Here is a 288,358-nt window from a genome sequence, read left to right on the forward strand (position 1 = left end):
AAGAACATCCTGCCTTGTCCAACAAGAGCCCGGTTGCAGCCAAGTCCACCCAAAAAGGCCAGAGCAGTGGTCAGTTACCATCCCGGACACCAGTTCAGTGGTCCTCCGAACACAGTGCTGTTGTGTCCCACCTTGTGGACATGCTGATCAAACCCCCCATCTTGGCCTACCCCGACTTCGATTTGCCATTCATCCTACACACTGATGCATCCAATGAAGGGTTGGGGGCAGTGCTCTACCAGGAACAGAACAGCAAACTCCGAGTTATTGCTTATGGGTCCAGGTCACTCACGCCTGCTGAAAAGAATTACCACCTCCATTCCAGTAAGCTTGAGTTTCTCGCTCTGAAGTGGGCCATATGCAATAAATTCCGTGATTATCTGTATTACGCAACAACATTCACTGTATATACAGATAACAATCCCCTCACCTACGTCCTGAGCACGGCCAAGCTGAACGCTGTTGGACATCGCTGGGTTGGTGAATTAGCCAACTTCCACTTCAACATCAAGTACAGGCCAGGCAAGGTGAATGTGGATGCAGATACCCTGTCCAGGTTTCCAGTGAAACTCCAAGACATCCTGAAGGAGTACACCGAGACAATGCCACCTGAGATTGTATCTGCCATCTGGCAGGGGAATAAAGCTCAGAGAGATGAGGATGTGTCCTGGGCTGCCGCCCTTCAGATCTCCGCCTTTGATGACGACTCTCCCCCGATGAGTGCGCCCATGTTCACCCCAGAAGACATCAGAGCCACCCAGAAAGGAGATGAGCCCATTTCCGAGGTGAATCGGTTGAAAGGGAGCGGATGGAATCCGAGAGACAAAGACTGGAGTCCAATACAACCAGGAACACGACAACTTATACATGAGTGGAACAGGCTCAAACTGGATAATGGTATTCTGTACAGGCATGCAGGACAAAATCAACAACTGATTCTCCCCAAAGCACTCAAGTCAACCGTGCTCAAACACCTGCACAATGACATGGGACACGTTGACGCTGATAAAGTCACCCACCTCGCAAGGCAACGGTTCTACTGGCCTTTTATGCAGCGCGACATCAAAGACTATGTCATCCGCCAATGCCCATGCATCAAACAAAAACGACCTGCTGTCCATGAGAAAGCACCAATGGGCTCAATCACAACTAGCGCACCTTTTGAACTGCTCTCTATTGATTACCTTCACCTTGATCCCAGTAAAGGAGGCTACGAGTACATCCTTGTGGTAGTAGATCACTTCACCTGTTTTGCTCAGGCCTACGCAACTCGAAACAAGTCTGGCAAAACAGCGGCCTAAAAAGATCTTCTACGACTTCATTCCACGCTTCAGGCACCCTCAAAAGCTCCACCATGACCAGGGTCGGGAATTCGAGAACACCCTGTTCCAGAGACTTCAGCAGCTGGCAGGAATATCTCACTCCCGAACAACTCCTTACCATCCGCAGGGGAATCCTGTTGAAGCCTGAACAGGACACTCCTCCAGATGCTCAGAACACTCCATGAGGAAAAGAAGGCAGAGTGTAAAGACCATCCCCCCAGCATAGTACATGCCTACAACTGCACGAAGCATGAGTCTACAGGCTACTCACCATTCTTCCTCCTCTTTGGAAGACATTCACAGCTGCCCATTGACCTTATATTCAATCTCGACCCAGATCGACTGGTACCGACACGGCAGGAGTATGCACAGACCTGGGCTTCCCGGATGCAGGATGCATACCGGATTGCCTCTGAGAACAGCAAGAAGTCTTCTGAGAAAGGGAAAAGGCACTACGACCGAGGTGCCAGAGGAGCCTTGCTGCAACCAGGTGATCGTGTGCTTGTCAAGAACCTGTCGGAGAGAGGTGGCCCAGGCAAACTTTGATCTTACTGGGAACAGAAGATCCACCGTGTCATAGAGGGGCTGGGAGATGGACCTGTATATCGAATCCAAGCTGAAACAGGAGACTAGACTCTCCGGGTGCTCCACCGCAACCTCCACTGACCTTGTCAGTGACTTGCCAGTCAACCATGAGGAACGTGACACTGGTGTGCAGCGAAAGTCCCAAGGACAGAGACGTCATATGCCAACCAGAGAAGCAACTAAGTCTGATGTCGGCACCTCAGATGATGAGGGGGAGTGCCCCTACAGCCTTAGACCCTTGCCTGTGTATGAGAGGAGGGCTGTCAGATACCACCCACATCAACCCGAGCTACACAGTGAGCTAAGGGCTGGGGCTCCCGAATATCAAGTGTTGAGCCGTGCACCTGAGTCTGAGAATGTATGGCAGCCAGGACCATCTGACCCTTTGGTGACAGCAGAGCCAATGCCGGTACCAAGAGGGGTAGATCCGTCCCCTGCTGTGGAAGGACCGGATCAACACAGGGATGATGCTATGGAGAGTGAAAGCCCTCAGGATCCTGAGATAGATGCTGTGCCTGTTCCTCAGCCAGTAAGAGAGGTAGATCAGCAACTGCGGAGGTCCACTCGACCAGTCAAATACAGAAACATCTTCATGTATGACCAGCCAGGAGAACCTTCCTACCAGCCCTGGAGAATGGGAACTAATGCCATGTACTGTACCCCCTCTTCCATGCTGGCCTACCCAGTGTTTCATGAGAGATGCTACTATTCTCCTTCTGCTGTATGGACATACAGTAGAATTGACATGGACCAGGACATGAAAGACATTGATATCGGCATACAATCTTACCTTCATACTACTTATCTGTGATTGACATACTGCAGGCTTACTTCCTGTTCAGACTAATGGCTCCTGAAGACCATACTTACCTGAGGTCCTGACCGATAGTTTGAGAGTACCACTGTAGCCAGTAGTTCATTTTAGTACTGGATGTCGGGAGACATCTCTCTAAAGTAGGGGAGAGTGTAATGGGTAGAGAAAATGACCACATATATTAGTTTAATTAAAAGTTTTGTTACTTTAAAAAGCCGTTACACTGTTTCAGTTGGGTTGCCGTGGAGACGGTAGCTCAAGCACTCAGAAATAAACATCCAGCGCTTGAGAAAGACATAATTTTTGTATCTCCACTTCTTTCCAACCCACAGGGTATTTTTTAAACCTTTCCAATCTCTGTCAAAAGTTATCGAAAGAGTATATAACCAGTACGGTTGTTTAGGTGATGTATGTTGTCATGTTCCGTGTAGAAAGGTTATTATGCTGTGTTTATACTGTATGTATTGGCTTGCCGCTTTAGCTGGCGAGCTAGTTGAACTGTCACCGTTAGTGAAGGTTCCGTTCTCTCGTCTTTTTGTACTGACTGTAAACAGTAGTGTCAAGTGAACATCAGTATGTTTAAAGTGTATGGTGTAATGTCTACATATTTGAATGTGCTAAAGCAATTGTTTCAAGATATAATATAATAGTGTCATTTGTTGATGTATATTTGATATATTATAACGTTATAGTAAGACTGGTATCTATTTCACAATATGGTATTAATGGGTTTTGTATTTTATCTGATATACCAATGCTTTACATATTGATTTGTTGTATTATTGTATTCAGTATAGTTAGACCATCTATATTATATGGTCTATGACTATGTTGATGTATATTTGATGTATTATACAGTAAGACTGGTATCTATTTCACAATATGTGTCCTTTCCCCTTGCCCTTATAGGGACCACAATGGAAATAAGTCTTTGGGCTTTATTGTGTCATCCCTGACTATTTATGTATTTTAATATATGACAAAGAGTACTGTTTTCATATTTTTATATTTAAGTGGTCAAATAAAATCAATCAATCAATCAATCAATCAATATGTTATTAATGGGTTTTGTATTTTATCTGATATATACCAATGCTTTTCATATTGGTTTGTTTGTTGTATTCAGTATTATAGACCATTTCTATATTATATGGTCCACGTAATGGCTGAAGTTACGGTTTATGATCTCATAGTATTATTGAGATATTTGATCCAAAAGAGAGAAGAAATAAACATCCAGTGCTTGAGAAAGACATAATTTTTGTATCTCCCCTTCTTTCCAACCCACAGCGCTATCCAGCCTGTGGTTTTGTACCTGCCCAGATTCCCCTAGGTCTGAGGCCGGTAACACTATTCACCAACTAAACATATCCTATTCAATGCGTTCACAGTATCTTTCACGGGCATCATTTGTAGTTGCCTATGCACAAACTGTGTGCTCAAGCATAGCTTTTTCTCGGAGTTCACTGTGTGCTTTCTACCATGCACAAAAAAATGTCACTGAACTTTTGCTGTGCAATTGTAACAATGAGCACTCAAACACACCAAACCAAAAATTACTAAAAACACCAACAATTACTAAAAACACAAACAAAAACTGATTTTGCACAGGCATTTTGCACTAGTCTATCTATAAATTACAGAAACGTCTGTCTGTCTCTCTCTCTCTGTGTGTGTGTGTGTGTGTGTGTGTGTGTGTGTGTGTGTGTGTGTGTGTGTGTGTGTGTGTGTGTGTGTGTGTGTGTGTGTGTGTGTCATTCGCATATCTCTCGAACCGTTAGTCCGATGGATTTCAAACTCGACAGGTGTCTTGCTACGGGCACGAGTAAGTGCAGTGCCAAGTTTGACGTTGTTTGGATGAGAAATGCAAAAGATATTGTTAAATATATCATTTTTAGAAGGTTGTGGTTTAAAAAGAAACATTCTGACATAAACACTCTGTCAGCTACACTGTTTACTTCTGAATATTATAGTTTGGTTCCAAATCGTGATACATTTCTGTTTCAAACTTGCACATAGCATCTTTAGGTTATAATAACATAAAAAATTCAAATCCAGATTTTGATTTTCAAAGTTTTATTATAAAAACTGATTATTTTTTCCCAAAAATGCAATAAATTCATTACACTTTTTTTTTTCAAAATGCAAATAATCCATTGAATCAATATAAAAGTTATTTTTTATCATATTGAAACTGTTGAAATCAGCCGTCGCTAAGAAATATCTCCTGAACTTTTTTGACGGCGATCAGCTCACAAAAACTGATTTTGCACGGGCACTTTGCACTGCTCCCTGAATCGTCGCGTTTATTCATTTGTGGATGTTAACTGAATCTATAAGTCAGCTATGCTGTTTAATTCTGAATATTATATTTAATAGCATAGGCTATTAAAAAAAAAAGTCACTGAACTTTTGCTGTGCAATTGTAACAATGAGCACTCAAACACACCAAACCAACAATTACTAAAAACACACACAAAAACTGATTTTGCACGGGCAAAACACTGTCCAAGTGACTACAGTGGCTCAATCTTAAGTTTATAAAGCGACGAGAATACTTTTTGTGTGCAAAAACCCCCCAAAATAACGACTTTATTCCACTACTATTCATTTCCTTCTCTCTGGGCCTCGAGTTTTTTCATTTAGTGTAACTGCGCAGCGCATCTGTGTTGTACATCACACGTAGGCTCACTATTGGCCAACGCTGTTCATGTGTGTGAAGCGTGTGATGTGCAACACAGACACGCTGCGCTGTTACACTATGTGAAAAAACTCGAGGCCCAGAAAGAAGGAAATGAATAGTGGAATAAAGTCGTGGACTGGAGGAGGAACCGTGTAGCCTGCTCCCTCAATCGTGTAGTTCAATTTTCCACATTTATTGTATGTCATTATGTCAGTATCAGTATTTGCTTTCTACCATGCACAAATAAAAATGTCACTGATGTTAACTCAACCCTTTCAGCTTCTGTTATCTATCTATAAATTACAGGAATGTCTGTCTGTGTGTGTGTGTGTGTGTGTGTGTGTGTGTGTATGTGTGTGTGTGTGTGTCTGTTATTCGCATATCTCTCGAACCGTTAGTCCAATGGATTTCAAACTTGACAGGTGTCTCACTACGGTCATGAGTAAGTGCAGTGCCAAGTTTGACATTGTTTGGATGAGAAATGCTAAAGATGTATCGGTCAAAGAAGCCCCAAGAAGGTTGTGGTTTAAAAATAAACATTCTGACATAAACACTCTGTCAGCTACACTGTTAACTTCTGAATATTATATTTTATTTTTAGCTTTTGAGACGGGTGGCTAATATATATATATAATTTATAAAAACATATAATAAAAATATATTTTATTTTATAGCTTATTTTATTCACAGCCATCATCACCTAGCCTGCTCCCTGAATTCAATGCGTTCACAGTCTCTTTCACGGGCACCAAACCAACAATTACTAAAAACACACACAAAAACTGATTTTGCACGGGCATTTTGCACTAGTCTATCTATAAATTACGGGAACGTCTGTGTGTGTGTGTGTGTCATTCGCATATCTCTCAAACCGTTAGTCCGATGGATTTCAATCTTGACAGGTGTCTTGCTACGGGCACGAGTAATTGCAGTGCCAAGTTTGGCGTTGTTTGGATTAGAAATGCAAAAGATATTGTTAAATATATCGGTAAAAGGCACACATTGGCTTTTGCCGCTCTAGCCGCTGGACACTCCCCCTCTCACACTGACACTGAGTGAGCACAGCACAGCACAGCACAGCACAGCGCAAGACCAGAGACAGAGAGGGTCGAAGAAAGCAGCAGAGCTTAAGTAGCGTTTTCTCGGAGTTCACTGTGTAGCCTGTTCCCTTAATCGTCACGCTTATTCATTTGTGGATGTTAACTGAATCTGTAAGTCAGCTACACTGTTTATTTCTGAATATTATATTTTATTCTGGTGTTCTTTACGTTATCGCTACTGTGTAATAGTAGCCTATGCTATTCACCAACTAAACATATCCTATTCAATGTGTTCACAGTCTCTTTCACGGGCATCATTTGTAGTGGCATATTCACAAACTGTTTGCTCAAGCGTAGCGTTTTCTCAAAGTTTACTGTGTAACCTGCTCCCTCAATCGTGTAGTTAAATTTTCCATATTTGTATGTCATTATGACAGTATCAGTATTTGCTTTCTACCATGCACAAATAAAAATGTCACTAAACTTTTGCTGTGTAATTGTAACAATGAGCAATCAAACACACCGAACCAACAATTACTAAAAACACACACAAAAACTGATTTTGCACGGGCACTTTGCTCTAGCTATATAAATTAATTGATTAATATTATTGGAAAGAGATATGTGTCTTGAAGAAAACCCATTTCTTTGACTCAAATTTAAAGAATTAGTTCACTTCAGACTTAAAATTTCCTGATAATTTAATGCCCCACACGTCATCCAGGATCTTTCATGTCTTTCTTTCTTCAGTCGAAAAGAAATTAAGGTTTTTGAGGGAAACATTCCAGGATTTTTCTTCATATAGTGGACTTCAGTGGGGTACAACGGTTTGAAGGGCCAAATTTCACTTTCAATGCACCTTCAAAAAGGGCTCTACATGATCCCAGCCGAGGAATAAGGGTCTTATCTAGAGAAACAATCTGTCATTTTCTAAAAAATAAAATAGAAATATATATACTTTTTAACTTCTTTAACCTTTTTCAACGTGATTACGTAATGCGTGGCACATTGCAGAGCTAGTACAAGATGAGCATTTGTGATTAAAAAGTTTTTTTTCGGTTTTTTTTTAAACGACTGATCGTTTCGCCAGATTAGACCCTTATTCCTCGGCTGGGACCGTGTAGAGCCCTTTGAAGCTGCATCGAAACTGCAATTTGGCCCTTCAAACCGTTGTACCCCATTGAAGTCCACTATATGTCCTGGAATGTTTTCCTCCAAAACCTTGATTTCTTTTTGACTGAAGAACGACAATGAGACATGAACATCTTGGATGACATGAGGGTGAGTAAATTATCAGGAAATTTTAATTCTGAAGTTAAATAATCCTTTAACAAATGTTGGTTTAAAACGAAGGTTTGAGTTTTTAGAATTTTTAGGTTTGCGTATGATACATAACTGTAAAATGGAGTAACGAACATGTAAAAATGTATTGTTCTTCTCCTGTTCCTTTGTACAGTTTACTTCCAACCACTTCCCTCTAACGTTAGTCTAAACAATTCTGTCTTCTGCCTTCACAAGATTCCAAGGTGGAAACACTTTAGCATCAGTTCTCACCAACAGTGTCTGGAAGACCCCAAACCTCTTCACTATCATCCTGGTCCTCCTTTCTCTTTCTACCTGAATAAATTGTGTTCCTATCAAACAGAGGAACTTTTCAGGTTAAAATCTTCACATTAAAATTGATAATTGCCAATTCGTATTCTGAGCAGAAGCAGCATCATCATACCGAGTGGTCTCATTGAGCTGCTGTGATGCAGAGTCTGCAGCATCTTCTCCACTCAGCAGACAGTCGTCTTCATCCGCCACGCGCTTCCTCCGCGAGTCATAGAGAGCCAGAGACAACTGAACCTGAGCACAAACACTCACAATCAACACATGCGCCGAGAGCTTCCTCAGCACATTAGGCCACAAGAAGTCTTCAATCCTGAAGATGATCCGCAATGTTACAAAGAAAGCATCAACAATAAGTAAAACACATATTTGTCGTTTAGATAATGAACACGAGTTAATAGTTATTATTAACGTACCTGGGCGTCAAACATTTGCCTGTACACTTTACCACTGGGTAACACACGCGTGTCTGCCATTGTAGCGACAAAATAATTGGCTTATTTCTTATTTCAAAACAAACTATATCGAAACCATCAGGACAGTTCGTTTATTATAAGTGTTTCCAAAATAAAAAAAAAGTCTGTATTATGCAAATGCCATCTACGACTGTCTGAATTCTTGGTCTTGGAAGTGTTCAATCAGGCTGTGTGAAAGCGTTTCATCGTTGCTATGGCAGTCACGCACACACGCAGCGGCAGGTGACGCATGCGGAGTAAACAGTCCAACCAGAAGTGGTGTGTGCGAGGTCTGTCCAACAAATTCCCTTTCAAAAGAAGTGTTTACCCGTTCAATTTTCGTACAGTAATTAGCCGTTGATAACAAAACAAAGTTTGAAATACATAACAATCATTCTACCTAGCCACTGAATTGTTTTATTTTTCAAATGTCTTTCACAAAGACAGTTCATGAAAATAATAAGAATATCACACATGCATATAGATTCATAGTACAGTGCATGCCCATAAATAGGGGTAATAATGAGACTGGGGTTAATAATGCTTTTTAGTTCAGTAAATATTTTTCAGGGTAAGTTTATTTATCAAAAAGTTTCAAGTGTCAGTTTCTGCACATACCAAGTCTTGGCTACAATTCAACCATTTCAACTGTTATTGCTCAAGAAAAAATAAATATATAAAAATATATTATATTATATTTTGTTAATAGACAACAGAAAGATTGTACTGCGGCAGATCAGACTCATAAATCATAACAACAGACTGGACACACTTGGACTGTAAAAACTATGATATTGATATGATATTAATCAGGTTTTATGAGTCATTGGAGGCAGAACAATGTTGTATTGTGATTAAATTGTATTTTAATATGCTTTCAAAGAAGGCCACAATTCTTCATCTTGTCCAAAGCTGTTTGTCACATCCCATCTGTATCACTCCCGGTGGTGTTGTCCAGGATGGACGGCACATTCTCTTTGTCTGTGATTTTTCTGGTTCTTAAAGCACGTTTCCTGTACAAGACCACATTAGTATTGATTAAGAACAAATTACTCAGTTTAATAAGATCTGAAACACAGTAATTACTTCTCTCAGTAGCTCTGCTTTAAAGGTAGGGTAGGCAATTTGTAAAAAAAATTTTTTTTTAACATGTATCGTCTGTGGAAGTCTCAGGACCAAAAAATGTTCGTCCAGTCATTGCATTCATTCCGAATTTAAGAGGTCTGTAAGTTGTTTACGTTCATTATTATTGTAATGTTATGTGCTTTGAGACATGAGGTAATTTTAACGCTTTGCAGACTCTGCTCTGGCTGTGTGCGTTCATGTGTTTTAGAGGAGGCGTGGCTTTGAAGAGATGGTGGGATCTCATACTTTCAAAGCTAGCTTGCTATTGCTAGCCTCTCCGAAATTGCCAACCCTACCTTTAATGGTTAAATTAAATGGTTAAATTGTGGCTATGAAAGAATAAAAAAACAAACCTCCTGTAATGGAAGTTGCATTTTCCTTTAATTCTGCAGTTACCTGAGGCGTCCTCTTCAGAGAACATCCTCTCGGAAAACAGACACGACTGCAAGAAAGAAAAATGCAATTAAAAAAAATAAAGCCACTTTCATTGTATGCATAAACATTCACAACAAAGACAACCTACATTGTACTCGCCAGATGTTTGGCTTTGTGATTCTTCACTCATATCTGTGTGAGAAAAAAGGAACAATGCTTAACAAATGAGAACAATCTATTTTAGAGCATGAGATCTGATCTGAAAATGAGAGAATGTTACCCTTTTCACCCCTTTCTCTGGCCTCCTCTTCACTAGTTTGACTTTTCAGCTGTGGATAAAAAGTAAACAACCCTGTTGATGTTGACTAATATAATATATTCTTTATAACTGCAGTGAATTCTGAAGGGTTTTTGCATTTAAATCAGTTTCATTTAATTACCTCAAATGAACTGAGCAAAGAGCTTTCTTCTGAGTTCTGAGGAATAAAACAAATCATAATCAGCTTACTATTCACTATAAACTGTAACCCAGTGGTCATACATTTTGTAACAATGTGCTCACATCAAAGTAACAAAAAAGAAACTAATGTATGTTTCATCTGTTCCATTCATACATGCATAACGGTTTTCAAGCATACATACCGCTTGAATTGGGTTTTTCTGTTTGCGAAGTTTTGCTTGAAGAGCAAGAACATCTCCTTGAGTTCGAAACAACTGGACTTGAAGTTCATCATAACGTTCTCCCATCTCCCGGATCTGTTTGCGGTACTGGTCCTTGTCTTGGAGATTTTTTGAGTTCTCCAAATGGTACTCCTCTCTTGTACAAATAGCCTGTCAAATGGGCAGTGCCATACAATTGTAGCAGTTAATGAAATGCATAGAACAGATACATTTAATACAATTGAATACCATAGAGAATGGCCTTCATATAAACTAAAATGACCAAAAAATCTTATTTTACAACACAGAAATAAGCTATTTTCTGTGTATGTGTGAGACTTTCAAATCATTAGCCGCAATAGGTAAATAACTAGAACAATAACAAAGTGCAGAAGACGGTGAAACTATATTTGCTCTACTAACCAGTGTAAAATACTGTTATAATTCCAACAATACATTAAAATAAGTTTGTTTTCGTTAAAAATAAGGTGGATAGAACATTGTAGTGAACAGCAGGCAAACAGGATGGCAACACCTTTCCACATATTTGTGGAAAAGTTTCTGTTCAGTGTGATTGAGTTTCAGTGGATAATGAAAACTGAGACTCTATGTGTTCAGCACTTGGCCTAGGTTCATCTGGAATTGCTAGATTGGAAAGGTGACGATTTGCAAATCCTCAGGAGACAAAAAAGCTGTTGTAGTAAATTGTTGTGGTTGTTGCTAAAAGAAACTCTCAAACTCTTGTTGCGTTTTGTTGGAAAATACTGTGAATCTCTAAAAAGAGAAGCAAGAAAGTTCTGCAAGAAGGGAATTTCGGGGAGTTTGGAATCAGAAACAGAAACAACGACCAAGCTTCAGGGATCCTCCATCTGCATGTACCAGATAGTCTGAAACTTCCCATCAGCATCCGCAGCACTTCAAGTTTAAGGCTGTTTAAACAGAATCCAACAAGAATCCTTTCTGCCCACTTTCTGGGTGGCCCAGCACAACCATTGGAAGACATCGCTGTCACCGGACTCATCATAACGTAAATATCACTTTACCCAACCTCTTTCCAGACATTACTAAGGAGTATATGATTCTGTAATTTGCATTAGATTTTGTATAGCTGATGCCAGTAATAATCAATCAGTTTATTTGTTGAAGTCAGAATAAGGTTCTTCTTATCTTTCCATAAGATATGTGTAACTGCCATATAGTAACACTCAACACAAGCATCTGGATTTAGCAATCTTATGTACTTTATTTCCTTTTCCATTAATTTTAGCAGTGGTTAGTTACTCTCGTCTATCTTTTTGTTAATAATATTCCTTTTATTACACTTCCTTGTCTTCCTTGTGTTGATATTAATTAACACAAACACAATATTAATTTGCTGCCACATGTAACACAATCTATATTCCGGTGCAGATTGTGGGAAACAGCTAAATTAGTGTTGCTAGTGTAGGCCAGACAGTACAACACGATCTTGATATGCTCTGTCATGCAAAGATAAAGTTTGATTATACCTTGTCTCTTTCTTTGATCACCTCTTCCAGCTGCTTCAGAATGTCTTCCATTCGATCACGATACATTTTGGAGTCCTTTCTTAGCATTGTGCACTTCAGTTCCAACTCATCCTTCTCTTCTCGATACTTAAATTTAAAAGGAAAAACAAAAAAGTATTGTTATAATATGAAAAGCATAATAAAAATCAAAGCAGAATTCACTTCTGTCCAGTTTGCACGTAAACAAAGGTTACCTTATCACGCAACTCTTCTGCGTCATGTAGATCTCTCCTGAGACTGTAGAGATCATTCACCAGCTCCTGGTAGTGTGCCTGACTTTGTTGCTTTAAATCCTCAAATGTCTGTGAATCAAGCTTTTCATGCTCCAGAGTTTTGACCTGTGTGAATGAATTGTGTGTGGTAGTCATCTTTAATCATATCTTGATTAGTGTAGTCTGATAAGTGAGGCTGAGTTACCTTGGAAGCACTTTCAAGCTCTTGTACACGAGCTGTAAGAAGATCATTTTCTCTCTGCAGCTGCCAGATCATCTCTGGACTCGGCCTCTGCTCCATGGCATTTTTCAAAGTTACTGTCTTTTTCCGTTGGATCTTTGAGTTACTTTCTGCATTCATTAGGCTGTGTTTCAATTTCTCAATCTTATAGAAAGGACCAAAAGGGGGGTGGGGGGGGGGTTACATTACAGTTACAACCATAAATACAAAACAAGTGCATTACATTTCTTATGTCTATCAACACATTTTGTATTGAACTATGACCCGGACATGTTCCTGTTTTCTGAATCCTGATGGAATGACTGATCTCACCTCGAGTTGGAGGTCTCTGTTAGACATGAGCGCGCAGTTCTTCTCCTCGCTCAGTCGGGTCAGATCGTGCATCAGTCGGTAGTTCTCGTCTCTCAGTGTACGCGCTTCCTCGCATATGCGCTCACGCTCCTCTCGGATGCGCTGCACACGGTCCTGCTGTTTGTGAAGCTCGCTGTCCCGCAGCTGCAGCTGGCGGATGGTGTCCAGCTGCTCCGCCGCCTGCGCAGACGCTTCGAGTCGCGCCCTCCGTTCATCCTGTGCGAGCTTCTGTAGGCGAGACACCTCGCTCATGAGGAACTGAGTGAGGCCACATTCGCCCGCAGTGTCTGGGTGGACAGAGATAGTTTTATAAAGCAGAAGTTTTTATACAGGCCCATGACAATATAATCAAGGGGTCTAGCATCGCTCCTGGACACTCAGGATAAAAAGCTAGTATTTTCTCAAATTTCATTTAGAATACTAACATTACTGCATTTTATAAAACAGTTAGTGTCGGTAGGCTACTCAAATTTGATTGACCGAGCGATGCTCCAACAGCATGGGGACGTTTTACTGTGTATCATCTGCATCTGTGTATTTTCCAGACAGACTGTCAGCATTCGAGGTGGGGAATTTTCTGTGACTATTTCTGCAGTTTACATCGGAACACCAGTAGGTGGCGACAAGTGACTGTTTTGTGAGTCATTGAATCAATCATACAATGGATTTATTCAAAACAGTGATTCATTCAGGCATGAAGTCACTCACTGACTGCGTCTAAAATTACATGCAGTACTTTCTGAGGTACTTCTTTTAAATGAGTTACTTCTTAACTGGTTAAAAGTATGTTCTATATAGCATGAAAGTGTGTGGAATTAATGTAACTGATTTTTGATTTGATTTGATTTATTTTATTATGACCGCCGCTAGCGTAGGGATATAGGGATTGTCAAATATAGGGATACAATATAGGGATTGTCAAAGTTTTTTTTTTTTTTTTTTTCGTCACCTTACTGAATTTTTCGTCAACGATACCAGGGACACCGAAGCACCGGGGAACATGAAATTTGGTGGGCTTGTAGCCCCACTAGACTTCTAAGGAAAAATTTCGTTTGGTCCCCGGGGGCCACTCCCCCCCCCGCGCTGGGCCCCCCCAAACCCAAAAAAATGCAGTTTTTCCTAAATAACTACCTGAACAGTGGCACCGAGGATGAAGAAATTTTTATGGTATGTTGGTCTACTAGACTTTTACGGAAAAATTTCGTTTGGTCCCCAGGGGCCACTACTCCCCCCCCCCCCCCCGCGCTGGGGCCCCCGTAAATTTTTCGTCAACAATACCAGGGACACCGAAGCACCGGGGAACATGAAATTTGGTGGGCATGTAGCCCCACTAGACTTCTAAGGAAAAATTTTGTTTGGTCCCCGGGGGCCACTCCCCCCCCCGCGCTGGGCCCCCCCAAACCCCAAAAAATGCAGTTTTTCCTAAATAACTACCTGAACCGTGGCACCGAGGATGAAGAAATTTTTATGGTATGTTGGTCTACTAGACTTTTACGGAAAAATTTTGTTTGGTCCCCGGGGGCCACTTCCCCCCCTGCGCTGGGGCCCCCGTAAATTTTTCGTCAACGATACCAGGGACACCGAAACACCGGGGAACGTGAAATTTGGTGGGCATGTAGCCTCACTAGACTTCTACGGAAAAATTTCGTTTGGTCCCCGGGGGCCACTCCCCCCCCCGCGCTGGGCCCCCCCCAAACCCAAAAAAATGCAGTTTTTCCTAAATAACTACCTGAACCGTGGCACCGAGAATGAAGACATTTTTATGGTATGTTGCTCTTAAGGGCCCACATCAACCTAGCCCATAATCACTCATTTGTGATTTGCGCCCCTCCCATAAAAAATGAAAATGCAATATTATTCTGCTTTAATCGCCCCTATCTTCAGTGGAGATGTTCAGAACTGCACCATATTTCATGTGTATGATTAACTTGACATCCTCTGGGGGTATCCTCTGCTAAGTTTCGTAGAATTTCATCCATGGGGGGGTATAAAATAAATTCATTTATGTGCACATTTAGTGACTGTACACTCATCGGCCTGTAGATGGTGCTGTTGAGCGAAGGGTTGCTGGTTTAGGATGATACTGTCACACACACACATGCAGAAACACAAACAAACGCAAGCATGCACACACACTGACATCCACACGCACAGACACACACCCATACACACACATACAAATCCACATGCACAGACACACACACACAAACACACACGCGCACACATGTACACACACATACATACACGCACAGACACACACACACGCACAGACACACACACACACACACACACACACACACACACACACACACACACACAGACACACACAAACACACACACACACACACACACACACACACACACACACACACACACACACACACAGACAGACATGCACATACTACTACTTTTTTTAGGTATATACATAAACACGCAATACAGCCAAATTACTCCACGTCATTTATTTTTGTGGAAAGCCAGTGCAGGCCTGAGCGGCGGTTAGGGCTGGGCGATATGGAGCAAAAAATATATCTCGATATATTTTGCTATATCTCGATATACGATATATATCTCGATATCTTTACAGGAAAAATAACCCCCCAAAAACTACTGCAAAAACAAATATGCCAAATACCACAGTCTTTTTTTATTGACGTGCAAATAGGTAGGCAGTTCATGTAGGAACAAAGTGCTTCTGCGACATTAAAAAAAAAAAAAAAATCCCTGTATACAAAAATAATAATTTAACTGTAAAATAAAGGAAGAAATAATACATATTGCACTATTTTTAATAAACCTGTATAGAAATATCTAAATTACTAATTTTGGCAAATAAATAAAAAAAAATGCCATATATCCCCCCAAAACTGCACAACTGTAGAGTAAAACATTAATAAAAAAAAGTGATAAAAATGCATCTAAAAATTGACATGATTGTTACAAAATCACACTGTCTGGGGCCTCTGGGGAACTCAGAACAACTGCTAGCATAAAGTTTAAGGTAAAAATAACTGCCATTAAATTACAGTATCTTACTACTATGCAATTAGATAAAATGTTCATTCATTACATCGCTTTACCTCTGTCTTTATCCACCTTTATCCTTTTCTCTTCTTTTTGACACTGTATATAGCAGAATAGGTAACTTAGGCTAATGCTAATAATGTGTCCTGTAAATTCGGCCATCCGTCACAATCAGGAAACTTTCACCGTGTCTAGACCTGGCGCGAGCTGCCAGGCCCGTTTCTACAGGGGAGCATGTTAAGTGTGAGTGTGTTAAGCGCCCTCAAACAAAAGCAATGCGGCGAGAGGCGACGCTACACAAAAAATTACCAACAACAACTGATCGCGCGCGCGCTGTTTCTGACGCACTTCAAGCACTCGCTGGGCGGGGAAAGATTGATGTGCCTGACCGGACTCGGGGGACTTGGTTGAATGAGACAACACGCGAGGGGAGGGGGAACAAAAGCAAGGAGGCGGAGGATTGCGGGGGCGAGCGCGAGCACAGCACAGAAGGCAAACAAGCAAATTGGCGAAATCAGAATTAAATATAAACAATATATCGATATATACGATATGTCAAAATCCATATCGAGTTTAAAAAATATCTCGATATATCGTAAATATCGAGATATCGCCCACCCCTAGCGGCGGTCATATTTTGTACCGCGATGCGGTACATCTAGTTTTCACAACAAAAGCATAAAAGACAGTGTTATACATTTCACAAAAAAATGTGATGGACAATTGCCGAAAAACCCTCAAGGGGCTTAATTAGTGGCAATCTCCATAGAAACAATTATATTAAAAAAAAAAAAAAAAAAAAAACATTTTATAAAACAATTTAAAATTGGATTTAGAGCACAAACCCATATGGAAAATTCAAACAACTTAGTAGCAACAATTTTACTCTCTGTTTAAACTGTTCTTTAGAAACCTCAATAAGTGATGTGGGAAGACTGTTCCATACCTTTGACCCTCTGTATAATATACTAAACTGTGTTTGAGTCGTACGAGAGTAGGGAGGCCTAATAAGACAACTACTACGAGTTGGATACTGGTGAAATTCATTATTAAAAATAAAAATATTACAAAAGTGCTGGGGAAATAACTTTTTTATAGAGCTATAAACGAATAAAGCAATTTGAAGTTGATTCACTTGGTAAACACTAAGAATACTTGCCTGAGCAAACAGTGATTGAGAGGAGTGTCTACGATTTACACAATATATTATTCTTAAAGCTCGCTTCTGAAGTCGAAAACAGATTCCAGTTTAGTTGGGTGGGTACTAGCCTATAAGCAACATTACAGTAATTGATATATGGATACAACATTGAGTAATACAACATAACTGCAACTTTTTTGTTAATCAAGTGCCGGATTTTTCCTAATATACCGACCACTTTGGCTATTTTTGTACTTATGGCACTAATATGAGGTTTCCAGGATAAAGAGTCATCTAGTATAACGCCGAGGAAACGAGCAGATCTAACATTGTTAATGAAGATATTATCAATTTGAATTTTCATTGAAGATTTAAATGTGTCAGACTTAATACCGAACAATATATAACTTGTTTTTTTTTATGTTGAGTGACAATTTGTTGGACTTGAACCAAGTAGATAACTTGTCAAGTTCTTCATTAACTACTTTTATTAAAGTTTCAGGGTTTTTATGGGAGTAAAATACACTTGTATCGTCTGCAAATAATTTTTTTTTAAGGTCGTTAACATATAATAAAAATAACAAGGGACCCAAGATGGAACTCTGGTAAGCCGCACTGAAGGGGAAGGGAAGGGGATAATTAATCCGGGCATACTTCAGTGGTCACGTTGTTACTGTCATGTGACCTACACTACCATTTACAACTCCTCTCCTATGGCCTCAGGGGTTAGTAAAGTGTCCAAAATTAACAAATAAAATTCCATATGGTTTATATATCCTGCCCTCTTTAAGGACCCCTTGGAGTACCTTCAGAGAAAAAGCCTGCCAATATTTAAGGCTATTCTCCTTTGGTCTATGATGATAAAAGTTATCAGAGCAATTATCCTTTTGCATATTTTTTTTTTTTTACATGACATAATACATTTAAAAAAGTGTATGCTAAATGAATAAATAAAAAATGTACAACTCACCAATTAGTACGGAGAAGACCCTAGCAGGCTCTTTGCCAGTGATTTTGCGGTACACATCTGGGTAGTCCAGCTCCAAACTCTCTAAAAATGCCTCATATCCTTTGACGCCAGTTCTTTGTAATATGTCCAGCAGCACCCCTACAAGTGAATAAAAATACTCATTCCTGAAGTCTATATAAATATCTACCTGGGGTGTTAAGATAAGAATATATGCTTAGAAAATAAGATTGAAAGCTTTGAATTTCACAGTATATATCCCTTTTAACAACATTTTGTAGCATATTTAATGTCTGAAATCCTAACAGTTAAACTTTAGGTGTCTGAAACCTCTTACCAACTTTTCGGCGTCTTATAACCAGACTGGGGTCATTGTAGATCTGTTCCTCGTCCTCGCTGCTCAGCACCTTACACTGTCTCAGATAAGGTGTTATCCTTGAGGGCTCAATGGTCTTGATGAGAAGCATTCTGTAGTCTTCCAGCCGTGCCCAGCACTCATCGTCATCTTCCACCTCCAAAACTCCTGCGCCATCAGACATGACTGACACTAGCTCTCTGTTGGCTTGACAAGAGTTGTTTGATGGCAAGCTTCAAAGTCAAATGCACATCACACATTTGGCTGGTGTGTAAACTCAAAAAGGAAATGAAGTTCAGTGAGCACTTTGGTGGCAGCAGTTCCCTTTTTCCTGTTGTCAGTGCAGTCTTTCTATTTCCCTCTATTTCACAATAAATCTCCGGTGTTGCAATATATTGTACGACGGAGCCCCTAAAGGGACATGGTGAAAACATTTGCAAGGACGCAAAAGTATTTTGCCAGATATCGTTCCTGTCCCTTTAGGGGCTCTGTACTATGGTGGCATTTGGTTGCAGAATGAGTACAGTATGCAAAGTTTTTTGACATTTTCTAAAGAAGTTACAGTCCTTGAATAATTTATTCAGTGTGTGTCTATGATCTTAATTTGGCAGTTGTTTTGAGGTTTATCAGGCTACTGATATGTCAGGAGTTTATCTCATGTGAGTGTCCATGAACGAATACATATTTTTAAAAACTATCATTCTTTTGGTAGGTTTGAAAAACCCCAACTTTTTTTTTATGAGAATGCACCTTAAAGGGGTCATGAACTGAACTTTTTATTTTATTTTATAAAATTTCCTGAGGTGCACTTATAATGGTAGGATGATTTTTACAGCAAAAATGGTCATAATTTAGAAATAAAAGGCCATATTCTTCCCTGATTTTAGACTCTGATTTGAACGCTCTGTTGGAAGGGGCGTGTCTGCTGTGAGACTTGAATGTAAACGGTCACTGCTATGATTGGCTAACATTTTTGCATATGAAATAAGTATTACATGTGGAACTCTATTGAAATTTTTCTGAAGAGTTCTGAAACTTACAGGATGTTTTTATAGTGCAATGACCTCTTTCATGTCAAAAGATCAAGGAAAATTTGATTTCTCAATTCATGACCTCTTAAAAAACCCTAGAAATGCCATACTTTTATCAAGTGGTTTTGAACATACCAAAACATTTATTATAATATTATTAATTTACGATTTGCAAAACTGTCATACTTTTTGATTCTATACGTTGTACATTATGATCACATAATATAAAAAAAGCATACAAATTATAAATGCTTATAATACAAAAACATAAATGACAAGACATTTCACAATTCTACATAATTTATTCAAGAAACAATAACAGCAACAAAACAAAAGTATAAAATAATTTAAGAATAATTTAACAACAGGTCAGTGCAAATTCAGTGTCTTTTTTTCCCAAGAAAATTGCCAAGACACAAACAAAACATGTGGATGGAGTAAAATAAATCAGTGCTAAGAACACATAATATCTAACCGGTCCCTTAAACTGATAAAAAGTCAGATTCAACAGAATCTGAAGCTATTAGCACTAGTGCACAATTGCATGGTATGGAAATTGAACAACTGATGCAATGTGAACAACTATGTAATTTGACCTCCTTTGTCTTTATGTAATGATTCCTGAGAACTGTTTTGCTGATGCTTCGTTTTCATTCATGTTAAGCTCAATCTTCTGAAAGAGAAAAATACATTAGCACGAAAACTAAAAATAACACAAACAAAGGTTGCTTCAATGTTAAGCACAACTTACTGCAGCTGGTGGGTGAACTCTTTTTTCCCTCTGTTGTAAATGCAAGACCTCATCATCATCATCATCATCTTCATCATCATCATCAGCAGCAGCAGCATTGTTATCTGTGGATGACTGACATTTCTCATTCTCAGATGGGTTTATGGTGGCCAGAAGAGCTGGTAAGGTAAAGCACGACAAGAAACGAGCCTTGAAAAGCAGGTACGCTGGATTTGAGGCAAACCTTTCGGCAATCATTTTGCGGATGGCAGCTACTTGAGCTTCTTCTCCTATGTCATTTTGATACTCAGCTGGAAGGCTTTTCACTGCAGTTGTAAGCAGAGATTGTTTAGCTTTGAGCAAAGAAGTCAGTGTTTTGATGCTGGCGGCAGACGGTGGAAGGTAAGGCAAAGACATCTCTAGATGAGGTATCGGAATTCCACCTTTTCCATTTATCCAGTCATCTACTTCAGATGACTGCTCAGGAAATATCAAGTGAGGATCGAAGCTCACACCATCAGAGGGAGGATCAGGAATAGAGATTAATTGATTATTTGATGTTGTGATTTGAGGTACTACTGATGGAGCTGCAACACGAGGTGAAGGAGATGCAACATGAGGTGACGGAGCTACAGCATGAAGTGATGGAGCGATAACCTGAGGTGATGGAGCTACAATACGAAGTGATGGAGCTACAACATGAGGTGACGGAGCTACAAAATGAAATGATGGAGCTACAAACTGAGGTGATGGAGCAACAACATTAAATGATGGAGCTGCAATCTGAGGTGATGGAGCAACAACATTAAATGATGGAGCTACAATCTGAGGGACAGGAGCCAAACGTTGTAAAGGTCTTCTAGAAGCACAAAGGGGTCTCAATCTTGTGGCGGGCAAACTTTTCTGTTGGATGACAGTTGGCAGCTGACTAGTTCTCACAGGAAAGCAGCCATTTTCAGAAACACCACAAGGCTTTGCCACTTCATTTGTTGGTCCACCAGCTAAAGCTGGCACAGTCAAGGGAACCGGAAGAATGCTGAAAGCAGCATGAGATGCACTGGGACCTGTTGATGGAGATGACTGACATTGCCTTACAATGGTTTCATCAGAGGAGGAGTCTGATGAGTTCTTTGTAGATTCAACATGAGAACCTCTCTGGTCAACTTTGGTAGGTGCTTGGGATAACATACTTTGGTTCAATACTAAACTAGAAGTAGTTGAAGGAGGCATCTGGATGCATGAATTATTACCTCTGGGGCTAATGTTCATAGAGGAGGAAGTCTTTTGGGTGAAGCTGGTGGCATTCGAGACCGAAGAACTTATAAGGCCAGGATTGACAGAGGAAGAAGCAACAACGAGGGCAGATGATGGTGGGTATAAATTGGTTAAGGTGAATGGACAAGTACTGTTATTTAGCAGGGAATTGTTTGGCACATTCAGCATCTGGTTGCTTGGGATATTGGCAGAAAGTGGACCAGTTACTTGTACCAAACCGGTGGGGGAAAGAATCCAGTTTACTGGCTGTGCCTGCAATGTAATGGTCGGTAAAGCAACGTTTTTGCTCTTTTTTTGTTTCTGTGACTCTTTTTTTGTACTTTTAACTTTAGCTTCTTTCATTAGGGTTTGGACCTTCTCAGTAGGTTTGCGGGTGCGTTTCATAGATTGGACGCTGTTTGAGTCCTCTACACTTGGTGATTTGGACGTTGAGGTTGTGATGGGTTGCACTGGCGGTGTCTGTTGTAGTAGCGCTAGAGGAATTGGTGATATAGCTTGCGGTGGTGACTGTGGTAGTAATGATATTTTCTGTCCTTTAAGCATTGAAGGTTGCACTGCCTCCTGCATGTTTGGCTGTGTAATGACAAGATTGTTGGGATGAATCAAAGCAGGGGGCATCATCTGCCTGTCTGGCAACTGGGGAGGGTCAAGATGATGAACTGGCTGCAGGGGAGGTGAATGTTGAGGAGGTTCTGCAGGTTTCTTGTGTTCAGCTTTCTGGTTTGCTTCCTGAAGCATCATTGCCACTGTTTTAGGAGGATCTATATAACCATAGAAACGACAGATTAACATTATGCATGTTTTGACAGAAATAACTGGAGCTCTTTGAATGTTGTAGTTTTGCTATTTTATTTCAATACTTTAAAATGGATAAATATAAAACTTAGATACCTGTTCTCGGCTTACATACAGCAATAGGCTTCTGGAAAAACTGACACAAGAGAGAACAATTGACAAGAACACTAATCTTTGAGATATTAACTTCTTTTAAAAAATACTGCATATTTTTAAGCATATCAGAAACAAAGCAGGGCTGCCCCTAACTAGAAAATTCTTAGTCGAAGGCAACCCTACAACAAAGTATGACAACTACGCTAATAAACGCAAGATGCTGGATTGATAAATAAATACCTTAATGCCTTTCTTTTGCTCAATTTCAATGACATTTCTGCAACCCATGACATCTATGTGAAAAGCCTGTTTTCAGACATAACACAAAACCATGTAAAACCCTGTAATCTTCGTTTCTTTTATTTCATCATAAATGTTGACAAAGATGCTAGGCTTACTTTGATGTAAAATAAAAGCACTGATGTCTTTTGGAGAGGGATGTCGGCTGCTTTTATTCCAACAATATCACCTGTAAAGTGGTTATTGACTGAATGAATAACTGACAACAAAAACATATGCATTGAACTATTCGCTCATAACTAGGCCCACATGGAATCTGAAGACTAGAATACTACTAACTAAATGCACTGAATTGAAATGGTTCTCATTTTAGTTCCATGATGAGATATCTTGGTAGAAGCATAAAAAAAGGGGGCAAAACTTAAACATCACTTTAGCTATTGGTATCATTATCCAGAAATCTGCCTGACAAGTCGTTTCAGAAGAAGTGCAAGTTTGATCAAGAAATACAAATTAAGTTTTTTGTGCAAACTCCATGCAGGCCTGCTTATAACTAAACCACATATTTTCAGGTGTTTTGTCAAAAGTGAAACAAGGGTCTGTACCTTCGCAAAATGTATTGTCTTTCACTGGTGGAGGCAGGATCACATTACCAATCCATGGGGTAATAGCTTTCAGGAGGTCATTTTTAAGGCTGAACATGTCCTGAACCAGCCTTCTTTTCCTTTTATTTCCTGGACATCCCTGGACTTTCTTTTTATTTCCTGGACTCTAAAAAGTTGATAATCAACAAAGTATATACTTATTTTTTAAAGTAAATATATTTTCCAAATGTAACTTTAAATAATATTATTCAGATTTAAGACTGTTAAGGCGGCATATTGTCTTTCCAATATCATACTTATTTTTTTAAGGCTACCATTGCTTTTGGCAAGTGGCAACCATTTTCTATTATATTAGTTTAAACAAATATTAATAATATAATGGCCTTATGGTATTTACTACAAATGTAACATCTAGCATCATCTCTGTTAACCACATGTCTTTATTACCAATGCTCCCTTCCACTGAATGAAGTCTCTAATATCAATCCCTGCCACCTTGATCATGGCCTTCTCATCGTCCGTCTGCATGCATGAAAAGAAATTCATTTTACAAAGAAGAACTGCAGAGCATATAAATCTACATTGATCTGCAAAGAAAAGAGAATGAAGAAAGCAAACATCTTACCTGGCTCTGCAGAACAGGAGGATTCATACCCACATAAGTTCTTTCCATGTTTCCAAAACGGTTCAGGATGGTGTTGCGCATCAAAATGGGTCTGACTTTCGGACACTTGCTCTCCTTTGATCGAATGCGGCCTAACCCAGATTCTTTAGTGGATTCCTGTAGTTCCTCCTCATTGGAGGGAAGACGGACCCACGCTGTCCTGAGAGTTCTTTGAGGAATAAGAAGTGTGTTCGTAGGTATCCATTTCTTCATATCTGGCTGTACATAGTCCTTTTTTGGTATTTCCACATCTTCGACTAAGGGAAGATCTTGATCACCATCATCATCATCATCATCACTGTCCATATACTTAAGCGGTTTTTCATCCTCAGAGCTGGAATAGATCTCCGTTTTAATTTTTCTTCCCAACACTTTTTGTCTTTTTGCTGTTTGTTGTCCTGTTGTTTGCTTCATTTCTCTTTTTATGCCTTTATTTTGACTCTAAACAAAGAAATAACAACAATGTGTTTGAATATTCATGATATTTATTCTTGTTGAATGCTGCAAGACATACTGAAGAATGAACTTACAGTTTTTGTCATTAATTTCCACTTGTTCAGGCACTGGCAGTCAACCCGGTTTGGGATCTCTGAGGCAATCTTACTCCACTTGCCTGGAAAATTCAATTGATAAAGACAATTTAGAGTCTTTAGGATACAGTAAGCAATACAAGTGGTTAGAGCTCTTTTGAAGGCTGACACAGTCTCTAGATTGAAAATGACTATTGTCATTGTGAGGTTGTCTACCAGTGTCAAAGCTGCAATGTTCACTCTAAACATGGAGCAATTAGCAGTGAGGTCAAAGCTTGAGTTCAAAAGTAAAAGTCAAATAAAATCTGTTGGTTTAAAAGTTCTCTTTGCACTAGTCATTTCAAAATGTTGAACACATATTTACACACTTTTGTTAGATTTGCTCCATATTCATATAGTTAAAAACAAAAAATGATTTAAATTAGTCATGATGAGTCATCTTGAACTGGCTTTGATGTAATGGTCATTCGTTATTTACATACAGTACTGATAAAAAGATTATGTTTTTTAAAAAGAAATCTCTTGTGCTCACCAAGGCTGCATTTATTTGATCAAAATACAGTAAAACAGTAATATTATGCAATATTAGAACAATTTAAAATAATTTTTTTTCTGGTTTCATATATTTTAAAATGTATTTTTTTCTTGTGATGACAGCTGAATTTTCAGCATCATTATTTCAGTCGTCAGTGTCACATGATCCTTCAGAAATCATTCTAATATGCATATTTAGTGCTCAAGTTAATATATTTGTAAATGTATTTTTTTTAACAAGGTCTGTTTATTTAAGATTTTGTAATATACAAGGAAAGAAAACTAGCCTGGGAAAACCCAGACAAACTTTCGGCAAATTTAGATTTGCTCTGCAAGTAGTCTGGCAAAGAGCCCATTCAAGCTGATTTCTAATCCGCCCAAATCGAGGCACCAATCAGAAACGTTAAAGCGGGCTTTACACGATGACGATCGCTCTGATTGGTTTTAGGTCTATCCAATTGCGCCCAGAGGCATTTGAGCGACGTCCATTGGTGAAGCGCACCATCTTTTAAATGCATTATTATATTCAAATTGCAAACACATGAGGATAGTCTCCATGAAAGACCACTGACAGATGAACGTGCTACTACATTTCTCTCCGAAACGGTAGGAAATTAAATTAGATTTAATAGAGGATTTTAACTGTGACAAGATGATTGACAGGGCAGTTTACGTGACAGGATGCACGCGACAGATCCGTCCGATAAAGATGACGAAGTAGTATGTCCCAAAGCCTGCCTACTTTTTTGCTACACATTCAAAAGTAAATACCTTTTCTTCACAAAAAGAGTACATACGCAGCATATGGCTTTACACGATGACGATCGCTCTGATTGGTTTTAGGTCTATCCAATTGCGCCCAGAGGCATTTGAGCGACGTCCGTTGGTGACGCCCCTTTGGAAATGAGTAATTAATGAAGCTTTGCCTGACCATAACTCAGTTGCTACTGAGAATGGTCTGGTTTTAACCAGGCTAAAAGATAACACAAAAACCAACACAATACAGAATATCCAGTCAAAACCCCAACACAAACCATCCCTCTACCCATTAGACATGAAGTATCAATTACATTGTAAAAAAACATTAACATTCTTTTATCATCCTAACACATATTTTGGGACTGTATTCCCAGCTTTTTTTCATTAATTTTTTTTAATTTTTCAACAAATGACAAGAAAGGTTGCCAGATTGCATAACATCTCTGGGGAGACCCTTTGAAGAGAGTATCTTCTTTTTTTCTAGTTTTAGATATTGCATGATCTCCTCAATCCAATGAAAAGTGGGGGGAATAGGGTCTTTCTATTTAAACAATATTAATCTTCTGGCAAGTAGTGTGCAAAAGGCAAACATTTGACAATTATAACTATGTAGGCGCATGTTATGTGCTGTACCACCGAATATAGCAATAAAAAGAGATGGGGTCTATTGGTAATACTATTATTTCTGAAAATGCATTAAAAATCGATTTCCAAAAGTTATACAAACTTGGGCGTGTCCAGAACATATGTAAAAGGCTCGCAGGAGCCTTATTTGTAAATGTATTTAAAAAACAAAATTGTATTGACCCAAAACTTTTGAACGGTAGTGTATATCAAATATGACAAAAAAGATTTAAGAGGGAAATCACTTACCAACACCATATTTCTCCACCTTCTGTTTTAGTAGTTCCACCTCCTCTTTGCTCCAAGGCCCCTTTTTCACATTCTCCTGAAGACAATCTAAATACCTAAGTGAGAAAAATATTCACATTTACATATCAAGTACCAGTTGGCCTAAACATCTTTTATACCATACCATGTATTGCTATCATTTAGTGCACGAGTCAATCCAGCAAGTTCGATTTAGGAGTTGAGATGATTTCAGGGACGTTATTTTGAAACATTAGTTGCAGAGCATAAATTTACTTTTTTTCTGAAATGTGTCATACCTGTCACGACAAGCACCGTCGGTCCTGCCTGGCACTTCCATTCTGATTTTTCCCCATTCTCTAGTGCCATACTTTGCGACAGCATTCCGCAACAACTGATGTGAGAGAAGTCAGTCAAATTAGTGAACGTGTGATTTTAGCAGGTTAAGGAACAGCAAAAAGACATGCATGTGTGACTGCAACAGATATTAAAACTGAAACATTGTGTCTTCAGTGATACAAAAGCCTGTTATTAAACAGAGTTCCCACACATTTTCCATTTCAAAATTCCATACATTTTTCAGACCATTATATTTAACATAAATGGTTCATAGAGCATTATTTGTAGCATTATATACAGTCATCTATAAATATTTTTAATTTTCTTTTTTTCATTGGGTTTCTCAAAGTGGTAAACTGTGCTAAGTTCCTAAAACACTTAATAACCTCTGTTCTTTACCTCTGACACATCAGTTTGACACTGTAAATGTGGTTTGATGTTGCACGATCGCCTAGCAGCAAAGTAAAACTTATTTCGATAATCGTTTGATCCTTTATCTGTTGCTGGTTTGGGTGAGTTTCCAATATTCTGGAAACTCAGTTTTCTTTTTTTTTTTATAGTTATCTAGACCTGCAAATTACTCAAATCAATTTCCATACTTTTCAAACTACGTAAGAATCCTGATTTAATGAGAAAATTAAATGATGTTCCATACCTGGTCCTCCTCTTTGGACCAGGGACCTTTCTTTAAAGAGGGATCCAGAACAGATGACCATCGATATGCCAGCTGTGATCCATCACGTCCCACCATGAAATATGACACTATGGAGATAATAAATATTTCAAATATATGGCTCCTATGATACATGTTTTCAAAATACAACTAAAGTAAACCAGTAATCAGTTAAACCGGTCATAAAGAACACATTTTTGCATTTTAAACAAATTGTAAAATAAACTATTTTAAAAAAAAGTGCAGGTGGATTTAAGAACACATCATGTGTGAATAAGTTCCTCATAGTCCCCTTATTGGTTTTCTTCTATTCATAGAAAAATTACATCTACATTAAATATCACCTATTCTGACTCATCTAATCTGATATCAGAGTCAGAATGATCTCCTTTAGGAACAAATACACCACATCCAGTACAAGAACTCAAGAAGACCCAACTGTCTTACTCTGTATGTAAGGGATAAAGTTGCCGATTCTCATTTTTTCAACAAGTTCTTTGAGGATCTGGTCTTCTTCCGGTGTCCACTCTTTCCTTCTGAAGGTCTTCGAAATGTAGCGCTGGTGAGTCTGGAAGCACATGAAGGCCGTTCTGTTGGTCTGGAAGGGAAATAACAAGAAATATATCAAAGACATTAAAATGAATGGTGGGTTGCATTGTTAAACATGTTAAAAATTAAAAACCATAATACACACCATATTAACTCAAGCAGCTATTTTGAAAGTGAATGAATGTCTCTATTCTTACCCCAAGAGCCTCTGCGATTTTGTCCCAATGGCAGCAATTGAATTCTTCTACAATTCCTTTCAGTTTATCGATCTCATCCTGTTTCCACACCGACTTGTTAATGGAGGGGTGCAAAAAGTTCTGCCAGAACCTTTTCAAATCGTCAGCCTGTCTCAAACCTTCAAACTACCACACAGAAACAAGTCCTTTCATGCTTTTAAAATGGGAAATGTATGTTAGAAGATAGTACAAGATGTATGTGGCTGCATGTCAATAAAACAACTACATAACTTACGTCAATATTTGATATTTTCTCCCAGTCATGATCGTCATATTGTTCACCCACCAGCTGATCATCTTTCAGGGTGCTAAAGTGATATTGAGTTTGATTACACATTTTATTGCACAATAAGTACACTAACATTCAAAAGTTTGAAGTCTGTAAGGTTATTTTATTGTTTTTAAAAATGTATTCATGTAATGGTAAAGCTGAATTTTCAGCAGTCTTCAGTGTCACATGGTCCTTCAGAAATCATTCTAATATGATGATTTGCTGCACAAGAAAAAAACTCTTCTTACAATTAACGTTAAAAACAGTTGAGCTGCTTACTATTTTTGTGGAAACCATTATGATACTTTTTTTCAGGATTCTTTGATGAATAGGAAGAAAAGAACAGCATTCATTTGAAATGCTTTGTAACAGTATAAACATATATTTTATATATATATGTCTCAAACATTATATATATATATATATATATATATATATATATATATATTTTTTTTTTTTTTTTTTTACTCTCTGAGACAAGGTGCTTAAAATGTCTTTACCTTATTTTTGCAATTTCTTGCTCAATTAATTCAATTTGCTTTTTCAACTCCTCTTTTGCCTCATCGTCAACTCTAGACATCTTGGCACTCAAATACTCCATCCTATGAAAACACAGACGATTACAAGCTCTCAAAATGCAATAAAAAAATATATACAGCGAGGCCAACAATAACCAGATATTTAGGTTTGCTTTTCCTTTTTCTGGAACTCACTTGGATAGTTTGGGTTGTAGCATCCTTTTCATAATGTCTGTGGCGACTGCGTTAGACAGCAAAGTCTTCTGCCAACCCTCCCCTGAAAGACATTACCACGTGTTTTATTTTTAAATATAAAAAAAATCTTCAAGTAACAAGAAGCAAGCACAATGTCTTAAAACATACATCTTCTTATTTTCAGCTCATCAATCGGTCTGGTACCGTGACTCAGCCTTTCTTTAGTTTCTGGATTTGATGGAGGGCCCTGGAGGCAAATAAAAAGAATAAATAACTTCCGGCAAAAAAAGTCAATAACGATACTGAAATGCATGATTTCACAGGCACCAGAAAAATACATATTTCCAGTATTACTTTCATCACATACCAGACCGGTGAGTTTGTCTTTAAAGTAAGGCTTCATGAAGTATCCAAGAAAGAGTTTCTGAGAGGGAAGTCCTTGTGCGGAGGAGCTAGATGTGCTTGGGCCAGAGAGCTGAGCCTCAATCTCTTTCTGTGGAGATACAGTCAGCTTTAAATGAGTGATAGTGTAATTTAACTAACGCAATTGAGTAGCATGAAAACACAGTTTCAATCTGTAACAGCCCAGATGTTTGTTGTTCACCTGTTGCTGTTGATTCTCTTTGAGGAGCTGCTCCAGCTCAGATAGTTTCTCTTTCAGCACCTCCTGATAGACAAAATTCATTTGCAGGCAAGTCTCCACATTTTGCGGGAGATCCAAATGATCATCATCCTCTTCATCACTCTAATGAACGTAAAACAATTGTATAAGCATTTTTTTTTTTAAATTTAAAATGTACATAAATAAATAAATAGCAGCAAAAGCATGTATGAAGGAAGCAAAGCGGTAACTCACAGAATCAGTTCCATGTTCACTGTCTGTTTCACCAAAAAAATAAAAAATAAAGGTTGATTAGAAGCAGACCCTATGATGAAATACTACTGACCTATCAGATTACGCGTCAAATATTTAAAAGCAACCCACTAATTTCAGCAAAAGTGCCCATGGAGAATGTGAAGGCTAATTTGTTTTAAGCTGATGAAAATCACTGTATATTTAGAATAATATTATATTTACCCTGCAATACGTTAGCCAGTGCTGGATTAGCACCAAGTGTATTTTCCAACTCCTCGATCTCCCTCTGAATCCGCTGCCTCTCTGTCTCCAAGTCATCATGCTTCAAGAGGGAGTTACAAGCAAATAATATTTTTTATTAAAAAATTACATTTCATTTCTATAGTGTGTTGTATTAACCAGACGTCTTTCTAGATTCTTACCAATCCTTCAATCACAGGCCCACTGTCATCAGATTCATCATCTGTCATGGAAACATAATATGACATTAACACAGAACACAAGTCAAAAACACAGCCCCCAACTTTTTGATTATGATTTTTTATTTTCAATCAATAAACAACACATATCATACAGAAAGAGCATTCGGATGAGAATATCCTATTGACTGTAGAATATTCAAAGAAGCTCTTTAAGTGCAGAGGCTATATTCATCCAGGTGTTTACAGTGGTTGTCTTTGCCTTATTGATCTTTGCAGTTGTACACTCAAGGCAAACTATGTAATGAAACGAGACTATCCAAAATTGCTTCAAGTTTGTATCTGGGGTTATCCACTGCTGTAAAATAGCTTTTTTTGCAGCTGTGAACCCTGCCATCAACACTTTTTTGTCACGTAAAGTAAATTGGTACTTTGAATCATCATTCAATAATAGTAAACAGAGGTCCAAATCCAAATGTAGACATGTAAGATCATGTAACATAACAAATCACATACTTCCAGAATAGTTGAATCATTAGTTGAATCCCAAAACATATGTAGAAATGTACCAGTGGCGTCAGCGTTACAGAAACTGCAGTATGGATTGGGTATAAGTTTCATGCGGTATCGCTTGTAAGGTGTATAGTAGACACGATGGATAGTCTTAAAATGAATAAGTACATGACTAAGGTTTTTAGAAGTAAGGCCAATGTTTGACCACACAGTTTCCCAGTCTGGGTGGAATCCTAACCAAGAAAGTTCCAAATCCCACATTGATAGTGTCTTTAAAGGCTTATGAACACTACAGAGTAAAGAATTATAGATTACTGTGGATCTTTGACAGGATCAATCCAGCTAAACATTGGGTGGTCAGTCAAAACAGCCCCCAACTTTTTGACAACTTAATTCCCATGACCCATGAAATCAATATATGATTGTACATATTTCCAAGATAGGTCTTTTCTCAAGTCCCTGTAAGATGCTTATCTACTAACTAGACAGCATTTGGGGGCGTCATGGTTGTGTTAATGGGATGTGATGTCCAAAAACAGTGTTTAAGAGACAGTGACTCACCACTGTTGCTGTCAGATGACAGTAGGTCTATGATGCTGCTGTCTGCACCTAGAGAACTCTCAAGAGCCAAAATCTCCCTCTGGATTTTTTCCCTCTTCGCAAGCAAGTCATCCGATGCCATTTTAGACAAGATGAAACCTGAAAACCCAACTTTTTTAGATTACTGGACATAGCACTGCACAATTTTCGCCGTGTGGACATGCACTTACATTAGCTTTCTTTTAATGCATAAGTCTGCTTCAGTATTGCAGCTCTTCTATGACACAAGTACAATAATAAGTCCTACTGGATCCTGTAGCATCACTGCTCGCGTTTCTGAATGTCTCACTCAAATCTAACTGTACAGCCGCATTTTTACAAAGAGTGCACTTGGGGGTCTTTGAACTAGATTTACAATTATTACTACATAGAAGTCATTGATTTTAATGACTGACTTCAAATATCACCTTAATTTATATAAACTTATTCAAACTGTTAAGAATGAGTCTCCCCTGATAAAACTATTATTCGTGCATAGAACGTCATGCGTATAAAAACACGAAGCGCGCGGTAATTGTGCGTCATCTTCACTGACACTTCATAATAAAAGTCCAGCCTTCATCGACCCTTCACCATCGGGAAAAAATGGATTTTATTTTGTTGTGTTAATTACAACGTAAATTAATGCACATTAAATTAACACAAATATTGTATGTTCAAAATTCAGTGGTGGACAAAATTATTAGAACGGTACATTTTTATTTTTATTTTAAAATAAGTCACTTCTGCTCACCAAGGCTTCATTTATTTGATCCAAAGTGAAATATTTTTACAATTTAAAATAACTGTTTTCTATTTTAATATATTTTAAAATGTAATTTATTCCTGTGATCAAAGCTGAATTTTCAGCATCATTACTTCTTCAGTGTCACATGATCCTGATTTGATGCTCAAGAAAAATGTATTATTATTATCAATGTTGAAAACAGTTGTGTACAATTTCTTTTCAGGATTATTTGATGAATAGAAAGTTCAAAAGAACAGCATTTATCTGCAACATAATAAATGTCTATACTGTCATACAAGGATTAATTTCTTTCCAAAAAAAAAAAAAAAGGATCTGAAGGATCCTTTCTGAGGAAAAAGAATTTCTGAAGGATCATGTGACACTGAAGAAGTAATGATGCTGAAAATTCAGCTACAATTTTCATAGATTTAAAATGTATTCAAATAGAAAACATTTATTGTAAATTGTAAAAATATTTCACAATATTACTGTTTTTGCTGTATTTTGGATCAAATAAGCCTTGGTGAGCAGAAGAGACACCTTTTAAAACATTAAAAAAATCTTACCGTTCTAATAATTTTGGCAACCACTGTATATCAAATTGAATATAATAAAATGGTTTTATGATTTAGCATCTATTAAATGCAATTTCAGGACACTAAGTGTTGAATTCTAAAAGAACAATAGGGCCATATGATTAAAAACTTCTTTATTAAGTCAATAAAGAACATTATGAATATAAGGCACTTCATCCAATGCTGATTAGTAAAGTGTTGTTTAAATAAACAATTAACTAAAATGCTGTAATTTAAAACAGCAGAACTATAAAAATGTGTTAATTTATATATATATATATATATCAATATACAATCATGAAATACAAAAAATCTTGTAAATATCATGTAATAGAAATTTAAGAAAGGACTTATTTGACAAAAGTGCAAAAGGTTTTGAAAATAAACTACAACAACATAGAGCTTTGATTTTGGTGAGAGAATCCAAGGCACTGTTTGGTGCACTTAAGTATCTTTATGCTTAAACTCCTGCTAGAGCTTAATTTTGGGATTATTTGGCCTAGCACACCTCACTTTGCCATTCCATAAAACCTAAACAGATGTTAATGAAGTTGATGAATAAAATAATAAACAATGGAGTACCACAGTTGGGTCTATAGTGCACAGAACGTAATGTTTTGGATGTGAGAGGGAAACACTTAATCATGAATCTCGGTGATCTTGTCAATGGAGGTCAATAACTGGGATACAAAATAGAGCGTCTCTCTTCCTGTCAGCAACTGCCTGTAAACATACACAACACTTTCAGTGCAATGATTTGATTCATTTACATTTCTGACCATTATTAAAAGAGAATAACTCAAAGGTAATTGTCATTGTTAACCATACTTGATAGAAGTCTCTGCATCTTGAGCTGCTTTGTTAAGGTACTCAGAGGCTACTTGTGCATTGTGTCTCATTGTGGTTAAGGCTGTAGTTTCTCCATTTCTAAGCCTTTCATTTTCACTTTTATATCCTTCAAGCTGGCCCTGAGAAGAAAACGATAAAATAATCATAATGAAGGAGTTTTAATCTGAACAAAAAAGCATTTTGATCAAAAATTCACACAAAGTTCACAAACATATTATTTAGTAGTATATATAAATGCATTACAGTATATAGTGGTACATACACATATAAATGCACCATTATAATGTACATAGTGTGCTTTTTCAGTGTGCTTGTGCATATGGAAAGAAGTCAAACCTGGAGTTGTTGTAGATCTTGTTTCAATTTTGAAATACTATTTTCAGCCTTGACTGCCCGCTTCTGTATTGGATAAAACAGAATTTTAATTTCTTGAGAGCAGTAAAGATAAAACATCTTCATCTTATTTTTTAAACCTTACTAAAAAAAAATCTGTCATATGAATGACAATGCTTTATACCGTCATTAACTGAAGGTTTTGTTCTACTGACTGCACCATCGTCTCCAAAGCCTTAGCCTCTCTCTCCTCCTGTAACTTCTTGTTGTGCAACTCATCTGTGAGTTGTTCGATCCTATTACAAATTGGAAAGTTTAACCATAAGAAATAATCTACAGAACTATAGAAGCAACCATTGATCTTTAATAACACAGCAGCAATACTGACACACTTCAGTCCATTAATTACCTCAGAATCATTGTAAGTAATTTGCATAAATACATTACATTCTGTGTAAAGAGCCTTACCTTCTGGAGTCAGTTTCTGATCTTCTAAGGAGTTCTTTGATTTGTTTTCGGAGTAGAGAATTTTCTTCTCTGAGCTAAAACACATTAAAGTTAACATTAAAATGGAGAATGGAATAACGACATCTCTTTTCTTCTCTGATGATAAGTTTACTGGTGTGAGGGCGGGACAACCTGTCACTCACATGAAATCGACCAATAGCAAACCACAACGATCCAATCAATTCCAGATGGACAAACTCAACAGCTTTTCTTGTTCGAGAAGCCGTTTCATTCAAATATACATCACAATAAGGAAGAAAAGACTATCACTACTTCAGTTTCATGTCGACTTGAGAAACATTTATTTTGAAAAGAAACACTAATTATAATATAACAAACATTCAGCTCATGTGTGTGCAGCTCATGTACACAACATACCCGTTGAGCATTCTTTGTGCCAATTTTAGCACTGTTCCTCTTAGAATGGAAAGAAACATCAATCGCTGAAGTCTCTTCATCCCCCTCATAGCTTCCTGTGCTTCTTCTTCCTGAGTGGTTCTTTGGCAGGAAGTCAGATTGACCCAGCTCCCATTCGGTCTCATTCGCTTCCCTCTCATCACTGCACAGAGACGATTGCTCAGAGTAAGCGCTGTGGTCTGAAGTCCCACATAGCTGGAAGTCATGAGAACCTTCAAGTGCTGATGGGTGGCAGCTTTCAATCCATGTCTCCTCATGTTCGCTTTCAGAAGGCTGAGAGAGCACAGAGGGGTCTGTGAAGAAAGGCCCCTCGGTAGCAAAATCTATGGAGGTGTTATAGTCCTGCTCGACGTGGCATACACCATCATATACCTTTGGGAAATCAATCACACCACAAGACTACTCAAGTAAAATGGTGATTAGAGGTATGTATTGACATAATGGCCATTTTTAAACATGCTTATGATAGATTGTCTCTGCATCTTGAGTTGTTACTTGAAGTTACCTGAACACCTAATACACATTCATATACATCTAAAAATCTAAAAACTATCCAAGGTGACAATGCCTTTGTAATCTTCTTCCTCACCTCAGTGTCTTCTGAAGTACATGGCTGCTGGTTCTTATTTCTGATAAACTCTTTGAAAGAAAATGGATTCAGGTCGTGATGCTTTGGCTCATCTGAAAGTAAATTCGTCCATGTGCACAAAAGACATTAAAAATAAAGATTTCAAGAATACTCTGCAACCTATTCAAGACAGAGAACTTGTGCTGCATTATTATCATGTTGGTTTGTAGAAAGAGCAAAAGACAGGCAGGTTGACACGTACCATCTTCAATGATGAGCTTTTTCGTCTTGTGTTTGGACATGTTAACTTACAAATCAACTTGACCAGAGACGTAAACTATCCTGCAGACTGTAACGTTAACTGCTAAATAACTGAGCTCAACATTACAAGAGAAGAACTACTGAATCAAGTAAAGGGTATTCAAAGTAAACGGTTCCGTGTAATTATTGTCAATGTCGATTATTCTGTTATAAACCTTAATTCGTTACTGTATTTTAGAAATGGCAATACTAATCTACAGGAGTTCTCACGGGTCTGCTTCTGTCCGACAGTGAGCGGTTTTTCTAAAGGGAACATGTACAACATCGCCACCTATTGACGTGGAAGACACGAGCATTGGGTTGGAAAAGGGTTCATGTTTGGTTTTGAGAAATGCTGACTCGTGCTGCATATTATTTTTTATATTAAATATTAAACACAATAAAAAACTAATACTAACATCTTAATACCCTAATTGTCAACACATGTACTTGTACTGTAATTGTACAATGTAACAAGAATTGACAAGATTTTGCAAACATAAGTTTGGCCAACAACAATACACATGCATTTTCTTGTAGTTTCTTTTTCATGATACTTATTATTCTAGCTGAATTAATATCGCTTTACTTCTTATGCTAATTTTATTCACCTTTAATGTGTAAGTATTTACAAGATCAGTTATTAAACATTACCGCATTTCGGTCAAGTTTGTTGTGTAGTATGTAATTAAGTAATTTAGTTGTAGTACTGTGCGAGACGAGTACTGCAATAAACACGTTGTAGAGAGGTAGATTAGAGAGAGTTTTAGGTAGGTAGACATCTGGAAGCAGTTTGGCCCCAGTTACCGTGAAAGTACAGCCCATTCTTTCAATGCAGCGCTGCTACAGTGTTGTTGAAAGTATTTTATCTTTATTTTTATTGGTTTTAAAGAATTACATCAAGGGCTGCAATACCCTGTTTAAAAAAAAAAAAGAAAGGCTGTTTTGAAGGTCTGGCAGTCTACAGCGTCTGCATGTATTCGCACTTCTTCCACCAATCACATTCAACAGCCTCACTCACGCATGCGCACTGCCGCACCGTACCGATTGCTGTCGCTCTCGCGCATCGCAGGTGTCAACGGAGCGTTGAGCAAGCGTCTTTGCTGCAGCTGCGAGAGTGAGGATCCCTATCTGCCCCATCGGAAAATATTAGTCCTCCTAAGAGGGCGGCAGTACAGATCGGACGGTATGAAAATGTTCGAATGAGACCGTGAGCTCGTGTCTGTTGCCAGGGCAGATTTAAGCGTGGAACAGAGCGGCTTTCCGGACTGAAGACAGCGGGCTCGCGGAGCGTCTTCAGCGGGGAAAGCTGCAGTCCTGCTGCCGCCGCTGCTGCTGCTACAATGTTCGTGCAGGAGGAGAAGATCTTTGCAGGCAAAGTCCTGAAGGTCCACGTCTGTACTATGGAGGGCACCGAGTGGCTGGAGGAAGTCACGGAAGACACCACCATAGAGAAACTAAAGGAGAAATGCTTGAAACATGTAGGTCTGCCATCGGTTAGCTGGCACTGTTAGCCAACCCGGACAGGACAGGCCCGCTAGATTTTCAGAGTCATTGCCAAGTATTTTTAGTAACTTGCAGACGAGTCGACGGTGCTATTTATAATTTAGCAAGCTGGCCTGTCACCTCCGTCTCTGTGGCTGGACTGTAACTACAACTGTCATTCTGGTTGACTAACAGTGTACAGCTGACTTCGACTTGTTGACAACCTCTTTTTGTTCACAGTATATCTGTCAAGTACTGTAGTGTACACACTTCTGTGCAGATGAATGTACCTTTACACATTTTCATGTGTTCTATGAGGATTTGATCTTTAAACTTTATGGTTTGAAGGTTGTGGGTGCGTTTTTGTAAGCACTTTAGAAGGTGGCATCACCACACAGACTCACTGTACTGTTAGTCAAGCCTGGTATAATGTGTAGTTTGTGCTGAAAAGTACCACGGTGTTACCCTGTGCAGAATGGCATAATACCAAGTTTTATGGACATAAGTTACATACGTCATGCTATTACCAGAGTGTTCTTTGAAGTACTTTGGAGTATCATGTAAAAAGCAGGATATATTAATTATTCAGTACCAAGGTGTATATTATCAGTGTACGTTGGTAACAATTGACATTAACTGTACCATGGTAGCACAGTACTGGACCGCCCTGTAAGAGTGGTGGTGTGGATTTGACAAAGGGGGGCAGGCTCACCTGTAAATATGTGCTCCACAAGGCTGCATTTATTTGATCCAGTAATATTGTGAAATATTATTACAATTTAAAATAACAATAATAAATAATTATTAGTCACACGACTAATTAGTCATTAGTGTCACACGATCCTTCAGAAATCTTTCTAATATTCTGATTTGCTGTTCAAGAAACATTTCTTATTGTCTTCAATGTTAAAAACAGTTGTGCTGCTCAATGTTATTGTGGAAACGGTGATTTCTTTCAGGATTGTTTGATGAATAGAAAGTTTAAAAGAACATTTATTCATCATAACATCATAAATGTTATGCCTTTACTGCCACTTTTGATCAATTTAATGCATCCTTGCTGAGTAAAAGTATTAATTTCTTTTAAAAAGTTTTCCTGACCCCAAACTGAATGGTGGCGTATATATTATTTTGTTAGGATTAAACCGAAATAAACGTCCTTTAAACTAATTTGTCTTTCTCCTACAGTATGTCCACGGAAGTCTAGAGGATCCTAAAACTCTTACACATCACAAACTCATTCATGCTGCCACTGAGAGAATTCTCACAGAGTCCAAAACAGTTGCTGAGGAAAATCTTAAAGATAAAGGTAATGAACAATTCTGGTGCATCTAGAACGGTGATTCTCAGCCTTTTTGACTTCAAGCCCCTCATAGTCCACAACAATATTCAAAGTGTAAGGACTTTTAAAAGTATGATTTAGGTAAATGTATTCCTTACAAAAAGCCTGTAGAATTTGATTAGGTTTTACATGACTTTTCCAGGTCTAGAAAACACACATTTAAAATGAGACTACCTCATATATCCACGTTTTTCAAGACAATGGGAATTAAAATAAGAATCGATTTAGATTTTAGATTATTTTTAAATCATTTTAATACCATCTTAGAGAACACTGGCTGAGAACCACTGATCTAGAGTAGGTATAACGTGGTGTTTTGTTCTTTGTATTTAAAATTCGCTAACACTTTATTTTAAGGTGGCGTAGTTACACGTTACTAGATGTACTTACTATAGTAATAATAGTAAATTATGCGTAGTTACAACAACTAACCCGAAACCTAACCGTCATTCTATAGTAAGGATATGTATACATTAATACCCAGTACTTTTTTGAGTAAGTACAATGTAACTGTCACCTCAAAACAAAGTGTAACCTAAAATTCTGAGAGACCCAAACCCTTATTTTTTTATTGTTTGTCTTCTAGATTGCTTATTATTGATCAAGAAAAGACCTCCACTGGCTCCACCAAAAATGGCTGACATATCTTCTGAAGAGAAGGTATCTGGTGACCGTTTTCCTTTTTAAGTGAACTATTCTTAATGCATCCCATTCTTTTACACTTCTAAGATTTATGATTGCAAAATTAACCAGTTTTTGTGCTTGTTGACAGAAAAAGCAAGAGAACAAAGCGCCAGATAAGGAAGCCATCCTCAAAGCCACAGCAAACCTGTCCACTCGTAACACTGACCGTACAGTAACTCAGCACAACATCAGAGATGTGGGTACTTGTAGTCTGTTCGTTTTGACTTTTTTTGCATTGCACTGCTTATGTTTATAATATATTGTTTTAAATGCTTTTTTCCCCTTGTCAGTTTCAGACAGAGCTGAGGAAGATTCTGGTCTCGCTTATTGAGGTGGCTCAGAAGCTGCTGGCAATGAATCCAGATGCTGTTGAGCTCTTCAAAAAGGCCAATGGTAAGCTATGGATGTATTTATGGATAGATACCTGAATGGATTAAACCAATAAATCTGTTTTCTTAGCTTTTCATGCCATTAACATGCTTTTCAGACATCTACCATTGTAATATTATCGCTGTGTCTGAAAATGTCTATCTCCATGCTATTTAGTAGGTGAAAAACAGTTTGTGAGCTGAGTAGTATGTCCAAATTCATAGTATTCTTAAAACAGTTGGCGAAAGCACCCGGATGACCTACTACTTACGAAAAGATTCTGAAGTACACATTCGATGAACACTTTACTATCCCATAAGGCCACGGGAGAGGATTTTGAATGCAACTGGTGCTGTAGGTCACATGACAATGACAACATGGCAGATGTAATACATTTGAATTTCATTCATACTATATGGAACATACTTTTTTAACGGCCTTGAAGTAAGTTTCAAACCAACTGTAGTACCTACCTACTGTACAGTATGTGATTTCGGACGCAGCATATATTTTTGGACATTCCATATCATGGAATTATTTGAAGTACTATAGAGTGACATTGCTGTACCATATATATTTATATATATATTTGCATGGAGTTGTTGTTAATCTAATTGTTTTTATAATTATTTTATTAATCATTTCATTACCACGGAGGCCACTGTGCAGTGTGCAGGAGTAAATTATGATGGTGAGTGAATATTCTTCCTATCTTCCCTCTCTGGCAGCTATGCTGGATGAGGACGATGAGGACCGTGTGGATGAAACGGCCCTGCAGCAGCTGACTGAGATGGGTTTCCCTGAGAGCCGTGCTGTGAAGGCTCTGCGCTTAAATCAGTGAGTGCTCTCAGCTTTCAAAAGTTTGGGGTTGTGTTTTGTAAAGAAGTCTCTTATGCTCACCAAGGCAGCTTTTATTTGATCAAAAATACAGTTAAGCAGTAATATTGTGTGATTTTTGCTGAGTTCACGCCATGTCGTAATTACCGTATTCTCGTGCTGACAAGATGTTACGTAATATTCGGAGTTGTGAATTATGCGTTTCTATGGCACCACCATCAACGCCTAAATTAATCTGCAGTGGTCAGGTGGTACAGCGGTCAGGTGGTACAAGTAGGAGCACTCCAAAAACTATCTTACAAGCTGTAATTACGAGCTCTACGAGGATACGAAAACTTTTTACAAGTTGAAATCTCGTAATTATGGTATTTAAGACATGGTGTGAATGCACCAATTAGAGTTGTCAAAAAGTACCAGATTCGTTACCAAGTCGGTACTGAAATTATAAGATTGTGACGCTTTGAGCGCTGTTGAGCAGAATCATAAACACCTCTGATTGGCCATTGTGTTTACGCATTCATCGATATGTCTGTGATTGGCTACAATGATCAACGCACGGGAGCATTTGAGAGCACACGAACATGTTTTAAAAAACGGGAACGTGAGTGTTTGAAAGCACAAGCAGCCGTCTATCAGTGGACCGGTCCACTTTGTTGTCACTTTTGAACTTCGTAATGTGAATAAATGCTGAATAAAAGTATTAATTTCTTTTCTGAAACACTACTAACTGCAATCTTTTTAACTGTAGTGTAAATAATTCATGGATAAATATGCATAGCATATCTACCTGGCAGGATACAGTCACATTGGCCAAAAATTACTTAGTGCCCCACTGCCCCATTAAGTGTCATTTAAATTGTTATATGAACACGTGATAAAATGTTTAAACATGATGTTTTGAGTTTGGTGCTGAACAACGTCATCAATGTGTCCCAGCTCTCAGTGGATTAAATCAGAGTTACTTATAACTTATCCCTCTTTCTGCAGCATGTCTGTGACCCAGGCTATGGAGTGGCTGATTGAGCATGTAGATGACCCCACGGTTGACACGCCTCTGCCGGGACAGGACACGCCAGGGGCAGCAGCCGCTGCAGCCCCAGCCCCCGTCCCAGCACCAGCACCGGCCCCTGGTCTTTCCGCTACAGTTTTAGGAGCCCGTGCCCGTCTTTCATCCCAGGCCAGCATAGAGGAGGCCAAACAGGACGAACTGACAGAGATCTTTAAAAGGATCAGAAGGAAAAGAGAGTTCAGGCCTGACTCAAGGGTGAGTGTCACGTGGGTGTCATGAGAAAAAGGAGAAGAATAGTTCCTTTTTTAAACCCAACATTACAAGTTTCCTGATGCACTGACATACTATGTTATCAGCCACTTCAGAATTTAAATGTCTGATTCAGGATCTTTGTAAAGCCTGCAGTAATTCACATACAATAGCTGCTCTTGTGTTGCTGTGGTATAGTGCATTGTCTCGTCTGTGTGTTTGTGAGCAGGCGGTGATTGCGCTGATGGAGATGGGATTCGATGAGAAGGAGGTGGTTGACGCCCTCCGTGTCAATAATAATCAACAGGATGCAGCTGTATGTAAACATTCAGAGGATCATATAAAATCATGTATATTGTGTTATCTCACCAGCCAATTGAGATACTATCTTCTAACTTAAGATACTAATTAAGATGTAACTTTTTTTCAATGTAAAACCTCTATTCCCACACAGTGTGAATGGCTGCTAGGTGACAGAAAGCCCACCCCTGAGGATCTGGACAAGGGCATTGATACCAACAGTCCACTGTTTCAGGCCATTCTGGAGAACCCCGTCGTACAGCTTGGTCTCACAAATCCCAAGACTCTTCTAGGTGACGTCTCTCCTTCTATACTAAGGATGTGCCTGAAGCCGCATACCGTGTTCGGAAAGGAAATTACGCATTCTACTGAGCCCCTAAAGGGACATGGTGATGGGAAAAAAAATATCTCGCAATTATATAGTTGGGTAATTATATTGTAATTAATTTGTGGGCATCAGGGAGCTCGTTCGCTTTTTTCTTTCACTTTCGAATTCGTGATGACCCCACATTTTACAAGATAAGATATTTGTCAATGACGCTCAGGATCTGTTGCACACCATATCCCGCGACATTATCCTGTCAGTCATCTCTCATTACTATCTTCACGTGATAAGTGAATTTATGATGTGTTGTAATGAAACCCACTAACGCAGCAAGCCTAACCATGTCCTTTTAGAGGCTCCGTAGAATGTGTTGTTTATTTTCTGTGCCTTTATGAATTTGGATTTAGGCTTCGGGCACATCCCTACTCTATACTCAAATCCTCTTCTTCTTTTGAACTGTTTTGGTTGCAATTTATTTTGATGTTCGCTTTAGACATTCTGTTGACTACAAGTAACATTGCATCTACATGTCAAACGAACTCTCATTTAGAATATTAGTTGAGCATTTGTAGATTGTTAAGTGTAGGGTTAATAGATTAAGGGGTTAGGGTTAGTAGAATAGGTTGACATAGTTGCTTATATTTAGTAGAATGTCAAAATAAATCATCTAAGTGAAGAGTTAGCAGATATTAAGCAGACAGTCTACTTATACTGTAATGAGTTAGATGATAAATAGGTGCAACCTTACTTATAGTCAACATAATGTCTTAAGATGACCATAAAAATAAAGTGTTACTGATGTTTAATTTATAAAGGTTTGCCTCAACATGTCAATTCAATGAAGAGTGTCTGTTAACAGTTTTATAGTCAAACCACAGATGTTGTCGATTTATTATTTTACCCCTTCAAATTAATTTTCTTCTAGTTTCTGTTGTGTTTTATCAAAAATAGATGTTTCTGGTTGATCAAAACATGTAATTTCAAGGTTTCCAGTCTTTATTTGGCTCCATCTATTTAGCCAGTTACTGTATGACATCCAGTTTTCCAGTTTCTCCATCTGAAAGGTAACCCCAGACCGTGGTGCTGCCACCACCACCATGCTTGATGGCAAGATGACGTTATCTGGGTGTTGGGCTCTGTGTGGTTTGTGGTAAACACAGCGCTTTGCTTTTGAGCCAGAGTGCTCAAGTTTTACTTCATTAGACCACAGCAGTTACTTCCAAAGCCTTTCAGCTTTTGTCACATGGCTTTCACAATCTCCAAAATTATGTTGAAGTTGCTCAGAAGTGGCTTCCTTTCTAGCCACGCTCAAAAAGAGGACTTAATCTTTGAAATGCTGAAAACATGGCTGATGTCTGGACAAAATGTCCAATTTAAGGCAAAAGCTCTGCAAGTGACCTCTTGGTCCCTTCTCTTTCAGTTCTGTCTGGCTGCTCCATTTACTAAGCTGCCTTGAAGATAATGTATACTATAATATTTCTATAAAGACACACTAGATAAGTGTACAGTACATTCTCTTACAGTATAACCTCACACCAGCACCCCAAGAATTTATTTACTTTTAACATGTTGTCTTCATTAATAAGACATTTTTTTCTTTTGCATTGCCTATTACTATATTATAATTTGTTCAGTTATTCATACAACCTCTGATGCACTGATTGCGAACTAAAATAACATGCACACATACAGTATAGTGCACTAAACAGTATCTGCTTGTTTTTGTACACTATAAAGCAGTTTCATGTGTTATGAAAGTACAGCAAAAAGGTGCCTGTTTGGACTTCAGCTGTGCCAGGATGCATTTCTGTGTGGAGTTTGCAGTTTCTCCCCATGTTATAAGTGGGTTTCCTCCATGTGCTCCAGTTTCCCCCACAATCCAAAGATATGCAGGGTATAGGACATTGCCTATTGCCTCTTGCGGTTATATATATATATATATATTATTATTATTATTTTTTTCATTTGTTAAAATATTTAAAGCTACACTGTATAACTTTTGGCTCTCATAGCGTTTAAAAAACAAAAATAATTTGTTGTTGCTGTTTTTACAACCAGTGGTTTCCCAGAGGTTTGCCATTTTACATGATCCATGGTCAATATTTCTCCCTCCCTCAACAATTTATTTATAGCTTCATGCTACTCTCACACCATGGCTGCGTTTAAGTCCAATTTTGTAAGCCCTTCCCTTGCTAACTTCCCTTCCTCTTGTTCACTTAGATGTACGTGTTTGCTTAAGTTGCACGAGCGCCCACTACTGCCGGAACACAATGTGTTTAAATGGAACGCCCTAAGCCTTTGATCGCTTGTGGGTAAATCACAATTGTGGTCCATGGATCTGCCTGAAATGTGCATATTAAGTAGACTCGCTCCCTCTGTCAAAACCGAGGGCTCGAGGGTCTGTCCAAATAAACTTCAAATAAAGTTAGATGCACTTCAAAATGGTGGCTGGGATACAATATATGTGTGTGTACTGTGTATAATTATTTTGTATATATAAATACACATATACTGTATGCATGTATACAGTATATTTAAAAAAAGTGTTATTTATATACAGTATAAAATGTTTATACATGAATTATGTATAAATATGTATGCAGTATATACAGTGGGGAGAACAAGTATTTTATACACTGCCGATTTTGCAGGTTTTCCCACTTACAAAGCGTGTAGAAGTCTGTCATTTTTATCATAGGTACTCTTCAACTGTGAGTGACGGAATCTAAAACAAAAATCCAGAAAATCACATTGTATGATTTTTAAGTAATTAATTTGCATTTTATTGCATGACATAAGTATTTGATACATCAGAAAAGCAAAACTTAATATTTGGTACAGAAACCTTTGTTTGCAATTACAGACATCATACGTTTCCTGTAGTTCTTGACCAGGTTTGCACACACTGCAGCAGGGATTTTGGCCCACTCCTCCAGACAGACCCTCTCCAGATCCTTCAGGTTTCAGGACTGTCGCTGGGCAATACGGACTTTCAGCTCCCTCCAAAGTTTTTCTATTGGGTTCCGGTCTGGAGACTGGCTAGGCCACTCCAGGAACTTGAGATGCTTCTTATGGAGCCACTCCTTAGTTGCCCTGGCTGTGTGTTTCGGGTCATTGTTATGCTGGAAGACCCAGCCACGACCCATCTTCAATGCTCTTACTGAGGGAAGGAGGTTGTTGGACAACATCCATGGCCCCATCCATCCTCCCCTCAATACGGTGCAGTCGTCCTGTCCCCTTTGCAGAAAAGCATCCCCAAAGAATGATGTTTCCACCTCCATGCTTCACGGTTTGTGATCTTGGGGTTGTACTCATCCTTCTTCTTCCTCCAAACATGGCGAGTGGAGTTTAGATCAAGAAGCTCTATTTTTGTCTCATCAGACCACATGACCTTCTCCCATTCCTCCTCTGGATCATCCAGATGGTCATTGGCAAACTTCAGATGGGCCTGGACATGCGCTGGCTTGAGCAGGGGGACCTTGCGTGCGCTGCAGGATTTTAATCCATGACGGTGTAGTGTGTTACTAATAGTTTTCTTTGAGACTGTCCCAGCTCTCTTCAGGTCATTGACCAGGTCCTGCCGTGTAGTTCTGGGCTGATCCCTCACCTTCCTCATGATCATTGATGCCCCACGAGGTGAGATCTTGCATGGTGCCCCAAACCGAGGGAGATTGACCGTCATCTTGAACCTCTTCCATTTTCTAATAATTGCACCAGTTGTTGCCTTCTCACCAAGCTGCTTGCCTATTGTCCTGTAGCCCATCCCAGCCTTGTGCAGGTCTACAATTTTATCCCTGATGTCCTTACACATGTGCTCTCTGGTCTTGGCCATTGTGGAGAGGTTGGAGTCTGTTTGATTTAGTGTGTGGACAGGTGTCTTTTATACAGGTAACGAGTTCAAACAGGTGCAGTTAATACAGGTAATGAGTGGAGAACAGGAGGGCTTCTTAAAGAAAAACTAACAGGTCTGTGAGAGACGGAATTCTTACTGGTTGGTAGGGGATCAAATACTTATGTCATGCAATAAAATGCAAATTAATTATTTAAAAATCAGGTTTTTAGATTGTTTAGATTGTTTCTGGATTTTTAGATTCCGTCACTCACAGTTGAAGAGTACCTATGATAAAAATGACAGACTTCTACATGCTTTGTAAGTAGGAAAACCTGCAAAATCGGCAGTGTATCAAATACTTGTTCTCCCCACTGTACATGCAAATATTTCTTAAATATATACATACAAAATAATTATACAGTACACACACATATTTTATGTAAACACAAACTTTTATTTTGGATGCGATTAATCATTGCCCAGCACTATATGCATATAATTTCCCGCTGACCGCTTTAAAATATATATTATTATTGTAGGTTTTTCAAAGCCTATCTGGATAAAGACACAAACTCTCTCATTTATAGCATTTTGTTATTTTGTGTTAAATGTAGTGTAGCAAAACAAGCTACTGTATTTAGTGCACCTTTAAACTGTATTTTCAGTTGTTGGTTGGATGTGACTGAGGCATGTTTTTCTTGGCTTTGCAGCGTTTGAGGACATGCTGGAGAACCCGTTGAACAGCACGCAGTGGATGAACGACCCTGAGACAGGTCCCGTCATGCTCCAGATCTCCAGAATCTTCCAGACACTCAACCGCACGTAAAGCACACCACATCTCTGGAGCAGCCGTAACCACAGAATACGGGAAAAGGTCAAACATTTATAAGAGAAGAGAGTGTGTGTGTGTGTGTGTGTGTGTGTGTGTGTGTGTGTGTGTGTGTGTGTGTGTGTGTGTGTGTGTGTGTGTGTGTGCGTGTGTGTGTATGTGGCATAACTGTTGTTTTAAGTAAAGTCACAGAAGATGAATGTAAAAACACAATGATGACATTTCACACCGTTATACAGAGGAAAATATCTATTTATAACTCCACAAAACACTTGTAAAAAAACAATATAAACAGTAACTTAATGATAAATTGCTAACTTCATTATTTCGTTTTTTATGTTTTAATAATATTTGTTTTAATTATATTAAGCACATGCTTTATTTTATATAATTTCTTCATAGAATTGTACAATTGGACACAAAAAAGAAAAAACATCTCCAGAAACACTTATGTATGTTTCTTGTGCTCAAATATCAAATTGCAACAAAATTATTTGACACTTCACATGGTACATTTGTCATAACTGAATGTTACTACAGGGAGATAAACGATGCATATTCAGTTATTTTTATCATCGTTTTAAAAACGAAACACTTTATGTATTAGATTATTAGTTCCTTCCAAAACATAAACTGAACGTATGTTGGAAGGGAAAGCAAGCACCAGCAGTTTAAAGGCATTCAAGCTTTGTGGTTTCTTTAACACTACAGATGTTTCTGTGATGTTGTGGATGTTACGCAATAGCAATTTGCAGTCCCTTACTGACATAGATATTGAAATCTAACCTGATCCCTTTGTTCCTCTTATCTCTTTCATTCTTCTGATCTATAAACCAACTATTCAGCTGGAATCTGTCCAAACGGATACGAGTCAGTTCTGATTCTGTCGGTTTAGAACAAAGACGGTATACATGAGTAGTGGATCTTTAAATTCGTTTGCTCTCAGTAGCTCCTGCATCAGGGGTTTTCACGTTGAAGTATTACAGTACCGTTTTATCCAATGTCATCATGATCAAGCTGCCGCCTCTGATCTCTCTCACATCTCACATCCCTGCACACGTTTAATGTCAATGGAGGCTGGACTATTTTAGTTTGTACTAACTAAAATAAAATGACTTTTTATTTTATGAATTGGTTCTACAACAATGCATCAGTTTCTACAGTATGTGTAAGTCGGTTGTGTTTAATGACGGTTGTAGTATGAATCATGTGCTTAGTGTGATCGCAGTTCTCTTATGTCACACTTTTTACAGTGCACTTACTAGTTTTTGCACAGGAAATTCAGACTGAATTCACAACATTCTGATGTACTCTTTTATTTTGAAATTCCCTGTCTAAGGTGAAATTCAGGCATTATTTTCAGGCACAAGTTTTCAGTCAGAATCAAGATAAAAAATGTTATTTAAATGGTTCTGTTATGCATTTTTTTTTCCTAACATTTTGATTTGTATCAGATAAATATATTACACAAATGTGGTCATACCAAACACCAATTTTATATTCATAGATAATTGTGTGAATTAGAGGATGGAATATGCTTTTTTTTTCTTTTTGGTGAAGCGTGGAGTGTTTTCATTCAATATTTGAATCGTGTTGGTGTGAAGTGTGTGCTCAGGGGTTTCTTAGCCATACCGGGCAAATATCTGCTATAGTAATGCCTACTTTATCAATACAAATAACAGTAGCTTAGTGATTGCATTATCAGAGAACTCTATGAATATATCTGAAAACTTACTCTTTAAATGAAAACTTGCTATCCTTGTGTGATTTATTTATTTTGAGGCCAAATATAGTCAATCATGAAACCATCCCTAGAGAGATTACTGTATGTCAATACCATTTTAGAGAACCTCACCTATTAAAATGGTACACTATGTTCACTTCACTGTCTGAGTGGCTTCTAATGTACTTACAGATTATGTTTAACACATTCAGCATTTGAAATCAGACTGTCTCCATTGTTTTTTGGTATTAAGAGAAGTAGCTTATATATTGTTTTGGATGACTGGAGAGTAAATGCTTCTATGCAATTCAATTTCTTTTTTGTTGCCTCAACAGAAAAACAACAGGTTTCAGTATCATGATGCATTTGTAATATATGAGTATTTGATGTGCACTTTCATATCATATCTTTTTTTAAATTTGAATCAAATGTTGGTTTCATCATGGGTAAGCTCTGTAAAGTAGAAAGTTATATATGATTTCAGTATTTTAAAATGTTTGATGGTCATTCATTTACTATTTAGAAATGCTTATACTGTGTGGTTGAACAGTGTAATTTTGGAAACTGAATTGTCATGTTCTTAATGTCAACAGCTTAAAGGAATAGTTCACTTAAAAAAAATGAAAATTCTATCATAATTTACTTTGAGTTGTTTCAAACCTGTATGAATTTATTTCTTCTGCTGAACACAAAATAAGATATTTTGAAGAATGTCGGTAACCAAACAGTTCGTGGACCCCATTGACTTCCATAGTATTTTATTTCCTACTATGGAAGTCAATGGTGTCCATCATCTCTGGTTACGACATTCTTCAAAATATCTTATTTTGTGTTCAGCAGAAGAAAGAAATTCATACAGGTTTGAAACAACTCAAGGGTGAGTAAATTATGACAGAATTTTCATTTTCAAGTTATTCCTTTAAAAAAGTGTCAGATTTTTTTTCTCCCTCATTTAAAAAAAAGGTTATCCGGTTACAGAGGTTATGATGAAATGTCTTGAAGATCTGGTGCTCTTGTGTTACCATTTTACTTTTGTGTCCTTGCTCCGTGTACAATTTCACATAGAGCCCCCACTGTCGGTGAGCTGAAATGTAACTTTTCTCAATCCAATTGTTGAAAAGTCTTTCATGACAAATAATAAAAAAAGTTTTGAAATTCCTGCTTTTTCCTAATTATTTATATTATTATCCTCTGCATGTTGCAGTAAATTCAACATAGTACAGAAGTCTGAAAACAGCCTAACGTCTTTCTTTGCATGCACCAAAGCCTAATATCTTTCACTTCCCCCATATATAGTCCCACATCTACAGGAACCTGTTTCACTCAGTTAGGCTTAATGATACTACTTTCAGTGCGATTTTAGTATTACTTATGTTTTTTATATTTTGAATTATAGGCAATTTTCATTTTAATTGTAAATATCAGCAATTTTGTTATGTGCTTTTTTCATATTTATATTTTTTATAAGTTTCAACTAATATTTCTATACTTTTATTTCAGCTTTATTTCAAGTACAGAAAATGAAAACAAAAAAAAATTTTAATAGTTTTAGTTAAAAAAATGCTGGTGAGATAAACCTTTTAGCAGATGCATGATGGGTACAGACAAACAGTGAAATGTCACTTAGGGCAGATGTTTTTTTTTTTTTTTTTTTTTTTACTGGGGTCCGGAGACCCAGGGGGAGGTCACAAGGGATTGGTAGAGCCTAGGGGATACATGGAAAAGTTTAGAGATAAAGAGGTGCAACAATTTTTTTTAAATAAATATATAAAATAAAAAACAAGATTAAATAAAACTTTTTTTAGATCGTTAATATTTATAATATCTTAATATGTTCCTATAGTCATTTATCAGAGTAGAGCTGGTCGAAAACATAGTTTAGCCTACATTTTGCGATGATATAAAAACAAACAAATGTATGTCGTTCCAAACAAAGAAGATATTTTGAAGAATGTCGGTAAACAGACAGTTGGTGGTCCAAAATACTATGGAAGTCAATGGCTACCAAAATATCTTCTTCGTAGTTCAGCAGAAGAAAGAAACTCATACCAGTTTGGAACAACATAAGGGTAAATGAATGATGACAGAATTTTTATTTTTGGGTGAACTATCCCTTTAAATCAGTATTATGTTCATTTGTGATTACAAACCGTGTACTGCGCATACCTAACGCCGCTTCCCCGCTGCACTACAACAGCGACTGCGCATATGTAGCGCATCTTTCACCCTCTGCAGTACATCAGTAAGTTCGCGTGCGCGAGAATGGGTACGTCAGTCGCGCGCCAACATGATCAGCTGTACTAGTCTCTTCTCAGGAGACTATTTTTAATCATCAGAGTTTGGGCCTGTATTCAAACAACAAAGTAAGTCTTGCAAGCCATGTGTTAATTATCAGACAATGCTGTAAAATGCATACAAGTGTCAAACGTGTGCTTGCATCCAAATCCTCGAAAAAGTCCAGCACTCAGACAACTATCAGCAGATTCTTCACAAGTGCAAGCGATAAACCAATTGATCAACCCGAGATTAACTGCCATGACCGACGCCATGAGGGCAGAGGAAAGGTAAGAGCTTTATTCAGAACAGACAGCTTGTTTACTTTGTAAATAATCTGCACTCCAACCATACTATAGAGCCATATCAACAATATGCATCACATGCACGAAGCTTTTGCTGTTTCAAAGCAGCACGGACTCAAATGTAAACCTGTTCTGATTTAGAAGAGGTTATGTGATGGAGGAATGTCCTCAGAGAAACGACCCAAACTCTCTCGCAATGTGGAGGAGGAGAAAGATGAAGAGTGCAAGCTGACCCCCAGCACCTGTAAGGACATTATGCACCATGCATGGCATTCTTTTCATTATGTTTATTGGAGTTTTTTGTTGTTGACAGCTGATTAGTTTAACTGCATTGCACATTTTCCTTTTGTGCAGCTTGTTTATGATGATCTCATGAGATGTAAAAATGTGTTTTCTGGCATTTACACTAAACAGGGCTCAACAACAATGTTTTTTGTGCTTCAGATTTGAAATGGACTTTTTCACCGACCCACCATTATTTTCATATAGTTTTTGTTTTTTGATAATTTTTATATGTCAGAAAGGCTCATGTTCTTTACACACACACACACACACACACACACACACACACACACACACACACACACACACACACACACACACACACACACACACACACATTCTTGTACATCTATCTTTATGAGGACATTCACTGACACAATGCAATCTCTAGCCGCTTACCCTAACCTTACCCATCACAACTAAGTGCCTAACCCGACCCCTGACCCTAAACCGACCCTTAACCTAATTATAACCTTATCCCTAAAACCAAGTCTTGACCCTCAAACAGGCCTTTAAAGGCTCTCAGAAACTGAGGACCGGCCAACATGTCCTCACTTTATTCTCACTGTCCACACTCCAGTGGTCTAAAACTCAAACTGGTCCTCACAAAGATAGTTGTACAAGTACACACACACACACACACACACACACACACACACACACACACACACACACACACACACACACGAAAAAAAAAAAAAAGTTGAATTATTAAAGTTGTAACGTAACTCAATAAAAGCTATGCTTTTTAAACACCTTTAAAACAACAATGTTCAAAACATTCGAAAAGGAAATCTGTTTCGGTTTGTATAGTATAGAAAACAAGTACAATACATGATCAGCATAAGATGTACTTAGACTGCTTGTTTACGCTGATCTCATAACATGTAAACATGTATTTTCTGGCATTCACACTAAGCAGAGCTCATCAATAAGTTACTTTTTACTGACCTGCCTTTAAAAAATAAAAAAAAATTTATGGTTTTTCTATATATTTTTATTTTTGTAGCAATGTTTATGTCATAAAGGTTCATGGTAGTTCATTCAAGGTTCATTACAGTTGTAACGTAACTCAATAAAAGCTATGAAATATAAAAAACCTGTTCTAATTTAGAAGAGGTTATGTGATGGATGAATGTCCTAAACTTGATAGTGTTTATATATGCAGGTAAATATACAGTACTGTGCAAAAGTCTTAGGTATGTTAGTATTTTCACCAGACATTTTATAAGCCAGTTATTTATATTTATTGCTGTAATGTGTCAGTTGGAAATATAATTTCCAAACTTTCCTTTTTCCATTAATTGTCTCTTATGTGCAATAGATAAGATGGCATCTCCCAGAGCCAGTGTCAGCCATGCCACCCTGACAAGGCTTAAAGATTTCAGCTGCCCAGGGAATTCAGAGATCCGAGTGTCCGATCAGGATATAAAGATGGAGGTGGAGCCTTCAAACTCTGGAAAAGATGAGAGATCTGCCATGCAGCAAGACAAAACTATCATGAAAAACAGCTCATCTGAGTTGGTGGAAGAAGAGCCTACTAAGATTAAACAGGTTTGATTTTATAAGCAATACTTGTATGTTTCAGAGTTGCCCATTGAAAGAGGGTCCTGTCTTAACTTCTTGAATTGCAGATTACATATTTATCAACTACTTGTTTTGTCTAGAAATGAAAATGCAAATGCTCAAGTAATCACATTGTCAGAGTAATGAACTGAAGACACAAATGCTTGCCATTCAAACTTGTTTTTCCTCTTTCTGTTTCCAGGAGCTTTCCTTTAGTCAGTTTTCTAAGAATACTGCGATCAGGAAAAGTTCAGAAGAGCCTAGTGTTCCCAACAGGAGAACCAAGAGCATATACACTCCTCTAGAAGAACAGTACATCGAGATCAAGAAGCAACATGTGGACACAGTGCTTTGTGTTGAGTGTGGCTATAAGTACAGGTTCTTTGGTGAGGATGCAGAGGTAAGAACTAGAGCAGCCCATCACAATTATCAGACATTGGGTAATGCATTACGCTATTAAAGGGTATATATATATATGTATATATGTATATATATTAGTGGTGGGCCGTTATCGGCGTTAACGCGAGACTCTTATCGCGCGATAAAAAAAATATCGCCGTTAATCTATTCCCCAATTTGGGTTGGGAGATGGCTCTATACTACAATCTATGATGACGCAATCTACCCGCGGCCGCGAGGTAAACCCGGCCAGAGAATGTCTAATAAGGGACCCGGCTGCAACGCATATTCGTCGTCATCTTAAGTAAACATGGCTGAAAGTGAAAGCTGAAACATCCATTATTTGGACTTGGTTCGGATTTAAGCCGTCCGACAAACAGCAGCAAACTATCCGAGTGTCTGGGGTAACGGTTCGGTAAGTTAACACACGACTAATCCGTTCTACCACCTCAAATTCATCGTATTCAATTCGTATTATTCTCATTCCAATAGGCCTATATCTTAGTGGTGTAACGTTAACACATAATCTCTGTCTACACCCGATTTTAAGAATCGTTGTTGTGTTTCTTTTTAACTGAAAAGACATCAGTTAGACAATATATAACTTTAAATTTGGGGTTTCATAAGCTCAAAGCTATAATAAACATTAGACCTACTTAAGATCTCTGCAGCTAGTGTACTTAAATTTTATTTATCTGCAAAATTATGTTGTATACTTACAGTTTTGCACAATATATGTTATCAAAACTAAATATACCCTTAAAAAAAATACATTTAGCAGTTGTTTAGCAGGGTCTGTGTAACCTGTTCTGAAATGGTTTTATTATAATATACTGTATATCGTTATCGCAAGAGGCTGCAATGTATATCACAATATAGATTTTAGGCCATATCGCCCATCCCTAATTGATAGCCTATAGTAGTTGATAATAACATAGGCCTATGTTGCCTACGGACGGTAACAGTACAGTAGTAAACTTTTACAGTCTATGAGTAGAACAGCTTTCTCAAGCAGTTTGTGATGCATTTTGGAAACAGGAGATGAGCCCCTGGTCTAATGCGCCACCTGGCTTGAGAAACCCGTTCTTTTATAGTCATTATTTGGGTAGCACACATATTCTGAATGCCTTCGGCAGAATTCAAATGAGCCATTTTAATCTAGATTAATTTCAAAATTAATCTAGATTAAAAAAATTAATCTATGCCCACCTCTAATATATATGTATGAATGTATGTAATGTAATGTAATGTATGTATCCCTCCATTGAAAGGGAATTCCACCAACATATTTCAAGCTACAAAAAGTTCATTAAGAGATTATAAAAGCAATATATATTTAAATTGTGCGGTTTAATTAAAATCTTCTGAAGAGACACAATTGCTTTATATGATAAACCGATTTATACCATGGTCTTATACCACTGTCCGACGCGCAGCGGAAGCCGAAGTCGAAGTCCATTAATACCTGACAATGGACACCTCGAAGGGCATTAACCCGCTTATACCATGGTCTGACCATGGTCAGGCGTAACCAGGGAAACCAAGTTATTGTTTGTAAAAACTTAAGATTTTGATTGTAAAACTAATTAAAATGTAAACTAATGTTTTAAAAATGTGTTATTTGACAAGTGACCATGGTATAAGCGGGTTAATGCCCTTCGAGGTGTCCATTGTCAGGTATTAATGGACTTCGACTTCGGCTTCCGCTGCGCGTCGGACAGTTCACGCCTCGCCGTCGTCCATTAATACCTGACAATGGACACCTCGTCTGGCATTAACCCTTACTTAATTAACGCATATACATATAGAGCTCATTAAATATGATAAACAGAAGTTCAAACGTGTTTGCTTAATTGCAGAATTGTTAGTTTTGGGTGAACTATCTCTTTAATGGAATGGCATTGACCTGTTGTCATTAATAATGTTCGACATAAAATAATTATGGTGTGCAAAATAACCTTTTTTAAGAAACTAGATTTGTTTTGTTCCCCTACCACATTTTTTTATAGATCGCTGCAAAGGAACTCAATATCACTTGTCATCTGGACCATAACTTCATGACGGCCAGCATCCCCACTCATCGCTTGTTTGTGCATGTTCGCCGACTGGTCTCTCAGGGCTACAAGGTCACTGGTGTTCTCTTAATTATAATATGCTGCAAATTTGACATGTAGAAATAAGTATATCTATCAACATCCCATTTTATTTGTGTTAGAGTGTTTTCATGCCTCATTTCTTAGGTAGGTGTAGTGAAGCAGACGGAAACTTCAGCCATCAAAGCCTCCAGCACCAACAAGAGTTCTCTCTTCACACGGCAACTTCATGCACTTTACACCAAATCCACACTTGTGGGAGAAGGTATTGTTTCTACACTTACTCAGTAGCTTCATAATTGCCTTTCACTCCTGTTTTAAGATTAATTTCAATATCTTGAAATCAAAAATCTTACCTGCAGTTTGATGTGTGTCAGACACTACTGTTTAAAAGTTGGGGGTTGGAAAGATTTGTTAATATTTTTGAAAGTAGTCTCTGGTGCGCACTCAGATTGCATTTATTTGATCAAAAATACAGGAAAAACAGTAATGTTTATAACTTATAACTATATTTTAAAAAGTAATTTATTCCTGTAAAAGTCTTCAGTGTCACTTGAGCAGTGTTGCCAGATTGGGTTGACGATTTCCAGCCCAAAAGCTCTCCAAAAACCCACCCAAAACATTCAGTGCTAAACAGGGGTGCAAACAGCGCGCTTTTCGGCGCCTCATGCTTTTTTCACGTCAGTTTGGGTGACTTGTGTGAATCGTGCAGATCCGAAGAGGTTTTTTTTAAGAAGGGGGGGGGGGGGGTCTGATTATAATTTAACCAACAGTAATTCTGGATTGCATCCACCAACAAGTAAATAGGAAATAAGCTAATCAGAACACTGCGCGCCAAACCAGCAGTATGTGCGCAAGCGTGAACCACTAGTGTTTCTGTCTCACTCTGGATCTGCCACTGCATCACATTTCTCTCTGCGTGGCGTGGAGTGTCCGTTTTTATGTCGGCTCTTATGTTAACTGGTTAGAGCTTGTGTTAGAGCACAATGCCTGCGTGACACACACACTTCTCGAGCCGCGCCGAAACCGCGTGCTAGAAATAGAACCGCAACCGACGCCTATTTTTCACGCGACACGCAAGAGTGTTAGAAGTTTTCAGACAAAATAGAAGGCGCAAATACATATTAATAAATTACATTTTGATGCTTGAAAGTCTCTCGGTTTTGACAAATGCATATATAATTGTAATTTAAAAAATAGGCCTAATTATCGATTTTCAAATATTGCCCCTGTCAATAGGCCTACAGAACGAAATATTCTGTAGCCTATTTTGCCGTCAATACTGCCGAGTCTGACGTTGTCTTTGCTGAATCAGGCTATATATATTATGTTTAACATCCAAATGTAGATGGTCTGTCGGCGCACAGAGCCACGCAGTCGCAGACAGCACGTGAAGTTCGCAAACACCGAATTCCCTTTTCTTTCTTATCTATTTGTGTTTGAACAGACATGTGCACGAAAAAATAAGCCAGTGTCCATCTCAACGAGTTTCCCCGTAAACGCAGTCAAAATAAAACGGACGCGTGTCATTACCGGTGTCGTGCCGAATTTCTACCCCCGCCAAATTATTACCCCCCTAGTATTGGTAGGTTTAGATTAGTTGTGGGGGAGGGGTTAGGATTAGGGGTGGGGTTAGGATTAGGCAATCAGATACTGACTTCAACGAGGGGGGTAATAATTTGGCAGGGAGTCGAAATTCGGCACAACACCTGTCTTAGATACGTGCATTCGTCTTAAAGGGACAGCACCCAATATACCTGCAGCTGTTTGTGTCACCAAAGTTAATCAAAGTTTAGTCAAAAGATAAACTGAACTGTATTAATACTTAATACAGTTAATTTATCTGAAAAACATAAAGCACTGCTTTATTTCTCGTGTTTTTGTGTTTTATTGTATTTATATTTGTATTTTGTTTATTAGTTTCTATGCAGATGCACTAGGCCTACCCTACACAATTACCCCAATCATCCTAGAATTATTAATTCTTTACAAAAAGAGCTATTCAAATCATCAGGTGAAATTGTTTTCAGGAAGTAGCAGTAAAGCAAGAAGAAGTTCAAGATAGTTTTTCTAAATTTCATTTGACTCTATGTGCCTATAGGGGTGGGTTGGGGATGGTGGCAATGTAGTATCTGGATATTTGCCGCGGGACGAGGGCTTCGATTACCTCTCTCTTTTTTGACCATACATGTGTTTGCACCCCTGGCTAAAAGAATGTGAGAGAATACTATTGGCATGACAACCAATGTTTATAAATATGTTATATATGTTAATATATGTTTATACCTCCTTAAAACTAAATAACGATGACAAAATAAAATGATAAAAATGTATTAATTTTCCTGCCTGGAGAATAATACAAGAGGAAAACAGATCAAAACATGGCAAATACACAGTAAAACAATATAAGCAAATATGACAAAAAAATTTGTTTGTTTTTTGTTGTTGTTTTGTCAAGAAATTAACAGACTTCAACCCTCGGAAACACACATAAGTTGACAGTGACACGCTCATCTCACACACTCATGAACACACTATAACAGCCAAAATTGTGTCATTCGTGTTCAAAACATGAACAATAATAATAATGTGCTTACCTTTGTGCTGCGCTTTAACTTCAAACAGAACTATAGTACGTCTTGAAGTACACATTGTAGAACAGAATGCTGAAATCTTCACAGTCAAAACTGGTTAATCATTGATTCAAACCTCTTTCAGCAGCTGTAGATTGCAGTCTGGATGGTTTAAAAGTTGAAGATGTCCTGATCAGGCCAAATCATTCATGAATCATCATGTCTGCCTGCTATCGCTCTTGATTGGCTAAAAGTCTGTGCTCATCTGCGACATCAACACCAACACCATCCGACTCTGCCGTGGCCGTGTGTGTTTAGTAATGTCATGATGCCTGATCAGATGGAGTACATACACACTTGAGTTTAAGCCTATACAATTTAAATGTTTAAAAACCTCCAAACTGATCACAAACCAACCCAAATGTTTTCACCCATCCAAACCAATTTTGACCCTTGCAATCAAAATTCTAAACCACCCAATCTGGCAACACTACACATAATCCTTCAGAAATGTTTCTAATATGCTGATTTGGTGCGCAAGAGACATTTCTTATTGTTATCAGTATTGAAAACAGTTTTGCTGCTTAATAATTTTGTGGAAACGATTATTTGTAACCTACAAAACCTACAAAACCCAAAATGAATGAATTAATTGCCTTGTTCTCAGATGTGAATCCTCTGCTGAAGCTTGGAGACTTGGAGCAGGCTGAAGATGTGGTGCAGGACAGTGGCAACAACTATCTAATGTGTGTGAGCGAGAGTTTTGATAAACAGAGCAAGGAGCTGACCGTAGGGATGGTGGTAAGAAATCATTGTGGTAATTGGTAGTGTTGGGTGAGCTTTAAGGCTGTGACACACCAAGCCGTCATCAAAGAACTAGCGGCGACAAAAGCCGTCTGTGTTGTCCCCTCCTGTCGGCTGAATATGGGACAAAAAGCTGCGCTTGAACACAACAGCTGACTGCCAACTAGCATGTGCGTTCTGCGTCTGCATGTAAGGAAATAGCTGTCTACATCAGCAGGTATCAATAATCTGTATTCGCCATTCAAAAGGGGAAACCAAAACTAGGACTGCAGATATATAAACCGTAAACAAAGAAGTGCTTGCTTACCATTTTAAATATTCATTCATGCCGATCACTTTCTTCATTCCAGGCGCCTCATGTTGTTATGAACATATTTGCCTATTCTGTCTGTGCCATCTTGACTTCTTTGCTCGCTTTCATCACTTTCTCTTTTATTCTCGTGCACTGATTCGTTCTCTAAACTGAACAGCCAATCAGAGCGCTCTCTCTCACCGACTTCCCCGATGCTTTCAACATGCTGAATCAGGGAACTGCCACGTCACACTCACGACAGCCTGACGTTGGCTGACGGCTGACCGGCGGCTTGGTGTGTCTGGCCCTTAGTTGGAATACAACTGAGAGTTTCAGTTGGTTAATAAGACAAACCCATATATTCATAACTTTTAATACTCACTACAACAACCCTGTCTTTCCTTTTGAGTTCAGGTGGTCCAGCCGAGCATCGGGGATGTGATGGTGGACTGTTTTAAAGATAACATGGCCCATTCAGAGCTGGAGTCCAGGGTACTTAAAATACAACCTGTAGAGATCCTGGTGCCTTCAGACCTATCAGAGACGACTGAGAGGTTATTACGCAACATTGCTCTGTCCAGGTACATGTTTATGTTGGGTAGGCATAGTTTGTTTATCTTATTGTGATTGAATATGTTTGTGTGATGCTGCATTGTAGATGATTTCATAAAGGGGCTGCAACAACAAATTATATAATCATAAATGAAAATAATTGATAACCGTCTTTATTATTGATTAGTTGTGCACAGAAATTCTCCTTCAGTCACATTATTGATTGGATAAGAGTGGATAATCCTAGCTACGCAAAAAATTACAGTGCTTTATATTAAACACTTCAAACAACGCAGCATGCCCTGTCAGGTGCTCTTGTAATATTTATTTCTTACCAATTAAGAACCCCCCAAAAAATTATTTTTTCCCTTTAATGCCTTTCAGCTTTAAAGCAACTGATTAGCTGTTGTTGTTGTTGTTGTTGTTGTTTTTTTTGATGTAAGGTTTATGTTTTTAATTTTTGTTGCACATAACAAAAAAAGGATGCACGGCATAGCATAGCCTACATTGATACAATCACTATATTTGTTGTCAGTGTGCCTTCAGTTAGCACATTGTTTGGAGAAAAACACTGGAATAGTCAATTAATCAATTAATTGATGAAATAGTCGACAGATTAATTGATTACCATAGTAATTGAAGCAGCCCTATTTATTATGCATCCTTAATTTGTGGACCCGATAGAAAATACTAGCCATGTAATTAATGCAGTTATTTGCAATTTTATTGTGTGATTTTGTTATTTGTTCTTTAGTTTTTTTTTTTTTTAAATATGATTTAAAAAAAAAAAAAAGATTTTCTTAAATATTCTATTGGTGAGTAAGTGAAAGCTGTATTCCAAATTATATATTGTGGGCCTGTCCAAATACCCACACTTGCATTCTTGACCACCTGAGAGCTTGTGCAAGTGACTGCAAGTGCTGTGACAGTGGTAATTTTTTCAAACTAACTTATCTGACTTGAGGGATCTAAGGTCAAGTCACTTGAGGACTTTAACCAACCCATGGAAATGGCATGGTGTCCTGTCCCGTCCAAGAAAACACTATCACTGCCTTACTTACCACTTCCAAAGTATATGCTAGAATCTGTAGCGCTTCCCTTTCCTTAGTTGCGCAGTATCAAAGACACCACTCCAAGTTGCTCTTTGAAGAAATGAGGGTTTATTTACAGCCAGGATGGCCATTTGTATGTAATACTCCCTACGTTCTCATTGGTTATACTCATATCATCCTGTTAGTTGATTGCCCAGTGTAATCACTATTTTCTAAATCACTGGATTTGTTAGATATTATTTAATGTTATTTTTACTCTCCTGCAAGGCTTGCTATTTATGAGAAGAGAAGTTCCATGACCTTCACAGGGAACAGGACATTTCAATGTAACTGATTGCACAAGCATTTTTATTTTTTGTCAAAAAATTTAAACTGAGTAAAATGTAGAAGATAATCATATTGCATCACAGTGTTCAATACTGTCCCATCAGGTCTGTGAAATGCTAAAGCTCAGTGCTCTGAATGCACAAAATCTACTCTGTCTCTAAAATCGCTTCCGAGCAGTATTTAGGTTAAGCGTATCCCACTATTATTCATCGTGTTCAGGAGAAAGAAATGTTAAGAAAAACTTTCCAGTGTAACTTAAATTAATTGTATATTACCTATATTTTGGTAGTAGAACTACAGGTGTGTTTTGTAAAACTATTGAAACTGCTTTTTGTCTCTTAATTAGAAGCATCACAATGACTAAATTATATATTGTGTTACACAGGGACTACTAAACAGACATTTAGAAGTTTATTTTAAAGTGCAAATAAAGCTTGGTAAAAACTATTACACCACTATGTTGCAAGTGTGTCCCATTAGGTAATCAAAAGGACTTCACTTGAACACCTAGGCCAAATACAGGACGTGATTGAAAGTAGAAAGTTCTCAAGTGCAAAGATGCAAATGTTGGTATTGGAACAGGCCTTTTGATTGCCTAAAGAACTTGCTCCGTTCTTGAAATCAAGATTCCACCTTTCATCGGACAACAAAAATTATATTTTAAGATCACTTTAATTATGCAACCTCATAAACCTCCTCACATGACAGAAACATAATTGCAGTCTCTTTTTATGCTTTCAAATAGTTTTCAATTCTAATGTTTTGAATTGTGAATTGTACAATATAAAATTGCTGCTTAGTGACTAGCAAATGTTCAGTCACCACTAGATGTCAGTAAATGACTATCACCTCTTAACTGACTTTTGAGGGTGGGAACATTTAAAGATGTGAAAATACGTATTTTGGTCATTTTCAAACTCATGATGTCCACCTGAGCAGCACAGCTCAATGTATCAGAGCATGTGTGCTAACTGCTAAGCCACAACAATTCATCATCCATCTTCCTATATATTCCTATGTACACATAGTTAAATAGACATATACACTGACTGCAAATGATGTGTATTCTTATCCTACCAAAGTGCACTTTTTTTGCTCCTAAATTATTAGTGCCACATTAGGATACCTCAAACTGAGAAGAATTCCATGGGGGTGTGCTGCAAGTCTTGCAGTATTTCCGTCTTAGTTTAGCTTGAACTTCCTTTAAGGACCCAGCCTGACTTTGTTGGCTCTTTCAATGCCTGTGGCCATGTAGACAAGGTTGCTTAACATGGCAAAGTAGAATGGATGGTATTCATTATGGCTGAACTGGTGCTGGTGCTTCATCACTTAGTTGAAGTGCCTGTGTTAAAGTGTTGTACACAGCTATTTACTGATACAGGATCATGTTTTTGTGGTTTTGCAGTGAAAGAAATGCTTGAGAATAACCCAGGGGGAATATCTATTTGTCATGATATAGTATCTAGATTGAATTCATAATTTTATTAAAACCCTTATGCGTTTTACATGCAGGTGTAAAGAATCCTGCAAAGAAAATCGCCCCAAACCTCAGTAGAACTAATCTGTGTGTGTCCATCTAAGACTGTTAAACAGCTTTTCCACTGGCTAACCTTTTTCCTTTAGTAAGTCTAGGAGCACCACAAAATAATGTGTTACTCTGTTGTCCTTTGATTTCCCAACCGACTGAAGTGAAATTTGGCTTGTTTTGAAGACAAATCTGCATCTTAGCACATAACAGCACACCTGCAAAGCAGTCACAAACACTTTGGCTGTCATAATTGGCACAGCTTTAGACTGATGAACATCTGTTGATGATTGTTTCTTCAGACAGATCTTAATCCACTCTTTAATGTTTTTACATTGAAGGGTGAAGGATAAGTTGGCTGAAAGCAGCAATAATACTTACAAACCCAAGAGAACCACACTGGATACATACTACCTGCATGAAAAATGCTACAGTACCTCGTTTATTTATCCTTGAGTTTTTTCTTGCCTGTAATCATAGGCAACATTTCTTTGACAAATCAGGGTGATCTCACATTGGTGATCAGGCCATCCAAAGTTCCTCCAGAACACATCTGAGATCACAGCTAGTGTTCACTTCTGGCCTGGGCCACCCAACTTTACAGCAGCATCAGTTGCATGGTGATGTTCTGTTAATTCTTCTTTTGTAATGCCCAGGAAGCGTGATCCACCAAGACCAGGAGGATGTGACCTCATTTCCCCTGGTAGTCACCTAGATCCATACTTTGAGCTCAAAACGGTGTCTCTTTGAGTGCTCTTTGACAACTGTCAAGGAAATTAGCATGTATGGACCTTAATAAAATAATTAATAAATTAAAAAGGAAGTTATACATGTATGGTATTACACTGTACCCACATTGGACCAGCGGTTTGGCAAATGGATGGATGGATGATTCAGCTGCGAGCGCCATCTTCTAATCCGACGCAGGAATTCATTCGGCACGGCCCTCACAGTGCATTAAGGGTATTCTCTAGCCGTTGAGTGTAGATCCGTTGTACACTCGTTATTGTGGTGCATTATGGGGTTGAATGCTTGCACTCGACAATGTCCACTATGGTTTTGCACACCACTGCAAATGGACGTCCCTTCAAATAGTGCCCTATTTAAGGGTACAGGGGGTGATTTCAGAAAACAGTCAAGGTGTTCAGGATTACTTAGTGATGAATTACAGGCAAGTGCATTGAAGCAGGGCTGGAACTGAAATATACAGAAGAGTAGCCCTCCAGGAGCAAGATTGGACACCCCGTTCTAAAGAAAGTCTGTTAAAACGGTGAGATCAACTTCCTTTAGTTAGCACATGCCCACTTGCTCTCTTTTGTTGCACTGTGTCAAGCAGTATCTTGAATCAAGATTGGTCTTTCTTCAGGAAAAGAAACCCTGGCCATATCAAGATACCTTTTTCTGAGGTCAGCTGCTGTGATCATGAGCACCCTGCAGAGCCAGTGCTGTGCAATCCTCAAACTGAAAGACTACACATTCATACTATAAAGAACATCTCAAAGTTCTTTTCTCATCAAATGTAGTACCTACTCATCAGGCAGTATGAGATTTCAGGCTGTTGGTCATAACTCATCCTGGGATGTTATTTTTCCTATTCTGGTTCGTTCCTCGGAAAAGAGGTTCTCCAGATAACTATTGGTATCAATTGGAGAGAATGACTCCCCAACACCAAGATCCTTGAACATGCTAACACTGTTAAGATTGAAGAAACTCTGGGAATGCGCCAGCTGCAATGGGTCCTCAAATTTCTCCATCAGAGCTCCTGGCAGAAGAAAGTGGCTGAAGGAACAAAGGACCACCTCAAACGAATCTTAAAAGCATGTGATATTACACCAGGGGACATTGGGAAATTGGCTGGCATCTAGCGCTACATCTACAAATGTTGTTGAACAATTAGAAATTCGGTGTGTCTAGACAGCTCTGCACTCACATGTCCTAACTGTAGAAAGACATGTGGGTCATGAATTGGGTTCCACGACAATCTTCAGTGGTATTGCTGACAACAGTAGCCTCAAGTCCAAAGGAACCACATTTCTGGAAGTGATGAGATCTTTGGTAAGAATGAACAGTCATGATTGAATGAGCGAGCAAGCTGTTTTGTAAGTGCTGGCTTGCATTCTGTACTCTCTGGGAGTCCCGACTGGTGGTCATGGATCCTCACATGGCCAAGTCTAGTCATTTCCTCATTTCCTAAGCAAAAGAGAAATGGCCGACGCGAGAGAGTGCTTAGTCGGCGACTCGGCGGGCAACACCTCTTGTTTTGTCTGTTAAACAAGACCGATGTTGTCGATTTATTTTGACTCGCTATGACTGATCACTGTTTCCAAGGGCAACACTTAAAGGTACTAGATGGAAGGTATTAGATTAAATTAGTGATGGGCACATACTCCAGGCAGGAGTGATGCCACCACAACAGGACTTATATCTGTGAATTTTACTGCTGTGCTTACTCAATCTATATCTTTCTCTATGTGCACTGACCATTCATTCACTCTCTTGCTTCTCACTTGTTTTTTTCTGTCTTTCTGAATTGCAGTAATTCATGTCCTTCTGCATTCTCCTATCCCAGCTTAATATGCAGAAATATGTATAAGACATTTGTACTTCACACACTGTGACTTTGTGATTGTTTGAGCATCCTGACCAACCCAGCACAGCAACACCAATGCAATGAATTTGGTGGTGGAACTGTTTGCTCGACTGATGGCAGACAGGGAAACCTGTTTGATAAAGTCATTGTTTTTGCCGTTCTGTTTGGTGTACTAGCGCAGAAATTACGCACCTAACCTTCAGTTCTTGTCCTAGCTGAATCAACTCTCCCTTTCCTGTTTATGTGTTCCAGTCATGCTCTCTCTGTCCTTTTGTCTTGTCTCCAGCTGTTTCTCGTTGCCTCATTTTACCTCTTTGTGTTTTATAACAAGACATATCTGCCCTCATGGTTCCTTGCTGTCTTTCTCCGCCATCACCCTGTCATTGTTTTTCCATTAACATAACCTCTGATATTGTTAATAGAAAACCAGGATAAAAGGATGCATGAAGCTGAAATATATATCAAAGTGTTGATAGGTTAAATCCTCTGACCTATGGACCTGAACAACTGTCAAATCACTGCGTAGGCATTTACGTCTGCATACAAGCTTTAAAGGGCACTCTTGTTAGGCAGCTTAAACTCGAGACTTGTTAAAATGGAGTGTGTGTGTGTGTGTGTGTGTGAACTGCAGGTTTGCATAAGTGCTGTCGGTGAACCCCAATTCAATCAAGCAATGCTTAATGTTTGTTTTTATATATTTTTATGCAAGTAAATAAGTATGGACATAAATGCCACTATGTAAATTGTCTCTGAATTACTGGTTATGAAGAGAACGGCAAGATAAATTAAAGGCCAATTTATCTTCAAGATTGTTAAAATCACTTCTTCCTTCACATTTGTTCAGTTTCCATTGTCCCACTCCATTCTTCTTGCTTTGAATATCGTACAGACAAATGTCTGGGTTCCTCTGCTAACCATGTGCTGTGCGCTTCAGTTCTCAGGGGTGTGATTGTATGGGAGGGCACATAGCAACTGTTGCCGAGTGGTTGCTGTGCTGTAGTTTAATAAGACCCTCAGGAGAATTGCAGGTGGTGTGTTGTAGGTGCCACTGCCATCAATTCATCCCAGTGCGTACTAGTTACTTGAAATGGATTCTGAATAATCCTTTCTGCCTTATGGATCAAACAACTTCAATTTCTTCATACACAAACACAATCATGCTTCTTCACTTGAAGATTTTCAATCATTTACCACTTGAAATAACTTGGAAAATGTCCTCATGTTATCATTACTTGGCTTTGATAGCCTAAGAGGGAAATGAAGTTGCTCCAGTGAGGGTCAGAACTGGTCCTTAAAGTAGTTAGATTTCAGGTTGAATACAAGTTATGTTCCATTGAAAGCGTATGTTGGTTAGCTGTCGGTTACCACAAAAAATTATTTTGCCCTGTTCCTCAGCAAACAAATTTCACAATAGTCTACAAGCAGTAGGAGAATGTGGGGCAAAAATAAACATAGAAATACACACTGTAAAGTAAGTACAGCCAACATACTTTTATGCAAATACTATGATGCAAAAGTTATAATCCAATCTTTCATGACCATGTAAATTTTGTAATCCTCTTAACTTTTCCATAATATCCACACAAGGATGAATGTGACATTTACCTTGAAGAATTTTTTAATGGTGGAATATCTACGTGGAATATCTGTACTGAACATGGACGAATTAATTTATCACCACAGGATTAATTCAAATAAACTAATGAAGGCAACTTGTGATCAAAGTGACCTAAGCAATTAGTAGCATAAAGCATATGTAAAAACGATATCTAAATTAAAATAAAATCTTGTTGTTCAGAAAAGGAAAAAAAAATCTGTGGATCAGTTATGAGTCAGCTACCCATGATATTTAGGCATGAAAGAATCATTTTATGTTCTGTTTATAGAAATGTTACCTCATATCCATGTTCATGTAATCATATATATATATATATATATATATATATATATATATATATATATATTTTTCACATCTCTCTCTGGTTGTTTTGCCCTCAAAGATGTTTCTTTGCGACTTTCTCTTGTGAATGTATTTGCATAGTTAGGTTTGTGGAAGCAGGCACCCATGGGCAAAATACTGTTTTATTTGAATTATTACTATTTGTTTTGTACTATAAGTCGATTACACTGTTGGGGAAGATAAAGCTGGCTGCACGCTCGCATAGGCCACATATGTTCATTGGTTACCCTAGCAACAGCACAGAGATACAAAGAAAACCTGCGTCCTTGAGAGCTATGTGGTGTTGAATGGTGGGGAAGCAAAAGTGAATGGACTGTTGGTGAAGCGTGTGTGTGTACGACAGACTAATATGCACCTTGTATCCACTGAGAGAATCCACTGGTATTGAAGGCTTCAGGATGTGACAAAAGCAGAATTCATTGCTTCAATTAATGATTTCTCACATTCTCGAGCTCACATTTCACCCTAAAATCAAGGGAAAAAATTAAATAGCCTTTTTTAGAACCAGCATAGTTTATATATACTTTATTTATTTATTTATTTATTCATTTTCTTTGTGCACTGTGACGTCAGTTTTGTGACAGTCAAGCATCCCCCTAAATTCTCATGACTATATTTTGATCAAATAAATGCAACCTTGTTGAGCATAAGAGACATTAAAAAATCTTCTAAAAACATTACAATTTCTTTCAAAACCATTAAAAAAAAATCCTACAGATCAAACTTTTGAAGTGTACATTGTTTTTGTTTAAATAGCCATACATTTAAGGTAGGGCGATAAATAATTACATGATAAATAAATGCTTAAATTAAAAAATATATAATAATAATAATATGAGAATTTTGTTGGAAATTAGCTTAACCACCAAATTAATTTTGTCATGCAATTTTTTTTTTAAAGGTTATCAATAGAAGATATTTTGAAAAATGTTGGACATTTTTTTTTCTACTATGGAAGTCAATGACCACCGTCAACTGTCTGGTTACCAACATTCTACAAAATATCTTTTTTTTTGTTTAACAGAAGAAAGAAACTCACACAGATTTGGGCAACTTGAAGTTGAGTAAATGATGACCGAATTTTCATTTTTGGGTGAACTATCCCTTTACGGGCAAGTTCTCATTTTCACAACTTCTTTTTTGCCTCAGAAGTGTAATATGGTACACAAAATATGCAGGAACTCCCTTGAGTTTCCTTTTGTCATATTGCACATCCAGAAGTTTTTCCTGGTGTGATTTTCCTGTTGTCTCATGTAAACCTCCTGTTTGTCTCCTCTCTCAGTGTCCAAGCAGATGACCGAATTCGCATAGAGAAACGAGAAAGTGCCATGTTTGAATACCCAACAGCAATGAGAATTATCAAAGACTTCTACAGAGACGCCCCTCATCCAACTGTGGAAAACCAAGAAAAGGGTAAATTACTTAATCTTTGTCTCCTGTTTGTCTTTTAATGTCTGACCTCCAGTCATGATGAAGCATCGGCTGGTCTTTCAGATAGAGACGTCTGCCCAAACTAATGTTAGGTCTGTGTGTTTAATTGAAAAATCATTCCCTGTAGGCAGAAGGGAGGCAGATCAATGTCTGCTGTCCTTTAGACTGGACGTGTGCATGACAAGCGGTGGTGGCTTTTCCTGTCAAGACTGGGACTAAATCACCTCTTTGTCTTGTTCAGGATCCATTAATGGCTTAGAACAGACTCCCTCACCATTGTTGAACTTTTCTCTGATGTTCCGATGCCTTGCTTTCTATCTCAAATGCTATGTAAAAGCAACAAGTCAGAATCTTTAAAATGAAAACAAAGTAACAATCTAGTCTTTTTTACGGAATTCTTGGCAAAAATCAACAAACTGAACACATGAACACAAAGTTAGTTCTAAAGGGGGAAATACTGTGTAGATGATTTTAATTAATTACAAGTTTTTTAGTCATACACCCAAAGCATTGAATTAGTGTTATTTTTTATTTCTATTAATCATTCACTTTAAGATTGATTCAAGTAGTTTAAATTCACATTTGATTTATTTTTAATTTCTGTGTTTACTTCACTTGAACAACTGTTGGATACCTTAAAATAAACTCAAGCATTGTATACTTGATATCTATTTCTGCTGTGTCTTTATTTGTTCTTTTCTGCTTCTGTTTTTATTTAATTAATGACTGTCTACTTGAATAATGACTTGAGAAATACTTCAAACTTTGAAATACTTTATTATAATTTTAGTTTGTCAGTATTTTTATTTTTTTTATATTTAAGTGATTTCAGGATCAAATTACATTTTGTTATGTGTATTTATAAAGAATTATATATTTTCATGATTTATCAACTACTCACATATTGGAATTGTGATCAATTTAATGCATCCTTTAATCCATAAATGTATTAATTTAACTTTTTAATGCTACAGGAACCTGAACTGACTCAGACTCACTCTGTCCAATTGCACATTTATTCTAAAAGCTCAACGTATAGTGGTTGTACTGTGAAACTATCAATCAGTTCAATTGAGTATTGCAGTGAATGTCTACATTCTTTTTTTCTTTGTAAATAGGTTCCTACACCCTCTGTATGGGTCTGGAGAGCCCGATTATCTGCTGTCTTGGTCCTGTGATCCAGTATCTGGCTGAGTTTAAGCTAGACAAGATTTTACTCTGTTCCAGGTAAAGTACCGTACAAGATTTAAAGGTATCATTTATCCAAAAGTGAAAATTATATCATTTATCACCTTCATGTCGTTCCAAACCTGTATGACTTACTTTGTTTTGTGGAACGGAAAAAGATTAAGATATTTAGCACAACGTTCTGGCTGCTTTTCTCCATACAATGAAAGTAAATGAGGCTGCTGAGCTCCAAAAAGGACAAAAAATGTCATAAAAGTGGTTCATGTAAATTCATCTATGGCATGTCAAGGTCATTCAAGCCGGATTTAAAAAACAGACAAACATGAGAATGAGTACATTTGATGACAGATGAGAATGAGTACATTTGATGACAAATTTCCTTGTTGTGTGATTTATCCCTTTAAATATTTTTTTCTGTTTTCCCCTTTGATTTCTGTTTTAACAGTGCTTAGTAATAATGAATTTTTGGATTATAATATAGCAAACTCAATGGAGTGTTAACTATATGTGTTCACTGTTTATTGCCTAAATGAGTTAGAGTGTCTGCTACACCTACATTTTCCTCTCTCATTGGCTTTTGCTTCAAACACATTGAAGAATCCAGTGGTATAGCATGAACCTATTAGGAGACTTTCTTATTTTCCCTTCTCACCTAAAGTAGACACATCTCACATCTACTTCCATCAGGCGCATAAGTAATAACAAGGGTGTTCGTTTATCCAAGTATAGTGTAGCAGCGGGAAACAGAGCCGAATCTGAATCACAATGCTTGCAGATTGTCACCCCTGATGTGTGAATGTTCAGTATTGTCCTGTAATTACAGACTGATTACGCACGTTCTTTAAAGGAAAATAAGAGGCCTTGACCTCACATACTTTTTGAAAGAGCCTTAATTAACATGCATCATTAGCTGAAATAGGGCCTTGGTGCCTAATAGTTTGTCATGACTGTGTATTGTTGCTAGTCTGACTTGTTTTACTATACATTTTTTTAGAATATGTAAAAATATGTAAAGATGTAATTATGAAGCAGTAGCTGCTCTTGTGGAAAACACGTTTTGGTTGTGTTTGCAGCTCATTCAAGCGGCTGTCGAGTGATGCTGAGCATATGCTGCTCAGTGCTGCTACCATGAAGAACCTGGAGATCCTGTGCAACCAGGTCAGTCAAACGGAGGAAAACATGGATGATGGAATATTATACACAAACAGTCGTACTGTTTACATCTGGTATTAACATTAGTCTTGGGTGATCCGATCACTTGTGCTCAGCCATGAAAGAGACGCAACAATTTACACAATGCGTTTTAAATGATTCCACAGACCACCTGTGATTGGTTTTTGTTTTGGTCTAATTTTTTGACTGCATACATCAGTGTCACTAGCTATGTTTCCATCCAGAGTTGCATTTTGAACTTGTGCGGAAGATTTAAATATCGCATTTAACATTTGCGAATAAAGCCCATGATGTGTTGAAGAGAACAAAATAGTCACTTCCTGGGAAAATTGGAAATCGCAAGATATCTGTAATTAAAATGGAAGTTGCTGCAGTCGGGAAGCCATTGTGGCTCTTTTGTCCTCCATCATAAATGACTTCTCAGAGATACTGGTGTTTAGGAATGCAACTGTGCGCGACTCTTCTGGGAGGGAATTAAACCAAATCATCCTGACAGGCTCAGGCATTTCAGAACAACCAAACCAACATTCGAGATGCTGTGCGACGCGATTGGTCCGCTGGTTAGCCCAGTAATCCAATCACATGCTCTCTGGCAAGTCTCAGGAGTTTTTTGTTGCGCATCGATTGATTTATTAGGGTAAATGTATTTCCATCATAGTTTATGCACATGTTTTTATCCACCTCAATTGAACACTAACGTTTAATTTATGCACATTTTTAGAATTTATGCGCATATTGCCGTTTTCATACAGCGTTTTTTTTTTGTTTTTTTTATGCAATAGATTAAAATGCGCATAAAAATAGGTGGATGGAAACATACCTACTGATGTCAGTTGCACCAAAAATGTTATGTGAAGTCTTGTGTATGTACAGCGGAGCCGACACTAAAAATAAAAACAAATTTTAAAACATTAAGGCAGAAAATGAGTTAGAAATATTTGAAATTCCACATTTTAGATGACCAAGTAAATTTGTGATCATATGAGTCTTTGTACATATGGTCAGATGAAGCTCAAGATGCTTTTTGGATCATCTCAAATCATGCTGAAGAACATAATGATTAGGTTTTACACACACTTGTGGAGTTTGAGTGCAGCTTGATTGCTGTTGTTATTAAAGCAAATGAGAGACAAACACAATTTTTAAATTGAAATGTGTATTTTTCATTTAACCTTTTCACTTAAATTATATTAGGCTGATCATTAATTAGTAATAAATTAAATTACAAGCATGTTTTGCTAGTGGTCTCATATTAAAAAGTCTTTGAACTAAATTTGAAATATTAAATGTGAAGACTTGCTGGAATTTCATAATCAATTTTTCAGTTTCACAGTAGATCTAGCTAAATGATTGCAGCTGTAAAAAAAAAAAATGAAGATAATCTGACTCCGTTTTGGTGAAGATCAGACAAAATGTGTATGAGGATTATTACTGAAATTACATCAGTTTTGTAGTAGTATACAGTACACCTCTTTTGCTTACATTGAAACATGCCATCCATTACAGTGAACACATTTAAATAAAATCCTGTGTAAGAAATGTAACTTCACATTATGCTATTATGAAATGATTTAATATCACCTTTCAACTTAAAAGCGGTCTTTTTATGAAGTTTTATGATGTAAATATAATGGCATACTAGTTTAAATTATGCCATTTTTCTCTGCCTTGTGTTGCTTGGAAAATAACGTGGGCGTTTGTGTCTTGATAACCGAGTGATTTATCCATTATCAAGGATGTTGGTTTGGATTTAATGATGACTTTTTCATTGCTGTCAGACCACAGGTTCAGTAAAAGGCAGTTTGCTGTGGGTTCTGGATCACACTCAGACTCCATTTGGGAAGAGACTGTTAAGAAAGTGGGTGAGCCAGCCGCTGAAATCTGTGATGTGAGTCATTATTTCATTTTATTATCATGCGATCACTGTGATTTGACTGCTAGTATGTAACATGGCCATTGTTTGCAGTGCTAAATAGATGTGGCATGCCCAGATATTCCCGACACCACTACAGATTTATACTGAACTCCAAACTCTGAGCCTAGGTTAATCCAAGTCCTAGAATATTTTGTAAATGGAGGAACTTTGCACCCCTCTTCTCAGCCACTGCATGGTAGGATTACAATTTCGCTCTGGTTCGGATTATGGAAAAACACTATTGTATGTAAAAAGGGATAACCTGCCATAAAATGCAAGTTTTTAATCTGAGAGTTTATTCTTTTTGGTTATTACTCAGATTTAAATGTTTGTTTTATTTCTCCAGAAATAGATTGGCATGGCTTTGTCAATCTGATGCCAACTTTATACGTTGTGGGGGGTTGCTTGGATCTGTGTGTGTGATGTAATGCATGCTTGCAAAATCCGATTATGTTTGTGGATAATAAATATATTTGATTCCATATAACAATAATTTAATCTTAAATCCACATGTTTTCCTGCCAAACCTCTTAACAGACATGTTGGAACATGTTAACGTTTTTGAATTGAGACTCAGAATATCATGCCACTGAATCGGGCAATGCATTTAGATCATGTGTGTTTCCTGACATACAGGGAATGAACTTAAAGCCTCACAAATTTGATCTAGAACTGTTTTTTTTTTAAGAAATGGATAGTTTTATTTAACAAGGGTCCATTAATTTGATCAAATGTGACAGTAAAGACATTATAAAAAATAATGTTTTTTCACATAAATGCTGTTCTTTTCACCCAATATTTTTCCATAAAAATATTAAGCAGCACAGTTGTTTTTTACATTGATAATAAGTAGGGATTCACAATATATCGGCCACCATATCGGTATCGGCTGATATATGTAAAAAAAATTATGTTATTGTTATCGGCCCGATAAGAAAATTTGGCTGATATATTAAAGCCGATAAATAAGGGATTATTTACTTTAGCTGAGACACTTCAGATGCGCACTGATTTCCATGATGATTTTGAATTGAAATATGATTGGAATCACTTCAAAAAGGAAAATAAAGTTAAGTGCAACATGTGCAGCGCAAGTCTGTCATATAGGCTACATAAAATTATAATGTGAACATTATAATTGTGTGCTCAGAACATGGCTTTAATGGTGAGACTTTTGTTTTTGTAATCAGGCTTTCAAAAATTATAGAAAATTGTGGATTTAGATTTATTGGCCAATATATCGGCTTTCAAATATAAAAAAAATATAGGTTATCTGTATCGGTTATCTGATATAGGTTATCTGACATAATAATAATAATAATATAATAATGTTTTTTTCTCGAGCAGCAAATCAGCATGTTAGAATGATTTCTGAATGATCATGTGACACGATGTTACAGTTTTTATTGTATGTTTGATCAAATGAATGCAGCCTTAGTGAGCATTTAAAACATTTAAAAAAATCTTACAGACCCCAAACTTTTGAACAGTAGTGTACATAATTAAAGCCACTTCTCAAAGGATACAGCAAAATATCAGTTAAGAATTATATTTTCTTACAGTACTAACTGATAATAAAATAAAAATAAATAATATATGGAAAAAGAAAGTAACTTTGTTCTGCAACAGGAAACGCTTTTTGAGATCCCTTATGTGTGTTGTGATACAAGCCTTATGTAGTTCCAGTGATTTTTATGGTTTGTGTACATGGCATCTGTTGACTAATTCCTACAATCCCTACTTTGGCTGCTTCTGTTTATTTATTCTCTCTCTCTCTCTCTCTCTCTCTCTCTCTCTCTCTCTCTCTCTCTCTCTCTCTCTCTCTCTCTCTCTCTCTCTCTCTCTCTCTCTCTCTCTCTCTCTCTGTCTCTCTCTCTGTCTCTGTCTCTGTCTCTCTGTCTCTGTCTCTCTCTCTCTCTGTCTCTCTCTCTCTCTCTCTCTCTCTCTCTGTCTCTCTCTCTCTCTCTCTCTCTCTCTCTCTCTCTCTCTCTCTCTCTCTCTCTCAGTGATATCCAGACTCGCCAGGAGGCTGTGGCAGAAATATTGTGTTCTGAATCCAGCGTGCTTCCCTCTCTTCAGTCTTTGCTAACTCGTCTACCTGACCTCGAGAGAGGACTTTGCAGTATCTACCACAAGAAAGTAGTCTTTTGCACCTAATCAATCTGTTTGAATCATTTCTTTTTCACAGGTACACCAGGAACCCCCTTTTCATTTGCAATTCAAAAGTAGTTTGAATTAGCAGGAACAGTGGCCACGGTCGCGCAAAAAGTGTCATGTTCTGTCTAACAATGAAAACCAAGCTGATAGAGAGTTCTATATTTCCCTTGCTTTTTTTTTTTCAAACATCATTCCATGTGTTTCTGGAATCAAGCAGGAGGTTGCAGGGATGGTGCTTAATGACTTGTTTCTGTTGAATGGCTCTATTAGCATAATGACAAGAGTGAGTAGGAATGGGAATGATTATTGTTTTGTAGCATGTGTGGAGAGACAGAATGTCCTCAATAACCCTGCCTCACCTGCCTCTATCTACCGTCTCATTTTTATGAACACACATTCATCAAAAACAAAATGAAAAATTTATGAAAGAAGGTGTCTAGTGTTAAAGGTGGTATCAGCGATTTCAGGCCCAAACATAAATGATCACATTCATCTAATATTTCGCTAGCTGCACGCCCCATAAGCATGCTGTCAAAAAACCGCGTCTCTCTAGGTACAGTAGCCTAGGCTCTGAGATCTGCACACAAAAACAGCTGTTTTCAGTCTGTTTGGCCAAACAATCAAAACCCAAACAAAAAGTGTTCCAACCAATCATCGACAGGGGCGGGTGTTGTGAGGTTTTGCGCTCGTGCACAGCTGCCTATGACGGCTGCATGCGAAAACCTCACAACACCCGCCCCTGTCGGTGATTGGTTGGAACACTTTTTGTTTGGGTTTTGATTGTTTGGCCAAACAGACTGAAAACAGCTGTTTTTGTGTGCAGATCTCAGAGCCTAGGCTACATAGAGAAACGCGTTTTTTTGACAGCATGCTTATGGGGCGTGCAGCTAGCGAAATATTAGATGAATGTGATCATTTATGTTTGGGCCTGAAATCGCTGATACCACCTTTAAAGGTCTAAATGTAGTTTTGGACTAAATCTTTATTGTTTTGAAGCCCCCAAAAATGCATCCATCCATCATTAAAAAATAATCCATAGGGCTCCAGGGGGTTAATGAAAAGCCTTTTAAAGCAAAACCTTTTTTTAGCTATAATAACTAGCTTTCGGCAGACGGCCATACTCAGATGATTTCGATATAATAGAAAAGTAGCTTGAGTTTGGTGCACAGCCCTATTTGTTTGAACTGTGAGAGGCGTCAAAGCTTACAATACTCCTACATCCTACATCGCATCAGGGGTTACTCTTATGACGCAGTATCTGTACGGTCATCTGCTGGGAGCTAGTTATTATAGCTGATAAAGTTTTACATATGGATTTCTTTTCTTACACAAACGCTTCGCTTCGGAAAGCCTTTATTAACCTCCTGGAGACGTATGGATTACTTTCATGATGGATGAGTGCATTTTTTGGGCTTCAAAATCTCTATTATTTTTTTATATATCTCTGATTGTGTTCATCGGAAAGAAGATAGTCATATACACCTAGGAGTAAACAATGTGATAATTAAAAATGTTGGGTGAACTATCCCTTTAATATTGAACCTGAAAAAAAAAAAACAGTATTTCTCTGTATTTATGCATTGTTGTAGTTTCATATTGTTTTTATGCATCCTATTTACCAGTGATTGACTGTCAAAGTAGCGCTTCTGTCATACGGTCAGAGAGTTTTTGCATAGATCTACGGGGAACTTTCACAGTTTTTTAATGAGCGCAGAGAGTGGCTATGCTTTGCCTTATTATAGTGTATAATGTTTTGTAGGAATGACTAACGTGGAGCCTTTGGGAAATGTACTTTATGTTTATAAACATACACAAGATCAAGCAAAGATTTAATTGGCTCCTTGGTGCTTACTATCATCAAAATATGGAAATTACAGATTGCATGCACATGAGCCATTGCATTTGACATATAATGATTAATGATGCCCTGTAGTAAATTATGACTAAGCATTATTATTTCTTCTGGTAATCAATAGGTGTTGTTTTTTTTGGTTCATTATTAATGAAGTGAAGCACAATGAAGGGAACTTTATTATTCATTATTATCATTATTCATTATTCACTGTTTTTGAAGAGTTCATATCTTGAAAAATGACTATATAATTTAAAGTGATAATAAGTCAAATAAGCTTTGTAACTTTCAGATTAACTTGTAACTTTTCAGCCCAAACACACCATTCATTGAAACTAATCTGCAAAAATGACTCTTTCTGTACTTCCACAACTTTGAATGCATTTAAACACGTGCGCATAACCATGTTTGCAATAAATTTTCTAAACCTGTCACAGTCTTTTAAAGACTTTGCAAAGAGGCTTTTAATTGATCCTGAAGAAAAATAGCATATACAATTCTGATATGATCCCTTAATGAGAAGTAGAATGTGTATTTCAATATGTTTTAAAGACCCAACATGCATGTTTTCCTGTGTTTTGACATTTCTGTGTCTTGTCAGTGCTCTACTCAGGAATTTTACCTCATCAGCAGCACTCTCTCTCGTCTGAGCACTGAACTTCAAGCCCTAATGCCCGCCATCCAATCGCAGCTCAGCTCTGCCCTTCTAAAGCACCTCCTACTGGACACACCTCAGCTTCTAAGCCCCGCCCACAACTTCTTGAAAGTCCTGGATGAGAAAGCCGCAAAGTGCGTTAAAGAATATTCACCTTAACCTGTGTATTTTTCCATATCCAAATACTGTACATGCAATACATAAAGCAAGGTATTTGATGAAAAAATGCTTTTATTCTGTATGTAGTTTTTCTGATTCGTTATCTCTGAAATGTATCCTTTTAGGATGGGTAATAAGACAGAAATGTTTGTGGATCTGACCGAATTCCCAGTGATCCAGAAAAGAAAAGAGGAGATCCAGAGTGTCCTATCAGACATAATGGAGCACCGGCGAGAGGTTCGGCTGGTGTTAAAAAGCCCATCTTTGGATTACACAACAGTGTCTGGCCAGCAGGTAATATCGTCAAGCATCCCCTTAACACCTGTCTTTTAAATGAGTTTCAAGAACTGAGCACCCAAAGCTATTTTAACGCCTAATTGTACATTCCACAAATGTTCTACTCTTTATTTTGCATTAGCATTGCACAAATTTGTCATGCTTAGCTGGTAACCCTGTTACTGAAGTTATTTTTGAGAAAAACATTTTTTGGTACCACAGCATCTAAACCCAGAGAAATAGGTCAGTTTAGGCAAAATGTTGAAATTCGACTGTTACCTTGTTACTACCTTTTATTGTTTTCGAATATTGTATGTGATGCATTATCAGTTGTCTACAATTATACTCTACATTATTCAACCTTGCAAAAAGCTATTTTACTCCTTTTATTCTACTGTAGATATAATGTTGAAAACGTCCTTACTAGAAGATGACAACCACAAGGACAGTATTTGAAGTGTTTCTAGTTTGTATGCAGCTCCACATGCGTTTCTCCATCTGCTCACTGTTGCCATTCCCTCATGAATACACAACAGTTTTTCCACCTCAGAGTACAGACCCCGGCCATACCACTTTCTCCCACCGTCTATGGCCGAGTCTAGCATCGCTATGCTTTTGACTATCAGCATAAAATCTGGTCCACTTGGCATCTTATTTTGGCCTAGAACCACAAGAGACTGTATGACTGACGCAGGCGACCAACCATTTCATTTTATGTGCCATGTAGGGGCGGATTTGGGAGTTGATGCCATAATAATGGACTGGTGTGCGAAAAAGCTCACTAGAATAACAGCAGTGTTGTATAGCCAGCTAGTCAGATTAGAGCAGAATCTTGCTGGATTTGTTTTTTATGCAATATGCATCAGATGATCAGTGAACAGAACATTGATTTGACTACAGCCACCACTAAGACAAACAAATGAGACGATAAGAACATGAGACTTTAATGATATAGTCTACTCAAAAATGGAAATTTTGTGGTTATTTACTCACGTTCATGTTGTTCCAAACTTGTATGATTTTCTCTATTCTTGCTGGACACAAAAGAAGATATTTTGAAGAATGTTGGTAACAGGTTTGCTTACCATTGACTTCAATAGTATGGACAAAAAACAAACAAGACAATCTGAGTCTGAGACATTTCTCATAATATCTTCTTTGATGTTCCACAGGAGAAGTCTTACAGAATTGGAATGTGAGTAAATTATGATGATTTTCGTTATTGGAAATTGTCCTTTTGATTTTTAAGAGAATAGCACCTTATTTGGGGTGAAAATTATTATTTTTTTGTAATGTAAATGTTACTCTGTAATGTATGGAAGCTTGTTCTCTTACGAGAGTTCTCTCGTACTGCGTTCGTAGAACGCTGCGGGAAAAGTCTCTTTTCACGAAATACTGAAGCAAAATTATCCTTAATTTTCATATTTGTAAAACGCATTGCAGCAGTGCACAGCCATGGCGAGACGGCTCGCTCACTCATTGGCTGTTCTGCGGCAACTGCATGAGCCTATCGAGCGAGGGCTGATGCAATATCAGACCAATGAGAGCGCTTCGCGCGCTCCTCGTCACATCCCGCCGAAACGGGTGTGGCCATCCCCTATAAAAGGAGCTCGAGTAGGCTGATTCAACTGATTTTCATCTCTTCAGCGAAGCTCACGCATCGCTGGATCACGGAGAAGCAAGCGTCGTCGAGGCAAGCTTTTCAGCGGGACGAGCCCTTGAAGCCGCTGGCCTTCGCCGCCTCTACTGCCGTACCTGCTGCGCTTTCCGGCGCTTCATATCCTTTACCTGCTCTGTTCTGTGTGTGTGTGTGCAGTGTTCCCCGAACACTCACCCCTAAAAGAGCCGCGTCTTTATCAAGATGCCATCCTGTGGCTCGTGCCGAGCCCCGCTCACCGAGGGAGACCGCCACGTTATTTGCGTCTCCTGCCTGGGCGAAGATCACGCAGCGCTCGCGCTCGCTGACGGCGGCTGCCCTCACTGCGAGCTTTTGCCGATGGTGACTCTGCGGACTCGCCTGGCACATTTCTCCGAGCCTGCGCCCCCCGCCGCGGTGCCGCGCCGCTCGCAGCGGGCCCCGGAACCCACCTCTTCCCGACAAAGCTCGCCGGCTCGCCCGCCAGCTTCGCCGGCTTCCCCCGGAGCACTTCCCGATGCTCAGCGCCCGCAGTCTGCCGCCGCTTCATCTGAGGAAGTTGTTTCTGAAGCCGAGTCGGTCGATAAGGATTCCTGCTCTCTGCTAGCTTCAGGCAGTGAGGACTGGGCGAGCTCTGCGGATCTCACGCCTCCTGCCCGAAAGCCGTCGGCTAGAGCTAGCATCGAGAGGGAGCTCATGCGAGTACTCGCGTTGGCCGCGGCGAGCCTCGGCCTCGAGTGGTCTGCACCGGAACTCCCCTCGCGCACCCGGCTTGATGGTAGCTTCCTCCCTGGTGAGCGTTCTTCTCCTGTGTCTAAGCCCGCTCCGTTTCTTCCTGAGCTTCATGAAGAAGTGGCGAAGGCCTGGAACGCTCCCTTTTCTGCACGAACACGTTCGTCTGTATCCCCAGCATTTTCCTCCCTGGATAATGCTCAGGATCGAGGCTACCTCACTCTGCCGCCGGTGGAACAGGCGATAGCAGCCCACCTTTGCCCGCCCTCTGCTGGACGGCGGACTAAGCCAGTGCTGCCGTCGAAAGCCTGCCGCATGACGTCGTCGCTGCTCGCGCGGATCTTCTCCGCCGCTGGGCAGGCGGCATCGGCCCTGCACACCATGGCCACGCTTCAGGTGTTCCAAGGCGATCTCCTCCGCAAACTGGACGAGATAGGACCTGAAGCTATCTGCATCACGGACCTGAGAAGCGCGTCGGATCTTTCCCTCCGCGCTACCAAGGCTGCAGCACAAGCCATGGGACGCTGTATGGCTTCCGCTACCGTAGCCGAGAGGCATTTGTGGCTGACGCTCACGGAGATGGCTGATGCAGAGCGCAACGCGTTCCTCGACGCCCCGCTATCCTCCGCTGGCCTCTTTGGATCTTCTCTCTCCGAGTTCGTGGAGAGATTTTCCGAAGCCCAGAAAGCGTCACAGGCATTCAAGCACTTCCTGCCGAAGCGCTCCAGTTCCGCAGCGGGCCGTGAGAAACAGGCCCCTCGGAGCTCACAGCCTCAGCCTCCGGCCGCCCCCTCTCAGCGACAGCAGCGCAGCTCACGCCCTCGCTCTCGCTCTACCAGCCGCCGCCCCACTCACCGCGGGCCGCGACCAAGGGTTGTGTTGAAGCCGGAAGCCCCAAAGAAGTCCTAGCACGCCTAGGAAAGCGCAGGTGTGTAAGCCCCGTTGCGACCGGGCCCTCACCAAAGCGCACCGCTGTCTCAGTCCCAGGAATTGCGACTGCTTCAGCGTTCTCAGCAGAGCACAAGCCCGCACAGCTGCCCGCTTGCCTGCACACAAAAGCCGTTTTTACGGCTACCCAGATAAATCCCGAAAAGAGTGTATTTTCTGGTGTCCCGGCCAAGGCCGATGGTGCTATAAATGTAGTGTTGATGCCCACTTCCCTGTGCCCATCCCTACACACAAGCACAGCCCTGCACACAGGGCCCGTACTCATAAGATCGACGCAGTTCGATCGCGCCACAAACATAGTCAAAGTGCCCACTTCCCAGTGCCCACAAACGCTATGTCTGGCAAGCCACAGGCTCCCTGTAAAAACGGGACCTGTGAGCACCCGCTCTGTTCAAGCAGACAGCGCGGCCAAAGCAGTAAACGTGCCCGGTCCCCGCCCACGTTCACTTGTAGGCTGCATGAGTCCCATGAGACCTTCTCAGACCTCCCTCGTTCAGATAAACACTGTAGCGGGGTCGAGGATGAGCGTGTTGCCCGCTGTATTATGCGCGCTCCCCGCCTCAAATGTCACAGGCGTAACGCCTATGCTAACGCGCCCCGAAGCGCCGCCGTCGCACAGCGAACAGAGCGCGCTTCGCATCCAACCCCTAGCCGGCCATGCAGACGCATGGGCCGCGCTTCCAGGGGTTTCGGACTGGGTGCTAGACATTATAAAGAGAGGCTTCTCGCTACAGTTTTGTCGGCGCCCTCCACGCTTCACAGCGCGCGTCGAAACTACGGTGAATTCAGAAGTAGCACACCTGCTTCGCGCCGAAATATCAAAACTGTTGAGCAAAGGGGCGATACAACATGTATCCCAAGCTCAAAGCGAAGGGGGGCTATACAGCAGATACTTCCTAGTCCCCAAAAAGGACGGTGGTATCAGACCCATACTAGATCTAAGACGACTAAACAGAGCTTTAGTGAAACGCAGTTTCAAAATGCTCACAACCAGCAAAATCCTCGCGCACATTCGCCGAGAAGACTGGTTTATGTCGATAGATCTAAAGGACGCGTATTTCCAAATACAGATAGCGTCACGCCACAGGCAATTCTTGAGATTCGCCTTCGAGGGTCGGGCATACCAGTATACAGTCCTGCCATTCGGCTTGTCCCTGGCACCCCGTACATTTACGAAGTGCATGGACGCAGCGCTCGCCCCCCTCAGACTCAGGGGCATGCGAGTGCTGAACTATTTGGACGACTGGCTGATCATAGCTCAATCACGATCTCAGCTCGTGGAGCACAGAACCATGTTACTCGATCACCTCGAGAATCTTGGTATCACGATCAATTGGACGAAGAGCTCCTTGAACCCCAGCCAAACTATTTCGTTTCTGGGCATCGTTCTGGACTCTCGTTCTATGACGGCGCGGCTGTCGCAACAGCGCGCGCTGCGCATACAGCACGCAGCGAGGTCCTTCCGCTGCGGTGCGATTATCCCGCTCAAACGTTTTCAGAGGATGCTGGGCCTCATGGCCTCAGCATCATCAGTTCTCCAGCTGGGCCTGCTTCGCATGCGCCCTCTGCAGTTCTGGTTGAAAGCGCGAGTGCCACGCGGAGCGTGGGCACTCAGCCGATTGCGCCTCAAAGTCGATCAAGACTGCGCAGCAGCCCTGAGACCATGGGCGGCGGGCGATTGGTACCGTTCAGGTGTAAGCCTGGGGACTTCCTCGAGAGTGAAAGTGGTGTCTACGGACGCATCCACCTCGGGATGGGGAGCGCTGCTCGAGGGCAGGCCGTTCTTTGGCCTCTGGTCAGAACGAGAAAAGCTCCATCATATCAACTGCCTGGAAATGCTAGCAGTTCACAACGCGCTGACGCGCTTTTGTCCCCACATCAAGGACCAACACGTCGTAGTCCGCTCGGACAACACGGCCGTGGTGTCCTACATAAATCGCCAAGGCGGCCTCGGTTCCAGTTCCCTTTACAGGCTGGCCGAGCGCCTCCTAATATGGGCTCAGCGCAACCTGAGCTCGCTGAGAGCGGTGCATGTGCCCGGGACACTCAACCTGGGTCCAGACAGGCTGTCCAGGAACAATGTTCCCACGGGCGAATGGTCTCTACACCCACAAACAGTCCGGCTGTTGTGGCAGAGATTCGGCAGAGCGGAGGTGGACCTATTCGCGTCCCCAGAAAACGCTCATTGCCCCGTGTTCTTTTCAAAGAACGACAGCGCGCTGTCCCACAAGTGGCCGCACTGCCCGCTATACGCGTTTCCCCCAGTCTCCCTCCTACCTCAGGTGCTGGAGCGAGTCAGGGAAGTGAAATGCCCAGTACTGCTTATAGCACCGTTCTGGGACAACCAAGCCTGGTTTCCAGTCCTGATGCAGTTAGCAGACTCCGCTCCATGGCCAGTGCCATTGAGGAGAGATCTCCTCTCGCAGGCCAGGGGCTCGATTTGGCACCCACACCCAGAGCTGTGGTCCCTTCATGCGTGGACGTTCAACGGTTACCCGTTAGCCTCACGGATGGAGTGCTGAACACCATCACTCAGGCTAGAGCGCCTTCCACCAGGCGGCTTTATGCCTCGAAGTGGTCGGTTTTCTCCAGCTGGTGTACAGCTCGGGGCCTGTCACCCCTCGATTGTGAGGTGACGGAGGTTCTCTCCTTCCTACAAGAGCTGTTGGATAAGGGCAGATCCCCTTCCACGCTCAAAGTCTATGTGGCGGCTATCGCAGCGTGCTCGACAGCAACGCCAGGCCAGTCACTGGGTAGGAACGATTTAGTCATCCGCTTCCTCAGGGGAGCTAGGAGGCTGAATCCCCCCAGACCTCCCTCAGTCCCGGTGTGGGACCTTTCTACGGTCTTGGCAGCCATGAAAGGCCCCCCCTTTGAGCCTATCCAATCTGTTAGCCTCAAACATCTGTCTTTCAAAACGGTGTTTTTGATGGCCCTCGCTTCGGTGAAGCGCATAGGCGATCTGCACGCGCTCTCTGTGAGTCCAACGTGCTTGGAGTTTGGGCCCAATGACTCCAAAGTCATACTCAAACCTAAGCACGGCTACGTGCCGAAATCCCTCAACACTCCGTTTAGGGCTCAGGTTATTTCCCTGTCTGCCCTGCCGGGGTCAAACGAGGAAGGGGACTCGAGCTGTCTTTGCCCCGTTAGGGCGTTAAGAGCTTATGTGTCCCGCTCCGCTGCCTTCAGACAGACGGAGCAGCTCTTTGTCTCGTTCAGTGGACGTTCCAAGGGAACGGCTGTTTCGAAACAGAGCCTGTCCAGATGGGTGGTTGACGCCATAACAATGGCTTATACTACCAAGGGCCTTCAGTGCCCGTTGGGCATTAGAGCGCATTCCACGAGAGGCGTTGCCTCATCGTGGGCCTGGTCTAGCGGGATTTCCTTACAGGAAATATGTACGGCGGCGGGCTGGGCCTCGCCGTCTACATTCATAAGGTTCTACAACCTAGAAGTTCCCGCCTTGCAGGCCAGGTTGTTTTCGGTTTAGCCGTATCAGCTGTCTACCACGACACTGATTTCGCAGGCGCACAACGCCACCGAATACTTCACCGCACTTGCAAGCCAAGTGTTTTCGGCGTATTCGAGTCAGCTGTCTAAACACGGCACTGATATCGCAGACGCACAGCGCCGCCGAAGTTCTCTGGGCAGAATTGTGTAAGACCCATGTTTTCCCACATTAGCCAGGCTCCCTCCTGCCTATGTGATGTTATATCGCGTCTAGAACGCACCTATTTGGGCGAAAGTGTGTAAGTCCCACATTTCCCACATTAGCCAGGCTCTCCCTGCCTATGTGACGTTGTATCGCGCTTAAGGGCGCATCCATTGGGCGAAATTACGTAAGACCCACATCTCCCACATCAGCCAGGTTTTTCCCCTGCCTATGTGGCGCTGTTTCGCGCCTAAGGGCGCATATATCTGGGCAAAAATTTGCGTAAGACCCACATTTCCCACATTAGCCAGGCCTCCCCCTGCCTATGTGATGTTATATCGCGTCTTAGGACGCAGCTATCTGAGGGTGGTTGTCCCCCCCCCCCCCTCCAGACTCTCCGAAGTCTACCGGGTGATTATGCACTGTATACCTGGACTAGCTTCCAGTGGTCGGTGTTTTCTCATCCCAGCACGCACGGCGTCTTACAAGTGGTTCCCGCAGCGTTCTACGAACGCAGTACGAGAGAACTCTCGTAAGAGAACGTACTCGGTTACTAACGTAACCTCGGTTCTCTCTAGAAGAGGGAACGAGTACTGCGTTCCCTGCCGTGCGCGCGGTTCGCTCTGGTTCGCTTCGGCGATGAAAACCAGTTGAATCAGCCTACTCGAGCTCCTTTTATAGGGGATGGCCACACCCGTTTCGGCGGGATGTGACGAGGAGCGCGCGAAGCGCTCTCATTGGTCTGATATTGCATCAGCCCTCGCTCGATAGGCTCATGCAGTTGCCGCAGAACAGCCAATGAGTGAGCGAGCCGTCTCGCCATGGCTGTGCACTGCTGCAATGCGTTTTACAAATATGAAAATTAAGGATAATTTTGCTTCAGTATTTCGTGAAAAGAGACTTTTCCCGCAGCGTTCTACGAACGCAGTACTCGTTCCCTCTTCTAGAGAGAACCGAGGTTACGTTAGTAACCGAGTACGTTTCCGCCACAAAATGAAATATTTTAAAAGATAATTGCGAGTTTACATCTCGCAATTCTGACTTTATTTCTCAGAATTGCGTGAAATAGTCGCAATTGCATGTTATAAAGTCAGAATTGCGAGATATAAAGTCAGAATTGCGTGAAATAAAGTCGCAACTGCGTGTTATAAAGTCAGAATTGCGAGATATAAAGTCAGAATTGCGTGAAATAAAGTCGCAATTGCCTGTTATGAAGTCAGAATTGCGAGATATAAAGTCAGAATTGCGTGAAATAAAGTCGCAATTGCGTGTTATAAAGTCAGAATTCTGACTTTTTTTTCTCGCAATTGCAACTTTATATCACGCAATTCTGACTTTATAACACATAATTGCGAGTTTATATCTCGCAATTCTGAGATATAAAATCCAATTCTAAGGAAAAAAAGACCGACTTTTTTTTTTTTTTTTTTAACCTCAGAATAGTTTATATCTCACAATTCTGACTTTATAACACGCAATTGCGACTTTATATCATGCAATTATGATTTTATATCTCGCAATTGCGACTTTATTTCTCAGAATTGCTACTTTATATCTCACAATTCTGACTTCATATCTCGCAATTCTGAGAAAAGTCTCAATTCTGACTTGAAATATCGCAATTGTGAGAAAAAAAGTCAGAATTGTGAGATAAAAAGTCGCAATTATTATTATTTATTTATTATTCAGTGGCGGAAACAAGCTTCCATAGTAATGTGATAAAAACAGTGTCTGTTGCACAAAACATTTTTAAGTGAAATTGTGAGCTTAATATTTTTTTTTTACATACTTTCCGGGCTTTACTTCAGTGAAGACCTCATACTCAGTATTAATCAAACAAAGGTTTTCAGACAGTCTATAATAATTTGACAATGATTTGTCTCTTTTTCTTACGCAGTTTCTCATTGAAGTAAAGAACAGTATGTCATCCATAGTCCCATCAGACTGGGTCAAAATCAATAGGTAGGCACCATTGTTGAGAAATTTGATCACTTTGTCTCTGAAAATCCATCATCTTACCCACATACTTCATTTTAAGAGAGCTTCTACCAAGTGTCCCCTCCCATATGATTTATATTTCAAAGTAGCAGTTTCCAGTTATTTCAGCTGTACAAAAACAGTCTGAAAACTGCTTGATATTGCAAAATGGTATTTGTTATATATTAATTTATTATCAGAATTGTAAACACACTGGCTTGTAGGTCATGTAGTTTTACTATTTAATGCACTCTGTTACACTTGTAGTTGTTTATCTAATAGTGGCTAATGAATTGGAAGTCTTGCACATTTATAGGGAATAGCTTACTTTTGCATTAAACAGTCGGTTGGAAACAAACCAGTTTTAGCATTTAAACATGTGCTTTTTATCCACAGCACTAAGGTTGTTGGCCGCTATCACACTCCATTCATTGTGGAGAAACATCGCTGCCTGCAGCAACTACGTGAGCAGCTGGTTATTGACTGCAGTCACGAGTGGATCAGTTTCCTTCAGTACGTAACTTGTGAAATGACAAAAATCCTTTTTATAGCAGCCCTGTTGATTGGCTGAGATGGTTCCAGCGTTTTGTTTCAGATCAGAAAGCTGCAGGAGTAATTTAATCATGTAAAATGTGTTTTGTCTTCTTTCACTTTCTGACCCAACAGTGCTCGCTCTCTCTTTCTCAATAGCCTTCTCTCTTTTTTTTTTTGCCATCTAGGCTATTTGGGGACCATTACTACATCCTGAGGAAAGCAGTGTGTCACCTAGCAACCATGGACTGCCTCTTCTCATTGGCCCAGGTTGCTAAAGAAAATAATTACTGCAGGTGTGGTAATGAAGTTGGCTTTTTATTCCCGTATTCTCTGCTGACTTCCTGTCATCTCTCATTTCAAACCTAATCACCCAAGCACGTATATTCCCTCATACATTGCCCATGTCGCCGAATTTAATAAGCTTTGTTTCCAAGTCTTCTATTCTTTTTGAACATTCAAAAGTCAGATACGTGTAGTTCTGGGAGTGATTGTGGGGACTTTCCCAGATTTTTAATCTTTTTTTTGGCACACCATATAGTGCAATAAAATCAATAATTTCCGAGGATCTACAAAGAAGCTCTATTTCTTTTTTGTGTTTCGTGAGATGCGCATAAAGCATCTTACATAAGCTTTCATAGATGAACGAGAGTAAGGGGACCCAGGAGCCCCCACATCTCCGTCTCTCCCTGGCCCGAATTGAGTCCAACAGTGGGATGAATCCCACCCCCATGCAGTATAGAGCCCACTCCATATCCCTCTGACAGTCTGTGTGGGGGAGTGGATTTGACTTTGAAAGCAGAGGTTTCCGCCAACTACTCCCCCTCTGCTCCTTACCGCCTCCCCCTCCCGCCTGTTCTGCAGAGCACCAGAGCTTATCCTCTCCCTCTGGACTTTTCAAAAGTGTGTTGAGCTGATACCATAAATTCCAACTCTTATATGTAAGGTGACCTGCCAAAACGGTGTGCGCAAAACTTTATGTTGGCGATTATTTTTTTTTTGTCAGCTTATCTAAGTGTAAGTACTGGGATTTTTTTTTGTGTTTAATGCATCTTTTTTTGCATGTCCTGAACATAGGCCTGAGGTTCTTGAAGATAAAAGTCAGATTTTGATTAAGGCTGGCAAGCATCCGGTCATCACCTCGCTGATGGGAGATCAGGATCAATACGTCCCCAATGACGCTCATTTAGAGGTGAAAACATCCATTGCATTTTTTTTATCATTTAAACTCTTTTAATCATTAATAACACTAATAAAGGCCCGTTCACACCAAGAACGATAAAGATATAGTTCTAAAAATCTTTCTTTCTGAATAGCAAAGTTCACTCCACAGCTGTAACGATAACGGCACAGAAAAATTATATTGTTGGAATCACTTTCAGAGCTATTTTTTTCCTGCTGATGGACGATAAAAACATTGACAGCCAATCAGAATCCTTCCAACTTTAAAGAGCTCGAGCTTTTAGAGCAGTAGACCATAAAACTGCAGTGCGCGCTTTGAATAAACAGAACGATATCGTCCGCTGGTGTGGACGCTAATATAGTTCTCGTTATAATTATTTTTTATAGTTAGTTATCGTTCTTGGTGTGAACGGGCCTTAAATCTCAAAATAAATATCAGCTTTTCATACTGTACAATATGATGTTGTGGTGATTAAATTCACTTGTATTCATTTAAAATTACTTGTTATTCACTGGTACATCTTTCTGTCCAGTAAGTTGTTAACAGCTGATCTCGAGAACGTCAGTCTGGTTTATTCACATTGGTTTCGTGAACTGGATAAACTGATTTATTGAAACAGCCCAACTTAAAATAATAATTTACTCTTTAATTGTTTCATGCCACTAGTGGTGCGGAGAATGCATGCTTCACCTTAGATCCACATTCATGAGCTATATTACTATCTTCTTCCACATTCTCATTAACTACTCCTTTTCATATAATGCCTTTGGGGGCCTTTAGATCTTAGAGATTTTATAAAAGCTTGATTATCATCCTGGCTTTTAATTCCGACTTTAAAATAAAGGTGAGGGAAATCTGTGTTCAAGCCAAAGGTCTGTGTGGTTGTCTTTCACTGCAGGGTAATCATTTTTATCTCACCTGTAAGAATCCAATTGAACCAGCAGCCAAACCTTTTGTATCAGCCACCCACTCTGCCATGCCAATTAGCATATGTTTTTAATACCTTGGTCACTTCTTGCTCTCTCTCTCTCTCTCTCTCTCTCTCTCTCTCTCTCTCTCTCTCTCTCTCTCTCTCTCTCTCTCTCTCTCTCTCTCTCTCTCTCTCTCTCTCTCTCTCTCTCTCTCTCTCTCTCTCTCTCTCTCTCTCTCTCTCTCTCTCTCCACCCACCTAATCATTGGGCTTCCATTCAAAGTGTGAGTCAGGCTTTAATAATGAAGCCGTCTGACTGGGATACCGTACTTTTCTTCACATTACTTGTCATATGTCCATTCACTCAAGACATTTTTCTTAAAACCCTTCAACAGACATTAATTGTCTCTCAAAATTTGGGCACTTATAAAAATGTAATTGAAAACTATAACCAAGTGGCATCTGCAAACAAATTATGTTAGAGCTATGACTTTTAACCAACTGATGTCAAGGTGATTTTTAGTGTATATGTGATGTCAGTTCCTCTTTAGTTTTACACAGGTGTCCTAGCAAAGTAACCACATGTATAGTTGTAGTTCATCACATTAACTATAGTTATGCCTATTTATTTTTGTATGTTTGTAGTATACACTACCATTCAAAAGTTTGAGGTCGGTAAGATTTTTAAAATGTTAGATGTTTTTGAAATGCTCACCAAGGCTGCATTTATTTGATAAAAAAAGGTGAAAACCGCAATATTGTGAAATATTATCATTTTCATTAACATATATATTTTTTAAATGTAATATTAATTACATTTTATTCCTGTCACAGGAATGTCACAGTGTCACATGATCCCTCAGAAATCTTTCTAAAGTGCTGATTTAGTGCTCAAGTAACAGTTTTTCGTATATATTATATTACATTATATATTTAGCTTGGTTTTGTTTCGTAGTTCCAGACAGGTCTTGACCGCATTACAGTTCTATGTCACTTCGCCAAATGATTTCAGTTATTTCAAAGGTCCTTACAGCCAACAACAGCAAAAGAACAACAACACTGACCAAGCAAATAAATATAGTAAACAATAGGATAAAAACGCCAAATTATTTCTGTGTTTCTTGCCACAAAAAAAAAAAAAAAACATTATGTACGGACTAGGGCTGCACAATTTATCGCAATTTCCATGTAATTGCACTTAAACCAATTTGGCTTATTGCGATTTTGAAATCGCAAATGCTGCTATTATTATTTTTTATGCGCAGCTTGTCATTGATGTACGGCTCTGTAAACGCTGCTCCATCTGAAAGCATTGTGAGTTTGAGTCACTTATAATGTGCATTTGAAAAAGCGACATGCGTCAAACATCTTTCCCAACATGAGAAGCATTTATGAGCCTCTTGTCCAACACAAGACACACTCACACAGAAACGTGTTGTCCGCGCTGCTCTGACAGTTTTATCTGTTAAATAGTTTAACAACTTGGAAAGCTACACGACATTTCTCACAAGTGATGTAATAGCGGCTCTGTTCTTGGAGCAGATAAACTTACAGTTTTGCTATTAAACGCTGCTGCCGAACACTGTTGAGAGACACAGATTCAGGGAATTCATACACGATGGATATCTCTCTCTCTCTCTCTCTCCATCCATCCATCCATCCATCCATCCATCCATCCATCCATCCATCCATCCATCCATCCATCCATCCATCCATCCATCCATCCATCCATCCATCCATCCATCCATCCATCCATCCATCCATCCATCCATCCATCCATCCATCCATCCATCCATCCATCCATCCATCCATCCATCCATCCATCCATCCATCCATCCATCCATCCATCCATCCATCCGTTTTGAGGTGTGGTAACCGTAGTATAAGTGGAATAATTGACGTGAATTCAACGGCCCGAAGTCAATTATTCCTTATATTGTATTATATTATATCATTATTACTTTGTAAACCATAAAAACATTTTTTTTCAGTATTCTTTGATGAATATAAACTTCAAAAGAGCACCATTTATATGAAATAGGAATCTTTTACAACATTATAAATGCCTTTACTGTCACTTTTGATCAATTTAATCCATTCCTGCTGAATAAAGTATTAAATTATTTTTAAAAAATCATATACTGACCCCAAACTTTTGAACCGTAGTGCATCTATTCTCTTGTCTCTGACCTTTTTTATATTCCATTATAAATAGATTTTTGCTGGTCGTACGGTTTCATAATGGGCTTTGTCTTCTCGGTGTTTTCACTCCAAATGATTGAGATGACCTTTGTGCTCCATCCCTCTAAAGCTCTGACACTCAAGCAATCAGCCACATATCAGTCACTTCCTTGAGAATCTTTAATGTAATCTTGCACAAATATTCATCTGATTACTGTTGCTGTCTTCAGGGGGATGGGAAGCGAGTCATGATCATCACTGGGCCCAACATGGGTGGCAAGAGCTCCTACATCCGACAGGTTGCCCTGGTGACCATCATGGCACAGCTGGGATCTTTTGTTCCTGCCAGAGAGGCGTCAGTGGGCATTGTAGACGGCATATATGTCAGGTAACTTCCACCTTTCAAACACCACCTTCTTCTCTGTGGCCTGTCAACAATTGAGAAGAGATTATTGTAGATGTGACAGACCTTACATGGAGTATAATGCATATCATTTCCTCTGGTTGTCACAAAATGCATCTGAGAGCTTTTAATGGCATTCTATCTTCTTATGAAAAGAAATGTCCAGATCTTTTATTCTCTATCATCTTTATTGCAGTTTTTTCCACTTTCTTTCCCAAAGAACAAAGATACTTTCATAGGAGATTTATGAAATCTCCCCCATCTGCCACAATAGGGTATTAACTGAGAAATGTAGATGGGTCTTTTTCCAAAAGAACAGGGTCACATCCATCTGCTTAAACCTATGGAAAAATCAGCTCTCACTGAGATATTGTTTCTTTTGTTTTCTGGCCATTAGAGAGGAAGTAATGTATGACGGTATGAAGCTGAACTTTAGTGACCATGACAACACCTCAGAGGCTGAGCAGACTTTGGAGTTTGTGCTTGAATGGTCCAGAATTGAGCGGGGTGAAACCATGCCCGCTAGTCTTTTCACAAAACCCCGGCAACCGCAGATTACAGAGGCAGGAGTCAAAACCTATTCAGACTTTATGCCACATCTGCTAGATTTTTGAGGAGCGGAGTTATACTGGATTTTCAAATCCAGAATAAAAAACCTCTGCTTTTGAGGCAACAAAAATGAGAATGAATGCATTTGTTTTTTAAACTCCGATACAGTGTTGCTGTGCAATAGATTGAATGTATGTAAAAAGAGACGTATCCCAATTCAGTATGCAAATGGACACAGGAAAGAAGACCAATTTGCGTTGCAAATTTTACAATGTCATAATTGTTGATTTGTTTTTTAATGCCAGAACAATGCTAACAATGCAAATCAACTTTTTAAAATAAATATGCAGTATATAATAATTAAATTAAACTGATATTAAATTACAGTTTATAAAAATGACAAGATTAATTGGTAAAACTAATGTGTTCTTGATGTATCATATTTCATTTCTAAATATATATAATATAAAATAAAATATATATATATATATATATATATATATATATATATATATATATATATATATATATATATATATATATATATATATATATATATATATTGTAAAGGCTAATTTTAAGTTTAGTCAACATTCCCATTATTATTATTATTATTATTTATTTATACATTTTGTTTTGCTTAAATCTTCAGAGTCATTTAGTAGAACAATTTCTCTTTTGTGTGAGAAAAAAAAACAAAATGTTAACAAATATTTTATATCAATACCAAGTGAACTTAATTTTTTCAGTTACATGATGCTTATTTACTTAAAGCTGCAGTCTGTAGTTTTTCCTCTTTGTCGCCATCTCTGTTCAAAATCTGCAATATCAATTATTGGCGGAATTATCAACTTTGCACGGCACAGCGCGGATTAATCCAATGTTTTGAGGAGAATGTGTGGTTGTCAGTCACATAGACATAATAAATAACAGTCGCCGCGCCGGTGTGGATACTGTCAGTCGGAATCACAGATTCTATTTTTTGGAAGTATGACCAACATAAGAAATTTCACCGGAAAATGTCATCTAAACAAGTAAGTAACATCCACTTTTGTTCTGACCAACTAAGGGGAAAAAAGCATTGCAGTAAATCGCGCTGATTCAATCTAACGATCGCTTATATCACGTCAAACCGTGCAAATTATACTTTGTTCTCAAATTGTTAAAGGGATACTTCAGGATTTAGCATTAAGCTTTGTATTAGTAGAAAATCTGTAGTATTTTCGAATTACCATGCTTTCCACCCTCATATCCCCCTGAGACAAGAGATTTATGTATTTTTTGTCTGGAAAAAATCCTCCGATGACGCAAAAATCGTCATTTTGCGTCATCGGAGGATTTTCTGGCCAGAGGCTAAAGACTACAGCCAGTAGATGGCGTTGTTCCGCATGTTTTCAGCCCGCCCATAGAGGGTGGGATCTCACTCACAGAATGTACACAGTATCAGCCGTCTTTCTTTGGAAGCTAAGCTAGCAGGCTCTTGTTCTGTGGAGAAAGCTGAATAGTAGGAGAAAGCTGAGTAAGTAGGGATTACCATCTTCCTTTTCCCGGCGGGCGAGATCGTTCAAAATGTCCGGGATTCAGCTTTTGCTTTCTGCGGTCGCCATTCATTGTTTACATGCACACCTTTTGCTACAATCTAACTGAATTCATTCCGATTGGTGAATCTGAATGTAGTGTTTACATGAACGCTAAACAAGTGATCGGTTGATGTGCGTTTTAACATTGCTAAGAAAATTCCCGCTCCTCCGTGAGAGATGCGAGACCCGGCTCGTCTCAGTAATGAAGCCACCGGCCTCGCGCCGTTCTCCCGCGTCCGTCAGCCTCGTCCTGCTCGCCACAGTAAACATGATGAATGAATGGCGACTGTAGAACGCAAAAGCCGAATCCCGGACATTTTTTGGGCGATCTGTAAATCCCTGGCAAACTCATCACGTAGACTAGCTAGCCTTGTTGTTGTTTTCAACTGTACACTCTTACCGGTAGGCGTGGCCTCCTAAGGCAGCGAAGCAAGTGCATTCTGGGAGTTGTTGTCTTTCATCCACATAAGCCAAAAATACATTTTCTGGCTTTTCTCAGTCTAGAAAGCTCCAAATTAAAAAATTTCTTCACATTTCTTCTACTTAAATGACCTATTTTAAATACACATTCATCTTCCCAGAGGTGAAGTAACCCTTTAATGTTAACAACATTAGCATTGCGTGACTACATTTAATGCCCTTCCGATATTTATCCTTGTTTTCGCATGGGCCCGGTTGCAGTTTCTTTTTTTCTGTAGCCACTCCGAAGTCCGAACGAAGTCTTATGCATTTTACAACGGGTGAATCTCCAGTTGTCACTGGTGATTGTTGTTTGAACCTTTCTGGATCCGCCATCAAATTGATAAGTTTAATTATATCAAGTGCTGCGAGAAAAGGCTATAAATCTCCATCTCCAACATCCTCACACGCAACATAGCCTACTAGCCGAGACTCCTTCTTTATGTGTACAGATGTGACGTAATGACGCAATGACATGCTCAAATTTCCCACGGAAATCCACCAGTACCGCTGGAATTAAAAACATTATTACAAGCTTACCATTTTGAATCGAGCTAAGGCAAGCACAAGCAGATAGTTTTGAACACTGGCTGGTTATGTACTTGCTCAAGAATTTATTTTGGATCATTTTTAACCCAAAAAAGTTACGGAATGCAGCTTTAATTTTAAGGCAACGGGTTTCCTCACTTTTTTAATTTAAGCCAACTGATCACTTTGGATATTTCTTATGAGTGTCAGTGCAATCTGCTGTTGCCGTTAATGTGTTCTGAGAACATAAAAAGTGGCCTGCCTGTTTCATTTGGTCCTTTTAAGGTTCACTGTCACATAAATTTATTCTACGGGGTTTTACCTCCCTCATAAATTCAAATGAAATATCTAGATTCTTGTCAAGTATGTTAACTAAACATGTCTTGCTTTTATTTCTTAGTAACCTCAGTGAACTTCCAGCCCTTCTTTACTTGTTTTGTCTTTCATTTTGATGTGATTTATTAACATTGTTTACTGTTGTAGGGGTTGGTTGATTTCTGCTGACTGTGCTAGTCATTAGACTACCAACATCAACAACATCCACAGCGGTTCACTAATTAGACTCAGATGTGACTTGTGCCGCCTTTCTCCCTTTTTGCCGGGCAAGTGCCTGAGATCTATCACAGATTTTAGCCTTTTTCACGTAAGGCCAATAATGATGTAGAATTAATTCATTTATTGAGTATTTTGAAAAGCTCTTATCAGCCAGCAGTGTATGTTGATGTATATAATAAACATTGACTGAGTTAATTAGTTCTGCAATGAAAATAGTTTTGCTGTACACCTAAAGTTATTTAAGCATTGCTGTGAGACTGTTCAGCAGGAAGGGGATGTGATGTAGAGTGTTTTTTGACACGGTCTTGTCAGTCCAAGTCATACCGCTAACAGTGAAGTACTGCCTCGTTAATTATCCCAGTCCTGGCGCTGTTCACGTCAGAAGATAATTGCCTTCGCTCCCCAGAGTTGTGTTGGTTTGTTCCAATTAACAGGTCAAAAATCAGGTTCAAACAGCGCCCAATTAAGTCTGAAAGGTTCAGTGGCCTATACTGCACTCTGGTGAAGCGGAAACATTGAGTGGTTATTGCATTTGCGTAATGGGACTGTAGAATGTTGGAGAAGAGTTTACATCCTCAGTGCTGTCAAAGTTTCACAAAAGCCCTTGCAGCTGCTTTGACTGGATTTTGGCTTTTCATTTTCAAGATTTATGACGCACTCTAAAACTATTGTTGGGTAGTTGACATGAAATCCCTTTGGAAAATACACGTCATGTGATGTGACATGGCACTCCATTTAAAACAGCTTTACGTGCCATTTTTCAATTCTTTTGAAAATTAAATACACTGAAGAGACTATAAAATATGTTGTTTTTTAAATATTCCATAAAGTTTTAATTTGTCACCCTGCAAAGTAATTTAAAATTTATAAGTGAAGGCAAAAATGTTTTTTAAAATGGTGAACAACTTGAAATGGTGAATAGTTTCAGGATATAAGAGATGAAAGTTTTAACCTAAAATATTTGTTGATTTAAAAAATGCATGCATATCAACACAAGAAAGAAGATCCATCACAATTCAATTCCAATGTTAAAATGTCGTCATTGTAGGTAGATTTTTAATGGCGAACAATCGAAGTGCAAGTCAGTTGTACATTTACTAACTTTAAGTAGATTATTTATGATAAAAACTAAGGTAGGGTATGTAACTTTTGGCGCTCTAGCTGTTAAAAAACAAAACTGCATGCATTTGAAGAACATTGTTTTGGTTGTGCTTCGGCTCTGCGTGACTGCGGATGAATATGGATCGCTGCAAATGTCATCTGAGCATGTAAGTGCAATGTTGTATGCTATTGTTTTGACTAATTGAAAACACTGATATTTTTCAATTAATGACGTTACAAAGGTTATTACGTCAAATGTTGTTTTTTAAATATTTTTTTATAAATGATATTCTAGCCAAAGAGAGACATTTACTACTAGGCCGAAGAGATATATAGTTTAGATGGGAAGGATATCAAGCTGACTAGCTGAAGATGTTACTGTAGCTATATTATAATTCATAGACATGTTAATTTATTTTTTAAACCGATTGATTCCATGGAGGTTTGAGATTTAGATGCTCCATGTCAACTCTTCTTGCTCGTTGTGACATCTAACCTATGCCTCTCCCACACCATACACACGTCAAAGTAGCCAGAGCAACTTTTCTCTATATTACAGATAATGACTATTTACAGACATGCAGGCGAATGACGCATGTAAGCAATTTCCCGCAAAAACCACCCCAACAGGTCTAAAATATAAATGCTTATAAGGCTTACCATATCAGGGTAAGACACATTTTGGAAGAAGGATTGATGATATATTGACTCATTATTTACATTTTGTTAATTTTGAAAAGAAAAAAAAGTTACGTAGTGTACATTTAAATAATTATAAACTATAATAAATCTTTATAAAAATACTCATTTGCTTTACTTATATTTACTTGCTGAGTTAAATTTTTAAATGAAAGATTTTTTATTTAAATATAAATATTTAAAGCTACACTGTGTAATTTAAGTTGATTCTTAGCAAAAAAACACTTTGTTCTTTCAAAATGATATGTGCTCATTAATGTGTAATTACTTCTACCAACTAATCAAGTATTCTCGTAAGCGTAGAATCTGCCACTTAGAATACATACGAGCGAGTCGCTCGAATGGCGGCAGCCATGTTGCGCCTCCATCTTGAAAATACATTAGCCAAAGAGGGACGTACCTGGAAATTCAAGCTTCGCCTTTCGTGTTTTTACACTCAGTGGCACTGTGACGAATGCAAGGGGGAGATTACTCGCGACTGCCGGCAGATTTGAATTAATACGGCCACCGTAGGAGTTAAAACGCCCTCGAATGGGAGGGGCTAGAAAGTAATATTCAGTTGGTAGTCATAAACAATTTCACCGCTAGATGGGAGAAAATCCTACACAGTGTAGCTTTAAATATCTAACCAACAATGATGACATTACTGTAAAATTTGCAGTGGTTTTTTTTTTTTTATGATTTAAAGTTAAATGTTTAAGGTTAAAGTTGTCAATTATTGTCTCCCAATTATTATTTATCCATTGATAGATTTTTTTTGCAATCATTAAAGCATTGTGTGTCAACTATTCAGGCGTAGAAGCAGAACATCGTCATATTTGTAATAATACACCCATGATGACGGATGATATTTGCAAAAGTCTACATAGTCCTGAGCGCCTGTGCGAGCGAGTCCTTGATAGGACAGTCTTTTTTTTTCCCCACTGATGGAACACTTTTATTAAGAGGCACTTAGGGTTTGGAAGCTCCTCTTTTTTTTGGTTGCGATGGAAACTGAAAATTAAGTGCAATGCAAAAATATAAAGTAAAAATGAAGCCTTAAATGAAACCTTTTAAAGGTAAATCTTTTGTAATAAAGAAAAAAGTTATCTAAAACATCTAAATCTTTTTTGAGTTTCGTAGTGCTGTTTTCAAAACATGAAAATGAAATACATGTAGTCAAAATGTTTGGATGTTAAAATACAAGAAATAGAATGAAAGCGGCATTTCATTGCTGTGGCTCACAGCAAAGCAGACTACAGATACCATCTGTGTTCTCTCTCAATCGTAGCCAAGAGCTGCACGATTTGTCCAGCTAAAAAAAAAAAGTAGGATGAAGCCCCCATCAGGATAATGGGAAGGATTTTCAGATTAGCTGTTATCAAAGGACAATTCTGCGATCTGGCGATCTATGTACATTTACCTATAATGGCCGGCACATTAATTGATTCATATTTTGTGTAATGTTGTTGCATTGATCTGAATTTGTGAGTCTTTGTACTAGGATAGTTTCCTCTATCGACAATTGTCATAGATATTGCCGATGTCAAGATGATAATTGACATTAATGTATTCAATTATTATTATTTTTGTTGCTGTTATTATCAGGCTAGTATTATTATCAAATTAAATATTAGGAACTACAATTAATTTGCCTTCCCTAATTTCATTACGACATCACACATGCGACACCGACACACGGATTGAGGACTCCTCAATGAAAATGTTTTTAAAACAAACTACAAAACTACATCCCATATCAAAATTGAATTGCAAGGTGATCTGTTCGCAAATTGTCAAGAGTGCTTGTTAAAAATGAGACTCATCGTTCTTCGTTGAGCCAAGGCGAAAACGGAATTTTGTTCGTAAGCATTTTTGTTTTGTTTCCATAGCAGGATAACAAAATATTTTAATGACACTAATAACACTACAATTACAAATTAATATTAATACTACTAATATTATTATTAAAATTATATATGCCTAATAACAGCGTTTAGGTCCGAACAGTGCACAATAATCAGTCATCAATGAAAATCAAAAGCAGCTTCAAACCAAAACTTGATTGTATTGTATGTCTTTATTGTCCACCAAGGTGGAAAATTGTCTTGGCTCACCAGCACATAAAATAACTATACAGGCAGTGGTAAGAAAAACAAGAACAAAAACAAAACAACTCTTAAACACATATTTATTCGCTAGAGGGATTCTATAGCGCCTACCTGATTTCAAGGGCTCACATTGAACAAGAAATATTAATTATTGTCAATACAAATTAGATTTTTTCACTATCATTAATGTATGGTCCATAAGAGAAATATTAAGCCAATAAATAGAGAGAGTTGGTATACCATTATCAGCATTGAGGTAGAATTAATTCTCAGTCAAAGACTATAGATATAGAAAGATGGTTCACTCCTATTACTGATGAATGGGAGAAACTGCAACACGCAATATGGCAGAGTAAGTCCCGCCTTCAAAGTAAAAGAGCCAATCGCTGATTGCTAAAGTCATTGCATCACTGCAGCTGCTGTTAGAAGCTCTGGATCCCATTGAAACCTGAGACTCGCGCTTAGGACTGTTCATGCACATTGGCTGGTTTAGCCTGAAAAATAAGGTTTTATTTAATGCTATTTGAGTATAAGAAACAACGTTTATGAGACAGTTTATGTCATATTTTGTTGCTGATTTTAAATGTTATTTAACTGTGATTTCGGCAAGCAGTTTTTGAGATTTCAGGATTCTTCCATTGAAATAGATACGATTTGGTCTTGGATGCCCTGAAATAGCTGGTGTTGCAAATATGGCTGCCGAGTGAACAGACTTTCCTTGACTTTGGCGCTGTGCAGCGTCAGATGCCAAAAGCTCAGTCAGTTTTTGCTTTCATTTTCAGGGAATAATTAACACTGGTTTGAGACTCCTTCACCAGCATAACTCTTGTGCAACGTTGGCAAATTGCATGTGTGATATCCTTTCACCTTTTGAGTGAAATATTTATATGCGACGTAAAATTTTCACTAACTCCATCTTTGCTCGCAAAATGATAGTAATAGATTATTTCCTTCCATAATAAAAAAGTAAATAATTAAATGAGTAAATCTAGACAAGTAAATTAATGATCAAATAAGTACCCCCAAACCCTGATATGACTATTGAACATATTGCTCAACACTACATTGCACTGTGCTTTCCTTCTAACCATCGAACTTATGATATAATGAGCCACTGCATTTGCCTAAAACACGTGATCTTCGTGTGGCGGCTCATATTTGGTTGTCGAGTTCATTGAAAAATGAAAACGCCACAAAAATCCACTTTACGGGTCACTTTTTCTTCTGTTACGTAACGGTGGCGATAATGAGTGCATGACGATAGAGAATCAAACAAAGTCTTTATTATAGATGTTATAGATAAACGGAGATAAAACAACCACTAAACACATATGAGATCGGGCCAAGAACTGGAAAACGCAGGGAGTATAAATATCCAGAACAAACAAAGGAGCTAAAGAGTAAATTAAATAATTAACAACAGTTGAACAGAATCAAACAGGCACTGACATGGAAATTAGGACAACTTAGAATGACAGAACCAAACACAATAAATAGAGAACATAATCCTGACACCAACCAGTGATTTATGTTGTACTCAAACACTGGTAGTCATTACTTTCCCAGGCATTGCAAGAGTAAGATTTAAGAGTATTTGTAGGTCCTTTTCATAATCATCTGTCTTTCATTAGTGGATATGAATTGGTCTTATCATCCCTAATGCTGACTCTGGCCTCTGTAAGCTTCCATTTATGAGCGTGCATACCGCGCGCCTACATTTGAAATAACAAACTTGCGCGCGCAAAAGACGCGATATGTGAACAGGCCCTAATGTGACTTAAACGCTGAGGAACAAAGAACCACCATTACAACACCGCAGTTTCAAAAGCTATTTGTAACTTACAAGTAGCTTTTAGTGTAAAATTATTTAAAATTGTGACAATCCTAATAGTTTAGTCAGAGAAAAAGGGATAGTTCAGCCAAATTTGAAAATACTATATCATTTACTCACCCTTAAGTTCCAAACCTTTATGACTTCATTTTCTTCTGTGTACTTCAAAAGGTTTTTTTTTTTATATAATAAAAGTGAATAAGACAAATATTGTCAAAAAGAAATCATGTTGTTGTTTTTTTTTCATACAATTTGCATTTTGGCCTACTTGTCACACAAAGCTATTGTATAGCTTCAGACAATTTGGAATATAGTACATGAGTCATTTGGATCAATTTAATGATACTTTTATGGTTCTTTTTATGTCCTTTTTGAAGCTTGAAAGCTCCAGTCCCATCCACTAACAATTGTATGGAAAAGAGTGACTGGCACATTGTTCCTTTTACTAATTTTTTTCCTTCATGTTCCACAAGAAGAAAGTAAGCCATACAGGGTTGGGTTGAAATGAGGGTGAGTAAATTATGGCAAAGTAAGCTAATGCTTGTTCACAGACTAATTTAAGTTTCGCTCTACTGGTTTTGGTTCTGACAGAATGGGAGCATCTGACAACATCTCAAGGGGCAGGAGCACCTTTATGGAGGAGCTTGTGGAAGCATCAGATATTTTGGCTCGTGCCACGTCCCGCTCCCTGGTCATCCTGGATGAACTGGGTCGAGGCACCAGCACTCATGACGGCATCGCTATCGCCTATGCTACCCTAGAGTCCTTCATCAGAGATGTAAGTGAGACTGAAAGACTTGAAACCCTTGCTTGGCAAATATACCTAAAGAAAGGCTGTGGTTGTGACATGCTTTCATGCCAGATTATAACAGGCCATGTAGTAACACAGTTCATCCAGAATGACTTGTAGTATAATTTTGGAGGGAGATGCACCATGCTGCAGCCTGTGGTTATGTGCTTTGCTTACAGGCTAAATAGAGGACTGGGATTTCAGTAATTCTACAGTTCTCAGGTCACTTCTACTTTGGATTGAGCCCACCTCCCAAATCCTTAAACCTAATGCTGCATGGCAAACCATTAATCTGCCAACATTTGGCCATTTTGAGAATATGAGCATCAGTGTTGTCTCGGACATGGCCATCTGCAGATTTTAGAACTGAATCAAGGCAATGTATAATTTATATATGTATGTTTATTCATTTTTATATGTTTTAGCTAAATATTGTGTAATATGTTTACTTAAATTGAGCAATTTGTGTAATCTTGTTTACTATCACTAAATTAGCCAAATTTAAATCATAAAAAAAACTATAAATAGAATATATATAATTAAATGTGTAGAAATATCGGTTACACTTTATTTAAAGGTGTCATTGTTACAGTGTAATTATATATTTAAGTACTGAGTAATATTAAGCAACTACATGTACTTACTATAGGGTTAGGGTAGGATTTGGTTGAGGGTTAGTTTCATGTAATTATGCATAATTTACTGTTATTACTATGGTAAGTACATGTTACATATATAACAAGGACACTGTAAAATAAAGTGTTACCGAAATATCTTAAAAATATTTCATATAAAATGGTCTTTATATAAAATACGTTAGTCGATGATAAGATGCTTAGTCAACTAAATTTTAATTGGTTGGTTGGTCGCAGAAAAAATATCTGCACAGGAAGTGACGAAGTCATACACTCTGTGACTGATAGGTTGTTAACATAGCTAGTCCATGCGTAATTATGCCGGGCAGGAAATCCAAACGTTCGCCTATCATTCATTGACCTAAAACATTGAAACGTGAGTAGTAGCCTAACGTTAGCCACTTTACATGGCTGCTCGCTCTAATGTTAACGTTAACCTATTAGGTGCATATCCAACAGGGGTGTAACAGTAGGCCTACACACAAGTCGTGGTTTGGTACATACCTCGGTTTTGGGGTCACGGGTCGATATGAGTTTGGTACAACAGGAAAAAAGCAACAAATCCCCAATGCTAGGTTTCTTTTCATTTATTCTGAACAGACAGTAGTGCAAATTACAGTTTGTTCCACCTAGCAGCTTTTAGCCCCCCCTGAGGTAGTTGTACTTTGTACGTTTTTTTGATTGATCACTAAAACTGACATTTAAAGGTGCTGTATGTAACATTTTCACTCTACTAAAGCATACAAATGCCATATGTTTGCAGATATTTAGGAAACATGCCGAGTTCACATACTCGTTTCTCTGAAAAACACTTCTACAGCCAGTTATTTTACTTTAAAATGTGCGTTCCGTGTTGGAATGTCTGTTTCGTTTTGGTCTGTGATCTCGCCCACTGTCAGTTCACCCAATAGTATTTCAACACCCCGGGATGCCAGTTGGCAGGAAACACAGGGTATTGCAGTCATTGAAGCCAGCAAACAAACTGGGTCAGAGATTGCAGATTCTACTCAACCTAAAAAGCCTCGGTATCCATCTAAAAATCTCTATGAACGAGAGCATATTAAAACCCAGACAAATCAACCCATCAACTTACGGGGCAAGTCTTCTCGGCTTTCATTGTCAATGGCGCTCGTTCCTGTTGCATGTCCTCAAACTGGCAACCTGCATGAGCGTCATTCTTATTGACTGCACCTTCAACAAAAAGAGACAGGGTTCTGTCATTTCATTTTATTATACATACAGTGAAGATCATCAGAGTACATATGCACAACATTTTTAAAATGAAAATGAAGAGAGTCAGGGTTGTTTTATATTTTGTTTTGTTATAAATATAAATATGCTGTGAAGATAGTGAATTTACGCATTGCCCTAACCACATTTGTGTGGCTATTAATATGTTTAAGATTTTTTTAAATGACACTGAAATGAGGCAGGGTGGCATATACAAATATACGTACAGATAACCGGAGTAGCCAAGGTGAGGTGAGTGACGTTATCAAGGACGCTGCTGTACCATTTGCAGAATTACCGAACTTGCGTCCTCCCAAGTCGAACTTGGCATACTTGGTATTGAGAAACACCCTTGTTTTGGGTAGGTCATTGGTGCATAGATTGTCTTTTCTTCTTCTGCTCTTTTTCCTGTTGTGACTGTTAGTAAATAGCATTGCATTAGCCATGTGCGCCCCCTTCTGGATTGGAGTGTGGATCGCCTTTGACTGACTGTATTCATCATCTGACTCTATGCACCGAACTGTGACATCCATACTGTGATGGTTCGGGACATCACATGTACCATTACACCCCTAATATCCAAGTCTTCATTCAGAGGGTGGAAGCTAAATCAGTACCACACTTACTGCATTACATGCATTTCTTCTATAGGTGAATCCACTATACTGCAAAGATAATGAGTCAGCATTGTCAACTTTCTTGAAGCTGACACAGACTCAGAAAACAATCCTTTTTTTAATAAATGATTTAAATATTTCCTTGCTGTTTTCACCTTATAATCATTACTTTTGCCAGTGTGCTGTGGCAAGCTTAATTTATATTTTAAAGGCTCGTTTAAATTTTTTATGCAGAACAATGTTACAGTATAATATTATTTTTTAGACCTAAAACACCCCTGAAGCCCCCCAGTAAATAATTTAAGTAATAAAAATAAATAATATATTTAAATGTGTGACTAGTTGACTACTAATGGTATGACTAGTTGACTACTAATGGCTTAAATGAACAAATACCAATGGTCTAGGAAAATCTTTAGTCGTGGGCAGCCCTAAAGATGGCCCTTGATGTTGGTTTTGGTCAATAAAGTTGCTTTGAAATGGAAGTAGCAAATAACAGATTATCGGAAATCAAAAGTAGAGTGGAGACTTGGTTCTATCTGTATAGGTTGTTAATTGCAATTTGAGATGCGGGTGTTGTGCTCAAAAATGTATGCAAGCTTACAGTCGATTGTGGAGGCGTTGGATTTAATTGGAGTAAATGATTGGAGAAGTCTGGCATTCGTCACTAAAGAGAAATCTGTCGTTTTCACTGGAAGGATAAATGGATTAATCGTTCTCAATGAGGTATATTAAATGCAATTTCAAAATAGATTGGGTGAAAGTATTGACTACTGATATATCTGCTAATATACATTTATTTTCTTTAAATGCATCTGAATTTATTTATTAATAATTTCAGAAAAAATTGTTACTTTTATGTGTTGAAAGTCAGCTTTGAAAAAGTATAAAAAAGGCTAAACACTCTCTATGGATCATATTTTTGTCTTCATTTGCTGATTTCTCTTCTCACTCAAAACCGGTCCTTAAATACATAGTCGTGACTTTTGAGAGGATACATTAAATGAAAGGTTTTCAGTTCTTTGACCACGTGACCATGTTAGACTTTGTGTTAAAATGACGTTCTGTGGGGACAGCTGTGTTTACCATCAGCAGTACATTTACTCTGCGAAAAGAAAAACACGCAAGTCTTCGACTGGAATCAAGAGACAAAATGATGCCTTAGTTGAAAGTGTGAACTTCATTAAAGCATTCACAGTTTTAATAACAGTTCTCTGGCATCTGGCAGCATTTGAAAGTATGACGTGCAATATGTCATAGTAGGTGCAATTCTGGCAGAAATTAAAAATGTTTTTCTTCCTACTGCTACAAGGTCAAAAATTCTCTGTTACTGGGTAGCGCCTTAATGGTTTATACTCCAAAGCAAAGCATCAAGGGTGATATGTTTGACTCAAGGGAGCCTAATACTCCCCAGACACATAGAAAAAATATCTTATACCAGTCCATCCATTGGGACACAGTACATCTAGAGTCTCCCTGTTTATCCCCCGTGAGACATTTTTTTTTTTCGACATTTAAAAACGTTCTCCTAAAGTTAACCATTGGTAGGTTGATTTTCCCGAGTGATTTCTCAGATGTTCTGTGGTGGTTTCAAAACATTCTGTTTGTTTGACCTTCCCAACCAGTCCGATACAGCAACATTGATTCAACCAGTAAGTTTGGGGAAAAGTGTGAGGAAACGTACAAATATGTTAACTTACTGTTTATACAGTTTTGTCTTTTTTTACAGCATCCTCCACAGGTATAAATTTATCAACAAATGATTCTCAATATAAGCCACTTCACACCAATGTGAACACCAACTATTGCTGCCAAGTTAAATGAGATGGATGCTAGTGAAATTGGCAATCATATCCTGTGTGTGGCAAATTAAAAGTGCTAATTAGTTTCTTGTTGGCTGTAGTTACTCATATTGAAGGTAAGCGTCACTTTTGATGCTGTGCTGGTGTTTGGGCTGTCAGAGGGTGGGCTCCACTGGGTATTGCATAATATTGTGTGTCTCTATGGCATTGGCTAAGGTGCAAGATCTATCACTCTTTCTTTTTCTATTTTGCTCTCTTTCTCCCACCACAGTTCTCTTGTACTGATACTGCCTCAGGCTGGAGTTATTTATTTATTGGCACATGGATGGGCTTGTTTGCCACAACTCCACTGTGATACAGAATAGCCAAGGCATTGTTGCTTTTGTCTTCTTTTCAGATCTGTTTCACATCATTCTCCCTCTCTTCCATTCTTTTCCTCTTTCTCACTCACTATGAAATTTATTTTTGGGTACTTGTCCTGTCCTTTTGGGTACTATTAGTCCGCAATTACACTGCAAGTCTTGATGCCCAATTCCGATTTGTTGACTATATCAGATTTTATTGCCGACCAGCTAACATCTTCTTTTAAAAGTGACCCATATCTGATATCTGCATTTACACTGTACACTTGGCGAAACAACCCAAGGTAGACACACTGACCCGGAAAAGCTTAGACCGAAAAGGAAGTAAAAATGGCGCGATTTGCAATGATACATTTATTCATTTATTACATTTATTAATGATACATTTATTTCCACATATGAATGATGCCTGAAACCGATCTGAGAATGTGCTTTTTTTCCTGCTTTACATGTTCATGGGTCATATCCAATCTGTTCAACATGGGAGGGAAAAATTGGAATTGTCACTTGAACCATGCAATGTAAAATGTGGCTGTAGTCTGACAATCATCAGCCATTATAGGGGATGTGGCTACAGGGATATAGAATATTTATGCATTCAATTGAGCATTCAATTCAATAATAAATGTAGCTGAATTTCAACAGTTAACTTAAATTAAGTAAATTTTGCCATGTCTGCACTTATTTACCCTATAATGCTTCTACTGTATCATATTTGATACTCAAATTTCTAAGGCCTCTAAATTATCAGCATGATCAAAATGTTGCTGAAAAACCTGTTGTAGACAATCTGCTATACCTTCTGTCATCTGATTGATAATTCCTTTCTTTTTTTTTGCAAATAAAAGGCCTTTTTGTATAATTGTACAGATGTCCACCCTCAGGTTGTTGTGCATGTCTTTTTGCTGTGAAATTGTTAGAAATATTTATAAATCAAATTTAAGAATTTTATATTGTTAGTATATATATATATATATATATTATTCTTTTTTTTTTTTTAAATGCATCTTAGCTAAATAAAAGTATTAATTTCTTAAAAATCTTACTAATCCCAAACCACTCATATACAGTATGGTTGCTGTACAGTGACTTTTCTAAGTCAGTGGTTCCCAGCCTTTTCCAACTCATGGCCCACACAACCAAAAACGTAAGTTTCCGTGGCCCACTGCAAGAATTTTAACAGACCTGACTATTTGTGTCGCATTGGTTAATGAGGACTTAGAAACAGAGATTGTTAACACAGTCTTTATTGAATAAACTAGCAATGAATAGAAAATGCAGATAATGGGTTTCCAAGCTCAGGCCCAGTTCCAGAATCAAATCAGGTGCTCTAGCCTTAATGCACATAAATCAGACTTTGCAAAAACTTTCCACTGCAGTGGTCACTAAGTCAATCATTGCAATTTCGAGAGTAAATTCTGCATGTGCAACTTGTTTGTGGCCGTTAATCAATGAAGCCGTCCACACTTTGTTTGTTAAAATGAGAGGATTCGTGAGCTTGCAAAGCTCAGCACTTAAAGGGATACTTCACCTCTGGGAAGATGAATGTGTATTTAAAATAGGTCATTTAAGTAGAAGAAATGTGAAGAAATTTTTTAATTTGGAGCTTTCTAGACTGAGAAAACCCAGAAAATGTATTTTTGGCTTATGTGGATGAAAGACAACAACTCCCAGAATGCACTTGCTTTGCTGCCTTAGGAGGCCACGCCTACCGGTAAGGGAGTGCAGTTGAAAACAAACAACAAGGCTAGCCTACGTGATGAGTTTGCCAGGGATTTAGAGATCGCCCAAAATGTCCGGGATTTGGCTTTTGCGTTCTACAGTCGCCATTCATTCATCATGTTTACTGTGGCGAGCAGGACGAGGCTGACGGACGCGGGAGAACGGCACGAGGCCGGTGGCGTCATTACTGAGACGAGCCGGGTCTCGCATCTCTCACGGAGGAGCGGGAATTTTCTTAGCATTGGTAAAACGCACATCAACCGATCACTTGTTTAGCGTTCATGTAAACACTACATTCAGATTCACCAATCGGAATGAATTCAGTTAGATTGAAACAAAAGGTGTGCATGTAAACAATGAATGGCGACCCGCAGAACGCAAAAGCTGAATCCCGTACATTTTGAACGATCTCGCCCGCCGGAAAAAGGAGGATGGTAACCCCTACTTACTCAGCTTTCTCCTACTATTCAGCTTTCTCCACAGAACAAGAGCCTGCTAGCTTAGCTTCCAAAGAAAGACGGCTGAAACTATGTACATTCTGTGAGTGAGATCCAACCCTCTATGGGCGGGCTGAACACATGCGGAACAACGCCATCTACTGGCTGTAGTCTTTAGCCTCTGGCCAGAAAATCCTCAGATGACGCAAAATGACGATTTTTGCATCATCGGAGGATTTTTTCCAGACACAAAATACATAAATATCTTGTCTCAGGGGGATATGAGGGTGGAAAGCATGGTAATTCGAAAATACTACAGGTTTTCTACTAATACAAAGCTTAATGCTAAATCCTGAAGTATCCCTTTAAAGGGGGGGTACAATGGTGTTTCATGTATTCAGAGTTGTTTACAGTGTTAAAGAGATGGATTCTCATGCTTAACATGGCCAAAGTTTTTTAAAAATATTTTGGACGAATAACGGAGAATTTCTGTGCCGAAAATCTTACTTCCGGGTTGGTACAAGTTTCGGCTGTTTTTTTTTTGACCGTGGATCTAATGACGTAGACCAGAGTGGAACTCCTTATATGAGCATTTCTCCCGGAAAAGCGCGACCGCGCTTCAACAGGAAATCATCGGCAGGGCTGCATAGTGTCTCCAAAGTGTTTTTGGTGAGGGAAAGCTTACCAAAGAACCCAGCGTTAGGAACAGTGGATGCAGAAACGAGTTGTGTAGACTGTTTGTTCCCTGCATTTCGACGATGAATGTTTTATAAACAAAGCCCAGATCGACGGATTCTCTCTGTGGCTCTGGCTTCGCCCACACGGCCCGCCTCCAGATGCTCGTTTTTTTCCGGAAAGACTCGGTACAGCCTATTTTCTCTTATAAATATAATAAAACTAAAAGACTTTTTGGAGATATGAAGGATGCAATACTACTCTATAGGTACTCAAGATTAACAGGAGATTGAGTGAAAATGAGCATTTCACCCCCCCCTTTAATAAAAACTCCAGCATTTTGAGCGTTGAGTGGATTCTGACTAACTTAAACTCCTCTGATTGGCCATTGCATTCAAGAAATCAACAGATATGTCTGTGATTGGCTACATTGCTCAACACTGCAAAAGCATGTTGTACACAGAAGCATTTTACACTCTCCAGAGCGCAAAAACAAATACGCAATGGAGCGTTTGCCAAATCGGTTCGCCAATATCCTATTATTACAGCTTCAACTGAGGGAGCTCTTGCTTTCATTTGAGTGTGCTTGGCACCCTCTGCACCCCTATGGAACCGGGCCTGACCGCACCTCAAGAGACTCTGGCACATAATTAGACAATTACACCTTAAAAACTAAAATCTTTGTGACTCACCTAATGCAAAGGTTGGTGTTGTTTAGCATTTACTAAGCACTGTATGTCGGACTGAAGAGAAGAAAGTTGCAAACGGACATCAGGCTTGATGTGAAGCTTATTCTGGTCAAATAATGTGTAATTACAATTATTTTTATTTATAGCAAATTAATAGCAATTCTGAACACCTTAGTAATTACATGCCAACACCCTAGCAAGGTGGTGGTGACTAAAGCGCAGGCACCACTCACAGTTTCTTCAGAAAATGTCAAATTCCAGTCTTATTTTGTACACTAGAATCCACTTAGAATATCATGAGCATTATACGCTCAGTCAGACTCGCGCTGCACAGCTGTAGTTGTGACACTGCGCACTCACAGAGGTTCAAAAATACAACGCTTCAGTATTTGCTCAAGCGTGTGCTTCATATTGAAATTCCTCCCTTCACACTAGAATAGCTTTTTGTCCATGCCCGTTTGCCTTTATAGTGCATGTATGTGTCCTGGCAGCATCTCGCAGAGAGTGTCTGCACATCGCCATGGCAACAAGGCTCACTCGTTCACCTGCGCTGTATTTAAGAATGTAAATACGTTTGTTGTGTAACACCCTTGAATGATGCATTGTGAGCAGCCTTGACGCAGAACTTTCTTCTGTGAGCAATGGGTAGTAGAGCAGCATTGGTTGCCATAGCGAAGAGGCAGTTAGAGGCACATGTTAGAGGCAGGCAGTCACTCCTCAATATTTAGAGAGAGCATTTCTAAGTTGAGATAACTGAAGAAGTGAGAAGGTGTGCTTAAGATCCTGTAATTTTGTTATTCAAACTTGGGAAACCTTGTCCTCTAGTTGTGCAATAACCTGACCTTTAAGAACTCTCCTTTCACTCAGTGGCTGCTAGTTTTTCATTGGTCTTGTCAAAACCAGATTATACTGAACTCTCGCTTGATCAGGGTTTTTGCCCTTGGTATTTCAGTTTGAAATCTTGTTTCACATAACTATATCATGCACTTGACTAGGAACCTAATATGCAACTTTTTCACAACGTTTTTACCAGAGGCTAGCGTATTTTTCCAATTGTTTTTTTTTCCACGTTTTAAAGAATGTTCAATTTTGGGTAAAACGCAGAACTTTATTTATTATGTCGACTCCTTTGCTGTGTCTGAAATTGCTGACTCGTGTGTCAGAGAGCTGGAGCTGTCGCAGAAACAATATCAGTCACATAGTTTTATCCTACTTGTAGCTTACTTTACAATAAAATAACAGCCAATTACATTGTAATTTTATACATACTTCCATGCCAACTTTGTGGTTTCCATGATATCCTAATTTGTGTTCATCATTAAACAAATATTTAAAAACAAAACTGCCAACAGGAATAAGTGTACATTATATGCATTTAGACTAGATATTATATTTAGTATCTTGAACTCTCCTGTTAAAGCAGCTTTTTTGCGCTATTCAGAGTGTAATAAATATTCTTATTGCCGGCCCTGTTTTGACTTTAAGTAAATGGAGCAAATGTCAATTGCGAGAGTCAATTCCATCGACTACTACAGTGGAAATTAGCTCATTTGCATTTAAAGATACATGTATGAATACGGTGTGTTTTGCTTCCACTCAAAAAGGGGCATTTTGGGCATGGGATAGGAAATGATCTGTGGAGTATTTTGAGCTGAAACAGACACATCTTGTAAAAAGGGGCATAATAGGTCCCATTTAAACATCAAATGTGTTTGGTATCACAGTGCGCTTTCATAGACAGATAAATTACTTGATTGAAAACTTAGTCGAATTAATGATTTACAATCTGTACATTACGATATGAGTGGCTGGCTTAACTACATTTCCAGGAGTAAGGGGGTACAAGTCTTTATCAACCTGCCAGAAGACAATGTCATGTTTAAAAGTTCCCAGACAGAAAAACAAGTAACTGAATTTACCAAAGTTTACAAGGTTCATGGTATTGAATCTAGGTACTCAACACATTGTTTAAAATATTTAAATTAACATTCAAAAGTTTTGGGTCAGTATGCACCCGAAATAAATTACTACTTTTATTCATCAAGGATGCATCAAATTGATCAAAAGTGAGAGTAAAGGCATTTATAATGTTACAAAAGATTTCGATTCCAAATAAAAGCTGTTTCTTTTGAACTGTCTTATCATCAAAGAATCCTGAAAAAAATTTGTTTCCTCAAAAAATATTAAGCAGCACAACTGTTTTCAACACTGATAATAAGAAATGTTTCTTGAGCACCATTAATAATAATTGAACTGTGTGACTGCACTATTTATTGTAATTGTAATGTAAATATAAATTTAAACTAAAGGCCTTTTCACACCGAACATGTATATTTGGCACAAACAAGAATTTGAGTAGAAGCAATGCACTCCTATTCACCTACAGTATCACTAGGTTGAGCATTCGTCATATAACAGAAACACTTTTTTATCCTTCAAGTAAAAAATTGTTTTCTTTGTCCGGTGTTTAAAAACTTGCTGACTAATAAGATACACTGTAAGCTTCAGTAATGTTCTCATCATATGTATTTACAAGTAATGTTGGTTGTATTTGATAAGGATGGTAAAGTTAGCAGATTTGCCTTGAAATTCTCTAACACCTCCATCAGTAAAAGTGAAGACGGCCTGTAATAAATGTGAACTTCTTGCGAGGATTGCATCACAGAAAAAAAACAAGACATAAATCTTATTTATGGCATATACAGTGCAGAAGCAGCATTTTCTTTGATTGTGCCACATTTTTACGTCCTTCACGCCAACCCATGTGTAATCTTCTGACCTGCCAAACTAAGACTTCTGTCAGCAAAACTGAATGATAATGCCAAGAGCAGCCTCATGTCTCTTGTTCTGCTTCAGCGCCCTGTCTGCGTATCCTCTGTGTGTCTCATATTCACACTCTAACTCAATACCTCACATGAGCCTGCTAAAAAAACACATCAATAAATGGAGGAATGAACACGTCCCCCCCCTCTGGAATGAGATGTGCGCATTGGTGTGAGGTGGTAACGCTATGCAGATAATGGGCTGCTGATAATGTTCGTAAGTGGCGAGTGAGGGGGTGGTTGCTGTTTGCGTGGTTTGTGCGTCTGGCTCAAGGATGTCTCGCTCTTTCACACAGGCAGGATGCTGAGTAACCAAATCTATATTGTTATTCCTAATGGATTGTCTTTAGTTGTTCGTAGAAATTGTCCTTTCTGACTAGCTTTCAAGCTAAAATCACCAAACTTCGCACAGTCAGTGTTCTTATTTTTTTACTCACCTACAAGTCATCCTAGTTGTGTATGACATTCTTCTTTCAGATGAATACAATCGGAGATATATATAAAAAAATGTTCTGGCTCTTCCAAGCTTTATAATGGCAGTGAATGGCTGTTTCTGTTTTGAAGTCCATAAAAATGTATCCATCCATCATAAAAGTGCTCCACACTGCTCTGGGGGGTTAATAAAGGCCTTCTGAAGTGAAGCGATGCGTTAGTGTAAGAAAAATGTCCATTTTTATGATGGATAGATGCATTTTTATGGACTTCAAAACAGAAACGGCCATTCACTGCCATTATAAAGCTTGGAAGAGCCAGGACATTTTTTTAATATAACTCTGATTGTATTTGTCTGAAAGAAGGATGTCATGTACACCTAGGATGACTTAAGGGTGAGTAAATCATTGGCTAATTTAAATTTTTGGGTGAACTATCCCTTTAACTTCAATCTATCTGCCATCCATCTGACAGACCACCTTAGCAACTGCTTAGTAGATTTTAAACTTTCAGGTAAGAATTCATCAAGTCGACATTATAGTTTATCTGACAAACTTTCCTTTTCTAGTTACTTTTGCAATTCTGTTTGGTGACACTAGCGGTGCAGAATTGACGGCTTTATCTTTATATTATGTTCAGATGTGTGGAGTTAGATTCTTTTTCTTCTCTGTGTTTCTGCAGGTGAAGTGTCTGACGTTGTTTGTGACCCACTATCCTCCGTTATGTGAGCTGGAGCACTTGTACCCGCAGCATGTGGGGAATTACCACATGGCTTTCCTGCTCAATGAGCCAGAGAGCACTTCTGATGGTGTGTATGCATATATCTGCCAACTTGCATTACATAAGCTTATGTAATATTTACACTTCTGTTCAAAAGTTTGGGGTTGTTAAGACCATTTTTAAGAAGATTAATTTTTTCCTTCAAAGTCTCTTAATAAATATTGTGAAATATTACAATTTAAAACAACAGTTGTCTAATTTAATATATTTTAAGAATTAATTTGTTCCTGTAATAATTATTTTTCCTGTGATTGGCTGCAAAGCTGAATTTTCAGCAGTCATTACTCAGTTTCACATGATCCTTCATTCTAATATGCTGATTTTCTGCTCAAGAGCTACTTCTTTGATGTATAGAAAGCATTTATGTGAAATATTTTGTTAGTTTACATTGTAAAAGTCATCACAGTCACTTTTGATCACTTTTTGATGATATCCAATTAATATTCATGTATGGCTTAAAAGGGTGTTTTAATCTGGCAAAGTATAGTTGTAACCAAACAGCAATTGCAGCTAATTATGCTCAAAATGCAGTAAAAGTCTATTTAAAATTAAACTATGCATAAGGCAAATAAACAGGACCCTTCCAAAAGGAAACTAAGAGCATCGATTAGGACTTAAAGTCCCCCGGTGGATCACCAAAATTACGTATTTAAAAGCTTTTTCCTTGAAAACCAATTTCTTCATGCCTTAAAATAGCTTGAATGTAACTCTACACCCTTGCCTCATTTAGTATATGTGGTTCTATGAATATGCAAATTAGCCCCGCCTCCACTCACTCACACCAGCTCAGAGATCCACTCATTGACGTTCACACGTTGTCCTGATTGGTTACAAGGTAGTTTGTGACATCAGAAACACCAGCAATTTCAAACCAAGTTTTTGAGACTGTCTTTGGTTCACTGCAATTTTAAAGAGAAAATACTCAGCAATGGTGTTGACCTATGAATTTGCACATGGTTTATCACATATACATATAAACAACACTAAAAACTTGATTTTCATCACAGGGGGGTCTTTAAGAATTCTGCTAATATATGAAAAGGGGCAAAACTAATCACAAATCACTAATGTCACAAGATTATGTAGTAGTATAATAACAACAGCCATGGTAAATACATGTTTGAGAATGAAGCCCTTGTTCAGGTAGTGGTCAAATAATTCTTTTTTTGTTGTTCCAGGACCCATAATATTGTAGTTATAGGATTGTTCCCCTGCTTGTACTTTTATATTTTGGCATCTGCATCCTTGATATAACTTGATGTATGGCTGTTCTGTGCAATCCATCAGTATTACGGATCTTGCCTTTCTTGATAATGAGCCAAGCACGTTTATTAACTTCATCTTGATATGATCTGAGAAAGCCATTAGTGTCTGGTTCGGGAAGTTGATTTCATCAGTGCACACTAAGCAGTATTAGAGAGTGAGGAGTGCATTGTCTTGGAATATGCTGGTTTTGATAGCCTCTGAACCAGTTCCTCTGCTATTGTATGTCAGCTAAGTCATCCAGGATTTCATGGATCACTTACTCATTTGTGTTACCTTTGCATTGACCTTATGTTGCTTGAGTGATCAAGGAGTGCAGCACACTTTCTTAGACCTTCTGTTAGTCAATCCACCTATTGTCTGTTTGATCTGTCTGCAGGAATAGTTCTATCCAATACATGGTGATTATGATGATGATGATGATTAATATAATATAATACTGAACTCTTTACCAATACCAAATCATTTTCTGTGTTTCTCATGTGCTTCATGATTTTCTGTAAAGCCTTACATTTAACTTGAAGAATAAGAAAGGTCACTTTTTCACATTTGAATGCTAAATTTAATCATCTCTGCTCCATGCCTCGCTTTTAATTTATTTACAGTTTTTGACGGGTTTCTGTCCATGTTATCTACTGACATGGCAGAGCAGAGCCTGATTTAAAGTAAATGCCTTAAAGGGATAGTTCACCCATAATTTTCCATCATCATTAACTTATTCCAAACCCTTAATACTTTGGTTAATCTTTTAAACACATATTAAGATATGAAACATGAGAGGTTTCTGTATCATGTAGCATAATTTGTGCTGACTTCAGGTAGTGACTGGTCAACAGATCATGTTTGCTTGTATGTCGTGTTGAGCAGATGGGATTGTGAAAAACGAGATAAAGTTTTTGATAATGATTCAAATAAGGAATAATGATGAGCACCTTAAAACATGTTGACCAACCAGGGTCAAGCATTCTGGTGTTCTGAGGTATAAATTAAAGACCCCCTGTGGTGAAAATCAAGCTTTTAATGTTGTTTATATGTCTATGTGGTGTTTTTTTAAGACAAACCATGTGCAAATTCATCAGTCAAAACCATTGCTGAGTATTTTCTCCTTAAAAACTGCAGTGAACCAAAGACAGTCTCAAAAACGTGGTCCGAAATCACCATTGTTCTCTACATCACAAATATGTTGTAACCAATCACATCAACGTGCAGGCGAGCTTTAGCATATCATTAACTATGACCGCTCTGAAGCAGGTGGGAGTCTCATGAGAAGCCAGATTATCCCATTATATTTGTCTGTTAATATGAAAAATCTGGTACATTTAGCAATATAGCGACTGAATTATGTATTAGAGGTGTAACGGTACACAAACATGATGGTTCGTTACGAATATCGGTATTGAAGTCACAGTTCAGTACAGCAGTGGGGAGTAAACTAAACACAAAATTTCATTTTTTTTTTTATTAAACCGTGGTTTATTGAACAAATGGTGTCTCTCACTTTAAATAAATTCAGTAATCATTATCATTTTCTTAAGGATAAAATAATCTATCTCCGCTAATGCTGTAAACTATATATCGGGAGCCCTTTCTTGCACATTACTATAATGTTAAAGGCTACAATTAACAACAGAGCCCAAACTATTAAATTCACTTGCTATTTATTTTTAGATACAATAATCAACACTCAAACAAAAAATAATAATGTAAATTGCACATTAGGCAGGTTTTGCATTAACTTTTCCAATTCATTTTTGAAATATAGTAATTTACACAGTTACTGTCATAACTTGTTTTCATGACCGTGAGTACCGTTACACCCCTAGTATGTACATCATGTATATTACAATGTTATGATGAACTATATGCCTTTCTCCACTGACGTTTCTAAGGATACTGATTGTTAGAAGGCAGTTGTCTGAGATGGCGAATGGGTCTGAATCCGAAATTGCCCCCTAAACCCTCATTCACTATTCCCTACGTTAGTCCACTAATACTGTTCACTTGAAGGAGTGAATGAAAAGGAGTGAGCAAATTCAAATTGCTCTTCCTCCATGAAGACATTTTTTTTTCACTGGAAAAAAACTTTTAAATATGTCATTTTGGTGATCAAAGACAAGTTTTAAAAGATAAAATTATTGACAACAGGGGAACTTTACACTTTTCCAGGAAAGAAAATTCTGGAGCATTAAGCCCTTGTAACTGTTACCAGAGCCAGGTAGTGGTTACTTAACAACTGGCTTGTGTGTATGACGGTAATCCTATTGCATAAGTAGTCTTTCCTCTTCTATTTCTCATTGTACTGTGCTGTGTAGTTTCACATCCAGCATATTGCAATTCATCTTCAAATCCTATCCAGATTCAGAGTTCAGAGTTCAGATTTAGATCATCTGAACTCAGCTTGGTTCACTTATTCATGGTTCTTTCCTCCTCCTTCCTTCAAATTCTTCAGGCTTTCTCTTTTTTTTTTTCTTGCACTTAATAATCTGTGCAATACTTCAAAGGTGATTGAGTTTGTGACAGACTTGCTGAGAAATATTGGGAGAAATGCTTAATAATATTTGCAAACCATATTCACAAATAAGGTTAATAAAAAATCTGCGGTTTCTGTCTAAGCACTGAAGAAAAAGTTATCAGGCAAAACTCACTTTCTGCCCTTGTTCTTTGAAATACCTTTTCTCAGACAAAATCTATTTTCTCATTTATGCCATCATGTAGGTTTTACACTTTTTGCCAAAGGTCATGTAATCATATACTTTATACTGTATTTGATCAGTTAATAAATTTTTTTGTGTACTCCACTAAAGTATTACAGGGTGAGGGTGAGTAAATGATGACAGAATGTTTCATTTTTAAGTGAACCATTCCTTTAAGCATCATTAATGAGGATTATAATGGATCTTGTTTCACAACTAATTTTTTCAAAACTTTGATCTTTCCCAGTGTATCCTCTGATAATTTCTCTGATATTACACTGAGTGCTTCCGAAGTGTTTAATAATTCTGTTGCTCTCATTTCCAGAGGAGGAGATGCACCCAGAGTTCATCACATTTCTCTATCAGCTGATTGAAGGCGCAGCCGCCAGGAGCTACGGGCTAAATGTAGCACGTCTGGCTGAAATCCCAGAGTCCATCCTCAGGACCGCTGCATTCAAGTCCAAAGAGTTGGAGGCTCTCGTGAACAGCCGGAGGTACGTGGGCTGATTGGTTACACAATGGAAAAAGAACACTGTAGTAGATTTGGATTGTGGAGGAGCTTCCTTTAGAACAAATATTTAGACTATTCAGGGAGAGAACTGATCTGAAAATCTGAAGAGGTTACAAAGTGTTATAAGGATTAAGTTTCAATCTGCAAAAGTAGTAGACACGTATTCATATGATGCATTTGATCATAGAAATGGAAGTCAGTATTAAAAAGTACATGCCCTGTTATTAAAGTCAGCTGCTTTGCATAGATTTTCACATACCAGTAAACCAGTTTATCCAGTTGCATGTATTTTCTATTAACACTTGAAATAAATTTAATGGATTAATGTCTCCCTTTGATTTATAATGGTAATATTTAAAATCCGTTATCTATAATGCATTTAAATTTAAACAGAAATGTCTTGATTGATTTGGCTACATTATTAAAAATATTTCCTGAAGTATTGACTCAGTGAAGATGCTGTTTATACCTTTTTGTAATGGTGTGATGTAACATGATATTATGCCCTTCTCTTTTTACAAACATAGGAATATGGTGAGACTGTTATCTGATGCCTGGAGTATCAACAACAAGGAAACATTGCTGAATTGGAAAAAGTGCAGTCCCTAATATTAGCATGATAGGTTTTTCCCATAGGATAATGGTTGCAAAAAACAAACACTGAATATCATGTATTTAAAAACACCATGTATTTCATCACCGGTTTTACCTTAAAACAGTAGATCTTACAACTTCAAACATGTTGTCTTTATATAGACACTCATATCCAGGTGCTTTGACCAGAAGATTTCTCAATATATTTGTGACCGAATGAAAAAGAAAAAAGACACATATTTCTAAGATTGTTAGTGTAATGTGGTATTTACATTGATTAAACTGGACATCAAATTGTGGAAATTGTGGTGCTTGTTCTCTTTAAAGGGATAGTTTCACCCAAAAATGAAAATCCTGTCATTATTTACGACTTACTTTCTTTTTCGGAACATGAGATATTTTGAAGCATGTTTGAAAAGTTGGAAAGATTTGAAATGACAAGGGTAAGTAATTGATGACAGAATTTTCATATATGGGTGAACAAGTTTCCTCTGTAATCTCATTGTCCTCCAAAGGTGAATGATACATCTGAACTGGTGAATGAACGTCTGAGGTGAATGATAATCAGTCTTCATGAAAGCTGAAGCAGTCAGAGAACATAAAACCCTCTTGCGTCTTCTTCCCTTACTCACATTTGCATTGCTTTGAAGTCCCCAGGTTTGGTTTAATAATGTTATTTTAAATGTCATTTCAAATTAAGTATTTTAGATATGCCGCACTTTATAAAGTAAACTGATTTAATTGCATTTTAACATAGATTTGGATTAGTTTCTGTCTTTATGGCAAAAATACAGTATATTGGTTATCACAACCATCTTAACCCATTATATGTCACTTTAGCATCCAAAAAGGTGAAAAAAGGCAAATAAAGGAAAGGAAAATGAGTGTTGAATTCTTAGATGTAATTGAAGTTGATAGATACTGATGTCACTTGCATCTGCACTGGAAGCATCCATGTAAATTGGTGTTTTTCTGTCCTGGTCCTGAAGTACCCCTGCACTGACCCTTATCTGACCAGTTCAGAGCTTCGTCCAAATTCCTGTACTTATGAAGTGAATGGGATGAAGAGCGAAACTTTTCAACTTGATAATTCATGTGTGACAAGGGACACATTCAAAATGTGCTGTGCTGGGATCCTCCAGGACAAAGATTGAGAACCAGAAGCCCTATTGTAAGTATTTGTTTAAAGACACTATGAAATCAAAATGTACAATTCTTGTTTTGTTTTTTTTATAATATTGCAGTATTATAAAATATTTGATTTGCAGCAGCACCCCCTGTTTTCACAGGATTGTAAATGCAATGCAAATTTTTGTTCATTTACATTTATTCATTTTTAGCATTTAGTCATTTATTTGTAATAAACACTTTAAGTGGGCTATTTAATGTGTTATGTATATGTTAAATTATGTTTTTTAAAACATACGCGTAGAAACAGCCTGAGCACAGCCGCTCTGCTCCTGAGGGTAAGTCCACTGTCAGTGTTGTGTAAGGTAGGCACTAGGCAGGTTTTTTGTGTTCATTTCTATTTCCTGTCGCTGTCCAGGCTTTTTTATTGTATATAACTCCGTAAACAGCCCAATAACCCTTTCATTTAAAGGCTTAATTTATGTCCTGTAGACCAGTCCGTTGCATTACAAATAAAAGCAGTATCAATAATGTCTTTTGATGTGCAGTTAAATGTCCAGGTGTGTGTGTGCTGTTTAAACGAGTGTTCTCACTGATACGCTTGTTGTGATTCATGGAGTTTTGACGTGTTTTATAGACTTGATATTGTTGCTTAATAAAAAGTGTTGACGAAGCCCCCCCCCCCCCCAAACCCCAAACCCCAAACCCCAACCTAAAACATCTTCAACCCCTGCATGCCGCTGCTATGAATAAGGTCTATAGCAAATCACAACAATCGAACAAGCCAATCAGTTTCTGAATGACAAAATCAAAACCCTTCTTGAAAGCTCCTTGTTGAGGAAGTCATATCACTCGAATATACGTCACAGCAGGGAAGACTATTGCAACTTCCATTTCATGCCGACTTTAACGTGCGATCACATTTGCACCGGGTCTACACCAGACGCTAGCAACGCAATGCGACAAAAGCAAATGGAACCCATTATAATCAGTAATGCTGTCTACACTGGATGCGGCCTGCTGCAGCGTGACACCACAAAGTCACCAAAGTAAACTGATTCCCCATTTTATTTCTGCCGTACTCCCAAGCGCTTGCGCTACTTCTGACATGAATGACAAATGGATTTGCAACGGGTGCATCCAGTGTAAACACGGTGGTACCATTGTTCAGCGAATTCTGGCTGGCAAAATCCAGTCATTCAATAGGAATCCACACGATTGAGAATATCAAAGATTTCATATCATGTTCAAGATGGTCCTCTTTGTGTGAGCTGTGCTTCATATCGCTTCACTTGTAATTAACGGTGGACCTTTTTTGCTAATGTGACCTCACCCTTTCACTTTTTTGCATGGCAATTTTTATGCAATAGAGCGATAAACAGCATGTATTTGCATGGACTTTTGGTATGGTTTATAATAATTTTATAATAAAAGTGTTTTCTTCATCAAAAAGCCTTTTTCCAAAAGGTACATCTTGAAAAACAGTATTGTGTTAGTACCTCAATAATTAATTTGTAAGACTGAAATATGACATGTTGCCATGGACTAAATGTGAATTGTAGTTTTTCTTTTACTGCAACTTGACCTACCATTAAAGCGCCTAATTGCCCATGTCAGGTGCCTGCGCGTCGCCCCGCCCCGCCCCATCATTAAAATATCTGCAATGCCCGCCCCCTAATTAATATCTTCGAGTCGTTCTGCCCGCGCTTTCGATCCGCCCACTCATTAAAACCTGCGCTCAGCCTCAAGGGAAAGTGAATCTCAGAGAGAGAGCGAGAGAGAGGAGCGCTGTCTCTTTAAGAGGATGCCAAAGCCGATTACATCTGAGCTCAACAGTGATTCCTCTCTCACAGTCTGTCCACTACTACTGCTTATTTTGCTGTACTACATGAGCTTTACTCGTTGACTGACAGTGTTGTTCGTCGGGGTTCAAACTTTTCTTCAGGCCAATATGGATTGGGCTCCGAACTCGTTTGGATGAGTCGCGTATGAGCAGTGCGCGCTTCAGCTCGGCAACTTTCCCGTGCGCATTTCTCCAAACATCCTTGTTGGAAAGTTAAAATCACATGGGATATGGTGACAAACAAGTGAACACACATTAAACCAAGACGGAAAATGCAGAAGAGTGTTCGGTACAATGAGGGACACGCTCTGTATCTCTCCGTTATCGCGCGTAAAGAGGGCACCAAGCGAGGCTTTCTCAGCAAGAAGACCACAGAAAACAGCAAATGGCACGAGAAGTTTTTTGCACTTTATCAGAATGTTTTGTTTTACTTCGACACCGACCAGAGCGCTCGACCATCAGGGATTTATCTTCTGGAAGGATGCACATGTGAACGAGTCCCTGCGCCTAAGGTGTCCACTGTTGGCAAAGACACACTTGACAAGCTGGTGAGTTTCTTCAACATATCAGTACGAATTATGAGGGTTGTCTTATATATTCGTTACATCTGCATTTTCAACGTTTCTTTAAAGACAAAAGTTTAATTACAAGTTAGTCGGAGTGAATAGAAGTCGCGTTCCTGATGAGGTAACCATAGCAACATTACGCTGCTTTAGATCTTTCAGTTAGGATCTGTATCAGTATACAATACACTACATAATCACTTTATAATATATATATATTGATATCGCCCAATCTCATAAACTATATTGTGTTGTGTAAAGGTCTTTTAGATGTTGACGCTTAGCTAACCGAGTGTCCAATATACGTTTTTGTTTGCGCGTGAGGAACCTCCACAAATCGCGCCCTAAAATGACAGACTGAAATACCTTTTAAAAACCGTAACCGCTAAAGTAATTGAACAATTTTCACATTAAATATAATAATAATAATAAAAAAGTAGAGAATACTGGAAATGAAAGGGAATAAGTTACCCTTAATGCTTTTTTGTATTTTGAGTAAATATCCGATGGAATTATCACTGACGCAATGTTAAACTTGAAGATATAGCTATTAGATTATTTCTGCTCATATTGTAAATAATAATCACAATGTCGACAATATGTAGCAAATATCTCAAATATAATTACAAATGTCTTTAATAAATCATGTACCATGTGAAAACCTGTTGCATTGGACACCCCAAGTCCTCTTTTGAATAGGATTCGAGCAGCGCAGAAACGTGACCATGATGTTATAGCCTATGCATTAAATGAATGAGACCATCACTTCCAGAGAACTCCTATAAAATCTATAATGTCTTTAGTAGCATGTGAGAGGTAATATTGGATTTCACATGAGGTCCTTCTGGCAAAGAAATGTGGATGAAACCAGAAATGTTCACCTTCTGTTCATATAATGCAGTGGTCTGCTGGTATCATAAAAAAATATGTAAAATAGGTGGCCACTGATGTCATAAAGTGATGTCAGTTAGAGCTTTATAGGCTCCCTATTCAACAGGTGCAGACTGGAACCTTTGCACAGAAAAAAAATAAAAATAATGTATGCAAGACAAGTGTCAGAAGTAGCCTATCACAAGTGATGCCTAATATGGGAATTATCCAAGCTCATCTTTCGGTTAACACTTTCAACTGCTGATAAATCTCTCACAGGCACAAATTTGCAGTTGCATTCATAATTTCCCCCCGTTTTTCAGACATAATTTATGTAAACACTATAGTGTAGATCTCACCTGCTGCCATAGTATTTATCTCATGTCAAATTTTTCTGACTAAAATGGAAACCCTCTACATGAACAGTCTTGTGTAAAAGTTGAATCTCTTGAAATCCAAGTGAGATTTTGTCTGTTATTCTAGTTGTTTTAAGTCATTGGTAGTCCAAACGTTGACCAAATTCACTTTTAGCAAATAAATATGGCTGTTGTTTAGCTGGCACAGGTCTCCCCATATCGATTTAAATGTTGTGTACAAAAAATCAAGATGGTTTTGCAGACAGATTGTGCAGCTCAGCTAAACCTTGAGCTCTTGGTAGAAAAACATGCTTTGTGGCTATGACGTAAGTAAAGACTATATTGACTCCTTTTTAAGGGATAAACCATTTGAGATGTCAAGGTAAGTTCATATGTCCTTAGATTGTGTCCAGTCTTTTCAGAAGCAATTGATTTAATTATGAACTTGTAATTTAGCCTAAACGTTTTATCGTGAATCCTCGGAAGCACCAAAATCAGATTTCAATCAACCACCTAAAGACTAACTCTGCTAAACTGCTGATGAGTTAATATAATTATTATTGATTTCATGTTGCAGTTGCCAAAGATTCATGTACACTCTTAAAGATAAAGGTTCTTTATTGGCACTATTGGCATGTATGGTTCCATGAAGAACATTTAACATCTATAGAACCTGTCCATTGTACAAACCCTCCATCCCCGTTATTTTAAGAGTGTAATGGTGTCTTTAGTTTTGTTTCTTTGCCTGTTAGCTGCTGTGAACTTTGATTTATCAAAATTATGATATCTCTAGTTAGCTTACAGTGTCAAAACCAGCTTGTGGAAAACCAGTGGTACTAAACACGTGTTAGACTTTTAAATACTTTTTAGACACTCAGGCATGTATAACCAGAAAAAAGATTTGTGAAGTATCAGCAGTCGTGTATCGCTTTGAATATTACGCCTGTTCAAACAGAAATGAGATGACTTTTAATCTACATATGTTATGTAGGCCTAGTTCTCTCACAATGTGAATGTAGTTGATAGAGTGCATGTTTGTAGCTTATATCAACTCTTTCCTCTGTGAGAACACAGTTAGAAATCCTCTCTCAATCACACACCCACAGACTCCCACACGGCTGCAAATAAGTATGCGCATTCTCTCCCACAGACAACTAAAAAGACACAAAGGAATAAATGTGGGCTAGTCTATAAAGAGTATAGACAGGTATAGAAGCCGTCGATAGGGATACTGAAACTCCTTTGGGGAGAAAAAAAACACCAGTGGAATAGAAATGTAATCCAACAATTACAAATAAATGTTTTCAGCGCTGCCATAACTGATGATCAAAATGCATTTCCCACTAGTTAAGAAAATAGAAAGTATTATTTTGATGAGAAAAGAATACAGATTTTATAGAAATGTGTAGGCAGAGATTTCCAGGTGCTTATGTGAAACATAAAGCCAACACTAATGTCTCCATAGTCAATGAAAACCTTCCTGTGCCTGACTGATTTTATTTGTTTATGAAGTCCAAGACTTTTTTTATAATGCCAGATTTCTGAGGACTGGGCATTTGCAGAAAATAGTAAATAAGGCAAATAGACGCCCTTAAACTCATAAAGGCTATGGAACAATCAGACAACAGCATGATGTGATTTTGGCTCTTTTGTTTTTTACGAGACCTTTTGTATGAACTGCCTTTATGAAGGATTAATTATATCAACACAGAAACTATATGAGACAATAAAACACTTCTGAGGCTCATGAAGTGCTTAGAAACAGACATAAATTATAAATACTGTATTCCCACTAATGTCGTGTCCTGGATCAATATCATAATCTTTTCATTTCTAAATAAATAATCACCTTAGAGCAACAACAAACATGCTGCATTTGCAATGAGGGAAGCTGATTTTTGTTTTGTTAAAGCTGGATGTACAGTAGTTGATTCAGTGCATATCTACTGATGTTTTCAGAATGAAATGACTTTGTGCATATAGTATAAATACAACAAAATGCAGTTACAGTGGTAAAGCCTTAACTGTTGTTCTCATGATGGTCACATGCACCTTAAAGGGTTAGTTCACCTAAAAATGAAAATTCTGTCAGTAATTACTCACCCTCATGTTGTTCCAACCCCGTAAGACTTTCGTTCATCTTCGGAACACAAATTAAGATATTTTTGATGAAATCTGAGAGCTGGATCACTCCTCCTGCAGGCTTATGGACACCTTAACTTGCTGGCCCAGAAAATGTATTAAAGACATTGTTAGTATAGTCCAAGTGACTCCAGTGGCTCAATCTTAAGTTTATAAAGCGACGAGAATACTTTTTGTGCGCAAAAACAAACAAAAATAACGACTTATCACGTCACCACGTATCACACATGACCAGAGTCGCCCAATAGTGAGCCTACGTGGTGACGTGCAACACAGACGCGCTACGCTTAAACACTACGTAAAAAGACTCGAGGTCCAGAGAGAAGGAAATGAAAAGTGGAATAAAGTCGTTATTTTTGTTTGTTTGTACATACATACATAATACATTTTCTGGGCCAGCAAGTTAAGGTGTCCATAAGCCTGCAGGAGGAGTGATCCAGCTCTCAGATTTCATCAAAAATATCTTAATTTATGTTCTGAAGATGAACGAAAGTCTTACGGGGTTGGAACAACATGAGGGTGAGTAATTACTGACAGAATTTTCATTTTTGGGTGAACTAACCCTTTAATTGCTGATAATACCAATTATTTATTGTTAGATTTCATAGACTACCCCAATACTCATTGATGTTCCTTGGACTTTGTGTGTAGTTCATTCATAACAATCATATGCTGACAGTTTGATGAATGAGGGGCAAAGGGATGCATCTGTGTGTAAATTTCAGAAGATACTCAGGTAATAACTTTAAGGTACAGAAGGAAGGATGACAAAAGAATAATGCAAGTTTCTTGTGAGCAAAATGAGGATTTTTGCTTTTGCTTGGTTTCCATTTGTACCTTTAGCCAAAGTAATGAGATTAGGTGTCAAGATGACTATTTGTTAATTCATTTACAGGTTCTTTATTGGCGTCTGTGGTTTCAGACAGGACCTTAAACGTCCATAGAGCCTTTCCATTGCACAAAAGGTTCTTTATAGTGGAAAACGGTTATTCAGAGTATTAAAATGTTCTTCACGCAAAGAAAAAAAAAATGTTCACTGAAATGTTCTTTGGGGAAACCAAAATGGTTCTTCTGTGGCAGAACTGCAACCCTCTGCTTTGGTACCTTTATTTTTTTTAAGAGTGCAGGGGCTGTCAAGTTAGAAGACAAAATTGTGAGTGAATAATTGCTTACCTTTTGGTCTTTTCTGTACAGCTATTTCTGTTGTTACAGATATGTAAAGCTATTTGCTTCAGAAGGCTTAGAATAGGGTAGCCTGGGTTTCTGCTAGGCAGCCTGGATACCATGGACCAGATTTTCCCCTCAAAAAGGGAACCAATCACAGAACGGGGAGGGAGCAGCAAGACGATGACGACGTCTATGCGACACACCGAAGCAGTTTGTTTATATCTATGGATCCAACATGGCAGCAGACGTGAAGTTACCTTTCGATGCAGCCTTAGATAGTGTTCTAAGTAGTTTAGAACGCAAGTTTATTTCGTCTTCTTCCTCGTCGAATTTCTGTCGCTCTACATACGTCATCTGGTATGATTGAAACGATTGGCTATGAGCTACGTACAGGCGCATTTGAGAGACATTCGTAGCGCCCAATAAACGGCTCTGGGCATTCGTAAACCACGCCTCAAATACGAGAAAATGAACGTGGCCAGGCTTAGAATAGAGCACATCTGGGGCCATTTGCACAAACTGATTAGTAGATAGTCTTAAATGTTTGTGAACTGTCCATTTAATTGTTTTCATTTGTCGTCTTTTTTTGGTAAGATTGATGTAGTGTAGTCTGCACTGATATCGTACTTTTAGAAGAAACGGTTCTATAATAGATGCTTAACAGGTTCTGTCAGGCGCTGCTATTGAAATTTCGGGATTCTCATCATGTGATCATTTTAAGTTGTGATTAATTAACTTTGTTTTAATAAATTCTTTTTTTTTTATTAGATTTTATGAATTAAACAACTCGTAAACACATTCATCTAGACAAATTTGGAATAACCTGTTAAACATGAAAGTATATTTTGGCATAAAGAGTTCTGTAAAATTTAGTCAATGACTATGGGTTCTACACTATATTGAAACCCATCGGCCTGGTTTCACAGACAAGACTAAAATTAAGCCAGGATTAGGCCTTAGTTCAATTGTGACATTTAAGTAGCTTTAATAAATGTGCCTTATAAAAAAAAACATTACTGGTGAATCTTGAGACAAAACAATGACACTGACATATTTTAAGATATGTCAGTGCAAGTTACTTCATTTAAAATGGCTCAAACATGAATTTTAGTCTGGGAATAGGTTTAAACCTTGTCTGTGAAAACGGGGGATTGAATCTTTATGAGTGCTTATGAAATGTACAATTTTGGAACGAGTCATTTGACAAGTTAAACTGACTTGGGTCCCACTTAATCTTGTTTGCTTACAGCTTCCGATCAATTGCTTGATCACTTGTAATTGTTACAGCCTGAAGTTTCAAATAGTGCTTCATCAAATTAGACCAGATTATGTATTACTCATCTTGCATGGTAGCATTATATTACATTACTGGTGTTTTTGAAAACATTACATTGTTCACTTTCACTTAAAGATCTGTTAGGTTCAGTTTGCAAACTATTGCTAAATGTTATCTGATAATTTATTAAACATGATAATAAAAAAAAAACGTTTCCCCTACGCTGGTTATTGTGGAATCTTGTTTCCGCCACTGAATAAAAAAAGGTAATTGTGACTTTTTAACTCACAATTCTGATTATTTCTCAGAATCGAATGATATAAACTCACAATTGCAAGTTTTAAAGTCAGAATTGCATGATATAAAGTCACATTTGCGTGTTATAAAGTCAGAATTGCGTGATATAAAGTTACATTTGCATGTTGTAAAGCCAGAATTGTGTTATATAAAGTCACATTTGCGTTTTATAAGTCACATTTGCATGATATAATTGCAATTCCGTGGCGGAAACCAGCGTTTATGGGTTATTGATATTATTGTGTTGCTAGTCTTATTACAGATGATGAGAAAGATTGAAGCCACTAAGCTTGTGTCTCTAACAGCAGTGAGATCTCATTCATTATTGATCATTTTACATAGTGAGTGTGTCCAATCTCTGTTATGAATGTTGTTGATGGAGTTAGACACATTATGTGTTAGAAGTGTTCGTAAAAGGCTCGTTCCAAATATACTCGGAGCTCTACTCGCCAATAAGTTCACTTTGCATGTAATCCTTATCCTACAATTTCCGCGGCTCCGCTTTTCTGAATCGCTTATGTTTACTGTGCATTGGAATGAGTTAATCCGACTGAGAGACTACAACATGTAGATAATTCTTTCCAGCAGACAAATGAAAAAAAAAAAAAAAGCACAGGATGAGAAGGTTTGCTCTCGTAAAATCATCAGGTAAAGAGTTGTAGAAATAAGATAGAATGGGATAGGTGCCAGTATGAAGTCAGTTTAAGTTGCTCAAACAGACACCAGTCTAAATCTCTGAATGTTGTTGCATTTACATTTTTACAGAATTTACCGAAACATACAAATATGTGAACAGAATTGTTGCATATAGAGTTTCTTTTGTTTTTTGTAGAAGGACTTTTTTTTTTTTTCTGGGAGGATTATGGTCATTGATGTGAAGATTGTGGAGGAAGATTAATAATTTCCTTTATGCCACAAAACTCTTCATCCCATCGTTCATCTTTCAAACTGCCATATGGATTGAGATTTATTGTTATGCTGGAGGATATATATGGGACATCTTGAGATTATTATTATTTTTTAAATATTTTGGATGAAATATTGAAATGAACCGTTGAAATGAAATGACTTTATTGCTGCAATATATTTTTTTACTAAATATGAAAGAGCAAATATTTCATTCAGTGAGCATCTCTGATTCATGATCCATGTCTTGTTAAATGAACTATTTTATTGCAATAGGTTTCCTTTTATAAATAAGTTATATAACTGGATTTGGTTTTATCAATCGGAAGCGATTACATGCAAGCTCAAGGTTGTGTGTCATCACTGCAGTTCAAGTATGTGTTGCTCTCTTATAGTGAACATTAGTTTAATACAATAAAGTTCATTTAATTTGGGAAAATTGGCAGTAATGTTTGCCAGAAATGTAGAAACTAATGTAGCACACACCCTAAATGCGTTTTTTGCATCTTTATTAATAGAGACCTGATATTCTTTTGTTTTTCCAATTAGGGGAAATACATACGTAAGGAAATCCCACATAATTCCCAGCAGATCATTGGATGGATGTGTTGTGGAAAAAAGTTATAGTCTGGCCTTATCTACCGCACTGTAATTTACACTATGACCTGTTTCATTGTTTTAATGGTTCTGTTCGGGCCCAGATAGTGCACAATAAAACATTTTTATAGCATGAGCTGATATAATAAACAACTGAGATAATGGGTCAGCGATCATACTTTCTAAAATGGAAAATGTTGGAGTGGAAAAACAAACAGGTGTTTCTGATATAGCTGATATTGTGCTCTATAATTTGCAAGGAAGGACAGAATGCCTGTCTTTTCATTATTTTTTCATTTTTGTCCCAGCCTGTTTTGTCCAGAAACAAAACAATCAACAGTACAGTATGATTCTTCTTTCTGGCAAATGGCATATTTTTTATTTTATTTTTTAAACCACTGTGACGTATCTTTGCTCAAAACCCCAGTGAGCTGCAAAATTATGCTCTTCTAAGATTCAAATTCTATGGCAATATACATTGCACTAAAATGCGCTCAGTAAAAAAAAAAAAAAAAAAAAAAAAAAAAAAAAGTAGTTTATTTTGTTTAAAAAATCTGATAAATGTATGAGGTGGCAATGTGGGCCTTTTACCCCCCCCACCCCCCACCCCCCACTCGCAGGGTAAAAGTCTCACCAGCATGGGGGAAAAGGCACAAAGTAATGATACAAATACTTTAGCTAAAATAAAGTTAACACTTTTTCAAAACAACCACTTTAGCAAAGTTTACTATTTTCTCTTTATTTTTTATAAAAGTATAAATTTTTGTTCAATAAATATACTGTCATTATAATGTTAATATAAAATATATTTTAAAAATACAGAAAAAAAAATATTTTAAAAAGTAAAGATTCTGAAAGCACTGAAGGAGATCCCATAAAAATGTTATATAGATTTACAGTAGTAACAATACATTATATTTTATTATATGATATGATTAATATCATATTTTAAATGTGTTGGTTTCATTATAAATATGGTAATTATCTCGAAGGTGTACACCCAACGTAATATGTGATATTTACCATCTGAATCTAACATGTCATGTCAACAAAAGGAAAAGTTAATTTGGAAATAATGTTAATTATTGTGCCTTTTGCCCTGACAGCAGGGGCGTTTTGTCCCAAATATCATACTTTTACATATTCTTCCGGTATTTAATTTTTTTTTTGCATTAATTAACAAACGTGTTTAAAACTATTAATAAGATCTTTGTCTCAAAATATATTCATTCATTCATTTTAGCGATCGAAATATTAGATTAGATTAGCACAGAATACACTGCACTGCTGATCGTGTCAAGGATCAGCCAAATTTCCACGTGCATCGTGAGAAAAGCGGATGTTTTGGAAAGTGCTGCGGCAAGTTTTTGTGCCATCTAGTGGTTTAGAGGAAAATAAATTCAAAGGTGCCTTTTACCCCGTTGCGCCTTTAACTCCGTTGTACCCTATCCATTTGATTCAATACTGCAATGTGTTGATAAAAATAGCTTTTCAAAGAAAAACCCATTTTCATGCATTATTTGTGTGTATTTGTATATGTAATGTAATGTTTAGAGTATTGCCGTTAGCTTAGCCACATGCTAACACCAGACTCTATTGGAAAAACCCGTGTACTTTACATGAGAGCGTTATTTGTGTCTACATAAGTGACCATTCCTGCAGTGTAGACTGTTTCAATTCAGTCACCTCTGAGGTTTCTGTCAGGTTACAGTGCTGTCTTAGAAGTTAGCTGCCTAACTAGCTATAGATGGTTCAATAGGTTTTGAAACAGAGCTAGTCTGAACACCTGTAAACCAGTGTTCCCTACAAAACAATCTAAATGCCAAACCACCTAATATTGATCTAGTGATATATGCTGATCCATGGCCATTGCAGTCATGATGATATTAGATTACACATTTGCTCCTTGACTGCAGTTATTAATAATATTAAAGAATCACTGCTGGCCGTCTCATTACCGTTCACACCCAAATGGGAATTATGTCATCCTGCTGTTCCCATCAGCCACTGGGATAAGCACAGCTGGACATGATGTTGATACAACATCATAATAAGCATAATGCCTCTGCTAAATACAAAGCGTTTTTTATCAATCAACCTTGTATATGGTAAGCATTTCTAACTGTGAACAAATAGAAAAGACTAGACACATTGATTTCAAGTCTTCAGGAAGAGGGTAATTGTTGTTCTCAAAAATACAAGTAAGAGAACGGGCGAATTGTCTCTTGTCTGGATGCTTTGATGCTGACACTTAACATCAGACAGGTGACAATATAATGGTGTCAACAATAATCGATTCGGCGATGCATCGCAATGCGGGGCATGCACGATTCAGCATCGATGCGTTAAAGTGCCATAATCGATTATGTCACTGTTTATTTTCTGGCCTTGAGCTGGACAATAAAGTTGTTAAGTTTCAATTACTTCCGGGACTTTCAAACATCAAAATAACATTTATTAATAAGTATTCTTGTCAAAATTACATATAAACGTCTTTTCCTGTTCTATTTTGCCGGGAAACGCTTCCAACACGCTTGCGTGTCGCGTGAAAAATAGGCGTCAGTTCTATTTCTAGCATGCACGCGTTTTCCGCGCGGCTCGAGCCGCGCCTGAGACGCGCGTGTCACGCAGGCAGTGTGCAAGCTCTAACCTGTTAACATGGGAGCCGAAAAAAAACGGACACGCCACGCAGCTGAGACGCTCACGCCACGCAGCCAGTGTGTCGCCGGCCTTACGCGGTGTGTAAAACCTGTCACACTAAAATCAAGCAACTTAAGTTAGTTTAAAAAAACACTTATGTTCACTGCTGGAAAAAGTTGGCTGTTATTATTGCTCTATTTAATTTCAAATGGTTCTAAAGCAGAGAGAAGATAAATATTTCTCATTCAAAGCACTGAAAGCAGTGATTTATGTTTTCTTTTTCAGTTTTCAGTTTTGAAAATGCCATATCCAATACCCTGTACCATTCAATTTTATTTTTTTTAATGACATTTATGTCAAAGATACAGGAGAGTGATAATACACACATAGCAGCCAATAAAATCTGTTGTTCAATATCTGACTGCTTGTATTGCCTCATGACTGATGAAAAATTTGCCTTGTTGTGTGCAGTAGAATTTTGATGCATTGCAATGCATCATAGAATCGAATTGAATCGTTACCTGGTGAATTGTAATCGAATCGAATTGTGAGGGCAGTGCCAATGCACACCCCTATGACAATACATAGGGCAGCATTTCTTTTTAATTTGCAACACATTTCAATATATCTAGTGCAGCAGTTGCTATTATTGAACATCTTCTGTTAATTATTCATATTAAGAGGCTATTTCCAGGGCCATGACCACCATTCCTTTTCTTCCTCAGCATCTTGTGTAAGCTCATCCATCTTCACACAAAAGCAGATGATCTCAAATTCATACACTTTTAATATATGAAATTTATCACGCCCCATGACAGTTCCAACACTATGGCGCCTCGAGAATTATCATTACCATTACCATCGGAAGAACGAGATCAGACATAATGTGAATCTTTTCCAATTATACTGATGTGTTTCAGCATTAAATTACAGTATTTTCTCAGTGAAATTTTTTCGTCCCTGTGTTCCTCATTACAAAGCGTCCTGTGAGGAAATCTTTCAGCTCAAAATGTTTTCACTAGATTAAGGGGAGAGATGGGAAAACTTATTCCCCAGTTTAGCTTTGATTATTGGCTTCAGAAATTAGATCTAGATGGGAAGCTGTAAAATGACAGGTCCCCCCCTGTTTCAGGACGTGAAGCCTGCTGTTTTGTTGCTTTGTGTTATTGTGGTTCTGTTTTAATTCAGGGTATTTTTTAGTTTTTTCATAAAGAGCAATTTTTGAAGAAATGTAAGGTTGGCACTGGTCATGTGGCAGTGCTTTCAGGATGACATCTAATGTCTTAATTGTGAAAGCTTGTTTCCACCATGAAATAAAAAATAGTAAAGGGTAAGTGTAGAACTTTATAACTTCCAATTGAGAGTTTATATCCAACATGATCTCATGAGTATTCATATGTATTTTTATGTATACCACACGTACATTTACATAGACGTCGTACATAGAGAATTAAACACAATATTGACGTATTGAAAGCACTAAAATGTAAATCATTTATGTATGAACAACTTTCCTGACGTACAAATGTGTATAAATCCTTATTTATGAACATTAAAATCGTGGCGTTAATGTATGTGGAATTTTATTGTATTCCGTTGTCTTATCAATGACATTTTCAGTCAAATTTATTAAATGCAGTTTACAAAATTGTAACATTTTGCTCTGTTCTGTGACTTTTGCTGCAAACGTGTTTCAAAGGATTACATAATATTAAACAAGACTACACTTTAAAACTTAAAAATGAATGACACTTCTTTAATTGTTTAAACCAAACAATACTCTGTTTGCCGTGGGGCAGAAAAAAGTTTTTAAGTCTATATTGACAGTTTTCTCAATATAGTCCTATGCTGTGGCTGACAATAGAACCATAAAATATACCAAAAATGGGACAAAAATTGTGTCACATGAGACACAGCCATCTTCTAACTGTATACATACACAGAAGAAATCACTCCGCAGAAGCAGCAGTGCTTCGCCTTCTGAGAATATAGTTCCCACTATGTATACGGTTAGAAGATGGCTGTGTCTCATGTGACCTTGTTATATGTACATGCTGTGACTATTCAAATCACGCCAACATGTAAATAGGAAAATGTTGGCGTTATTTTGTCACTTGTTGGGAGCAATATGCTAGCTGGAGCCGTTTACCTCCAGTCTTTGTGCTAAGCTAGGTTAGCGGTGGGTACATCAGACAGAGTTACGGCACGCACTGAGATGAAAAGGGTATGTATGGACTTATCTAACTCTGGGGGATACAGTGAATAAGCTAAAGTCCCCAAAAGTCTGCGTGTTCCTTTAACGAACCAAACTAAATCAACACTAAAATGATTTCAGCTGAATATTGACTGTTTACTGTTGTCTTTTTAGAGCTGCTTTACAGCAGAATTTAATTATGTTAGCATCATTGAATCAATATTTTCATGTTGATCATTGTAAAGCTGCTTTGAAACAATCTGCATTGTATAAATAAAGGTTAAAAAACCCCACAGAAATTACACACTTCTCCTTTTAAGGAAATGTTTTTGCTTGTAATATTTGTGTGAGTGAAAACAAAGTAAAAATCAATCCAATCCACACATTCTCCCACACAATCAACACTCAACAGTCATAACACTCTTACTCTCAAGGTTCATGGAAAAAGGAAAAAGGTTCATGAATACTTCATCAGTTGTACTGGTACGGTTTTGCTGTGACTCCACTCCCAATCACTGCCAAGTGTTTTATTTTTAAATTTATTTTTAAAAGATGCTCTGAATTTTAGATGATGCTCTGTGTGCACAAAAGGTGCAGAAAAGTTTGTCATGGTGGAAAATATCATGGTGCAAAGATTTTCATATATATGAATATAATATTAGTCCATAACATGACATGGCTATTTTCCAAAAATATTTATTTATTTATTTAACAGTTGTTGTACAAAAATATTATACCACAGAATGATTGACAGGTCAGAATCAACTGTGACTGACCAATCACTTTGTTAAAGGGGTCATATAATGGTACATACACTTTTACAAGTTGATTGTACTGAAATGTGTGTTGGCAGTGCCTGTACACAACCATCATAAAATGCTAAAAATCCATCCAGTGTTTTTTTTTAATCTTCTTATATGTTTACCCCTGGCTCAAATCAAGCCGTTTGACCTAGTGACGTCACACGGTCGGACGCCCCTCCCACGACTGTTGAGTGACAGCAGCGTTTCAACACAGACCCGCCCTCGCTCGTAAGCAAGCTGTCAATCAAAGTCCGCGCTTACCGGCGCGCGTCATTGTTGAAACGTTGGAGCACTGTTTCTGTTTGTGAGCAGAATGGCTTCTAATCGGTTGTGGTGTTCTGTTCTTGGGTGTAATAAGGAACACAGCAGTCATTTTGATGTTCCTAAATCCGAACCGCTGAAGACGCAGTGGCTGAGTTTGTTTTCGAAGGGAATATTCCCCACGATCAACGTCAATGCTTTCATGTTTGCGCGAATCATTTCACACACCAGACTGCTTTACAAACGAGGTCAGTATAAAGCTGGTTTTGCTAAGAAGCTGCTCCTGAAAAAAGGATCGGTATTTGTGTTCCTACTGCACCTCCAGAAGAACTGAAGTGAGTGTAACGTTTTATTAACCTTTATATTAATCTTTGCAAATGTGGCTATGTTTACACTCAGGGTAGCCTACATTACGGCATGTTTTCTATGTATGACGTCCTCAATATAATTCATAATCCCACGTTTATAATGAACAACGCGTTATGGTTATTGTGTTACAAACTGTGTCCCTACAGAACAGAGGGGCGGGGTGAGCAAAGCTCATTATCATTTAAAGACACATGCACTTAAACGGCGTGCTGAAAACAGAGCTGTTTTTGACCAGATAAAATTAGTGTTTTCTTACAATACTAATGAGAATTTTTAATTAAAGTATATTACAAACTTTTAATTTAGACCCTAAAGAATCATATTAGCTTGTACAAAAATGGCATTATATGACCCCTTTAACATTTGAAATAATTTCCATGTTTGCAATAAAAAGACCTTGCACCTTGTTTTTAGTTTAATTAAGTAATTACTTCATTCATTCATACATTTTTATACTTTTGTTAAAAAAATTGGGTTGTAAGATGCACAAAAAGAGAATGAATCTCTCTCTCTCTCTCTCTCTCTCTCTCTCTCTCTCTCTCTCTCTCTCTCTCTCTCTCTCTCTCTCTCTCTCTCTCTCTCTCTCTCTCTAGTGGGGTTTCAATGAATAAGCAGTGTCTAAACCTTTAATGTGAACTACAACCTGTTTTTTTTTTTTTATTACCCTTATCAATTTGGCTTGGCTTGTACTAGGTCTAAATAGCAAACTACTACAAATTAGCATTTTATTTTTGTTATGGAGCTTTTTATACACAAACACACTCTCTCATTGTCACATTATTTTGTATTTCAAAAGCTTATGAAGCTGCATTAGCTGATAAAAAATATTAACTAAAACATTTGAAATTTGGATGAAATAGTAAAAAACATTAGCAACAATGAACAAAATAACCATAAAGAGAGGCTGGCAAAAGGCACATCTCTCCAACACAAATAGCATGATAGAGATGAGAAATTTATAGTGGGAAATAGGAATAATTTTTTATGGTTATAGCACACACAAAAAAAAAAAAAAAAAAAAAAAAAAATCATGAAACAATTGACTAGCCTTCAATAATTGAAAGTAAATTTGCTATTTAATTGTGCAGTTAATATTATTGACTGTTAATTGTGCAATTATGGCTTTGAAGAATGAGCAAAAAAGATTTATAGAAGCTAGAGAAAGGGGAACAATTCATAATTAAAATGATGAAATTGAAAGGATTCTTGTGTGGTGCACCCTGCAGAAAATAACAACTTACACCAACCTAAGGTGTTTTTCTGCACAGTGCATGAGAGAGGTGGAGTGACTGCAATTTCTCCTCTTGCTGAAAGTGTTTTGTAATTACTCCACTCCAGCTCCACTCTGGGTTTTCCATTTCCCCCTCTTCGATTGCCCGGAACAGTGTAAAGTTTCTCTTAATCATTTTCTATATCATGTATAACATTTCAGATATTTTAAGCGGTTTAAAGTATACTGTTATTGAACAGTATTTTGGAGAAACGTTTCACGCTTATTGAAACACTAATATTTGCCTTTTAATATATGTTACACTTGTGATGTAATATCAGAGAAAAAGAATAATCTCCAGTTTTTTGAGCGACGTATGATTTACAAATCTTTTCACACTACATCTGTTATTTTTACGCACAGATTCGGACAGGACTAACATCTCTGTGTTAATTACAGAGGTGGGAGTGTGTTTCTAGACGTGGGCATTAAAAAAATATTTTTTATTGAATTTTTATGTATTATAAAAACCTTGTTTAAATAAATTTCACATGAGTTTGATGAGTGGCTGCTTATAATAAAGCCAACTGAGCAGAAAAATCTATTCATATCTAACCTGATGCTATTAAAATGGCCTTAGAAGTTTTCGCTTTTTTGACTTTCCTTAATTTCATATTTATATTATTTTACTTTTTCATCAGATAACGTCCATATTGAAAGGTGCAACATGCAGAAGATTAGTGTGCAAATGGCAGGTCTGGTTAGTGAAAAACACATGAGGAGAATTATTGGGATCAGAAATCAAAGGCTATTGCATTCGAACGGGATTGGATTTTTCAGACGACCACCGAGTTTGCCGAAAAACAGTAGTCAATTTACTCTGGAATTGTTACAGAGGTTGTGTGAGGAAAAACACAACCTTGGCAGATTCAGATGGGATTAAAATCTCAAAAGCAAGTCCTGTCCAAATATGGCTCAAGTGAAATCAAGCTTCGCTTTCACTACGCACCTCTCGCATATTTGGTTTGCTAGTCTTAGCTGGTTTAGCTGATCTGCAAACTGGTCTCCCAGATGTCAAGTAGGCAAAAACCCTCTAAGACTAACATAAAAGACCAGCCAAACCAGCATGGCCAGGCCAAAAGACCAGTTTTCCTTAGGCTGGTTTTAGCTGTTGCTATGCCATTTCTTCAAAACTCCAGAATATTATTGACAGTCCACTTTATTCCCCGTGGTTAATATTGCGTGCATGTCTTGAAATAACCAAGGTGCTATATTACAATAGATTCCATAAAAACTTGAGGATACAGTGCACTTTCATCCTGATGAAAAAGCAGGGCCCGCTCCATTTGTTTTAATGGCATCCGCCCGTCACAAACAAACCACAAAGGTGTATTGTGACAACAGCAAATATTGCTTTGTGATTGATTGTTTTATATCTGGCTGTAGCAGCAAAGAGAACTACAGACAGCGCAGAGCCGAACTGCATGATTGTAAACAGTATCAGTAAGCACCCAGCAGGAGTGAGAGCAGAAAGCGTCATCTATTTCATCCAGACGGCGAACATCAACACTTTTCCTGAAAACCAACAGCAAAGCTGACAACTCCATCTCTTCTCCCTTCGCCCAAATGAGAGAAATGCATAAAACAAACAAGTGCTGCTAATCGAGACAAATATTCGCCCTTCTTAAACCACCCAGGGTGGTCTTCCAGCCCGGTTAGGCTCAAGCTGCTCTGTTTTGCTGGTTTTCTAAGGGGTTTGAGTGGTTTTGAAGGATTGAGTGGTTTTGCCGGCTGACAGGCTAAAACAGTTTAAACCTCTTTTTTCAACATATATTGTAATTTACAGTCCTGAGATCACTGCAAACGGCTGAGCCAAACACATTTTCTGACTGCTTTCAGTGTAATAGATGAGGAGGTTTAAATGAAGATTGGCGAGGCGCTGAACGAATCAAACGGTAGTAATGAATGCAGTGCAAAAAGCATTATTGAACGCTGCTCTTGCGCAGAGCACTGGGTTGTCATGGAAACAGGATTTGTTATGTGAAGTGACGGTTTAAAAATATGCTTGACACTTGTTAAGAAATGTTATGCAAGAGGTTCTGTCTCTCTCACCCACCCGCTCTGCTTTTCCCTTCTGGCTTGGCAGATTGCCAGAGCAAATTACTATTGCGGATACATGCAGAGATGAATTTGTGTACTGGTGGAGTGTTCGGCGACTAGATTTAGAGGTGTTTACCCCTGCTCACCAGGCCTGTTGGTTTGTGTTGGCCTTGGGCACTAATGCGGCGACATTGTCTCCTGTGAGTCGAACAAGAGCATACTAAAGCTGCGTCCCAATTCAGAGGCTGCATCCTTCAAAGAATGAATGCTTCACAGCGGCTCGATGAAGGCTGGTCTCAATAGAGTGCAACAGTTCCCGTCCACTTTTTCAGCGGCGTTGTTTCCGGAAGTACTTTTTCCATTCATTTCTCCCATAGGGGTTTCAAAAAAGTCTTCAAGCATTATAAGCCAGAAACCAAGTCAACCAGCAATGGGGTGAATCATAACATTACAGATTTTGATTTGAAGCAAAAAGCATTTGAAAATTGGACAAAAATACAAAGGTACAAGACTGTTCAACGGCTTTGGTGAGGGAAAGAACTACAAAGGCATTGCGAATTGCATTATCGAATTGAAATGTTTTGTTTTTAAATGAGTAGTTTTATAGTTTAATTGCAAAATATGCATATGTATTGAAATATTTAAATATTTTGAGAGTGAATAGGGAGACCGACTTGATTTTTGCTTGTTACTACTCTCTGATTGGTGGAATTTTCCATACAGCAGATTCGATACAAATGTTTGTTTGTTTTTTACTTGAAAGCCATTCAAATATGTCAACACATATCTTACCAATATGTGATTTTATAGATAGTGTATACTCCTTATTATGCACAGAAATGGACCATGCACCATAAAAGAAGTTGCTGCCTTAAATTAAGTACAATCAACTTGGATATTTAAGTCATTTCAACTTCAATCACAGCAAACTGACTTAAAAAATGTGTTGAATCTTGTATAACTTTGAAAATTGCTTAACTTTTTTTGGATGAGGTAAAACAATGTAAATCGTATGCAATGTTGTCGTAACTTACTGATTATATGATTTTTATGCAGTGTGGTGAACATTTAGAAAGGTTGTGAATCCTGTTTTCTTTTCAAACAGTTGACTATAATTTTCAGTCCAGTACAAACTTTACTGCCGCTCATCAACGGCACCTGTCACAGTTGCTACATGACAAGAACAATTCTCCATAAGCTACCGTTCCATTTAACAATGCTCGGTCTGACTTTCTTGGACTTTGAAGGCATGGCCTTTGGAGTCTGCGTCCTTCGAAGGATGCAGCTTCTGAATTGGGACACAAGTTGTGTGTACCGCTTCCATATAAGCGCTCTTCCCAGAACAGAGACTCTTCATATAATTCAGCACTTCAGGGCATGGCCTTGTGAATGCAGGGCAACAGCATTTCGGAAATGTAAGATTTGTGTGAGGAAATAGGTTAGGAAGTATTTCAGTCAGACCATTACAGGGGGGAAGACCGGCATAGTGGAAGGGTCACCGGTCCATTCGCAGCTGCAATGAAATGAGCTCATGCGTGTAAAGGGGGAGAGCGCTGATGGTTTAGTTTACTAGGTCAATATCAGTGTGGGCTGTTTCTCAACACGAATACTGTAGATTTCTAGTGGAATAGCCAGAACTGCATGTAAAACGGTATTCTTCTGGCTTATTTGGTGTTCTTACGCACATGTCTGTTTACATTTCTACGTAAAAATAATGTCTTTGATAAAGATTTTTTTTTTCTGTTGCTTGCTACTCAGGCCAGTAGTTCTGATTATTACTTTGGCTCCACCACAACAGAAAGATCTTTGTTTCAGTGTATCCTCATAGTTTCTAAACATATTTACTGTATATATTTTTCAATTATTTAATGAAATTAATTATTTTTTTTACAAAATGCAAAATGAATAAGAACACTCCTATAATATAACTTATAAAACATAAATTCATAAAGACTCTAATGCTAAATAAATGGTGTAATGCAAAACATTACTGATTGGTTTATAGTTTTTTACTGATGCATTCAAAATAATAATAATGTAGAATAAATCACTGAAAATGAGACTATTTTAAAGTCTCTTATGCTCAGCACAGTGCTTTACATATACAGTAAATACAATCTATATTACCTGCCATTCTAAACATGTTATGATGCATATAACAGATTATTTTTTTCTTTTTTGTGGTTATATTACATATATCTGCAAAGATTCATTTCTGAATCTTCTTTTTGTGAAAAATCTGATTGCCTTCCTTAGTAAATGTTGTGAGTTTGAGCAAATGACTTGCTTCCTTTTATTGCAGGATGTATCAGTACACAAGAGCCTTGCAATAGACAGTTTAAAAGATGCTCCAGGGCTTATGATTGCAGAGATGTAATATTGTGTTCTGTATTAACTCTGATGTATGTGTATTTTTTTTTTACTTTGTTTTTATCTCATCGTATCAGCAAGGCTGCTTACAGACTCTTTAGTCCATTGCTTGGGAAAAAGTAGAGTTCTTCAGCTGTTTCCGCTTTTGATATTCGGGAACACTTTACAATAACTTTTCATTTGTTTACATTAGTTAACTATATCAGTTAACATGTGTCAGATGTTTCTTTTAATGGACTTTTAGTTTGTAGCCTATGTCATTGATTCTCTCGGTTCCTGCTTCCTTTACTCCCCATTTTCCTGCTTTTCTGTTTGCCATAGGTTACTGATTATGCCCTAGTTTGTTGTCATGGTTTCTGATTATTGGAAGAAATCATAGTTGGGTAAACTTCAATAGTGGTGATTGGAAACTACAACAAATATCATTTTTGCATTCCCATTTGCCCCCATAGCAAAAGACAACTTCCACATTAGTGTTTCTATTACATTTCAAAAGAGGAAAAATATAGAGAGATTGATTACATTGGTCAGAAGAGAGAAATATACTGTCACTGCCTCAGCTGTTGTATTAGAAACATCCACACAACAGCGTTAACTAGTTTTCTGAAAATGAATGCCAAGCTATAAGAAAACACCAACTATAGTGTAATAAATGTACTTAAAAAAATAGATTTATGATGTCAATACCTGTGGAAATGCATCATTAGGGTCTGTGAAAAGGGTCCATGAGTACATTTGGATATTTAAGTAAGTCATAGTTTACAAAGCTATCTTGGTTTTGAGTATGTATCTGGAAATCATAAGAATATCTGGTGCTGATTTTATCCTTCTGTATGCAACTTAAACGCCAAGAGAGGAGTCAGCCTGGGAGACTGTAAATAGATCGAGGGAGGGTTACATAAGGCCTCTCATGCCTGTCTGTACTAGAAAACACTGAACACTTAATCCCCTGAACTTGACTTACACTGCAGTTTTACACTTATATATGTGTACATACATATAATGGATGAATATGCACATGTAAACAGGCTGACACACAAGCAGTTCTTTATATCACTGACATATACATGGCTATATCAAACTGACTCAAATATTTGCGCTGTATTTTATCTCCTTCTCACGAATCCAGTGGTAACTCGAGGAGCAACGAGTGGAGCTTGCCGTGTTTCTTGTTGCATGACCAGCTGTAGTAGCTTGTTTCATTAGTGTCGGCTGCAGATGTGAAATAAATGTAAACGTCAGATACACAAACAAATGCAATATGTTCTGCTTTCAGACCCCTCAACCTTTGCATTAGAAAATTGCATTTATATGCATAACGATAATTATCTTCTGTATATTTCTTAGGCTTATTTTCCCACTGGATTCTAAGTGTATGCTGATTCAGGCACCAAGGGATGGAAATGATCAGCTTTCATGCATTTAGGCTGTGATTAGTTTCTCTCAGTGTCAGTTAAATACCGTTAGAGTAAGTGATGGTGAATTTCACTGTCTGCAAAAGGCCGAACCTCACTTCTTCAGTGTTTTTTTTTTTTTTTTAAGGAGATGTCAGGCTTTGGTTAGTAATGCTTAAAGAGAAGTTTGTCTGCCTCAAAGCAATTGATATTTCATTAATAATTGGCTTTGTAGCAACACCAGTTGGTATGGATACACAAGATTGCAGTAATAGTTCACTCCCCTATTAAACAAGAACCTATAAGCTTTTTACTTTGATGTTGTGAGCTGTCCCATTTTGCAGGGTCTTCTGAATCTGATTGAATGTACAGACTTTTTTCTATTTTATTCTATTTTTGAATTGTTTATTTATTTGTTTATTACATTTCCCCACTCCTTCCTTTATTCACTTTACTTTTTTTTTTGTTTTTTTACATATTAGTTATTTTTGTCTTGCTTCCTATATTTGGTTCTAAGTGTAGAAAAAAAAGTGTAAACACAATGAATCTGCAATAAAATGTACAGGGGATGGACAATGAAACTGAAACACTGGCCAATATAGTGTTGGGGGTTTCACGCCTATATCTTCACTGATTTTACATTCCATCAGTGTAATAAGGTTGAATTAGAAGAGCAATAGCACAGCTATAGATACAATATTGGAAGCCACACAACATAATGGGAGACATATCAGATTTCAAAAGAGACAAATTGTTGGTGCATGTCTCGCTGGTGCATCTGTGGTCAGGACAGCAAGTCTTTGTGGTGTATCGAGGGCTATGTTATCGAGGGTAATGTCGGCATACCACCACGTAGGACGAACCACATTCAACAGGGAGTAACTGTCAACGCAAGAGGAAGCTGTCTGAAAGGGATGTCCAGGAATTAACCCGGATTGTATCCAAAAAGCGCAATTAAATGCGCACCTCGACTCTCCTGTTTCCACCAAAACTGTTTGTCTAGAGCTCCACAGAGTTATATATTCATGGTCAATTTACATTCACAATATTCATGGTCGGGCTGCTATAGCCAAACATTTGGTCACTCGTGCCAATGAAAAATCTCTGTTACATTTGTGCCAGCAGTGCAAACCTTGGAAAATGCGAAACAGTTACGGTTTGGAGTAGCCCCAAAGAGTCTTAATACCTAAACCGTTGTGTGCCCAGAGTGAAGCACAGGGGTGGATCAGTGATGCTTGGGCTGCAATATCACGGCATTCCCTACTGTCCCTACTGATGGCGTCATTGCCGAGGACTACCGAACCATTCTGGAGGATCATGTGTACCCAATGGTTCAAACATTGTACCCTGAAGGGGGTGCCATGTATCAGCATGATAATGCACCAATACACACAGCAAGACTTGTGACAAAATGGTTTGATGAACCTGAAAGTGAAGTCGAACACAGTGAAGGCCTGCACAGTCACCACATCTGAAAATTTTTGAGCCACTTTGGGGTGTTCTGGAGGAGCAAGTCAGAAAACGTTTTCCTCCACCAGCATCATAGTGACTTGGCCACTGTTCAGAAAGAGGAATGGTTCAAAATCCCTCTTACTTGTATCCGTCATTCCCAAGGCGAATGGATGCTGTATGGCCGCAAAAGGAGGCCCTACACCATACTAATAAATGATTGTGGTCTGTTTCAGTTTCATTGTCCTGTATTGTGACATTGTAAAGCTTGTGAAGCAACTTACTAATATCACTGTGAACGCACACACGCTAACCAGCATTTTCCCCTCAGGTCATTACATGACAATAGCTGATTCAATTCCTCTCGCACCTGCTGTTAAGCGGCTGCATGTGTTTATTTGCCTTGCCAATGGCCTCAAGCCACACAGTGCTCAGGCTCTCATAACCCTGTTCCCATTTTATTTCACAGTGCTTGTCAGTATCTGTGTGCTGGCGCTGACGTTTCTATGAGTTTGTAATAAAGAGCAGGTGCTCTGTTAATAATATGTAAATGCAGGCTTTTTGTGGATGTTGTTTTGCTTTGGGTCAGCACAGCACAATTTTATTTACAAAATAATGTCTAAAACTGGCCAGTTAGTTTGACCTCAGGAGGAGGTTAAACTAAATAATATATGAGCTCATTTATTTACTATTCTTTTTTTTTCCAACCCTGCATTTTTTAGCAAAAAAATGTATTAAATGAAATTAAATCAGATAGATGTTTCTGAAAATAACTTTAAAGTTTAACAAATGCACTGAACACATTTTTAAAAGGGTCAAACTGGACACTAAGAGGGATGTGCAAAAGATTATGACATTGTTGTTTGATTGGGTACAGTTAATTGATCTTAGGTGAGAAAGGCCAAAATTACCATCTGGTAACACTTTATTTCGATAGTCCACTTTAGATATTCTACTAACTATAAGTAACTTTGCAACTACATGTCAACTCTCATTAGAGTATTAGTAGACTGTCTGCTTAATATCTGATCACACTTTATTTTGATTGTCCCCCAACAGACCATAATTAACTTGGCAACTACAAGTCAACTTATTCTACAAACCCGAACCCTAACACCTAACCATAACCTAACAGTCTACTAGCAGTCTACTAATGCTCTAATGAGAGTTAGTTCACTTGTAGTTGCAAAGTTACTTGTAGTTAGAAGAATGTCTAAAGTGGACTATCAAAATAAAGTGGAACCCACCATTTTAAGAAGACAGAACACAGACATTTGTTTAGTTTAAAACAGCTTAGCAATGTTAAGTTACTTTTATGTTAGATAATAGTTTATTTAACATATATAATAGTTTTTATGACAAAAAAAAAAAAAAAAAAAAACATACAAGCTGTGCCTCTAATGTTTTAAAATGGGACACCAAAGCTCACTATTTGTGGAAAGTGCCTGAAGTTCAGTAATTCAAAACACACACAGGCTTTTATAGGTCTGCTAACTTCTTAATGTGTTTCAATCTGTCTATTGTTTCAGCATTATTTCCTTGTCATCTTCGGGCATGATGGACAGAAACCTCTGGAACTGCGGACGGAGGAGGAGTCAGACTGTGATGAATGGGTGGAGGCCATCCTGCAGGCCAGGTACTAGTGCGGCAGTGTGTATATATATTTTTTTTTTTTCATCCTGCTCAGTCAAGGATAATATTTTGCAGCGCTAAAGAAGCTTTGCTCTCAGGCTGAAAGAATAAAATCATCATAATAAGAAAGAGACACATCAGAGCGGGTTAAGTCAAGCGCATTGTGCATTTATCCCTGTCACTACAGAGCAGCACAGCAACAAATAAGCCGCACTGAGGTTGACAGCACTGTTATTCCACATCCTGGTGCTCAGATGTGCAGCCTAAGATAAAACTTTGTTTTATATCTCATCTCCAAGAGACAAATCTCCAAAGAAAGCTTAAACTGCTTTATTTGTTGTATCTCAGATCTGCCTTAGAGCAAGGAATATTAAGATGTAATTTCAGACTGTGGAAACACTGTTGCCAGAAGCGTCTTGTACCAATTTTCTTGGTTTTTGAGGGCGCACCAGTCTTGTCTCACTTAGTGCCCTATGGCAAGATAATGTTTTTTTTTAGGAAGTTAAAAACTTTTTAGTAACTTAGTAGTTCATTATGCAAGTATAAGTCTAGTGGGACAGTTTTCTTTTAGTTTGTGGGGTTCATTTAAAAAAAAAAATGTTTTAATTTTATTTATTTTATCTCCTGCTTCATGTCCTTTATTTATTTATTTAAGCTTATTTCTTTCTTTATTTTATTTATCCATATTAATTGTTTCTGTACTTGCCAATTTTGTAATTGTTAACAATTGACTCTGAAAATGCAAACAATGGCACAGTTTTCTTTTATTATATTTACCCATTATTTTATCTAAAGTGACTTCAAAAGAGGAACAACAAGTTTATTTCAATAAAACAAGTTAAAAATGTTATTTGTCCCAGAACCAACAATATTTAAAGTATACAATGTCAAGTTTATTAGAAAGCTACATTAGAAAACAAGCTGGAACTTGTCACTTGAGGTGAAATGCAGAAAAGAAGAGGAAGAGTGTGCGTGCGTGCGTGTGCTCTTCATCTTCAACAATAAAACAAATACAGTTTTATGTCTGTCTGTGTGTGTGTGTGTGTGTGGGGGGTGGGACTAATTTATGATGTTATGATAAAGGTGTGTTGTTGTTGTTAGAAACTTGTGCACACACACATGCACACGCAGACACACAACCCTCAGAGATTTAAAGCACTCACGTGCTGACACACCAGAGATTTATACTCCCTATACAGATTTATACTCAAGCCTCCCACAGTGTACATTTGCGTTGCGTCACTGGAGTGATGGGCTGAATCTAACGGATTATTGGGTTACCCATGGGCAGATGTGCCTGTGAACATCTGGACAAGCCACATTGAACAAACAGGCTGACATTGTTCACTTAAATGTAACTGGAAGTAAATCATGGACAATCAAAGAGACAAAGTGCAGCACCATAAACACATTTGTACTTAGGCCATAAAACATCAAATGATAAATGTCTTGGTTTGCTTTGTTTTTGCATCATATTTTGGTTGCATTTTTTAAAATACAATTTTTTTTATCTAATTTTTTATCGTTTAACTGCCCCCCCCCCCCCCCCGTTCCAGTTATATCTGGAATTTATAATTTAAAGCTATAATTTAAAACCAAAACAGCAATAATGTCATAAAAACACTTTTACTGGAAAGTGATGGTATGGTAAGCTGTTAATCATTTTCAACCCATGCTGATGTTTTGAAAAAAATCTGCTTCATTTTTGTAATTTTTGCTAAACCTAATCTATATGTAATCCAGCTAGATGCGACAGTATCGTTGGGAAAAACACATGATCAAGTGAAGATATAGTGACAACTAATATAGCGGTTGCCCGATAGTGAGAGGCTGCTTACTGCAGCGCCAATGGGTGGAGCTTGACGGCCAGCTCCCGCTCTCTGGACATAATCGTTGGAGAGTGTCCAACCACACCAAACCCTAACATCAACCCCTAATCCCTAACCCTAATTCCACATCTTAGATCCACAGAGATGGAGCTGTACTAGGTCAAGCTCCACCCAGTTGACCAATTTGGCTCTCCAGTGACTATCATTTGCCGATAGTGGCAGTTCCCTCAAATTACCATTTTTATTGTTGAGGCCTGCAAAATGAACACTAGCATATATAAACTCCTACTTCTGAGATCTCATAAAGTAACCCTGTCATTTTCATCTCAGCTACTCTGACATCATCATTGAGCGTGAGGTTCTTATGCAGAAGTACATCCACCTGGTGCAGATTGTGGAGACCGAGAAGGTGGCAGCCAATCAGCTCCGCACACAACTGGAAGACCAAGACACAGAGATTGAGAGGCTCAAAGCTGAGGTAATGTATATGCTTGAGCTGTGCTATTTAATGGGCTGTTTTCCAATGTGTGGTCCAATTTTATGAATCAGTGAACCACTCTAGATCCCATTAATCTAATAACAGTGCAGGTCTCCAAAATGTCGCCATTACTGAATGATCCTGTGTGCTAAAAGCATTTGTGACTTACACAGAGTGACACAATCCTGATATGGAGTTTTACTGAAGGTTTACTTTTCGCACATTGCTTTTCCCAGGAGTATTTCTTTTTGTGATTTAAGGTTACCAGCAACATATTCAATCCCAGTGTGCCACAGAGCATCTCTCAGGCTCTGCACCTTATCTGTTCCCTAGTTGTGTTACCAGGGAATTATCCTCCCCATTGGCCCAGTCGCCATGGGGACAAGAATTATGCCCCATAATTGACTTTGCAGGGCCAGTGTGAACACATGATTCAGAGTATAAATCAATGCAAAGCAACGAGGAATGTGTAATCTTAATTAAGATCATTATCCTTACAGGTCAATGTCAGAGGAAGGGATCTCTCTCTCTCTCTCTCTCTCTCTCTCTCTCTCTCTCTCTCTCTCTCTCTCTCTCTCTCTCTCTCTCTCTCTCTCTCTCTCTCTCTCTCTCTCTCTCTCTCTCTCTCTCTCTCTCTCTCTCTCTCTCTCTCTCTCTCTCTCTCTCTCTCTCTCTCTCTCTCTGTCTGTCTGTCTATCATTGTTATTGCATGGTGTTGTTTTTCTTGTGCTATTTCTTTGCATAGGCATATGGTGAATAATGGAAAAGAATACACACTTTTGTTGTAGTGTGTCACGATTATATCAGCAGTTTTCGTCTATGAATAAAAAATGATGAATCCATAAAAGCAATGCTTTGTTGTTTTAAACAGACACACCTGTATTTAAACTCGTTGGGAGTTATGAATATTTTATAAAGAGAAAATAAAAAAATTAGTCAAAATCATTCAGTTTTAACAACTACTACATCCCCATATTGTAGAAAAACATTTGCATTGATAACATAAAGCCGAGATATTTACAAATACTATACGGTCTGTGTAGCTGCATTTTCGTGAGCGATTCTTTTTATCACGGAAACTCAGCATAATTTATTATTGTTGTAAGAAATTAAATAACATACTGATAAATTTTGCATGTTATAAGATCACAAAACCAGATTAAGGAAACATCATCCTCTTAAAGCATAGAGTAGTGATGATAACCTTCAGATTAGATGGATTACATTTTTTTAATTCCAAACTAACACTTAATAAAGAAAGAAAAAATGTCAAACATGATAATTACCTGTATCTATTCTAGAGTGTACAATAGCACTCCAATAAACTGAAGTCTTTAGCTTGTGACTGCGGTCTGTGGACCACACATACTGGGAGATACCCTGCGGGGCATTTAACCTATTTGCATCCAGAGTAAATGCCTGATAAAGGCTTGGTGAGAGAGCTTTTTGATGAAGGCTATTGAATGAAGGAAGGAAATTGTCCATTTAGAGGAAGTTAAGATGGTTATCTGATGTGCCAGCACCCACACAGGGTCTCTATGACCCAAATTTATGACACCTTGATCATTCATTGAGAATGATGAGCGCTAAATACCACCAGCATTATCTGAGTTGTCAAATTATAATGACAGAGACCATTTGCAGCCCAATTGTTTTGACAGTCATCTTCGCTAATGTACCTTCTCACGTGTTCTGTACATTGTAAGGCTCAGTCATGTTGTATTTTGTTCTCTCTTAAAGATTGTAGCCTTGAACAAAACTAAGGAAAGAATGCGTCCCTACCACGTATACCAGGAAGATGAGGATCCTGATATAAAAAAAATCAAAAAGGTAAAGAACTTTGTTATAAGCTCTTTTGTCTATAATACATAGCCAGAAGTATGTGGACATCTAAACAATGCAGCCGTATGGGCTTGTTGAACATTTAACCAAGGCTATTGGTTAGAGAAGTTTTTCAGTTTCTGTTGTTGTGCATCTCCTCATCATTCCTTCATCAAACAGTGACCACAAATAATAATCCTAAAGATACAATTAAAACAACTCACACTTTCTCTCTGTAGGTCCAGAGCTTCATGCGAGGGTGGCTGTGTAGAAGGAAGTGGAAGATTATTGTGCAGGACTACATTTGTTCTCCTCATGCTGAGAGCATGAGGAAAAGAAACCAGATCGTCTTCAACATGGTGGAGGCTGAGACGGAGTACGTCCATCAGCTTTCTATCCTGGTCAACTGCTTCCTGAGGCCGCTCAGAATGGCTGCCAGCTCCAAAAAACCACCTATAAGCCACGATGATGTCAGTAGCATCTTCCTTAACAGGTGCGTAGTTTGGTTTCTGTGGCTTTAGCCCTATTCGCATGGGTTAAGTTAACTGGTGACCTCTAGCCATTTGTAATAATTGCGGAGGATGTCTGTGATCTTAATCCTGCGCGAATCGGCCATTTGTACACAGTAAAAATTCCCCCACAAATGACCTACCATATTTCGCCGAACGCCGAGGTCCTGTGATAATGTTAGTCATGTGCGAATCAGCATCTCTGTGATTTGGCGGGGTCGTATATCATTTTTTCAAGGTTTTTGTTACCTGTGCGCTTTTTTATCCATCTTTCGCGAAGAAGAGTGTATGGAGTGAATGGAGTTGGAGTGTTTTGATAGTATTTTGGGTGCTGGGTCATATCGCTATACACCATACGATACAACTATACAATTTGCAGAAAGAGAAAGCTGAAAACCATCAGAAGAGCAAAAACAAAAAGAATGATTAGATGGAGATGGATGACATGTAAAGCAGCATGCGGTAAGGAACATTCTTCAGTTTATGATATTTCATACAGACCTATAACGACAAGACATTTCCAAGCAATAGCCTTTTGACATTATATCCAGGAGATAAGTCAGTAAATTCGAGTAAAATCACAGGCTTCGCTTATCCCGTGGGAATGCGCCGTAATTTCTAAATCACACGAGGTCCCCAGATAATACTAATCCAGTGCAAATAGGGCTTTTGAAAACTTGAAAAATCAACATATGCTCATTAGAAAAACGTGCCTTTACCTGCATTTTTGCAAAACTCCAAAAATGTTCCAGTGCATACAATTCACTTCAGTTTCAGCTGAAATCAACACTAGAGTAGTGTCATGGTAGTCAAGGAAAGCGAGGATTCACTTGCAGGAAAGGAATTTATTTAAAAAATAATAAACAAGAACAGACCAAAAAACTCCCTCGTGGGGGAAAGCAAGACAGGCCAAAAACTCAAGAACATAACATGGGGGAAACAGAGACAACGATCCACACAGACTGCAAACAAGAGGGAACTAATAAAGGGAAACTAATCAGGGGGAACAGGTGGGAGAATTCAAACAATAATCAGATAACAAGTAGGGCGGGGCTAACAATGACACAAGCACATGGCTCAACATAACAGACACCCAAGTGCAGAACAAGACAGGACAGACATGTGACATAACCCCCTCCTTAAGGAGTGGCTTCCAGACACTCCACTAGAATGGGGGGAACAGACCAGGGCGGGACTGGAGGAACAGACCAGGGCGGGACTGGAGGAAAAGACCAGGGCGGGACGGGAGGGACAGAACAGGGCGGGACCGGAGGAACAGACCAGGGCGGGACCGGAGGAACAGACCAGGGCGGGATGGGAGGGCCAGAACAGGGCGGGAAGGAAGAGACAAACTGTCCATCAGGCGGCCAGGGTGGAGCAGATTGTCCATCGGGCGGCCAGGGCGGAGACTTTCCCTCGGGCGGCCAGGGCGGAGACTCTCCTTCAGGTGGCCAGGGCGGAGACCTTCCCTCAGGCGGCCAGGGCGGAGAAGACCCCTCGGGCGGCCACGGTGGTGAAGACCCCTCGGGCGGCCAGGGCGGAGAAGACCCCTCGGGCGGCCACGGCGGTGAAGACCCCTCGGGCGGCCACGGCGGTGAAGACCCCTCGGGCGGCCAGGGCGGTGAAGACCCCTCGGGCGGCCACGGCTCAGGCACTGGGACTGGCACCACCGGCTCAGGCCCTGGAACTGGCACCATCGGCTCAGGCACTGGAACAGACACTGGAACAGACACTGGAACAGACACTGGAACAGACACTGGAACAGACACTGGCTCCTGTTCAGGAACAGACACGGGCTCCGGTTCAGGGACAGACCCAGGATCCGGCTCAGAAGCAGACACTGGCTCCGGCTCAGGAACAGACACAGGCTCCGGCTCAGGGACAGACACGGGCTCCGGCTCAGGGACAGACACGGGCTCCGGCTCAGGGACAGACACGGGCTCCGGCTCAGGGACAGACACGGGCTCCGGCTCAGGGACAGACACGGGCTCCGGCTCAGGGACAGACACGGGCTCCGGCTCAGGGACAGACACTGGCTCCGGCTCAGGAACAGACACTGGCTCCGGCTCAGGAACAGGAACAGACATCACCGGCTCAGGAACAGACACCACCGGCTCAGGAACAGACACCACCGGCTCAAGTGTGTGTGTAGCCCACACACACCACATGGCTGTGGCCATAATGGCCAGTGTCGCGGTCACTGAGGGCTCAGACTCAGGAACAGACACGGGCTCCGACTCAGGGACAGACACTGGCTCCGGCTCAGGAACAGACACAGGCTCCGGCTCAGGAACAGACACTGGCTCTACGGTGACCATCTTGTCCGAAGACACAGGCTCGGCAGGCGTGACGTGAACAGGTTCGGCGGCGGCCATCTTGTCCGAAGACACAGGCTCGGCAGACGTAACGGGAACACTCTCGGCGGCGGCCATCTTGTCCGAAGACACAGGCTCAGCAGGCTTGACATGAACCGGTTCAGCGGCGGCCATCTTGTCCGAAGACACAGGCTCGGCAGACGTGACGGGAACACTCTCGGTAGCGGCCATCTTGTCTGAAGACACAGGCTCGGCAGACGTGACGGGAACACTCTCGGCGGCGGCCATCTTGTCCGAAGACACAGGCTCGGCAGGCGTGACGTGACCAGGCTCCGGCTGGATAGACGTGACGTGAACAGTCTCTGGCTGGGCAGACGTGACATGAACAGTCTCTGACTGGGCAGACGTGACGTGAACAGTCTCTGACTGGGCAGACGTGACGTGAACAGTCTCTGGCTGGGCAGACGTGACGTGAACAGTCTCTGGCTGGGCAGACGTGACGTGAACAGTCTCTGGCTGGGCAGACGTGACGTGAACAGTCTCTGGCTGGGCAGACGTGACGTGAACAGTCTCTGGCTGGGCAGACGTGACGTGAACAGTCTCTGGCTGGGCAGACGTGACGTGAACAGTCTCTGGCTGGGCAGACGTGACGTGAACAGTCTCTGGCTGGGCAGACGTGACGTGAACAGTCTCTGGCTGGGCAGATGTGACGTGAACAGTCTCTGGCTGGGCAGACGTGACGTGAACAGTCTCTGGCTCCTCCGCAACGGAATCCTCCGGGACATTGGGGAGGCCGGAGGTCTTCCTCCTCCTCCGCCGTCTTCGATGGTGAGGTGCAGGTTCAGGTCTGGACGGAATTAATGGTGGATGGAGCTCTGGGCTAGGCAGCGGCGATGCATTCTCTGGGCTGGGCAGCGGCGATGCATTCTCTGGGCTGGGCAGCGGCGATGCATTCTCTGGGCTGGGCAGCGGCGATGCATTCTCTGGGCTGGGCAGCGGCGATGCATTCTCTGGGCTGGGCAGCGGCGATGCATTCTCTGGGCTGGGCAGCGGCGATGCAGGCGGGTCCGATGTATCCCACCGAGCACGATAGTGGAGATACTTAGTGAACCTCGGAAAGTCTAAAATCTCCAGCCCCTTCATCTCCCATCGAGGCAAGGGATCGTCCAAACAAACATTAAATAAGTCCTTAAGGACTATATCCCCAAGCCCGAGTCCCTCTGCTGCCGCGCTGAATCTCAGGGCGAAATCCTTCATCCTGGTCCCCTGCTGTCGAAGAGAAACCAAGTTGCTGACTCTCATGATGCGCCTAAGGTGAGGGCAGGAATCCTTCTGCTGAATCCTCATTGTGGTGGATCGTTCTGTCATGGTAGTCAAGGAAAGCGAGGATTCACTTGCAGGAAAGGAATTTATTTAAAAAATAATAAACAAGAACAGACCAAAAAACTCCCTCGTGGGGGAAAGCAAGACAGGCCAAAAACTCAAGAACATAACATGGGGGAAACAGAGACAACGATCCACACAGACTGCAAACAAGAGGGAACTAATAAAGGGAAACTAATCAGGGGGAACAGGTGGGAGAATTCAAACAATAATCAGATAACAAGTAGGGCGGGGCTAACAATGACACAAGCACATGGCTCAACATAACAGACACCCAAGTGCAGAACAAGACAGGACAGACATGTGACAAGTAGAGGTGTCCAATCCTCCTCCTGGAGGGACAAAACCCTGCAAATTTTGCATCCTTGTGTTTTCATTTCATCAACTATCGATATTCAATTCCAGTACTCAAGAACACAAGAACAGAGGACACATGAAAGTACCTGGATGTGTTCCTGATATTGAGGATGCAGCGAATGCAGACTTGAGAGGATCAAACCGTTAGAAATCCCAGAAGACACTGCGGGCGGACACTTGAAGTGGCAAATCCGTTCTTTGCGTTCTTGGAATTGAGAAACAGCCATGATCTCCAACCATCTCCAGCAACACTTGCATGACCTTTATTAGCTGATTCAGGTGTTTTTAATTAGTGTTGGAGCTAAACTCTGCAGGATAAACGGTTTTGACACTCCTGCACTAGGGGAAGTAAAACAACAACAACCTTTATTCCTTTTCACGCACATCATGATTACAGGGGCAGATTACTCTGGTCTACAGCCAAATTTCTTCTGAAATAGATGTAGTCAAACTAATTCTGAGTCACTGAGAACAAAAATCACTCTTAAAATTGTTGATTGGCTCTAATTTTCAAGATATACTATTGGTTATAGGACCCTTGACTTGTGAATGGTGGAGGATAAGGGAGTAATGAAGGCAATTAATCTCAATTTAAACCAGAAATGACTAAAATACATCTTTGAATGGATCTATGAATAAATTGATGACTAGGTGGTACTTGCTTTTTAGGCAAAACAATGAATGATGCAATCTGAAGCTGGTATTGCATCATACATACATCTTATTCGTAAAAGTCATGGATGATGCAATCTTAATAAAACTTATATCACCAATTGCGCTTTATCAGCTCTAGAAATCATACAGCAGGGGTGCAAAACTCAATTTCTGGAGGGCCACAGCCCTGCAGAGTTTATGCTGCGTTCATGCCATATCGTAATTACCGTAGTCTCGAGCTGACAAAATGTCACATTATATTCTGAGTTATTAACTCTATAAGCTAAATTAATCTGCAGTGGTCAGGTGGTACAGCGGTCACGTGGTACAAGTAGGAGCTCTCAGAAAACTCTTTTTTTTTTGCTCCTCTGTCATACAGAGTGGTGCTCTCTCATTTGTCAGGGTTTGATTTTGGACTCATTTCTGTTTAGCCAAAGTGAGCAGAGATACCGTGTACTTGTGTGAACTGCAGATAACTTCAAATGGAGCAAATGGAGCCCATCAATGCGTGCAGACTATTGCTGGATAGTGACAAGAGTTGCTTCATTTAATGAAGACCAGAGACAAGACAAGATGCTCTGAGTAGACACTGAATCTGACTAAACTATGTACATAATAGTTTTTTTGCCTTTTGTTTCATAATAAATGTATAACTCTTTGCTGCTTTTTAAAGTGATACATACACATTACACTTTTACCATAGTCACCGGCGGCGCCAGGGGGGGTCTTGGGGGGGACCCTCCCAAAAAACGCCTTGCCCCCCCATTTGACCCCCCCCCCACCCCCTTCCTGATTAAAAAATATATATACCTGGGATAAAGATTTAAAAATGTTTCTCTTCAAACTACGCAGAACAATAATAATTAATAATTTATTCGACATATAAAAAAATATAAACATAAGAATCACTGCGGCGCCCCATGAACGTCATTGCGCCTTGCATCATTGCGTTCAAAGCGTTGCCGCGAGCCCGCAAGAGCTGCTACAGCTACAGCTTGAAGCTAAAAATGGATCGCTTTTCTGGACAAAAGAGGAGCAGAGAAGATGCCAGGGGGAAACTGGACAGAAGTAGGGCAATCAAAAGGTGGTGAGAGTATGAGAATTATGGAAGCTTGTTTTCACCACAGAATAAAACATTTTAAAAGATAATTGCGACTTTTTATCTTTTGTGTCTTTATTTCTCAGAATTGCGAGATATAAAGTCAGAATTGCATGAAATAAAGTCACTATTGCGTCTTAAAGTCAGAATTCATATTTTTTTTCTCGCAAGTGCGACTTTATATCACGCAATTCTGACTTTATAACAAATAATTGCGAGTTTATATCTCACAATTCTGACATCTTTTCTCAGAATTGTGAGATATAAACTCACAATTGTGAGATATAGCCTAAAGTCCAATTCTAAGGAAAAAAAAGACGGACTTTTTTTTTTATTTTATTTTTTTTTTACCTCAGAATAGTAAATATCTCACAATTCTGACTTTATAACACGCAATTGCGACTTTATATCATGCAATTCTAACTTTATATCTCCCAATTGCGACTTTATTTCTCAGAATTATGACTTTATATCTCACAATTCTGACTTCATATTTCGCAATTCTTAGAAAAAAGTCACAATTTTGACTTGATGTATCGCAATTGTGAGAAAAAAAGTCAGAATTGTGAGAGAAAAAATCGCAATAATTATTATTTATTTATTATTCAGTGGCGGAAGCAAGCTTCCATAGAGAATAGATAGGCCTACTATTTTGTAAATATGTTTTCTGTCATGGGTGTGGCTATGGCAATTAAAGTCGAGCATATTGTTTGCAAACTGCAATTGATTAATTAATTAAAAACAAAGTAGTTTATATGCTCTGTTGTTTTTGTTGTTTAGTAGCAGTAATATGCAGTTATTAGCCGGGTCAATTGTATTTTTTGTTGGTTTTCATGAGACCCCCTCTTGAAATGACCAGAACCCCCCATTGCCCCCCCAATCAAAATTGTCTGGAGCCGCCACTGACCATAGTGCATTTTTAAAAACAAACAAACAAATACATTGTGATGTTTGCATTGTATAACCAGCTCCACTGATGTAGTAAACATTGCATTGCGAACATTGCGATACAGAACACTTAATCAAGTCATGATAAAAGAGTTCAAAAACTTGCGCAAGTAAGCAAAAATGGTATGGTTGCTTCAGAAAATGTGAATCTCACGTTTGCTTTTGTTAACGCTATCCGTTAGGTTTAGGGGAAGGTTTAGCGTAGGTGGTATGTTATTTTTGAACGCAACCACTCACTGGACATATCTTTTCTGAACTGACGTGATATACAACAACCAGCATAATAAAATGTTGCCAGATTCACATTCATCCTGATATGGATGAAACTGAACACTCTTTTAGTGCCACTCACCAGACATTTTACTTTGAAAGTGTAGCGAAATGTGCAAGAAGCATTAAACGCCACAGGCACGTTTTTCCAATGAACTTGCGTTGCAACATATGTATACAAGAGAGCCTCAGCGTTGACACATAATCACTGCATGGTGTGACAGCTTGTTTGCATGTTGGTTTGGACAATCCATCCACATCCTTCTGCGACACAGAAATAGTAAGTTATATTACCAGGTTTCAAAGTACATTTTTTCAAAGTCATTTAGAAGATGACACCTGCCATTTTTAGTAGATGATCATCATTCTTATTAGAAAAAAATAGTTTAAAAATGTACAGTTATCATAATTTGAACAAATAATGTTCCTAATGTAACATGGACTGGTTGTATTTTTCACTGTTTTTGAAACATCTCATTCAGATGTACTGATTATGTTATTTTTAAACCTAAATAAAACATCCTAGTGATGCTTACTGGTGAGAGATTTTTATTTTATTTGCCTTTGGCACAAAGTGAATGTTAAGTTTTTACCCTGGTACCATGAAATAATCAGATTTGTGTGATATTTAACTCCTTATTTTGAAAGGGCTGTTGTATTGATATACTCTTCTTCTTCTTTTTGTCCTCAGTGAGACAATCATGTTTCTGCATGAAATATTCCATCAAGGATTGAAGGCGAGGATAGCAAACTGGCCTACACTGGTTCTAGGTATGTCATGATCGTTACGTTTTATCTCTCAGAAAAGCTAATTACCGCACTCAGGAAAAGCTATTCAGAACATCCCACCGACAAAGACAGCACATTGCAGGGTGACACTAACATCAAGGACAAGCTGTTTCCGCTGACGCACAGCATCTCAATCAAACCCGTCAGTGGCGCCTGATTTTCTCCTATCTCACCGTATACAGACACACACACGTCTGCAACAATGGTAGCCAGACAAAAAACCCGCCAACATCCTAAACCCCAGATAAGAATTTTCAAGCAAGCGCTGCTGTGAATAAAAGAATACATTTTTAATGACTTTGACTTTGTGTTCTCCTTTTTAGCGGATCTCTTTGATATCTTGCTGCCAATGCTCAACATCTATCAGGAGTTCGTGAGGAACCACCAGTACAGTCTTCAGGTTCTGGCCAACTGTAAGCAGAACCGGGACTTTGACAAACTCCTGAAGCAGTATGAATCAAACGCTGCGTGTGAGGGAAGGATGCTGGAAACCTTCCTCACGTACCCCATGTTTCAGGTGCTGCTCTCGTACTCTCATTAGTGTCTTATTTAATTCTAGCCGGATCATTGAAGAGCTTGATTTGTTCAATTAATTTGAAATGCCACTGGGAATTGCCTGCTTGTGTTTCTACAAACAAGAAATGTGTTTTCCATAAACCATTTGAGCGAACTCTTCAAACTCCCTTATAAAGAGCCTCATTTATCACTTGTGGAAACCTTATGTATCTCAATTCCTCAAACATTTGAGGCAATCAGCTTCCAGACAGAATCTGTAGACTTTTTTTAAGGAAATTTTGGGGTCAAATCTGTAGAATTAAATGGAGTGAAATGGATGAAAGCATTATCAAATTAGCCACAATATGTAAGTAACACACAGATATGCAGCAAAGGATGTTTAAACCTTGGTTGATTGATGGACCGACATTCTGTGGGCGCAGATTCTCTCACTTTCTTTGTACATTTTCACTCTTTACAGTGTTTCTCTCTTTGTACGATTGATTGACAGATCCCTCGTTATATCATCACTCTCCATGAGCTACTGGCTCATACACCTCATGAGCATGTGGAAAGGAAAAGTCTAGAATTTGCCAAGTCCAAATTGGAGGAACTCTCCAGGTGAGAATAGCACCCTGAGGTGAATTCACTAAAAAGTTGCACATTGTATATTTCAGTGCAGAAAACCCTTTTTCTTTTTCACTAACCACCATAATCCAATGTAACCATACATTTAAACGTACCCAAAAATGAAAATTCTCTCATCATTTACTCAACTTAATGTCGTTCCAAACCTGTATGACTTTTTCTGCTGCACACAAAATAAGATTTTGGTTACCATTGACTTCCATTGTATGGGGGGAGGGGGAAATCAATTTAGAACGACATGAGGGTGAGTAAATAATTATAGAATCTTAATTTTTTGGGTGAACTATACCTTTAATGCATCGAAATAGCATTGTGCCAATAGTATTAGGTAATTTTTCTCAGCACAAACACGCCCCTTTCTATGTAAAATCATTAGAGATTTTGCCTTATTCACAAAACAGCACTATTTGCCTGCTGCAAATAACACTGCGCTTATTCTGCTGTGGAAAAGCAATGAAAATTCATTGAAAAGAGAACATATTGATCATGGCAACAGTCGATGATCATCAGAATGCCTTTTAAATCATGCATTTATAGACATAAAGTACATTACATTTTGAATCACAATTAAATTGTAATTGATTTATTTGAATTCCTTTAGTGAATACTATGTCAAAACAATGCAGACAGTGCTTGCAAGTAGCTTTAGCTTAGTGATTTCCCCCCTGACTGTTTTTTTTTTTTTTTTACATTTTGTAGTAGTTGTAAATACGTTGCACTTACACTTTTAAGTGCTACTTATATCCTGACACTTCTTATCAAAGTGGCAAAAAGTAATAGGGGGAATTTCTCACTTTTTCATCTGTGACACAAGTGTCATGTTCGCATTGTTCCAGGGTGATGCACGATGAAGTGAGTGACACAGAAAACATCCGTAAGAACCTGGCTATTGAGCGCATGATCGTGGAGGGCTGTGACATCCTCCTTGACACCAGCCAGACGTTTGTGAGACAAGGTGAGTTGTTAACACTTCAAGCTGCCACATACCTGACACCCTTAAGCAGAAGCAGCACCTGAGTGACAGCGACAGATTTGGTTTGATCCCCTCGGCTTCTGAATAATTCATAGTTTTAGAATTGGACGGTATTGTCTCCAGGATTGACAGAGTGTTTGATGTTTTCAGTCGGGTGTTTTATAATGTATTAGAATCCAGCACTGTAACAGAGAAGAGGAAAACCAGGAATAACGAGTTGGGGGGTCTCTGCATGGAATGTGTGGAATAGGAAATGACATCATTTCACAATGATAGTTCATAGTTCATGTTTTTTTTGTAGAATGAGTGACAGGGAAAGCAATTTCTGTTGTTGACATTTCATTTGGTTCTTCTCATATTTTTAAAACCCAAAGCCCCATGAGTCCGTGTGAGAGGATTTATCATTATTATGACTTCAGCTCAAGACAATATGAAATATCATTCAGAAAGCATTTTACTTCCGTAATGCATTCTTTCTGCAGGATCCCCACATTATAAAAGAGTGGCTTAAGTTTATTTTTATAACAAGTGCAATTTCCTAATTACTGGAGGAATGAACCCATCTAATCTTTCATTTAACGTCTGGAGCATATAAGCAGCCGCTCACCTTGCTCCGGCATCCGCTGTTTTGGCATCCCTCCACCTCCCCAACTTCACCAACATAATTTAGGCATCTTCCTACTAGACTCATCTTCCAAGCATTAGTAATCCCACTGGGGGATATATCTAAGCTAGAGTTAAAGCTGCTTCCTTGAGCTCCTCCACTGCAGACAGCAAGCCAAATATGTTTAACCCTAATAGCTTATAGATTATTAGCCTGACTACGTCAGACTTCCTACTTCCGCTCAATTTCATTTCGCTTCTGTAGTCAGTCTGAGATAGCAGCCTATCTTTCAGTTTTCCAGCGGCCTTCGGACGGCCGGGCCAATCAACGAACAGAGGGCGGGCTGAGAGCCATGACGTAGATGCTGATTGTACCGTGGATGCGTAGATTTACTTCACATAATCTGCAAAAGTCGTTCACAGCCATGTTTATTCCGGTATTTCGCTCGATGGTTTTGTTTTCGCATCATACATGTGTTTACAGTGGAAGTTAGATGCGGCTGAGCATGCGCATAACACACGACATAACCAAACGTCATGTGATTGGCTTACGGGTAACCAATGATTTTAAACTTCAGACAAGCGACCCCCCGCGAGAGAGAAAACACTTCTCTATTATGCCATTCCAGACTCTGTCTACGAAGCAAAGCGAAGTAGCAGAGTTTGGTATTACCAGGCTAATAGATTATATGGGCAAACGAATTTGTGAGGTACCCTTATTCTTTCTGTCTGGTTTATATATATCTCATCAGCTCAAATCATATAGGATACTGATTCCCGTCAGCAATGCGCAGCCAACATATTCTGTCAAACAGGTCTTCAGGTCTTTTGTATATGCTTTGTTACTCGAGATGCCTTCAGAGGAGCTACCAAAGATGAGCGTAACCAATGTCCATCATATACGCAGATTGATATCTAAAAGTTTTTTATTTTTCTTCTTCTCACTAATATTAGAAATTAAAAAATGGATATTAAAATTTTATGAAAGGCCAACAATAGAAATAACTAACTAGGTTTGCTGATTACCTTAAAAGTCAATAGATATTATCGTCAGTTCGTATTGCTGTTAACACTTTCTACAACAAGCGGATGCGATAAGATCTGTTTGCCTGTTTGATCATGTGACGTTCAGCATAAAGCCTATACAGGATTTGCAAAAAGGTCATTATTGAACGATGGGGGAGTTAAACACTATATTGGGACAGAAAATAAGTTTCCTTTTTCACATTTAACAGGGTGTTCCTCAAAGGCACAGCAGAAATAAAATAGACATTTCATTTTAAAAGGTCATTCATACAAACAGCAATCTGCAGTGTGACAAAGCGACCTGAAGTCAATGTGAGTTTCTGATTTCAAAATATATAAGCAACAGCGACCATTTATTTGACTGTTTGAGTTGTCTCTATCCACATACAGTAATATAATAAAAAAAAATCATTCATTCATGCATTGATAATTGTTCTTCTTGTTGATGATGCATTGTTCACTGCTACAGTTTATATACACATGCTTTATCTCTCCAGAATGTTTATTTTTGAGCAATAATAAAAAATAAATAAAATATAAGGACAAATACTTGCTTCTCTGGAAAGCTGGAATCTCTTCAGCATTTAAAATGTGTCTACAGCAAAAATGTTTTTGTCCTCTTGAAATGTTAACCTATGAGCTTTCATATAAGCAAAATGAATTTATTAGGATACCTTAAAAAAGTTGCCAGGGGAAAACATTAAAATGGTAATTTTGAACCTGTTTAAATTAGAATGAATTTAAATGACATCTTTCCAAGTTCATATAATAATAATAATGATAATAATAATAAAAATAATAATAGAATTATTGGAATTATTATAACTAAGTTAGCTGTCTGCCCTCGAATCGCTCGCGTGGTACTTTGATGACACGTCATAGTGTCATAGACATAGATACTAAACAAAACCAAACTAGACCGAAGTGCTGGGATACGCACATACAACATCACACGTGGACGAAAGAGCGCACGACTCGAGTGAACACAAAACTGCACCAAACTAAGAATTAACTAGACCGAAGTGACAGAATCCTGACGAATTTGTCTTAGTAGGAATTTCCTGGACTGTGGCTTATGAGATCTGAATTTGATTTCTTATGATTTTTTTCACTCCATGTCCTGATTGAAAATCTGCCATGTTTCCTTTTCTTCTTGTAGTCTTTTGTTCAGTGGTAAAAGTGTCTTTGATCTTCATTTATCATGTGTGCTGCTGTGGCTCTGTTGTCTCAACTTGACGTGCCACTCTCTTTCACATTTTCCATTTCTTTTTCTTAGGCTCTTTGATCCAGTTGCCTTCAGTGGAGAGAGGGAAGCTCAGTAAGGTGCGACTAGGCTCTCTCTCGCTTAAAAAAGAAGGAGAGAGACAGTGCTTCCTCTTCACCAAGCACTTCCTTATCTGCACACGCAGCTCGGGAGGCAAACTTCACCTGCTCAAAGTACGCACATGCACACAGAGTAAATGCAACCCGAGAGAAAACGACATTTACAGCACACTAGTCAAAAATGTCATCCTCTCTGTCTTTTGTGAAACTAACCCCTGATGATCACTAACCTAGAAACCCAGAAGCAAATATTTGATAATTGTAATGATGCAGCCCATGCGCATATTATTGCATAACACTTCTCATTTGTTCTTTTTTAATTGACCGGGTCGATCCACAGGCACAATTTCTGAAACTGAATTTCCTCATAAGCCTCAATTTACACTCTAGTTGTAAAACTAGTATCAGGTCAATTTCTCAAATTCAACAACACCTCGTTTTTGTTTGCCAGTTGAATAATTCTTTGGTGATCACCAAAGCAAAATGAGAGTTATAAGCAAGCAATACAAAGGCTTTAGGAAAACACAACTGAAATGTCATTGTACATTCAGATCCATCACAAATCCATTATTCTAACAAACCATCAATATCAGGAAACTCTCCCTTTGTGATTAACCTCTCATCTTAATGGTTTGACTCTGGCAGCAAGGTGGTGTGTTGTCCCTGATCGAGTGCACTCTAATCGAGGAGCCTGACGCCAATGACGAGGATGGTGAGCCTGTTTCTTTCATGCACATTTTCAAACACATCAGCACAGATGATTGGAGACATGCATCATTAGTTATATATTGGCCATTATTTATATAGTGCTGGTTAATTAACTGTTATAAACAGGTCAGGAAAGAGTGAAAACTGCCTGCTGTTTAAATGTCAAATGGGCAGAGATGATAATTGTCATGGATTGATTATCCACTTGAGGGTACAGAAAGAGACGCATGGGCTAATTCAAAACTGCATCACAATGACCTTCTCATGATCCCTTTATTTGGTCCCTAAGAGCTTATTTAATAAACATCACCATCATTATTGTGTTCCTAAGAAGAAATCCCTTCAGTTCAATTAGTTTGTATTGCCATTGTTATCTTGAGTGGTCCCATAGGACTGATAGTTTGGATTTTGCGCATGATTCGCGTTCATTTGCAACCTACTGTTGTTGTTTTTTCAGCTAAGAATTCAGGGCAGGTGTTTGGTCACCTGGACTTTAAGATTGTGGTAGAGCCCTCAGATGCTCCTGCCTTTACTGTAGTGCTGCTGTCGCCCTCCCGTCAGGAGAAAGCGGCCTGGACCAGCGACATCAGCCAGGTGAGAGAACAGAGAAGCCACTTGTAACCAACAGCTCCTTTTCGACATTTACACTGAACTGCTCATGGTTATTTCAAGGTTATCTACTGTTCAAAAGTTTGAGGTTGGGAAGATGTTTGAAATGTTTTCGCAAGGAGTCCCTTATGCTCACCAAGGCTGCATTTATTTATTTTTATTAAAAAAATACACTAAAATCAGTTAAATTTTGAAATATTATTACAATTTAAAGTAACAGTTTCCTATTTTAATATATTTAAAAATGAAATGAATTCCTGTGATGTCAAAGCTTAATTTTCAGCGTTATTATTCCAGTGTCACATGATCCTTCAGAAAGTTCAAAAGAACAACATTTATTTGAAAACATAGTTTTTTGCTTATCACAATACATTCTGGGTTTTCTTTTTCCAAGAAGGATGCATGTGATGCTGCCTTATTATATGGCCAAAACAAGGTATCTTATGAGCCAGCATAAGTAAGATTTTTTATTTTAAAAGCCTTCGCCTTTGGAGCATTCCTATGGTGCCTCTGTAGGCAGCTCACTATGTTTTGCAATATAGCAGGTATTTTGTAACATTATAAATGTCTTTAATGTCACTTTTGATTAATTCACTGCATCCTTGCTGAATAAAACTATTAATTTCTTTAAAAAAATCTTACTGACACCAAACTTTTGAACAGTAGTGAATATATTATCATTATTCTGCATATGCTCACTGATAAACTTGGTCAGTGCTGTGGCATGGTTGTTAAATCATGGGTTGCCTGCTTTATTTGAATAATTTCCCATATCCAACTACGATCCCGTTTCTCTCCACTCTCCTGTTGATTAAAGGCATACAAAGGCAGATTAATATAAATTATAACAGATAACAGTGCCTGACACCTCATCTTTAGTTTGTGCAATTGCTCTGAACCATACAAATCCCCTGTAGCCTTTAAAAACAAAAATGATTATGGCTATGCAGAAGCACTGGAACAAAACCGCTAACCACCACCTCACTGAAACTTCACACCATATTCAAGAGGTTAAGACTTGTTCCTGGAGGGGAACACTTTGTACTTGTGGCCGGAACTTGGCTTACCGATGAACCCACAAGATATGTCTCTCTGTCCTTGAACGCCTCCAAGTCTCTTATATACACAAAGAAATTACATTTTGTCCATGTGTTTAATGACTAGAATCATTGTGTTGTTGCCTATACTGTGTTCCTTGTTTTGATCCCTCTCTTTTTTAAATTTCTGCTCTTTGGAATATAGTGCATCGATAACATCCGCTGTAACGGTCTGATGACCAGCGTGTTTGAGGAGAACTCAAAAGTCACAGTGCCACACATGATTAAGTAAGTCAGACCTGCGTTTATAAAGAAACATGTCTTAAGTGTCTTAAGGCACCCACACTACAAGATAACCGGGCCGATTTTGGGCCAATTCTCCCCTTTCCATCAATCCTATGTAAAGTGCTGATTATCTTGACAAATTATCTTATCAGATTTATGGTGTGAGGTGTGTGATTGAATCTTGAATTGGAAGAACGTCAGAGCCGCACCGATCTCAAATCGTACATATCCATCATGTTGAATATTTACAATAAGAAATCCTGTTGTTTTGGGAGAAAACACACTCTGCAGATTGTCACGTTGAACAAAACGATACCAAATCAGAAAGCGAGGTGATGGAAGATGGAAGCATAATACGACTTCATCCAAACCTTTTTATATTTTTACCGCAAATTTTCTCTAAAAAGCAGTCCTACACTATTATCGCTATTACACTGTTATTCCTCTTGCCTGTCATTCTCCATGTTTGTTTCCTCTAAAGTCTCGTTTGACCATGAGAGATTTCGGGACTCTGGTTGTTTGAGAATGGAATCTGTCCACACACTAGAGAAAAAAAAATAAAAAATTAAATCTATGATTTTTATCGTCATGTTTGTGGTCTCTCAAATTTTAAAAATCTGATAAGATTTTAAATATCTTGCAATGTGGGTCAACCTTTTATTGCCGTGGGTCAGTGTATTGTACTTAAAGAAGCACTTCCTCTACATGTTCATACTAAATTTAGGCCAGTAACACCCCATGTACACATACAAGTGTTTTTTTTTTCATCTTGTAAAAGACCAAATGACTAAAATTAACATTTCAGTTGACCAAAAATTACACTTTTGAAATGATCAGACCTTCAAATTCAGCAGATCAGTTAGAACAGCATCTTGCTAGCAGCTTGTTTTGGAAGCACGGTGAACATGCACTGAAGCCCTACATTTGTGCAAACACGTCTGTCCAAGCTTAACATCGGAGTGACAGAGAGGGCATGCAACCGGGACTAATTTCCCTCCCTCTGGAAAATATGTTGGTACTACCAGTCCAGGAAGAATTCAGTGCAACTGTCCAACTGGCAAAAAGGGCCTTAAGCAAAAAAAAAAAAAAAAAAAAAAGGAAAGAAAAAAAAAGAGTTTTATACAGATATGAAATATTTATTTGATATTTTAAATCATTTAAATATTCTACTTGTGGATTAGCATAAAGCTTCTAAAAATTGTCCATTAAAAAGTAGAAAACAAATAATGTTTATATTGTTATTATTAGTCAACAAATCTAGGTTACATTTGGACTAGTTAGCTAACAGAATTAAGATCAACTGTGACATCAGTGCATCTCCACTAGTTTTTCATAACATCTCCATCCACCATCAACATAAATGCACAGCATACAGACCGTAAAGATGCTTTGGTTGTGCTCTTCATTAGATCTGATGCGCGTCTCCATAAAGATGATGTTGACATTTGCTTCAGTAAGACGCTCAACTCCTGCAAGGTTCCTCAGATCCGCTACGCCAGCGTGGAGAGGCTGCTGGAGAGGCTGACCGACCTGCGCTTCCTCTCCATAGACTTCCTCAACACCTTCCTGCACACCTACCGGATCTTCACCACTGCCATCGTTGTCATGGAGAAGCTGGCTGACATCTACAAGAAGCCTTTCACATCCATACCAGTCAGGTAATGGAGCTCTCAAAGGGTTAAAAGTCATCGCTAGAGCTAAAAAATTAAATAAATAAAAAACGATGTCAGCCTTATATGTCCAATACAGTATATATCTAAATTTTTAACTCTTTAGTATGATATAACTTAAATGGCTATTTTTTCAGTCCCTCATTTCAACCAACAGCCATTGTTGTCAAGTAGATTTCAAACGTTTATTGCAAGTAAAGTATAGTGATACTGTTCTCAAAGAAATATTTATTACAGCTTTTTTAACCTACATACATTTTTACTGAAAAATATATGTAACTTATGAACAAAAATTGCATTGAGACTTCTGTTAACGTTTTTGAGTAATGATGCAAACAAATTGTTAAATCAATTGAGTTTTGAATCGATTTATTGAAACGGAAAGTTCAAATTGGCAAACTAACCAACTCTAATACCATTTTTACCACTGAAGACATGAAGACATCTCTTGACACCAGAAATGAAAGGGATTTTAAAAATTTGTGTAAAACAGACAGCCACAGTGATTCTAACGTTTATACAGGCTTTAAAACATTTGATCTAGCGCAGGGTGCTGCATAATCTTTCACAATCTATACAAAAACTGTCCTAACCTATGTCCTTCAATGTAAATCTAAATTTTTGTCCTAACCTCAACAATCAACAGATCATTTTGTTAATTACTTAGTTTCTAATTCTGCTGCATCACGGTGGGTAGCCCGGCTCATTGGTCCTGCTCCACATAACTATGAAATGTCTTTCTGGCTGTAAATATATGCGTTACACAGCAGTTTTGTATTTAGTGTGGACAGGGAACGTTGGAAACTTGCATAGGCCACAGTGTACGAAACTGCCTTTCTAATCCCTTTAAAATAATACCATATTTTAACATTCAAATGTTCTGTGCGGTGTATGAATCTAAACCACTGCTGTGAGTGAGCCTGAGTAGTACTAGTGCATTTATCTATCTGCATACATTTGAGCTCAGATTGAATGTCCTTTGAAATGGAAAAATGTTTTCTATTCCAAAAGCAGGTGTTCTGCCAAGTGGTGCACTTTTGGTACCTAAAACGCAGAAGCCCTGAAAGTGCTCAGAAATTCCTCCTCAATTGTCGTTGAATGTTTAAAATTCTTGAGCAGAATGCAAACACAGCATGTGTACGATGTCTGTGGTCAGAGGGTGTCATTGTGAGTGATGTGACGTTTAATGTATTGTCGCTGATCCTCCTCATCACTCCACCCACTTTGCTGTCACACAGGGTCCAGTATCACTCATTTGACCGCTTGTCCATTACATCCATCTGCCCAGACTACAGCCTGAAGATCAGGAAGATGGCACTGGATCAGTCAAAGTAACATACCCATCTCTCTGTTACCGATTCAATTTCATCTCTGTCCATTTTTCTGGTTTATCTCCTCACATTTTCCACTCTGTTTGTCTGTATTTTTTGGAGTGTTTGTCTTTATCCTTTTCTTTTCTTTTTTTTGGAAGTTACTATTATGTGACTTTATTAAATCCTGGATTCTGCCCTTGCACAATTGCTTTCATCCATTGCAGATTTCACATCTTGCAATGTTTATCGGTTGTTCTCAAACTCTGAAAGCTGCAGAGGAGGCATGCCTCAACAAACGATGCTTCATATGTGTTTTCACTCGTAGAATGCAACCAACACACCGTTTGACAAGAATGTTACTTGTACTTGGAGCATGCAAGTATGGAGAATGTTGCTCTGCCATTTATGCCCCATCTTTAAATGTTGTTTCCACAACTCAGATCGCTGGAGCTTTTCTTCGCCACCAACCAGAACAACCGCAGCGGGGACCACGTAAATGACAAATCCCCCAGACTGTGTCGCAAGTTCTCATCTCCTCCACCTCTTACCATCCCCTCCCGTACTTCCTCTCCAGTTCGCACCAGGAAACTCTCTCTGAATTCCCCTATCAGCTCAAAAGTAGGCATCCTGGATCTGTCCACAACCTCTTTATCTGCAGCCAGCAGCCCAACCTCTGCCAACCCCACCATCTCACCCCCACCATCCAACAACAACAATAACAAGCCCCCTGCTGACCTTAGCCGTGGACAAAGTCCGTCCTCCCCTGAGCAGAGCCCTGGAGCTCTGGATGAGAATGCAGAGGTGCCGCGAATCGACGCCCTCTGTGGTAAACTGCGCCGCAGCATCAGGAGAGGTGAGCTAAAAGAGATTTTCTATTTCTAGTAGTAGTAAGAGAAACATATTAACTCTTTTTTAAAACCTAGGTAGTGGCCCCACTGTCTACTGCCTTCTGGGTATCTACTGAAATAGAGCCTCATAAGTTGAAAGCACATGGAGATTCAATAGAATGCAACAAACGGGTTCTGGAAGTAAAAACCCCATTCATTTTCTCCATAGGGCAATTGATTTTTAACCATTACTTATACACCTTTAAAGACAGACCTACTGTGAGCTATGAGGTTGTTAATCAATGACATAAGCTTATGTTGAAGCCATCAGACCACATTATTTCAAATTATTGTGCTTTACAGCAAAATTCCTGGTGAAAACAACACTACCCATTAGGGGTGTAACGATACCCTCATGTCACGACTCGATACATACAGTATCACGATACTGAACTCACAATACGATATTATTGCGATACTCCAAAACATATGATAAAAGGTTAACTTTTTTTTTTTTTTTTTTTTTTACTGTTGATTAAAATGCTAACTTTGATATTACATTGTGGGTTTAAATTAATAGGCTTGGTGCTCGTAACCCAAGGACAATGGTGACACCAGAATAAAAATATTCATGATTCTGAAGCTGAAAATTCTGAATTATTTTGTAACATAAGACATTTGGCATTATCAGGACCCACAAATATTCTCCCATTGCATTATTATACATTATAATCAACATTATATAAAGTAGTTTAATGTAGTACTGACACTAAAACTCTGAAAACTTGAATTTTTTCTCACACAGTAATTTTTATTTTGGGTGAACTATCCACGATACATATTGTCAATTTTGTATTGCGATATATTGTTACACCCCTACTACCCATGATTCTGCGAATAAATCTCCACCAATCAGAGAATGCAAACACAATTCAAAGGCCCTGTCCCAGATGGAACCTAAGCCCTCGCAATCTTTCCACGAGTCCGCACTTTCGTGATGTAATGCCGCTTTGACTGTCGGGTAGAAGTCTGCTGCTGAGCTCGCTACAGTGCGCATATAATTTATCATTAAAAATGATCTCGCTTCTTCCACCATCATGGATTTACTTTTTTGCTGGGCTTTTCACAATACATTCTTGGTTTGCTTTTTCCGAGAAGGATACATGTGATGCTGCCTTATAATATGGCCAAAACAAGGCAGGCCTGTCCTATGAGTCAGCATAAGTAAGATTTTTATTTTATTTTAAAAGCCTTCACCTTGGGATCATGCCTAGAGCCTCTGTAGGCAGCTCACTATGTTTTGAAATAGAGCAGTGTTGGATGTTGGAAGTAGGTCAAGACACTAGCTGGATAGGAACGTGGATGTTCATGAACATGACCTTCATTAGCCGGCTTTTGCCTTTTTAAAAGCATAATTTCATCTAGAAGTAGCTGGCAGAGTGAATATTGTAGGTAAAATTTCTGTAGATGCTCCAAATTACACTGAAAACCATTATAACTTAACGGCCAAACTAATGTGTTATTTTCTTTTTATAGGCTATTAGTCTTACCAGCATTCTCCTGTCTCCACATAAAATCTACGTGCATGTAAAGTGCAAACGTGCTTGTATTGAGTCCCTCCTTAATGCAAAACAGAGGACTTAAGATATTTGACGAAACACCCATAATGCTTGTGGTTATGGCCCTCTATTATACTGGCATCCAGGCAGCTCGGAATGAGAAGCAGGAGATGTTTGAAACCTCAACCAAATGATAAAGCACTTTCTTTATTCAGAAACATTCAAAGGATTGATGTTTGTTTAGGAAATGCACATCTTTGATTGACTTTGGTTAGAATTTCTGATGTGCGAACAACACTGATATTTTGTTTCTTGTGTTTGATAGTTTAAAGAGATTTTCTTGTATTGTTTCTCCCTCTTTCTGCTATAAAATCCACCATATTATGAGGTCAGTCTTATTGTGAACTATTGACACTAAATAGTAAGCTTTAACACTACATCAGACAAGCCACATATTACTTTGTGACCAGACCCAAAATTGAAAATTCTGTCATCATTGTTAACCAAACAGTTGATGGACCCCATTGACTTCCATTATTGAAAACTTGAAAAACTATGAAAAAACATAAAAGTCAATAGTTTGGTTATTCTTCAAAATATCTTCTTTTGTGTTCAGCTGAAGAAAGAAATTCATCCAGGTTTTTAACAACTTGAGGATGAGTAAATGATGGCAGAATTTTCATTTTTGGGTGAACTATCCCTTTAAGTTTTTTTTTTTTTTTGGTCTGTCAAATGATAAACCAGGCAAAATGATAATTTTCATTTTCCCAGTCGTATCTATGGCCCAGAATATAATTTAAACTGAAATACTATTATAGTTTTTATTAATAGTTTTAATTATTGTAATTTCTATTGGTTTGTTTTTTTATTAAACTAAAAATGAAATAAAAATGAATAAAACTTTAGTTATTTTAGTACATCAAGCTAAACTAAATGAAAAGTTACCGAAATGTGTTTTTTTTTATTGGTTTTAGTTTTAACTACAGGGGTGTTTTTTTTTTTTTTTTTTACTTAACCACCTCACAACTTCTCATATCATCATATCAACAACCTAACAACCAGCCAGAACACTCTAGCAACTGCGTAGCAACACTGTAAAAAAAAAATGATATTATCAATACGTTATAACAACATTTGTTTTTACATTGCTTTAACTCGTCAAAATAAGTTAAGCAATTTTCAACTTTTTTTTTATAAGTTATACAAGATTCAACTCGTTTTTTTAAAGTCAGTTTAATGCAATTTAAAGGTTGTATCAGTGATTTCAGTCCCAAAAAAAAAATTATCACATTCATCTAATCCAACCAATCACCGACAGGGGGAGGGTGTTGTGAGGTTTTGTGCTCATGTACGGCTGCACGCGAAGCCGGAGCTGAAGAAGAAGCTGGCTCAAAACCTCACAACACCATATCCCTGTCGGTGATTGGTTGGAACACTATTTGTTTTGGTTTTGAGTGGTTGGTGAAACCAATTGTTTTTGTGTGCAGATCTCAGAGCCTAGGCTGCCTATAGAGACGCGTTTTTTTGACGGCATGCTTATGGGGCGGGCAGCTAGCGGATCGTTAGGAAAGATTAGATGAATGTGATCATTTTTGGGGGGGGGGCCTGAAATCACTGATACAACCTTTAAGTTGAAATGACTTTTTAAGACTTTTTTTTTTTTTTAGGGACACACTTGCCCTAGTTTTTTTTTGCTGTTCCCTGCCCCCTGCTCTGTTTGCTTGTAGAGCTGTTGCCCTAAAACCATTCATTTTTGAAGAATGAGGGGTTGTATCATCCATTTTAATAAAGAGTCTGACTTTCCCCTCAGCTGTGCTGGAGTCAGTTTCTTTGGACAAATTTATTCCAGAGTCGCCCCAGGGCAGTGAACCAGGAGAAATCTCTCCTTGCCGCTCACCCTCCACTCCACGCCACCTCCGCTACAGACAGCCAGGAGGTAAGCGTGCGCATGTCTGTTGCCGTTTGGCTCTCTTTTGAGACCAACTGCAGAGTCAAACACAGTAGTGAGTTATGACTTTCTGAAGGAAAAATAGATAATCTGTGAATGTAACAATTTCATCCCAATATAGCTCTTGTCCCATTGATCCTTTTGCATGTAGTGAGTGGCATATACATGCATGGCATGCAGTCACCTTTATGCTGGTCATAGATCAGTTTTTTATGTTTCTTTTATAAATTGTTCACTTTGCATTTTAGAGGAGAGTGCAACCAGCATTCCTGATGGTTCCTTAAGAGAAGCTTGCTCAGTGCATTCCTCAATAAATCCAGTTATGTTACTAAACAGTCAAATATTGTGCTTGCATGACCTTAAATAAAGCCATATATGGGGAGAGTTGGGAGAGGAGTAAATTGTATGTAACACATTCCACCTGCACTTATTTGGTTCTGAGTGGCACAGATGTTGTTCCATCCAGACTGTTTGTATTTGGGTATCTTTTGCATCTTCATTTTGCTCAACATAAGCATTCAAATCAAGATTATGTCATATTTATATACAATATATGGTTTATAGCTATGTCTGCTCTCTTAGTTTCCATGAAAAGCTATTTCCATTATGTTCACTGCAGTTGCTGATTGAATATGGTTACTAAAGGGCAAAAAACATCATTTATTTTGAAGTATCATCACTGGATTAGCAGAAAGACTGGATATGTGATAATTATAGCTTTATGTACATACTGTACTACACGTCCCCTGAAAAATTCAAGGGTCAGTTTACTCAAAAATAAACATTCTGTCATTATCTGCTCAACATAATATCATTCCAAACCCGTATGCTATTTACATTGAACTGCAACATTTGGAAAAGCAAGCGCAGAACGTGGAAAGAAGAGCGAAGAGAAAAACAGCACAAGCGTACAAAAGAGTAAAATATGAGCAGAAAATGTAAGAGAGCACAAAGTGCAGAGTAATAAAACCAAGGAAAACTTTATTTTTAAGAAAACATTAACATAAGTTTAACTTTTGTGCAATATCATTTTTAATGTGTTTAAAGTTTTTTTACATGCTTGTTATTTTTTTGATTCACACTTATATTTTGATCCGTGACCACGTTGTTGGACACGAAAGGACAAAAATAATTATAAGAGTAATCCATACAATGTGTGCACTATATTCCAAGTTTCCTCAAGCCATCCTATAGCTTTGTGTGATGAATGTACTGATAATGAAGTCATTATTCACTAAAATGCCCCACTAGATATAACTACTATGTGCAGGTTTGACATCATGGCGTTCATTTAGTTAGAGACACCGGAGAATGATGGTTATTGAGGTCTAACCCATTGGTCTATTAATCACACAAAACCTTTGTACAGATTATTTGTGTTTGTTGGTTTGGAACGACTTTACATTTCCATTTATGCATTTGGCAGACACTTTCATCCAAAGCGACTTACATTGCATTTCAAGGGACACAATTACATTCTTATCAGTTCTTGCTTTCCCTGGGAATCAAACCCATGACCTGGGCGTCGCAAGCGCCAACGCTCTACTGTTTGAGCTACAGGAAAGTTACTTTAGTTTTGAAAGAATTTTTGGGTGACTTGATCTTTAAAAAGGTGCCATCACACTTTGGGGAAGATAAAACATTTTCTCTAAAAGTTGTCACCAATCATTAAATCTTAATCTCTCCATATTTTTTTGTTCTAGTCCAGTCAGCTGAGAACTCGCGCTGCTCCGTTTCTCCAGCCTCTGCATTTGCTATTGCCACAGCAGCAGCTGGACACAGCAGCCCTCCAGGTACACTGCACCACTCACAGAACCCAAGAGATGTACAAAGCTTCATGTGCTACACTGTTAGAAAAATCTGTAGAAATTACAGTATTACTGGCAGCTACTTGCCAGTAACTTACTGTAGATTTAAATTGATGTTATTTACTGGCAACAATTTGTTCAAAATTAAATGAACATTAAACATTAACAAGTCTTTATCTTTACAGAATTAAACTAAAATAACATCATCATGCAAAGCATTCTGGGAACCAAAATCTGAAGGAAAAAAAACAGAAAAAGGTTGATGAAGATTTCTGGTTCCCAGAATGCTTTGCATTAGATTATTTTATAATTTTATTCTTTAAAGACAAAGACTTGTTAATGTTTAATGTTCATTTAACTTTGAACAAACTGTTGCCAGTAAATAACATAAATTTAAATCTACAGTAAGTTACTGGCAAACAGCTGCAAAACTACAGCAAATTTTTTACAGTGTATTGAAATTCACTTTACACAGCTGTTGAAGTTTCTGCAGGTATCAGCCTCTCCATTATCAGCCCTCAATGACAAAACAATGATCAACATCAGAACGGGAATAGCAGACTAAAGAGCTACGTGTTGAATTAAGAATAACTACAAACGAAAAAACAAACAAATAAAAAATTCAGACACATAATTCTACATCAATAAACTTTAAAAAACCCTAATCATCTTACTTGCATAAACTAACATTCTCTCATCGTAGTATATAACATCAGAAAAAATTGTATTAAATTTCGTTAATTACTCACCCTCATGTCGTTCCAAACCCGCAAGTCTTTAGTTCATCTTCGGAACACAAATGAAGATCTTTTGATGAAATCTGAGAGCTTTCTGTCTCTCCTTTGGCAGTTATGCAACTACCACTTTGACGCTTCAAAAATGTATAAAAAGATCGTAAAACTGATCCATATGAAATTAGCGGTTTGGTCCAAAATTGAGCTTCCTCAGGAACCAATGAGGTTCATTCTCATGTGTTACGCAGCAGGTTTGAGTTTCGCAAGAACCAATGAGGTTCGTTCTCGTGTGTTACACAACATGTTTGAGCTTCCTCAAGTCCTCAAGTGAGTAATTAATGACAGAATCTTTCTTTTTTGGTTGAACTAACCCTTTAATACTGTGTTCTTTTATGCCACTTTGTGGTTTCCAGCATTCCAGCACTGCAACTAGTGGCATTGTTTAGTGGCAGTAATGGCATTTGGGAATTTAGATTTTTTTTTATGCAGTACTGTACATTGCACTTTTTAGAAAGGAGTAAATTTGATAGCAAGGCAAATTACTGTGTATGTACTGTATATAATGTATTAAAACACCTTCATTGTTTCACCTTTTTTTTTTTCAAATATGCTCTTGATCATACAGTATGTAATCCATATACATCAAGAGCCTGGATATTACAGGTTTGTATTGCCCTTACAGTGTGTATATTCCTTTACAGTTTTTAATAATTCTGAGCGGACTTGTGACAAGGAGTTCATTATACGTCGTGCGGCTACCAACAGAGTTCTGAACGTCCTGCGCCATTGGGTCTCCAAACACTCACAGGTCTGTCCTTCAGAAACAGCTTACAGAATGTTTCAGTCACCTGCATCATTGCGTGTCATTGCGTACATTTGTGTCTTTTTCTCCCTCCCTGCTTTTTGACTGATATTTTATCACAGGTACTTTTAAATTTGTGTCCAGGCTCTGGCTGTGAACACATGGTTAACCCCCAGGCCTCATATTTTACAGGGCAGAGGAAGCGTAACACCTCTTCACAATTTCCATGTTATTTTCACAAGGGAAAGCAATTACCTTACATAAACAGTACCAAACCTTAATTAACACAGCAACTACTGGATCAAAACGCATTTCTTCAAAGAGAGACTGTTACAGGCGAAGTGTGCAATTTCTGTGCCAGTTGCATCCAACCAAATGGATTTGAAGAATATATATTTTTTTTTTTACTTAAACTTTTTTTATACCATTGGTTGGACTGACAGATAGTCCCGCCCCAAACTTAGAGACGTCTTTAACCATCTCGCGTCTTTCTCAATGTCTAACACATGAAATAATATTCTAAATACTTGGCGATCCAGTTGAACAAAGATGTAGACCTTGCGCTTTTTTGCGCTTTTCCTTGCGCTTGCCCTTAATGTTGCTTTGTCAGGAAGCTTGCCATGCACAGATACACAGAGCAATGTTTTGAAAAACCTAAAAGCCACAATGTTACACTTTTCAGGGAAATACGAATGACTTTGGATCTGCACATCCAGTTGGAATAGTAAAAAGTATTTTGATATAAAATGAACTCAAATCTACCATGCTCTGTTCTGTATGGCCTCACTTCCCTCGGTGCAATGTGAAAAAAAGTACTACGGGTTAATGGATGTAATACAGTTGTATTTTTGTATCTTTATTGATTCAGTTTTTTCAGCAGTGCTTGGTTTGCTATTAAAGCCAGGTATTCGTCATATTGATCTGTGTTATAATATGCCCATTAACTCAGAGATAAAAGATAATTTCAGTCCCAGCCAACTTTTTTATGAGTCAAAGCATAGGATATTATAACATTAATATTGACAACTTCAGAACAAAAGCACCTCACACACAGCAAACATAATTACGTGCTGCAGTGGAAACAGTTTCTCATAATGGCCTTGTGAAATAAAGGTATTTTTCAGCTTTTACCTCGCTTAGTTTGAGTGAAGGCAAAGAGGGGGCTAATTGCATTGATCTGTTTGAACCCTTTGTCAGTTTATACTAAGAACAGTCAGACAAAGTCACAAAGAGAGAGCTTGTTAGGAGTGACCTTTATGGTTGCACAGGTGAAAGATGCAAGTGAGAGAAACGTGAGAGGAAAAATGCTTACAAATGCTGGATGTCTAAAGAGAGAGAGGTGAAAAATTCAGCGGATAGTTAGGAGTAACTCAAATTTACTTCAAAGTATTACCGTGGTAAATTGTTATTTTATATATACTGTATGTATGTGTATGTGTTTGAAAGAAGTCTCTTTTGCTCACCAAGGCTGTATAAGCTGAATAATTTAATTTATTCAAAAATACAGTAAAAACATTAATATTGTAAAACATTTCTTATTATTATTATCAATGTTGAAAGCTGTTTTTGTTGCTTAACATTTTTTGGAAACAGTGATACCATTGAAAGATCTGTGGTGTAAATGAATTATTTTATTCATAAAGGATGCATTAAATTGTTCAAAAGTGACAGTGAAGACATTTATTAGAATTTAGTTTTTAAATATATTTAATAAATAAATGTAATAAATGTTGTTCTTTGAGTTTTCTATTCATCAATGATTCCTGAAAAAAAGTATCACCATTTCCACAAAAACATTAAGCAGCACAATTGTTTTCAACATTGATAATAATTAATATTTCTTGAGCACCAAATCAGCAGAAAATTCAGCTTTGTCTTCACAGGAATAAATTATTATTTTTAAATATATACAAATAGAAAACATTTCTTGTAATTTGTGATAATATTTGACAATATTACTGCTTTTACAGTATTTTTGTTTAAATAAATGCAGCCTTGGTGAGCATAAGAGACACACACACACACACACACACACACACACACACACACACACACACACACACACACACACACACACACACACACACACACACACACACACAAAAAAATAATATATATATATATATATATATATATATATACAGTATATATATATATATATACTAAAATGTGAGCTAAAATGAAAATAAAGTGAAAAAAGAGACTGTGTGTGTGTGTGTGTGTATATATATATATAGAGAGAGAGAGAGAGAGAGAGAGAGTCTCTTTTTTCACTTTTTCATTTTAGTTCACATTTTAGTATAATTTAGTAATATTTCTTTTTAGCTTTCATTTATATTTATTTCATCTTTATTTCAGTTAACAAAAATAGTTAACTTTAGGTTTAGTGAACAATAACAATAAACCATGGTATATTGGATACAGTTTTGTTACTCTATAGGAACAAAACTGAAAGAAGCAGCCATGTGCCGTTCACAGTGGTATGCAGAATGATTTAACGTAAATCACAGTTGGATCTTAGAGCGCTTTGCACAGGCTGCTGAATCTCTTTGAAAAACCCCACAAGTGAATAAGAGGACCGACCGAGGATTCAACTGTACCATTAATGACTCCGGTACTTGTTCTGCCACTCTCATCCTCTACCAGATGTTTTTATCTTCTTCTGTCTTTCTCCTTCTACCATCTTTAAAACAAAAACGAACTGACCAGTTGTGCCAATTACTACTACTTTTTGAATTCAGATTAATTTAGCAAATATACTTTTGAAGGGTCTATACTGGAAAAGCCAGGTCGTACCAGCTTAAAGTGGTTAAGCTGTTTTTTGTAACACGGTAACTGGTTTGCCAGTCAATAATCCACTAGCAGTAAAACTCACAGAATTATCAGAAATAGCTAAATTCATCCAGTTCTGCTTCCTTGTCTTAATATTTCTGTTAGCAGGAAGAAGTATATCTGGCAAATATATCTTAGGAGAGTAAAAAGGATCATTTTAATATTTTATCCAGTATGTTAAAACATATACTGTATAACTGGGGCATGAAAATGTGCTGCATAATAGGAAAAAGCAAAGTTGCCCATTATGCTAACTAGCATATCGAACATGAGAGTACTCATACTCTGAGAACAACAGAACACAAACACTCAAGTGGTTTATGCATTTGCATTTGAAAGGCTGGACAGAATATTATGTACTAATTAATTGGTTTGTTTAAATCATGTCACTTATGCTATTTCGGATAACTGTTCCTTTGCAGAGGAGTATTTACATTTTTCGTGTCAGGATCGGGATTATTAGTAAGCTCAAAAACTGGCAGACGAAAGTGCACTAAACACAGATGGTATGAACAAGGACAGATCAGCTTTGGTCCCTATGGCCAAACTATTTCAGCAATAAACCTGAAGTGAATGGGGAAAACTGCAAAGAACATTGACTGTTTAATAGATGCGGGGCTTTATGAAGCAAGAAGTGAAGAATGCTTTAACTGTGACACAAGAGACTATTTCCACCCACCTGCATTGCTTGCAGGCACAGAGAGACAGAAGAAAGACTGGGTTAGCTGTCGATTAGTGCTCAGGGAAACTGTAGAGCTGAGATACTGTAGTGTACAGCTTCTAGTAAGCTCTAATAGAAAGTGTGCCATTTTAAACACTTTCATGAATCACACACTGCATACAACAGCCTAATTTTGCATTTTGTGCTTGTTTTCCAGTAAAAAACAATATCTAAACATTATTATGTTTTCCCATAGGTAAATTAAGCATACACCTCACTAGATTTTAAATAATGTTATTAAAAATCTTAACTCAAGATTTGTTCTTTGAAAACAAGTCTTAAATATTGCATGCAGTTTTGCTCGCAAAGGTTAGATGTTTCTACTGGAAAACAAGAAAAATATTGATTAATAATATTTTGCAGTGTACACACAGAATCTGCATTGGACTCATCTGCATTAGTGTGAAAAAAAAGACCTTGACATTTCAGGGAAATGAGTTTAGATTCACCCAGTAGTTGGTTTCAGTCATCCGACTGGGGATGTCAACCCATTAGACTTTGCTTAGCTTCATATATTATGCATTGGTCTCACATGTTTGTGGAACGTGATATTATGTGTGTGGTGGGTTTCAGGACTTTGAAATGAATGGAGAGCTGAAGATGGGTGTGATCTGCCTGCTGGAGGAGGTGTTGAGAGACCCCGACCTGCTTCCCCAGGAGAGGAAAGCCACAGCAAACATACTAAGGCAGGTTACATAAGCACTTCCTATCACACATGAAAACCAAAGCACTTTTGGAAAGTCACTCCGGACAGGAGTGTCTTTAATATAAATGTAGATTTTGTTTTCAATGGAAACATGATAGCTGATTAGACGAAATTGGCTTTTTTTCCTCAGTGCCCTTTCTCAAGATGACCAGGACGATGCACAATTGAAGATTGAAGACATTCTTCAGATGGTGAGAATATGTAGTCTTTTTACTTGTGTATAGACCTTTTTACATGTGAATGTGGGGCTTATCAAGTCAAATTAGCTTCTAAATAGCCAAAAGACTTTAGATTATATCACAGCTGAGAATAAATATGGATGAATGGATGGGTATTTGGACGATAGATAGATAGATTAGATAGACAGACAGACAGACAGACAGACAGACGTTCACCCCCAGTTGTCTCACATGTCCCTAGATATCTTATTACATAAAGTAATATTTCTGGTCCACATCATGTGTGTCGAGCAGCCAGTGAAGGTTTAGATCTCAGAGTTTGGCATCATCATCATGAGGGACTGAATTACATGTTCAAACTGCAGATCTCTGAGCAGCAGGACTCTAATTACAACTTCAAACAGCGAGACTGTTGCTGTCCGCCACATGCAAACTCTCACACAAACACACACTCATTTCCTTTCTGAAATCTCCATGTATTGTTGTAAATGATCATGCGGTTACATTTCAAAGCCCTGCTAGTGATATCGGCTGAGTTTCAATTTTCGAGGCATGGTTTTGGAGGGGTTTCTCATGTTGGATAAGCATGTCATTGGCAGTATAGGAAAAATAGCTATTACTTTATGCGATAAGACTGATGTTTATTAATATTGTGTTAGAGACATCTGCACTGTGTACGGATGTACTTTATTACGCAGGCAGTTCCACTTATTCCTCTGCTTATATTGCACATTTAACAAACATTTTATGCCACACTCTGTGTTGTAAAAAGAATTGAGTGAGCTACATTAGTTGATTTTAATGTTTCTTATGCACCATTGTTAATAGACTGAAGGCAGATAAATGTATTCATACACACACACACACACACACACACACACACACACACACACACACACACACACACACACACACAAACACGACTGTATGATATAATGTGCTACCGACAGCACCATACTGGGCTCACTAATTACAAACACAGCGTGTGTGTGTGTGTGTGTGTGTGTGTGTGTGTGTGTGTGTGTGTGTGTGTGTGTGTGTGTGTGTGTGTGTGTGTGTGTGTGTGTGTGTGTGTGTGTGTGTGTGTGTGTGTGTGTGTGTGTGTGTGTGTGTGCGAGGACATGTTTAATAACACGTTGTCTGGACATATACACCCTTATCTTGCTTCTGAAATCCTCACCTGCTGTGTTAATTGAAAAGTGTCTGTGCCAAAGAAAACATAACCAACTGTCACTCATCGCTAATTGGCAGTTTGATTATATATTTTCATAAGTTCATAAATGTGTAATTTCTAGCCATCAAATCAGCATCAGCATGGTATTTTGCACTTTGCCATTAAAGAGTGTCATATTATATTATAAAAACAGATGTCCCCAAAATCGAATGTTAACATTGTTAAAGGGACAGTTCACCCCAAAATCTTTGAAACCTATATGACTTTCCTTTATGTAACACTAAAGGTGGTGTTCTGAAGAATGTTCATGCTGCTCTTGAAAGTGAATGATGACCACATAAGCAAGATTTTCCCTTAATATATCCAGTCTGTTCCTCACACATATATCTATCATATGGCTTTTTATTTTCCTTTTGAAGCATGATATTGACTTTCATTGTGTTGAAATAAGCAGCATGGCATGGATTTTTTTGTGTCCAACTGAAGAAAGAAAGACTTGAGGGAGACTAAATAATGATTTTTTTTTTCATATACTAGATATGCAGTATTGATAATACCTGAAAGAGTTATTAAACATTTACAGTGCCATTTTTCAAAGTGAATAACTTGTTATGTGTCTGTTCATCTCATCCAGGCTGAATGCCCAAAGGCTGAGTGTTTCGAATCTCTGTCAGCAATGGAGATCGCTGAACAAATCACTCTTCTCGATCACATCGTCTTCAGGAGCATTCCCTACGAGTGAGTAGAGCTTCAACACCGTACACAGAGATGCAGACCTCAAGCCTCCAAAGACACCAGAGAAAAATGCATGAACAAATCTGTCAGCTTTACTGAACATTTTCATTATGGGCCTCAAAAAAAGCTCCTGTGTTCACGGTATAGAAGAAGCCTCTGCAGACTTACATCTATCAGAATACACTGACTGTGCTCTTGCTGTAGGGAGTTCCTGGGCCAAGGATGGATGAAGACAGACAAGAATGAGAGAACTCCATACATCATGAAGACAAGTCAGCACTTCAATGATGTGAGTACATATATGGAAATATCTATAGGCCATCTTAGCTAGTTATAGGAGATACCAGGTCAAGTTGTCACATGTAGTGTACTGTGTCTCAGATAGAGTCAAAAGTGAAGAGTTCAGATGCAAAAGCCTCTAAGTGCCATCTGAAATTTTCTTCTAGAATGACAATTTTTATCAAGCTTGTATATTTAAGTTCAGCAATTTCACTTAAATGGCAATGAAAATGACCTATTAATTGTCATTTATGTGAAATTACTGAACTTAAATATACAAGCTTGATAAAAATGATCATTCTAGAAGAAAATTTCAGATGGCACTTAGAGGCTTTTGCATCTGAACTCTTCGAGTATAATTAGTTTTCTTTAATAATGGTCTTGTATTTTACTTTTAAACACCTAGTTCAAATCTCCCACATTAGAATATTTGTTAGCACTTTACTTAAAATATATAAAATGCATGATAAAAGTATTTTTAATGCATTGATTATGCTTTGTAAAGCACCTTTGTATGTTCTCATGAATAACTGTATCCACATTTATAATGCATTATACTTCTTATCTATTCAATGTTACACCTTTAGAAAGTGTAATGCCGTAAAACACAACCCATTTCAGATGTAACATAATATCTGCAAATATTATAATGCATTGTAACTTTGGTTACAATTATTTAATGCATTATATTAATATGTAGAATACCTTTGTTATGCATTATACATAAAGGTTTTAAGTTAAAGTGCTGCCAATCAATTGGTTCATTGGTTCATCAATTCATCATGATTTGAGCTGATATTTATTAAATAAATTAAAAGAACAGGTGATTTCACAAAAATGTTTTTTCATAAATATACAAGTCATGTTGCATTTTTATTGAGGCATGTTTCACACAAGTTTTAAATGGTATGCATGTATACAGTTTTCTGATTGCTGTATTAGTTTGCGCAACACATTCTCATCCTTGGGCGTCATATACTGACGCTTTTCACATTTCGTCTACATCGAACGCACATGGCACCACATTTAGCGTCAATATGACACGCACAGAGCTTTGTTCGGTTATGGGTAGGTTTAGGTCTGGTGTAGGGTTAGGGTTAGACCGCTAGGAGGCGCCCTCTGGCCCATTTCCAAATGCGTCTCATATAGACGCTAAAGGGTGCCATGTGCGTTCGATGTAGACGAAATGTCAAAAGCGTCAATATATGACGCCTTAGGCCACAACAATGGTACTTTTATGTTAACGTCTACATTTTTGCAGATTCATAAATTATTTAATGTCTCATAATTGTCTTACCGTTAAATTGTTTTGGTACAAATAGGCTGTGTAACATGGCAAATATACAGTATTGGGCCATGTTGTCACAGAATGTTCTGTTCAATGTTCATTGAAATGTACATTCTTTCCAATAATGGTGCAAATGTTTTTTATAACCAATACTTTAAGGTAAAGTATATGTCTATACAGACATTGATTTTCAAAAATAATCGTACACTATTAAATATTCACTGGAGTAAAAAAGTGTGACAACTTGCCCCAGTCATCCTCTGTGTCTCTCTCTGTGTGTAGATGAGTAATCTCGTGGCCTCCCAGATCATGACCCACACAGATGTTGGCTCTAGAGCCAGCTCCATTGAAAAATGGGTAGCAGTGGCTGACATTTGCCGTTGTCTCAACAATTATAACGGTGTCTTGGAGATCACATCTGCCCTGAATCGGAGTGCCATCTACAGGCTTAAGAAGACATGGGCTAAAGTGTGCAAACAGGTGAGAGATGTACACACTGTAACATTTTGTGTAGTAGATTATACCAGTGTGGTACATTTTCACCACTATTGTCTTTTCAAACAGACTAAAGCACTAATGGACAAACTTCAAAAGACTGTGTCATCTGAGGGAAGGTTTAAAAACCTGAGGGAAACGCTAAAAAAGTGAGCTCTCGCTACGACATTTTGAGAACCCTACGTTATTATCGTTTGATAACTTATGACTTGTGTGTGACCTCATTTCTGTCTTTCTGCAGCTGTAATCCACCTTGTGTTCCATATCTGGGTATGTACTTGACAGACCTCGCATTTATCGAAGAGGGAACCCCAAACTTCACAGAGGAAGGTCTGGTTAACTTCTCAAAGATGAGAATGGTAAGAAATGATATTGTGTCCTGCATACCTGCAATTTTCTTTGGGATTAATGAATGTTTGTGTCAATTATCCTTTGAGATACTGTGGATAGACTGATAAATCATGACACTCTGCCTGCAGATATCTCATATCATACGAGAGATCCGACAGTTTCAGCAAACTCCCTACAGAATTGAGCACCAACCAAAGGTTAGACAAATAATTTATATTCAGATCAAGTCTTGGCTCCTGACACCTCTATCTATTCCTATTGCTTCAGTGACATTACTATAGACAGAGGTGTAAAGTCCAGGTTCAGAAAGTAAAAGTCCTCCTCAGTATTTTGTTCCAATCACCTGGATTTAGTTTTTCAGCCAGGAGATAGAACTAATTAGTGAAATCAGCTGGCTGAGTTCATGGGTGGAAAAAGCATATGGCAGGACTTTTACTTTCTGACCCCTGGACTTTACACTTCTGACTATAGATACTTTGACTGATCTCAGGCATGCAGACAGTGTGTTGTCTGTACTGCTTATACCATTCTTAGACATTCAGTGACTATTATTTGCAGATGCAATTTATAGCAATCAATGCTTATAGTTGATTACATATTTTGCAGTTGTATTTAAACCTCAGCTTTTTATTATTAATAATTTAAATTACATATGATGGTATTTACTTATTTATTTAAATAAGTATATACATTACCGTTCAAATGTTTGGGTAAGATAAAAAAAAGAAATTAGTACTTTTATTCAGGAATAGTAACAGACATTTATGATGTTTCAAAAAAAATGTTTTTAAATAAATGTTGTCCATTTGAAATTTCTAACCATCAAAGAAATCTGAAAAAATATTTATCTCAGTTTCCGCAAAAATAGTAAGCAGCAAAATTGTTTTCAAAATTGATAATAATAAGAAATGTTTTTTACTTACCAAATCAGCAAATGACTTCATGTGGATAATGTGGCACTGATGATTGGAGTAATGATGCTGAAAATTTGGCTTTGAATCACAGGAATAAATTACATTTTAAAATATATTAAATAAGCAAAATAAAAAACAGTTATTGCTGTTTTACTGTATTTTTGATCAAATAAATGCAGTCTTGGTGAAAATAAGCGACTTCTTTCAAAAACAACAAAAAATCTTAAGTTAAGTCAAGTCAGCTTCATTTATATAGCGCTTTTAACAATGTAGATTGTTTCAAAGCAGCTTAACAGAGATAAACGTATAATTTATGGTAACAGAGATTGTTTTGGCTTTATAGCGGTTCTTTAGTAAAGTTATTTTCCAGCTAAGGTTAGTTATGATTAAATCGCTTCTGTCGCAACAATCATTTGTTATTAAATTAGGGGCCGCTAAGACGACACCATTCTCTCTACACAGACTTTAAACGCGAACCTGTGAGAAACGCTGATGGCGGTCACATGCGCATTAAGAATTGGTTCTATAGTTATGTGCGTTTGAATATATGTGCGCAGGTTTGGAATTCCCTACAAACCAAGCCTAAACAAAGTAGTGGTCTTTCCTTATAAATTTTGATACAGAATTTTATTTTATTTTAGCAATTCGGGGTAGATACGCGAATTGAGTTTCCCGACGACGCTTTATCTGTAGAGTGGTAAAGGGATCCTCCATAGGGAGAGACTAGTTGGCACTTCAGCACTGCGTTGGATCGGGTCCAGGCGCAGGTCCTTCATCAGATCTGGATACGGCCTAGATCCGGCAGGCTGCAGGAAAACCTCGGGATAAACAAAGACACTAAAATTAGCGTAGATGCCACTCTTCTTATGATGTAACGAGTACATCAGGATTTATGGGAAGTGTTCCCGGTTCCAGCTGACCTAATCTATGCAGCCTAACACTGAATTATAGAAGTCTATAATGTATTATGTGAATGCTAGGTCAAAGAGATGTGTCTTTAGTCTAGCTTTGAACTGACAGAGTGTGTCTGCTTCCCGGACAATGGTAGGAAGACTGTTCCAAAGTTTTGGTGCTAAATAGGAGAAGGATCTACCGTCAGCAGTCGATTTTGATATTCTAGGTATTAGTAACTGGCCGGAATTTTGAGATCGCAATAGACGTGAAGGACTATAATGCGTTAAGAGCTCGCTCAAGTAAGAATTTTTGGTTCTGGTAAGAACTCGAGCTGCTGCGTTTTGAACTAGCTGTAGTTTGTTTATTAAGCATGCAGGGCAACCACCCAGTAGAGCATTACAATAATCTAGCCTTGATATGAACGCATGAACCAATTGTTCCGCATTTGTCACTGAGAGCATATGGCGTAATTTAGATATATTTTTAAGATGGAAAAATGCAGTTTTACAGATAGTAGACACGTGACTTTCAAATGAAAGATTGGTATCAAAGAGCACACCCAGGTTCATAACCGACGACGAAGACTTAACAGAGCAGCCATCAAGTGTTAGTTAGACAGTATTCTAAGGTTATTACGTGAGGACGTTTTTTGTCCAATAATTAGAATCTCTGTTTTTTCAGAATTTAGTAGTAGGAAATTACGAGTCATCCAATTTTTTATATCAGCTATGCATTCCATTAATTTTGTGAATTGGTAAGTTTCGTTAGATTTTGAAGAAATATAGAGCTGAGTATCATCGGCATAACAGTGAAAGCTAATGCCATGCTTCCTAATGATATCTCCTAATGGTAGCATGTACAGAGTGAACAGCAGCGGTCCTGGTACTGAGCCTTGTGGTACGCCATACTGAACTTGTGATCGATGAGACATCTGTTCATTTACTGCTACAAACTGATAACGGTCAGATAAGTATGATTTAAACCATGCTAGTGCAATTCCACTAATGCCAACATAATTTTCGAGTCTATTTAAAAGAATGTTGTGGTCGATAGTGTCAAATGCAGCACTTAGATCGAGTAACACTAATAGAGAGACACAACCACGATCGGATGATAAGAGCAAATCATTTGTGACTCTATTGAGAGCAGTCTCAGTACTATGATACGGTCTAAATCCGGACTGGAATAGAGGTCTGCACTCGCGGGACCCGTGGGTTGCGACGCAAAACAGTGCGGCGCGGGACAAATTTTGAAAGGTCATTGCGGGCGCGGGCGGGATGATGGAGGTGCACTTGCGGGTGCGGGCGGGAGGGATGATACGCTGCACTCCCGCAAATTAAATATGAGTGTAAAGTAAAATATATAAATGATTAAAGTAGCGTACATAATTTGTAGTTTTGAGGGAGATTCTGTTTGGCAGCAATAAAAACGTTTTAAGCAGCCTAAACTTGTGGATGTTGTCCTTTGGAGTACGGGCGGGGCCTAATCTCACGCACACTTGTTTAGAGACAATTCCTTCCCGCTGCTCCGTGTTCGAACTCGAAAGCTCAAAATAGACAGCAATAACATTCTAACATAATCTAATATATAATTATATATATTAGATAGATAATAATATTAGCCTACCTAATCGAATAATTTTTTTTTTTTTTTTTTTTTTGGTTACTGTTAGCCTACTAGTGAATATTATGCTGTTCGTAGGCCTAATATGGGACTGTTTCGTGTTTTGGTGATCACATTTTAAATGTTTAAATGGCCTGTAGTCTAGGATAAAAATGATCCGTTTAACAAATGTTCCTATGTGTGTAGGCCATGCCTAAGGCTGTTTTTATGTTACATGATAATTAAGCCTATTGAAATTTGGGCCGATTAATGTTTATCTTTGTTGGCGTTAGTTACTGTAAGGAATTATGTGCGCACGCATTTTTTTTCCAAGACCTTTCGTGAGACAGAATGTGAACATCCATCCTGCTGCCTGCCGTCTTGCGGGCATTTGCGGGCGGGAGCGGGACATAATATCACAGATGCGGGCGGGAGCGGGACTAAAAATGACAAATCTTTGCGGGAGCGGGCGGGAGCGGGACTGCGGGACTGAACATTGTGTCCCGCGCAGGTCTCTAGACTGGAAATCCTCGCAGATATCATTTCTTTCAAGAAAGGAACACAGTTGTGAAGACACTGCTTTTTCTAATATCTTTGACAGATAAGGTAGATTCGAGATCGGTCTGTAATTGACTAATTCTGTAGGATCAATTTGCGTTTTTTTAACAAGCGGTTTAATCATAGCCAGCTTAAAGTATCCTAGAGACAAAGACGAATTAATGATATTAAGAAGAGGATCTATGACCTCTGGAAGTATTTCTTTCAGTAGCTTAGTCGGTATAGGGTCTAACATACATGTTGTAGATTTAGTTTAGTAAATTCTTCCTCTCCTATAGCAACGAATGAATCAAATTTTCCCTCAGGGAGACTACAATGCACTGCCTGATGCGATACTGTAGTAGACGGTTGCATAGTTATAATTTTCTCCCTGATATTATCAATCTTATAAGTGAAGAAGTTCATAAAGTCATTACTGCTGTGCTGCTTGGAAACTTCGGTGCTTGAAGTTTTTTTTTTCGTTAGTTTAGCCACCATTTCAAATAAATACCTAGGATTATGTTTATTTTCTTCTAATAGGTTTGACTTACCAACCCCAAACTTTTGAAGTTTTGCCAGGGGTTTGAAAAGTTGCTGAACTTATTTTTATTTTGCTTTTTGTGCTTATGAGATTGTGTGCTTTAAAATATGATATGAAATAATTATGAGCATATTGCACTCCAGACGAACCATCACATTATGTTCTTTCTAGTGTTTTATGTAATCTAATTCTACTCTTATTTGCAATCCGTACTCTAACCGTTTTCATGTTTCATACTGTTTTCATGTCCAGGTCACACAGTATCTTCTGGATAAGACCTTGATTATGGATGAGGACACACTGTATGACTTATCTCTCAAGATTGAACCCAGGCTTCCTGCATGAACTACAACCTCAGTACCTGGCAGCTTCCATCTAGATGTGCTTCTCACTCTTGGGATGTTTTGAAGGCATGAAGCATGCCTAGTGTTTGGGAAAGAAGGACGCGAAGGATGGAGGGAACATGTCCGTTTGAAAGTGTGAAAGGGTAGAGGGTCCAGGTTTGGAAGAGGGTATTAAACAGTGCTCACCACCACAATGTCACCTGAAGGGTGACTTTTATCATGGAGATAAAGGACAGAAGGATGAAAACTGGCCACTGTCAGAGGTCAGGGGTCATTAGTGAGTTTCAGGGTCTAGCAGATTTTAAGAGAGCGGGTGAAGATATGTAGCATGTACAGAAGTAGAGCTATTAGCCAGTTTGTATGTAGTGTATCGTGGCCCCCTGGGCCTTTGGCCCCTGGCACATCCCCTCATTGGTAATGGTAGTGACTTTGTGCATGAACTAGACTGTGGGTTTGCTGTGCGCTTTGCCTCAACTTTACACTCCATGTGCTTTCCCATCTGCCAACAGCTGGCTGCATTGAACCAAAATGCCACATGATCATTTTAAAAGATACATCATTCTTCTAAGTAATGGGAATGTATAGTAGCTTTCTAAAATACTAACCAGTTGTAGATTATATTTAGATTTCGTAATTCCCCCTGAAGCGATGTGGGCTCTTTAAAAAAAAATGTGCCTTCTCACATTCACAGACACTTGTAAATGAAAACTAATGTCTCAGCAATGCTTGAAAGTTAAGATATTAGCAAACAATTGGCCTCTGTAGCAAACGACAGAACACAGATATTCAGTCTAAGTATAAATTTGCTTTTTCTTCCCAAATTCTGAAACATCTTACTTGAATCGCATCAGCTTGCAGATATACTCCACTTGCGGTGGGTTACATCATCCATGCATTTAAAAAGTACAAGTTGAGTTGATATTGTGCAATGCAAACCTTTTCTGATCTGATTTTACAGTAGGTTGAGGCTTTGCCGCCCCCTATTGGAGAAAAAGGCTCATTATTGTTAAGTGATTCTTGGCTAAAATGACTGGAATCCAATTCTGACTCTTCAAGTTCTTCAATAATCAAAGCTTTCCTGCTTTTTAATGTAACGACCCTCCTGGTCAGCTAACCAGAAAAGAGGGCCTCTCCATTATTTGCATGAAAAATTCAGTGATCGCATGTTGGAAAATGCATTGCAAGACATGTTTTGTGGTCATGTGTCATTCAGCTGCTGTGTAGCCTCTTTTAAACTCTCTAGAAACCTCAAGTAAAACACATAGATGAATATATTTAACTTCCCGTTTGACTGCACTTCTTTATCTAAATACTTTTAATCATAATAGCTGGAGATTTCATATGCATAGACTGGCAGGGAACTGTCAAATTGGCCATAAATATATATCTACCACTGTGCTGTATGAAGACAATGTTGTTTCTGTCTGATCTTTCCTTTCTTCAGAGTGGGATTTCTTCTATTCTTTATGTGTGAGTGTGTGAAATGCATGAGAGATGTAGGTGTGAATGTGATCTCAGAGGTGAGTGGGTTGGAAAGGTGTGAGTTACACTCTCATCAATGTAGCGTTGTTATCTTTAAAGCAAGTGTGACGGTAGTATTTATTTCCTGGCATATTTATTTGACCCTTTTTGTATATAGTGTGTCAATATGGGTTTATGATATAATGTGATTTTTGTCCCCATCCATCGCCATGTACTGTAATATTTTAATTTCCGTAAGCACTCCTGTAATTGTTACATTTTGCTAAATGTGTTAAGAAAAATGTAGCATATCTGATTAATTTACAATCCTTTGTCCATTTTTTTTCTCTTTTTTTATGCGTTTAGTGTGATGTGCACAGAATTATTGCTTTGTTATGTTGCATGTCTTTGCATGTCCGGGTTGGATTCCTTCTGTGAAAACTGATTTTTGTACATTTCTGTATCAAACTATTTTTCCTTATTTTTCCTTCCTCTTTATTTTATCACTGATTCTCTTGCAGAATGTATGGCCTCAGTACTTCAATTATATGCTTTCATTTCAAATAAATCAAACAAACAATGGAATCTACACTAAATTACTAAGCATGATATAGATAGATAGATAGATAGATAGATAGATAGATAGATAGATAGATAGATAGATAGATAGATAGATAGATAGATAGATAGATAGATAGATAGATAGATAGATAGATAGATAGATAGATAGATAGATAGATAGATAGATAGATAGATGATGAATTCAATCATGGTACCGTGATAGGTTGCCATCTGTGCAATAAGTCCATTCGTGAAATTTCCTCACTACTAAATATTCCACGGTCAACTGTTTGTGGTCTTATAACAAAGTGGAAGCAATTGGGAACACCAGCAACTCAGCCACGAAGTGGTAGGCCACGCAAAATCACAGAGCGCATGCTAAGGCGCACAGTGCAAAGAAGTCGCCAACTTTCTGCAGAGTCAATAGCTACAGACCTCCAAACTTTGTGTGGCCTTCAGATTAGCTCAAGAACAGTGTGTAGAGAGCTTCATGGAATGGGTTTCCATGGCTGAGCAGCATCCAAGCCTTACATCACCAAGTGCAATGCAAAATGTCGGATGCAGTGGTGTAAAGCACGCCACCACTGGACTCTAGAGCAGTAGAGACGTGTTCTCTGGAGTGACGAATCACGCTTCTCTGTCTGTTAATTCGATGGATGAGTCTGGGTTTGGCGGTTGCCAGGAGAACGGTACTTGCCTGACTGCATTGTGTTAAGTGTAAAGTTTGGTGGAGGGGGGATTATGGTGTGGGGCTGTTTTTCAGGGGTTGGGCTTGGCCCCTTAGTTCCAATATGCTTCACCATACCAAGACATTTTTGACAATTTCATGCTCCCAACTTCGTGGGAACAGTTTGGGAATGACCCCTTCCTGTTCCAAAGTGTGGGAGCATTGGCAGAGAAAGCCCTGTCCCCAAAAGTCTGCAACCTGGTGCCGGGGGGTGTCCAGCAGGTCTTTGTCAGAGGACCGCAGGGAGCGTGACTGAGTGTAGGGGTGGAGGAGATCTGTGAGGTATTTTGGTGAGAGTCCATGGAGAGATTTATAAGAGAGCAGGAGGATCTTGTAGGTGATGCGTGATTTGACTGGCAAACAGTGGAGCTGTTGGAGGATGGGAGTGATATGCTGACAGGGCTTTGTGTGGGTTAGAACCCTGGCAGCAGAATTCTGGACATACTGGAGTCTGCTAAGGGCCTTGGTGGGCTGTCCAGACAGGACACCATTGCAGTAATCCAGATGGGAGGTGATGAAGTGGATGAGTGTCTCAGTTACTGAATGTGTGAGTAAAGGCCGGAGTCGTGAGATGTTTCTGAGGTGGTAGAAGGCAGACTTGGTGATATTGTTGATGTGGGACCGGAAGGAGAGAGTGGAGTCCAGGATGACACCCAGATTGCTCACCTCAGGAGATGGGGAAATGGAGCAGCCATCCATAACCAGGGCCAGGTCTCCAACTTTCTCCGACAAAGACATGGATGAGCGAGTTTGGTGTGGAGGAACTTGACTGGCTTGCACAGAGTCCTGACCTCAACCTGAACATCTTTGGGATGAATTAGAGCGGAGACTGCCAGGCCTTCTCGTCCAACATTAGTGCCTGATCTCACAAATGCGCTTCTAGAAGAATGGTCAAAAATTCCCATGCACACTCCTAAACCTTGTGGAAAGACTTCCCAGAAGATTTGAAGCTGTTAGAGCAGTAAAGGGTGGGCCAACTCCATATTAAACACTATGGATCAGGAATGGGATGTCATTAAATTTCATGTACATGTAAAGGCAGACGTCCCAAAACTTTTGGCAATATAATATAGATAGAGAGATAGAACTACAGCTAGTAAAAATTTGTCTCTTCAGCTGGTGTCCGGGCACTAATTTTAATTTCAAGTCTCTATCTGTATCTCTCTCTCTCTCTCTCTCTCTCTCTCTCTCTCTCTCTCTCTCTCTCTCTCTCTAATCCTACCGAGGAAGGAAGGGATGAGCACAACATGGCTCTGGTGTTAAACCAGATAATGCTTGAGCTGGGCAAATCAAATACCAGTTTAATTTTATCCATCACACATACTGTCCTACTAGCTTTATATATCCTCTATCTCCACATCTGTCAAAATATTAAATGTAGAAGGGTATTTTCTCTGAAGATGGAGATACCCCTGCTGAAAAATCCAGCATAAGGTATGTTTTGCATGCTGGGACTAGCTCAATATTGCATAAGTACATTGTTGGGGAAAGTTACTTTCAAACAAAAAGTGAAATGAATAAGCCTCAGACTAAAGGAAATGCAAATTCATGCCTGTACAGTAGAGGGCGCAGCTCAAACCTTTCAGATGTGCTGCCATTCTGGATTGCAGAAGAAAAGGACACAGGAGAAGAAAGTTCAACACTCTTACTTCAGCAATAAAAAAAAATTAGACTCAAATGTGATGTTTAAGTCATTTTTGCTTATATGGTTGAATTGGATCCTTGATGGTCAGCAGCAAAGACATAAAGTTAATAAAGTGAGATTAAACACATACAGTAAAGTACATTTGTGTTATTTAACATGTAATTATTGCAGGTTTGTGTAGTATTTTGAGTTTGCATTAATCATTTTGAGGAATCATTTTGTGAAACTGAGATGAGTAAATGCATGCTCACAACTACAAGATCGATCATGTTTAGACAGCGCATAAATGCCTCTGCTGTCTGCATTTTCTCCCGATTTCTCTCAACATGGGGACAAGAGAGCTGTAATAACTCAGATATTTTGTTGTAAATTTAAAAGTACTATGCTACTTTACTAGTTACTTAAAAAGTAATCTGATTATGTAACTCGTGTTACTTGTAATCCCCAAAATAGATGAGTACTATACCAGCTCTAACCAGTATAAACCAGTCTGGACCAACATGGAATTCATGCTGGTTTATGCTGGATTTTTCAGCAGGGACATGATTAACATTGTGAACTATTTAGTAATATTAACATATCTAAACACATACAGTAAAATAATGGCTCTTGATGGACTACAGTGGGTAAAAGGGAAGTACATACAGTATGTACAGTAGTATCTCAGTCACAAGCCATACACTCTCACTGGCACGTAACTGGAGGTTTCCACTGGTTAGGGACAGCTCAAGGACACAGAGACGTGGTGTCATGCTGACAGATGAAATAGGATTGGCTGGAGAGATGAGCTCTTATTTTGAGCACAGGCCCGCTGTGGTCTCACTCTACAGGGAACAGTCAGCTGTACAGGAGCCTGAGAGCCATTCAATCCAACAGGTGAGTACAATAAAGCGTTTACTTTAGCAATCATTTTGTTTGTAACTTTATTTATTGACAGAAATTGAAAGATACCAGATCAGCATGGAAGCTTGATTTTTGCAGTTGCAACAATGCTGAAGATATCTGACAGAAAGTTTAATAAGAAAGTGTTTGTTCTTTTTGATACCAATCTGTTTAAAACAAGAGTTGATTTATAATCAGATATAATTAAATACGTATAATTAAGTTAGTTTAAATTATAACTAACTTAATAATTAAGTTTATAAATTAATTTATATTTAAAATTGTGTAAAATAATGTTTGTTTAGCATTTCCAGTGCACCATTTTCTAATTTTTTGTTTAGTTTATATCATTTACACCATTACATATACACTAGAAACTAGAAGTGTGACCAGCGCAGAGCCACCCTGTCCCACAGGTCATGTGATCATTGTAACATATGGCAGGAGAGTAATTGCATAAGACCTTTTGGCTCCACTGTCATTTGTAACACTGTAATCAGCACTGACCTCTTCGGCATACAGCTAAAATATCTGGAACCATCGAGACCATATCATTTCCTCATAGGGATAGTGAATAGTGAAAAATACACTATCATTCACATGATAGTGAAAATACAAACATCATTAGCAAGTAGTCTAAAGATGAACGAGAATTATATGTTTGGAATGACATGAGGATGAGTAAATGATTGGGTGAACTAACTGGATTTGAATTCTAAAACTGATTATGGTTTTAAGTATCAATAAGTAATCTGTAAATTTTAAGTAAACATTTGTTATTGATTGATTGATTTATTAATTGCCGAGGAGTGTTTCAAAGTGTCAATCAAAGGTATTCCTGATACAGTAGTTTGACATTGGGGAGCAACCTCTGTGTTCTGACGTACATGTTGACTTTTTCCACTGGAGTATCCAAATATACATTGGCTTTGAACTTAATGCCAAAGTAATATGTGCCACCTTATATTTCCCCAGTAACACACAGCGCAGCCCATGTGCCACATGTTCCAGACATCAGGTAAAACCTTACACCAAAAATGTATACAAATCTTACACACAAACTTCAGTTAGTTATAAGAATAAGCACAGCACTTTTCATAAGGGCTGAAAATACAAACATCATTAGCAAGTAGTCCCTTCTGAAAAGTGCTGTGCTTATAACTCATAACTGTGTGTAAGATTTGTATACATTTTTGGTGTAAGGTTTTACCTGATGACTGATTGACACTTTGAAACACTCCTCGGCAATCAATCAATCAATCAATCAATCAATCAATCAATCAATCAATCAATCAATCAATCAATCAATCAATCAATCAATCAATCAATCAATCAATCAATCAATCAATCAATCAATCAATCAATCAACCAACCAATCAACCAATCAATCAATCACAAATGTCTACTTAAAATTTACACATATTTGATACTTAAAACCATTATCAGTTTTAGAATTCAAATCCAGTTAGTTCACCCAATCATTTACTCATCCTCATGTCATTCCAAACATATAATTCTCGTTCATCTTTAGAACACAAATTAAGATTTGTTTTATTTTTTATTTGCACATCGCTTTTGTCCATCGCTTGTGAGCAATGCACATACTATACAGAGTTCTAGAAGCATGTTGAGCTCAGGGCTGGACTGGTAATCTGGCATACCGGGCAAGTGCCCGGTGGGCCGACGTGCTTTTTGGGCCGATACATCTCATACTTTTTTTTTTTTTTTTTTTTACAGCCCATAAAACTCGTACATTGGCGGCCCATTCGTTTTGTTTTGTTTAATTGACGGCGCTGGATTAGTGCCGGTGTAATGCATTGGTCAAAAAAAAGTAAGAGTTAGTTTTTTTTCCCACTGACAGACCGGCCCATTGGTTGTTTTCTTGATTGATTTCTTGACACTGGGCTGGCCCAATCACATCTTTAAACACCTCCCCCTTTGGGCTTTGAGTGAGCGTGCAGTGTCAAGTGTGTATCTGTCAAAATAGTCTGAGAGATGGAGAAGAAACGCAAGGAATGTACAGAGAAATAGCGTGAAAAATAGATAGAGGCCCTTCAAGCAGACGCTGTAAAATGTGTCAAAATATAAATGTTTTCTGCAGCAGCATGACCTTCATCAGCTCCAGTGGCTGATGAGGAGGATCAGGAGAGAGATGAGAAAGTGTAGAGTCCGCGGTAAGCAGAACTACTTTCAAAACACTTTGGCTATGAGTGTAGGAACCCATTACCCAGTTACGCATTATTTCCACATCTGCACAGAAATTTACTAGAACTTTAATGAGACGCGTTTTTATCCATGTTTTCCGCCAAAATAAAAGCTTGATGCAGTTTCCATCAAAATAAAAGATCATGTGCTTATCTCTTTCAAGTTTAGAAATTAGTACAAAACTAATTATGGAAGTTTTCTTTATTTTTCAGTGCATTTGTTTTGCAATATATGGCTATTAGGCTACTGTCATGAGATTAATATTATAACTATTATTATGTAGTAGTGTAATATAGACAGACACTGTTACTAAAAGAGGTTTGATTTTTTCTTTGTTTAAGTTGCACACTGAATATGGGTTGGAGCTTTTAATTTTGAACTCTCAAACTGCACCAGATTAATGAATTTAACATTAAAGTGTAAGTTGCAGGTAAAATTTTTCACGAAGAAAATGCAATAAACATAAAGATAAGAACCGCCCACCACTGTTTTGTATGTTTTTCATACCAAAATGCTGAATATAATATGAAAAGTTGGTACTTTTTAGTGGTTTTAAGCACTCCCTCTCCCTTCCACTAGGCTGGGCGTGACGTCATAAGAGGAACTCCAAGCCTAGAGTTACTGTAGTCTAATGGCAAGTAGGCTAGCAGTTCTATTGAAATAACTCAATTGTAAACATAATCGTGTGTGCTGGCTTCAAGAGGACCGTGATCCCACCTGAAATGAGAGTAAGCTATTCGCAAAACAAACAGGTTCAGGCAGAACTTTATTGAGCACTTAATTTACACATTTATTGGTTGTGGTGGTTAACCTGCAACTTAAACTTTAAAATGCACAAAATTTTCTTAGGGGGGGCATGCCCCCGAACCCCCCTAGAGGGACAGAGGTTTACCCACCACAGTTTTACCAAGATCCTGTGGGAAACACTGGTATTGCTATGCCATTGCAGCTTATAGCTTGTTTTTTGGATGCATCACTGTGGAGTATAGTTCAATTGTATTAATAAATTACAATTTTGTACTTATTTCATCTGTTAACTCGTTCCTACTCACTCATTAGATGGCATTAGTGGTTTTAATGAATAGGAGTTGAACAAAAACATATTCAAGGGCGTGCAAAGATGGGTGGTGTTTATGGTCATATGTAGTGGGCCAGTCTGGGCCAAAATGCCAGGGCCGATTTTCTGTCCCAGTCCAACCCTGGTTGAGCTTACCATATTTGATGAGCTATATGTACTGTATGTGTGTTGATCGTTACTTTTTGAAAATTCTTGATTGAATGGACTTTCAATGGATGGACAAAAATGATGTGAAAATATTAAAAACATAATAAATAAATAAATAAACGAAAGTCTAATGAGTTAGGAACATCATGAGGTTGAGTAAATTATGACTGAATTTTGATTGTTGGGTGAACTATCCATTTAATCTTTTATTGGCCATCTAGGAACTTAAGAATTTAAACTGATAAATAAACAAACAAAACAAAAAAGTATGAGCTTTACTTGTACCTGATACATTTAGTTGTTACTTTAGGGACCATTTCTACCTGAGTTGATCCTTAAAAATGACTTCACATAAATTAATATTTTTGTTTTATTTTTTCACTATTCTCCTGTATCTTTATCCTGTTATTATTGTAAATGTTCAATAAACAGATTAAGCATGTATAAATATAAATATAATTTGAATAAAAACATAAAGATATTTATTTTTATATTTTATGTAACATTAATTTTGTCCTCCGCTCTGAAGTTCAGGTGTGTGAGTGAGTGAGTATTGGCGATGGCAAGCATGTTCACTCGAATGCTTTCGGGACGCAACACGGCTGTGATCATGGCCAGCCTGGGCGCAGGTACCCTGGTATCCAGCTATGTCATGATGACTGAGTCAGGAGTCTCTGCTGGGGAGAAAAAGAAGCTGTACCCACCCAGGTGAAGGATTCAGTTGCCTTTCGGTTACTCTACACCTTCACTTAGATTCCAGTTAACCTGAGAATATCTTTTTGTCCAACGCTACAACCCAGAAACAATTTAATGTAATTTGCTCTTCATCTTTCCAAGTGCTGACTACCCAGACCTGCGCAAACACAACAACTGCATGGCTGCTGCTTTGACCCCTACTATCTATGGCAGTTTGAGGGACAAGCTGACCCCTAATAACTGGAGTCTTGACCAATGCATTCAGACTGGAGTGGACAACCCTGGTCATCCCTTCATCAAGACTGTGGGCATGGTGGCTGGTGATGAGGAGAGCTATGAGGTACATTGGACCAAATGTGAATAAAAATAGATTTGGAGTATATTAAACTCAACAATACGACAAATATGAGGTTTAGTCCTATTAAGCCAGCAAAGTTAAAATACAAGGAGTTTTTGATACCATTGTGTTTGAAAAAAGAGTTGATTTTTGTTACGGGCACAGTTTCACCAAAATATGGATCTTTATGAGACTACTAGTGACACACTAGTGGCCTGTGCTGTCTGTCACAAATACAGAAGTAACAAACTGTAAAATATTTTTGAATGCCAGTAAGAAAAAAACTAAATTATTTTAGTTCTGTGCTCTGGTTACTGTCAGTCTAATTTGAAGAGCATGTTGAAAAGATAAAGAAATCTGCACTGATTTTATATTACACTGTCAAGGTTCTTTATTGGCATTTACAGTAGGTTTCATGAATAACCTTTAACATCCATGGAACCTTTCCATTGCACAAAAGATTCTTTATAGTGGAAAAAAGTTCTTCACACTAGGAAACAATCCCAGACAGCAACATAGTGTCAGCCCAGATCCGGCTCACATCTAGTACACGTGGAATCCCACACGTACCAGATGTGGGCCGGATCTGGGCCGACACTATGTTGCTGTCAGGGATGGTTCTTTTCAGGACTGTCCTTTGGGAACCAAAAATGGTTCTTCTATGACATCACTGCAAAAAAAAAAAAAAAAAAAAAACATTTAGAACCTTTACTTTTAAGAGTGTATTTTGAGATTGTATAGTAAATAATAATTATTTCATTGTTCATGGCCAACTATGTCAATTAGTAGCATCAAAATAAATTGTGCTTGCATGAGTACATGCACTTGAACTTTAACCTTGACTATGGTTGTGATTCTCAGGTGTTTGCTGAAATCTTTAACCCAGTCATTAAGGACAGGCACAATGGCTATGACCCTACAACCATGAAGCACCCAACAGACCTGGACAGCTCAAAGGTAAAGCCTTCCTCTTGTGTCTTTGGTTCTGAACCTTTAACAAAACCTCATTCCGTCAAGAATATGCAAGATGCGACTTGCCTCAGTTTAGTTTAGTTAGTTACATTGAACACTGAATGATTGTACTGATGGCCTTTAAACAGATCACCTCCGGGATGTTCGATGAGAACTATGTGCTGTCATCACGTGTGCGCACAGGGCGCAGTATTCGTGGACTCAGTCTGCCACCCGCTTGCACCCGCGCTGAACGCCGTGAGGTGGAGCGTGTGGTGGTCCAGGCTCTTTCTGGACTGAAAGAGGATTTGGCGGGCAAATACTACAGCCTGACAGAAATGACTGAGCAGGAGCAGCAGCAGCTGATTGATGTAAGTAGTACACACAATAGAAACATGTCCCAGCTTACCCAGACAGCAACATAGTGTCGGCCCAGATCCGACCCACATCTGGTATGTGTGGATTCCACGTGTACTAGATAAGGGCCGGATCTGGGCCAACACTATGTTGCTGTCTGGTTAAACTAAGGAGGCAGACACAGATGCGTGTCAGTTGCATTTATACAGTAAATCAGGGGTTTGCAACTTTTACAGACACAGCCGACTCTTATACTCTCAGCTGACTTAGTTTTATTGATTATACCACTTAAAATGATAATTAACATTATGTCATAAAATGCTTGTCAAATATCATGTAAATCCAAACATTGTTTGATTTTTTTTTATTATTATCATTTATGTTGGTTATGCTATAGAGTTCTGCAGTGATTATTTTTGTTGGCCAACCCAGAAGTTAACATCCCCCTAGTTTTCTCAAAAAATATAAACCTAACAAAATTTTTCTATTGGCATTTGGATTATTGCAGAAAATAAGCTCTGTCACCAACAAAGGTTTATGATTCTTACACATTTTGTTCATCATAGTAATCTTCACAAATGAATGCAACTTATATGAATTCTGAAGCCTGTATGATCAGCAGAAGTAAAAAGCAAAATGTAGGCTATAAACAAACTACACTATGGTCGCATTATGTTTCTGACAACTCTTTCAGTCTTTAGTTTAGAAACATTTTCCCTGTTAAAATAGAGTTAAAATAGTTTAAAAGAGCGCAATTGTAAACACAACAATGAGGTTGTGAAAACGTGAGTAGATGAGTATACCTGTTCATTGTGATGCCACTTGTTAGAAATCACCTTTTCAAGAAGGTAAAAGCTTTAAAAAAAAATCACAAAGGGGTTTTACTGATGTATTTTATGTTGTAGAATAAAACATGAAAATATCTTGTGTTGTGTTCACCACAGACCTTATTTCAGGCATTTAACTAATAACCTATTGACTTCATAGAATCGTAAGTGCTAAAATGCTAACTCGTTTCCGGGATTTTTGGCCAACAAAAATTGTTATCCTTGCAGCACTCTATTCTGCCTGGTATACAAACATAGTAATGCTGTTCACCAGAAACACATATAAAGTTGGTTATCCAGCATAAACTTAAAGGCACACTATGCAAGATTTGTATCTTAATATAACAGCTTCTAAATCATTTTGATGGTAAACGAACTCGTAGTAGGGCGAATTCCACTGACAGCAAAGCAGGACGGGGGATGCCGCTGGCAAAACCAGCAATACAAGTTTGAGAGGTGGTGCCCCGACACATCTTGCGAGAATCACGACTTGCTTTACGGCACATACATCAACAACATATGAAGCAGCCTCTATGGAAGACACTAGCACGCATTTCAGACGTGAATCATGGCAGAGTCGACGAAGAAAACGAGGAAAGCGCGGTCGGAAGAGTGCAGAGACGGCTCTGCGTGAGTGGTATTTACGACAGTAACGTCAAATACAAGTACTCCAAGGCGACTCTAGGGGTCGCTGTTTGAGAAAAACGGAAACTGCATAGTGTGCCTTTAACTAAGAAGTCTTGCTGGTTTTACTACTTTTAAGGACACTAGCCCTAGCCCAGTATCCAAAATATCCAAAACGCTATACATGCTCGTGTTTTTAACAGGGTAGTTGCATATTGCAATTCTCTAACAAACCTCACTGCTCTTGTCTTATGGTGGCCTACCAAAGGAGCACTTCCTCTTTGATAAGCCAGTGTCTCCTCTCCTCACTTCAGCCGGTATGGCAAGAGATTGGCCAGATGCTCGTGGGATTTGGTAAGGCTGAGGAACTCGTAGTTAGAGCATAGCACTCTTTCCCTATAGCACATCCTTTACTAGTCACCCATAAGCTGACTCAAATTTAAAAATGCAGTGTCATTCATGAAAAAATAAAGAGAATAATTGTTTAAACTTAACTTTTTAATAATGAGCGTATTGACTATAAATGTATTCATACAATTTACATGCCAAGAGGCATTCAAATAGGCTTTCAAACATTATGAACACTATTCAAACCTGTCACTCCCATGAGATCACAGCAAGAGCAAACCACAAACATCCAAGCAGTTCACAATGGACACAAAATCAAGTCGAGCCTTACATATTTCCTTGTTCAAGAAGCCATTTCACTCATACATAACAACAGGGAAGAAAAGACTATTGAAAATTCTGTTTCATGCTGACTTAAATCACATTACTTACCATTTCACTCGGAAGAATCTGTAACGCATGTACTTACATCTACTGTCAGAAATAGGAAATGCATCCAGTCTGACCGGAAGTTGGGATAAAACATATAAAATGGAACCATTTTCCAACACTGAACCAGTCCTGGCTTCACTTTACACCCCCTTTTTCTTTTCTTGACTGAAAATTCTAGGACCACTTCTTGTTTGACAAGCCCGTATCACCCTTGCTGACTTGTGCAGGAATGGCGCGGGACTGGCCCGATGCCAGAGGCATTTGGTACGGTGCATGAGACTTGCATTACCAGAGGGTGCAGAGAGCATGTCATATGTGTGTTACATAATATATGACCCTGACAGAGGTCTTAATAAATGTCTATTTTTACTGATTCACACTCACAGTCTTACAGTACGACAACTGCTAGTGCCAGTATATGGAATCAAAAGCTTGAGACTTGGTTGCAGTGAAAATTTTGCACTGAATAAAAGAAAGTTTTAGCTAAATTTGCTGAATGTATTTTAACCATGATCTGTTCTCATGTCCAGGCACAACAATGAAAAGACATTTTTGATCTGGATCAATGAGGAGGATCACAGCCGTGTCATTTCTATGGAAAAGGGCGGGAATATGAAGAGGGTGTTTGAGAGGTTCTGCAGAGGACTGAAAGAGGTATCATTGTCAAAACATTCTGTGTATAAAAGCACATTATCTGTAAATTAAATTTATAGTTCCATTTATGATGTTTGTTTCTCACAGGTAGAGAGGCTGATTCAAGAGAGAGGCTGGGAGTTTATGTGGAATGAGCACTTGGGATATATCCTGACCTGTCCCTCTAACCTAGGCACCGGTCTGAGAGCTGGAGTCCACGTCCGTCTGCCCCTCCTTAGCAAGGTGTTACAATCTCACATGGTTCCGTTAAATCTAAAGTTTACATTAGTGCATTTCACAATGCCAAGGTCGGGTTCAATTCCAGTCAAAACTGTTCAAATGAAATTTAAATGTTAAATTATACACAGTACAATTACTATCTGAAAGAGTTCATGCAAAAATGCCCTCTACTTCATATATCCTCCTGAACAGGACTTGCGCTTCAATAAAATTTTGGATAATCTCAGGCTACAAAAACGTGGCACAGGAGGTGTGGATACTGCGGCTGTGGGTGACACTTTCGACATCTCCAACCTTGACCGTCTAGGCAAATCTGAGGTAAACAGCTCCGCTTTGATAAGTGCTTTAATGCCCCTGAAAGTACTTTTAATTGGATATAAGCAAATTCTATAACTAGAATGTACGGTAACGCTTTAGAATACTGTTCCTTCATTAATGAATAACTACACAGGAACAAATGAGTAATGCATTAGTAACACTCTAGTAACTACTATTAACTAACAAGAAACTCTGATTAACGAATTAGTAAGTAATAGTGCTCAGTCGGATGAGGTAGTTCACTATTAGCTAATCAATAACTACTATTTTTCATACCTCACTGAAGACTATAAGAACTACTATATACAGGTTAATAAATATTTACAATGCACAATGTTTAATATAAGGTAATGGTGGCCCATTAGTAATGAATCATCTTTCTAAAGGAACTACTAATTATTTGGATCAGTATTCTAAAGTGAAGATCATGGGAACACACTAGTAATAACTAAAGTGTTACCAAATCCATTGGAAGGAATTGCTATTCAAAATCTTACAAAAATCTCAAAAGCTTACAATGACTTCAGTCAATATTAGGTTGTTATCATGTTTTTCACTTTAGAATACTGATCCAAATAATTAGTAGTTCCTTTAAAATGATGTAGTAATACGTGAGTCATTACTAGTGGGTTACCATTACCTTTTATTATAAATTATGCATTATTCATGTTAAATATGAACCTGTAGATAGTAGTTCTCTGGGAGGTATGAAAAAAATAGTAGTTATTGATTATAGCTTATAATGAACTACTACATTTATCGAGTGCTATTACTTACTAATTTGTTAATCAGAGTTTCTTGTTAGTTAATAGTAGTTACTAGAATGTTAATAATACGTTACTCGTTTGTTCCTGTGTAATTATTCATTAATGAAGGAACAGTATTCTAAAGTGTTACCGAATGTACTCCAATGGAGATTATATCTGCATGTTTTAGTAGAAAAAAGTAAATGTTAGAGGTCCAAAATAATGAAACAGTAAATAAAAGTTTACAATATGTTTGCAAAATTAAAGATCTAAAAAAGCCTATCCTGACAGCAACATAGTGTCGGCCCAGATCCGGCCCAGATCTGGTACGAGTGGAATCCATGTGTGGGCCAGATCTGGGCCGACACTATGTTGCTGTCTGTGCATGCTCTTGATGTGTAGCTGGTGATTACATCCAATTTTATTTGACATTGCCTTTCAGGTTGAGCTTGTTCAGTGTGTGATTGATGGCGTCAACTACCTGATCGACTGTGAAAAGAAACTTGAGAAGGGCCAAGACATCACTGTTCCTCCACCAGTAACCCAGTTCAGGAAATGATGACATCCTTGCGAGAGGAACTGAAGGGTTAGGCAGCTGAGAGACCTGTAACCTGTTGACTCTCTCCGTGTTATCTATTCTAAAGGGAACTCATCTGAATAAATTATTCATATTTTAATTCAGTGTTGTGGAATCTTTTGAATTAAGGCTGGAAAACACTACATGGTTTTTGCCCAGATTTCAAACTAAGAAATCTTTACTCATATGTGGCATAGAATATAAATAATTTCTGTTCAGCTATTTGGCCCAATATCATGGCATGAGCTGTTTAGGCTGTGGCCTAAGGCCCCTATAATCATCATCACCTTTCTAGCGACAGCCCTGCTGTTTAGCCTTATCATTAAAGTCCACATGAAATCAAAATTGACCATATTTTCTTTGTTTGCCTAAATTGATCGTTTTGTGGTGAACAATTCATCCATGCAAGTCAATCCACACAAAAAATTTTTTTGGCTTCGTAATCTTTAATGAAAATCTGAAAATGCCCCTCCCCTCTGCATTGGAGGACCTTCCCTGATGACGCAGACTTGACGGCTTGGTTTGGGAAACGCTTAACCACTCCCCTCAAACCGTTAGTCTGTTATGAGCGAGAGATGGAGAGGAGGAGCGCTAGAGTAAAACCCTGCCCTCTGTTCAATATTCCTTTTCACTGGGAAATACGTCACAACACTGGAGAAAAGTCGTTTGCAACTTCCGGTTCACGTGGACTTTAAAGACCTTCTCCCTAGATGAATTACTTTTCTGAAAGTAGATTAAGGGTGTCTAGCTTATAATATCATCAGTTAGCCATAGCTTACAACTTCTCATAGCCTCTGACTCTCAATAGGGGATTTGTGTGTGTGTGTGTGTGTGTGTGTGTGTGTGTGTGTGTGTGTGTGTGTGTGTGTGTGTGTGTGTGTGTGTGTGTGTGTGATCTAAGATCAGCAACCTGATCTAAACCTGAACTATTATTATATTTAGGCTAATAACTTGATATTATAAATAATAAATGCAAATATTATTTCAGATTCATATGAAAAATAGTAGTTAGCTACTGATTAGCTAATAGTGAACTATCAATTCAACTGAGCACTATTAGGCCTACTTATTTGTTAATCAGAGGTTCCTGTAAGTGCGTTAGATAGTGCGTCACTCATTTATTCATGTGTAGTTATTCATTAATGACGGAACAGTAGTGTTACCATTATGTCTTGTAATGCGTCATAAAGCCTCCTTGAAATTTATTTATTTTTTGCCATATTTAGCCAACATATCAATGAAATCAAAGGGGACTTTATAGTAGCCTATAGTCTGTTTATGGCGCTACCGGGTGTGTTTACTAGGCCTAGGCTATAGGCTATGTTGTGTTGAGGATTGGATCGTTATTATTCAGTCTATTTTAGATAAAGTGAGTATTATGTCCACTCACGACACGGACTGCCTGAAAAACATCCAGTCACACATAGCCTACAGTAATAGAAATATGAAATTAATAGCCTACCAGTGTGTAGGCTATTCATAGCATATTAAATGAGTGAATGAGAGACACGTGCCCTTGTCGTCTATGTTAACATATTAAATTGTAAAATTGTATTCTGATTTAAATTCTGTTCAAATTTAGACTACTTCATTCAACGTGGGGTATTTTAATTTCTAAATAACCTTCATGATAAAAAAAAGAAAAGAAAAAAAGTCATGCATGCTGGAATTCCTAAAGAATCGGTGGACTAGTGCACAAAACATTCTCTCTATTTCACCAGCAGGTGGCAATATGTTAACATGTGATGAACACATTCCCAATACTGCAGAAGTCAAACACCATACAATGTGTGTTTACCATAATAACATTTGTCGTTGAATATAACCCAGATTTCGTACATTTGTATAGGCTAAATAATCAATCACGGTGATATCAGCCTATGATTGAGGGTGCTGTATTTACTCACTAAAGAGGCTAGATTTTTGTGAGTGTGTAATTGTATTTTATAGAAATTAATAGGCTATTTTGACATGTAACAAAGATAGAAATTGATAAAACAAACAACAGAGAAACGTAAATAACTGGAAAAAATATTTCATTCATAAGCTACTTACAGTACATAATTTTATATAGGCTACTTTTACATATAAATTGGCCAAACCTAGATTAAATGCGCAGAAAAAAAATAGGCTTTTCTGTTGGTTAGTTCTGTTTTAATTCGTCCATGCTGTTTTGAGAGTAGGCATGTCCCAGTCTGAGACCGGGAGGATCCTCCTGTTGGTCACGGATGTGTGCTCCGCGTGGATAAAGATGGCATCCCGCTGATGTCTGTGACCTTCATGGAGGCTTACTCCTCTGCCCGCCACTGCTTTCTGATTTAGTGCTGCTCTTGTCAGGAGCTGTGAGGTGCTTTCCATGCACTGGCAGAGCAACTCAAGGGCAAGCGTGGACAGGCTGGGTGAAGAAAGAGCACATAGAAAAGCAAGGAATGGCCAACCCGATCTCACGACAATTCCTAACGGCTTATGTGCATCAGAAGTGCGTTGTTTCTGAAGTGGAGCATGGTACTGTGAAATAACACATGCAGTCTTCTTTTCATTCATAACTCAAATCCAATTTGTCCCATATATCACTGATTCATTACCACACCCATATCCATGGGACCAGGCCCGGCTCCAGATATGAGATGGAAGGTGGGCCAAGTGATGTTCCAGGTGGGCCGGGTGTATTTTTTTTAGTTTTCTTTTTTTTTACTATTTAGTAACACTATAGCTATATATACAGTACATATATATATATATATATATATATATAGAGAGAGAGAGAGAGAGAGAGAGAGAGAGAGAGAGAGAGAGAGAGAGAGATTTCCATTTCCTTTAAATCCTCGCTTGTCGGGCTTATGCTACTCTGAACAATGCCTGAACTTTTTTTTTTTTTGTATTTTGAGCACTTGCGTTGTTTTTTGCATCTTCACGATGACTTGCTTAATTTAGTCCTAATAAGTCGCTTTGGACAAAAGCATCTGCTAAATGACAAAATGTAATGTAAATGTAAAAATGTTTAACAGGTTTATTTTTACATTCTCTCTTTTTGCGTTTGTAATATATATATATATATATATATATATATATATATTATATTATATATATATAAATATTTTTTTACCCCTTAACAGATCCTGTACATCAATTAAGTAACTTTAGATTTTTAGATTTGATAAAAAGGGACAGGTCGTTTAAAATAACTATTTACATCACTATTTGCAACAGCTTTTTGCTCATTTTAGAAAACTGTTACAAACTAAAAATGTTAATTTTATCTGAAATGCTGTTTTTCTTAAGAATTATTCTCACGTCTGTTAATGTAGTATAACATTACAGATTTGTGTCCATTGTTATTTTTTACATTTTTATTTTTACATTCTTATGTAGCCTATATTTAGATTTTTATTTTTATTTTATTATTATTATTTTTTTTACCACATGACAGATCTTGTATCAGTTTAGTAACTTTAGATTTGAGGAAAACGGGGCAGGTCTTGAAAAAGATCTACTTCATCACTATAAGTTACAACATTAGCTTTCTACCCATTTTAGAGAATTCTGTTAAACTCACCCATGTCCAGTTCATGTGTTATTGCTTTTTCATGAGCTAAAAATACAAGGTTTTCCTCTCAGAACAAGAAATCTGTGCATGTTGTGTTTTATTAGGCTACAGAGTGTGGTAACTCTTGATTACAAATCATCATGAAGATTCAAACTTCGCAGGGAGTTTGATTGACAGGCGATCTGACCAATCATAATCCGCCATCTGCGTCCGACAAAGCAGTCAGGAGAGTTAGTAGATTAACGTCGGAGGATTTGAATTTGAAAAACGGAGTTTACTGACGTCTTTCCGCGGTTAAAACAACATTCTTTCTGATGTCCATTTATGTTTATTTAATACTATAAAAATGAACTAGAAGGAAGAGATGATCGGTTCACCAAGCTATAGCTTTAACTAAGGCTCTACAGCGATCTGTCAGACACATTAAAAAGCCACAAAACGGTATTTATTGTTTAAATTGCGTTAAAAAATGACCAAATTTGAAAGTTGAGACTTTGTTTCATATTAAAAGTACCCTGCTCTGTCCTGTCTGTCAGCGCGTTGTCAGTGTCCTCTCTGCTCCGCGATGTTATGTTTCACTGCATAGGAACATGGTGCGTGTGCAGCGATTGAAGATTGAACAATTTTGTGATTGGCTTTTATGTGGTTTGGGGCCAAGGTGGGCCAAGCTTCTGATTGGGTGGGCCAGGCCCACCCTGGCCCCCCCGTGGAGCCGGGCCTGCATGGGACCATGTTATAAAAAAAAAAAAAAAAAAATGCGGAGAAAGTCTTCTGTGGCCCTATAGGGCCACCTATTAACTGAAAGTAGATTTTTCAACTAACACTTATGACACAATCTCATTCATTCCGTTTTGAAGAATCTCCTAATTGTGATTATATTCTGTTTTAATCATGAGGCACTTGTGCGTTTTGCTCAAATACACCAGTGAACAGAGCATGCGTTCACAGAGGGGCCCGAGAGGCAGAGGGTCTCTCAGAGCAGATGCTAAAACTGATGATGATGGATGTCTACATGGAGACTGTTGAATGATCAGGGGAGGCTTGTGTAGATTCTACATTTTCCATTGTTTCACGAAATCTTATATGCAAATTTAGTGGGACAATTAGTCTAATATCAAAGCAGGGCGACACTCTGAGAGAGGCAATTTCAGATTTTAAATATCTCTCATTTGTTGCTCTGTATAGTAGGCTAACCTCTGTTGTGTGTTTAGTGCTGAGTAGATTACTTACAAATTGTAGTGCATTACTGAATAGAATTTATACAAAATACATGATATAAATTGTAGTTAGTAACGTAATCTATTACATTACAATTACTTTATAACATGTATTTGAATAATATAATCTTGTACCATATATTAATAAAAAATACAAAGAGAAAGAAAAAGTATTGTACTTTTGTTATCAACAACATAAAGTGCATTAAACTTTAGTTTAGGATCCAATTCTCACTATATTAACTAGTCGATTATTAGCATGCATATTACTTGGATATTGGCTGTTTATTAGTAAAGCACAAATTCATATTCTGCATGACCATATTCTACATCCCTTATTCCTAACCAATACTTAAACATAACAACTACATTACTAACTATTAATAAGCAGTAATTAGGAGATTATTGAGGCAAAAGTCGTAGTTAATAGTTAACTTAATAGTGAGATATAGTCGCCTGACCAGTGGACGGTTAGCGTGTGCAATTCCACAAAAAAAAATTATCATATATAGCCTAAGCAATAGGGTTTTTTAGAAAGGAAAATTTAAAAGATAAAAACACAAAACTTAGGGAGAATCAATGAATTCTCAATAATGCAACCATTAAGTGAATATTAAATAATCTGTGGAATCAATAAAAAGTAAATGTAGTCTGATTATGAGTAGGCCTATTTTAAAACATAAAACATTGGAATCTGATTATATTATCCCTGTATGGGCCAGTTGCATAAACCGCTAAGACTATAGTCTTAAAAGTTAGACATCTCATTTTTTTATTTAAGACTTTTCATAGCTTTTTGAAAATCAGTTACATAAAAACAGATTGGCCTAATTTGATACCGAAAAGTAAGACTGACTGCCCCTGATTTAACATGTCTTAATCTTAATCTTAACATGATGGTAATCCAACCAGCATTAATCAGTTAGCCTACCGTGGTTTTGCCAAATAAAATATTTAGTTGATCCTAAAACAACAGTCCTGTCCAAAAATTTAGTCCTAACCCCATCCCTACCACTAAACCGAACCCTACCCATAATTTATCCCTAAAATCAGAGGGAGATGATAGGTGAATAACACTGATGTAGAAGCACCTAACCGTTGTAAGCCTAAACTTGACCAAAACTGTAAACGTGTCCCTCAAATCTGATTGGTTACTTGGATTGTTGTTTTATGATCAACAAAGATGTTAATCCAGGAACATGTTACTTGGTGAAATAACTTTGACCGTTGTATCATATGTTTTTAAAATATCAAATGAAAAGAGTGGAATAGTAAACATCTTATTTTTAATCTGTCATACAGTCATTTCTTGATATCTGGTTATGTTTATCCAGCATCATCTGTGTCTTTTGTCAGTTGATAAAGGTGATTGCTGAAGTGACAGTAGATGGTTCTTCTCACAGTTGAAAGGAATCTTGCTAAATGGGAGACAGTCGAGGCATTGTATCTGAGAAAAGATCAAGCAGATGTTTGTGGGCCGCTACACCTCCCCAGTGGTAACAGTTTCAAATCACACAAAGAGAACAGGAGAAAAAACATGCCAGACTAATTGGTTACAATCTTGCTTTGGGTATTTGTCTACAAGAGTCTACAAGCAGTTAAACTGGAATTTATGTGCAATATCATAAGCAACCTCTGTAAAGTGGTCTGTGAAATAGCAATAAATGTTGGTGTTTTACTTGTTCTAGAAGTAAAGCAAAGGGTTAGGGTTATGATTAATGTGTGTTTGATTTTCCCATCCCCCCCCACACACACATTTTTCAGGGACAAATTTCATGTTTCTGTATGAACATGTTTTATCTATCCAACTAATGATAGCGTAGAGGTCTACTAGTATTTACATTTTCCCGAGAGCTGTAAAATATTTATCTTGTTCCGTTGAAAGATAGAATTCTGTGATCATTTACTCATCATCTTGTTGTTCAAAACCTCTATGACTTTCTTCTGCTGGACACAAAAATAGGATCATTGTAAGACTGTAGGGTGTTATTCTTGTCTTGAAATCATTAACACTTTACAATAAGGTTTCATATTGTTAATTGTTAGCACATGTGAATCAATGTAGTTAGTTAACTATAACAGCCCGTTCTCATCCCCAAGAATGTGTTGACTATAATGTTGATTGTAAAGTGTTACCACGAAATCAAGGTAATTCTCTGACCTCAGATTTCTATAGAGATCACATACCATACTGAAATTCTTAAAATGATTTTATTCACCCACTTACAATCAGTAATATAAACCTTCCCAATTCTGTTGAATTCGGTAAGATAAGCATTTACGAAAACCATATTTCAGTACAGACATTAAGTTAAAACATATCACAAACATTATTTTCGTATCTACACAAACACTCAAGTTCATTTTGCTTTATGTAAACAACTTCCTGTTGATCCCGTTTGAAAAATTACATGCATCTGATCTGATTATTTGGAAAGTGCCTCTTAATCCAACGTGTTCCTTTCTGTACCTGGAAAAAATCGCTCCAACATGTAGTACGTGCCGCAAAACAATCTGTACATGCACACATGTGGTCCTCATTAACGTGTCCTTTTACATTTAGTTTAGAAAAAAAAAAAAATATCACCGATCAGCGAAATAAATATTCCTCAAGTCGTTTCTTCATATGCGAATGAAGAGTCAAATAAATACGCATAAATAAATAAACAAACAACTCGCCGTTATTAAAATCAATTGCTAGGAAAACAAAATAAACAAATAAACATGACCAAATCCAACACATAAATAAATTACATACATTTCAAGCATTAAAACTATTACTATAGTCTACATCTGCTGTATATAAGCATTGTCTGGGGGTTGTTGGGATTCCATCATCCAGTAAGGCTGCCGATTTGTAATTTCACAGGTATAGCCTCATATCCTGAGTGCTCCGTGGCTGTTCTTCAGGGATACTTGGGGTTTGTAGTGACAGAAAAGACGTCGTGGATGCTCAAATTAGGTGAAACTCATGGATACGGTGTGCTCAAGTGCTTTACGGCGCAGGGAGGCGATACTAGTCCCTCTCCACATGTCACTGTCCGGGGAGCTACACAGCTGAGGTGAGCCGGTCACATTCGTTGGACCCGAGAGGGACGCGGGCACCATCCCGGGAAATGTGGGTTGATACAGATGCGATTGAAGACCGGAACCGTTTGACGATAAGCTGTTGGAAAGGCCCATGGAGTTTGGTGGGGGGCCAGCTCCGAGACTGCACTGGGACAGGGACTGTGCCATCGCCTGCTGTCGGCCCAGCGAAGGAGGAATCTGCAGCTGTGAGACTCCAGGCATCCCAGCCGCGGCCCAGCGAGTGTCGTTGGCATGAAAAGAGCAGAGACTGTCGCCCATCCCAGACGGAAACTGAGGCAAACCGTGTGTTGGGAGCAAAGTGCCCGGCGACCGGAAAACGTTGGTTGTCTTCTTGCGCTTCTTCCATTTTGCACGCCGATTCTGAAACCATACCTGAAATCAAAATCAAAAACAAACCTTTAGAAAGTCGTGCATTTCGTTAGTGACAATAAATTAAGCCATTTTATTTGTACTTTTTTACAACTGTATTTAATTAACAGTTTTCTATAGGCCTACTGGCTACGTTATATCGCAATTTTAATTGCGTAGAAAAAAAACAACGAAATATAGACTAGATGCTATAATAAATTAACACACAGTTTCTTACAATAAGTTTGTCAGAAAAATGCGAGCGCTTTGGTTTTTAAATATAGCAGAACTGAGCCATTGTAAATGTAGGCCTATAATATGGTTCTTAATAAATGCTGAGGTTAATTAACATGCGCCTTATGAATCATCTTTTTTTTTCTATGTAAAAATATTGGGCTAGGCTATATCTTTACGCACAACTATGGCATAACATGCGAAGGGAATTATTTTTTTTTTTAAGTAAAAAATATACAAAGCAATTTCTTATTTCAAGATGAGATGGATAGGCTAGTAATGTTGTTCAGACAGCCGGGGATGAAGTCGTTATAGTTAATGTTATCTATAGGAGACAAATAGGGGCTAGTTTGATAGCCTCCGTTATTCATCATAGAACCATAATCAAGTATTTACTCACAAGAAGAGTCCAAAATGAATCCTCCTTCCTACTCTGAGATATTTTAACATGTACCGCATATTAGCTCGGAAGAATAAATTGACGCCAATTATTTAAATTAGCCAAACTATTATTTAATATAGGCTAAATTTGGATATTTTCAAATTGCCTAGGCTACTGTTAACGACACAATTCGTATCCAGTTAGGCCCATATAACGCGTTATAGGCTATAGGCTAAAGTAATTGTTATTTTGAATAAAAATATAGGCTTCATATAGCCTACACGTGTATTAGTTTATATTTTTTTAAATGCAATTATTTAACGTTGTATTTTTGCACACTGTAAACTGCGCACTTTTTTTATAACCAATAGCGCGGAAGGCAGAATGGACATTAATATTTTAGGCTTGACGTTGTTTTGAGAGAATACCCCCTTGTTGAATGCATTGCATACCATGCAATTTATGCACTAATTTACGGATCTTTAGAATAAAAAATATTTTCATCGTATAATTTCGCTCGGTTTGCTTTCAGTTCATCTTTCTTTTCTTTCTTATTGCTGGAAAACTCCGTTGCGATGTCAAAGCTGAGCAGCTCCACTCAGGACTCACCTGAACCCGTGACTCCGTTAAACCAATCCGTAATGCAAGTTCTTCTCTCATGAATATATCAGGATAGTGGGTTTTAGCAAAGCTCCTTTCTAGTTCGTTCAGCTGCGCTGGAGTAAAGCGGGTCCTGTGGCGTTTCTGTTTCTGGCTTTGTTGGCTAGCCGACTGATTAGAGTTTTGCTGTTGCTGCTTTTCTTGGTCTTTGGCGTTGACCTGCTGCATTCCATTAGGATTGGATCCACCATTGCTAATGTCTTCCCCGGGGAGCAGAGTGGTCCCTTCCACAGTCTCTGTAGCAGAAGTAAGATCTCCGGGGTGTCCAGAGTCAGTACCCCCAAGTCTGCACTTCAAAGCTTCCCGGTGTCCGAGAAGCTCTGCTGCAGCATCTTTCATCCCTGTGGAGGCACGTGTGTCAACAATTTAGCATTCTGTCCAAAAGGCAGGAACATTTTAATAGACTGTTAACATTAAAGACAGATAGACCAAATAGTAAGCAGCTTATCGACATATTTATTGCACAAACAATCATAAACATTGTTAGGTATCGCAATCCATCAAAGTCTAATGCATTTATGTGGTAGCTAATTAACAAACCTCGCAACTAAAACGAATACAGATTGAGATATCATTATGTCATCACATTAGTTAAACAGTTTGAAGACTGAAAAAATACTCTAGCTTACAGTGGAGTTGAAGACCGGAGTTTGGTGACGATAACTCACCGAGGCGAGTATCCAAGAGGTCGGCATGAGAGAGCATTGCGCACTGCTGGAGTCACAACTGCTTCCCAAACTACTCTACAACTTTTAACCCTTTTAAAAACGCGCATAGAGCTCAAATGAAGGAAAGTCGTCAGTGCGTTTAAAAAGGCGGTTCCATGTATTATACTGTTCTTTAGAGAGATTGGGAGGCGCTTAATAGTTGGATGAGCCCGTGAGCTTCCACAAATGGGAGCCAATCAGAATTGAGGCTTTGTAAATGTCAGACAACCAACCAGTAAAACGCACAAACCGGCTTCATCTGCAGATGCTCTAGTTCATTTCAAATCTGATTTATTGCAGCGCCTCCTTATTAGCTATACATTTTAAATGAGTCCATAATCATGGCAAATAACCAGTGAATAATAAATCTTATTGGTAAAAAGAGGCTTCACAAAAGGTGGAAAAGTCAAGTCGTTATGCTTCTTGACCGACGTAGGATGCAATATCTAAATGCATGGAATAAGATAGCCTACACTTTTTGTTTATTTGGCTATCGCCCAACTTTTCGAGGCCCTTTACGAATCGAATACAGGACGCTGGTCATCCTTGTTTGTGTTCGTGTGAAGGGAATGAACACTATTCTGTGAGCTTGTTGTGTCATTGTAGGCTACCTTCCTGTGAGTTACAGCTTTATTTGAGTGGAATCCATCTATCAGAAACGATGAATTCTGTGAGGCAGCTAACACCACATCCAAGGTACATTTCCAACTAGTCATTTTCAAGACCATTAAGCATTTGAAGTAATTAGTGCCAAATCTATGAGCTTTCATCTCAATTATTACAGTGAAATCTGAATAATGCGGGATAATTTAACTGTTTAGATATAATGCAAGAAGGCGGTGTACATCATGTTTGAATTAGGCTCATTTATTTCGTTAAAGGCTTGAGGTGAAACAGTGAAACAGGCTACTGATGCGTACTGATGCCTCAGTTGTATCGATGTTTCATCAGCGCTGACGCAAGTAATTTGATTTATTTAATTCAAACTCGCTGACATACATTGCCTAATTTAATCCGTTCAGCGAAAGCACATTCGGCAGGCTGTCAAGTTTTCAGCGTATTTTTGTGTAATCAATCAGATATCCCTTCTTTTGTGGCATGAATGTGCACCGGCAAGCCGTTGGACTAAGAGAGTGATTAAAGGAATGGGAATCTCGAATAGCCTATCACTAGAAATATTTCTGTTTTGAGTTTATAATCGGCAACGAGGAGCTCTATCAACACTGGGTTCGTCGCGGAGTTTCCTGTAGCTTAAATCGAGCTGCAAGTGATGGATCTATACACGTTCAGATTAATGCATTATTTCAGACAATAAACAATGTAACGATATAATTACGACGGTGAGTGACATCATATAAAAAAATATTTTAAGTGTCAAGGATGTCTATCCCTAATGCTGGATCGACATGACAGAAGGCTCAGTTGTGGGGGAAAAATACATCCTGAGACATAATGGGGTATTATAACTGCAATATCTTTGTCGATGGGTCTTTTTTATTAGCAACAAACATCTTTACAGGTGCACGCCTTCTAAGTCGACTGTGCATCTAATGAAATTAGACTGCATCATGTAATTATGTCAGCTTTTCTGGTCCTGTTTAATATAAGTTGGTGATCTTGTCAATATAATTAATATTATCATGAAATCATATATCTACTCATTTTAAAGGTTGCCATCGACAATTTTTAGAGAAGGCATACTCTCGTTATTATTACTAGCCTATTATTATTATTGTTATTATTTGCTATACATTTCACTGTTTTCACATAATTTCGAATGTGCTTTAATGTGCTTTGCTTCTGGGACTTTTTTTTATTTTATTTTCACAGTAGCCTACATTTCTATTGATACTTACCGATTCCATCCATGAGGAATTCTTATTTATTTTGTATAAATGACATTGGGATTTGACATAGGTTGGATAATAGGTCCAAAGGGCTCACCATATACCGTGAAATAAGTCAATTGGAAAGTAACACAACGGCTCCTCCATTCAAGCAGACGCGACCCCCGTCGCATCTCATACTGTGATTAGACTTGGTGCCCTCCATGTGGACCCGATTTCAACGTGAGTTATCTGGGGAGAATACAATTATGGCCCTAAATAAAATAATCAGCATTGGACGGCGATTACCGTAATGAAATGGAGCTTTGGTGTGTCACGGAGTGGCTGGCCTCCATTACGGTCCGTAATGAGACTTTTGGGGGTAAGCACGCTCGACAATCATATAAACATGAAAATGTGTTTACTTCGATGTCCACGTTTGCAGTAAAACTTTGTTCTCGAAGTCTAAATGCAAGGTGTAGTCCTGTTTTACAAATGCATAATTAAACTCTGGGCCTTAAAATGTGCGATGCAAGCATATCAGTCAAGTTTACTCTGACAAAACTTAATATTTTTAATGATTAATTAAATAAAAACTATTTTATTTTTTGGCGTATGTTTGAATTAAGCAATGAACTGAACTCAATGTCATATTTCTAGTAAAGGATTTATTGTAATATTTAAAAGACAATAGGCCGATGCATCATTCATTTTAAGAAAGGCCTTCAGTGGAGAAGGGAGGACTTGGGTCAGTGGTCACTCTGAATTTCTTCAAATTAGGAACATGTGCTAGTAATTATTAAATTCCAGGATAATCACACTGCTAATGCAATTTAATGCATCAGCAAATTAATACCGAAAATAATTAGTTTCACTGACCTTGTACATTGCAAGAAGAGAGTGAAACAGTATGCTTAAATGAGCCAAACCCCTTCCACTCAAAAACCGATGTGAATGAGTCTTGTATTTTTCATACAGAAAAAAAAAGTGTTTATCAACGTATCATGTTAATATTGACGAAAATGGAGAAAAGTGAATCGAGAGGGCTCTTTGAATCTTGATATTATGCGGTTGTGCTCAGATGCAAGAAACCCCTTAAGTTAATTGTAAAATGGCCTATTGTAAGCTATTTGTTAAAAAGAAATGGAAAGGTCCAGTTTCATTATTACATGTATTTTACATTTAGCTACCAATGCTTTATGTCAATTTACATTAAAGGTTAATCCTATGATTCCAACCTATTCGAACTGCAAGTTAAAACAAACAAACAAATAAATAATCAAGGGGAGGAAAAACTCACATTCGTTATGATAAATAATAAAGTAGCCTATATTTGACTCCTATACCGATGATACAAATCCAGCAATTTGCGAGCCAGCTGCAAGCCCATTATCTGCAGACCGAGGCGGTTCAGCTCTTTTCTGCTCATTCCACTAATCTCCTGTCTCCACTCCATTTATTTGCCACTTCTCTGCTGCTTGTCCACAAAATACAACTCTAGCGCCTCCAAGATTAATTGATCGTCAATTTAGCTCTAATTCGGACCAAGTCAGGTGGTAAATGGTCTACTTTTACTTGATTGTAACTGAAATGTGTGCAAGTTCCATTGATACATTTTGATTATTTATCAATTACGCACAAACGAGATACATATTGAATAAATTGCAGGCTGATTTTTTTTCTAATAGAGTTTGTAGATATCACTATTTATAATGATTCCGCACTAACAGTTTCTTTCCGGATTTGCTTGCTAACTTGTCGGGATGACAGTTGAAATCAGCAGTGCGCGTGGGCAAGCTGCCACTTTCAGGGGCATTATTGGGCAGATCTTCAATAAAGTGGGATCTTTGCTTTGACATACTTTGTCACACTTTGTGTCAGTTACAAATAATTTCAGTCACCAGGGCTTCATGTCATTGTTAGCATACAAAGTTGAACTCACCAAATAATAATCGACTGCAGAAAGAGTTACCCCTGTGGAGGGATTTTGTTCTTATATTGAGGCACTTACGTGAAAGATAAAGGATCCCTTTTTAATTCAAATACTTTTTTTTTTTTTTGTGGACAAAAAGTATATGAAAATAATATATGCCAACTTAGTTTAACTCAACCAATTAGTTTGTTTAATTCTGACATTTTGTTAGGTTGATTGGAATATTAATAAAATAAATCCATCCAGTTAACGCCGTGGTATAGCTGCGTCATTGCAGTTCTAAATGAAAATATGCTCCTCTGAAGCGTAAACTGATCATACTTTTACCATTGAGTCAAAAAATATTTCATATGAATAGGCCTAATGTAGAAAATAATTTGACGATTGAAAACTATACAAAAACTAAACTGTCCAAAATATATCCCATCATGGCCTATCTGTTGGCTTTGTGGAACATCTTGCAAATGCTCATCTGGGGCCCATTTTCAATTTTCTTGTAATGAAAATAAAATCGATATCTCTCTGCTCACATCACGGAGGAAAACTAACAACACCACTTGTAAATACTTGATGTGCGCTTACCAATACTTTCATTTCGCCATAGCACCCGCTCACCCCATTTGTTTTTAGAACATATTCATTTGTATCTATAGGCTATCTGCCCTGAGACAGATATGATTTTCCAAGTAATTCCCTAGCATGATGTTATCTTGTCTAAGGGTGGGCCTAGTAGCCAAGTGAATTTGGAACATAACCACCGCGGTGCGCGCTGGCTTTATAAACCTAGATAATTATAAGTCATAAATTAAACTTCTTATCATCGCTTGTTTTGAAAGTAGGTGACTTATTGGCTAAAGTAACAGATACTTTTCCAGGTGTTTACAACCTATTTTCAAAGGATAGCCTATTGACCAATATGTGCGCAAAGAAGAATTTCGCATCTATTGTCACCTTCCCTCCGTGTCCTCCCTTTTCCCATGACCCCTGATTATTAGTATTTTCCTTGTTTTCCAAACTAATAAGTGCCACCATCAAGCACTTGGAGGCTTCCGGAGGCTGCAGACATGCTGCTCGGTGTAATTGATATTGAACGAGCCGGTGGTAGGCGCGAACTGTTGGCGCTGCTGGATAATTTGCAGTTTAATCAGCGATTGTAATGAGAGTCGCTGATTAGGGGCCGTTTGAAAATAAAAGAGAGTTACAAGGAACGTCTGTCAGGGTCCGATGATAATTCAGAAGTAATTGTCGTGATTAGGGAAAACTGGATGAGTGGCTTATCCTAGTGCACGGAATAATCGGGGGGTGGCGAGATTTTATATGATCCAGTCAAAGTGGAAAAAATAAATGTAGGATACCACGCAAACCTACAGTTTAGAAATAGCTCAAATGAGTCAAGTAGGCCTACAGTGAAAATCAGACTTATTAAAACCATTTAATGCCATCGGGTCACAATAGTGACCGTTGTAAAGGCTTTCATTTATAAAGCTCTAAAAATGTTATTCCCTGCATATATGGAAAAAATGAAGTGTTCAGTGTCACATGGTTAGTGCAAATTGTCACATGACCAGAGCAGTTTACTTCCTGTTTGCACCATGGGAAGATGATGGCTTGATCAAAGCTCCAAAACAAACAAGGTTAGTTAAGTATGTTAACATAAAGTTATGACAAAAAGATTGTTGGTGCACGTTATCCTATAGATGTCTGTATTAATATATTAATTCAAAATTATTCAGTTTTGTTGAGTGTGGTCATAGATACAAGAGAAGCAACAATAGTGACCACTGGGATAAAACTGAGCATTTAGGTATACACATACTTACACACATAGATAATTCTTGTTCTACCTATCTCTACTCTGTTCTTTCTTTTAGTTTTACTTTGTGTCTAGATTTTTTTGGGATCTAGATGACCCCCAAAACAAGGCATGCAACATTGCAGTCATCCCTCAAAATGAGAAAGACGCTGTCCTCAGTGGAATCAATTGTCCTTTTTTGTAAAAGGTCAATTGATTCAAGACATACTGCATGACAGTATGTCTGTCTGGTCTTGGTTCAAAATAGTGATGTACTAATTGTGCACTTGGTTCTTACACCTACCTCGATAATGTATATTTTTATTTTGTTGGCCTTTACTTGAATGTATGTGTTAAATGTTTTATGTTCAATATCAATTGCAGTTGTAAGTGAAGGTTGCACTAAAATGTCACAATGACAAAGTTACAGTACAGTAAACATTGCACTAAATAAAAAGTTCAAATGTTACAAATAAGTGGATGTTTATTGATGTTTTAAAACTGGTTGCACTAATATAACAATGTTATGATATATGTTACAATAAAGTAACAATTTTGAAATAGGTCTTTTATCTCAGTATTCCTGTCAGTGTTGGGTTTTTATGTATAGTAACCCTAGAATGTGATTAACAGAGTTTAAAATGTGTTAATAACTGGGCTGAAATATATACGAATTTTGATGGCTGCAGAAATATGTTAATTCAGTACACATTATCCCACCGGTCACAATTGTGACTGATCATAAAACACAATTTTCCCCACACTTTTCCTTTAAAAATTTCAGCAAATAACTATTGTTTATTTCAAGGGGTTACCAATGACACATCAGTTGGATATTTTCATGTCTGGGAAAAATTTGGGATTAAATGAGTTCAGTCATATATCTAGTCTACAGGATACATGCTAATAACAAAGCAACACAAGTGCAGTGGTTGCATTTGACATGTTGCTTAAATGACAGATCTGTGAGCATATTTTAACGCAAAACCCACCGTGGGGCAACCAATATGAGTGAAAAAGACCAAGAGCACACATCTAAATGCAGTTCTGGTGTCCTCGCAGGGTGTGCTGTCTGAATATCAATTACACCATTAGTGCGCATGTGTGTTTGACTGTGGAAGAGCAATTAGTGACGTTCGGAAAGGGGAGAGAATGTTACTGCGGTTACGGCGAGAAGAGCAGGGCATCAGCTGGTGGAAATGAACCATTGTGACACCTGCAGCCCGTCTAGTTAACACACACACACGCACGCACGCACACCTAGTACATAAGGAAATCACATACAATCTCACAATTCAAAGAAATAGTCAGGTATTATAAATATTAGATTGCGTAATAGGGTCTGGAGACTGCAACGTAACCCTAACCACTTTAAAGCCGGCGGTTTCTCTGCTAGACTATCCCCATCTATCCAGTGTCAATGACTGTCTTGTTGAGAGAATCAGTGAGTAAACAGGACTGACAGAGTAGGGAGCTCAACTGATTACTCATACAAATAGACCTCGCGAGCACACCAGGCTGGAGATGGCTTTTTCTGCCTCTCCAAGGGTCCTCTGTCCACGAGCTCTCACATTGTCCCGCCATCAATCATTCTGTTGTGCCCTGGATGTTCTATAGAGTCACTTAATATCCTTACCTTCATCTCTTTTATACTTTCGGAGCGATGCACCACAGCCACTCGCCCTTTTCTGTCGGATGAGGCCAACAGGCAACAGATCATGAAATGATTTAGTGAGCCCCTGAAGGATATTATCACACGCTATAAACTACATCTGACATCTTATTTAGATTGCTTCGAGCTCTGAGATCCTAATATTTTGGTGGCGAGTTGTACTCGATCCAAATGAGCGGCCAAGACTTAAGGGTAGCCATGCAGCAAAATACTTAAATCAAAATCAGATTGGATTACCATCTGCATTATAGTAGGCCTAAGATGGTTGTGCAAAGCGAATTCGCTTTATTAAACGATGCAGATATTTTGTGTCGCATTTAGATTTACTTACCTTTAACTTGTCTCGGTTATATATACAGTATGTATATGGAAAACTTTCTTTGCTCAGAAATACTACTTCAGGCAGCTTTGTATGTTTGCATTCATTTGTCTATTCCTGGACATTTTATTTATAGAACTTTAACATCATAAGTAACGAGTAATAAGACCTGATAAGGGATTTTGGTAACACTTATTTTACAGTGTCATAGGTTACATGTAGTTACTATAGTAATTACAATACATTATGCATAATTACATGCAACTAACCCTAAACCAAACCAAACCCAATAGTAAGTACATGGAATTACTTAATATTACTCAGTACCTAAATGTGTAATTACAGTGTAACAAATACATTTCCAGTTACCCTTTATTTTAAGGTGTTACTGAGTAATAATAGTTGACTACATGTTCTTATGATTAGGGTAAGTTGCATGTAATTATGCACAATTTATTGTAATTACTATAGTAACTACATGTAACAAGGACTAAAATAAAGTGTTACTGCTTAACTGTTGGGTAACACTAAGGTTCCATTTCAAGAACTAACAATGAAAAATACATCTAAACCATTTATTACTCTTAGTTCATGTTAATTCCAACATTTACTAATACATTACTAAAATCAAAAATCTGTTAATGTTATTTAATTAACTTCAGCTAACAATGAAGAGTGTTATATTTTTATTAACTAATGTTATCAAAGATTAATAAACACTGTTCCACAATTCCAGTTAATATTTGTTTAGCATTTTAAAAGTGTTACCAACTGTTGTGATAAATCTACTTCCATCCATGCCAGTTTCACTCATCAGTATTATTGTTGCCAGCGTACTAAAAACATTATTATTATGTGTTATAAGTATTGCAAGTGGCATTAATCGGCCACTAAAACAATGATAGGATGAACTGGCAATTCATCTTTACCGTCAAAACCACAGGCAAAATAATTGCAATTCAGTGTCTGGTATTGTGCATGTGGCCTGTGTGTGAAATGGAGACATCACCTCTGCCTGTTCTGTATTTATGAGGGCAGAGCGGCCACGCATGAGAACATCTCTGTGTGCAGTTTGTTTGCGCAAGCGTTGCCGTATGTATTTGGGAGGGGGAATGACAGATAGTAGGACACACAGACTGTGAATGTGTATAAAAAATCTTATTTGAAAACACAGTTTATTATACATATCTTATGTGTAACATGTAACCCTGCCTCTTAACATTAAGGTCCATCCGTGTGACTGTGCTCTTGGCACGAGGCCAGTTTTCCCAGTGATCAGCAAGCAAAGTCACCCAACCACAGTCGACGGACGGCTTTCAAATTCATAAAATTCATAGGATTCTTCACAAATGAATGAACACAATTTTCTATCAATTTCCTCATTATGCAAATATGCAAAACACCAAATTTGGATCAATTAGGGACCCTAAAGTTCCAAATTTAACCATTTATATAGTAATTGCTGGGACTATCAAATAATTATTTGGCTAATTTGGAATATTTGTGACAGACATAGCAAATTCAAACACATATAATGTTTAATTGAGGTAAGCACTGCACACCCGATCAAAGACAACAATATCAGCATAATGCAGGAATTTCAGGGTTTGTTTTTACAAATTGTTCATAAAATGAGCTGATTATGTGCAAGCAAAATATATTCACCCAGAATTTATCCAAAAATATATAGATTTTATTTTGGAAAACAGACATCAGAAAACAAATATGTTACAACATGTGGTATGTAATTTATTTTCCATTTGCACGTGGGTTTTTGCTAATTATTATGGTTATATGGTTACTAAATATGCAGCCACTAATAAGACAGTCCAATACATTATCACGAAATAATGTGAGAATGAGATGTATGTTTTTCTGCATATTTCCTCGCAATAGACAATGTAATTAGACCTAAGATGAAATGTTTTAATTTTAGTAGTGAATTTCATTTAGTTTTAAAGAATATATGATGGGAAGCCTGTAATATCTTTTTGGATCTCACCTCTCTTCTCCCCCCTCATTTACCAAAGACAAAGCAAAGCCTAAAGTTTAGGTCATTAATTGTATTTTATGTGTATTTTTTTTCTTAGAATGATTGAAATTGATTCCGGGTCCATGCAATAAATCACGATTAGACTATACACAAACACAGCTCAAGCCTTTAGAATCAATTGAATAAAATAATCCTACTGGATCTGAAGACATATTCCGAACAAATACCTGACGAAATACACTGTGAAACAAGCCAGCTAGCCTGCACTACAAGCAAGACAAACACACACATGTGAGAAATAATACACCGAATGGCATGCAATAAATTCCCTTGAGTAATTATCTATTCTAGAGTTATTGTCTTAGTGGGCATTGTTACATTTATTATGACAACAGTCTAAAACAACAAGTGCAGTTGTCATTTGTCAGCAAAAAATTAATAAAAAAATCCCTCAGAATACTGTTATCCACAGACACCTCATAAAAGAGCAGAGATAATGACTCTACTATTTCATGGCATATTACACCATAATTACATTAATCCACCCATTTACATCTGATTCAGCCCCGGCCAATGGAAATGAACATCTAGTACGTCCCCGAATGGCAATTTGTGAATAAAAATTAGAGACTATCAAATGTTAATGAAATGCATATTTACTTTATTCTGGAGACATTCATTGCTGGAAAGAGAGAGATGCATAACAACAGAAAGGTTTAACCTGTTAATGCATGAGTTATGACACATAAATATATATTTGCATATGGTTAGATCGAGTGAGGTGGATGGGTTGATAGGAGACACTGATGCTTTGACAGATGCATGTGCAAAGGAATGCAGCTCTAAATATTACCGCAATGTAAGTTGTCTTACTAACTGCACAAATATACGAAAACACACACACACACACACACACATGCACGGCTGTACATGCAGGTACACAGCAGCTGAAAAAGTGGGTATTTTACTTTGGAAGTTAATGGGAATAAAATACCTCAGTGGATGAGTGCAGATGTGTTTGATACAAATAGTCATTTTCCTATTTGCTGCCTCATTGAGCTTGATGAATGATTGGAGTCAGAGAAGCGCCATGATAAATGGCAGCACCTTGGCTCCATTGCATGCCCTATTGATTCTCCTTCTTTATTACCCCTACAACCCAGCTGGTTGCTTTGCTCTTTGCACACACACACACACACACACACACACACACACACACACACACACACACGCACGCACACACACACACACACACACACACACACACACACACACACACGTGCAGGCTCGCATGTATATCTTTGCAAACACATACACTCGTTGTGTTATGGTGCAGGAGCGGGTGGAGTTTTTCGCTCTTGAAGTGGGAAGACAAATATTGCATTTCATCGGCTCAGAATGGCAGTGCCTGTGTTATTAAATGCTTTGTCTGGAGTGTCCGCTGAACATCAGAGACTAACAACCTCATTGAGATCTGCCATTCAGTTTATGTGAAGCGAAAATCATTTTTTTACATCTAAATTGGCTATGACGAAGGAAACATCACTATCAGCAAATAGAGCTCATTTGCGAAACCTAACAACTTCTTTTTAAAGTAGTCTTGCCTCGACGTGTTTCTCAGAAGACCTGACTAAATTACACATGCGAGCAGAAGATAGGAAGACATAATGAAACTCTGCCACCCACTGAAATGCAATTATCATGCACTCCTGGGCTCAAAGTTAGAAGGTGAGAGAAGATGAATAGGGAAAGTAAAAATCGCTGACCCTTCAAAGTTCAATTTACAATTTGAATTTCCTTGACCTTGCTCGAAAGTTTGGAGACGTAATAATTTAGGGCACAGAGCGGTTGATAAATGGTCTGTGTGTTCATGCTCACTGCAACTGCTATGTTTATATGGTAATATTGGTATTAAATGTAATGGTTTAAGCCGTTATAATAAGGTAGTTACTGAGATAACATCATAAGTAGAAGGACATTAGATGTGCATTCGTCAAAAATTTAGTAATATTATATACTCAAGAACTAAACATCTTATCAATGTATTTGCAGGATTCCTTGATGAATAGAACGTTCAAAAAAAAAAAAGTCATTAAAAATGTCATGCCAATGTAAATATCTTGTTGTCCATTTTGATCAATGTAATGCATACTTGCTGAATAAAGGTATTTTGGTTAAAGAGCTTCTCATTAATGACACACAACCTTTACGTAACTACATGATAAGGTGTTTCCCACTTACTTGGGTAAGAAAAAGTCTGGCAAGGACACAGACATTAATGTTAATGCAATATCATAACTGATCCGACAATGATATTGCAGTGGTTTAATATTGCAACACAAACATTGGTCTTGTACTATGGTGGTATTTGTGAAGCTCATCTCTTTTTTTTGTATTTGTGATCCAAGCCGATGAGTGTGGCATACACTGTAAAAAAAAATCCCGTAAAAAAACGGTAAATCTCTGGCAGCAAAGTTTCCAGACGGGTTCTGTTAAATTACAGCAAATAACCATTTCACAAAATTACAGGCAAAAACCGTAAAAATACAGAATTGACTTTACGGTCAAAATTAATTAAATTACAGTACTTTACTGTTGATAATGGCTTATTAAACCGTGGAAAAACGGATAAATTATGTCAAATTACATAAAAAGAACATTTAACTTTAAGGTTAAACTGTAAATTTAGGGTTTTATAAAGTTATTTTATAATAATGCTCTTGTCTATCTACAGTAATTATCTTTTAATATATAGTTTTTCTGTGTAAAATAACTATGAAGTTATGTATAAAAATGGAATAAGTACATAAATTCAAATACAAAGTTTGTATATTTACAGTTTTATTTTTTGCAGATCCAGTTTCACAACTTTGACCAATCTCTAATTAAGTACTTAATAATAGCAAATGTACAGTCAATTTCTGTTAAATTAACTAAATGTACAAGTACGGAATACCTGCACATTTACAGTATTACTCATTAAACAAACACTGAACATCAAGATACGTGAATGATAGGAAATACAAGCTTAGTATATAATTTAGAATATGTAAAAATATTCACATTAAAAAAAAATTACTGTATACCTTTATACTCTAATATAACTTATTTTAAACATTTACAATTACATTTTATCCAAAGTGACTTAAAATTAAGAGAACAATAGAAACAACAGGAGCAGTGACAAGTCCCAGTTAGTGTAGCACAGTGCACAATTTTTCTTTTTTTTTATTAAAACAAAAATGTAGTATTATTGGGTCAAGTGTTTATGAAAAGATGGATCTTTAGCAGTTTCTTGAAAATGTGTTGAGTTGGGCAGGTCATCCCACCAGCAGGGAACAGTCCAGGGAAAGGTCAGTGAAAGTGATTTTGTGTCTCTTTGGGATGATGGCACCACAAGGCGCCGTTCACTTGCAGAACACAAGCTTCTGGAGACACATAGATCTGAAGCAGTGAATTTAGGTCTTGCTGCAGCATCTGGATCAGTTGCAGAGGTTTGACTGATGCTGGAAGAGCTGCCAGGAGAGCATTACAATAGTCCAGTCTGGATAGAACAAGAGCTTAGACAAGGAGTTGTGTGGCTCCGATAGGAAGGGCCGGATCTTTCTGGTGTTGTATAAGGCAAATCAGCAGGATCACACAGCAAGGATGGTTTGGCTGAAACCATAAGCAGTTCTGCCTTGGCAAGGTTGAGTTGAAGGTGAAGGTCATTCATCCAGCAAGAATTTTCCATCAGGTAGGCTGAGATGCGAGCAGCAAACGTCAGATCCTTTAGCTGGAATGAAAGGTAGAGATATGTGTCATTAAGTGATAGGAAAAGTCATGTTTCTAAATGACAGAGCCTAGTTACGCTAAAAAAAAAAAAAAGAAAAAAAAAAGATGAGTGGAATCTATTCAATCGCGGTCTTACTGTAGTAAAACCAAACCTTGTGCAGCTACAGTGGCCTCACAAGGATCAAATGAATATTCACATGGGAAAATACAGTATAAAACAAATACAATTTTCTGCCACTTTTAGTGCAATCATATGGAATCAGAAGACTCGGCCATTATGATATTTTAAATTACTTCTTCCCATACCTGATTTGCCATGATCATTCTGCTTTCCACTTGACCTGAAATCACAAAAAAATATTTTTTAACAACTCAGTATTACATTTACACATGTAAGAATATGTTCCACTGAGACAATGCAAAACCTCAACTGACTATGATCTGGAAGCTGAGCAGGAAAGGCTAACAGTGAAGTTTTGAGCTGAGACACCTAACGTTAGGGGTGTAACTGTCTGTTCATCTGGATCAATGCAATTTTCATAACCAATGATCAAAAGTATCCTATGAAAAAGTCTACTATGGTGACCCCAGGTCATCCAAAATGTAGATAAGTTAATTTCTTCATCAGAACACAAACATTCTATCAACTTTTATTTTATAAGCCTAATATATGCACATATAGGCTATGCATTCTATAGGCTAGCTGTGTGTTAACAAGCAGATGCAGCCAGAATATGCAATTTATCATGCTGTTCATATTCTAGTCTCGTTTTCTTAACAGTCTTGATAGCCACGTTAACCCTTATGAAAATTAACTAACGTTATGGTTTAACCACAAAGAAAAAACAAACAAACAAACAAACATGGTAGGCCTATTTCAAAATATTCCGCCATTTAAGAGATCGATTTAACGTTACTGACAGATAGCCTACTATCGCGTATTAAGGAAGATTTTATACACAATTAAACAGAATTTGATATGTATAACAAGTCTACGAAAGCTTGTTTTAGGTCTTTTGAGATGTGGGTTCAACTGATCTTTCTTAAAACAGATGGAAAATGTAAAGACGCATGCTACATTTTCAGTGTTTTGCCCTCCAGCTCTCGCCAGTTATGACTGAACATAATTTAAGAATGCTAACGTTAGCTTGAAAACTGTAAACGTAACACAAATGTAATATAAAATATCGTTCACATGTTAACTTACTTAGTATAATGAGACTCTTACCTCAGCCGGTGATCGGTTGGCATGATGTCCGCCGTGACGAACAAGGCTCACAGAAAAGGGTGTTATTTCCGTAGAATTCAAACGGACTGACTCTGACAACAGCTCCTGCTCACAACTGCTCTTGACGAATACGATTGCTTTGAACCACTGTTGATCTCACAATCCACTTCACGAGAGTACCGGTAAACTGAATTCAAATCTCCCGCTTGCCCAAACTCGACTGATCAGCTAACGTTAACCGTTGTGGGCGGGAGTAAACAGCGGAAAAGTAATGGCGGCGAATTTGAATCTGCGTCATCGCGCACGCGCACTCACACACACAAAGCCCTGAATGTGCAGCAACGGAGATTTGGAAAAATATTAATAAAATATACATGAAATTATGGGAGAATAAGACAATGAAATAATGATCAAAATGAGTATAAAATAAAATGTGAAATAAAAAATAACTGTAGCATATGTAGGGTACTGTATGTACAAAAACTATTATTTAACCTTTAAAAAGCTCACTTTAACCCCCACATGCTTAATAATCTGTAAGGCAAACATATTGAATAGATGCAGATTTCCGCAGTTATACCTTCTTTTCTTTGTTTTCTAATTTCACAGAAAAAATCTGTAAAATATTACTTATAATTTCTGTAAAATTACACATAACTCTGTAAAAATACAGACAAGTTCCTTTTAAAAAAAAGTAAAATTGATGTAAAACCAAAATACAAGCAATTACCTGTAAATTTAACAGTGGACCTTTAAATTACAGAAAATGCCTTTTATTTTACAGATATTTGCTGTATAATGACAAAACGGTAAAATTCTGTAAAAAAAATACAGACAATTACCTGTAAAATTACACTTTTTTTTTACAGTGTACTTAATTACAGCGGGCATTAATATTCAGCCAAATGTCTTCATGCCCACGTAGTATATGTAGTGTAAGAAGATTTTTCCACCATTCCCAGATTGGGAGAGGTGGGCCAATCCAACCTCTGTCTGTTCATTACAAAATGACAGCACTTCAGGCAACATCCACCTGAGAAGCTATAGTCCTAATCAAAGATGACATATCTGTGTGTCGCAGACACAAAAATACGCACACACACACACACACACACACACACACACACACACACACACACACACACACACACACACACACACGCACGCATAACTTCACTAATCAAAAAGTGTATTTCCCCTGGCTGTCTCTAGAGAAATCTATTGGGAGAAATTGGAATAATTTATTAGCTTACAAGTTTTGGTCGACAGTTGGCCCAAAGCTATTTATCTCTGTAATAGAGAATGTGTCCTATGTGGCAAAATTGACCAAATCAGATTGTGTTGATCAGAGAATGAGTTTGGCATGCCTGTAGGTCTGTTCGTCTCAGGGGGATGGAGACCAAAAGGCAGACCAGCACTCAAAATGATCCAACAAGTGGCTCCATCACGTCAGACCTCTGCTTCTGACATGAGGCACATATCAACATCCAAATGACATTGAGGAATCATGAAGCCACAAGTGTTTTTGCACTCATTCTGTTAACAGAGACATTACACAAGCAGCACACTTTCTCCAAACACTCACAAAACAGATGTGTGCATGACAATTAATACTCTGTTGTTATTGTGAAACATTGATGTAGAGATTATACGAGCAAAGTACTTTTATGACGTTATTGTCAAATTTAATTCCCAAGTTGTTCTATTATTCTGTGGTGGGGTTTTTTATCATGTTTTCCGTTGCCCAAACTATTTAGCATTCCAAATAAGTGTGTTCCTAATGAAGTGTCAGATTAATGGAATGGTTTTCCCCCAGATCAGCCATAAAGATGGGTGAATATTTGGATCATTATTTTGTCTTTATGACTCATCATGCTGATGGTAACTGTCATTCCAGGTTTGTCTGCCTAATTTATGTTTGGTGGTTGTGAGTTGTTAATGTTTATTTTGTCTAATTTGCATGAAGAGACAGTGTTGATGGATTCTGAGCAGGAGACGTTATATTAAACTGTTGATTATACATGTATGGATACACTGTAAATGATTTCTGTTGTTTTCACAGCATTATACTGTTTTTCTCAACAGTTTCTTGCTGTATAACCTATGTACATTATGTTACTGTAGATTTTGTTGCTTTCACAGTATTATTGTGTATTTTCAACAGTTATGTACTGTGCACACAGTTGACAGTATTTTACTGTAGATTTTCAATGCATTCTGGGAAATTATTAGTTACTGTAAAGCTAAATACAGCAGTGCAAAGTGGCCGCGAAAAACACCACACACAATTCCACAAGTAAAATTGCTAGCTTGTTAACATTATCCTTACATAAAACATTTGAAGGACTGGTTGACCATTAACAGTCTTCATTTCTGTCAGTGGGGGGCATGAGAGCGCATTTGAATGAGTTTTTCTGTTGAGTCAGTGCATCAGAGCTGTCGTTTCTGCCGACCTGGAACTTCGTCATATGGTAAGTAATAAATCTTAATATTTAGGCTATATGCATGGATTCTAGAAAAGTTAAAGTTAAAGTTTAAAGTTATTTAGAGAATGGCTGACCACGAGTTTGATATTTATTCTCAACATTTTACTATAAGCTGTGTACAATATGATAGGTTTCAATGTAGTTTGGAACATGTTACTGTAAATTTAAATACAGTAGTACGAAATGACCGCGAAAAATAACATGCTGCCGTTTTATGAATCTTCAGTTCCCTGAGTAACTTTGAGAGCGCAGGCCTTTGCATCCCGTCGCTGTGTCGGTCGGCGAAGTGTTCGCCATAAATATCTGGTTAGTGATGAATATTTATATGTTTTTATGCAAACTAAGTAGTGGCAGGTTAACGTTAGTTTAGAAGAACTGCCCGCGGCTTCTGACTTAACGTTACAGGCATTAAAGAACATAAGCGGATTTCCTTTATGTTGATAGCTAGCCTACTTGATTAATAAATGTGATTTTATGAACATAGATTGCACATGTAGCCTCTTATAAGGTCAGAATGATCTAATAATTTTGTTATTTACCATTTTAAGTCGGTGGAAACGCCTGCGCGTTTATTATTTTACATATCATACGGTTGGGAATTGAAAATCGATCAATGTATCCTGAAATTGGATACCCAAGGACTCGGATTCTTGTTATAAAATTACATTTTCGATTCCTCTTATTGATTTATTCGCGCTTATTTTCGGCTAAATCAGAATTTTCTTTTACACGTCTGTGAGGACCTGACCTGGCGATCTGCCAGGACCTTGTGCAGTTACCTCAGTCAGTGTTCATTCCATAGACAGTATGGTTCATTCATACACTTTTGTTACAAATTGATTTCTTTTAGAAACACCAATGGCTTTTTAGTGATGGTTTAGAGCTTATATCCCCTATTGTGATGTGACTTATTACAGATTATGCTACATATTGTGATCACTCTTGATTCAGTTGGAAAATATATATATATTTTTTTGTATTTACAGGTTTCTTGTCAGGATAAATCCTGAAAATTCGAAATGAACATCACAGTTCCAGGTGAGCAGAAAGAGTGGGAAGGTTGTTCGGAGGAAGACCATGGCCTTGAATCCACACGTTGCATCCTACATCAGGGACATTGCAGAATATGATTGGCAAAATCATTAAGGTAAGAGTAATATTAGGGATGTGCAGTGGAGCCCATATCTGTAGAAATGATTTGTGTCTGAATCTGTATTTAGAAAAATCCAGAAAGGGTGGAAATGACTTAAACCATACATTTTTCAAATTGATAGTCTGTTTTAAAATGTAATTATGTTCCCTTCACAGTTTCCATTTAACAAATATGCCTTGTATAAGTCAAATAATTTGTATTTTTATATATTATAATTGTAAAAAAAATAGGGTTGAGTGATATGGTCAAAATCATCTTGATAAAATGTTTCATATCAGTTAGTATTGATAATTATTACAATCAATATCAAATATTTATTTAAGTTTTAAATGTTCTCAAACATAAATTAAATAATGAAGACAACAGGTAAAGTAAAAATATAATGAAATATAATAGGGGTGGGAATCTTTTTGATTCAACGATTCGATTCAAATCGATTCTTTGGGTCACGATTTGATTCAAAAGCGGTACTTTTGAAATTGGGAATTCTCTTTTGAATCAAATTTCAATTTGATATATGCATTGAATAGATTTAAAATCTATGATCAAATCTAAAATCAAATCTATGCATATATCTAAATGAAATTTGATTCAAAATCGAGAATCGAACACAAGACAAATGATCAGCAGCTACTGTTAGTCCTTATCGAGTGGGAGTTATTTAGTTTAAATTATACACACCTCATATCTGCGTTAATTTAATCTATCCCGCTGCCACTCAGCATTCACATTCACCTCTCACGGCGTGAACTCACGCACGTCTTTTTCATCATTAAAATTAGTAAGCATTAAGTCGACAGACATATCTATGAAAGGAACTGACTATCGTAAGCATCGTAAGCCTAAATTGATCATAGAGACCATTGGTGGTAATTGTCTATAATCAATTTAAGGTTACAATGCTTTGGGGAAACGCAGCCCTGATCAGTGGCCAATTGTTTGGAGTCAGAAATATAGAATACGGGCCATTGCCTTCTCAATATTTATTACTTCAGCTTCTGATACAAGACATGTTCATTCTCTTTTATAGGCGGGTATTTGTTCGTTACCACAGAAAACCGTTTGCGTATCCATGTTGAACGTGTTTCTTCAATGTAAAAACTGAAGTAGCCTACCTAAGCTATTTTCTGTGAATGTGCGAGACTTCCGGTTCATTAGCCGCTATATGGAAATAATGAGATGAATAACAAAATGCTGTAAATGATAAAAATATTTGTTTAATTAATTGAAAGAAGGCCATTAATTGTTGTTTACAATTATGACAAATTCAATACATCAAAATATCAAGAAGCATAACAAGTTTTTTTGTACTGCTAGAAATAACTGTAAGCGGATGACACCGGAAGCCAGACACATTTCATTTATAAATGGCTGTACCCACTCTTCCGTGAAAAATAATGTGGATACCATAGGCAAAACAAATTCTTCTAAAAAGGTGTTGATAATGTGAGTTAGTTTTTTTTTAATTATTATTAGTTGTATGTTTTGCCTCTGATTGATTTGTGCTTATCATTCCTTGCAGGATTATCAGAAGTGCTGTCTCTCTTCTTCCACTTGACACCATCACTACCCTCCTCACCTGGCCTTCATCCTCACCTGTCTTGCTTTCTTTCTAAGTTTCTTTTTTACCTGTTCAGGATCATTTTTGCATGAATTGAAATACATTAATTCTTCACTGATCTTAATTATTAAATATATATTGTTCATTAGTCTTCTTTTAAAACAGATTTTTATTGTTGTATTATATTACATTATTATTACTAATGTATTGTTTAAAAATACACAATAAACCTTGTTGTGCAGTTAAATCTTCAATTGTTATTTTTTTCTATTTCCCATTAACAGTTAAAATAATATTCCTACAGATTTTCTACATATTCTACAGGTAACACGGTAGCACTATAAAAGTAAATAAAATAACATTTCATAACTGTATAATACTATACAGTATTATTAAAAATCAACAGTGTAATACTGTGCTTTAATGTGGTAAAAATTACAGTAAAATAATGTATTTAATTTTACAGTATGCTTAACAGTACTGTATTTAGTGTTACAGTAATTTTACTGTTGAATGAAATACAGCAACTACTGGATAATTGTTGCCAGTAAGTTACTGTTAATTTGACAATAAATTTTTTACAGTGTAGACTTTATGAACAATGTTCAAAATGTTTTTATTATCAGTTAAATGCACAGAAGAAAAATAGCATTCAGAATCCTCCTTTCTTCTGCCTTTTATTCCTGTTTTTTTTTTATATTTTAAATATTTATTAACTTTCTGAATAATGATTTGATCACTATTTTTTAACCCATAGCCAAGATCTTAAAGTTGGCATAAAATGAGAATTCACCCTGATCATAACTGGATCTTCTGGTGAATCGACAGGCTCCTCTCTGATGCCGATAAGGATAGTTTCCATTCAACAATAGAAACCATAGTTCACTATGTTAACTATGACGGACCCCAGAAATGTGAAAAGGGTCAATCATTAGTCCACTTAAACCCCGCCCTTTCTGCCTCCATCCAATCAACAATTCCACTTGGATGTACATTACAACACAGAAAAAACATCTGGCACTACTTCCGCTTCATCACGACTTTAAAGGTAAACAGGATTATGACAAAGATCAGGATAAGAAGTTTTCTGCTCTGCAATTCACACAATGTTCTAAAACCCACTGGAATTATCCAGATGTGTTTGGTGTCGTGGGTGGCCTGATTGAATCGAATCGTTTAAGCGAACGTGAAAAGATTATGTTCTTAGCCTCAGCCCAGTGATATGGATTCATCTTGAGCCTGATAGATTCAGTCCTACGCTAACTGCTTTAAAAGACCATTTGGACCGGTGCCTAAAATCACCTGCTCGAAATCTCCAAAGTAACAGCACTCAGCTTAATTTGTATGCATTATCAATTAAGAAACTTAATAGCCAGCAGATTGATTAGATCCTCAGTTATAGGGGGTAGAACTGAAGCGAAACACGAAACATCATACACACTGCCTAGCTCTCACACACACACATAAACACACACACAACAATCCACTCCTCCTCCACAGTTCTCTAATTAATGCATACATATGGTGGAGAATAGAGTGGAAACAAGGCACTGCTCAAATTTTAAATAAAGCTTCAGCATCTAATGAGTCGGGCCGCTATGGCTAGTTTATCACTAATTGTGCCTTCTGCTAATGAGAAACCGCCTTAACACAAAAATATACAAGGCATTTAAACAAAAGGTTTGGAATTATTCACTTTTTTTGTGCAATTCATAACTAAACAATTGCTCAACACATTTAATGTCTATACAATAAAAAAGACAAAAGGATACAGATCCCAAGTTTGTGTGTGTGTGTGTGTGTGTGTGTGTGTGTGTGTGTGTGTGTGTGTGTGTGTGTGTGTGTGTGTGTGTGTGTGTGTGTGTGTGTGTGTGTGTGTGTGTGTGTGTGTGTGTGTGTGTGTGTAGAGAGAGAGAGAGAGAATCAGCATCAGGGAACTGCATCACTGACCAAAGGCTTCAGTTCCAGTTGAATGACAGCTCTGCTCCAGACATCCATCAATGTCCCATCAGCATCTGCCCCTTCACAGACATCATCATCACCAAAGACTTCCAAAGATGAGGGCCATTTTACACCCAGAATTTTGGCACAAGTCTCTTCGATGTCTCTTTGAGTAAAATGCCTAGACATGAATTGTCTATAGTGTCTGTTGTTTGTGAGTACAATGAGATTGGCTTGGGTACAGTGACCTTCACAGAGGCTAGCTTGGGATGCGTCTGTGCTGTTCACCTTTATGACATGAATAGTGGATATGGATAGTCCACTCTACAAGGATTATAACATACACATGTGGGTTTTTTTTCGGTCTCACTTTTATATGTGAGATGTCTTTAATTAAGTTTTGCAAAATACAATTGCTGCTATATTGAGGTGGGATACGGGTAAGGTTAGGGGATAAGTTTGGTGGTGTGGTTAGTTTTACGGGTTGATTAAGGGGTAAGAGAAGGGTCAACAAATTATTACAGAAATTTATACAGCTCTAATTACATGCAGGTATTTTTAAATACAAGTACAATGTAAAAACATGTACACAATAAGTGCATTGTTTCAAATCATTAATTTAAATGTTAGTAGTAAAGATATGGGATCTTTTGTTCATTCTTTAAAATACTGTGAAAGAAATATTAAATTATTTGTATAATACTTTTATAACACATACTGAAAATGATATTTTAAACTTAACCCGATAGATTTCGTGTAAACTCTCTCTGTATGTAAAAATTGTTATTGCTTACAGCCCATGTATTGATCCTTCTGCATTACTTACGAATGCATTTTCCATGCAAATTCAGTTGACAGCAAGTAACTCTAATTTAACAGATCAAACTTCTGGTCCTCTTTAAAGTTTAAACCCAGCCAAATCCCCTTTCCTAACAGAGACATTTAAGATTTCACTTGAGGTAATAAATATACAGTTCCCTTTTCCTCTCATACATGATTCAAAACACAGTTTGAGTGACCTATGATATAAGTGGAAGGCCAATTCATGGACATTAAAATGCAAACGTGCACATATTTCAGTGCATTAAATTTTATGAAGCATTGAAACCACTGTCCATCAAATAGTAAATCCTGATGGGCTGCAGCAGTATTTATACCCTGCACTTTATACAACGATATCATTCCATTCTCATAGTTTCACATAAACTTACAATCAGGTATAAAGCAGAACGAGGTTTAAATAAAACCATGGACACAAACATGTACAGGGGCGCCGTACCATGATACAGCCCCTGCAGCATTGTGTCATTTTACAGTGAAGTGCATTGCACTGTCCTTACCCTAATTTTGATTTATTGTCCCTACATAAATTAGAACAATTTGCTTTAAAATTCTCTCCCGTGGCCTCTCTCTGGGGAGCTGCTGATGTTTAACATGTCTGAAATACATATTGGATTAGTGCGCTTTGTTTCTCCCCAACAGCAGGTGTTTCATCTTGGCTGATGGCCGAACTTAAATGTGTTAGGACAGCAAACCCCTGAAGAAAAAGCTCTCACATCAGAACCTGAAAAAGGAAATCCTCAGACGGCATGCATGACTTATCAACATATGAATAATCCACAGCTAGAGACACAGTTTTGTTCAAAACACTAGAAATACATTGGAACGTAATACTGTACTACTAAAATAACACAAAGTGTTTTGCATTATCTTAAATTGCAATAAAATGACTTGCATTTTTTTCTGTCTAGTGTTAAGTGCCATTTATTTCTTGTTTTCACATGAAAAAGTTTCGAAGGCCTAAACAGGAAAAAAATGTCAAGGACAAGGTACTTGAAAACTACAACACTGTCCAATTTATGGCATCTAGCATGCATTTTAACATGAGTTTTATTATGTGGAATTACTCCCGGGTCTAATTAAGCAGGGGTACATGGAAAGAACATTTGTTAAAACAGAAATGACTCAAGATAATTGAAATGCTTTTTTTGTGTGTTTTGCAGTTTATGTGGATGAGACTAGAAGAGCATATTAAATAAAGACTTCGTCAAAAGTGTTTTGACAAATGTGCTCTTTATTAATCTTGTTCATTCAGTACGTCACAACAACAATCTTATTAAATGTCTTATTCAGTCAATAGTGAATCACAGTGATGGTCACATTAACCTGTAAATATGAATGCTAATGTTAAAATGATATGTAATATGAGATAAAAAAAACACATTTCTGGTTTGATGTATACTTAAGCTGCACTGACGGGGCCAAGCAGTTTCATGAGAAAATTTGATTTGATTTGGCATGAATTTGTACGATTTGATTGTACGAAAATGTATGGTTTTAAAAAAAAGAAAATCTTTAAATCAGGGGGGCAAAAAAACGTACAAAAGACATGATCATACAGTAATTCACCAAAAAAAAGTAAAATAGTTACAAATTACCATGAGAGTGTTTTGGATGGGGCTTTGGGGTGAATAAAACAGAAAAGGTTGGAAAAACACTGGTAAAGTGTAGAAATCTGGTTTCTCAAAACCTATTGTTAAAGTGCCATTTTTGGGGCATTGTTAAAAACTGATAGCAGTGAAAAATGTTGCGATAAAAGGGAAACATGCAGAAAAACAAATCTTCTTCTGCTCCCTTGGCAACACTGACGGACTCAATCCTCGTCCTTCTCAACATTACTTATCTCAGTGACACGAAGTAAATGGTGCTAATGAATTATCTTAATGGACATCACAATTGGTTTGTGAATACTATGCTTCCTATGGTTAAGCATAACATTTATTTTTCCCCAAGAAGGATAATGCATTGGTAACACAACCTTAATTTTAACGGCACTTGCTCCGAAATCACAGTCTCAAACTGTTCTAGTTTAATCTAGTTTAATTTCTAGAGATCTAGTGTAGTCAAGTAGTATAGTAAGTCTTGTATATAGTGCCAAAGGAGCTGTGCAGTTTGTAATGAATTTGCCAATATAAAAGGCCAACTTTCTCTCTCAAATAAAATATAATTATACAAATATTATTTACACCTCAACCTTTTTGGCTCGAAAGCCCCCCATTACCCAACAAATTATTGGAAAGCTGGTAAAATGATGGCAATGTTGCATGTTTTCAACCTTTTTTGTAACAGAAACTTGAAGTGTTGGTATTAAATTCATTAAACACGATTCATTTTGTGATTCTATTCAAGATTTCGATTCTGTGTCATTTAAATAAAAACAAAATATATTAAAGGGATATCTAAAACAACATAATATCTAACATTTATTTTTATTTTGGTTAGCTAGTTTTAATAAAAGGAAGATTGCATTGAGCAGTCCAATAATCAAATATGATAATAATCTTGACAGATCAAGAAACTGAAATGACTTGGAGGATGATTGGACTCCATTTGTGATCCTTATTTGTTCAATAAATCAGACACAGTTTCATGTCACAGAGAAGTGTTTCTTCAAATGAAGGCTCAGCGCTTTGCAGTCGAGGGTCTAATCAGAAGAGTAAACTCTGCTATATTTCAATTTGAAGGGGCTCTGGTCCGCTAAGCAGTGCCAAGCATGTCGATAAATAGCAAAGTCTTCTTACACACACCCTGTTTTCTGATAATCACAGATTCACTCATTTACGTCAGGATTTACTAAACAGAGACTCCCAGAACCTTTGAGATCTTCTCCAAGATAGATCAAAATTAATGGGGGACTGGTATTAGTAATAATGTTAAAATGCGAAAATACATATTTTATGTTTAAATTGTAACTTAAGAACATTAAATGTAAGTGTATGATATACATTTGAGTAAGTAATGACTGCAAGGAACCGATTTCCTCAACAACAGTTGCATAAAAGAGGCAGTAAAATCCTAAAGCACACACTGTCAATAGTGCAAATAAAATAAAAGTGACTTCTCCAGAACCTACACAATCCATGTTATCGGTCTAAGCATGCATTTTGGTGAAGCCACAATCGTTATTCATCAGGCAGGCGCTGCTTTAAGACCTCCTCAATTAAAGAACTGTCACTTTCAATTAGACCCCTTTCTACACTGCCTCACAGGGGAGTGAGGTGTAAACAAAGGAAAGTTTCTAAACATCAATTCTGAGAGGCGCACTGACTGCAGCGTCCCAGAGAGAACGCTCTTGACTGCACTAGTGGCTGAAGAATTAGCTTCTGGAGGACAAACTCCTGGAAAAAAAGGACAGACAGTGTTAATGTCTATTTCCCCTTGGAACCAAAGTGATGTAGCCCCCACTAGGTGCTCAGATATGAGACACATTTAAATTTAAATAGCCCCTCACAGCCACCAGCCTCTTAATTGACTGAGAATCGTCATTGGAGGAGAGCAACCCCATCTGTGATTTAAATCTTTGAAATTGGCATATTTGCAAGAGCAACATTGAAGATTTTGCAGAAAAGCAATTTGCTTTTAGTGGTATGTACTGTACGTAGACTCAAAATATCTGTTTGTTGACTGTGTAATAGACACGTTGTTTATTTTTTTTATGCTAAGGACCTAGAGGAAATTTTCAAACTATACTGTATTATGTGAACAATATATGTTGACAGCATATCTTGTCAGTGTAACTACCATTAAAGTCCCCCTGTGGTATAAAGTCAAGATTGTAATATTGTTTGTATGTCTATGTGGTGTTTTTAATATGCTTTAAAGGGATAGTTCACTTTGAAATTAAATTTTGGTATGTTTTAGCTTACCTCAAGGGCATCCAAGATGTAGGTGTCTTTTTTTCCGCAGTAGTTTCAATTTTGATATTTTTAGGTCAAACCGTTCTTGTCTGTCAGTCATTTAATGCAGGTCTATGGTCACGGTCTCAAAGAGCATGCACAGAGTCCAAATTAAAACAATTCCCCATCGTCCAAATTAAACAATTCCCCATCGTAAGTACACATTGATGGCCTAAGACACGAAACGAGCGGTTTGTGTGAGAAAACAAACAGTATTTATATCGTTTTTACCTCTTGTAACACAGCAACGTCCAAGTGATCTGAGGGCGCGCGCGCATCCTGGTGTGTGACGTGTACGCAGACTGGTGCATAGATATGTACACTAGATGTCGCCTTAAAGACATTCGTTCCAATGAACTGCCGTAGAAAAGGTGACATCTGGTGTATATATCTATGCACCAGTCTGCGTACACGTCACACACCAGGATGCGCGCGCGCCCTCAGATCACTTGGACGTGGCTGTGAATAAGAGGTAAAAACGATATAAATACTGTTCGTTTTCTCACACAAACCGCTCGTTTCGTGTCTTAGGCCATCAATGTGTACTTACGATGGGGAATTGTTTAATTTGGACGATGGGGAATTGTTTTAATTTGGACTCTGTGCATGCTCTTTGAGACAGTGACCATAGACCTGCATGATATGACTGTCAGACAAGAACGGTTTGACCTAAAAATATCAAAATTGAAACTACTGCGGAAAAAAAACACCTACATCTTGGATGCCCTTGAGGTAAGCTAAAACATACCAAAATTTAATTTCAAAGTGAACTATCCTTTTAAGACAAACCATGTGCAAATTCATAACACACCATTGCTGAGTATTTTCTCTTCAAAACTGCAGAGAACCAAAGACAATCTCAAAAACACGGTTTGAAATCGCTGGTGTTTCTGACGTCACAAACTACCTTGCAATCGTGTGATCGCTAACGAGTGGATCTTTGGCTGAATCCGAAATTGCCCCCTATACCCTCAAATATGGCGTTATTTGAGGGGACAGCCACTTGTGGTGTCCGAAACCATAGTGGACGTTATTGAGTGCACTTATTCAATCCCACATTGCACCGCAACAACGAGTGTACAACTGATGTATGCTCAACGGCTGTTTGAATTCGCTCGCTCGTTTTCATTCACTCCTTCAAGTGAACAGTATTAGTGGACTAGCATAGGGAATAGTGAATGGGGGCGATTTCGGATTCAGCCTTTGAGCTGGTGTGAATGAGTGGAGGCAGGGCTTATTTGCATATTCATAGAACCGCGATACTAAATGAGGCAAGGGTGTAGAGTTACATTCAAGCTATTAGATTAAGCTACATTCAAGCTACTCAACCTAAGGAAAAATGTTTAAATAAGTCATTTTGTTGATCTGTGAAATATAAGCGAAGTTTGTCATTGTACTTTTTTGTTGTGTATTTTTCATTAATAATAATAATAAACCCACCATTCAAGCAATTGCTTCCCCTGAACTGCCGCTAAACGAAAGTAAAATGTGCACGACCGCACAGGAATTCATAAGCAATTGAGGCAAAAGAGGTGAAAAAGAAAGAAAAACTCCAATGTCAACATGACAAAAATTAACTAAAAACTAAAAACGTTTTCCTTTGCGTTTTATACATACAGATGACAAAGTTGTCAAAATGATCCATTCACATGGATCTGTGAAAATGATTAAAACAATGTATTATTCATGCCAGGCCAGTAGTTGGCGATGTCACTTTGTAAAGAAACACTACGCACCTACAGACTGAACAGGCACATGGCGTTTTTGTAGTTTACATACGGTATCGTTTTCATTTACTTGCTGTGAAACCTTTTTCAAAAGTTTGCATTTTTTAGGCCCCCAAAATGCTGTTGTCGTGTATATGAAGTACAGCCAAAACGCATAATAAGTTGTCTGGTTTTTAACAGTGAAAACAGTGTCATGTAAACTGGCCCTACATACACAGGAGCAAACAAGGGAACTAAACGAGACACAGGTGTAACTAATCAGTAACCAAGGAAAGTAGCAAGGGAATTAACAAGACTTAACTGTAAGGAAACACAAGAAACAGGCACATGGATGAAAACGCAAGAACATAAACCTGACAAGTTGAAAGATCAAAATTCCACAGGAGGAATTATAATTTAGCAAAATCAAAAAAAAAATTGAGTTTGGAAGGCACTTTCTGTCTTACTCAGATTAACCCAACAATCCCTTTATTACAGATAAAAGTATAGAGCATTTCAGAATATTAATACAACTAATTGTGCAAAAGCTAGTCTTTGCTGTATTTTCTTCAGTGGGTGACATAATAGAAGTATGGATATTGTTCATGGATTTTGTTATATTAATTATAGACATCTGCAATAGTTGTGAAGCAGTGGTAGTAGAGATGCAACCGCAAAACTACTGAACCTTTGATTACAGCTTCTATATTCCTCAAACAAAGAATCAGACATTCAGCAATGCCAAGACCAAAAATGTAAATGTAAACTCAAGGGTGATTCAAATCAGAGCAACTTAAACACATTTGCCAAAAATAAAATTGTCTAATGGTTTTGTTTACTGGATATAATGACTAGTCTTAATTGTAATTTAAAAGTCTTAATTGTAAATTACTGAATGCATTTATCCATTTATGGACTTGAGTTTAAGGTTTTGTGTGTGGTTAGTGAAATTGTTGTTGGTTGAAAGTATATGAGTAAAATAGTATTATGCTACTATAAAGTGAATAAAAGGGTTGATGGCTGATGTTTTCTCAGGCCTCTTTGCCCATAAGCTGCACTCTGCCCTGATTCGCTTCCTAATTGGTTGTAAATAAATCATTAACTTGAAAGCAAAACAAATCTAACAGCAACAAAAAGAAAGAGCACGAGCGAGAGATGAACTTCCCGATTCTTGGAAGGAGGCACCGGAGGCAGCGAGGCAAGTGTTAAGCACAGATCTCATTTGAAGTCGCTCTATAGACGAGAGAGGCACTTAACACCGTGGCATTTATTATTGCAGCATGTGTATTTCTTGCTCTTGTTTGAACTGGGATTCACAAAACCAGCCTAAAAGCCTGTTTCAATTTATCAGTGGGAATGTTTTGAATAAACCAGCATGCTTTCTTCTTCTCTTTCATACGGAACCTATTTGACAACCTGAGCGCACAATGATAAACGAAAAACCTTTGACTTTTCTTTATGTTTTTCTTTCTCTTTTCTACCATCATTCAAATAAGAAATACAATTACACAGGTCCCGGACTTCTTTGGTGGGATTTTAAGTGCCGCCCTCCTTTACCGAATGACTTGAAATAATGAGGAAGCTTTCTTTCATGATTAGATGTGGGTGCACTGGCAACCTCAGCTCCCAGATAGACTGAAGAAGCCACTTAAATGAAGGCATCCTCTTCAGTGCTTTCTGCATTGGCCCCGTGCTGCATTGTACATTCACCCTTAATTACAGAATATAGAGAAATCCAGCCTGCGAAAAGAAAGTGGCACGAGCGTTCATTACGTCACAGCTGTGCACCTGCCGCTGAGTGTTTGTGTTGAACCTCAAGGATCTGGTCAATAGAGGCTATCAAAACAGCAGCATTCACCAGCAGCGTCACCGGCACAAAAAGGTTATTTTTGATCATTTGTAACAAACATCGCTCTGATCAAGAGAAAGCATCAGTAATGCACAATGGAAAAGGCAGAGGGATGCACTGATGCCAATAAGCCAACTTGAATTGGGAGGTTTTCTGAAGCTGTTAATGGGATGCCTTTTCGGTTCATGTCATATATCAATTATTTCTTAGCTTTACTATAATAAAAGTCTATCGGGGGATAAAGCAACCCCGCTTTTCCTTGGTTGCTTTGATGGTCTTCTAAGGCACAACTCTGTACTTTCTATGCCTGTGGATCCCTATGTCTGTTTAAGGGCTGCCCTGTCTTCATGTCACCCAGTCAATTTTCTGATAAATTACTCTAACGAACTGAACACAGATCAGCCCAATTAAGCCTCTAACTACTTGACAGACTCCTTGCTGAAGTGGTGCATACCACCAAAAGTGAGGTAGAGTGGCTGTTTATCTATAGTAATAGTACAGAATGACTCCATTTAAGAGAAAAGAGACAAAGTCGTCACACAGAATTGTTGTAATCATCCTTAGTCACAGGAAATGTCTCATTATTATTGTGCTTGTACAAAAAAGCTTCATGACATGTTTTTTAATCAAAATAACTTGTTTATGAAGGTCACATTAAAGCACATAGCCTTATAATTTTTACCCTTGTCCCACATACATCTTAAAATCTGGAAATATTTCACATATTAAAAACAAATGATATTTGAAACAATGGATGAAATATTCTACATCTATTTATCATATTTATTCAATGTTTTTAATGTTTAGATCCTCAAATTAACTCGTCTTTTTTAAATTAGTGTACTTTACTGTTACAGAACTGACTGTTTACATTACAGACTGTTACAGAGCAATTTTACAATATAAGAATTCATCCTACTAATACAATCGATTTTAACATTTTAAAAACAAAATGATCAAAACAATGAATTTAATATTTATTCAATATTATGGACAGAAATGACACAAATTGCAACAGTCCTCAATGATCTCAGCTGTATAGCGAGTTTACGGTAGTTATTTCTACGACACACTCTCAGAAAAAAAGGTACAAAACCTGTCACTGTGGCGGTACCTTTTCAAAAGGTACACTTTTGTACCTAAAGAGTGCATATTAGTCCCTCAAAGGTACATATTGGTACCAAAAGTGTACATATTAGTACCTAAATGGTACATTTTAGAACCTTTTTGAAGGGTACTGTCCCAGTGACAGCTTTTGTACCTTTTTTTTGAGAGCAGCTAAAAATGTCCTTTAATAACGTTTTTTAAGACTTCAGGAGCATGCATCATGCCTGATAAATAAGAAATGCATAAAGAAAAACAAAAGTAGAAAAGTTAATATCACTTGTGAACAAAATATCCAATCAAGTTGTAATTTAAATATGTAGGATACATAAATTGCAATGAAATTAGCCTCAGCGAAACAAAGGAAATTGGTTATTTTATTCTAAAAGCGTTTCAAATGCCGTTTGCACCCCTGTCATTTGAATCACAAATTGTTAAACGTAATACATCATTTGAGATTTAGTGGTGGAAAAGTTCATGATGTTCCAGTCAAAAAAGAGGAAAATGACAGAACTGATTCACTGAGGGTAAATTAAATATATTATTTAGGGTGTGAAAAGTGTGTTTTAAAAGAGTTTATTTTCTTTAAAAGGGTCAAAAGGGCCAAAAGTGCCTATAGTTGAAGAAACAACATTATTCCTCAGGCTAATTTTCTCCAGTACAACTTGAAGTTTGAGTTGTTTTGAATTGAGAAAAGGAATGGAGAGAGGCTGGGAGAGAAAGAGAGTTAGCGGGGAGCTGAATGTTTAGAAATCAGCAGGCGGATGAACAGAAGAAGATGGCAGGCTATTTGAATACTGATATGGCCCACCGTTTCTCTTATTTCCATTAATGACATGCTCATCAAGGGCAAACAAGAGAAGCCATCGCCGCCCCATTCCATCCACGCCTGTCACAGCATGGTGATGGGCCGCTTTTTTGTGTGCGTGTGCGTATGCGTTCCACTGTCTATCTCAGGGCTGAGCTCAGCGACCTACACAATAAAGTGTGAGACTATTCCTCTCTGTCACACTGGACAGGCGGTTCCGGGCTGAGACAAGCTCTGTTCCCTCACCCTAAACCATCCAAACGTATCCTCTACCAGAGGACGCTGCTATATACTGTGACACGGCCAAATTACAGGCCGTTCATGTCACCTCTTCTGGTGTCCCACCAGGAGGCCAGGAAATCAAGCTGTCACATCAGGCCAGTGAGTCTGCACATCTCTTCAACGCTTCTCTGTAATAGCCTGTGCCACAAACTAGACAGGCCACATTCTCCAGTTTATTCTGGGATGCTATCAGGTGTCTCATTATTGCTTCTTGCTGGTTCAAAGAGATTGTAAATTGGGCTCCTGTGGTGATGATTGGAGTGGGTTAGATCCCACCGCTAGATATTTTCTTTCAGCCGGCAATAGATCCCATTTTATAGGCATTCTAGGGGACAATTAGTATTTAAAATTGGCCTTCTGTCTAAAAGCTGATTAACCTTTCTGGTATCATGCATCTGATTGCTCATAATGATTTAATATAAAGTACATACTCATTTAGTAGCGTTACAGAGTCGCAAATGTCATCTCCAGCAACTTTGAGAGTTTAAGGGCATGACTAAGTTAAGATCATAAAACATCTCAGAAAGCACTATAAAAAAGCTTCAGCATTCCCGTTTCTCACTTTCAAAGAAGATGACTGAAAGGTATAAGGGCTTGCCTGGTCATAGCCGATTCATCATTGTCAATTTATATTTTTATGAATGTATAAAAGTTATAGTTTCAGCCAAGCCCTGAGATAATGCACATAAAACCGAGACTAACTCTGCTGTAATAGTTGCCATAAACCAGTGAGAGAATCTTTTAACTTGCCTGGCATTTTCATGCCAATACTCATAAAGCTTACATGCATCGCACCATTCACAAAATGTCAAGACATTGGCTGAAACTGAAAGCAACTGACTTGCTGCCCAAGTCAAATAACTTAACAGACAGCATTCTGTATAAAGAAAGCTGGTTTCAGACAGACTTCTAAAGCATCACAAATTACACCAAATTCAAAAGAACTTTATCAATATTGAATCTGCCCTATCCAAATTGGCAGTTTCAGCCCCTATATGGTCTACCAACGTGATCTTATTAGTGATCATAGGTGTTTGTATGTAAAGTGTGGTTGTAGCACATATTTGTACATTTGCATAGACACTAAAACGTAATGACATCTGACACCTGCATGGTATATTTTATGTATGAACATACACATACATACATATATGAATTCTTAATACTAGACTAATGGGTTGAATTTATTATATTCACATCAATAAACAAATAAAAATGTATAATCAAAATTAAAATGTCAGTTTTTAAAAATGTATGTATATAATATATTTTTTACAGAAATTATTGTCACTGTACATTACGCTACATTATATTACTAATGTTTAAGAGTGATTAAGTTTAGGGTCCATACAAGTGCAAAATGTAGCTATACAAATACATTATATTTATAATATAAATATAATATCAGTGTTGTTATTGTAAAATAACAAAGTTCTGTCATGAAACTATAGATGGCACAGGCTGATAGGTCCTTAACTCAATCTACTTGCAATCACATCCTTCTCTACAGGGCACAGCTGATTGGTTCTTGCTGTATCAGCAGCCAATGAGCTTGCAGCTCAACTTTTAAAAACTTGCAGCACGCTTTCAGAAACCCTCCACCTTCCCCAGCTCCACCTGTATAGATCTGCTACGGGTAATTCATGTATGCTACATTATACAGCAGCAGAATGTCTTACTTGCTCACAGCAGCATGTTGTGTATGTATTGTCAAGTAGCAAGTCCCGTACTTGCTCTGAAGCAGCAGCAGCAGCAATAATCAACAGCAGCAGAAGAAGCAGCAACAGCAATAATCAACAAAGCAGCAGCAGCAATGATAAAAATCAACAGCAGAAGAAATAATCAATAGAAGCAGCAACAGCAGCAGCAGCAATGATCTAAAGCAGCAACATCAGCAAGTCAACAGCAGCCGCAGCTTAGTGGATCTATTCCGCCAAGACCAAACATATTAACATTGTCATATTTTGTCATATATAACAATGCCAAACACTCATATTGTCATGATACAACTAAAGGATGAAAATTAGTTTTTGTTAATTGAAATAAATCTGGAATAAAATAAAACACAAATATTAGATCAAAAACCAAATGAAAACTTTACGTAAATGAGAAATGTTGCCTTGGCAACTAACTGAAATAAATTTAAGTTGAAACACTAAAACTACTAAAACTAAAACTGAAATAACAATAAAATAAACATGAAACCTGAAAGTATAAAAAAGACAAATTCAAACACACGAATAGTTACAAAGTCACAGGAGAGAGGCTGTGTATCCTCTGAGACACTTTGCTGCATGGGCTGTTGGGTAATAGTCCTCAGTGTAGTTCGCACCAATGTAGGTTTGGCAAAAGGGTGCCTTAAGGGTTAAAAAATGACACCCTATACAGTCCAACCAATCATTTAACTACAAAGCAAATGACTGCAATTTACTATGCTTTAAATCATTTGAGACCATGTGGTTTATTGTTAAAGTGAAAATGATGTGTTGGGGTTGCCTAAATGTGTCACAATATTAGAGACGAAGACCAGTTATCTGTGTATGGTTTAACAGCACCTTCCATAGCACACATAACTCATTCATTCCCCCGATTCTCCTCTCTCTCTCCTTGGTTATGGCAGGGGGTAATAAAGGTATAATGACTGAACAACCTCAAACGCATTTTATCTCGGCACGTTCTGCGTTGCCTGTGAATGATTCGGTCATTAGTCCGAATGACAAGCCCGTCCGTGACTCTTCTCCTCTGATTTATTGACACAAATGTAAACTTTTACGCCACTCACTTTTAAATAGCCTACCCAAAGTTGACAGAAAGGGATTCTTCATCTGTATTTAAAAGTGTCCACCAGTGCAGCGCTATTACGTTGTGGATGGTATCGGGGCAGCGTTTGAGCCCTGGTAAGTACGGAGCGGATTGATGGGGTGGAATGACTTCCCCGAGCACTAGGTGATGGATGAGAAGGGGGCTAGGCTGACAGATGATCTAACAGGTGTTCATAACCAGTTTGTAAGAGCTTTTTATTTATGAGGGGCCACAGAGAGCCCTGCTGTGGAGCAGCCACACCAGCTGCAGTCACAGGCACCTCAGAGGCCAGATGCAGCGTTAGCCACCCTCAAATTCTGTCCAGAATCATAATTAGCCAATCATTTGCCAGGAGGGGTCACATGGGTGGCAGATGAAGAGGAGGGAGGGGTGGAATGGTTGGAGCGGTGGCATGCTGTCTGTTAATAATCAAAGTCGTGCAATGGTGCCTATGGCAGATTGCGGCCCCCGTGACACAAAAGACGCCAATGCTATTGGGTTTGGAGCATATTGTCTCGATATGAATACTAAAGAGAAACAAATTAAGTTTTCTATGATCTCGGGCTTGCTGCATTCTAGCCAGTCTTAACTTAATCTAAATGTTCTGCTTGGGTCTGAGAAAAAAGAAAAAAGAAAAGCTCCAAAAAATATAGGGCTACACAACCGTTCAAAAGTTTGGAGTCAGTTTTTAAAGAAACTTATACTAAAGTAAAATATTAAAGAAATTCATACGTTTATTTAGTAAGAACCCGTTAAAAATGGCTAAAAATGTTATAATGTTACAGAAAAATTCTCTTTCAAATAAATTTTGTTCTTTTAAACTTTCCATAAATCACAGAATCCTGAAAAAATATCCATCAAGGTTTCCACAACTGTATTCAGCATTGATATTAATAAGAAATGCACCAAATCAGCATATTAGACAATGAAGACTGGAGTAATGGCTGTCAGGTTAATATATTGTGACTAATCTTATGAAAACTTCACATAAGAGATTTTCAATGTGATTTTTTCAATTTGGTCTTAGAAACGGCAAATTTAGATATAATAAATAATAAAATATTATTTTTTGTATATATATACAGTATATATAATTAAATAAATACATTATTGGAAACAAACACATTTTTGGAAAGTGCATGTTTATGTGGTCAAACAGGGATTCGGCTTCAATAATATCGGCCTGCTGGGATTTGATTTGATCAGAGGAACAGAGGAAGAATATGAAGGTAAAATAACAAGGTCGTTTTGCAATTATTAACTCAAAAACATAAAACAGTAAAACTTAACAGAACAAAAGGGTTAAAGAAAGAATTAACCTCAGTATGTGATGACTACATCGCATTCTCAATGTGGGAGGGAGCCCTAGCGATCTCTCCACAGCCGGGCTGCAGGTATACTGTGTGGGGATATTCATGAAGCTCTAATGCATAGCGCAGGAAAATGGATGACTGCACGGCCCGTGGTGACGTGTTTGTTCTATAAAGCATAGCCTGGAGGTGAGGGAGCGGAGCAGAGAGGGTGTCATGGCCGTGATGAATGGCCAGCTGGTAACATCTTCACTCTTGACCCCTGGCACGTTTGAATAAGCAGTGCATTAAAATGGAGATCTCTGGACCGCTTTTGTTTGTCGAGTAAAAGCATCCATGTTCAGAAGACACAGAGAGCGACGCTGGTAATTGAGATGCTGGGGAACACGGCAGAGAATATTATACAGAACTATTTTCAACATGGTGGATCTTGATGATATTATTGAAAGCTATAGAGCATTTGTGTTCTAAAAATGTGCAGTTGTAAAAAAACATGGTTTTACTGTGAGTTTACAGTATTGGAAAGCACAATTTACTGTAAAAAAACAACAACAACATAATACTGAATTTGTACAGTGCACGTGTACTATGAAGGTACCCAGCATGCAGTGCGGCATGAATCATTTATGCTGTGGAGTTTCTTGATTCTTGTTGGTTTTATCTGTGTTGCTTAAAACTTTTTTTGCTTCGCTTTGTGCAGTTTGTGTTGTTGGTTATTTGTTTTTATTATTTGCTTAGTGTTACCATTGTTGTGTTTTGTATGTCAAGTATTGATATCTGTGCATCATTAAGTGAAGCTATTAAGATGATGTCATATTTGCCTCACTATTGTGAAAGATCCATTTACAAACAGTTATGAATTTTAATTAAGTCAAATTAAGTTAATTAAGTTAATGCTAAGAATAAGTTTGACTAAACATATTCTAGCTTGTCATCATTTTAACAGATGTTGGGAACGCAAAGGTTTTACAAACAAACACAAAGTTTCTCAAGAGAATGCAAAGGTTTTCGTGGGCGAACGCCAAAGTTTTCGGGGGAACGCAAAAGCATTGACTCATTATTTTTCCTCCTATCTCATATTATTTTTCCACCATCAAATGAAACATCCTTCTTCAAATAAGATAGGCTGCTGAATTGCAACTAAAACAATAAACAAATTGTAGGATTCAAGCCGCTACGTTCACAGAACACACCAAAAAGAGAAAACACACAAACCAATATTAAGAAGGGATTCCAAAACATTGCAAATCCCATAATTAGCAGCTATTATAGAGAGTGTGGAAAAAACCTGCCAGTCTATTATAGCAGCTGAATGAAAAGCCATTTAGGATGGACCACCACCCACTTGTCAATCGGCCCTATTCATCCAAATCCCTAAGGGCTCGAGCGGGACCATGCCGAGGCCGTGAGGAAGATGGAGTGCTGCTGTAGCCGCCCCCATGCTGTCCTTCAGCGGGCCGGGTTGGAGTCTTCAGCATGGTGTTTCTCAGCAACACCACATGGGGGGTGAATAAAGCCACATGGGTCTATTGAAGGCAATAACAAGTGCCAAGCAGGGCCCTGACCCACAACACCCCTCTCCACTGTCTAGGCCATCCTCGCTGCCCTGGGAAAGCCACGTGTCTGAATTGGAGCCATCTGCCTCAATTTGCCTAACATATTTGACCACAATGGCTGACCAGTTATCCCTTACAAAAGGGCTACAATAGGCCATCTTCAAACAAGCAGAAGAGCCTGTAGATGCACTGGGCTCTATTCACCTACACAGACCAACTGGACAGTGTGTCTTATGTCTGACGATCAGAACACACATCCTGCCACCAACATCTTGGCAGAGTCTCAAGAGACGTGGATAATTACCATCAACAGAAGAAAGGGAGTTTATCACTAGACACTTAAAATCCCTTTCTCCCTCAGGCTAAATCAGGATTAAATGAGTAATATGCTCCAGGGCCTCCTCTTCTGACACCGTTTTTTTTTTTCATCCGCTGTGTGTCAAAAGCGTCTGTTAGAGAAAAAAACACATATAATGTGTGAACAATGGCATGCCTAGGAATAATAATAGTAAATCATGCTGAGAAACAATGATCAATTACCGAAAAAACCCTATGTTTATGTTATTAATATTTCTGTTTGAATTAATAATAAAGCTTAATAACTTAACTTAATATATAGAACAGGGGTTTATAAACTGGGGTTCAGGGACCCCCATAGGGCTGCAAGGGAATTCTAGTGGGTCGGTGGAAAAATGTAATTAAAATTGTAATATATAAATAAAAATAAGATGAAACAAAATGTATTAATTATTAATATAAATAAATACAGTCTAAAATGGAAGTATAGTGAGTAGTAAAAAAATTAATAATGCAATATAATATAAATTAAATCTTAAATATTTTCCAAATAATATATTAAACATAATAATAAACATATTTTTTTACAGTATGTATTGGGTCTGCCATGGGGAATTCAAGGGTAAACTGTAAAATAAATGATTAAAATAAACAAACTTATAATTTAAATAAATAAATACATTAAATAAATGAATTAAACAATGAATAAATAATCCAACAGTTGCATAGAGGGTAGAAAAAATATGAACGAATGTAACATAATTGTAACAAAATATTTTCCAAATAATATTCTTTTTTGACAGTATGAATTGGGTCTTTATACATTTATACATGTGGACCCTCAGATAATTCTAGGGGGTCAATGGAAAAATTTAGAGTAAAACTGTAAAAAAAAAAAAAAATTATTAAAACAAATAAATAAATAAAAAAGAAAGAAAGAAAGAAAGAATTACAAACAGTGTAATAATGTCGCGAATAAAATATTTTCCAAATAATATTTTACACATTTATAATATTCATTTTTCACAATATTTATTGGGACTTTACACATGAAAATATATAGTTGCCTTTTAAATTTTAGGATGGCGGTCCCTCACACAAGGCTGATCATATTTAGGGGTCCGTAGCTAAATTATTGAAAAGCCCTGATATATAATATCTCAATAATATGATGAAATAATATAATAACATAGACCTGATTATCCCGACTATAATGTGTTGAGCTGTGTCTCAGCTGTGTATAGTCTAACAGCAGGTAATGGCAATTGCTGTATATAACAAAAATCATAGCTCTCAGCATTTAGTCTGAGACTTCATGGTGACCAGCAGCTGAGAAGGGAGAGTCATTCAAGCTTGCTCTCTTTTGACATGGAGTCCTCAATTAAAGTCTGCTGAAGCAGACACAATCCTATTAGGGAGCATTGAGTGAGAAAAGAGGGCTGGCCCCTCCATTTGTGCTGCCAGAATAATTACCACGGAGTTGGTAAATTGTATGGAGGCCCCACACAGATACTACTAAATAGGTTGGTGAAAAATTATGTGGTTCTTCTGCAACAAAACAGCATGATAACCCACATTAGAATCATATCTTGAGAAACACGTCTTCAATACCACGAGACAGACAGAACAAGATCCATGCCATGGTAAAGAAAGTTACTTTAAAGTTATGCATTACCATTACTTTTGTGTTATTTTTCTCACCTGGGCTGGGTTTTTTTTTTTTTATATATATATATATATAATAAAAGACCCTTTCACACTAAAAGTGAAATGTATAAGATTCCGGCTGAAGAAAATGCAAATTCATAGCTGTACAGTAGAGGGTGCAACTCAAACAAACCTTTCAGCTGTGCTGCATTACTGAAGAATAGTTAAAGTCTCCCTGTAGTCAATACTTTGATCCCTTAAAACTCATCTTTGATCACCAAAATGAGATATTTAAACATTTTTTCCTTAAAAATAAAATTCATGCATTAAAATAGCTTGAATGTAACTCTACACCCTTGCCTCATTTAGTATCCGCGGTTCTATGAATATGCAAATTAGCCCCGCCTCCACTCACTCACACCAGCTCGAGATCCACTCGTTGACGATCCCACATTGATGTGATTGGTTACAAGGTTTGCACCAGCGATTTCAAACTGCGTTTTTGAGTCTGTCTTTGGTTCACTGCAGTTTTAAAGAGAAAATACTCAGCAATGGTGTTGACCTATGAATTTGCACATGGTTTGTCTTAAAGCATATTAAAAACACCACAGAAACAACATTAAAAACTTGATTTTCACCACAGAGGGACTTTAATAATAAATAAATAAGTAAAGTAGGCCTATATCCAGGGCCGGTTCTAGACATTTGGAGGCCCTAGGCAAAATTCATGTTGGAGGCCCCCCACCCCCAATAAAAAACACTTGAAACAAATATGATTCCTAACCTTTTTATTTATACAACATTTAATTTTAAATTTAGTATATTTTTACTTACACAGTACACAAGTTTGGACAAATGACTATTTTTAATGTTTTTGAAAGAAGTCTCTTATGCTCATCAAGCCTGGATTTATTTGATCAAAAATACAGAAAAATAATATAGTGAAATATTATTACAATTTAAAATAATGGTTTTCTATTTTACTTTAAAATATATTTCTGTGATGCAAAGCTGAATTTAGTGTCACGTGATCCTTCAGAAAACTTTATAATATTCTGATTTATTATCAAATGTTAGAAATGGTGCTTAATATTTATTTTATAACATGTGATACTTTTTTTCAGGATTTTTTGATTATTAAAAAGTTGTTTTAAAAAAGTCTTCACTATCACTTTTATATATTTAACACATCCTTGCTGAATATTCCTGTTTTTCTGTATTTTTGATCCAATAAATGCAGGCTTGAAGAGCATAATAGGAAACTTCTTTCAGAAACATTAAAAATAGTAATGGGTCCAGACTTTTTACTGGTAGCCTACTACATCAAACTTTATCTAAGGTAATCTCTTTTTTGTTTAATGAAGATGTTATTGTTCTTCTTGTTATTTTGCTGTTTTATTCAGTTTATTCACAGTTCCAGAATAGCACTTCAGTAGATGAACATGAACGTGCTTTTATAAATGTTTTCATAGCTACGTTATGGGCAGGATGTTTCCCTCCCATTTAATCAATATTGACTGCAGATATTGTCATATTATTAATATCAGTAATATGATATTATGTATTGCATTGCTACCTTAAATATGCTATACACAAATCAAGTGGAAGAGAAAGATACGATCGCTACTGAGCAGAAAAAAAATTCTAAACTAATATTCGTATAGGCTAGGATGTCAGGGTATTATCTAATCATCAGCATCAGAATATAGAAGATAGACCCATAGATATGAGATCTTTTATTTGAAACATTTAAAAATGTTGCAGTGTGTTGGTTTTTTAACTTTGAATACAAACGTCTTGTCTTTTACTTTTGTAGCTTTTTTATTAGTCAGCTCCCAACGCGATGTTATTCATTGTACGCGCAAATTCAAAGCGTCGCGTCTGGGCACGTTAATGACGCTCGCGCTCTTTTAAACTCGTAGACTAACAAAGCGATGAATTATTTTTCCAGAAATGACGCTGATCTACAGTAGCCCACAAGTTTATATTTAAAATACATTGCAATCACTCCAAAATCGATGACCTGCATTACGAAATGTGCTTCTTTGCGTGCCTATTTAGGCTTTTGCTTCGCACTCGCAGCACCTGATGGATGCGTTCGTTGACCGCCCCTGACCGCCGCTGACGTCCCCTCGGACTTAACTGGCTGGCGCCTCGCGTTAATGTGATATAATGTAACAGTCTATGGTTTAGATAAACATCGTCACTATTTTTAGTTATTTAATAAATTTTGAAATAAATTGTAGATAGGACATTTGAACATTTATTTATTTTTATTTATTTTTTTTGTCCCTCTGTCTGGGCCCCATCCCGCCAATCGGGCCCTAGGCACGTGCCTAGTTTGCCTTTGCGTTAATCCGGCTCTGCCTATATCTGTGTAATTTAACATTTAATAGGTTTGCATATATTATTCTGAGATTGCATTTCACTGTTTTCATTTTGAAGAATACTGAATCTGTTTTGTGAAAGTACGAGTAAACCCATATTTAGTCTAGAACTACAATAACCATCATATTTAAACAGAATTTTTTTGTGCAGGCACTTCTTGTGTAAATCCATTGTTTCATTAAGGTGTTATGTTATGGTAAGTCTTGAAACAAAAATGGACACAAACGACTATATTTCCGTTGCAATTTTGCATGTAACGTCTCTTTTTCTTATTTTTATCCTTGGATTTTGTTCTTTTCTTTCTAAGTTACAGTTGAATAAATCAATATGGCTTTGCACTGTAAATGAATGCCTAAAAAAACTGTTTTGCCCAGCACCAGGAGCAAATGGATTGTTATTTAAAGCCAAGTACTTTTGTCAAGCTTCTGCAAATAGAATGATGGATGGCACTCGGAGCTTGTGCAAGTGAATGAATTGCTTCCTATTTAACCTCAACATCCACATTGTTAATGATTTTTCTGACTTGGATTTCAAAAAACATGGTGCTGCTCCATTGAAGTAAAATTAAAACTCCAGTATACCATGCTTTTCAGAACAGAGCACTCATTACGTGCAGCTAATGTATTGGCATAAAGCAAGAAACATCACGTCAAGTGCCGCAATTTGGCTTTTTTCTTATTCAGCCTGCTTTATTGCTATGGGCAATTTGTACCACTCAGCATGACAGTGTCAACTGAATCAAGATTAATTTATATGCAAAGGAACACTTAGCAAGCACTGCAGTAAGCAAACATATTGTCTCGATCGCTGAGCTGGAAAAGAGGCTTTGGAGGGAGAGACTGTGTCAGAATTAAGGAGCATCAAATGTAATTGCTAGAGCTGGTTAAAAGGCCAAAATGGCACAATTCTTTGCTAGGACTGAGAGTATAAGTTGTGTTGAAGGACTAAATGGAAAAGTAACCAAATAAATAAGGGAATGTTGTGACTAGCAAACACATCTTAGGCTTATTTGAAGTCGAAACAAACATGCTCTTTCCAACTGTGAGTTCACTGATCATATAAAACAGCACACACACACACAAAAAAAAAAAAAGATTTTCTTAATCAGCATTTTTTGACTTGTTTTCCAGTACAAACATTCTTAAATCAAGACACATTTATTGAGAAGCAAAAGGACTTAAGATATGAAGGGGCCATTTACACAATACACATTTTTCAAATAAAAACGTAAAACCTTTTATGCGTTTTGGTCATTCATTTACACAACAACAGCGTTTTGGGGGCCTGAAAAAGTAAGCTTTTAAAAACAGGCTTCAAAGTAAAAGTAAACTACAAAACTACCATTTGTGAAAATGGTGACGTCATGTACATTAGGATTACATGTTCAGTCTATAGGCGTGTAGTGTTTATTTACAAAGTGACATCGCCAACTACTGGCCTGGCATGAATAATACAGCGATTTTAGCGATTTTAGTCATTTTCGGGGACCCGTGTGAACTGTACGCAAAAATTTTCAAAAACACAAAGGAAAAACTTACATAGCCTACAACATGGTTGTCTTGCAGACGTACTCTAATGAAAAATGTATCAAAGTTAAGTGAGTTTATGCTTAAAACAAAAATTAATTCAAAGAGAAAACAAGATTCTTTTTCTGACCAAATTGGCTAATATATTTTCTTTTTTCAGCAAAACCCACTTAATTTTGATATATATGAAATATACATGTTGTTGTACTGTACTATATAGTGTATATATTTTTTATTTATTTTTTTCAGAAAAAAAGACTTAGACGTACAGTATAGAATTTTTCGCCACTAGGGGTCGCTAACCTATTTACAATAACAAAGGCGTAGATTGATGACGCAACATTTGCTAAGAATTATGGATCTTGTCGTCAACGTCAAGCCGACCGATCTAATAATGTTTATGGATGACTGAATACATCGATGCTTTTATCATGACTGTGATATGAAGCAGTTCGGGATTGCTAAGAGACAGCTATCAGCTCCAAACGAGACGCGAGTCCCGCGGATATAAAAGGAATACGGACATTTCATTCTACCGAACTACACGCAGAATTACTACTCACAGGTCAGTTTATTAGACAAATTAAACTTGTGAGGTAACGCAGCGCTGTTTCACCTGGTCTAACACTACACTAGCACACTAAACTGCATTTGAATGTGTTGAAATGTATTTTGTTAGTTTGTCTGTATGAGACTAGCAGTAAACTAGATCAACATTAGAATAACATACAGATCATATTCTATCATTTTATCATTGTTTAACTATAAAACATTGATTAGTTTTATGTAAATGTGCTCACCTGTTTAATAAAGTACATGTAGGAGCGGTCGAAGTCTCGGACGTGAAGCTCTCGTTTATATACTGTCTATGGGAGCTCCCAGCATCTCGAAAACGCCGCGCTGATATTGATTCTCGTTTTAGTTCTCCTTTATTTATCCAAAGTCTGCTTGCCATGGTCCATAATGTTTGAATGAAACAACAACAGCGTGCAAATAGACATTGCGAACTACAAAGTTGTCCACGTCTGTCGCCTTGGTTACTATCAGACGGCTCTGGTTCATAGCTCTGGTTGCCATGGCAGCACGAGCGGAAACCAGGGACAACGCGGATATGACGCCATTGGCGGCGACAAAACGGAAATAAAGAAACGGGACGTTTCTCGAATTAAATTACAAATTTCTCCTGGTTTGAAAGTTGTTGGAAACAGTCGGGATAATGTAAGTACACTACTAAAAAAATAAATAACATAGATATAGTGATTTTTGCTATTTTTAAAGCAAAAAAGTTACATATTGTGCCTTTAATACCTTAGAACATTTTGCTTCTTAAGTAAATGTATCTTGATTTTTTTGCAGTGCACCATGTGTTTTTCTTCTGATGTTTACATATCGAGTTACTCTGAAAAAAAAAATTTTCTAGCCAAATCTGTCCCACTGTCAAAACAAGTGTAAAAAAAATGCTGAAAATATCTATAGTAAGATCCATGCACTGTCAATAGAGCAAATATGACACTCACAGCTCCAAGAAACCAACGGGGAATTCATGCAGAATGACTGAGGAGACGTCAGCAGACGCCGCTGGCATCTAAACGCCGGGCTTCGGCAGCCACTGAGGGGAGGCAAGAGTCTTGTGATCTGCTTGAACATGTGCTCCATTTGCCAGCCTCAAATCCCCCGTCAAATTCACAATCCAGGCAGACACCAGAACGTGACGTGAAGGCGCCAAGGGGCCTGCTTCCATTTACAAATATTTCACATAAACAAATTTTCAAATAGCTTTATTCTGAGCAGCCTTTCTGCTCTATTAGACGTAACACACAGCTGTCACAAACGCTCAGATACATCATCAACAACCACAGATAAGAGATATAGATTGAGAAGAGGCGCTCACCAAAACGTCCTTGGAGAACGTTGCTGCTTTTACGCCCTGAACTCCGACCAATTTAAAGCTTTACGGATTCAAGCAAAGTAAACAAAACCTCACGTACCATCCTTCAGGCTATAATGGAAGACATCAAGAACATATCAATTTGACCCGCATAATCCTATAAGAACGAGGAACCTGTTTGTGGACAGATGCATAAAATGTCCATAGACTTTTCTTTTTGTTCAAATCAATATTTATGAATGTGTAAAGGAAAGAGTTTTTCCTAAAGAAATGTTGATTTTTTGTTTGTTTTTTTCCATTTTAAAACATCTTTTGCCTTCAGTATCTCATTTTAAATGGCCCTAGATTGTGAGGAGTGAATTTAAAAAGTACCAGTATGGTACAAGAATAATAATTCTTGTAAATAAAAAAATAAATGTGACCCTGGATCACAAAACCAGTCACATGTCGCACGGGTATATTTGTGGCAATAGCCAACAATACATTGTATGGGTCAAAATTATTGATTTTTCTTTTATGCCAAAAATCATTAGGATATTAAGTAAAGATCATGTTCCATGAAGACATTTTGTAAATTTTCTACCGTAAATATTTAAAACATTTATTTTTGTGAGTGAATGCAGCATAATCACGAACATAAATGGACAACTTTAAAGGCGATTTTCTCAATGTTTCGACCTTTTTTGCACCCTCAGATTCCAGATTTTCAAATAGTTGTATCTTGGCCAAATATTGTCCTATCCTAACAAACCATACATCAATGGAAAGCTTATTTATCCAGCTTTCAGATTATGTATAAATCTCAATTTAAAAAAAAATGACCCATGTGACTGGTTTTGTGGTCCAGGGTTACATCTCTCTCTCATCACTTGCTGTTGTGTCTCTCTCTCATCACTTGCTGTTGTCTCTCTCTCTCATCACTTGCTGTTGTCTCTCTCTCATCACTTACTGTTGTCTCTCATTTTATAACAAATAATCTTAAAAATATGCATTTATATAATGTCTCATTGTTAGTACTTCAGAAGAATTTCATGTCAACTACCCTTGCATAACAAGTACATATTTTTAATTAATTGAATTCATTAAAATAAATACATGCAATTAATTGAATTATTATTTCATAAGAAATCATTTTAAAACGTGCATTTATATATCTCACTGCAGGACAGGTCAACTTCAGAAGTATTTAATACCCTTGAATAACAAGTACAGAAAAAAAAATCATGTTTACTTTTCCTCTGTTTTGGATAATATTAACAAGTAATCGCCATCTGTCTACAACGGTTGTGCATTTTGACCTTGACGTTGACATCCAGGAATGGTACGGCAAGACTGGTCTTGCTCGTCATGCTACCAGACATAATCTCACATAACAGTGCAATTATCAATTTCACAGTAATTATTCCGCACAACACACATGCCCAGCCTCATTTATGAGGTCATTTGCATAGCTGAGCAGTTTGTTTGTCCTTTTTAGGTTTGGTCTGTTTCACATTAGTGTTTGGGTTTCACGTGAGCATCTGTCGAGACGCTGTTCTTCTCAGGTGAGTGAATTTTCAGGTAGACTTGCGTCACACTGCACCCAATTACTCACAGAACACTCCGGCATTCCTAACGCTTGAAACACATGAGTCTTTTTGTCTCGTGTTCTCTTGGCAACAAACCTGTAGCTGGAGGTTTGCTAATAATCACTTGAGGCTGATTGATCATACATTCGCTGTGCAGTCTCTACCTCCACACCCTCTCTGGTTAGATCATCGATTCAAAGCAAGACCATTGGATTCCATTCTCTGCTGTAGGGCTGACCAATTAAGACTCTGACTGCACTGCATCAAGATCAATTCTGTCTGTATGTGAAGTAAATAATGGTTTGGATGAGGGAGCAAAAGAGAAAACAGCACATTTTGATGCCTTATATGTCATTTCATTTTTAGTGTATTAAATTCAGGTATTTATTTTGGATTCCTTAAATACCAAATCTACTAGATGGTTTTTGAAAGGCGTGAAAGGTGCATTAGCATTGGCCACACTTTATGTTAGGTGTCCTTAAAGTCCCCCTGTTGGCAATACTTTTATCCCTTAAAACTCATCTTTGATCTCCAAAATTACAAATGTATGCCTTAAAATAGCTTGAATGTAACTCTACACCCATGCCTCATTTAGTATACGAGGTTCTATGAATACGCAAATTAGCCCCGCCTCCACTCGACACATTGGAGTGATTGGTTACAAGGTAGTCAGAAACACCAGCGATTTCAAACCGCGATTTTGATTCACTGCGGTTTTAAGGAGAAAATACTCAGCAATGGTGTTGACTTATGAATTTGCACATGGTTTGTCTTAAAGCATATTAAAAACACCACAACATTAAAAGTTTGATTTTCACCACAGGGGGACTTTAATTAATACATACTTACATAAAAAAAAAGTACTTGTTATGTTCATGTTGTATTGCAAAACACTTCTGCTGATGTGTGACACGGATACGGTTAGGGGCAGGTTTGGTGGTATGGTAGGTTTATGGGTTGGTTAAGGTGTAAGCAAGGGTCAACAGTGTAATTATCTGTGTAATTACAGAAATAAGTGCATTGTATCAAATTATTAATTTAAATGTTAGTACATATAGTTAAAGACACCGAAAATCAAGTGGGACCTGTTCAGGGACCATTGTAAATTGTAACATAACACATATAATTATTTCTAATAATAGGGGTGTAACAAAATATCTTGTCACAATATATCACAATACAAAAATGCAACAATGTGTATAATTGGATAGCGACAATATGTATTGTGTGTATAGTTCACACAAAATGAAATGGTAAAGGTGCATCAAATAGCCTATGGAAAACACAGAAGGTCACACATTTGAGCTTCAATGTTTAGTTATTAATAATAATGGTAACACTTTACAATCAGGTTCATTAGTTAACTACCTTAGTTAACATGAACTAAGAATGAACAATACTTCTTCAGCATGTATTAATCTTAGTTAATATTAATTTTAACTGTGATTATCATCACTATCATAATTAAAATCAGAAGTTGTATTTGTTAACATTAGTTAATGCACTGTGAACTAAGCATGAACAAACAATGATAACATTATCAAAGATGAATAAATACTGTAACAAATGTATTGCTCATTGTTAGTTCATGTTAGTTAATACATTAACTAATGTTAACTAATTAACCTTATTGTAAAGTGTTACCATAATATTAATAATAAATGAAAAATAAAATTTATTAAAACTTTTTTTAATATATGTAGTCAGTCTAACATAATTATGCATTTTTAGCGAATTATGAATATTTCTGTTCTGGTGTCACCATTGCCCTGTGCATGAGGGAAAAGTCCAAACCTATCCCGGATGTAATACTAATATTACATAATACTAAATTAAGTATTTTAATGTTAACTGTCCATATGTCTTAGGCCTAAAAAACATACCATTTTAACCCTATTTTGGCTTATCGAGTATCGACCCAAATTGTGACATGAGTGTATTTGTTACACCCCTACATAATGATATTCTTCTGAATAAAATTGCAAACAACCTACGGTCCAACAGTCCACATCATCTACATTCAGACTCAAATGGTACTGGATGCCATTGAAATGCCATTGTAGAAATCATTAAAACAATTCATCTCGAATGCTGGCAACAAATCTATAACTGTTGATGTTATTCATTGCCCTTTTTTCTAAATCATTGATCATCAACGTTTGTCTAATTGAAAAATAATAAACAATTACTCAGAGGCATATGGTAAGGTAATTGTTTTCTAATACTGTAAACATTAACAGCGAATCATACTTTCCAAAATGTATCGGTAATCATCTGCATAAAATCAATAGCAGGGGATGTAATTTGTATGATAATGATGGAGACTGTGATAACAAGTAGAGTGAGCAGGATTACCATTGTGTGAATTACAATAAATGACTTCTGGACCTGTGTGTTTAATATGAGAGGAAGGTGATCAAAAACACACAACAAATCCAATTTCAAAGAATTCTATCCTTGCTTCCTTCTTTTCTTTTTTAATTCCTGTCATTATTTTGAAAGGTCAAAAAGCAGACAAACACATCCAGGTTGATCAACAGGAAGTCTTTACCTCCTCTGACCAGACACATATTAAATGCTCCTGGCCCTGAGAAGGTTAACAAATTGGCCTGTTACAAATTCCCAGTTTGAGACTATTGCCCAAAGAAAAGGACAGAAAATCATTTGGGTTAAGCCTATTAACTGCCTGCGGGTGAATGCTTGACAGATACAATCACATAGCGAGCAATTCTCAGAGTCGTGACGGAGGTTCTAAAGGAATTGAAAAAAAAAAAAAGTCTAGGTTGAAATTGTGTCGTTACACTGTTGTCGTGACGTTCAGGACCCAGGTGGTTAAGACGGTCGCATTTTCTAGCATTCACAGGAAACCTCGAATTGATTCAGCACTAATCCTGATGAGAACAACAGCTGTTTGGAGCATTATCCATACACTGAAATGCATCTAAAGAACAACAAAAATTGGATTTCAAAATATGTTTGCCTGTGCAATTCCACACCACATCAGCCAGAGGTAAGAGCATTGCCAAAAGCACCCTCAATAGAGTTGTGACTGGCAAACAGCGTGGCATTTTCAATCTGGAAAACATTTGCTTAATTGAAGCATTGAGAATTAGTATATGAATGGATGCATTGTCAAGATAGGACTAATTACTACTCTGTTGGTGAATCACTCAAGAAGAACCCTTGTGCTGGGTGACATTTTGCATCAGAAATGTTAAAAGCCTTTTCACCTATTTACATTAATCATATCAAGAACTGTGGACAAGTACATGTTAATGCACTGCTATGTCCATTATGTATATTACCAACAAGAGCAAGAAAGGAAAGCGCTGAGCAGCACAAATGAACAAGCCCGACTGCGAGAGGACATATAAACAGCCATTTTAGGCGCCCACTGCTTCAATTTTCCCCCGAAAGCACTCAGACTATCTGGCTCGTGTCAGTCAGAACGTGAGTGACATTCGAGGGGAGCTCAGGGTGGGTTTTGCTATTGCTTTGGATTTGCTGAGTCATAATTAAAACAGAACCAAATGGAATTGCGGAGAGGGAGGTCAACGGATTGGCAAGAAGAGGATGAGGCCAGACTGATAGGCACCAAATGAACAAATTATGATGGGCCCCATTCGCTGTGATGAGGTCAAATGCACGACTCCATTGGCTGACAGTTCAATTTCCTCCAAATGTCTCTCATTTCAAGATGAGTTAATTATGAGTGAAAAGTTATCAGTCGCTCACCTATTGAAAAGAGGGATTAAATGCATTTTTCTCAGCATTCTAATGTCAAACTGTTATTTCAGCTGGATAGAGGGTCAAACACAATAACGGTGCTGAACGTAGCTGCTACAGGGTCGCTGCACAATACATAGCAGTTTGCCTTGAAAAAAGGGACAAGAAAGACACTAAACCCTACAGCCATGAATATTAATAATACACTCCTCTGGTATATATTTTTATTGGTCACACTTTACTCCCAAAATAGTTAATGCATTAACTAACAAAGAGCATTACAGTATTTATTAACAGTATGTCTTTGTTAATAAAAATACAACTTTTAATTCATGTCAGCTCAGGTTCATTAAATAGGCCTAATATTAACATATACAGCTTTTGATTTGAATAATGTATTAGTAAATGTTGAAATTAACAATAATTAGGATTAATAAAAGCATTAGAAATATTTTTACTGTCAGTTCATGTTAATTCATGTACTGTAGTCTGTTATTTTAGTATTAATTATATATTGTTTTTATTCATATTTTGAGTTAGCTTTTTATATGTATATTTAAATATTACTAATTAGGTATAATTCATTTTTTATTTCAGTTTTTATTTTTCAGTTAGTAATTTTAGTGCTTTAACTTTAAAGGAGAACTCCGGTCAATTTTAACATTGAGCTAATTTTTGTGTACATTTGGAGTGCTCTCAGTACAGAGAACAACGACAAAAATCGGTGTTGCCCACACCATGTTATCCTCTTTTTAAAATTTGCACCCTGTTGACTTCAATGGGGCAAGTTTTAAACCAGCTTTTAGCCTCTTAACATCCTTGATGTGTCATTACAAGTGCACAGCTAATGTGAGTGATTCCTTCAGAGTGAACACGGGTGAATCTGACTGCAGTAGATGTGAAAGATATGAATAAAAATGATGTTATTTCAGCCAGCGCACATACCTGTATTTACATCCTGTTTTCGGTCGAAGTCCATAGTAATCGATTGTCGAGTTCACGCGCGTGATCATAGGTAACTAAACCTATGCGTGTGAACTCGACAATCGATTACTATGGACTTCGACCGAAAACAGGATGTAAATACAGGTATGTGCGCTGGCTGAAATAACATCATTTTTATTCATATCTTTCACATCTACTGCAGTCAGATTCACCCGTGTTCACTCTGAAGGAATCACTCACATTGGCTGGGCACTTGTAATGACACATCAAGGATGTGTTGACCATTGAAGTCAACAGGGTGCAAATTTTAAAAAGAGGATAACACGGTGTAGGCAACACCGATTTTTGTCATTGTTCTCTGTATTGACAGCACTCCAAATTTACAAAAAAAATTAGCTCAATGTTAAAATTGACCAGAGTTCTCCTTTAACTAAATGAAAATTTGCCTTGATATTCATCTAATATTTGTTTTATTTTATTTCAGCTTTATTTCAATTACCAAAAATGTTTTAAAAGTTTTAGCTTTACTTAGTTGACGATCTTACTTCAGTTTACTAAATTTAACAAATGGATGCTTCTTGTAAAGTGTTACCTTTTTATTCATCTTTTTGTTAAACAGCATTATAACTGTCTGTGTACACACCAAAATACTGCGGAAAGAGGTTCAATAGTTTAAGGCAGAGTTTGACCTCAAATGCCAGGCTGAGATTAAATTATGACACTGGGAGCATAGCTAATATTTTATCATTAGCGTGACTACATTTCATGATGGTATTAGGGGCTCAGTGAATGATCGTGCATACTAGAGAAGGACTATTAGAATGTTGTAAGTGTGTCCAACATTTTAGAGGAAGAGACACTAATGATCGTTTAGAATTGGAGGTCACCGACTCAGTGTGTCCATGGACCTCCTCAACTCGTTCCCAGATCCTAAAAACATTCATTACAGCCCAAACTACTCTCAGATGATCTTGCTTCAGAGTTTTTTTGCAGATGACAAAGCTCACTCCTCTGCAACCATCTCAGTTACTTAGTTGAAACCTTCTTCCACACCTTGAGCACTATAAAATTATGATTTTCCTCTAGAACAATACAAGAGGCGTAATCCACATTGCCACAACAGTAATTTCAGTGTCATACCGCTTTAAGCCATGAACACTGCCGTAATCATTTTCACCCTCTAAAAAGCCATAAAATACACTGTTATTTCAATAGACAGAAGAGACTCACACAAAAGAGAGATTTTACACAGCAAACAAACAATGAAGTTAGAACCATAACCACTCAAATATCCCCCATTCAGCAATTCATCTTGGTAATAGAGACAGAAGCAGGGTAATGTGTGGTGGTCTTGAAGCGTGAGATTGAGGATTTCTCTGGCACAATGCATAATTCATGGCCCTGGCCAGCAATGTGTGTAAGATGAGAATTTCACAGCATGCTAAGAGTAATGGGGTTGTAAGAAGAGGTGGACTGTATTAAATTTCGTTGTATTTTCAGGTATCCCAGTTTTTGAGATGTGAGCTTTACAAAATTTCACTTCATAATTTGCAGAATCTAGGCTGGAAGACTGATATTTTTGTCTTTTCGTTTACAGTTCCTTTTACATCCAGCTTAATGTTTATTCTGTTTCTGGGGTGTTTCAGATGTGAAATTCAGGATGAAAGCGCAATGATAACAGGCTTTTAAACTCTCTAATGACGAAAAGCCTGAGTTAATTCGAGCTGCAGATTTAATTTGTTCAGAACAGGAAAAACAATATAAATCATTTTTAAAACCATTAGATGCTGACTTACATTAATAAAGTCATAATTTGGGCATTATGCTGGTTTGTTATGGAAGCAGCAGGGTGAGCTAGCGCAATTAGCATCGGTAATAGGGAGTTCAGGGTGCGGGAGATAGGCGGCAAGGACATGGTTGAGCAGGACGCTGGTCACAGAGGCCAGTTTTAGTCTGTCTGCGGTGTTGTGTGTATGTTTGTTTGTCTCGCTTTTGTTAATGACAGAAAATGGTTTAATTAAATGATTTTATTTAATCAGACACTGTTATATTACTACAGTGTTTGCTGGCATGGTATTAGTCTGACAGAAAAATCCCATTGATCCTCATTTTTCAATGGCTGATCACATTATCAAAACAGCTTGAGTTAACCAGAGCAGAGGTGTAATGGTTATGCAAAAGATATCCTCTTTGTGAGAAAAAAACTTTGGGAACATTAGAACATAGTAAAATCCTTACAAATGTTTGTTGCTGTTATTTTAAATGAGAAACTTTCAGGTGATGCAATTTATTGATTCATTTTGTTATTAACGTATTATTCATGCTTGACATGGTGACTTGATTTATAATTATATAGAATAAGTAACAAGTAATAAGATCCAGGTTGATGAGTGATGACCTTTCAGCGCTGTTTCAGCTATGCACACAGTACATCATCCTATTCTAAATTATCCTAAACTATTCTATTCTATTCTATTTATATAAGCTTATACAGGTGAAACTCAAAAAATTTGAATATCGTGCAAAAGTTCATGTATTTCAGTAATTCAAATTAAAAGGTGAAACTAATATATTTAGTATATAACTATATACATATGCATGTTTATACTTTTCAGAGGGCCGACATTTCTGTATTTAAAATCCTTTTTTTATTGATTTCATGTAATATTCTAATTTTCTGAGATTTTGAATTGGGGTTTTCATAAGCTGTAAGCCATAATCATCAAAATTATAACTTTTGCACGATATTCTAATTTTTCGAGTTTCACCTGTATGTGTAACGATTTGTCACGCGTATCGTGGTTGTTACTAGAATCATGACACAGAATAATAAACAATAACTTCTTTAATGAACACAGAGAGAATACACAGGAATATGCACTGAGAAATATCGCACTAACTACTCACATGAAAGATGAGAACCGACAATGAATTGAATGAAACGGAGTATAAACACACAGAGAAACTTAATGATAGACATCTGAATGTAATCAGTAACCAAGGAGAATAATTAGGATGAAATCAAGACTAAACTGAAGCACAAGAAACAAATACACGGAGACCTCAGCGCAGCCACAAGGGACAGAGGGACAGAGGTAACAACGGAGGACTGGCAGAACAGGGAGACACCGGAGGGAGCAAGGACCAAGATGGAACCAGAGGAAAGGAGGATCCTGCTGGAGCTGAAAGGGTGGAGGGTTGAGGCACAGCCGGAGGCCCGGAAGTCCGCGGCGAAACCAGGGTGACGATGGACCAAGGTGAAGCCGGAGGGACGAGGGAGGCAGGTGGAGCCTTAGTGATGAGATACCATGCCGGAGATAAGGGAGTGCAGAGCCAAGGTGGAGCCAACAGGCTGACAGGCCGAGGTGGAGTCCTGCGATGAAGCCAAGGGATCCGTCACGCTGAACTTAGCTGGTGGAGAGGAGACCCGAAGCTGAGACAATGGAGCTGGAGGGAGACAGCAGCGAAGGTGAAGCTGAGGGGTTGTGTGAGTCCAGCCTTGATAATGGAGATAATGGGGTGGGTAGGTGACTGGGAAGGACTGGGTTGTCAAGGAGGTTACCTAAAGTGCTTTCAGGAGCAGGAACTAGTTTTGACCAAAAGTCAATGAGCCAGTGGACCTTAGCTGGTTCTTGAGAGGATTGACTCCAAGGTGCAGATTTTGAGATGGGCTCTGGCCTCAGGAGGGAAGCGGCCTCTGACTCTGGTTACGGGACGGATGCGTTAGCTTGCTCTGGCTCTAGGGTGGGAGGCGGCACATGCACGTGGTCCATGGAGGGTGTTGGCTTAGAGTCTGTATCCATGGTGGGCTCGGGCGTCAAACTCAAGTCCGCGGCGGAAGATCTCTCTAACTGTCCCGGACACTCCGGGTTGAGACGACTAGTTCAGTCTGAAGCCGGGAGAGAGAGCTGCTGGTGATGGTATATGTACCGAGAAGTCAGAGTTAATGGTGATGCTGTTCTCAACGACTCCCGAAGTGAGGGAGGCTCTGCATACCTGCAAGATGTAATCGACAAACTCAGCGAAAGGTTGGTAATCAACTGGCCGAGGGTGTCATCCATCCCGCTCCAGAAAAGTTCTTTCAAGGTCTCATTGTCCCAGCGCGCCTCATTGTAGAGTTGTAGATAGTCCTCCACATATTCCTCCAGTGTCCAGCTGTTTGGAAGAAGCAATCCTCTTCATCGGTTTAGGTCTGTTCTTCTGTCACGCTCCGTCCTTCGGATGAGACGTTAAACCGAGGTCCTGACTCTCTGTGGTCATTAAAAATCCCAGGATGCCCTTCGAAAAAGAGTAGGGGTGTAACCCCGGCATCCTGGCCAAATTTGCCCCTTGGCCTCTATCCATCATGGCCTCCTAACCATCCCCATATACTGATTGGCTTCATCACTGTCTCCTCTCCACCAGTAAGCTGGTGTGTGGTGGGCGTTCTGGCGCAATATGGCTGCCGTCGCATCATCCAGGTGGATGCTGCACATCGGTGGTGGTTGAGGAGATTCCCCCCTTCTATGTAAAGCGCTTTGAGGTCTCAGATAAAGCGCTATATAAATGTAACGAATTATTATTATTATTATTATTATTGTCGTGGTAACTAGTTTCAGTTCCTACACCTGTTCAGTTTTATCCTTGATTACTCTCCCCATGTATTTAAGCCCGGTGATTTGTTCAGTTCTTAGTCCGGTGTCATCAATGTTTTGTACAGGAAAGTTTGGGAGAAGCACGTTCAGATTAATAATGTCTATATATATATTTTTTTAATTAATGGTAGGCATGCTGTAAGAAGTGTATTTGTGCAGTATTCAGCAAATAGTAAACCATTCCATTATAAATACATCCTAAATCTCTGCAGTGTTAAAAAGCATACATGCATTGAATAGACATGAGCTCATTGTTTCCTACTCAGAATTTTCCCTTTATTTCCTTTAATACACTTGAACATAGAGCACGCAATGAGTTGCAGCCCATTAAAGCTATGCTTGATAAGTCAGAATATGTTGCAGAACGCTGGCCCCATCTACAGCACTTTCACAATGGTTTGGCGTCCATCAAACTCATTTTGAAAAATAGAGGCTGGCTGAATCTCCTCTGTGCGTGACATTATCCACTTATGGCTGATTTTTATGAACTCATCGCTTAAACTAGCGAGCAATTCTTATAGATCACACTGGATCACATCCAGGTGTTACTCAGCTTCCCAAAGCATTTGTAATAAATGATTCAAATGATTTAAAATACGCATTTTATATTAGATGTTTATAGTCTATATTTATAAAATATATATAGTCAAGAAGGAATTCTTGGAATGTGATTAGAAGCTGTACAAACTATATAAAATAGGCCTATAGCATTGATTATATTAAGCCCCTTTTGCCTAAAATTAGATTTATTTATTTCTGTCTCTTTATGAAGGTTGCCATATAATAGATCCTGAGTGCTGCATTTTTGAACAGATAAATGGTAAATTACAGAGAAGGTCATAAGAGACATACTTAGCACAAACTTCCTGGAAAATGCAGCAATTTCACCAACAGTGACTGTCTCATCAGCAACAATGCAAGGAGTCACCCACCCTAATTTGAAAATGGAAATGCAAATAGTGTGGTCTACCGAGGGGCCCTTCCATTTATTACTCTAAATAGGTTTCATTTAAAATTTGCATGGCATCAGCCTTATTTTGTAAATGTCGCGCCCTATGAATGCTCAGTGTTCTTTTTGGTAAGTTTGTGCTCCTTCTCATTAGTATGTAAATATAAAGTCAATCGGTCTTCTTCTTGACAGTAAACTGCACTTCTAGTGCAGTGTGTAATCAGCTTTGACTGCTATTCACCATTTATCATAAAATGCCAAATAATAAATAATGGGAAAGACAGTACACTCTGATAGCCCTGTTAACAGGGTGATATCCATTTAATTACATATCATCATTTGCATTTAAAAGGTAAATAATACAATAGGCTGTGCTTTAAAAAACATTAGAAATACTTTTCTGAGAATATAGAATCAAGGCTCCATCTCATTCAGAGGTATTGTCTCAATGAGTTTAATCCTTTGACGGTGACAATGCTTTTGGCAGCTGGGTTAATATATTATACATGTGTATAAGGCATAATAGTCAACTTTAAAACTGGCTCTGGATGAGGTGGGGAAAGAGTTAATAAGCAGTAAAGCAGTTGTTTTAAAAATATATATCACTGGTATTCCAATAAAGTTTTTTTTTCCTTCATTACATCAGGACGTTTTTTCCACTGTGACTTTTTAATTTTTTGCCCCTCAAAAATATCAATATGAATTTTAATTCAGAAATGTTAAAAACATGCTCATCATATAAGAGTTGTATTCAAGTCGTTGTAAGTATGATTTTTGTTTATTGAATAAATTAATAGAGTCAACAAACAAGCGTCATGTCACTGAAGTTGTACTTTGATATTGCAGAGGATTTTAAGTTTATTGCAACTTTTACAGGGCCTTTATTCGATGTCTCTTAAACCCTGAATAATGATCTATGTAATAAGTTGGTGAACTACAAATATTTGATGACAGACTGGTAATCACTCCTAGCAAAATGCTTGGCCAAATAACAATACATATACAGTGAAACAATGAGGGGTATTGGATGTTTCCTTGCATCTATTTTGCCATGAATCCTAATTAAGGTGGCATAAACCTGAGTGTGTGGTCGTCCCAGAAAAGTGACTGAGGTTTGATTGATAACGTGGAAACGGTGAGCTCAAGCTGCCAGAGTTTCTACACTTTCTTAAATTAATGGCCATCCCAACAACCTTAATAATGCAGCCCGGATGATACACCACCCCCAACTCTACCACCTCCCCCCAATTTCAATTTTCTAGAGGCATGGAAAATGGGAGAGATCATTCATTTATCTTGTAATAGCTGGATAATAGATCCATCACAATGGAACATCTGCACATCGCACACACAAACACACTGCCACTAGCTTCATACACTTACACACACACACACACACACGCAGCACAAGTACTGACACTACACGTTAACACAGCCTCCCTCTTCCTCTTCCTCTCACAACCGCTGCCTGTTAAATCAATATCTTGAGAAGAATGAAGCCCACCTGAGTTTCACATTTGGAGCACACAAACAGCTGTTGATATATAGCTTTATATAGTGATACAGATATGAATGTGAGACATAAAATGTTTTATGGTCTCTGCAATGATGCACTAATAATGTTAAGGCACTAAATTGATGTTGGTTCAGAAATAAAAGTCAGTTCTGCTGACACAAAATGTGTGAATTTAAAACATGAAATAGCTTTTTCAAAATTATTCAAAATAAGTTTTATTATACAGTATATATATATATATACACACACACAAATTTAATTTTCCATGCAAATTTACCAAACATTATGTGTAACAATAGTTATAAGAGTGCATTTTGATCATAGATGTTGAGTTGGTTATCTTTTGGGCGTTAAAAGCTAGAATGGGTCTCCTGTAAAGTAAATGGTGCTGTCAGCAGGCCTGTCTGTGAGGAGGGAAAGCATTACGGGTTTCCTCAACCTGTCAGACTGACCCAGCTTTCCCCATCAGCCTGCTGAATTAGCACAAAAACAATGGCGGTCTTCTTTCCTCAACCTGCCAAGCGTTCAAAACGCCCAGCAGAAAACATACTGAACAATTATAGCTCAACTGGCTGCTGCTGAGAGAGTATAGATTAATGTTACAATAAAGCTAATAAAATGTTTATTCAGTTCTGTTGTTATTATTGCTCATATCTGCGAAGGGTTAGTTCACCCAAAAATGAAAATTCTGCAATCATTTCCCCTCATTAATATCCCTTGTGTTGTTCCAAACCCGTAACACTTTCATTCATCTTCGGAAAAACAAATGAAGATATTTTTCAGAAAATCTGAGCCAGTTCTGTACTCTCCATTGACGGCTATGCAACTACCACTTTGAAGCTTCATAAAGTTCATAAAGAGATCGTAAAACCAAACTATATGAACTGAGCGATTTAGTCCAAATTTTCAGAAAACTGGACTAAACCACTCAACGTTTTACGATCTCTTTATGAACTTTTTGAAGCATCAAAGTGGTAGTTGCATAGCTGCCAACGGAGGGACAGAAATCACTCAGATTTGATTAAAAATATCTTCATTTGTGTTCTGAAGATGAACGAAAGTCTTACAGGTTTGGAATGACATGGGTGTGTGAGTAACGACAGAATTTTCATTTTTGGGTGAACTAATCCTTTAATAATAACTCCAATCCCCATAATATCCCATTATATTCATTTTAATATAATCAAGTCTCCATCTCGTCCGATGACACAATATTCCTACACTTTTCTCATGTCCAATCCAAACAGATAATTGCGGGGTTGGCTTTTAGCACTTGGCCTAATGTTTAACACTGAAGTGCTCTTAGAGTCAACAGTCAAGCTCATTCATTCAATTAAGCAGGAGTGAACTATTGCACCTATTCACTCTGCACCAGTGGTTAATGAACATTTCCAAATGGCCATGACCAGGTGTTTAAGAAGACTAATGTACTAGGCATTAAGCATGAGCAGTTGTTTCCCGCAGATTGGCCAGCGCTCACCTCAGGGAAATGACACTACTCTGTTTTTTTGTCCCCTCCGTGTTTACCTTTCACATTCGGCAGCAAACAAACCATGTGATGGTCTGTACACCCAAGCGGAGCATTATTCCTAATTAAATCCCTGGGATGTGTGCCATTAGCAAGATTCATGCTCAGCTTCAGGAGAGTTCATTCCGGCTGTTGACTATCCATTGATTATTCATACACAATCTGATTGGAGCCCATTAATGGAAGATAAAGTGGGAGGCAGATTCTGTGAGAGCAGGCAGCAGAATGATGGTGGTCCTATTGAATGCTTAGAGAGATGGAATGGGACAGAATGGGGGGCCTTAATATCAGTGAATTTACACCGCTGCATGCTTCATAAATGGAGGGTGTGTTTTTGTTTTGACAGTTTGCTAAGTACTCCTAATATAGCATGCAAACATATTTCCCCCCCTTAAATGTATAGATCAATTTCCTGTGAAATAAAAAATATAACAAATTCATGTTATGTTATACATATAAATGTTTGTTACAGTAACTCTCAGCAATCCAAAAGTGCCTTAATTCGTATCTTTAACCCAGCTACAGATAAAGCATGTCGTAGCATTTGAAAAATAACCATATCACTTTAAATTTACACCAGTTTGAATTGGCAGTCTAATGTAAAAATATAAAATTAGGAAGTGACTTTTTTGATTTTTTTTTAATATACTGTATATAAATCTAAAATACTAATATCAAACATATTTACATTATATGTAAACATTTGTTAATTAATTAATTTGATTGTGTGTGTGTGTGTGTGTGTGTGTGTGTGTGTGTGTGTGTGTGTGTGTGTGTGTGTGTGGGTGTGTGTGTGTGTGTGTGTGTGTGTGTGTGTGTGTGTGTGTGTGTGTGTGTGTGTGTGTGTGTGTGTGTGTGTGTGTGTGTGTGTGCGTGTGTGTGTGCATGTGTGTTTTGGCATGGTTTTGTCACTATTTTTTATTTATTTGCTAATATTTCTTCACCTTTTTACTTTTAATATTTTTGTTGTTGTTGTTATTGTTATAACTCATAAAGGACTTGTAAAGGTCCAGGTTCTTTCTGTCTCTACCTTTGGGTTAATCATACAAACCTTGCAAAATATATATATATGTAGTGGTTATTCTACTATTCTATTTTTTTACCAATGTCAATGGATGGCTTAACAAATGTAAAAAAATAAAGGAATATAAAAATATAAAATTCAGTTTTGTTTATTCAAAAAAAGTTTCCCATAAACCCACACAATGCTCATGTTTTATGATGATTTATGTAAGTTAACATTATTTTCACCAATCTACTGGTCAATGGACCAACAATGGTAAAAAAAGAAAAATAATGAAACACTAAAATCAAACTAAGCTCTGTCTATCCAAACAAGTTTCCCATAATTCCATAAACCCAATACATGTTTAGCACATATATATGAATTTACTGCTTGATATATGTCTATTTTGTCCTACTGTGACGATGGAACAGCAGGAACAGTTTGACAAGGGCTCCTCCAAATGGTAAATAAATGCTACTACAATTACATGCGAGCATCTGAATTCCTGCACTGTTACATGATCGTGAATTTGCTACATACATTGAATGATTACTACTAAGGCAAATTTCTTTCAAAATGGCCAATTCAAAATAGAACACCGGACACGTTCTAATAGAGGATTAATTAAGGTTTTTGTTTTAGGTAAAACAGATCAACAAGGAAATAAGCCTGTTTAATAATGCAAACAAAGATCAGTAAAACATTAACATTTCATATAATGAATATTTCCTTGTTATATATATATATATATATATATATATATATATATATATATACATATGTATGAAGCGTTCGGATGCAAAAGCCTCATCTGAAATTTTCTTCTAGAATGATAATTTTTATCAAGCTTGTATATTTAAGTTCAGCAATTTCACTTAAATGGCAATGAAAATTACCTAATAATTGTATATATATATATACGTGTGTGTGTGTGTGTGTGTGTGTGTGTGTGTGTGTGTGTGTGTGTGTGTGTGTGTGTGTGTGTGTGTGTGTGTTTAATACATGCAAACAAACAAAATCACTGCTCCACCAATAGATAGAAAAACTAACTCTTGACCCTAAATAATCAGACCTCAGCTCCCGTTTACCAGGACATTCAGATCTAATGAGATGAAACAGTGAGCCATGCTTGTTTGGACAGCAGTTTAGGTGGGATGGCCTGCATACATTCATCAGAGCAGAGGGTGCTTTATTGGGAATTCATTAATCACAACAGACCTAATTATAAATTGATCGCATGCTCATGCAAGATGAAGAGGCCTGTCTTGCATTTCTGATCAGCAGGGGAGGGCCAGCAGGGCCTAAGCATAGTAACTGACAGAGACTCAGAGATCTGCTTCTATCTGCTAACACAGAGCTGGATGAGAAACCTCCCCTCAGCACACCTGCCACATGCAGTCATTACAGAACAAACATCAGGAGTCCGGCCCTCGCTGCAGCGTCTAGGACTTGCCCACACCGACTCATTTGACAAATCTTACTAAAATCAATGACTTTTCTAGGTCCTTATTTGCTGATGCAAACTTCCCATTCATAACCTTAAGATGCAGTTTGCCACATATGTGCACTGTGCATTTGACACAACATACGCTCTTCTCCAGAATTTCCCAATGTCGCAGTAGCGTACTAATATTTGAATATCATATTAATACGTAAAATATATGGTAACACTTTACAATGAGGTCTCATTTGATTTGGTAACATTAAATGTATTAGCTAACATGAACTGAAATAGGCCTTTATGGGGGTTATGCGCATGCAAACTTCCGTAATCTGTAAAACAGGTTGCATCGTTTCCGTTTCAGGTCTTTGTGCTTCGTTAAAGAGCTGTTTTTACTCAACATGCCTTCAACGGGGCGAGCAAAGGTAAGCATAAGAAACGCAGATTAATATCTAAACGTTTTTTTTTTTTTCTTCTTCTTCTCACTAACATTTGGATATTAAAACTGAATAAAATGCCAACAATTCAAATAAGTGGCTATAGGTTAGCTGATTCCCTTAACCCTTGGGTGTACTTAATATAAGGACATTTTTGTCTTTTTCAGTTTTGTTTTCGTGATCATTTTTCCTGTGTTAACGCCAACTGCATACATTTTGGCAGAGCAGAGGTGCTTATTTTTATTGGAATTAGCCTATAGCCTACTATTTCACCCTCATTTTCTTTAACAATCAGAGTTATATTAAAAATATCATTGCTCTTCCAAGCTTTATAATGGTAATGAATGGTGGTCCTGATTTTGAAGTCCAAAAAAGCGCATCCATCCATCAAAGTGCTCCACATAAAATAACTAGCTTCCGGCAGACAGCCTACCCAAGTCGGCTTGCGCCGTAACCCCTGACGGGATTTATGTTGTAGGATGTAGGAGTATGGTAAGCTTTGACGCCGCTCGCGGTTCAAACAAATAGGGCTGTGCAACAAACTCAAACTCCTCTTCTCTTATATCGAAATCCTCCGACATTAATCTTTAAAATTTCTCGTTTTTTAGACTTCGAATTCGTGACTGGTGTTTTGTTTTGCTCTATCCCCTGCGCGTCCGTGTTCGTCAATGCATCATGCGTCAGGTCAACGTTTACTCTTTCACTGTAAATCGTTGCGTATGGCCGTCTGTCAGTAGTTATTTTAGTTGATAAAGTTTTAAATATGGATATTTTTCTTACACATACACTTAGCTTCACTTCAGAAGGCCTTTATTAACCCCGCAGAGCCATGTGGAGCACTTTTATGATGGATGGATGCGCTTTTTTGGACTTAAAAATCAGGCCATTCACTACCATTATAAAGCTTGGAAGAGCAATGATATTTTTTAATATGACTCTGATTGTGTTTGTCTGAAAGAAGAATGTCATATACACCTAGGATGGCTTGAGGGTGAGTAAATCATGGGGTAATTTCCATTTTTGGGTAAACTATCCTTTTAAGGACAAAAATGTCCCCTTTGAAACCCAGTAAAACTGCAATTTTTAATCCCAGGGCTATTTAATTATAAAATTATGCAGTCAGGCTTTCATTCTGTTGGCAAGGCTTCAAAATTAAACATTTTACAATTTTTTACTATAAATTATGCAGCTATAGTGGGTGTGTTGGTGTGGATGTCAGTGTGGTTTGTGGGTATTTAAAAAATTGTGTGTGTGTGTGTGTGTAATATTTGAGAGAGAAAAATCCTACTGTACTGCACTAGTACTGTGCTATTTTATATAAAATAATTTTCATAAATAATTTTCATGAACTTTGTCTGTACCACTTTTTAAACTTTTTTCAATAATCTGCCAAGGGTCTTCTTTAAAATGAGACCAAACTTAAAGGGACGTTCTGCGTGATCCCATGTTTCAAACTTTAGTTAGTGTGTAATGTTGCTGTTAGAGCATAAATAATATCTGTAAAATTATAAAGCTCAAAGTTCAATGCCAAGCGAGATATTTTATTCAACAGAAGTTGACTACAAAAAACGGCTCGATTGGACTACACCCCTCTACTTCCTGCATTAGTGACATCACCAGAACCGTTTCTTGACTAACCTCCGCCCACAGGAATGCTCCCTCAACTCTACTGGCTACTTGCGCACTTCTTATAACTTAGGCTACTGTGTTTACTCAGCTCTTACGGTGATTTTCTGAAGTAAAACTGACGCTTCATCTTTTGTGTGATGTACAATAAACTTTATTAAACTCATCAGTACATGTTTGATCATCATTCAGACAGCAGACTTGTAGGCTATTAATAAATAATGGATACATAGCCTACAAGCAGATGACAAATACGTTATAATAACCGTAATTAAACTACTAAACCATACCTGTTTCATCTCTATACAGCACTCTGACTCTGTAGGCATTATTGTCCGACTCGAAATGAACGCCGTTACTGAGAGTTTCTGATATTATCATCATTCCGTGAGATGAATTTTTCCTGACAGACTGAGCGCGAGCTCATGAAGCTCCGCCCCCTGTGTCGTCCAGCAGCAGCTCATTTGCATTTAAAGGGCACACACTGAAACACACACTGTTTTTCTGAGCCCCAAAAAATGTAAATTTAAACATGCTGTAAAAAATGATCTGTTGGGTATTTTGAGCTCAAACTTCACATACACACTCTGGGGACATCAGAGACTTATTTTACATCTTGTGAAAAGGGGCATAAAACGGGACCTTTAAGTCTGTGCTCCCAAGCATCAAATTTTACATACATTTTAATTAACAATTATTAATTAATTAATTAATTAATTAAAAGGATAGTTCACCCAAAATGAACCTCAAGTCCTCACCCTCAAGTTGTTACAAATCTCTATGAGTTTCTTTCTTCTGCTGAACACAAAAGAAGATATTTTGAAAAATATGGGTAACCAAACAGTTGATTGGCCCCATTATTTTTTTTTCTCCATACTATGGACGTCAATGAGGCCCATGGACCTTTTGGTTTAAGCATGCCCCCTCTCATATGCCTACCTGTGTACCAGAAGCAAGTATAGGTCTCTGCAGGACAGTAATAGGAGTTACCAGATGAGTGGGCGAGGCCATCAAACCAGAAATTTTTGATGTTCTTAGCTCCCTTCAGCAGTGAAAAGCTGAGACACCAGCCAAAAAAAAAAAAAAAACAGTTTATAAGTTCACCTTATTGGTGCGTTAACACAATGTGCTAAATACGAGATTCCAACTATTAATAAGCGTTCACATCTTTATAGAACTCGTAATTACAACTTGTATCATGGGAATTTTCTGAAAGCTCCAACTTGAAGCACGTGACAGCTGCAGGTCGAGATGTGTTCTACTTGAAGTGACGTTGAGCAGATCGATCAGTGTATGACATCAAAGTACAGCAAGAATGATTCTCTCCAATCGCTCTCAAGGTACTTTGATGTCATACACACAGATACTGTAGGTCTGCACAGCATCACTTTAGGTAGAACCAGAGAATGTCTAATATGGCGAGAAGTTTCACTCTCAGTACACTTCCGGCTTCTGAACTGGTTGCAGTTCCTCTCTGATTCCATATGAGGGCGCTCACAGGACGAGTGCAGAATGAATGGAGGTCTATGGCAGTATACCAATAAAAATCCACTTTTCTCAGGATATAATTTTTTGTTTAGTAATTTGAATGTTGTATTCGAAAGGAAATGCAAATAAATTACACATTGCTGGGTGTTAGATTTTTTAGAGTCACTTATTTGCTTTAAAAAGTCTTTTAAAGTGTCAATGACGTCATACACATGTACGACCAGAGATACGGCTTTACGGCAATCCTTCAGTCACTTTGGTGCTTTCGCGCTCTGCACTTTCTTTTCACTCGAGACATCGACAACACAGCTGACACAGGTAAACACACGTGCTAGAAGAGTTTTTGTTTTGTTTGTTTCTGGTCCCGCTTCGGATGACACGATGCCATCAAGCGGGATCTCTGGTCGTAATCAGTCCTTCACTGACCAATCAGCGTTCATTAGCAGAATGCTAGCGTGTTATGGGCAACAACAACTCAGCCTGTAAGAAATCAAAAGGACATAAGTACTCGTTCATTCAACTTTCAACCCATAACCCATGTTGAACTTGCAAAATCTACAATCAGATCTGAGATTTCTCAACGGCAATCGGGTGAAAGAGACAAATTTAGCAGTCTAGCCCCATTGACTCCCATTCATTTTGCACTCATGGCGATCGCCCCCAGTGGAACTCTGGTGGTACTACAACCAAAATTCGGTACAACAGGGCTTAATAGGGAGTGAGCAGGCTCTCCGTAGACGGGCTCTGGTAGAACACACCTATAGGGCGGATCTTTTGTGACTTCATTGTTTATGTTTGCCGCGTTGCATCACGGGAATCGTGTGGCAGGAAACACCGCTAGATACCTGTAATTTGATTGTTTTGCACGTTTGGAGGAGGATTTAGAGAAGAGGATGGTTCACTCTTGCTGTGTGGTCGATTGTACGGCTCGTTGGGGGCCTGATAAAAAGTTTTTTCGAATTCCCTCCGAAAAGGATCGCGAAAAACGAAAGAAATGGTTGCGTGCAATTAGGCGATTGAACCTGGACGCTCTGAAGCCTGGATTCCTAACGTTACTGATCGAGTTTGTGAGGCTCATTTTGTTCATGGTAGGCCTAAGTCTTAGTGACTATGTATTTATAGAAGATTGAATAAAATAAAAAATTATAAAACTGAGTCAAATCAACCGAGTCATATGTTTTCGCGTTCTGATTCAGGTGTCCCAAACCGCGATCCACAGCACCCAGACTACCGTATTTTCCGCACTATAAGCAGAGGCGCACCTTCAATGAATGGCCTATTTTATAACTGTTTTCATATATAGGGATTATAAATACACCGGATTATAAAGCGCATAGAATAGAAGATACTGCAGTCAAACGTTTGACTGGGTTTGCGTTATGCAGTGGTCACCAACCTTTTCAAGCCTATAAGATCACATCCAAGTCCAAATGTAAACCAAGATCTTCCACTTGCAAAAAAATATGAAAAAACAAGTGGCTGAGCTGTAAAACCTTGTTTATACTCGACGCGTCCGCATGAGCGCGAAGGTAATAAAAAAACTAATATCCGTCTGCTCGGGCAGATTCGGCTTAACAGCGCGCGCGCCTCCGCATCCGCAGATGCACGACTTTGAGCCGAATCTGCCCGAGCAGACGGATATTAGTACATCTCATCATCACACCGGCACCTAGTTTGCGCGTCTAAATCAGTTGTATGGTCTGGTGTTTAGTCTAAAACAAAACAGTTGCGTCAAGTATAAATGCCTCGTCTGTTTGGGGAGTTGCACGCACAGTCAGCGGAGATCTCATATGGGCTTTGAATAACTTCGATTTTGTCACCAATGCTGATGATACTGTTGCCATAGAAACGCATAATTCCATGTCACGAGAACAGCTTTGAGTAGAATGACATGGTTGGAACGCAGCGTAATAGAGTGGTGTGGGTATAACGTCACTTTGTAGGCCAACTGGCAGTTAGCATCACTGGTTCCTTCGAGAAAAACCCAGGGGGCCAATGTTTCATAAAACACTGAAGCTTCCCCGGGCGCCACCATTGATTAGCAGACCCCCACCTGCTGTTAGCATTCCATTGACTCCCATTCATTTTGGCGTGACTTTGACAGCGAACTTTACATCTGAGGCGTTTAAAGACTCCATTTGTCAATTATTTATTTCTAAAGAAACACGAAAATGTATAAAAGGCTCCATTACCTTGTATCTTACGTTATGGCCCCGTAGAAGCAGTTTTTGTAAAAATAGGCTAACGATTGCGTCATAACCACACAACTCTCTGTCGCACAGTATAGAAATTACCGTATGGACAGGAGGAGAAGCTCTTGGGCAATTGGGGGGAAGTGGAGGCAAAATGACAAAATAATTAATCAGAATACTTAGCTAAAGTTTCTCCTGCTCCTAGCTCATGGACACCTCCTACTCACACTCTCCGTCTCTGCAAGTTTTGGAAGGGAATGATTCAGGTTTCCCTTGGCACAGCTACTAGAAGACAGACGGGTTGCTCATGTCACATCTACGTCGTCAAGCTCAGCTTGAGTCTGCGCAGTACGGTCAGCCATCAGGAAGTGAGTCCTTCTAATTGATTTCTTTTTTCTCTGTTGAATGAATCCAATGGGGTCGCTGTGTTTACTGTCTATGGAAAAACCCAATATGATTTTTTCCCATCAAGTTTTTGATTATTGCAAAAAACAAGCTCTGTGATCAACAAGTTTATGATACTTACATTTTGCCCATCACAATAATTATCACAGATGAACACAACTTATATGAATTTTGAAGCCTAAATGCAGTCACCAGAAGTAAAGTTAGACGACACCACGGTCCCACGATTTCACCGTCACCATCACTAAGCTTCCGACAACTCAGTTTTTATCTAAAAGACTTTTCCTCAGAAAGTCTGAGTTAGAATACTTTATAAGAGTACAATTATAAGCACAATGAGGCTGTAAAAGCATACTGAGTTTACCTGTTCGGCGTGATGACGTTTAATCTCCTCGACAGCCTCTCTAATCCCATTTAGCCACTTGTTAGCAACGCCTTTTTTAAATTCTAGGATAGCATTACCAGGACCCTAGTTTTTTGAGGCAGTGCCACCTAGCCAATTCTACTCCATCAGAGGAGACCTGATTTAAACCTGAATAAAAACAGGTGTAAAGACAATTTTTTAATTATCTTTCCACCTTATTTTTAATGTAAGAACATGTCGGCCATTTAGGGGTTGGTTAGGAGAATATATCGAATAAATCTAGATAATTAAAACAGTAAATCATGCCTGAAAAATAATAACATAAATACAGAATTGAACAGTAAGTGCTTTAAAATAGTAATTGCTAGTGCATACAAATATAACTAGGGTCCTAGAAATGTGGTTCAAATGGCGCTTTTCCACAGCTCGGTTCGGCTCCATTTTTGAGGGTTTCCCCTGTGTACAGTACCTAGTACCTGGAACTTTTTAGTACCACCTCGGTTGATGTTCCAAGCGAGCAGTATCGATCAAGCGGCAACCTCCCGCGGTTTCTCTTGAAGCCAACACGGAAGTGACTTAAAGGAGAACTTGGTAGCTTTTTTAACTTAATAAAACTGTCTAGAAATCATTTGGATGGTTAAACAACCTGTTCTGGTGATATTGGTGACTTTCCCCGCTCCCCCCAGCGTTCCCAGGCGGAAAACCAACCTTGCAACTTGTTCACTACCGTCCCGGCAAGATAGAAATTGGAAGTCTCGTGAGAAGCGAAAGCGAGAACGAGAACGAGCGCGAAACACAAATTGCTTTACGGCAATTCGACATAAACACACACGCATTTATGATGTATTACCAGATTACCCACCTCAGTAGACATAGCTCCACGCGATACAGTTGGCTTGCTCCGATCAAAACAAACGCACATGAGCAGCGGTAGA

General features: G+C 38.0%; 8 protein-coding genes and 1 long non-coding RNA gene across 14 annotated transcripts; 5 read left to right on the top strand and 4 right to left on the bottom strand.

The window, feature by feature from the left end:
* Nucleotides 1-9,302: 9,302 nt before the first annotated feature.
* On the bottom strand, nt 9,303-18,876 carry card9 (caspase recruitment domain family, member 9). 2 transcript variants are annotated; one of them, XM_081364838.1, is made up of 12 exons: nt 18,491-18,871; nt 18,157-18,294; nt 12,983-13,308; nt 12,635-12,814; nt 12,412-12,555; nt 12,179-12,304; nt 10,653-10,841; nt 10,451-10,486; nt 10,291-10,339; nt 10,159-10,202; nt 9,989-10,077; nt 9,303-9,523 (listed from the first exon to the last, which is right to left on the bottom strand). In XM_081364838.1, exons 1-12 carry the CDS (start codon nt 18,690-18,692, stop codon nt 9,430-9,432), a joined length of 1,617 nt encoding a protein of 538 aa, XP_081220964.1. In that variant the 5' UTR covers nt 18,693-18,871; the 3' UTR covers nt 9,303-9,429. The 2 variants fall into 2 exon arrangements, with proteins under 2 accessions (XP_081220964.1, XP_081220965.1); XM_081364839.1 differs by having other exon boundaries at nt 9,361-9,523; nt 10,032-10,077; nt 18,491-18,876.
* Nucleotides 18,877-19,824: 948 nt separating this feature from the next.
* snapc4 (small nuclear RNA activating complex, polypeptide 4) lies at nt 19,825-32,338 on the bottom strand. The gene is made up of 25 exons (XM_081366366.1): nt 31,977-32,338; nt 31,768-31,905; nt 30,697-30,737; nt 30,497-30,596; nt 30,275-30,297; nt 30,023-30,163; nt 29,786-29,911; nt 29,587-29,665; nt 29,419-29,500; nt 29,206-29,307; nt 28,670-28,742; nt 28,396-28,560; nt 28,097-28,247; nt 27,632-27,738; nt 26,937-27,031; nt 26,641-26,735; nt 24,475-24,557; nt 23,906-24,385; nt 23,728-23,802; nt 23,281-23,446; nt 22,834-22,904; nt 22,676-22,741; nt 22,436-22,475; nt 20,291-22,305; nt 19,825-20,212 (listed from the first exon to the last, which is right to left on the bottom strand). The coding sequence occupies exons 2-25, from the start codon at nt 31,886-31,888 to the stop codon at nt 20,147-20,149; spliced, it is 4,563 nt and encodes a 1,520-aa protein (XP_081222492.1). The 5' UTR covers nt 31,889-31,905; nt 31,977-32,338; the 3' UTR covers nt 19,825-20,146.
* An 888-nt stretch (nt 32,339-33,226) lies between these two features.
* On the bottom strand, nt 33,227-36,348 carry entr1 (endosome associated trafficking regulator 1). Its single transcript, XM_081367159.1, has 8 exons — nt 36,045-36,348; nt 35,804-35,895; nt 35,176-35,586; nt 34,759-34,832; nt 34,475-34,586; nt 34,294-34,356; nt 33,937-34,076; nt 33,227-33,831 (listed from the first exon to the last, which is right to left on the bottom strand). The coding sequence occupies exons 1-8, from the start codon at nt 36,082-36,084 to the stop codon at nt 33,747-33,749; spliced, it is 1,017 nt and encodes a 338-aa protein (XP_081223285.1). The 5' UTR covers nt 36,085-36,348; the 3' UTR covers nt 33,227-33,746.
* A 795-nt stretch (nt 36,349-37,143) lies between these two features.
* Nucleotides 37,144-50,224, top strand: ubac1 (UBA domain containing 1). Of its 2 annotated transcripts, XM_081367161.1 has the most exons (11): nt 37,144-37,563; nt 38,756-38,876; nt 39,496-39,569; nt 39,682-39,789; nt 39,884-39,986; nt 40,691-40,799; nt 41,787-42,063; nt 42,287-42,373; nt 42,512-42,650; nt 47,225-47,388; nt 48,189-50,224. In XM_081367161.1, the coding sequence occupies exons 1-10, from the start codon at nt 37,426-37,428 to the stop codon at nt 47,338-47,340; spliced, it is 1,272 nt and encodes a 423-aa protein (XP_081223287.1). In that variant the 5' UTR covers nt 37,144-37,425; the 3' UTR covers nt 47,341-47,388; nt 48,189-50,224. The 2 variants fall into 2 exon arrangements, with proteins under 2 accessions (XP_081223287.1, XP_081223286.1); XM_081367160.1 differs by having other exon boundaries at nt 47,225-50,224.
* Nucleotides 50,225-51,302: 1,078 nt separating this feature from the next.
* On the top strand, nt 51,303-120,368 carry msh3 (mutS homolog 3 (E. coli)). The gene is made up of 24 exons (XM_081366867.1): nt 51,303-51,630; nt 51,787-51,889; nt 53,252-53,481; nt 53,696-53,893; nt 55,902-56,018; nt 56,133-56,250; nt 59,226-59,359; nt 60,069-60,235; nt 68,943-69,073; nt 70,210-70,318; nt 71,353-71,437; nt 73,231-73,340; nt 75,374-75,506; nt 77,978-78,165; nt 78,316-78,484; nt 87,332-87,396; nt 87,808-87,924; nt 88,131-88,238; nt 89,020-89,134; nt 92,447-92,604; nt 102,603-102,789; nt 114,906-115,032; nt 119,286-119,454; nt 119,999-120,368. Exons 1-24 carry the CDS (start codon nt 51,475-51,477, stop codon nt 120,078-120,080), a joined length of 3,276 nt encoding a protein of 1,091 aa, XP_081222993.1. The 5' UTR covers nt 51,303-51,474; the 3' UTR covers nt 120,081-120,368.
* A 125-nt stretch (nt 120,369-120,493) lies between these two features.
* rasgrf2b (Ras protein-specific guanine nucleotide-releasing factor 2b) lies at nt 120,494-194,093 on the top strand. Of its 3 annotated transcripts, XM_081366866.1 has the most exons (29): nt 120,494-121,236; nt 121,498-121,531; nt 147,530-147,636; nt 149,792-149,939; nt 151,680-151,769; nt 152,000-152,253; nt 159,987-160,066; nt 160,408-160,601; nt 161,091-161,200; nt 162,064-162,182; nt 165,106-165,266; nt 165,798-165,864; nt 166,318-166,454; nt 167,712-167,794; nt 169,201-169,449; nt 170,700-170,792; nt 171,215-171,627; nt 174,971-175,096; nt 176,812-176,901; nt 178,352-178,458; nt 182,579-182,691; nt 182,842-182,902; nt 184,699-184,802; nt 185,004-185,088; nt 186,649-186,846; nt 186,931-187,010; nt 187,103-187,220; nt 187,341-187,409; nt 191,953-194,093. In XM_081366866.1, the coding sequence occupies exons 4-29, from the start codon at nt 149,826-149,828 to the stop codon at nt 192,043-192,045; spliced, it is 3,408 nt and encodes a 1,135-aa protein (XP_081222992.1). In that variant the 5' UTR covers nt 120,494-121,236; nt 121,498-121,531; nt 147,530-147,636; nt 149,792-149,825; the 3' UTR covers nt 192,046-194,093. The 3 variants fall into 3 exon arrangements, with proteins under 3 accessions (XP_081222992.1, XP_081222990.1, XP_081222991.1); XM_081366864.1 differs by lacking the exons at nt 120,494-121,236; nt 121,498-121,531 and adding an exon at nt 123,163-123,584; XM_081366865.1 differs by lacking the exons at nt 120,494-121,236; nt 121,498-121,531; nt 176,812-176,901 and adding an exon at nt 123,163-123,584.
* Nucleotides 194,094-197,203: 3,110 nt separating this feature from the next.
* ckmt2b (creatine kinase, mitochondrial 2b (sarcomeric)) lies at nt 197,204-207,934 on the top strand. Of its 2 annotated transcripts, none has more exons than XM_081366842.1 (10): nt 197,204-197,314; nt 201,280-201,458; nt 201,588-201,786; nt 202,645-202,740; nt 202,884-203,105; nt 204,811-204,896; nt 205,853-205,976; nt 206,064-206,198; nt 206,388-206,513; nt 207,702-207,934. In XM_081366842.1, exons 2-10 carry the CDS (start codon nt 201,310-201,312, stop codon nt 207,816-207,818), a joined length of 1,254 nt encoding a protein of 417 aa, XP_081222968.1. In that variant the 5' UTR covers nt 197,204-197,314; nt 201,280-201,309; the 3' UTR covers nt 207,819-207,934. The 2 variants fall into 2 exon arrangements, with proteins under 2 accessions (XP_081222968.1, XP_081222967.1); XM_081366841.1 differs by lacking the exon at nt 204,811-204,896 and adding an exon at nt 205,501-205,586.
* Nucleotides 207,935-214,793: 6,859 nt separating this feature from the next.
* On the bottom strand, nt 214,794-218,117 carry otpb (orthopedia homeobox b). Its single transcript, XM_081365451.1, has 3 exons — nt 217,944-218,117; nt 217,264-217,655; nt 214,794-216,062 (listed from the first exon to the last, which is right to left on the bottom strand). The coding sequence occupies exons 1-3, from the start codon at nt 218,017-218,019 to the stop codon at nt 215,559-215,561; spliced, it is 972 nt and encodes a 323-aa protein (XP_081221577.1). The 5' UTR covers nt 218,020-218,117; the 3' UTR covers nt 214,794-215,558.
* A 16,849-nt stretch (nt 218,118-234,966) lies between these two features.
* On the top strand, nt 234,967-238,048 carry LOC308691228. Its single transcript, XR_014030243.1, has 3 exons — nt 234,967-235,029; nt 236,031-236,191; nt 237,720-238,048. It is a non-coding gene; the product is annotated as an uncharacterized lncRNA (long non-coding RNA).
* Nucleotides 238,049-288,358: the final 50,310 nt, after the last annotated feature.

Source organism: Scardinius erythrophthalmus, assembly GCF_964197995.2.
Source record: "Scardinius erythrophthalmus genome assembly, chromosome: 5".
Classification (NCBI taxonomy): domain Eukaryota; kingdom Metazoa; phylum Chordata; class Actinopteri; order Cypriniformes; family Leuciscidae; genus Scardinius; species Scardinius erythrophthalmus.

What these genes read in the sequence shown, in the direction of transcription:
- card9 (XM_081364838.1), bottom strand. Translation starts at nt 18,692, where the DNA reads ATGTCTGATGGCGCAGGAGTTTTGGAGGTGGAAGATGACGATGAGTGC. An exon ending in TATAAGACGCCGAAAAGTTG is followed by an intron (nt 18,295 to 18,490) that starts GTAAGAGGTTTC and finishes ATTCACTTGTAG; the next exon opens with GGGTGCTGCTGGACATATTA. An exon ending in TGATCAAAGAAAGAGACAAG is followed by an intron (nt 10,842 to 12,178) that starts GTATAATCAAAC and finishes CCCATTTGACAG; the next exon opens with GCTATTTGTACAAGAGAGGA.
- snapc4 (XM_081366366.1), bottom strand. Translation starts at nt 31,888, where the DNA reads ATGGCATCGGATGACTTGCTTGCGAAGAGGGAAAAAATCCAGAGGGAG. An exon ending in AAGACAAACTCACCGGTCTG is followed by an intron (nt 29,666 to 29,785) that starts GTATGTGATGAA and finishes ATTTGCCTCCAG; the next exon opens with GGCCCTCCATCAAATCCAGA. An exon ending in CTCCTGTTCTGCAGAGCCAG is followed by an intron (nt 23,803 to 23,905) that starts GTAAGATGTTTG and finishes TCATGCATGCAG; the next exon opens with ACGGACGATGAGAAGGCCAT.
- entr1 (XM_081367159.1), bottom strand. Translation starts at nt 36,084, where the DNA reads ATGTCCAAACACAAGACGAAAAAGCTCATCATTGAAGATG. An exon ending in TCAGAAACTGACTCCAGAAG is followed by an intron (nt 34,587 to 34,758) that starts GTAAGGCTCTTT and finishes AATTTGTAATAG; the next exon opens with GATCGAACAACTCACAGATG. An exon ending in GATGCAGAGACTTCTATCAA is followed by an intron (nt 33,832 to 33,936) that starts GTATGGTTAACA and finishes GTATGTTTACAG; the next exon opens with GCAGTTGCTGACAGGAAGAG.
- ubac1 (XM_081367160.1), top strand. Translation starts at nt 37,426, where the DNA reads ATGTTCGTGCAGGAGGAGAAGATCTTTGCAGGCAAAGTCCTGAAGGTC. An exon ending in ATAATCAACAGGATGCAGCT is followed by an intron (nt 42,374 to 42,511) that starts GTATGTAAACAT and finishes ATTCCCACACAG; the next exon opens with TGTGAATGGCTGCTAGGTGA. An exon ending in AAATCCCAAGACTCTTCTAG is followed by an intron (nt 42,651 to 47,224) that starts GTGACGTCTCTC and finishes TTGGCTTTGCAG; the next exon opens with CGTTTGAGGACATGCTGGAG.
- msh3 (XM_081366867.1), top strand. Translation starts at nt 51,475, where the DNA reads ATGCATACAAGTGTCAAACGTGTGCTTGCATCCAAATCCTCGAAAAAG. An exon ending in TGGAGATCCTGTGCAACCAG is followed by an intron (nt 71,438 to 73,230) that starts GTCAGTCAAACG and finishes CATTGCTGTCAG; the next exon opens with ACCACAGGTTCAGTAAAAGG. An exon ending in GTAGACGGCATATATGTCAG is followed by an intron (nt 92,605 to 102,602) that starts GTAACTTCCACC and finishes TGGTTCTGACAG; the next exon opens with AATGGGAGCATCTGACAACA.
- rasgrf2b (XM_081366864.1), top strand. Translation starts at nt 123,309, where the DNA reads ATGCAGAAGAGTGTTCGGTACAATGAGGGACACGCTCTGTATCTCTCC. An exon ending in ATGGCACTGGATCAGTCAAA is followed by an intron (nt 170,793 to 171,214) that starts GTAACATACCCA and finishes TCCACAACTCAG; the next exon opens with ATCGCTGGAGCTTTTCTTCG. An exon ending in CAAGTCAGCACTTCAATGAT is followed by an intron (nt 185,089 to 186,648) that starts GTGAGTACATAT and finishes CTCTGTGTGTAG; the next exon opens with ATGAGTAATCTCGTGGCCTC.
- ckmt2b (XM_081366842.1), top strand. Translation starts at nt 201,310, where the DNA reads ATGGCAAGCATGTTCACTCGAATGCTTTCGGGACGCAACACGGCTGTG. An exon ending in GTGATGAGGAGAGCTATGAG is followed by an intron (nt 201,787 to 202,644) that starts GTACATTGGACC and finishes TGTGATTCTCAG; the next exon opens with GTGTTTGCTGAAATCTTTAA. An exon ending in ACCGTCTAGGCAAATCTGAG is followed by an intron (nt 206,514 to 207,701) that starts GTAAACAGCTCC and finishes ATTGCCTTTCAG; the next exon opens with GTTGAGCTTGTTCAGTGTGT.
- otpb (XM_081365451.1), bottom strand. Translation starts at nt 218,019, where the DNA reads ATGCTCTCTCATGCCGACCTCTTGGATACTCGCCTCGGTGAGTTATCG. An exon ending in CTCCGGTCTTCAACTCCACT is followed by an intron (nt 217,656 to 217,943) that starts GTAAGCTAGAGT and finishes GTGCCTCCACAG; the next exon opens with GGATGAAAGATGCTGCAGCA. An exon ending in TAACGGAGTCACGGGTTCAG is followed by an intron (nt 216,063 to 217,263) that starts GTGAGTCCTGAG and finishes TTTTGATTTCAG; the next exon opens with GTATGGTTTCAGAATCGGCG.